This window comes from Engystomops pustulosus, chromosome 1 (genome assembly GCF_040894005.1).
Source record: "Engystomops pustulosus chromosome 1, aEngPut4.maternal, whole genome shotgun sequence".
Taxonomy (NCBI): domain Eukaryota; kingdom Metazoa; phylum Chordata; class Amphibia; order Anura; family Leptodactylidae; genus Engystomops; species Engystomops pustulosus.
This window is the reverse complement of record NC_092411.1, coordinates 237321237-237573582: the sequence shown is the minus strand read 5'-3', so window position 1 is coordinate 237573582 and position 252346 is coordinate 237321237. Positions and strand designations below refer to the sequence as shown.

At 41.0% G+C, this 252346-nt stretch overlaps 3 protein-coding genes across 5 annotated transcripts; 2 read left to right on the top strand and 1 right to left on the bottom strand.

The window, feature by feature from the left end:
• Positions 1-37758: 37758 nt before the first annotated feature.
• Positions 37759-43865, top strand: LSM6 (LSM6 homolog, U6 small nuclear RNA and mRNA degradation associated). Of its 2 annotated transcripts, none has more exons than XM_072130663.1 (4): positions 37759-37981; positions 38680-38782; positions 40167-40280; positions 43631-43865. In XM_072130663.1, exons 2-4 carry the CDS (start codon positions 38689-38691, stop codon positions 43663-43665), a joined length of 243 nt encoding a protein of 80 aa, XP_071986764.1. In that variant the 5' UTR covers positions 37759-37981; positions 38680-38688; the 3' UTR covers positions 43666-43865. The 2 variants fall into 2 exon arrangements, with proteins under 2 accessions (XP_071986764.1, XP_071986673.1); XM_072130572.1 differs by having other exon boundaries at positions 37763-37924.
• Positions 43866-54900: 11035 nt separating this feature from the next.
• On the top strand, positions 54901-80096 carry REELD1 (reeler domain containing 1). 2 transcript variants are annotated; one of them, XM_072121770.1, is made up of 7 exons: positions 54901-55049; positions 63320-63539; positions 67771-67993; positions 69450-69583; positions 72064-72358; positions 74369-74432; positions 77310-80096. In XM_072121770.1, exons 2-7 carry the CDS (start codon positions 63437-63439, stop codon positions 77907-77909), a joined length of 1419 nt encoding a protein of 472 aa, XP_071977871.1. In that variant the 5' UTR covers positions 54901-55049; positions 63320-63436; the 3' UTR covers positions 77910-80096. The 2 variants fall into 2 exon arrangements, with proteins under 2 accessions (XP_071977871.1, XP_071977863.1); XM_072121762.1 differs by lacking the exon at positions 54901-55049 and adding an exon at positions 56024-56096.
• A 46333-nt stretch (positions 80097-126429) lies between these two features.
• SLC10A7 (solute carrier family 10 member 7) lies at positions 126430-233925 on the bottom strand. The gene is made up of 12 exons (XM_072121752.1): positions 233568-233925; positions 226019-226101; positions 220092-220228; positions 212761-212836; positions 200059-200097; positions 155368-155403; positions 155023-155106; positions 147095-147260; positions 145515-145566; positions 143922-143995; positions 130743-130888; positions 126430-126673 (listed from the first exon to the last, which is right to left on the bottom strand). Exons 1-12 carry the CDS (start codon positions 233665-233667, stop codon positions 126635-126637), a joined length of 1032 nt encoding a protein of 343 aa, XP_071977853.1. The 5' UTR covers positions 233668-233925; the 3' UTR covers positions 126430-126634.
• Between the last annotated feature and the right edge of the window lie 18421 nt (positions 233926-252346).

The window sequence follows — 252346 nt, the reverse complement described above, 5'->3', positions numbered from 1 at the left end:
TGGCGGTAGTGTCCCTCACTGTATGGCGGTAGTGTTCCTTACTGTATGGCGGTAGTGTTTCTCACTGTATGGCGGTAGTATTCCTCACTGTATGGCGGTAGTGTTACTCATTATATGGCAGTAGTGTTCCTCACTGTATGGCGGTAGTGTTCCTCACTGTATGGCTGTAGTGTTCCTCCCTGTATGGCAGTAGTGTTCCTCACTATGTGGCAGTAGTGTTCCTCACTGTATGGGGGTAGTGTTCCTCACTGTATGGTGGTAGTGTTCCTCACTGTATGGCGTAGTATTCCTCACTGTATGGCGGTAGTATTCCTCACTGTATGGTGGTAGTGTTCCTCACTATATGGGGGTAGTGTTCCTTACTATATGGGGGTAGTGTTTCTCACTATATGGCAGTAGTGTTCCTCACTGTATGGGGGTAGTGTTTCTTACTGTATGGCTGTAGTGTTCCTCACTGTATGGCGGAAGTATTCCTCACTGTACGGCGGTAGTGTTCCTCACTGTACGGCGGTAGTGTTCCTCACTGTATGGGAGTAGTGTTCCTCACTGTATGGCTGTAGTGTTCCTCACTGTATGGTTGTAGTGTTCCTCACTGTATGGCTGTAGTGTTCCTCACTGTATGGCGGTAGTGTTCCTCACTGTATGGCTGTAGTGTTCCTCACTGTATGGCGGTAGTGTTCCTCACTGTATGGCTGTAGTGTTCCTCACTGTATTGCGGTAGTGTTCCTCACTGTATGGCTGTAGTGTTCCTCACTGTATGGCGGTAGTGTTCCTCACTGTATGGCGGTAGTGTTCCTCACTGTATCGCGGTAGTGTTCCTCACTGTATGGCGGTAGTGTTCCTCTCTGTATGGCAGTAGTGTTCCTCACTGTATGTCGGTAGGGATAAATTTGTATAGGTTTTATAATGTTTTAATACATTTGCAAATATTAAAACCTCCTGCACACAAAAAAAAAATATTTTGCCACTTTCTAGCGCTAATAACTTTTTTATACTTTTTATACAGCTGGTGTATGCAGCTGTGGGTGGTGTAGTTTTTTTTGCAAGTTTTGATGAGGTTTTCATTGCTATCATTTTAAAGACTGTACGACCTTTTGATCACATTTTATAGAATTTTTAATACCGGTAGTTTTCAAAATGGCAAAACAGTGCCTTTTTGACTTTGGGTGCTATTTTCCATTAGGGGGTTAAACACAGTGAAAAACCATTATTATATTTTGATAGATCGGGCATTTTCGGACGTGGCAATAGCTAATGTGTTTATGATTTTTACTGTTTATTTCTTTTTATATCAGTTCTAGGAAAATGGGGGGTGATTTGAATTTTTAGGGTTTTTTATTATAATTTTTTGTAACTTTTTTTTATTTTTACTATTTTCAGACTTCCTTGGTTACTTTAACCCTAGGTTGTCTTATCGATCCTATCATATCACATAAATTCGGGCATCTCTAATGAAGATACATTTGATGCTTATAGAGAAACTAAAGCATGACCTTATTAAATATTTTGAAAACATATGTAAATATTTCATTAGCAACTAGGTGCATGGTAATTTTTTTCCAGGGACCGGTTGAGGGCGCTGCAAAAACAAATTTAAATTATCAAGCCACTCCCTTTGAGTACCCATATGGTACAATACCACGCCCCATATGGACCCTATGATATATAATGCCACCTCAGTGGCCCCTACATAGTATAATATCCCCTGTCTGTGACCCACTTATGTCACCTTTTTCAGCCCCCGCACTTACAATGCACCCATTACTGAAACCCCCTGGTTATTGCTCTTTTTCCTGTAGCACCCAATTTATATTGCACCCTTTACTTACTCCCGTCAAACATCCGTCTTTTCTTTTGATTGTTTTATAATAACATCGGGTTTAATGAAGACCCAAGCAAATGTACTGAAACCAACATTGAAAACACTAAATACAATAGGTAAGTGGGAATATTTAAAACTTCACTTTTAATAAATTATGTAAAAAGTCAAACATATGCCATAAAAAGTCAACCTGTCCAAGACCTCACTGATACAAGACACGAATAATCCCATATGAATTACCTCTTATCAGTATCCATATACTTGCATTATTAATAAGAAAGGTTCTGTTGATTGTTGCCGGTTTTCAGCCCCAAAGAGATATAGAGGAAAAAGTGCATGGATATATAGAGGGAAATTATCATACGAGACTTAGGTGACTGATAGACTAGGGCTAGTATATGGGATCTTACAGATCATATGGTGAAGTCTCATAGAACTCTATATATTTGTCACCTAAGTCACCTATGATCACTTTCCTCTATATATCCATGCACTTTTCCTCTATATCTCTTTGGGTCTGAAAAATGACAACAATCAACAGAACCTTTCAGATATGCTGGTCTGGTCTTAGGAATAATGCAAGTATATGGATAATGATAAGAGCTAATTCATATGAGATTATTTGTGTCTTGCATCAGTGAGGTCTTGGACAGGTTGACTTTTTATGGCATATGTTTGACTTTTTACATGATTTATTAAAAGTGAAGTTTTAAATATTCCCACTTACCTATTGTATTCAGTGTAATTATTTTGTATAACAAGGGGTTCTAACTGTAAACATCATATAACATCACATCTGGGGAAAATGAAAGAGTCAATAAAATGTAACATTCCAAATGGAAATTGTCATGTATTTTCCAGACTGTTTACACATACTTACATAAACTTACACTTACTTACATAAACTCTAAATTTATGCTACCTAATAGTTTGCACAAAAAGGCTGTCGGACACCATTTTACTTAAAGGGAACCTGTCACCAGGGACCCAATTTTTACTAAAGACAGCAAAACCGCCTCCTTCCTGCTCGTTTACAACCCCTCCCTCAGATCTCATCTTGTGGTGAGCAGACATCAGTGGGGGGAGGGAGGGGTTGTAAACGAGCAGAGAAGAGGTAGATGAGAGCTGAGGAGTGAGGATGAGGGATCTTTCCTGAAAATTAGATGCAGGCAGTATGTAACAGAGCAGGAGGCATTGAGGAGATTGATATATAGGTCTGTGGGAAACAATTAAGTAACGTTATGGTCCTTTAAAAATGTACACACGCAGCCCTTTTATGTTGAGAAGTCATGGAGGCGGTGCTGCCAATTATAGACAGGCTCCCTGTATTACTGTTTATACAACGGGACTTCTCAACATAGAAAGAGCAGGGATGTAAATAGATGAAGGCTTCTAGTTCTAGAAGTTTGGGTTTCGTATGTACAATACATCTATGGCATCTTTGGAGTAATTTTTAAACTGTCCATACACAGTAGATACATGTCAACTGAATCCACCCATATTGACAGGTTGATTTGGGAGAGTGGGGCGGGTGGGAATTGAATGAATCCCCTCCATAATCGACTGGATAGCAGAGATTTGTAGAGATAAAGATGGGGCAGTTGGATTTCGATGGCCTGATCTCTTTAGTCTAATGTAGATATGCTTCAGACGCAGCAACCTGGCCTCTCCCATTTACCATACATGCACTGCCAAGCATGCATGTCTATAGGGCAGTGATGGTGAACCTTTTGGAGACAGAGTGCCCAAGCTACAACCAGAACCCACTTATTTGCCACCATGACAATTTAAGCAGTAACTTATTGATCCCTGCTGTATCACAGGTTTTAATCGTATTGGCATCCTGAGTTCACCAATACAATAAAAAAAGACTCTCCAGGGTTCTCTGAAGAGGAAGAATCAGGGGACCCAGAGCAGGAGCTCAAATGACAATCCATCTCTATCCACACCTTCTCGCTCCTCCTGTAGTCCTGGCAGCCAAGGATGTCGCTTTAAAATAGTGCTGAGCTTGGCACGTCCTGGGCTGTATTAGACCATAGGAGGAAGCCTTAAGTCCTAGCTGGTAAACTCTGTTTTGGGGTTAAAGCCTGGGTGCCCACAGAAAGTGCTCTGAGCACCCGTGCCATAGGTTCGCCACCACTGTTATAGGGGACATGGCCAAGATATCTGTTGGTAGACATCTATCTACAGTGTGTGGCCATTTTTATTGTAGATAATATTTTCCTCATCCTCATAAGGAAAGTATTGGAAAACCATAAGCATTTTCTCCAAAAATCAAAGTTGAATTCTGTTCTATAAGTTCAGTGCAGGAAGCGTAGGTCTAATCCAGATACATTTTATAGCACACTGATCTACACGCACAATGAAATTCATTGCTTTTCTGATTTCTTAATTTAGCAACTTTATTCGTTTTTGTAGAGGTGCCCTAAATTTAACCTCTGATGTGTTCGCCAAGATGCTACTCTGCATTGATTTTTCCCTTTTAAGTTTCTATACAGCACTTGTAATCCACCCAAATGCATATGTGCTATATATTATTTGTACTTTATCTGTTACCTCACAACGAAGCCTGATCTGCATGTAAAATAATTCAGAGAGAGTTCTCCCAGTAGGTGAGGATGTTCTGTGATAATCTCTCTTATCCAAACTATTTTTTATCCACTGCAAGATGTCTCATTTCTAAATCTGGCTTACTTCTGGAAATAAACCGTTTGGCCGGTGTCTTAATCATTTATTGACTTTGCGACTGTTTTAGTAGAAGACTCTTTGTCACAAGTATAGAGAGATGCATCACACAGTCTGGACGAGTTCCAGGATCTATTGTACAATTAAGTGTCTCTGACTAAGCTTCAGGCATGGCAGAAAATGTCTTAGATTTCCTACAGAAAAGGCACAAAATAGCTCTAAAAAATCCCTTTATGTGGCCAACCATCCTGTTTTGAAGGAAAATATCATTATTATACTAATACACCTTATATTAAAAGTTCTGGAATTGAACTAATCTCATACAGCATCTACTGCTTGTATTGCTCTGAACAGTCTACACACTGTACAGGAGGAGCAGCATCCAGCAAACTACTGCAAATAAAGGCAGCACTGGTAGTCCTACAGAGGACTTGCCATCTCATCTTAAAGGAGTTTTCCCATGAAGAAAAGTTAGGCCCTATCCACGGGATAGTTGATCAGTGGGGGTCTTTGAGAACCCACAGATCATGAAAACAAGGGGTCTATCAGACCCCTCGTCACTCCGTCAGGTTATTGGAGCAGAGGCTGCGCATTACCGCTCTGCTCCATTAATCTCTCTGGATCTGCGCTCGCCAATTTCCGTCAGCTCCATAGAGATTAATGAGCAGAACAGTCATGTGCAGCCGTCTCCTCCATTAATCTGGCGTGGAGTGACAAGGGGTCTGACGGAGGTAAGTGGGACCCCATCGGACCCCTTGTTTTCATGATCTGCGGGGGTCTCAGCACTGAGACCCTACTGATCAGCAAATTAGGCCCTATCCTGTACCCCTTTAATTATCTGCATCGCTGTAGCAAGAATTAGGGCTAAAACCAAAAACCATGGTCAGTCCTTGAACATGCAGTGTCCTGTTTCACGGACTAACCAGAGTGGCAAGGACAGGACTCAGAGCATCATAGTCATAGTCAGTGCTGTAACTAGAAGAGGCAGGGCCCCATAGAAGGCTTTTGAATGGGGCCCCCTTTCCAATTAAAACAAAAATTATACTTATTTCTATACTCACTCATGCAAGTTACAAACATTTATACACTCATGCACACGCATATCCAGCTTCTACACATGCATACAGTTCTATATACAAATGTACAGCATATTACATACTTACAGTATATACACAACATATGTACATCACATATATGTTAAATACATATTATGCTATACAATGTGCAGCATAATATGTCTATAATGGTGTATATCCTCCACTTTTTAGTTTGTCAGGTCGGATGACAGGGCCCCCTTACACTGTGGGCCCCATAGCAGCTGATATGGCTGCTATCACTGTAGCTACGCCCCGGGTCATCGTAATAGTCGCTTCTTCTCCACAAAACAGAAACGCTTTACTGTTATCATGATTATAATATTGCGCTGTTGGTTTGCAGGGAAGCAAATCATCTATGATGCTCGAAATCCCATGCTCTGCATTGTGGTCGGTCTGTGAAACAGGTAACAGCATGATCCGTGATTCACAGCACAATCACGGTCATCTGTTTTACATCGGATTAAGAGGTTCTTCTGATCAGCCATTTAAAGATTAAGCTGCGGCAATATAGGTGGTATTTGTTTGGGGCTTTTGTCAATCACTTTTGTCACAATACAATGATATAACAAGAGTCAGGACTAATTTCGATCATCACTCCAACCACCATGCTTGTTTTATGCTTGACTAGGTAATCTTCAATTTTCCAGTTTACCCCAATGTACAGATAATTCTGATTAAACACTGCAGCGTATGAAGTTATCCAATGGAAGGCAGATGCCTTAGGCACAGGATTCTTAACATGGCATAACCTAATGTATGGTTCCTAGAATCATACAGTAACATATAATCTGCTTTAATGGTATTTTATTATTCACAATACACTTAGTTTCTTGTAAACATCTGTAAAAAAGGAACATGTGTAATATTTTGCACACATTGGTAATCAAAAAGTAAAAGGGGTTGTCTGATTTCCTGTACCTGGACTGCAATAGGGTTCAATAATCTTTATAGTCAAAATATTCCTAAATTATTATTTTCTGAAGGATTAAACAAATTTGTGTAGCAACTGTGAGAATATGAGTTCAATCAGGAACATTTCACATGACTGATATATAAATGGTAATTATACCAGCTTCACATTAATGGATCATCCTCATAAAATGGAAGCTAGTGTTCCCAAAAGTCATAAATAATTTGACACCTGGCAAAAAGCAGGATAAGACAGTCATTATGGATACTTTGTTCAATTATTGAGGCAATAACCGCTATTAGCGCTCATCTTTGTCCTGTGTCACTACACAAAGACCTTGCAACTAAAGTATCCGAACACTGGCAATACAGAGACCATCTGCCTTTACAGAGTTTTATGTCAAAGGTTTGGCAGGCTCACTTGTACGTGTGCCTGACGCAGGGTCGGCTTTAGGCTCAGCGGGCCCCTTTGCAGGAAACTCACGTAGCGGCATGGATTCATTGTATGCAGCCCCCTAGCCCCTTATAAACTCATTATATACAGCCTCCTCACCCCCATAAATTAATGGTATGCATCCCCCCATGAGTAGTAATGATTACAGGGTTGTAAGATCACAAAAGGTCAAGGGGGAATCTCCCCTTCGCCTTCCCAGGCAGGAAGTTGTTATTGCCAGACACAGGGATGAGCGGGCCATCTTTCAAGAAAAGGCACAACTTTCCTGATAAGGAACTCAGGGCTACCAAGGATTGAGAGGCTACATAGTCCTGAAATTTATAGGATGTAGGCAGACGCCAGGGTGGAGAGATGCCACGGGGACGAAGCTGACTTCAGCTGAAGCTATAATTTAGAGTTACTATAGTGGAACTATCTGTGCGTCTAGAAGCAACAGCGCGAATATAATAAGCCCTGCAGTCAGGGAGAGCTTGACCAAGTCTTTTTACAACCAAGGACCAATTTGGCTATGCCAGAGGGTGACGAGGCCCAGACACATTGAATAATGAATAATGATGACAAGTGGTTAAAAAGGAGGCAGGGAGGTGTAGGGGAACAGTTTGAAATAGATACAGCAGTCTGGGGAGACTATTCATCTTTAAGCTATTGATACAGCCCAACCAGGAAATATTACCTCGAACCCACCTTACCAAGTCAGCTTTCATCTGTCTAAGATAGGGGGCGTAATTCAGAGCAAATGTTTGCGTGTGATCAGCAGGAACATGGAACCCTAAATATTTCAGGGACTGGGTGGTCCAGGTAAAAGGGAAACTAGAGGGCAGAGGGGCCAGAATTGTGGGGGCCAGATTGATGCCCATCATCACACTTTTATTAACGTGCATAATGCACTGTAAGCCTGAATAGTCTCAAGCACCGCGGATAACGTTTAATCAGGGTCCATGATATAGAAAAGGATGTCATCAGTGAATGCTGCATATTTTAAGGACATCTACCATCACTTAAGTAATGGTATCTGTGTCCTAGTAAGAAGTTCCTCAGTGATCCTAGTATTTTAATGTGTGCACACACCCGTTGCGCTGGCGGGGTGTATCAGCTGCCTGCGGGGGGGGGGGGGGGGGGGGGAGAAACAACCATGTCCCAGAGCCACAGACTGAAATGAGATGGGTACCCTGTCCTGATGGTGTCGTAACAAGCTGCCCAGAGTCCCAGAATAGAATTTGCGGCAGTTAAAGGAAAGTGGTGCAGGGCAGGTCCTGGGGTGCTACAGTTAGGGTGTCTGTGAGATAGCCAAGGGCGGATATTGGTGCCAGTATAGCAGACCCATACCTTGCAGGTGTTCGTTGTTTTCATGGGGATAGAGTCCTCCAGCAGGGTAAGTGGTCCTAGGCACCCCAATGATGAAGAAGAGACTCAGGAGAGCCCTCCTGTGCCTCTGACCGCAGGCGCCTGGAGATCAGGGGTAGTAGTCAGCAGTGAAGCAGGTGCATCTGAAGCCTTTCCCATCTCCCAGGCTGAGCAGTGGAGGAAGAATTGGGGACCAGAGCACTCGGGTAGCCATCAGGGAGGAAGATTTGGAGCTGAAGGAGGCTCCCACAGCAGTTGATAGCAGTACTGCTAGGAGCTCTCCGAAATCGAGCGAGCACACAGCTTTCGGGTGGATAGTAGAGTAGGCTGCACCAGGCCTCAGCTGTGGAATAGGCCGAAAAAGCACCCCGGGAGCTAGTGAGAGATCTCCAAAAGGTCAGAGGAAGAAAGCAGAGCCAGGGTGGGTATGTATACCCCAGGATGGAGCTCTCCAGGTTAGCGTTCATCTCGGACCACAGGTTAAACACGCCCCAGGATTGGCTTATTTATTACCATTTTGTCATGCCTACATCTTTGCAGAATGATATTCAGCAATCTAGACTTCAATATTTGGTTCACTCCATTGTGGCCAAGTGTCTATCCAAGGAACAGTTTCTAACCTCTTAAGTGATTTGTGCAATCATCCTGACAAATTTCATATTTTTATTCTGATCTGCTTTGTGTTTTTAGTGTTTTGCCTTGAAATATGAGGTGCTCTATTTCTCCTGACCAACATATGGTTGTAATTTTTATGGTAATTGTTATTTTTTTTTTATTTTGTTATGTATTTTTACATCCCTTTTTTTTCTTTTATCTAGGTTTCTGGTTACAGGAAATTCTTGTACATCTTGGGAATCTACACTATCTCCCAGATAGTACATTCAACATGTGATTTGGCAGCCTACCATCACCAACTTGCTGTGTATTTCTGGTTGATGAAATCTGCCAAGTTTCCCAACTATATTTGGTTCCTGGATGGGAAACATGTTTGTGTAACTTAACGAACTTATGTTTTTGTCTAATTTTTAAGGGATATTTAAATATGTCTGACTTGAAATATTAAGTGCTTTGAATACTGATATATTTCCCTTAAAAGTTAGATAAAATAACAAATACCCTTATTAAAGTTAATAATATCAGGGACCGATGAAACGTGTCTCAAATGTACATAATGAAGTTTGTTTTTTTATTTTGAAAAAGAAATCTTTTGTTTTCAAATTTTGCCCGAATGGAAATGAACAAATGCTGCAAAAACAGCACTGACCATGGTCCTGAATGGGGAATTTTAAAATGTTTTGATCTTACAACAAGTTTTACAGCCTATTGTTTTGTACACAAAAATGCTAAAAGCTTATACCAAAACTTTTGATTACTATGATCATATTAAAAAAAAGTAAAATATGACACCTAATAAACTTGAAAAATAAAGCTTTATCAAAAAGTATGAAACAAAGAAAGAAAAAAAATATATTTAAAAAATTTTGGGCCTGGGGCACTGAATATTGACCCATATGACCCTTACGGAGTGATGCAGGAAGAGGCTGACTGATGGTGGATGTGGGGGTCAATATCCTATAGTTCGCCATCACTGGGTTTCCACATACTGGTACAGCTCCCAGCAATCATAATTGGGGTTCAGAAATATCTCTAAAATGCCCTGAATGGTGGAATAAAAACAAGGAGTCGAGGCTAGCACTGCTCAGGTAAATATTATCAAGGTCAAAGTCATACATAAAGTGACCAAACAAAAATCAAAGAACAAAGACGTATGCTATATGACCAAAAAATATCATAACACAATGAGAGGGGTGGGGGGAGCTGGGGACAAAACCCCATGCTTATCGCCATCCAACTGGCTTCCTCAGGGCTCATTTCGCCTCACAAATCTGTTTAAGGGCTTATTTTTTGCAAGAAGGATTGTTCTTTTTAGTGTTCTTATTTTAGAGTGCATTACATTTTTTTAAATCACTTTTTAGAGCATTTATTATAGGGTATTAATTAAAAAATTTTGTTTTTGGAGCGTTTTTTACGGGGTTCACTTCTGGATCTAATAACGATTCTGTTTTATTATGCAGATTGGTATGGACGCAGAGATACCAAATATGTGGCGGTTTTGTGTATTTTATTCAATTGTACTGAATAAAAACTAATTTGGAGAAAATCTTGTTCATTTTAGCATCACCATCTTTTCATACGCAGAACTTTTTTATTTTTCGATTTACAAATCTGGTTAGGGCCTTTTTTTTTCAGAGAAGAGTTGTTCTTTTTAGTGGGCTTATTTTAGAGTATTTAGAGTATTTTTTTCTTTTTTCATAATTTTTTTTGCTCCGGCGTTTACCGTGCGGGTCCAGTAACAAGTCTGTTTTATTATACAGATTGTTTTGGACGCGGCAATACCAAATATGTAGGTTTTTTTCTGTTTTTGTGTTTTTTTTATATTTTATTAAGTGTTTTTATGAGAAAGTGACATTTTAGGGGCTTATATTTTTATGTATTTATTTTTTATTTGATCTAATGTGTAAACTTTAGTGTTTTTACTTTTCCATACTTGAACTTGAACCAGCGATGCTCTGATTGCTGGTTCAAGTCCAATACACTGCTCTACAATACTAGTTTATTGTAGAGCAGTGTAAACTGTCTAAGCAGGAAGGGGTCTAACTGCTCAGAAGACCGGGCAGTCCCGCCGCACATGGCAGTCCTCACGGCTGCCCAGAAATGTATCGGATCCCCCATTAAGCGGCAAGGGGAATCCGATCCATAGCGGGAACACCCTTACACGCTGTGGTCAAGCTTGTGATAGACAGCTGACTGCCCCTGCTTCTTTTGCTGGCTCCCTTCGTGTTTTCATACATTTACAAAAATTAAAACTTCCTGTACAAAACATTTTTTGAGGGATTTTGTTTTTTTATACTTATGGACCTGTGGGTGGTGTCATTTTTTGCAAATTTTGATGACGTTTTCAATGCTGCCATATTAGGACTGTACGACCTTTTGATCACTTTTTAAAGAATTTTTTATATTTATCAAAATGGCAAAAAAGTGCCATTTTCAACTTCGGGCGCTATTTTCTGTTATGAGGTTAAACGCAGTAAAAAACCGTAATTACATTTTGATAGATCAGGAATTTTAGGACGCGGAGATACCTAATGTGTTTATGATTTTTACCCTTTATTTATATTTATATCAGTTCTAGGGAAAGGCGGGTGATTTGAATTTTTTATTTTTTAATTATAATTTTTTTTAACTTTTTTTATTTTTACTTTTACTATTTTTCAGATTTCCTAGGGTACTTTAACCCCAGGTTGTATGATTGATCCTGAAATGGTTAAAACAAGACAGCCTCAGGTCTTCGAAAGACCTGAGGCTGTCATAGCAACCAATCACTGTTCCCCGATTACGTCACTGGGAGCGATGATTGTCCCCAGCGGTGATTGACGGTATAACAACTGTGATCAGTGCTACCCTGTTTCCCCTAACATAAAACACCCCCTGAAAATAAGATCTATTTCTTTGCAGCTTAGAAATATAAGGCCTCCCCTGAAAATAATACCTAGCGGCATTCATTGCAGCATCGCCCCCCACACCATACATTAGTATTAGTAGACTGTTTAGATATTGCAAGAAGTTGTGACATGAGCAATGAAATCGTTGGATAAAATCACTGACTGTTGCGCTGCAAGCAGCTACCGGGACAAGAAGGGCTGATTAAAGGAAAATGCTATTGAGAGTTTGGGGCGAATGTTTCTAATAGAAATGGATTCACAAGAAATTCAGCATGAATTCAGAGTTTGGATGTTGGAGTAGTTGCATATTTTTTTGTTCATTGAAAAATAAGACATCCCCTGAAAATAAGACCTATTACAGTGGTGGCGAACCTATGGCACGGGTGCCAATGGTGGCACTCTGAGCCCTCTCAGTGGGCACTCAGGCTGTTTCCCCAGCACATAATTCATCAAACAGGACTTAAGAGATCTTCCTACAGGCCCATGACGTGGCACACTCAACGTTATTTTAAAGTGAGACTGCAGGAAGAATAGATGTGCACATGGTTGGATTTTTATTGGAGCCATTGAAGCTCCTGGCCCTACAATTCTTCCTGTTCAGTGGGTTGTCAAGGGAAGCTCCAATAGCAATCCGAATTTTCCCTCCTTATGTCAACGATATTGGTGTCCTCAGGACCGTTGAAAGCTGTGCTACAGCACGGAGCAAGAAGATTTTAATAAGTTAATGCTAGAATTGCTGTGTTGGCACTTTTTAAATAAATAAGTGTACAAGGGTTGCAGTTTGGGCACTCGGTCTTTAAAAGGTTCACCATCACTGACCTAGTACCTCTTTATTAGCAACAATTTTATATAAGACATTGGGGCACATTTACTTACCTGTCCAAGGAGTTCACCCGAAATGCAATGTTCCGACGATCATGCACTCTGCCGTGATCCACTCAGATCGTGCGGCCGATATCCTGCATGTATCGCTTCCCTGCTCAGGTCCGCCGGAGTTCAACTTCTCTCTTGTGGTGCATGTAAGTGCTTGATCTTGCGACACAATTTAAAAGTTAGATCCGCACTCAGTCCGAATTGGATCGTCTGATGGCATGCCCCACAATTTCTGTACACAATCTGCAGTTAAATATCTGAAAACGACGGAAAACCCAAAGTGCGGCTGAGGGACCTTAGTAAATAAGCCCAAATGTAGTGTTACAGGTAAGTCATTGCTGCGATATGCAGCAAAGACTTTACGGCTATGGATAGCGCTCAGCCCATGAGCCCTCTCCATGCACCCGCACCCGACGCACGCTGTACTATTACGGCACCTGTCAGGAAGGGGTTAAAAAGAATAATTGCCCAGAAAAGTGGTTTAAAGCCTTTAACATTTCTAAACAAGTGCAGTTATTTTATTTGCTGTACCACTACAAGATATGCTAAAATGATTATATTTTCAGTTTACTTTTTCATTTTATGGATAGACAGGTAAGGGACTTCATGTTAGGGTACACTCACACGCGGTATGCCCGCCGTGCGGGCATACCGCCGTGTGCTGGAGGTGAGGAGGAGGTGACCCCTCCTCCCTCCATAGGAAATAGCGGCACACGGCCGCACATCCGCCGAAAGATAGAGCTTGCTCTATCTTTTTGCAGTGTGCGGCCCGGATCGGTGCCACACATGTGTGGCACCGGATCCCCGCCGTGCCGCTATTGACGTCTATGGGGACGTCTATTTGCGGCCGCATGTACGGCCCCGCAGACGGCAGTGTGAATGAGCCCCTACATTTCACTATACATCAATCCTAAAACTGTTTAATTTTCAGTCTGTAATTTTCATTCAGCAATGATATGACTCATCACACTAATAAGCACAAGCAGCATTTTAGTCTCTGGCAAACAAGTGGCATTTAATTTTTTAGTAGAAAAGCTGAAAGCTTGTCTCCATTAGGTTATCTATTTTCTATCTATATTATGTCTATATTTTTCTGTCCGTCTATGAAAGAAGTCCCGCATGACGACACTGACAATATCATGGAGAAACAAATGAAACCTCAAAAAACAAAAAAGTTTCAGAGGGATCTCCACGACTTAGATAAGGGTTGGGTATACTGATGGAAAAAAACAAGGATACTGTCATGACCCTCTGGTGGCAGGCTTATGAACACTCAGCTTTCCATCATCTCTGGAAAGCTGGGTTGCTGGTGATTGAATCAGGGCTGGGAGTCTGGTGTCTTAGGGCAGATGACTATTCCTGGTCTTGTACCTGTTGCTGAACTGGACTTTGGTTCTGAGTATCCTGCCAGGGCTAGAACCCTTCTATTTGAGTATCTTGCCAGCAACCGTGGAACGCGCAGCCTGCAATCCTGCCAGCTGCCCTGCAATCTGCCTTCCTGCCAGCGGCCCTGGAACCCGGCATCCTGCCATCCCAGCAGTGGTCCTAGAACCCTACATCCAGCTACCATTCTGCCCTGGAGCACCAGCTATCCTGCCAGCCTACCCTGGAGCACCAGCTATCCAGCCAGTCTGGTCAGGGACTTCAATTTTATGTTTCTGGTATTCTGGTTTTGGTTTTTGTTGCTTTTGCCTTGTTTTCTTGTGTTTTGGATTTTTTGGTAATAAATGTTTTTACACCAAAAACATTACAGATACAATGCCTAGGAGTAGATCTGCTTCTTTTCCATTCATACAACTGCAGAGGTGGAATCTAGAACTTTCTTATTATATATCGTGAAATCCAAATCATGGACATGTTTTGCCAAAAGAAAGATGGAAATGCATTGCAGAACGCAAACTAAAGCCTCCTGCATGTGCTGAAACTAAACAGGTTGTACGTTGGGTGGCAAATGAGACGTCCTTGCATTACATTTTGTTATAATGCAAGGACTTACATCCTCTGAACATTGTGCAGTCCTTGTGAAGCAGTCCTTGTTCAGCATTGAGAGACAGGTGGGCTCAAAAGCAGACTAATTTCCAAAACATATGCTATCTCCATCTAAGAATTTTCCATATTAATCCCAATATTGACATTTGTCAAGGTTGTAAGGAATTACAACAAATAATGGGGATGGAGACTTTTAATAATTATACCCAATCCCAGAAGAAAGCTATCAAGGAATTGGGTCAGAATTCTGATTTTAAAACTCTCCAATTAGGGAGGCAATCTTGTCCTGTGACCTACTTCATTTTATGATGGAGAGGTCTTATTATGAGAGACTTACTTTCAATCCCTCTTCAAATTTGAAGGTGAATTGGGGTCCATATTACAGAAAGCTGTACTAGAAAGGATCTTTACCAATAAAGAGTGTATCCAAAGATGGCAAACTTTTACAAGTTACCAAAATTGCACAAGAAGTTGTTAAATCTACCGGGGAAAATCTACGGGGAGACTTATAATCTCTGGTAACGAAAGACTTGTTCTTGTGAATATATACACTGTCAGAAATAGCAGGGTTGAAGGCTACTGTTGGGAGAGTAGCTAGAAGATTGTGGACCTTCTGGACGACCACGGGAGTTGATGCTAGCCGCAACCTGGGACCTGAGTCTAAGTGGCACCTGGTCTTCGCCAGAGCCCGCCCCAAAGCAGGATGGACTTGCTTCGGCAGGGTACCACCAGCTCGATCCACAGGTGCGACTAGTCCCATGGTGGCAGTCAAGGTGGGATTCAGGAAACAGTCCAAGGTGGGATGCAGGAGACAGTCCGTGCCCAGAAAGACGGCGGGGGTACAGCGTTGGAAGGAACCCTGAAACCTCTTAGCAGGGACACGGAGCTGGCAGGAGCGTAGGAACACTGGCACACAGGAGACACAGAGAAACAAAGGTGATGCTGGAGACACAGGAACACGGAGGAACACTGGTAATGCTAGAGACAGGAACACGGAGGAACGCTGGTAACGCTGGAGACAAGAACACCAGGAGCGTATGGGAAAGCTGGAGACACATAGGAAGTGTAGGAACGCAGGATGGCTTTCTCTTCCTCAGGAACGGCTTATTGAAGCCTGGTATGGAAACCATAGGAGATCCTAGGAGAAGATCCGGCGGGGAGTGAATGGCGGTGCCGGAATATAAGGGCAAGCCGGATAAACAAGCACCAATCAGGAGGACGATGGCCCTTTAAATCTTAAAGAGTGAGCAGGGGCCCGCGCGGCCTAGTTAGGCAGCAGGAGCGTGGCCTCGACGTGACGTGCAGAGCCAGGAGCCTGGAGAGGTGAGTACGGGCCAGGGGGCTACCGCGCCACAGGGATGGGCATGGGTGTACCCGCGATCCGAACCGAGGATCGTGGGTACGGCCGCACACACTCTTAAGATACAACAGACATCTTAAGGAAACTGAATGGCATCCAACTGGAAATATTGACCAAGGTGTGCCCCATCAATATGTATAAGCATATATAGAAAGGGAGAGGAAGTGAAGAAGGAATGAATAGTGAGTAAACTAAAACATAGCTTTTTTATTTGAGTTTTGAGTTGGAGTTTTTAGTTGAGTTTAATATATCACCCTGTGGGATTGGATCTATATATAGTGCTGTATGTTTTAGTTAAGTTATAGGCATAGCATTATTACTGAGGTGGTCCCTGGGTAAATATTTAGCAATTATGGATTAAACAGCTAATCTCCAATAAAGTGTGCAGTAGATGTGCCAATGCCAGTAAATAGAAGGTCGTTGTTGCATGCCGGTATACAGAGACAATGGAAGGAAAGAATACAGCAATCTTAGTTTAAGTTCACCTTTCCCGCCGTCCTCTCCCTCGCCAACGCTTGTTGCTCGGTATTGCTGTGTGAGAGCAGGAGAAAGTGTCTCTTAGTATGTATGACCTGGTGCTGTATGCTGCAATAGCTTCTGTATAGATGGGCTGAAGCCGAAATAACTACCAACACGTGTTTCTCTAAGGGGACTTACCTTCTACCTAATTAATCACTCTACACTTCTATTTGAAATGAGGATGGATTGGAAGTGACAAGATTTTTCATTTATTTATGTGGAATAGAACCGTCATTGGGTAAGCTGATCCTTCCCTTGTTGAGTTTTCTTTTGCACACAACTTTTAGTGTTTAAAAAATGTTCTTCCTACTCCAGTGTATAGCAGTGGGGGTGAAATCAGTTGGTTATGTGTTCACTTATTAGTAAGCACTCACGGTGTGCACCACCTACTGGAGATTGTTCATATCAAAAGGGAAAGGGGAAAAGAAGGGGGGATTAAAGATGAAAGTTGTGAGTGTCTAGAAGAAATAAAATTAACTTTGAAATTCATTCTTTCTTTAAAAAAAAACCTTATATGTGATTTTGTAACAATTAGTAGTACTACCAGTGTGACATTTAGGGTGTCACACTTAATCCAGGCCAAGTCAGATATACGATGATATCCGGGGAAGTATTAGCGGGTAGGGGTCCCCTGTTTTATGACAATTACCCCCCCCCCCCCCCGTTTTTCTTAGAGAATGTTCCACCATCTGTTCTGGAGGAAACTAGCAGTGGGACAGGCTGGATGTCACCGGAATCCCCGGCGGTGCGCTATGGGATTTGCAGACCGCGGAGGACACCAGCAGTACCGCTGCGGTTTGCAGCAATGTACTGCACCAACACCGATAGTGTTAAGCAGAAGAAGCCGGGTAATCCCGGTGAAACACGTGTTGGGACATACGTTTATCATCCATGGCCACTTTGGATCTAAAGCCCTTGTTGGGGATATAAACCCCGTGTGAGTTGGGTTTCCTGTTCCACACAAATATGACTCACAGAAAACACAGAAAATACAAACAAAAATTAACGCCACCTAATTTGCCATCTACGAACAGAGGAATGTCTTGGCAAAGACATTACCCATGAGATCAAGATAATACATGTTGTGAATTGTAAAACGATTGGGGTGATTTATCCCCCCAATGGCTCAAATAAGAGTCTGAGTTTCAGCTTATAAAGCTGTACAATTTTGATTACCGTATTTTGGTTGGTCTTCTGATCTTATATCGGTCTCTCTGTGTAAGTGGCTATACCCCAGACAAAGCTTAGTGTTCGGCTCTCTTGGTCTTAAAGTGGAATTGTGTTGTCATTGTGAATGGTGTGTGTGTTTTATGTGTTTTTATTCAGTAAACCTTGTCAAGGCTGGAGAAGCAAGTGGCAGCATCCTGTAGCCTTCAGTACAAATAGTCAGCCTGTTAACCCATCACTGCTTTTTGACTAACAGTAATCAGGTCCATATTTGCCATTAGGCACTTTAGGGTCTGTTCCTGGGTTATTCTCGGGATGGGAATGTAGGTATGTATAGGAATATAGGGAGGTGGTAGTCTATAGAAGTGTGGACAGAGAGGTTAATGTCTATTGGAGGGCACAGGGGTAATGTATGGGAGTGGAGGCATAGCGGGGTCATAGTATAGAGGACTGGAATCACAAATGCTAATTCTACTGAATTGGGGGTGGGGCAGTCTTGTTTTATACTTTATACTTTGTTAACAATGACCAAATACCAATATAAAAATACCATTATAGAAACAAGTAAATCATGACAATTGTTAAATATTAACATGCCCCGAATGGCGGCCTATGGTAGTGTAAGCTATAAATACAGCCCTGCCAAGAACATTAATATTAAACCCTTAACTACCCTATAGTTCCAGGGATATTAACATTCACATATTTATTACCCTGGCCCTCAAGAGATCTTACTATTAGCCATTTCACTGTCCTGGCCCACAAGGGATCGCACCGTTTTGCTTTCCCAGACCACCATCAATGCTATTAGTAGTGGATTAAAAGAGTTATTATTTATCTATGCAGTGTAAATTAGACTCATCTGCCAGAAATAACAGCAAAACTATTTCAGTGTGGATGTCTATAATTGATAACTTTAAGTTAGGCTTCCTAATTTTAAATGTAGGCAGAAACTGTGCCAAATGGATAACAGCACTGAAAAGTTTAAGAAACTTGTTTTAAAACACCTTTTACATGGGTGGCTTTCTATACACCATAATCATGCTTCAAAAAGTATGACTTCATCTAGACCTGGCCCTTGTCTGCTTCAAAAATTGTTATTGAGGTGTAAAAAGTTTCATAAACACAAAATATATTTGATGCACTTCAATTAATCCACCATCCTGGTGTATTACATCACAATTCTTGCACATTTGGTAAATTTTCTTCCCTGTTTATAGACTTTTCATAAAATAGTTATCTTGTCAGTATATATTTTTTCCTAATTGACATTTCTCTTAATAATAACTTTACATGTTTTAAAGCAGCTTGGAAAATGCATTCAATTATTTAGAAAGCCGGATGCTGATACCATAGCTGACCTGCAATGAAGGGTTACTTGAGGACAGTTATCTACAAGATTGTCATGCCTTCTCTGTGCTGCACAGAACACAGCAAACATTGCAGTTTTCTTCTTACTTTTATTGATTATGATTTGCATAAACAAAAAAGAATATTAGTTTTGCCAATAAACAAACAAAAGCAAATAGTCTAACGTCTCAAGCAAGGGCAATCCTTTAATATTACATTACAGTCCAAAATGTGCATATTTTATACGTTTTGCCGTTAATGCAGTCACTAGCAAATATAAGAAATGGTTGGTAATAACCTTCTGCATGCATAGGCAAAATTGTGATTAAAAATAGCTTTTTATTCCTGTGCAGAATATCCATGAATGATTTACAACATTGGCGCAGTCTTAGTTATACAGTCCTTGCTCTAATTAGGTCATGAAAATAGTTGACTGTAGCGTAAGTTCCACAGCAGATTGGATTATGTGATAAAATTCATTAGATGAAGCCGCGTTTCTAAGTAAATACAGTGTTGTCCAGTGCAAGAAAAGTTAAATGTTTGATCTCTATTTAGAATGTGGACCAAATTTAATTAGGCAAACCAAGGGGAAGATATTGTTAGACATTCTGTGGGTTAAAAGTACACGAGTCTTGGCGGGTTCACTAATAATTTAACTTGGCTGGCCTTACAAAAAAAAGAAGGATGATATCTGAATGTTGACTTAAAGTAATGAAGAGTTATTCCCTCTTGATAGAGATATTTAGAATGCACTGTAGTCTTCGTGGTGCGATGTTCCTCTCCATATTTCACTTTTTGAAGTGCTTCCAAAACCTGACTGCTCAATGTAATCACTGGAAATATATCACACCATAATGCAGATCATAGATCAAAATCATTTTTTGCAAGAGCACAGCCTGAAATGGCATCTTGCTTACTGTTCATTTTACATTTATTCTTTGGCATGTTGCTTATGCTCCTTAGGAGTTATCCTAGAAACTGATATCCATAACAGAACTATTGGCAGGATGCTCATACCATTCATTGCAAGCGAATGCGCAGAGTCTAGTGCAGTAAATTTATCAATACAGTACTGTAAAATAATAAGAGAACGGTACAATCACAACCTTTTAGAGGATGCATAAAACCAGATGATAGCTAGAATGGTACTAAAATAGGACCTGGAATAATTTTTTGGAAAAGGTAAGAAAGCTGTTAGAACCGACTAAAAGCAATTCAGTAACATGCAGTGGAAAAACACCTTAAATAATTTACTTCCTCCACCATACACATACATGTCTAATTCCTTTTTTTTTAAAGTACCTATAACAATAGTTTACCCTAAATGTAGCCAGGCTGTCCCTTAAAAACCATTACATGTTGACCTTGGATACAGCTACCGCTACACTCCGGTAGAGGTGGCAGCACAAGGGCACTGATAAAGTTTGCTGCATGTTTGTTAGTTAAGGATGCCTGGGGCCATGTGCCGTAGCTTTTCAACAATGCTGGTCACCTTTGACTGACATTATAATCACATCCACTTCATATGCAGGGTACTTTTTTCTACATGCCTGCATTGTCATATCAAAGGAAAACAGGTAATTGTTTCTAAATGACAGCATAGCTACTTTAAACTATCAACATGTAATTACCGACAGCTATGTGTATAGTGTAGGAAGTACATTAATTTTTTAGACAATTTTTAGACATTTTTTGTAATAGAAAAGTTACAATTTTAATCAAAATTGCATGGTCGTGTTTACATCTATAAACTCCTTAATGCAATTTAAAAAATGTGGCAATTTAAAAAAATGTGTCTGCGTTCAGAAAAAAAAAATATGGGTTTATGGGGTTTAGTTTAACTCTTTATGTTGTTATTTTGGTATTAACTAGACAACTGTCAAAATTGTAAGAATTTCTCTGGCAAATAACGGTGTAACATTTTCAGAAACTCCTGGCAGTTAATACCTTTTTATATAAAAAAATCCAAGTCTTTCAAAGGAAAAACAATTTGCATATCAACATATTCTGAAGGTAATAATTTTTTTCATACTTGATTCAATGGAGCTGGGTAAGGTGTCGTTTCCTGTGGGATGCAAGTGTGCTTGGTTCTCAATACTTGATCCTGGTTGTAGGTTTCCCAAAAATGTGCCAATTTGGACACTACTGATTTGACTGTTATATATTGATAGCTCAGGCATTTTGGGACGCAAGGATGCCTGTTTATGATGTGTGTTTGTTTATTTTTATTCCCATTCTAGGGTAAATGGAGTTTTTGTATTCTTACAGTTTTTAGGACCTCTCTAGTTTGAACCTTAGGAGGTACAATTGCTCTTCCAATATACCGTATATACTCAAGTATAAGCCAGCTCATGCCCCGCAGTATCTAGCCAGCCAGGCCCCCCCAGTATATAGCCAGGATATTCCCTTGCCGGCCAGCCCCCAGTATATAGCCAGCTAGCACAGTAGTATGGCAGTATATGGTAGGATCAATCAGACAACCTAGAGTTAAAGTACTGCCAGTATGGCAGTATATGGGGATTTTCCTCCTCATTCATTACAATGTGTTGATTGCATTGTAATGAATGGGTTAAAACGAGCCTTGGGTCTTCGTAAGAACCGAGGCTGTCATGACGACAGATCGCCACTCCCCGATGATGTCAAGTCGGGAAGGGGTTAAAGAGTTAAACTAAAATGAAGTACAATGTCTTACAAGAAAACATTCTCGAAATTACCTGGATATTTTTAAGTGTTCCTAGGTTTGAGGACAGAAATCTGTTATGCATACATTCAACTTTTTCCAATTAGCAGAATCAGGGGTGAATGGAGAGATCATATATTTGATTCCTATAATAATTCCTTAAGGGAGCCTGTGATCAATGCAGAAAAAGAATTTCTTGTATATGTAACCAGTGACTTTTCTTGAGAATATAAGAATCAGGCTATAAATAATGCAGATAACAACCTCAGGTCCTAATTTGGCCACATATGCAGATCTCTTAGTTGGACAGATAGAGATGCTCAACATTTTTGAACTTAATTTAAATCTGATGGAATAGGAATAATGTATGAGTGTCTGAACCTAAGGCACACTGCTGGGAAAAGTCCAAAACAACATTTAAGGAAATAAGACATTGAAACAGCTGTTAAAGAATGTTGATAAAATGTTTCATGAAAGTTCAATATTATGCAAAGAGCTTTGAGACGTGTACACGATACCACCAAATATAAGATCATGAGGTGTTTTCATAGTGGGCATACTCCTAAATCAAAGACCCTATTTTTTCTTTAATTATATGCTTTAATGAGGGAATCAGTCCAGTAGTGTATACTTCATCTGTCAGGTAGATCCAGGGCCACCACCAGGACTCTAGTCATCGATCTGGACACTTTTCCAATGAAGTGGTACACTACTCTAGAGTCCCAGTATTCTGGTCCTCCCTCTTTATATTCTTCTAGCCAAACAAAGCTCCCCTCAGGGATAAAAATGGAAACACAAAGACAACACACAGACTAATAAACAATGCACAGGACCCGGATATTAATATATTGAGAAGTGGTATATTCACTCATAATGCATAACAATGACAGCAAAAGACCCTATCAGTTGTAACCAGTGATTAAAATGAACAATCTCATATTGGAGAGACAGTACTATGTGTCTCATGGGTATGGGGAACCGACAGGGGACCAACAGATATGGGGAATTACAGAAAACAACCACTAATGTAAAGTATATACAGACCGCAGTGATGTGCAAGGACCCCGACACGTGTTTCGCCTCCAAGGCCTTGGAGGCGAAACACGTGTCGGGGTCCTTGCACATCACTGCGGTCTGTATATACTTTACATTAGTGGTTGTTTTCTGTAATTCCCCATATCTGTTGGTCCCCTGTCGGTTCCCCATACCCATGAGACACATAGTACTGTCTCTCCAATATGAGATTGTTCATTTTAATCACTGGTTACAACTGATAGGGTCTTTTGCTGTCATTGTTATGCATTATGAGTGAATATACCACTTCTCAATATATTAATATCCGGGTCCTGTGCATTGTTTATTAGTCTGTGTGTTGTCTTTGTGTTTCCATTTTTATCCCTGAGGGGAGCTTTTTTTGATATATTAATAAAGCTCATTGATTTTTTGTATGATACATGGAACTTTGGTCATTTTTTCTCAATAGGGGTGCATGCTTTAGGTAGGGAGGTGGTGTGCTTTGCCCTGCTACCACCCCCCTATAATCTTTTGGTGTATTATTATTCTTCTAGCCAAAGTAAACTATTGTTGTATTGTTGGCAAAATAGTGGCATGTGTTTGGGGTTTCCATTGTTCTGGGACTTCAGGATCTCCCCAAATGCACCGTGGCCTCCAAAAACTATTTCAGCCAAATATGCCTCCCAAAAGCCCAATGATGCTTCTTTCCTTCTATGCCCTATCATGTGCCCATACAGCAGTTTCCAAGAACAAACTACAGGATCATGAGGTCTTTACATAGGGAATCAGTCCAGCAGTGTACTGTCAGGTATATCCAGTTTTCTCCTGCCACAGTGTACAGTCACAGTGTACGGCTCATGCACACTGCATGTAGTTTTATGTGCAATGCGTGGTCCTGCCGTCCACTGCTTGTGTCCTGCATGCCATTGGCGGGTGTGCACCACACACCCACCAATGTCAATTCTAAAAGACTACCCAGGCCCGAAATATGTTGCGCAAAAGTACCATTTTATGGCCTGAGTAGTCAGCTCCTGTACGGGGTTGTTGAATCCACAGCCACGTGTATGAGCCCATATAAAGATATGAGGATGTGTGTTAGCTGTAAACATACAGCTAGAACAAATCCCTAAAAACTCATAGGGGCTTATTTACTAAGGGTCGCGGATCGCACTTTCGTCAGACTGTTCACCGTTTTCGGTGCAACTTTGACAGGTATTTAAGAAGGGGTTTGCGCTGGGATTGTGTCGCACGCGATCAGATTACACTCCTTAATGTAAATGTAACAGTGACTCTAGTTCTGTTGTATATAGAGTCAGATTATGGAGTATTAAAGGAGAGATTCTTCTGTGTTTCCAGAAGCAAAGGTTTAGTAGATATAGCCGCTCTACCTAGGGCTTATTTTCAGAGGTAGGGCATATGTTTCAGCCATATTTTGAAATGGCTGAATTGTTTTATTTTTGGGTAGGTCTTATTTTCGGAGAAACACTGTGTACTTCCAATATGGCCGTTGCACATAACATTTTTAGAAATAATGAAATGAAAAGGAAAATACCTGCAACAGACTAAACTAAAATACAGGAAATATTTGTGATCAGTTGTGTTCTTTTGTTTGCTTGTCATATAATATATTGTCGCAGGCTGACATCAGGGGCTACAAATATGTCCACTTGTACAGCGCTATGTTTGATTACTAAAATGAAATTTCAACCATTGTTTCTTTTACGGCATGTGCTCCTCCACCAAATATAATCTTGAAATACTTTGACGGAAATATTGTGAGCAATATCACTTCACTTTCCAGATATTATTCACAGTGGGAGGAAGAGTATTGGAAAATGATGGTCAACATGCAATCTGGCTTTTAGCTTCGCTCTCCCAGGAGAAATTTCATTATCTTTTCTGTTTCAAGTCTTGCCTTTTAAGCTTCCAAGGTCAGCTCTGTCTAGACTCTTCAGCAGCTTCAACTTCCTGCAGCTAACACACATTCACACAATAGGTGCATGACCTCAAAATGCGCCAGTCCCCCTGACTAAGCGGGGAGTCCTTTCTTTCATTATTTCTAGCAATTCACTGGGTTAAAAAATGAACTGATGTAGCGGCAAGGCTTGTCTCACTGTGATGATTATACTTCTATAATCTACGCCGCTACCTTGTTAAGAGTGACATCATAGTGTATTAACCTTCTAGATGCTGGAGACGTTTCAACACGTTTTTATGATACTAGGATCAGCAAAATGTAAAGGTAGCATTTCTGTGTACTTGGTGGTAATATTGGTTGAGGAAAACAGTGTGTTTACTCTATGCAAAAGACAAAAGAGCACATTGGGGCTTATTTACTAAGGGTTGCGGATCACACTTTTTATCAGACTTTGCACCGTTTTTGGGATTTACACATTTTGGACAGGTATTTAACAAGTGTCTGTGCTGGGATTGTGTCACTCATATTGGGGGGGGATGCCATCGGACTATCCAACAGAATCGGACCGAGTGCGGGATTTAACTTTCAAATTGTACAAAACTTGAACATGAAATGCCCTGCACCACATTTACTAAAAGTTTTGGACCATTTTTAGGCAGTTTTCCGAATCCTTAGAAAAAGGGGCATGTCCTCGGTCCGGGTGCCAGAAAATTCAGTCCATGCACCAGAAAATGCATTATTGTGGTGCAGCAAACTAGACCAACCAAGCAGGACTCGCACTGCAGTCTCATACTGCACCAGATTAAATATTCAGAAGAGCCTGCTCTTGATGTCAGGTTCCATTTTAACCCACAAAATCACATACATGTATCTCGGGGAATGCATTTACTATAACACTGTGTGGCATATATTGCCCTTTTTTTGTTTTGGAGTATCTGACAGATTGATCCATCTTTTTTAAGTTTTAAACTTTTTGGGGCTCATTTACTAAGGGTTGCGCTATTTACTTTCATCAAACTGTGCACCTTTTTCAAAGATTACATGGCTTGCTCAGGTATTTAAGAAGTTCCTGCGCCGGGATTTTGGGGCACCCGATCCTCTTTTGGCACAGCTGCGCTGGCTTCTATGCGACACAATTTATGGGGGTGTGCCATCGAATGATTAGACTGATTCGGACTAAGCGCAGGATTTAACTTTCAAATTGTGATGCAAGCACTTACATGCACCACTAAACTCTGTCGGACCTGAGTGGGGAAGCGATATCAGGCTCACGATCTTAGTGAATCGCGGTACAGGGCATTATCATTGGACAATGCACTTTCAGTGAACTCCAGCGGTCGGGTAAGTAAATGTCACCCAATTTGTGTATTGCCTCATGTCTGTTATTTTAATTTTTTTCACATTAGCTTAGACTACAGACATTTGCAAAAATGTTTTGAAATTGTATTCCATTTAGTTTGTTTTGTAGAAAGTGGAGTAACTTTTAAATTCCTTTCCAGTGTATTCTGAGTCAGTATTTATAAGACAAAATCTGGAGACTAAATATTGAATAGATCCAGATCTTTTCATTATATATTTTTTTTAGCTGAAAACACTGAACAAAATGCCACACTGTGAAAGAGGACATAGAGCATAATAACTATACATTTTCATAAAGAAACCTTATTTGTATATTTCATTCCCAGATTCCCCAGCAGAACATGCATGGCCTTTAAAGTGTTACCGTCATTTCAAAAAACTTTTGATATGTTGTAGGGCAGGTAATTTTAAGCCCTTTTGCAATTGGATTAGTTACCCAAATCTTGCTCCTTCCTCTTGTATTCTGCAGACTTCCCCTAGATGGCAGTGACTGCTCAGATAGCTGTTACTATGGACGGAACAGGAGACACGCCCCCCCTCTCCCTCCCTGCAATCAGCTGATCGCCTCATGTGTCACTGCCCCAGCACTCAGCCATGTGCAGGGAGAAGACCTCAGTAATATAGTGACCAAACACCTAAACACATATCTCTCCTCAGCTTCCCCTACACCTGTATACTGTATAACAAATAATCCACAATGACAGAAACTGCAGCTCCCCCTCCCCCCATCACCTCACACACAGGAAATGGCAGGAGATTCTCTCCAAGTCTGCAAGCTCTTCCCTCATGTGCTGTGCTGGAGTGTTACTTAGGTAGGTAGACAGATAGACATGGATACATAGCTAGATGTGATATAGATAAGATATAGATAGATAGATAGAAGATACATAGATATAAGATAGATAGATAGACAGACAGATAGATAGATAGATACAAAATGGAAATGGCAGGCATCACTCCAGGGTTCAGGTCAAATAAAGGTGATTTTTATTGGAACAAGTGGCGACGTTTCGGTGTAATACACCTTTCTCAAGCAATTTTACAAGTGACCCACTCGGGGTATAAATAGGAAACACAATGTGCAATATGCATAGGGGGTGTGTCATTAAAGTGCCAGTGCATTCTAAACAAAAATACAAATATATTCAACATGTTATACAATATAATGTGCATATACTATAGATACATACATGGATACATATAATGTGTACAAGCATAAATACCGTGTTAAGTATCATTATATAAGTGAAAAATAAGGTGCAATATTTGGCTTAAAAAAGGTTAAAATTACCCAGCAAGCTATGTGGTTACTCCTCTGACATGGAAGCCTCACTATTGCTAACTTGGCCCGTCAGCGTCTGAATAACGACACCGCACATGCGCCGGAATCCAGCGCATGCGCAGTGTGTCCCAGTGGCTGCCGGGCGGCCATATTGGATTAGGGCCGTGAAACTTAGAAAAGATTAGACAGATAGATAGATAGACAGATAGATAGCTCTGGTGTCATTGGTCAGCAGCAGGAGCTTGTGATGAGGTGACAGGAGGAAGTCCCGCCCCTCCATCTTGCTGATTGTAGTTACTTTGAGAGCTGGAAACCCTGGTTGCTATGGGCCAAAAAAGGTACTAAATGAGGACCGGGAGGGAAAATACTTTGAGGAATGATTCCCAGGGACACCTGGAGCAGAATTATGTATTTTAGTTTTTTTTGCTCAGAATGACGGTTACACTTTAAGTCTATGTATGAACATACAGGTGGTCTGCAAAGGTAAAATCTCCTTAACCCGTTTACCATGTGCGGCGCAGAGGTAGACCCTACCCTAAAGTATTATTTTCCAGCTTCCCAGTACATGGCATAGAATAAGAAATAATGTCACTGAGAAGTCAAATTTGTTATGCAAAAAGAAAGCCCTCACAGCTCTGTACATGGAAAAGTGATGGATTATTAAAGGTGGAGAGCAAAAAATGAATGGAAAAACGCTGCATGCTTAAGGGGTTAAGGTAGTTTAGTCTCCCTGTCAATGGACTCTCACAAAGACAAAGTAGACACCTAAAAGGCGCTGATGAGATACACTAAACATTGTAATAGCACTGTCCACAAATTGGAGTCCATTTCTTTTGGAAAATACACATTTGTTTGGTTATTATCCATTGTCATGTCACTAGATTAGTTGTAAGACATTCAGTGATATAAGGAGTTGCCTTTCAAGAATCCTAAAATCCTAGAACTATGTGTGGCCTAAAAGTCTTAATAAGTTAAGTTTTTTTTCCCTTGTATACAATTTTATGTTATGCTAAAATAATAAGCTGTGCTATATACTCCAACTATACAGTGCAATAAGATATAGGTACTTCATAAAAGCTTAAATGTGGTCAAAAAAATAATTACCCATAACACCTTCATATTTTTTATTATATTTTAGAAGATAGTCCATATGATCGATAGCAAAATGAATTACAGCTGATTCGCTTTTTCTAGCCGAAACTAGCCCAGCAATGCTATATCATATATTTTTGCCTATTTTAGACTATTTTCAAAAAACATTCTAACTTATGGTACTATAGTTAATTCTACAAATTATGAAATAAATTTGGGCACGTAAATTTCGTAATAATGTATACTACTATAATTGCAGGTTCTAGAAACTCAGCAGTACCTGAGACTGCAATGTAAAGCAGAGTGGTTTAATAGGGCGGTTGTCAAAAAAGGAAGCATAAATTATGTAAAACATAACATCGTAATACAATTTTAAAATGGTCCATCAAAAGTAAAGTATCTTGCAAATTAACTTATCTAAAATAAATCTGCAGAGTTGTAACACTAAGCCATTAAAGTCTCTGGAAGTGTCTTTACTTCTATGTGATTCACGCTTGGGCTCTTAACAAAGGCTATAAATATTACCTTGGATTTTAAACTTTATCATAAAGTTTTATTTACCCGTTCATTGAGGGTTTTGAATGACATTAATGTTACCGCTTGAAAAAGAAAGCAATCGCCCCTTACTTTTGCAATATTTATAAGAGATTTGACAAAGGCCATGTGTATGATCTTTAATGTTGGAGGAAAAGATATTAGCCCAGAGATTGTGTGAGTTAGAAAGAGATATGAACTCTATCATTCCACTTTATGACCTTTCATTTAAAAGCAACTGCGATTGTCTGGCATCTCAAGGCCGGGCACACGGCAGATGTGGGGAATCTGAAGTGCCTCAGACATAAACTTTTATTACTAAATTATAAATAATTTCTATTACTTAAAATGTTCACCTTGCAAGTTCATCTTGATTATAACACAAGGGCAGCTTCCTACTCATATCGCTGCTGATCTATAAAGATGAAAAAGGATTATGGCACCCCACTGTGTAAGAAGTATTTAAAGAATGCAGAGGACATTAAGGTAACAGAGTGTCTAGCGCATCAACCACTCATATGTGTCACATATATGGCTGTGCCATCTTTGTCATGTTTCACCTGAGTTCATCTCCAGACACAGATTGGCTCCATGTGTCATAGAATACAACAAGGATCTTAAAGTTAATAGGGTACATCATAAAGTGTCTCATAAAAGCCTGCCTGTTATATATAAAAAACACCATATATAAAGTATATATGTATATAATATAATATAAAATATTAAGAATAATAAGAATATAGTAATATTGTTGCTACAGATTTTTCATGTTGAATCAAGACCTTTATATACACTATGTTGGGTTTCTCACTGGAAGAATAAATCCTTTTCTGGATTCTTTTTTGTATTATTTCTTCTAGTTATACTTTCTTTTCTGACAACACTGTTTTTGAGTATTTACCTTTCCTCAATAGGGGACCCACCAAAGAAATAGGTTCACAGGACTCACCATTCATGTTAGATTTTATTCGATCATAGTGAACTATAATGTTTCCGAAAAAAAATTATTCATAACTAAGGAACCAGTCAGACAGCCATATAACTATGCCAGGCAGAGTGTGCACATTACACTTTCACTACTATAACTAATATAATATTATCATTTGCTTTGTGCCCAATACAGTGAAAATCACATCGGGGAGCGGCGATCCACTGCCATGACAACCTCGGGTCACACAAAGATAGGCTTTCTATTACAATGTGCGATTTGCACATTATAAAAAATACTGTAGTATGTACTGTAATAACAGCCGACACCCCAGTGTACAGCTGCAATCGGAGTGGGCTCTGATCGTGGGTGTTTAACCCGTTAAATGCTGCAGTCAGCGCGACCGCACCATTTACACTGCCTACGTTCCCCACCGTGCCGTCTTCGGGGGGGGTTAAGATTGTTTCAATGGCAGCCCTGCTTGTACGAAGTGCCTGTAAGATGGCATGAGCATAGGCTGACACGGCTAATACCCTGCAGTACATCATATTGCAGAATATTATCATATTATCATTATTATATTTATCCCCAAAATAGTCAATTCTGAAAATACGGAAAACCGATATTTGATTTGCAAGCCGCGTGACATCAAAATAAATTATCCAGATATTTAAAAAATTATGAAAATGTAAAGTAGACATATGGGAAACGTTATTCAGCAACTTATATATGTGGTAAATCTATCTGTGGGAAAACGCTGTGATTTAGAATTTTGAAAATGGCAAATTTTTTTTAAAAAATCATCATTTTTTCTTTTGTTTTTTAAATAATCACAAACATTATCAGCCAAGATTAACCCCTTCCCAACGCGCGCCATACTAGTAAGGTCCCGGTGCATGGCTCGCATATTGCAGCAAAGGCTTACTGGTAACACCGGTAAACACGGGTGCTTTCCCGCCGATCGCAGCCGGCAATGCGCCGCCATCTTGCCGTGGATCGACGCTCCCCATGACGTCATCGGGGAGCGGTGATCCGTCGCCATGACACCCTTGGATCTTACCCCTAAGAGTCTGAAAAATAGTAAAAGTAAAAATTAAAAAAAGTTTAAAAAAAAATTGTAATAACAAAACTCAAATCACCCTCCTTTTCCTAGAACTGATAGAAATATTAATAAACAGTGAAAATCAAAAACACATTAGGCATCGCCATGTTGAAAAATGCCCAATCTATCAAAATATAATAACAATTTTTCACTGCGATTTACCACGTAACAGAAAATAGCGCCCAAAGTTGAGTGCCACTTTTTTGCCATTTTGAAAGATATTAAAAAATCAATAAAAAGTGATCAGAAGGTCGTACAGCCCTAAAAAATTAAAGCATTGAAAACACCATCAAAAGTCACAAAAAATGACACCACCCACAGCTCCGTACAGAAGTATGAAAACGTTATTGACGCCAGAAGATGGCAAAACAAAAAAAAAAATTTGTACAGGTGGTTTTAATTTTTGTTACTGTATGAAAACATTATAAAACCTACACAAATTTCTAATCCACGTAATCGCACCGACCCAAAGAATAAAGTAGACATGTAATTTGAGCGCACAGTGATAGCTGTAAAATCCAAGCCCACATGAAAACGTAGCAAATGCACTTTTTCACCATTCTCACTGCATTTGGAATTTTTTTCCCGCTTCCCAGTACACGGCATGGGATATTAAATACTGTCACTACGAAGTGCAATGTGTTGCACAGAAAATAAGGCATCACGGAGCTCTTTATGTGGAAAAATAAAAAAGTTATAGATTTTTGAAGGTGGTGAGTGAAAAATGGACTAAAAGTGAAAAAACTAAAAAGGGCCAGGTCGTTAAAGGGTTAAAGGGGTATTCTCATCTGGGCATTCACATTCAGTGTCATTAATCTGCTATCAATGTGATAACATGTAATGTGATGTTATTAAAAAAAATTTTCCTGTGTGAAGCTAATTTCTCATAAATGTAGTTATATGATCCCTTTGAAACAAGACTGTGTCCTTGGATACGGCCACCTCTGCTGGAGTGATTGCACAAGGAAACTAAAAGTTTCTGAATATTAAATTTACAGGAGTTACTGTATGTCCTGTAGTAATAATTGCTGAAGCCAGGTGGTCAGGCAGGGCTCAATAGTGCATGTCTGGCCACAGCTGCCAAAATGTGAGGTGGTTGTATCCAAGGAAGCTATCTCGTTTCTAAGGGACAACATGGCTACAATTATGAGAAATTATCTTCACACAGGAACATTTTTTTTAATAACATCCAATGGAAGAAATGTTTACATGTGGCAAATGAATTTAATTAAATGTGAATGCCAAGATGGGAATACCCCTTTAAGGAGTTAATCATGGCTCTCCATTGTGCGTTTGAAACACGTTGGCGATAACTACTGTATGCAACTGATACACGTAATACGTTTTTATGGATATAGATATGAAATAAATACTTTAAATAAGATTTTTAAAGAGACTTTGTGTTGGATTGTTGTTTTTTTCTCCTGCACTCATCCTGAATTCAGGAGGAATCTATAGCACATGCGTTATGCCAATGATTTGGTGAGCAGGTTGTTATTTTGTTTTCATAAAACAAGTAATCAGGCTCACCCTCCTTTGTGTATCATGTGCGTCTCATTCCATAAATATTACTTGGGATTTGTAGTATTGTTCCATTTTAAGAAGTACAAGGTGCATTGTTACAGCAAAAAAAGGCAACGTGTTTCGTGTGATCACAAATCTTCATCGCCGCTAAACTAACGAAATGAACAAACCCTTAAAGAGAACCCGCCATGCAAAATAACCCCCCTAATCTAAATAGATTTTCATAAACTGCCATTAGAAAGCATTGCCTCTATACCTTCATTGTCCCTCTACATGCCTGTAAACCGAAGCAATGAGGTCCTAAAGCTGTATACAAATGACCTGTGAAATGTCCAATGAGTCAAAAGCATATTCAAGCTGTCCGGCTTATTCATGAGTGGGAGGCACAGCCACACCCCCAGTGCTTGACTGACAGCCTGTATAATGGTGTGAGGCTGTATAATGATGTGCTTCCTGGGTGCTGGTGCCCCCTGCAGCCTGTGTGTGTGTATAGGGAAGATACAACAGCTCCAGGATGCAGCCATGTTAAAGCAGAACATGTAGGGTACTTGTGTAGCTGATGTCTGTGTATTAGGAGGATGCAGCATGTCAGCAGATGCAGCACACACACACCAGCAATGCTTTACTATACATTACACACAGACATGAGCAGGGGTAGGAGAGGGGAGGGGTAACAGGGGTGACACCACTGCCTCTGACCATGTGACCAGCCTCATTTACATAATACAGAAAAGATGATTGTATAATGATTAATGTATGAATTGGTTAGATAAAGGCTGTGATGGGATCCTTGTGAGCTGCTCCAGCAGGTAGTAGTGACAGGAGTAGTGACACAGACCTGATGACAGGTGTCCTTTAAAAAACACAGCTGAACCAATCAGGTTGTAATACTAATTTGAATATATACCTACACACAAATATTAATGCACAACATAAAGACACAAGTGTTCTTTGTTTCTACGGCATCAAAAAAGTGTTCAATCCCAAGAGAGGGAGACATGGGGAAAAACTTTTTTTTAAAAAAGCCTCATGGATTCTAACGTTTAAAGGGTTCAGCCACTGTTTTAAATAAGTTGCCAATTTGTCTTTACTGCCTTACTAATCCCTTAATGTTCAAGTGATTCAGCATTCCAACTACTTACGCACTCCATGATTCTTTGTTTACATCCCTGAGCGCTGATGAATAGGAGGGGCCTGCTCCCTCCCCTCATCCTGTGTCTGTCAGTGAGAAGGACTGTGAGAGAGAAACACATTGAGAGATGCTATGAGGACAGGCTGGAGCAGTGAGAGAGAAAAAGCTGTGTATATATGCAGAGGGCAGCATGGTGGGAAAAGGGAAAGGATGAAGCTATCAAAGGAGGTAAATGCAGAGGTATGTCAAATGGAACTCCTTTAACACAAGGTTCCTATATGGGTTCAACTATAGAGAGACTTTATTCTATCTATATTAACCGGTTAAGGACCGGACCCTTTCCTGTTTTTTCATGTCTATTTTTCACTCCCCACCTTCAAAAATCTATAACTTTTTTATTTTTACACGTAAAGAGCTGTGTGACGGCTTGTTTTCTGCGTAACAAATTGCACTTCATAGTGATGGTATTAAATATTCCATGCCATGCACTCGGAGGCGGGAAAAAAATTCCAAATGCAGTGAAAATGGTGAAAAAACGCATTTGTGCCATTTTCTTGTGGGCTTGGATATTAGGTCTTTCACTGAGCGCCCCAAATGACATGTCTAATTTATTCTTTGGGTCGGTACGATTAAGGGGATACCAAATTTGTATAGGTTTTATAATGTTTTCATACATTTACAAAAATTAAAACCTCCTGCACAAAAATTATTTTTTTGATTTTGCCAACTTCTGGCGCTAATAACTTTTTTATACTTTGGTGTACGGAGCTGTGGGTGAAGTCATTTTTTGCGAAATTTGATAATATTTTCAATTATATCATTTTTAGGACTGTACAACCTTTTGATCACTTTTTATAGATTTTTTTATATTTTTCAAAATGGTAAAAAAGTGCCATTTTCGACTTTGGACGCTATTTTCCGTTACGGGGTTAAGCGCATTTAAAAATCGTTATCATATTTTGATAGATCGGGCATTTTCGGACGCGTCGATACCTAATGTGTTTATGATTTTTACTGTTTATTTATATTTATGTCAGTTCTAGGGAAAGGGGGGGTGATTTGAAATTTTAGGTTTTCTTATTATAATTTTTCTTTTTACTATTTTTCAGACTCCCTAGGGTACTTTAACCCTAGGTTGTCTGATCGATCCTACCATATACTGCCATACTACAGTATGGCAGTATATGGGGATTTTCCTCCTCATTCATTACAATGTGCTATCAGCACATTGTAATGAAGGGGTTAAAACGAAATAGCCTCGGGTCTTCGGAAGACCCGAGGCTACCATGGAGACGGATCGCCGCTCCTCGATGACGTCACGGGAAGCGGCGATCCCAGGTAAGATGGCGGTGTCCATGCGCCGCTTTTTTGAGGCTGCCGGCAGCTTCGCCGGCAGCCATCGCTGTGATAACACCCGCGATTGGTGCTGGCACCGATCGCGGGTGTTACCGGTAAGCCTTTGCTGCAATATGCAGCAAAGACTTACCGGCTATGGAGAGGGCTCAGCCCGTGAGCCCTCTCCATGCAGCGTGACCCGACCGCCGCCGTGAATACACGGCGGGCAGTGGCGAACCGGTTAAAAAAGATAATGGGTCACATTTTTTGAACTGGTTGCGCCAGTTTTCTTTTAGACTTTGCACTGTAAAGAACGTGCAATCGGCTTGCACATGTATTTATAAAGTGTCAATTTCTCAATTTTTCTGACGCCAATAACGTTTTCATCCTTCAGTGTGTGGAGCTGTGTAAGGTGTCAATTTTTGCAGGACGTGATATGTTTATTGTGGGGACTTTATGGCATTTCAAACACATTTTATTAAATGTTTTATGTTTTTCAATGTGGTCAAAAATTTGCGATTTGGATAGCAATGTCTGCACTACAGTACACACAGTGCGCTGCTAAGTACCAGAGCCTTATATGACTGTCTGCAGGAAAAAGCTCTTCTCTGGATCCCAGTCAACACTCCTGCCCCTGCCCCTAACCCAGAACTACCTACCAGGGTGTAAAGGCACAGCAATGGGCAGTGGACCCCAGTTTAACATCCCCTAAATCCAGCCCTGGTTTCCTTTATTCTATTAGGTCAATACAATCACATGGATAACAAATTTATATAAGGTCAATAATAATAAAATCATAATAAAGGGATCACTAACTAGTAGGTTACTAACTACAGATCAATATTTGGCTTTCAGGAGGCCGTGTGACAGGAAAGCCTTTAAAGTAAATCTACCACCAGAATCACGGCTTGTAAACCAAGTACCATATTTTCTGGGTGATAAGGCGCACCGGACTATAAGGCGCATTACTAAAAAAGGCCTTATATATGGAATAATTCCATGTATAAGGCGCACCGGACTGTAAGGCGCAGGGTCCGGGGGGGTGGAGGAGGTCCGGGGACGTGGAGGAGGTCCGAGGGCGTGGTGTGAAAACCGAGCAGAGAGGTCGCAACCAGCGACTCTCCACAGACCCGTCAAGAGGTGAGCGGTCTCCCCAGGGAGATGGGGAAGGGGGTCCGTTCAGGAGGAGGAGGGCAGCGGACCCTACTTACATAGGTCCCCGCTACCGGAGACAGCAGATCTCCAGCGGGAACTGCAGACCACGCGGCAGAAGTTGGTTCCCGCTGGAGATCTGCTGTCTCCGGTCGCAGGGACCTATGTAAGTAGGGTCCGCTGCCCTCCTCCATACATAAGGCGCACCGGACTATAAGGCGCACTTTGGATTTCTAAGGAAATCTTAGGTTATTATGTGCGCCTTATAGTCCGGAAAATATGGTACACTTACATGGTGGTTTGTGCCCCCTCTGACAGGATCTACTCTTCTTTTAGCTTCTTATGTCCTTGTTTTATGAAAAAAGGATTTTAAATATGCAAATGAGCCTAAGGGGCTTCAAGCTCAACAGCTATTTAAATCTTTTGTTTTTAAACAAGGGCATAATAGTATAAAAGAAAAAGATATCCTGCCAGAGGGCACACAAACTATCATGTAAATGTTTACAGGCCTTGATCCTGGTGGTAGATTTACTTTGCAAAAGTGCAGGCAAAATCAGCCCTCAAAATCATGAACAGAAAATTAAAAAAAAATCTAGTATTAGAAAATAAAATGAGATTAGTGACAAGTATATTCGTGTAACTTTCCACCCTAGGGTGTTCTACTGACACCTGGTGACTGTTTATAACTGTTACAGGTTGGTCTGACACCTGAAGGGCTGAGGTAGTCTCTCCTGAATGGCTGCTTCCTCAGAAGGTTTGAGGAGGGGAGGAGTTAAAGGGCTTGTCCACTTTCAGAAAAGAATTTAAATTTGTTTATCTAATGAAAACTTATATAATTTTTTAAAATATACTTATTGAATCAATTCCTCAAGGTTTCTGCTTGCTTCTATGTTTACATCCAGTGGACAGAAACCTGTTGCCTGTCATCGGTCATGTGATGGACAACCCTTCTTCTGACAAGCAACATCACACCCACTGCGAGCACCACTGCCAATAATGGGGAAGATGTATCATATGCCTGCGCTAGTGTATGATAGCGGCCACCACCCCCTCCCCACTCCCCTATCAGATACATCAAGAGGCTTTGGCATCTTGATGTATCCTGTGGGCAGCGTACCGGCTCGGCAAAACTACGCTAGGTCCGACATTGTTTTGGCATTATTTCACGTGAAAAACACAGGCCTCTACAACACTACAAGTTGGCGTATTTGGATTTTAATTGCAAATTTTGTGTACAATCACTATTTACACTAAATACAACCTGCTCAGCTCCTCCTGTTCTATAACTTGCTGCATGCAGATAGGACACTTTGTACAATCTAATCAGCACCTCCCACTTTATAATATACTGCCTGCAGATAGGACACTATGTATAATCTGCTCAGCTCCTCCTGCTCTATAACATGATGCCTGTAGCTAGGACACTATGTACAATATGCACAGCTCTTCCTGCTCTATAACATGAGCCTCCTGTTGGCAGAAACAAAAAAAATAACGTTATAAAGACACAGTGAGATGTTTATCGGAGATAACATTTATACTCAGTGAGAAACTACGTCATTGTGGAGGCCGCGCGCGCCGCTCAGGACTAGAGAGGAAATCGCAGAATGGATCACGTGACCGTCGGAGAGCACGTGACTAGTAGGGCATTGACGTAGCATTCCAGACACAACGCTACCTGCATTTACCCCTCCCCTCGTCTGCTAAAGAGCTTCGCCTCCTGATGAATATTGTCCCTAGCCGCGCTCCGTGGAGTGGGAAGCACAGATAGACGCGGGTTGTTGTACAGAGGGAATCCCGGTAAAGTATGAGCGCGCCGCGTGCGCGGAGCCGGTGTGTGCTGTGTGTCCGCCTCATGTGCGTGTACAGTGGCCCGGCTTTGTAGTCTGCTTCTAGAGTTTTTTTTTCTGTTCTATGCTATTCCTATTACTGTAACAACTATGCGCATTGCTGGGTGGTTTAACCCCTTAATGATAAGCGCTTTTTCTGTGTGTGTTTAGAAAAAGGCTGTGGAGGTGGGGGGTTATAAAACGCTCTCATAGGGAAGACGTCTTGAGTAGTTATCCCCTATTCTCAGGACCACAAGGTGATTGGTTATGGCCTAACAGCAGGGGCTGATACAGATAACGAGAAAAGGAACAGTCCAGAGCATGGGGGTTCCTATCTTAGTACAGGTCGTACCTGACTTACAGACGACCCCTAGTTACAAACGGACGTCTCTGCCCACTGTGACCTCTGCTGAAGCTCTTTTGTAGCTGATAATTTATTAGACTTTAAGCCCTATGGCAGCAATGAATCATTAAAGGCGTCTGTAAGAAGTATTATAGTAAATACTTGTTCTGATGACTGCCTTAAAAGGAAACAAAAAATATACTTTCCTGTTGATAGGGCATTAATTGTTTTATGGGAAAACCCCTTTAAGGTTGCTTTCTGCTGACAGATTCCCTTTAAGAAAGGCAGATTGTAAATGGATATTACACCAATACTTTGGGGGGTGTCACATTTGAATGGTTCTTGTGATTGCCATCTGATTCCTCTTATTTTCTTCCCTTTAGACCATCAGAATGAGTTTGCGAAAACAAACCCCAAGTGACTTTTTGAAGCAAATTATTGGACGGCCTGTAGTCGTGAAGCTGAACTCTGGAGTTGATTATCGAGGTAACAGGTTTTAGTACGACACAACTTATCTGTAAATCCATCGTTGTCATGGGTTCCTATATAAGCTCTGTAAACTGTATTGGAGATCCATTGCCAAGCAGCACACTTTTGTGGAATTCTCCTGGTCGGCATATGTTACACGACACGCCATATATATGGACACCCAATTACAACACGGTGCCTGCTGTTTAGTGATAGTTGGGGAGGAAATGAGAATCCAGTGGTCTAAAACAGCAGCAAATAGGAACATGCCTGACAAACGCATAGTACCTCCTCTTATAGCAGATTTGAGTATTGCCCTGTTCACATGTCCATAATTGTGGCCAGATCATAGTCACAGTAGGAGCCAATGGCACACAGCCATTTGAATGAGGCTTTATTGTATATCTCACCCATGGAAAGCTGGGGAGAAAGTAAAGGTTGGGAAACCTGGCTGTTATGGATTATTCACACATCTGTATTTTTTTTCTCTGTTTACTATCTGTGATTTTCAGTGATGGATGATTTTTTTTTTATGCACATGCCAGCAGCATGTGGTGAGTCCCTGAGGAGGAGGCAGCTGTGCTTAGTGGTTAGCATTACAGCCTTGCAGCGCTGGGGACCTGGGTTCAAGTCCCAGGGTCAACATCTGCAAAGAGTTTGTATGTTCTCTCTGTGTTTGCATGGGTTTCCTCCCGGTCCTCCGGATTCCTCCCACACTCCAAAACATACTGGTAGGTTCATTAGATTGTGGGGACAGGGACTGATTTGGCAAGCTATGTATGCGCTATATAAATAAAGGAAATAATAATATTATTAGTATTATTATTACTACCTGTATCAGTCTCAGAAAAAGAAATTAAAGTAAACCCATCACCAGAAATGTCATTTTTAGCTGGTGACAGGTTCCGATAGCCTATGCTATACGAAATTTTAAAAATTTGTTTGACAACACTCCGGATCATTTCAGTAGTTTTTATTAGTTTAGTTTACATTACCTGGTTCCTTTCGTAGCAGCATGTGGCAAGTCCCAGAGGGGGCAGCTGCAGCCTGTGTCAGTCTTTTCTCCTTCACCCTCATCCAGCTTCCTCCCCACTTCCTGTCATGTACATTGATCAGGCAGGCAGGAGAGGGATGGTGCAGTAGGGGGAGAATGCATGAGGAGGCACAGGCTGTAGCTGGCTCCCTATTATAAACTACCGAAATTTTCAGATTGCTGACAAAGGCATTTTAAAAATCTGCATACTATAGGCAATTGAAACCTGTCACCAACTAAAAATCACTTTTCTGCTGAAAGGTGACTATTAATTGTATTTGTATACTGCAGACCTCAGGAACTTTGCTTTATTAGTAAATAAAGAATCATTTGTATATATTTACGTATAGAACTCTGTACAATTTACAGGAGTCTTGGCATGTTTAGATGGATACATGAACATCGCTTTGGAACAGACAGAAGAGTATGTGAACGGGCAGCTGAAGAATAAATATGGGGATGCCTTTATCCGAGGAAATAATGGTAAGCCAAGCACTTGTGGGTTTTTAATTTTTACTCTCAATAATAATCAAATTTTAATAGAAAATACAACACTTGAGCAGCTTTAACACATCTATGACTGGCAATTACTGTTTCTCAGACCGTCCCTAATGGGGCTCACTGTAGGCTACTGTGTAACCAAAATAAACGCAGTAGCCAAAAAGGCTGAGTTGGGAAGAGCAGTTGCCCTGATCAGATCCAGGCTGCTTAACCCTTTAGATACCAAGGTCACAGCTGATCAGTGTAACATGTTTTTCTTAGGGTTGTAGCTTATCAGCCTGCCACAATGAGATTTTTTTTCGGTGGGGTGGGGGGTGTACCGATAGATTTGTCACTGAAAAGAGGCCTTCTTGTGGCATCTGGTACTGATGCAGCAGAATGACAATGTTGCATTTAAACCAATAATTGTTTTTCACCCCTAGCCTTAGATCAGGAATAGAACAGACTGCCAGGTGTTTCTGGAAATTTTGCTACGTTATTGGCAAGGGCAATTTCTAAAATTTTGACATGTATAAATAAATCCGCAATTACAGCATAAAGAATTATAAGTCTCAACAAACGATATGTTTTCTGAAAGCAAACACTTGCCCCATTTTCAGAATTGCATTAAGGAGTTTATAGACATAGGGATCTGATGCAATTTTAATTCAAAGTGTAAAATTCTATTAAAAGAATGCCTAAAAATTGACAGTGACAATGCTCCCCAAACAGAAAATACAGGCGGTCCCCTACTTAAGAACACCTGACTTGCATAAGACCCCCTAGTTACAAACGGACCACTGGATTTTGGTAATTTACTGTACTTTAGCTTTAGGCTACAATAAACAGCTTTAATAGTTATCAATGGTGCCTGTAATTAAGATTTATTATTTATCCCGGTTCTTATGACAATCCAACATTTTTAAAGTCAAATTGTCACAGAGACCAAAAAATTTTGACTGTGGTTACAATAATGAAGTATACGGTTCCGACTTGCATACAAACTCAACTTAAGAACAAACCTACAGAACCTATCTTGTATGTAACCCGGGGACTGCCTGTAAGTTGCTTTACACCTTCTATATGTAATATATGAACATGTGTAGAGTTCCGTTATATGTTCACATGAATAAACAATTATAAAATCACTCAAACTGAAATGACTAAAAATCTGCTTTTAAGTTAGAAATTTTAAGACCATCATAACCTGCAAAATATAGCGATTAACCCTTACCGACATGTGACGTAGTATTACGTCACATGCCGGGTACAGGTGCATGGAGAGGGCTCACAGGCTGAGCCCTCTCCATAGCCGGTAAGTCTTTGCTGCATATTGCACAGATTAAAACATAAAGGTACCCCTAAAATCTCTCTCTTTTTTTTTTTAAAGCGGCCAAGCTATCGATTGCATTTGTCTTGATTAATAGTTGATAGCCCGTACCACCATCATACATCTTTGTTGCAAATTACGAAAAAAATTGCAATGAAAACAACATACAGTGCCTACAAGTAGTATTCAACCCCCTGCAGATTTAGCAGGTTTGATAAGAAGCAAATAAGTTAGAGCCTTTAAACTTCAAACAAGAGCAGGATTTATTAACAGATGCATAAATCTTACAAACCAAAAAGTTATGTTCCTTAGTTATATTTTAATAAATTTTAAACATAAAAGTATGGGTCAATTATTATTCAACCCCTAGGTTTAATATTTTGTGGAATAACCCTTGTTTGCAATTACAGCTAATAATCGTCTTTTATAAGACCTGATCAGGCCGGCACAGGTCTCTGGAGTTATCTTGGCCCACTCCTCCATGCAGATCTTCTCCAAGTTATCTAGGTTCTTTGGGTGTCTAATGTGGACTTTAATCTTGAGCTCCTTCCACAAGTTTTCAATTGGGTTAAGGTCAGGAGACTGACTAGGCCACTGCAAGACCTTGATTTTTTTCCCTCTTGAACCAGGCCTTGGTTTTCTCGGCTGTGTGCTTTGGGTCGTTGTCTTGTTGGAAGATGAAATGACGACGCATCTTAAGATCCTTGATGGAGGAGCGGAGGTTCTTGGCCAAAATCTCCAAATAGGCCGTGCTATTCATCTTCCCATGGATGCGGACCAGATGGCCAGGCCCCTTGGCTGAGAAGCAGCCCCACAGCATGATGCTGCCACCACCATGCTTAACTGTAGGGATGGTATTCTTGGAGTCGTATGCAGTGCCATCCAGTCTCCAAACGTCACATGTGTGGTTGGCACCAAAGATCTCGATTTTGGTCTCATCAGACCAGAGAACCTTGAACCAGTCTTTCTCATAGTCCTCCAAGTGATCATGAGCAAACTGTAAACGAGCCTTGACATGACGCTTTGAAAGAAAAGGTACCTTACGTGCTCGTCTGGAACGGAGACCATTGCAGTGGAGTACGTTACTTATGGTATTGACTGAAACCAATGTCCCCACTGCCATGAGATCTTCCCGGAGCTCCTTCCTTGTTGTCCTTGGGTTAGCCTTGACTCTTCGGACAAGCCTGGCCTCGACACGGGAGGAAACTTTCAAATGCTCTCCAGGCCATGGAAGGCTAACAGTAGTTTCATAAGCCTTCCACTTCCAGATGATGCTCCCAACAGTGGAGACAGGTAGGCCCAACTCCTTGGAAAGGGTTTTGTACTCCTTGCCAGTCTTGTGACCCTGCACGATCTTGTCTCTAATGGGCTTTGAATGCTCCTTTGTCTTTCCCATGTTGGCCATGTATGAGTGCTGTTCACAAGTTTGGGGAGGGTCTTAAATAGTCAGAAAAGGCTGGAAAAACAGATAATTAATCCAAACATGTGAAGCTCTTTGTTATTTGTGCCTGAAATACTTCTTAATACTTTAGGGGAACCAAACAGAATTCTGGTGGTTTGAGGGGTTGAATAATAATTGACCCACACTTTTATGTTTAAAATTTATTAAAATTTAACTGAGCAACATAACTTTTTGGTTTGTAAGATTTATGCATCTGTTAATAAATCCTGCTCTTGTTTGAAGTTTGAAGGCTCTAACTTATTTGCTTCTTATCAAACCTACTAAATCTGCAGGGGGTTGAATACTACTTGTAGGCACTGTACATGTGTACATAAATCTCTGCTGTGATGTTAGTTTTATGTATAAATAGAGATGTAAAAATAGGTAGGGAGCAGATTTCTATATACCACAAAACACATCATCAGCGAGAATTTAACGCATTTAACAAGAAAACACATTAGTTACATCATATTCCGTAGCGCTTTACATATCATCAGCCCCATTGTGTATCTTGCATCCTCGGCGCTGTATTGGGATGCATTTTTCTTCTACAACTAATATATATTTTTTTCTTCTTTACAGTTTTGTACATAAGTACACAGAAGAGAAGAATGTAAAGTCATATTTTTTTTAATTTGGTTTTGTATGGAGACCCCATGTATCTTATTTTGAAAGATAAACTTTTGTCTCGGAGCGGCCTGTTTAAATGTGGAAAACACAATTTTCTTTTTAATGTAGAAAAAACTTTTTTTTTCATGAAATATTTGTTTTTTTAATGCTGTTCATTACACTGTAAAATAAACCAATTCTGACAGTAGATGCCTTGTTTCTTGTCTTTTATGTAATAAAATTGTGTATTTTTTATAGGGATTTCGATTAGTGCTGGAACTGATATTGCGATGTCTTTTTAATACAATTTTTTTTCTATAAAGTATCTGGTAAAAATAAAAACAAAGCTGTGAATCTGAAGTTTATTCAGACTTTCAAATGATTTTGATAAAGGTAAAGCTGGTTTCTGTTGGCAACTACTAAACAACCTGACGCTATTTTTATTTTTTTCCACAAAAGGTATTGAATAATCGCTTTGTGCAAAAATAAATGGCATAACCGTAATGGGAAATGTAGCCATTACCAATGCTAGATACACTGATAAGGAATCTATATAAATGCAGAGATTATTATGAACTTGCTACTTTATCATTTTCACATTAGTTGTGTTGTATGTGAACTACCAAAAGTTGTGTAATCCAGAAAATCTGATTATCCTGCAATTAATTTTTGGATTGGCTTTTGAGCTGTTCTTTAGTGAACATTGAATCAGATTCAGCCCGGATTGAAAGGTGCAAAAGTGTCATTCGTATAATCTCGAGCATTAGAAATGCAAAGTGCTCAGATGTGTGCGTTTTTTGTTAAAGCCATTTCAGATCACGTCTTATATCACAATGCAAAACAGGTTAAAAGGTTTGTGCGCAACCTGACCATGGTGCAACACTCTTATTTAGGAGATTACTGCAGAATCAGACAGTTAAAGGGTTTCTCCAGTGACATACAAGTTGGCCTATCCACAGGATAGATGCTAGCTTTCTGATCGATGGGATCCCCACAAATCAGGAGGATGGGTCATGCATGGACTGGCTTCTCCATTCATCTTTGTCGGATTACTGTCGTGATCCCGTTCTCGCGATCCATGGGGGGGTCCCATCACTAAGAGCCCCACCAATAAGCAAATTGGCATGTATCCACAAAGCCGTAAACAAAAGCCTAATTACCTGAAGCACAGACTTTCAGAGTTACTGAAAAATATCTTGTCACTTAATTTAGGGTGGTTAGAGATTATTTTGGCCACTTTTTTTAGCAGGTGCTTATCCTGCCCATGTTTGTGTCTTAGGCAGTCCTTTTCTACAGCCATTGGTACATGAGTGGAGCAGCTGCCACCATACCATCGCACCATTGTTTGCGGCCCAAGAATGTACATGTTCTAACAACAGCTGAAACTTGCTCTAAAAACCCAAATAATGGAAGATCCAATAGAAGCGTAAATGCAGCAGTGCTGATCACCACTTCTTAAAGTTTCCTGGCAACCAGAGGCCTAGAAGTGATTTAAATAATAATCTTTTATCATATTCGCTAGCGGTTTACGAATCAGGAAATCAATTGATCGCAGTGAAAGTCCGATTGTGGCTCTAAAAATTGTAATTAAAAAAAATACCAAAACCGTCTGTAAATGTCTGACCAATAAAACTGTTCCATTATATGCCCCCTGTTATAAAAAGCACTAGAGAAATGTCAATGCAAGAATATCTGGCACAAAAAACAATTACTTGCATGGCTCCATCACCTTAACCCTTTCCTGACTGAGGATTGTTGGTGCCTAAATATCCAATTCTGTTCTGATCTGCTTTAAATGACAATATATTTGGATCATTTTAGTAATTGCAGTCTTTGTTTAACCCCTTAAGGACGGAGGGTTTTTCGGCTAATTTCTCGCTCTCCAACTTCAAAAATCCATAACTTTTTCATTTTTACGTGTACAGACCTGTGTGAGGGCTTATTTTGTGCGTAACAAATTTTACTTTCCCGTAATGATATTTATTTTAACATGCCGTGTACTGCGAAGCTGAAAAAAAATTCCAAATGTGGAAAAATTGAAAAAAAACCGCACGTGCGTCACGTTCTTGTGGGCTCAGTTTTTACGACTTTCACTCTTCGCTCCAAATAACACGCCTACTTTATTCTTTGGTTCGGTGCGATCGCGGTGATACCAAATTTATATAGGTTTTATTGTGTTTTAATACATTTTCAAAAATTAAACGAATGTGTACAAAAAAGAAAAAAAATTTTTTGCCATCTTCTGACGCTAATAACTTTTTCATACTTTGGCGCACGGAAATGTGTGAGGGGTCATTTTTTGCGAAATGAGGCGACGTTTTCATTGCTACCATTTTGAGGTCTGTGCGACATTTTGATCATTTTTTATTTCATTTTTTATGTTATGTAAAAAGGTGTAAAAGTCGCATTTTGGACATTTGGGCGCCATTTCCCGCCTCGGAGGTCACCGCCGGCCGTAACCGTTTTTATATTTTGATAGATCGGGCATTTTGGGACGCGGCGATACCTAATATGTCTGTGATTTTTACTGTTTGTTATGTTTTATATCCGTTCTAGGGAAAGGGGGGTGATTTGAACTTTTAATATTTTATTAATTTTTTTTATTTTTTAAACTTTTTTTTTTCTTTTTTTTTTCACTATCTTTTAGACCATCTAGGGTACATTAACCCTAGATGGTCAGATCGCTCCTACCATATACTGCAATACTACAGTATTGCAATATATGGCATTTTTGCAGGTCATACATTACAATGAGCCACTGGCTCATTGTAACGAACCTGCATAAACCATGTAGCCTCGTGTCAAAAGAAGACCCGAGGCTACCATGGTAACCGATCGCCGCCCCCCGATGACGTTCGGGGGCGTGGCGATCAAAAAAAAAATGGCGGCGCCCACGCGCCGCCGTCTTTTAAACGCCGCCCGCGACTTTGCGGGCGGCGTTTACAGGGTTAATAGCCGCGATCGGTGCAAGCACCGACCGCGGTTATTAGCGGTGGGGGTTTTGTGCAAAATGCAAAAACCCCCACCTCTGTATGAAGAGGACTCAGCCCGTGAGCCCTCTTCATACATCCCTTATACCTCTGCGCCGTAGAGCTACGGCGCAGAGCGTTAAGGGGTTAAATAGAATTAGCAGATAAATAACTAAAAACATGTACAGCATCAATCCATAATCCTTTCCAGGAACAGAGGCAGAGGGTGTGTGTACTTCCAAAACTTATTCTGCCTTCAGCTGCCAGGCTGAACTAACTTCAAACGGTTATATCTGCTGAACTATAGCACCTACAAAAATTAATTCTGGTGTGATATTATAGAAGAGGATCTTCCATGTAATATGTTTCTAGGTGCGACGGAATTGAAGATATCCAAACAAAATCAAATTTTTACTGAAATTTGTGCTGAATAACCCTACCTCGGCTTATGCTTTGGTCTGTGGAAAAAAAAAACTGTACTCGCCTTTCCGATGTCCCCCGCAGGTCCTCTGTCTTCAGCTCCCTGCGCAGTCCTGTCACATGCACCATGATGTCAGCTGCTTGCAGTGATGTTGGCAAGCGGCTGACGTCATGGTGCATGCAACAGGACCGCGTCTGAGTTTTTTGGGTTGAGTAGAGATGAGTACAGTTTTGGGGGGGTTTTTTTTAAGCTGGGCAGGGGGCTATAGCTTTTACCAGGTTTTTTGTGTTAAAATTAGGTGTATATACAGTATATTATATAGGAATCATGGTTCAGGAGATATAACCATTTAAAGTGGGACACTGTCTTGATGTGTATACAGTGCCTACAAGTAGTATTCAACCCCCTGCAAATTTAGCAGGTTTGATAAGAAGCAAATAAGTTAGAGCCTTCAAACTTCAAACAAGAGCAGGATTTATTAACAGATGCATAAATCTTACAAACCAAAAAGTTATGTTGCTCAGATAAATTTTAATAAATTTTAAACATAAAAGTGTGGGTCAATTAGTATTCAACCCCTCAAACCACCAGAATTCTGTTTGGCTCCCTTAAAGTATTAAGAAGTAGTTCAGGCACAAAGAACAATGAGCTTCACATGTTTGGATTAATTATCTGTTTTTCCAGCCTTTTCTGACTATTTAAGACCCTCCCCAAACTTGTGAACAGCACTCATACATGGTCAACATGGGAAAGACAAAGGAGCATTCCAAGGCCATTAGAGACAAGATCGTGGAGGGTCACAAGGCTGGCAAGGGGTACAAAACCCTCTCCAAGGAGTTGGGCCTACCTGTCTCCACTGTTGGGAGCATCATCCGGAAGTGGAAGGCTTATGGAACTACTGTTAGCCTTTCACGGCCTGGACAGCCTTTGAATGTTTCCTCCCGTGCCGAGGCCAGGCCTGTCCGAAGAGTCAAGGCTAACCCAAGGACAACAAGGAAGGAGCTCCGGGAAGATCTCATGGCAGTGGGGACATTGGTTTAAGTCAATACCATAAGTAACGTACTCCACCGCAATGGTCTCCGTTCCAGGCGAGCACGTAAGGTACCTTTACTTTCAAAGCGTCATGTCAAGGCTCGTTTATAGTTTGCTCATGATCACTTGGAGGACTCCTAGACAGACTGGTTCAAGGTTCTCTGGTCTGATGAGACCAAAATCGAGATCTTTGGTGCCAACCACACACGTGACTTTTGGAGACTGGATGGCACTGCATATGACCCCAAGAATCCCATCCCTAGAGTTAAGCATGGTGGTGGCAGCATCATGCTGTGGGGCTGCTTCTCAGCCAAGGGGCCTGGCCATCTGGTCCACATCCATGGGAAGATGGATAGCACGGCCTACTTGGAGATTTTGGCCAAGAACCTTCGCTCCTCCATCAAGGATCTTAATATGCGTCGTCATTTCATCTTCCAACAAGACAACGACCCAAAGCACACAGCCAAGAAAACCAAGGCCTGGTTCAAGAGGGAAAAAAATCAAGGTGTTGCAGTGGCCTAGTCAGTCTCCTGACCTTAACCCAATTGAAAACTTGTGGAAGGAGCTCAAGATTAAAGTCCACATGAGACACCCAAAGAACCTAGATAACTTGGAGAAGATCTGCATGGAGGAGTGGGCCAAGATAACTCCAGAGACCTGTGCCAGCCTGATCAGGTCTTATAAAAGACGATTATTAGCTGTAATTGCAAACAAGGGTTATTCCACAAAATATTAAACCTAGGGGTTGAATAATAATTGACCCACACTTTTATGTTTGAAATTTATTAAAATTTAACTGAGCAACATAACTTTTTGGTTTGTAAGATTTATGCATCTTTTAATAAATCCTGCTCTTGTTTGAAGTTTGAAGGCTCTAACTTATTTGCTTCTTATCAAACCTGCTAAATCTGCAGGGGGTTGAATACTACTTGTAGGCACTGTATATGTGCTATCTGCAGAGGGCATGTGCAAATATGATGTATATACCTGTCATGAAGGGGTTAATACCACTGTGGGCCTAAGGAACGAAACAACAAATTTGAATATTATTTGTTACTCAGTTTATTTTACAAAACAGTCCCTCTCTGATCTGGCTTTATATACTGTTACACTGTCTCACCCTCTCCCCTGCTCCCTCAGCACTTGTGCTGTGAGCACAGGTGCAGGAAGTGTTCACAATGTAAAAGCGTTGGTCAGATTAATGGAAATCTACCATCAAAATCAACCATGATTCGCCAGGGACACTTATTCATAGATCCAGACACTAGTAATCTTATATTTGTTATCCATGGCCTCCTTACGTCTAAAATCAACTTTTACAATTATGCCAATGAGGCTGAAAGGCTACTGGGGCAATTCCCAGAGCACCTCCATGCTACAGATTCAAAGGCTGCTAGACTGTCTCCCCTGTGCTCCTATTCAAATCTCCCCTTCCCTGGATATAATCTCACTGCAGCACGGGAAGTTTCAGCACACAGTGCAGCACTATCCTACCAATTTTAACAGTCTGGATCTGCAGGACAGAGGAGCTCCGGTAACTGCCCAAGTAGCCCTTCCAGGCTGATTAGTATAATTTTAAAAATTGATTTTAAAACATTGAAAATTTTTTCAAAGGCAGCATAGCTAGAAAGAGTATTTATAATTTAATGAATAATGTAAACAAAATGGTGCTATTAAAAATGCAAATCGCCCTAATAAGGCTACATTGATGGAAAAAATTTTTTTTATTGGCCTGTGCCAAAATTAGCCATATAAATTAATGAAAGCAGTCCTTCAAGTCGTGTGTCCAGACTTCAAGGTACCTGCCAAGAAAGATCAACATTTTGTAGCTCAACGCTCAGCCCCATTTTTTGGATTCTGACATGCGTCGCTTTTTATGGTTATAACTTTTGAACTCTGTTACTTATCAAAGTGATTCTGAGATTGTTTGTTTTTGTCTACCGTTCAAACATAGTGTAGGTGCTTATCACCCAAAATGGTGACCGATCCAGTGTAATATATCCCTGACTATGGACCTGAATCCCAAATCTGATTAATAACCAGTGTAGAGGAAAGATGTGAAAAAATGATGTTAACATTATACAGTTACTCTCACGTTCAAGTAAATATCTCTTTATGCTTTTTTTTTTTTTTTTTTTACAAGTATATGTCAACTAAAGGAGCATTCTCATCTGGGCATGGACATTAAATTTAATTCATCTGCCATAAATATGCATTTCTTAAATTGGATGTTATTAAAAAATGTGAAGATCATTTTCCATAAATGTAGCCTTGTTGTCCTGTGGAAACGAAGATGGTTGTTCTTGGATACAACCACCTCTGCTGTTGGGATTGCACAAAGGAACAATTAGTTTTTGCATATAAAATGGCTGGGAGCTACTGTATGTGTCACAGCTGCCCTGTGGTAATGAACGATGAATCCTCCTGAGTTAAATAGCGCATGTCTGACCACCGCTGCCAGGGTGCTTTGGTGGACATATCCAAGGACAGCTGTCATGTTGTTAAGGGACAAGGTGGCTACATTTATGGGAAATTATCTTCATACAGGTACATTTTTGTAACATCCAATCGAAAAAATGTTTGTATATGGTAGATTAACAAAATAAACTGTGAATTCCCAGATGTTCCCCTTTAAATACTCTGGGGTCTAGTTCATATCTCATTTCGTCAGTATTTTTCATTGCTTATTTCGATCAAAAACCACATGTGGCAACACCACAGAGAACGGTAAACTGGAAATATTTGCACCTGCTGTTTAAATATTGTTTGTTTTGGCTCACAATAAGAGATGCAAAAAAATGATACAATAATGGAGATGTGAATTGGCCCTTAAAATGTTGTGTTGTAATTAAAAACTCCTTCTCAGATCAGTTAACCCCTTAAGGACACAGCCACTTTGTAGCTTACAGCTCAGCCCCATTTTTTGGATTCTGACATGCGTCGCTTTATATGGTTATAACTTTTGAACTCTGTTACTTATCAAAGCGATTATGAGATTGTTTTTTCCTAACATGTTGTACTTAATTTTAGTGGGAAATTTTTGCTGCTAAATTTTGCGTTTTTTTCTTAAAAAAAATAAAAAGTGAGGAATTTTTTGAACAATTTGCCATTTTCAAAATCATCACGTTTTCAGGCAGGTAGTAACATCTACTAGCAGAACAACAACTCTTAACCTACATAAAACAAACGCTACAATGTTAGGCCACAAACATTGTTTCCTCAGGTGATACAGCCATGATTTTTGTGGCTCACAGCTCCATGTATTGGTAGGTGAGGATTCCTCAGCTCTATGTCTGAACCTAGTACCCCTGAGGAAAAACTCAAAGCAGATCCGATTTTTAGCTGCGTTTATGGCACTACTCTCCCATAGCAGTCTACGAGGCTGTGAAAAATACTAATGACACACGGTGTGTTATTTGTGTCTTGTCTGAATTTGCAGTGCGTTGCTAGGTAACACAATCATGTGACACTCCAAGGTGTCGGGACAATACCAAACAGCCCCCTCACCCCCTATGGATTCATTAGATACAGCCCCTTCACCGCCCATGGATTCATTATATACAGCCTTATTTGGGCCCCCCAGCAGCTCTGGGCCCTGGCACTTGCCCAGGTATGCCCAGTGCTGGCGCTGGCCCTCTGGCCAGATTATCCCACATGAGCTGACTTTGTGTTCCTTGGTTTTCATGATACCGATTGTTCTATTATGTTCTGTAAATATCATAAGCCTTCACAAAACAATGGTCATACACAGAATACATTATTTACAGATGTACACTCACCGGCCACTTTATTAGGTACACCATGCTAGTAACGGGTTGGACCCCCTTTTGCCTTCAGAACTGCCTCAATTCTTCGTGGCATAGATTCAACAAGGTGCTGGAAGCATTCCTCAGAGATTTTGGTCCATATTGACATGATGGCATCACACAGTTGCCGCAGATTTGTCGGCTGCACATCCATGATGCGAATCTCCCGTTCCACCACATCCCAAAGATGCTCTATTGGATTGAGATCTGGTGACTGTGGAGGCCATTTGAGTACAGTGAACTCATTGTCATGTTCAAGAAACCAGTCTGAGATGATTCCAGCTTTATGACATGGCGCATTATCCTGCTGAAAGTAGCCATCAGATGTTGGTTACATTGTGGTCATAAAGGGATGGACAGCAACAATACCCAGGTAGGCTGTGGCGTTGCAACGATGCTCAATTGGTACCAAGGGGCCCAAAGAGTGCCAAGAAAATATTCCCCACACCATGACACCACCACCACCACCAGCCTGAACCGTTGATACAAGGCAGGATGGATCCATGCTTTCATGTTGTTGACGCCAAATTCTGACCCTACCATCCGAATGTCGCAGCAGAAATCGAGACTCATCAGACCAGGCAACGTTTTTCCAATCTTCTACTGTCCAATTTCGATGAGCTTGTGCAAATTGTAGCCTCAGTTTCCTGTTCTTAGCTGAAAGGAGTGGCACCCGGTGTGGTCTTCTGCTGCTGTAGCCCATCTGCCTCAAAGTTCGACGTACTGTGCATTCAGAGATGCTCTTCTGCCTACCTTGGTTGTAACGGGTGGTGATTTGAGTCACTGTTGCCTTTCTATCAGCTCGAAGCAGTCTGCCCATTCTCCTCTGACCTCTGGCATCAACAAGGCATCAACAAGGCCCACAGAAATGCCGTTTTTTCTTTTTCGGACCATTCTCTGTAAACCCTAGAGATGGTTGTGCGTGAAAATCCCAGTAGATCAGCAGTTTCTGAAATACTCAGACCAGCCCTTCTGGCACCAACAACCATGCCACGTTCAAAGGCACTCAAATCACCTTTCTTCCCCATAATGATGCTCAGTTTGAACAGCAGGGATTGTCTTGACCATGTCTACATGCCTAAATGCACTGAGTTGCCGCCATGTGATTGGCTGATTAGAAATTAAGTGTTAACGAGCAGTTGGACAGGTGTACCTAATAAAGTGGCCGGTGAGTGTACTAAAAAGCACATATCATTTTCTTTACACTTCACCCTGGACCTCAGGGCTGCCATGACAGCAATCGGTGCCCCCCGAAGGCGGCACTGTGGGACGGGTAGCGGCCCGATCGCATCGGGTTTCTATGGAAACGCCTGGGAACGGACCGCCTGTTTTTTTTTGCATTGCTTTAATGCAAAACACCGGCTGCTCATTCCCGATCACAGGCGTTTCTATAGAAACGCCGATGCTATCGGGCCGTGGCAAACACAGCCAAAACGTCCCGTGTGACAGCGCCCTTAGGAGCAAGTCTGAAGTGGTAAGTCTCTCCCAGCTTTGCACGTTTAGAGGCTGGAATTTTTTCTTTGCAAAATAGCTTAGTCTGGTTGTAGAAGGTTTGTTAACTGTAATTCTCAGGTCAGGCCACATATATTCAATGTGATTTAGGTTTAGAGTTTGACTGGGCAATTTTAAAACTTGATTTTGCTTAATGTTAACCCTAAGGCCTCCACACAAACATATTTTTCCTATGACTCCAAAAACATTTAAAGGGAACCTGTCATCACAACAGGCACAAAAACCTTACTCACTTACTATTCATACAGCTCAGGGCACATGGCAGTTCTAATCAGTCCTTGTATTCAGGTGCAGCATGGCTCCGACCAGAACACTTCAGTACAGGCTCTGTCAGCTACTGGCCCACCTGCCTCTGTAAATCTGCTACCGTTTCCTTCAGGACCCACCCACTGAAAAGAGTCTGACATATGCAGGACAGGAGAGGAAGCAGATGAGAGCAGAGATTTTAGGCACACAAAAAAGTTTGGCTCTGGGTTCTTAGCTCCAGTCCCACAACACCAACTACCAAATTTGCATAATGAATAAAACTATAGATTTTATACAAGAACATAATGCAGAGTCACAAAAAAAATAAATATTTAGTGTGCGGATTGCACTTTGGCAGAAGATTATAAATCTTGAGGGATGGGGATTCTCCTGTGAGGGCCAGAATTTGCAGTAAAAATGGGAAAATAAGTGCATATGATCAAAGATCCTCGAGCATTGTCTTTATTTACATCATCATTTTTTGCTGTGCCTTTAGTTTAGTCGTAGAAGTCGAAAAAAAGATTCTACTATGCTAAGGTAATTCTTAAGAAAGACATTTCTCTACATATTTGAGGAAGGGATTAAAGTGTTACATAAACATCCGCACTGCCTGCAGGTTAAAGCCTCTGGTATGACATTTATTCAAAGAAGAAAAGGACAAAGACTCTTCCACAAGATGACTCTGTCCTAAGGAAAGATATCTTCATCCCCTACTAGGCATTTTATAAAAAAGCGCTAAGTATTTCCTTTATACAACGTCTCATGGAGTGAATTGCAGTTTTTATTAACGTGCTTTTTCAATTAAATATTGCCTATTGTTATATGATGGTATGATTGGGACATTTATCATCACTGTGGATATATTATAAGCTAAGCTATACTTTTTTTGCAGATCTTAGTTTTAGGACTTGTTTTTATCACATTCATCTTTGGGCGTGGCTCCACTAAATGCTGGATTAAATGGTCACGGCACAAGCAAAGTGCTGCACAAGTATATTTATTTTTTATTTCTTTCTGACTTTTTAGGTGGCTGCATGGACCTCTGCAATTTGTTATTTTAATCCAGGCAGTGCCTTTAAGCTTAAAGGGAAAGTCCACTTGTCAAATGAGTCATGTTAGCTTTGTTCTTTGAATAATTGGAGCTTTATTTATGTGATTTTAGATTTAAATTCTCAAATATTTAAAGTTTAAAGTGTATTTAACCCAGTGTGTACGTAAATGATGAAGGATTTCATTCTCCCTATGGAGATTGTCTTTGCAGGCCACTATATAGCTTCCCTGGGGATCCTGGGTGAGAGGGATATGTGAATAAATTTTCAATGGTGGGAAAAATGAGACTCCAAGAAATGGGATTACTGCCAAACCAAAAGGAATAGACTCTCAACAGCAATGTTTACCTTATTGAGGTAAGTATAATATGGAGGACCCTATTAGGATCTTATGCTTAACTTGGTTACGTATTTTTCGGACTGTAAGGCGCACCGGATAATAAGGGGCACCATCAATAAATGCCTGCTAAAATGTCTAGGTTCATATATAAGGCGCACCGGATTATAAGGTGCACCTGATTATAAGCATGAATGACCAGCAGGTGGCAGACCTGTGCACAGTGCTGCACTGTTGTGTGTAAGTACAGTTCATATATAAGGCGCACTGGACTATAAGTCCGGAAAATACGGTACTTATCCTGGAATTAGTGGACAACCCATTTATTACTCACAGCTCTGCCACAAACAATGGAACGGATCTGAAGTTGTAGAGTTGTAATTGATGGAGGTGGTGTAACGTCCTCTTTAAAAGTTCTAATTTGCCTTTTTTCCTAAAATAAAGTAACTAAAGAAGTAATGGATGGCAGCAGAGGAATCATATGGCATCTCGACTAATGTCATATTGTTATCTTGTTATAGATTGATGCATATTTGCTGCCATGATTGTAAAATTCATAATATATACAATGCTGAATTGATGAGAATTCTTCATAGAACTGGAAAGAGTTGTGTCCCTTCTCTATTGACGTGATCAGGGTGTTTGTGTATCTCCTCTGGGAGACAGAGCTTTGTGGCTTGTTGAATCCTTTTGTTGTAACCAAATCCCATCCTGCTGGGCTGACAGGAGGGACAATAACATTTCCCAACTGGGAGTTAAAGGATGTGCAGGTTGATCCTTGAAACACAGATATTGTGTTTTTTGTCTTCCTTGTTGTTTTCCTGTCATCCTCAAGGAGACGTTCCAAATCAAGCATAAGGGAAGAAAGTAATCAAATTAAGGCTGTCTATCAAGACCAAAGGGGTAAGGACTCCACAGGCGCTACATTATCTGTGACAGCTGTTGCACACACTATTAGAGAAATTGGCCCAAGCCATTCTCTAAAGAATGCCTCTCGGTGGGTCCAAGGCGCATATAACTACTTGTGTGATTTGGGAAAAGCATCCTGATTAAACATGCTTCTCGTGGTAAGTAGACGGACTCTTCTATTATTGGTGTTTTATGCTTAATCGAGCATTTGGAGAGGTGTCAGTGGACTTTGAAACTTTAAATTGATCTTAATCGTAGTTATTGATCAGCTTGAAGGATCTGGATTTGTCTAGTACTGAGTAAAGTCCTTTCTGCCATTGAAATGTCATTTTCAAGTCTTTTTTTATTATAATCAATTTAAATAATTATTGTCAATCAGAGTTCTGTAGATTCATGGAACGATCACACAATTTATTATTCAATCACCCATTCTGTACATATTATACTTACATGTCACTCCTATTGTAATGGAAGACAACTACCTGCAGCTTCTTTATTCTCCATAGACATTATCTTTTCTTGACCATCTTTATATGGAGCATATGGAGCAAAGAATTGATCTATTTACCCACCATTCAGAAATCTGGGAAAGATGAGCTACAATTCAGAGTAAACCTTTTTTTGAGAAAACTAAACAATGACAGAAAAATAAATAATTCTACTAAAATGTTATTAATATGTCTGCCTCTACCAATTTGGTGGCATTTTTTTAAATTTTAATTTTAAAAAGACATAGTTTTTTTTTCAACTCATGCTTGCACATGTGTGAAATTCTCAGCATGCTCTATTTTTGCAAGTGACGCACAAGAAAAATTCCCTACAAATGATCTATAGGGAAAAATCGCTTTTCATTGATCCATTGCGATAGTCCAATAAACCAAATTCACTGATCAAAATTGTATGTGAACAACTGATACACTGAACAAAATCTGATAAAAACCGTATAAAATACTGATGGAATTTATCAGTTTTGTACTAATGAAACTTGATTGCTGCAATGCTCATGTGAAAGGGCCCTTATGTGTTCATCATATCCTTAAAAAGAGTCTTTTAGACTCTATTCACATTATAGTAAAAGAAAAACTCCTGCACATGTGTCAAATATATCTACATAGCGCCACATACCTGAAAGAAGCATCTGAATCTCATCTTTTAGCCTTTAGCATTCCATAACCATGTATAGTTTTTCACAATAGAAGCCTAACTACTTACAATATGATGTAGCACACTTAATTTGTTGTCAATTATTGCAAATTTTTGCAATTTAATATATATTACAATTTTATATCCCACTACTTTATGAGATTCAAGATCCAGATTGCATTATGATACAGGACAGGCAAGGGTTAAAGTATATTTAGTCTCCACGCAACAATATAATGTGGGTTTATACATGGATAGTATCAGAGATAATTGAGGATTCTTCCATACTGTGCAGTGATTTGGCCCCATTACTGCTGAACAGATGAGAAGATCTACATGGTGTCTGAACACAATACTGAACCAGTGTATCTCGGTGGTTAATGTCCTGCTGAGGCTTTAAGGACATCCTTTTTCTGATTCCATGCTGCTTTCCGTCACTGACTTAGTGGAAGAGATCAGAGATATTCATGTTGAATCTTAGAAAGGGAGACTGTGAAAACTTTATGACTCCACAAGTATGTTTTTGTAAGAAAGGTTGGAGAGGAGTCTTAGAAATGTAGAAAATTCATGCTGGTGAGAAAAATATAACCTTGAGAGCTCCTTGCCACTCCACAAGTTCAGTCAGGTAACTCACTGAAGTATCCTGGGGAACAAATCATATCTTTGATTTGTGCCTGAACCCAGGAATAAAAAGCATAAGTAATGGACGGAAGTAAGGCATATGGCTGTGTGTTCACTAGGAGGCTGTATGATGTGAATGCGAATGATGTTACAAGTGGAGATGAGAATATGATAAATGTTTTGCGCCATATGATCATTAAAAAGTCTTCTTTTTCTTTCTCACTAGTACCAGGGACTTTCAGTGCAGTATTATTTTATTTGATCTGCAACATAAATTACATTTTAACAACAACTGTTCCCATAGAGAAATACAGGATCATTTCATTTTATAAAAAAAAGTTTATACTCTGTTTTAGGATCAATATTTTAATCAAGTAAGTTCTGAAGTTGTTTTCTAGTACACTGGAGGGCATGAATAGTCTTTCATTCATTTATCATACCTTATATGGCACATTGACATTGCACCAAAATTAAGCACAAAATCAGAGTATTGTTCTCAATGGTACTCATGTCAAGATATTACTTACTGTGCAGATCTGTAACCTCAGCTATTTAGGTTCTATTAATTAAAGGATCTGTCTAGTCACATCACGTTTTCTCCTATCCACAGGATATAGGAAAAATTGCTGATGTGGGGACCCACAGATTAAGAGAAGGGGTCTATTGTACCCCCAAAGAACAGAGCAGCTGGCTGCACATGTATCTGCTACTCCATTCATCTCTATGGTGGTGACAGATATGGTGCAGCACATGTCCTACCTGCCGCTCCATTCATTTGGGATACAACAGATCCACATTCTTATGATCTGTGGGATTTGTGACTGGACAACCCCTCTAAGCATATAACATTTTGTATAAATTAGCCTATTAGCTTTGAATGACCTCTTGGTAATAAACAAGATACATCTTGTGTCCTGGTAATCCAATACAGGCGGTCCCCTACTTAAGGACACCCGACTTACAGACAACCCATAGTTACAGACGGACCCCTCTGCCCACTGTGACCTCTGGTGAAGCTCTCTGGATGCTTTACTATAGTCCCAGACTGCAATGATTAGCTGTAAGATGTCTGTAATGAAGCTTTATTGATAATTCTTGGTCCAATTACACCAAAAATTTTGAAACTCCAATTGTCACTGGGGCAAAAGAAAAAAAATTGTCTAGAACTTCCATTATAAAATATACAGTTTCGACTTACATACAAATTCAACTTAAGAACAAACCTCCAGACCCTATCTTGTATGTAACCCGGGGACTGCCTGTAATCTATTGGGAATTCCATGGCTTGTTCTGCTTTTGGAACATAAAAACTGAAATGCCAGCCAAACAATAATGGCTAACTAATGGACCCTATTGACTATAATAAGGGTTTAAGAGAGTTTTGTGTTCAATCTGAAGAACACTCACAGTGTGCACCACCTCATTTATACAAGGGAAGGGGAAAATTGGGAAAAGAAAAAGTTGTGAGTGTAGTAAAATATAACTTTTATTGAGTTGCTTAAATCATGCATGTAATCTCACACAAATCAGTGAAAAAAACAGTATGGTATTATTTGTATTGCCATACTTTATCCTGGCCGTGTCAGTTGTAAGAAAGCAACACAGGTAGGGGTCCCCTTCTGAGTTGTAATTTCCCTCCTGTGATTTAACCAGGCCCCACCACAATCTGTGGTGAGAACAACAGTGGAACAGGTTGTATGTCAGAGAAGTCCTCGGCGACCACGATCACAGAGAACACCAATAGCGCTGCCATATATATCGCAGCACTGTAGAAAAACCCGAATGGAGGCAGGAGTGTTGGCACTTAGAAAATCCTCGATAGGTAAGTATAAATGGCTCAAAAAGAGTACTTTTTTATTTTACAAAAGAAAAGATATTTCTTTTAAAAGATTGTTAAAACAATAAAATGCTACGCGTTTCTGCTCCGTACCGGAGCCTTCGTCAGGCATGGCCTGTACCAGTGGAGAGCTTCTTTATATAGTGGTGTCGTTGCAGGCATGCCTGGTGTGACCCAGGAAGCTAAATGATTTCATTCATTGTTAAAAAGAGTATTTTTCACTAAAACTTAAAAATTTATTATAATAATCTTAGTACATAGTAAATACAACATTCTAAATATTGGCAAACTGGTTAATAGATATATGAGCAGAATTATATCCTGCTAATAGATGTTTCATAACGGGAGGATTTTTGTGAATGGCTGGCGGGGGGCGGCTTTCGGTGTTTGCATAACAGCATAGTAAATGTAAGGTTGCTAGGAGATGGAATGATGCTTGTTAGACTATGGAAGCCTGAAAGGGACACATTTAAGGCAAAGCTGCTTAGCTAGCGGGCTTTCGATGTTTGCATAACAGCATAGTCAGTGTAAGGTTGCTAGGAGATGGAATGACGCTTGTTGGACTACGGAAGCCTGGAAGGGACACATTTATGGCAAAGCTGCTTGCGATGTATTGAGTTACTACAGGAGTCTGCGTTATGAGAACAACTGTTTTGTGAGTAACATTGGGTGCTGTATATTAGGTGTAAGGAGATATTAGGATATTAATGGATACATAATAAGGGGGGAGAGAGTGTGTGTAAGTGGAATTAGATAGATTCCAAAACGGCATTGAGAGCAGCATCTCTTCCTGGGACTGCAGAAAGTTTTGGTGGATTTGGTCCTATTTGGTGAACTCTGTCCTGGGTAATGGTCTGAGTGCCCACAGAAATCACCCGTGCCATAGGTTTGCCACCACTGCTATAGAGGATCGCAGCAAGATCAGTGGCGCGCCGTGTCTCCACACACTGCGTGCGTCCACGCGATTGAGACTGTCGGCTGTATTATCTTTGGGTCACATTCACTCTACGATCCTACTAAGTCAGGAATCGACACTAACAGTGCAACACCGTTTTCCTTCCATTAGTGAAATAAAGATAGACAGGAGGCATAACAGCTCCGTTCTTTCTTTATGGGATAATCATTCACTTTTATTCGGCTGATTTTTAGGCACTAGTGCATTACATGATGTAAATAATACTCTTAACGTGACCGCAATTGTTGTTATCAGAGCATGAATGCACGGCATTTCTGACATGCAATGCTGGGGAGAAAGATGAGAATAAGCCACTAGAGAAAAAAAAATCATCATCCAAAAGTATAATGTAGCTGTGGTTACAGGAAAGCAACAACAACATCTACAGAAATCAGCCAAAACCAAAATTGTTAGTTAAGCCTCTGAGTTTCAGGCTTCCCATCCTGTAAATCCAGCAGCTCTTGGTTTGGAGAAGCAAAGTGTCCAGATCTCTGCCTTTAATCCTTAGTGTTATTTGGGTAATGGCCCCACCCTTGAGGCCTCTGGGGTTGCAGTTGTGACATTTTTTTAAATGTTCCACAATCGGTGTGGGCTGAAAGGGTTTATTTTGCTTCAATGCTTCTATCTGCATTCTGTCATAATTCTTAATTGAATTTAGATGTTCTCTCACCCTGATTCTCATCTCATGAATAGCTTTCCCTACAATAAGGGTACCTTGGGTCTGTTACTATGTCTGACTTCTTGCCTGAATGCAGCATTTAAGAAGTTTTTATGATGTATGACAGGCAGTGGAGGCTCCTAACAGAAAGTCAAGTGCAGAAGTTGAAAGGGTATTCCCACCTCAGCTACTACAGTTAATTTACTCCCTAACCCCCCAAAAAACATTTTTCAATGCATTGTTATTTTAAAAAAATTATCTTTATTCCCATAACAGTGTAAATGGGGCTTATCCTTCCCCTAGTAACGGCCCTCTGTTATCATTAGATGCAGCCACTGCCGCTCTTCAACAGCGGTGGCTGCGCAGGTGCTTAGAATGAGGCTTCTCTGAACCTGCCGGCAGTGTGTGAACGCGAATAGCTGCGATCGCTAGATCATGGTGGGCTGCCAGGCATGCGCAATAGCTTCACAGCAGTCCTGGTTGATCAAGCCTTACCGCGGGACAGCTGTGTACTGCAGCAACCAAGCACTACTAGATGAAGAGAACTTACTAGTGCCGGTACACAGATGTCCCGCGATCAGGACTGCTGTGAAGCTACTGCCCATGCCCGGCAGCTGTCCTGATCGAGCGAGGCATATGTGAACTGCACATGCGCTAGCTATGCGCATTCACACACTCACGGCAGGTTCAGAGAAGCCTCATTCTAAGTGCCTACAGGGCCATCGCTGCTGCAGTGGCCGCATCTTGTGATAACAGAGGGCCGTTACTATGGGAATGAAGGTCATTTTTTTTAAAATAACAATGCATTGAAGAATGTTTTTGGGGGGTAAGGGATTCAATTAACTTTAGTAGCTGAGGTGGGAATACCCCTTTAACATAGACAAAATAGCTCATGAGATCATAATGCAAGTCTGAGTGATTCATTTAAGAAAACAAAAACAGGGCTTTAGAACGGTGTCTACAGGAAACACAATTCCCCATTAAAAAAACAGACTTTTGCAACTAGAATAGTTATTTACCACATTAGCAATGTATTGGTATAATCCTAGTTTCTTCATCCAAAGAAATGGTTAAAATTTGTTCCAAGGAAGAAACTACTATGTTGCTTTGGATACTCTGTAATTGCCTCTGAACTTGCCAAGATTATCAGAGTGATCCCAGCTCAGTTCCTGGCACACTCCCTAACAAGCCAGAGCAGTGTGCCAGGCTGATGTACAGTTGGCTCTGCTGTATCCATCACTGTTGAATGACAGGTAAATGCCTGAAAGTCTTGATTGATTAAGGCTCAGTAGATTCCTGGCCCTGTGAACACACACTTGGAACATTTTTTCCTGCCAGTTAACTTATGATTAATGGATATTTGTTTTTTTGGTGGGTTCTCTGTGACTGCAGTGTAGATGGTAATAATACTGTGATAGCAGCTTTGGCCATATATATGATAATCCATCAGCACCTTTATATTTATATACCTCTTCAAGGTCTAGCTTTATTAACGAGTTATTGTCTATTTCTAAAAGCCATACAATTGAAATTTTTCAATATAACTTTGATTTAATACTATACTGCATTCACCATATAATAAAATAATATGTCATTAGTATTCTCCAGATAAATATGATTCAGGAGATACCAAATTTGCCAAAGTGTGTTAGGTAGTTCTTATGTTATACAATAAAAACACAAACAAAAACAAATGTTTTTGCATCACAATTTATTAAATTTTTTTGTTACGTGACCAAGACAAAGCATTTTGGCATGTTTTTAGCTCTTTTAGCCAGATCAATTCCTTACACTGTGCTGATTAGATGCAAACACATAGAGACAGCACTTGTTTGCTTATTATCCCACATCATGTCATTAGACTTTCTAAAAAAGTTAAGGTGCTTGATGTTAAGGTGACTGCCATACAAGGTAGCTAAGAGGCAATGTTTTCCTTTTCCCATACAAGAAAATGTATTTGCATATTTTCTTTCCATTAAGTCTTCCTGTCAGTTACCGATAATAAACTTATATACTTATATATTATACTACACCAATACACTGATGCAAAGACTTAACTGCAAAAATTTAAATCATAGGGTATCTAAGTATGAAAAAGCAAAATAATATATCAATAAAGCATATTATTAGTTCTGTGGTATTAATAAAAGTTCTCTGCTTTCTCAAGGTGGAAGATTTCACAAAGTGTAGATGGTGGTGGCCTGTATGGATCTGTGTCAGCCTTGGTTTTATCTCATACACTGCAGCATTTTCTCATGGAGGAAACCTTGCTGCATGCTTGGACATGAAGCCAAAGCACATTCGAGCTTTGCCACAAAACCCCAGGAAGAACTATGTCACCGTTCATACCAATCGATCTTCTTACCTACCAGGAGAAAGAATCCCTGGTAACTAGTCAGTGTTGTGGATATGTAATTTGTATTTTTCTAACAAATGTATCTATTTTCTGTTGGATTTTGTGTTTAACTTTTTTTTAGTGATATCTGTTTATATATATATCTGATTATAAATACATGTATCTTCCAATTAACACTAACAATTAACAAAACAAAAATATATTCCTTCTTATAGTAAGTTCAATAGTTCTTATTTGTTGGCAGATATGCTTTTTGAGTAATAATAATGACAATATTTATTTATATAGTACATATTATGTAGCACTTCACAAATCAGGGGGCACATTTACCGCCAAAATAAAAAAAAGTGCTCAGTGTATCCATTTTGTTTCCAATACCTTACAAAGAATAGCAGTAAAATCCATCTACAGAGTAACAAACACATAATAATAATAATAATAATAATAATAATAATAATAATTAATAAACACATTGATAAAGTATTTCACAGTCGGGTAGTATGAACTATCCCTTTCGATCCATGAGGTTGTAATGAACAATAATTTATCTTTAAATGGCACTTGTCCCCAAAATGTTTCACAATTTAATTTCTATATAGAAGACCAAACCAACCTAATCCTGGTTTGGGATGGTTGTAAGGAATAGAGTACTCCTACATAGCTTACCTAATCACTAAGTTGAGCAAGTCTCGGGTTGCAAACAATAGTCTTGTGAGCTCCACTCATGCGCTGAGGACTATAATAAAAGACTGTCTGATATTAGATTTTTTTGGCTTGACTAGTCGGCTTATGCACGGAGCCCTTTGCGTGGGCGAATAGGGGACATGTTCTAGCTGTTAAACCAATGGCTAGTACAAATTCAAAATTCATGTTCTTATGCAGGTAGGCTTACCTGGATTAATAAGGCCAAAATAAAGGGAGTTAAAGAGGGGTAGGACTAATTGAGAGAAAATTACCACACATCACAAATAATACATAGCAAACACATAAAGAAGAAAGTTGATGTGCACATTGGACGACACAGTAGTTTATTTACATAAATTCATAACATTTAACCGGTTCGCGACCGCCCGCCGTGTATTCACGGCGGCGGTCGCGTCGCGCTGCATGGAGAGGGCTCACGGGCTGAGCCCTCTCCATAGCCGGTAAGTCTTTGCTGCATATTGCAGCAAAGGCTTACCGGTAACATCCGCGATCGGTGCTAGCACCGATCGCGGGTGTTTTCACAGCATGGGCTGCCGGCAAAGCTGCCGGCAGCCTCAAACAGATAGCTGCGCATGGGCGCCGCCATCTTACCTGGGATCGCCGCTCCCCGTGACGTCATCGGGGGGCGGCGATCCGTCTCCATGGTAGCCTCGGGTCTTCCGAAGACCCGAGGCTATTTCGTTTTAACCCCTTCATTACAATGTGCTGATAGCACATTGTAATGAATGAGGAAGAAAATCCCCATATACTGCCATACTTTAGTATGGCAGTATATGATAGGATCGATCAGACAACCTAGGGTTAAAGTACCCTAGGGAGTCTGAAAAATAGTATAAATAAAAATTAAAAAAAGTAAAAAAAAAAAAATTATAATAAAAAAACCTAAAATTTCAAATCACCCCCCTTTCCCTAGAACTGACATAAATATAAATAAACAGTAAAAATCATAAACACATCAGGTATCGACGCGTCCGAAAATGCCCGATCTATCAAAATATGATAACGGTTTTTCAATGCGTTTAACCCCGTAACGGAAAATAGCGCCCAAAGTCGAAAATGGCACTTTTTTGCCATTTTGAAAAATCTAAAAAAATCTATAAAAAGTTATCAAAAGGTCGTACAGTCCTAAAAATGATATCATTGAACATATTATCAAATTTCGCAAAAAATGACACCACCCACAGCTCCGTACACCATAGTATAAAAAAGTTATTAGCGCCAGAAGTTGGCAAAATAAAAAAAAAAATTTTGTACAGGAGGTTTTAATTTTTGTAAATGTATGAAAACATTATAAAACCTATACAAATTTGGTATCCCCTTAATCGTACCGACCCAAAGAATAAAGTAGACATGTCATTTGGGGTGCTCAGTGAAAGACGTAATATGTAAGCCCACAAGAAAATGGCGCAAATGCGTTTTTTCACCATTTTCATTGCATTTGGAATTTTTTTCCCGCTTCCGAGTACATGGCATGGAATATTTAATACCATCATTATGAAGTGCAATTTGTTACGCAGAAAACAAGCCATCACACAGCTCTTTACGTGTAAAAATAAAAAAGTTATAGATTTTTGAAGGTGGGGAGTGAAAAATGGACATGAAAAAACAGGAAAGGGCCTGGTCCTTAACCGGTTAAAAACACTTAAAAAACCAGTACATGCAAAAGATTTGTACAAATACAGCAAAAGTATGAGGTTACATTACCCAGTAAGTCAAGGATGACAATGAATTTGAGATGGAGTGGAGAGACCCAAAATAAAGGGATCCACTGTTATTAGGTAACTGAAAATTATTGCCCCAGATGCATTTCTTTTAGGTAATAAAATGAAACCCTTCCCTTATAGAACGGACATTGGAACCACTTAAATCAATATGTATTTAGCCAAATATAGGATATGGAGGATTCATGATAAGTTGTGTACAATGTTGTTGAATGAGGTTAAATCATTGGCTTCCTTTACAGTGAATGTACAGCACCTCCTCACTCAGCATTGCTGCCAACCACTAATTAACATCTGACAGGATTTTCTCACTCGATGTTGGTGAAAATAGCCTTTCCTATTTATTCTGTTAAATGTATAGATGACATATCATTGTTCAGCATGCCCAAATCCAATACATTTTTGGGATCTTAGTGACAGAGAGTAATCTTTGATAGTACTAAAAACTAGGAAACACTTCAATAGTACTGGACAGTATAAAATACATCACAGCCTCAAACTACAGACTTTTCTGTCATGAGTTAAAGGGGTATTCCCAAGAAGACAAGATTCTTGATTAAAATACCTTCATATACTCATCTTTGGCTTGGAAGGCCTTGAAGATGACAAGACGGAGCTGTGTGGCCAGGGAGAAGAAGCCAAAGGTGAGTATAGAGGGGTCTTTTTCAAGAGGGCTCTGCTGCGGACATTTCATTAATAGGTTGGGGGGGGGTATTTATTTAAAGGGGACATTTATGTAAAAAGGGGCATCTACTGTAGACATTTTATTCAAGGGGGGCACCTGCTGTGGACATTTTATTAAAGGGGGACTTTGTTGTGGATATTTCTTTAAAGGGGTCTCTGCTGTTGACATTTCTTTACAGGGGGTTATGCTGTTAACAATTCTTTAAAAGGGAGCTCTGCTATGAACATTTCATTAAATGGGGGCTCTGCAATGGACCTTTCATTAATGATGTATTTTATTAGAGTAGCGGAAAAAAATTAGGGCCCATAGGACACTTAATCTGCCACTGGCATGAGAAGACTAAATCTACAATCTACAGGCAAGATAAGATCTTTATATGAGGGGAAGGAAGTACAGCAGAACTGACTGTGTTTAGATGTAGCAGAGCTGGAGAGTGTCATTAGGGGTCATTTACTAAGGGCCCAATACGCATTTTTGCGAAGGGTTAACGGAATTTTTACGTTTTGCGCCGATTTTTCCTGAATTGCATGCGACGGAAATAGGGGGGCGTGGCCGTGAAAAACCCCGACGGATTCGGAAAAACCGAAAGTAAATCTGCCCCATTGTGTGTTGGATGCATCTCATCATCTCTCATTTCTGATGTTTTTCTCTGGGTCAGATATTAGTGAATGTTCAGAAGCTATTAACTGCACAACATCCCTGTGAATTTGGAAGTATGCTGTATATTCCCAATATGTTTCCACAAAGTTTATTCTTAAACATTTACTGCAGTGGATAAAATAACATTATTAAGAACTGCATGTAAAAATGTGTGTGACACAAACGAAAAGAGCAAAAAGAAAGCCGATTGTCACAATGTTACAAGTAAAGACAGTTTGGTGATAAAGATTAAAAAAGTCCAGGAAGATTCATAACCAAATAAGTATGAATAGAAGTTTTGACTAAGATCCAAATCTTTTAGGTTTTGGCTGGAGATCTGATAGAATAAACTGTGATAAGAAATTAACTAATGCAGAAAATAAGATGTGGAAAATACATCTTCATGGGAAAGTATTTAACCCCCTAAAATACTTTTTACTGAATCATCTAAATCTTGGGGGATTATAAGGCGAAATATGGAGGTATTTAATTCCTTGTTATTTCTCCTGCAGTTACTTTGAGAAGTACAAGAGATTTCATGGGCTTTTTCCTTCAAGCTCGCAGAGTATCCGATGACCAAGTAGCTGGGTCTTTTGTGTTCATTCCACCTGGCTCTAAACTACTGCGCTGCTTTGAAGATGGAGACACTGTGACCCATTCAGACAAGTCCTTGAAAAGAAATTTGTCCTTTGTGTGGAAGTCACCTGATCAGCCTGTAGGAGACATTAAATTCTTGTGAGTGTACTTAAGACATATTCAGATTATTGCTGAGAATTGAAGACCAAGTCACATAACAGGCCCTGGATATGCCACCATTAAAGGCCTATTTACACTTGAGAATTGTCAGAATTTTTGACTTACCATAATGATACTTGATCAGTGTTAAGAAATCGAACTCAACAGTAAAGTTGACATACTAATACTCTCTGTTGGAAAATATTCATCCTTCTTGTTCTCTATACAATGCTATGTTGCTTATGGAATGGTTCAGAGCACAGGTTGGTGCTGAAAGTCTGCAAGTCCCAAAACTCCCTTTAACCATTTTTCTTATCCTCATCTAAATGTAGATGAGGTTATAATGAGGTTCATAATGATTTTACCAAATTCAAAATTTCAAAACACACAAAATTATACCCATATTGAACTGTTTACCTTTTTCTTATTGCATTTTTCTTTTCTAAACCTACTTGTCAGAAATCTTCCTCAGCAGCAGGGAAGTTGGTTTCTTTGCGCTAAAGCTGAGTCAATTACATACTGCCCATAGTTCCCATGATGGATACTTAGTGTTCTCACATGAATAAGTTGCTGTATATTTACTATCCTGACAGCTTTTGTCACATGAAGGAATCTATGCCATGTAAGGATTAAAGGGGTATTCCCATTTTGACAAATTAATGTTATTATTTGTATAACAAAAGTTATAAAATTTTGCAATACACTTTTGGTATCAATTCTTCACTTTTTCTAGATCTCTGCTTGCTGTTATTCTATAGAAAACTTCAATGTTTACTTCTTGTGGATAGAAATCTGTCCATGGTCACACAGGTGCACTGCTCGTTATATCACAGAGAGTAATCAGAGCTGTGTGCTATAACGAGCCGTTATATCTGTCCACTAGAAGTAAACATAGAAGCTTTCTATAGAAGGACAGCAAGCAGAGATCTAGAAAACAGTAAAGAATTGATACAGAAAGTTTATTAGAAAATTATACAACTTTTTATTATACAAACAATAACATTAAATTGCCGAAATGGGTGTAGCCGTGTAGCCTGAGGTGCAGAGACATTTTATGCAGAATCACAGACTGGGATAGAGGGTTGATAGTACCATGGGAGATAATCATAAAGTTTGAGGATGTTTTAGACACTTTTACACACCCTTTGGTGCACCAAAGGGGTACTTTTTTTGGTAAATCTCTGTTTAAACAAGGCGTGGTCTAAAAGATGCAACAAAAGATGCGAAAAAAAGATGCTACAAAAATGTTTTTCTGCACCAACTACTAGTATGCGTTTGAGTGTTATCATCCATTATCAGACACAATATAACTTTGCACTGTCTCAGTTTGAGAAACTTTAATCTGCCCAATGAGTTGAAATGTAAACGTTTCTAATAAAAGTTAAAAATAAAAGTCTGATAAGATGAAATGTGACGTAACTTTTATGTATTGTTACGTTTTCTTTTTTTCTTACAGTGTATCTGTCGTCCAGTCATACTTTGTTTATTGGGCACAGATTGAATCCACTGTCATATCTAGCAATGTGCGTAACTGGACATCACGAAAGCATGAACTAAAAGCATCAGAAATGGAGGCGTCTTCTGTAATAAGTATATATTTATAAATATGTACATTTTTGGACTGTTTTATAATTATAATGCTGATAGAAGTTATGTTATAGAAGTGAAAATGTTGCAATGGAAATACTGTCCAATCTAATGCCATTGTGTTATAGAGCTGGAATATTGCTATTGTATGCAGTGAAATCTCTTCTCTGTATTTCAGAGGTACAGTGTAAGTACACATATAAAGATGGCATTCTGTATCAGAGTAGGGTTAACCACTAGACTTCAAAGTATAGAAAGGAAAGAAATTTCTATCAAGATCTCAAATTCTCTCATAAAACTGTATCTGCTCAGCCACTCCTGCTCTGTAATATATTGATGGCAGAGCTTGACAGGTTCCGTTTTAGCTTAACACTTCAGCACACTAGTTTTCATGAGGTGATTGTAAACCACATACAGCCATGAAAAAAAGAAAATATACTCTTTTTAAATAATACACATCTTTCCTTTTGAGGTCTTAAGACCTTAACCATATGGGACGTACCTGTTTGTCATATGTCAGTTGAGGCTGTGTGGAGCAGGCTGAGCCTGCTTCCTACACAGTGGGTGTTAGCTGCATTATGCATCTGACACACTCTTTAGCGTGTGCCTAGAAAGATTGTAAAAAATTTTTGGAAAACATAAAATTTCAAATCCCTCTTTCCCTAAAAAACAAATAAAAATAGACAGATATAAACATGCTAGGTAACAGCACATCAATATAAAAATGGTCATTCCCAGCAGTGAAACCAGTAATGGAAAATAGCCGTCGTATGTACTAATCGCCACTGTTTTGCCATTTCACTACACATTTACATTAGAATCAAAAGTGGTCAAAAGTTCATACAGCCTCAAAATTGGTAGAAATTACAACATGTTCAGTACACCAAAGTATGGAGAAGTTATTGGCATCAGAATAGTGCCAAAGACATGTTTCCAGACAAAGGGTTTCATTTTTTTAAATATATTATTATCTAATAAAATATATAAAATTTGGTATTCTTGAGACCCAGTAAAAGATGTAAAAGCAAAGCCCACAAGAAAATGGCACATATGTTTTTTTGTCACTGCATTTGGAATCCAACTTGGAATAGAAAATACCACCACTAGGAAATACAATTTGTTATACAGAAAATAAGTATTCAAACTGCACCTCTGTGGTGGGGAGTGAAAAACATAAATGGAAAAAACCTAGCATTAATTCTACTATTATTATTATTATTATTATTATTATTTCTTTTTACAAAAAAACTAGTCCATTATGCATAAGACATGTGTGAAAAGTGGATGATAATCAAATGTACATGATTAATTATCAGAAAGTGTGACCAACTCTAAAAAAGCAGAAGTTTTTGTTGTTTGCTAGTCTGGAGAATTCAGGCATGTGTTTACACAATGACAAGGAGGAAAGACTTTAGAATTGCCCATTGATGCTGCTGATTAGGAAGAATTAGAAAAATTTGAATTTCAAATCAGATAATTTTTATTGAAAAGTTCATATCTTTTTCAGATTAGAGAGTATCACTCACAATCTATAAGATAATCAATAAAAAAAACAAAATAATCAAGGTATTGCAATGGTCTAGTCAAAGTCCAGACCAAAATTCTTCAATGTTTTCTTTCTCCCATCCTGGAAAACATATATAGCATATTTTCCAGCACAATGTGAGAGACTCATAGTCATACAGAAGATATCTTATAGCAAACATTTGGGGTACTACAAGCTATTAATCCATAGGAGAACTTAGTTCATTGTTTTCACTGACAATTTGAAGACCTTTGAGTACCACATTTTTTGTTAACTCATTATGGGACCAATTTAACATCCCATGAGGGCCATCATAGGAGTAGCTACTTTCTGCGGATAGTCCACACTTAACATGCCACTTTTCAGAAAAGTGGGTGTGGAGGGGCTGGGTGCAATGCCCACTGAATTTACCATAGCCTGTGCTGGAATACTGGTGCAGGTAAGAGATTTAATAAGGGGCCTGAACCTCTTATTAAATCCAATGAGCTATGAATTTTTGTGTTGTAAGTAGCAGTGGGGCTGTGAAAAATCCATTTAGCCCATATTTATAGCTTCTGGACGTTCTTTGGGCGGGTCTTCAGACTGAAGAGCTTTAAGCTTTTAGCTCTTTGCAGTGAATTGTTCCTCAACCCCTCCGTTATGGGTGACTGCTGTAAGTACCCAACTTGGTTCTGGTAAAACTCTTACTGACAGAAGAGGGGATGCTTCAGAGCTGCACTTTATAACTGCACTTTTCACAGCCCTTTAACTAGTGACATACACAAATGTATGACTACGTCTTTCCAGGCCGGCTGTCTGTAAAACACTTTTACTATAAGTAAAAGTATGTTTGGGGCTAGGGGGTCCACTCTGCTTTACTTTTCATAGCTGAATGAACATTATTGCAAAGGTTTTAGCAAGTAATGTAGAGAGTTATGTCATCAGGACAATGTGTGATATGTTTCTTCTGCCTTAACAGACTTCAAGCATTCTCCGACTTCAGCTGCTATACACACAGTTAGTGTTACCAGGACCAAGCCACCAGAAATTCTGATCAGTTCTGTTACAAAGGAAATGAAACATGTCTTTCCGAATGTCACATCTATTATGGAAACTTCTCCACAGATTGTGACCAGCAGCACTAGCAGTGTTCATGGTCATGTAGAAGCGGAACGATCTCCCCCGTATCATAGATCAACTTCCCAGACTGTCACGTTGGAAAACAGCAAATCCCAGCCCTCAAAAATAACAGCAACTCACAGCAAAAGCACCAGGTATTGTATATTAAATGCCACTTCTGTTTTGTGTAGACATAAATCTGTTCATTAAAAAGGAATATAACCCAAATAGTCATGTTTATCCATATTAACAATCACCCTAAATAGTTAAGCTGATTTTAGATTTCAAACCTGCAGGTTTAGCAGAACTCTAATCACTGCTGAAGATAGTAATACAATGGATATAGTTTACAGAAAGAAAAAACTTTTGCACTGTTCTGTAGTACTACAAACCAAAAGCTTATAATATGTAAAGGGAACATGTGTTTGTTGAAGGTCCTTACCAAACATGATTTGTCCTACGTCCTGTGGTTCAATGCTGCAGCTGGGGAGCATGTGGTCTGCCATTCTGCTTAAAGTTTTGAGACTCTTGGCAACCGCAGGATCTATCAGGAAGCTCCGGACTCCTGATACATGCCAGAGGGGGGCAGCACTGCGCTATACCTGCAGGGCACTTTTATGCAAGTGCAACACCCCTGCCAATACAGTGGCAAGGGGGTAGTTGCGAACAGTGCCCTCTCCAGGTTAGAAGCTGTGAGAGGGAGTTGTGAACCCTCCATTAAGGATCCAGACCTGGACATCAGGTGTTAGCAGCAGTGGATCCTGCCTGTACAGCAAGGGTTAAAGTTATGTGAACTATTATCCAATTGTATTCCATTATGTACCCTGGAGTGTGATTGGGGAGTGAGCCACCACCTGACCAGGGTTTAACAAAACCCATGGACAGGGAGGGGCTATGTCTCTTAGGCCTGAGCCTTTCTTCTGAGCACATGCTCTCATCACATAAGCAGCTCTTAGGTCCCAGCTCTCCTAGAAAGCACATCTTCCAGAATACACACGGAGAGAAAGAGAGAGACACACAGCTAAACCCAGAACAAAGGCTACAGCATCCAGATCTGGACACAGCCTCCATCCCAATCTGTATCTACTACCAGGTGAATCTTCTCCTGAGGATCGCTCTCCATGACCACTCCAGTAATCTGGAATTACCAAAACTGGCATCTGTTCTGAGATTGTTTCGGCCCATTGCCTGCAGTTGTTTGCATAAAGAGCCGCTTTGTACCTTGTGAAAAGATAGGACATGTGCACCGTGCGCCATATATACCTATGGAGAGGGGAGGGGGTGAGCAGGGCTGCTGTGTGCCCGCCGTGCTACGGTACGGTGGGCAATGCCAGTGTGAATCTAGCCTAAGGCAGAGTTAAGAAGCATTCTAATCTCCTATAGTCCTTATTTAATTGTGGATTAATCGATAACATCTCACTTTATGCCACTGGGTCCATTTCCTACTTATCCTTTAATAATTCCATATTCCCACATATTTATTTTGTAAAAGTAACATGTTCCCCTACTATGTCCAGGTCTGGGAGAAGATCATCCCTCTAATGCTTAGCTATGTGTGCATGAATAGTTCCACAAATTCTATTCATTTTCTGCTTGGATATTTTCAGTGCAAATATTCAGCAGATAAAGCTGGACAACGGTCAATTTTCCTTACACAAATTTTTGAAATCCAGTTTATTGATAATAATGAAAGGTCCCTTCTATCTGCTCTGCATTTTTCAGGTTCCATTTCCACTTCTGTTAAAAAAATATCAGTAGCCCGTGTCTGTTTTTCCATGTTTGTTTCATCACTATTGTAATGGAAACATAATGGAAGTCAATGGAGAATAAAAGGTGAAGGGAAAACCGTTCGCTTTTAGTTTAGCTATACTTTAAAAAAAACAAAACATATATTGTAGTGTTTTTTTTTCTTTCTATTTAATAAAGAAGGCATATAGAAGCAACTCATAACCATGGACGAAACAGAAGAAAAATGCTACAATTTAGTATTCGTGTAATATACCCCAAAACCATGAGGACTTCTGATATCTCAGTTTTTTAGTCTCAGATTTATTTAAAAAAAATCTTTTAGAGAGCTGTATCAGTGTTTGGCGTTAATTCTGATGGTAAAAAGTGCTTCATATTTTTCAATATTGATAAATAAAACACTATATTTATTGTTGTAGGACCCAACACTCACTTCATAGAAGACTAACAACTCCTTGCCGTACATGTCAAGAAGAAAGCAAGGTAACAAACTTTAAAACTTAGTCAAACAGTATAGTTTAAAAATCGTCATCCAGCTGTCATCCAGCCTCCACAGCACCACAGTTATGGATAAAGCTGACAGTTACACAGTCAGCGTTAAAGTGGTATTCACATTTCGGCAAATTAATCTTATTGTTTGTATAATGAAAAGTTATACAATTTTCCAATATACTTTCAGTATCAATTCTTCACTGTTTTCTAGATCTCTGCTTGCTGTTATTCTATAGAAAACATCTGTTTACTTCCAGTGGATAGAAATCTGACCATGGTCACACAGGTGCACGGCTCGTTATATCACAAAGAGTAATCAGAGCTGTGTGATATAATGAGCCGTGCACCTGTGTGACCATGGTCAAATATCTGTCCACTAGAAGTAAACATAGAGGTTTTATATAAAAATAACCGCAAGCAGAGGTCTAGAAAATAGTGAAGAATTGATACAGAAAGTTTATTGGAAAATTGTACAACTTTTTATTATACAAGCAATAACATGAATTTGCCAAAATGGGAATACCACTTTAACCCCTTGATGACCACCCTATCGGTATTCTATGGAGGTCATTAAGGGTACTTGTTCTGGCGCAGCGCCTTTCTACGGCAGCGCATCAGAGGAAGATTTTGGGACATCGGGTACCGAAAGGCACTGACACCTGGGATTGGAAAATCTCTGATCCCGGGGGTTTTAACCCTTTGACCACGGCGTGTAAGTGTCCCTAACAGGGATCGGACCACCCCGGTGTGCGTATTGGGGGATCTGATCCATTCTGCCGCAGCCCCGGAGTCTGGCGAGTGCCTCGAGGCTTTCGGCTCCTCTGCACGCTGGGTTCTGCCTCCTGGCAGGACTCGGCTGTAAGAAACTGAGCATGTGTATTGCAGTGTAAAGGCTTGAACGCTCAGATGAATGCTTGTTCAAGAAAAATGTAAATAAGTTAAAAAAAGTTAAAATCATATTATAATAATTAAATAAAATAAAAGTCCCCAATAATCAGCCCAATTACTTATAAAAACCAAATGAAGTATATAAAATACAAAAAACACACAAATAAGTACACGCGTCTGTATCAATCTCTACTATACATATAAAACAATATTGAACCCGCTAGGTGAAAAAAAAAACACGAAAAACTTCCCGTAATTTCCCATTTTGAATCAAATACCCTTACAAAAAATGGTCTAAAAAGTGATCAAAAAAAGTTACGTGCCCTTATATGATACGACTGAAAAGAACAATTCTTTTTGCAAAAAATAAGCCCTCAACTAGTCCTGTCAACAGAAAAATACAAAAGGTATGCCCCTAATTATTCCCCTAGTTGTTGATAGTAAAAACAATGTGATTTTCTCTAATATTGGTTTTGCTCAGTAAAATTGAACAAAGATAAGAAAAACTATATAAATGAGGTATCACGGTAATCGTAGTCAACCAGAGAATAAAGATAGAATATTATTTTTTACGTTACGGTGAGTGGGGGAAAAAAAGCGCTAAAGATCCAAAATAAAAATCCATAATTTTGTTTGTATCCCCCTTGAAATAGGTAATAAAATCTCATGAATACGCTATAGACCCCCCAAATTAATTATCTATACATTGTATCTCATCCCGCAAATAATAAGCATCATATGTTCACATTACCAAAAAAATTAATTTTATAGCCTGTACAATGTGACAATACAAATCTGATCTGAATGGCGCTGCTTTGATCCTAATCCCGGCCATGCGCCCATACAGCGAGTTATCATCACATATGGGGTGTCGATACACACAGGAAAAATTGGGCATCAAACTTTGCAAAGCATTTCATCATTTTAGTCATTATGAAAGTGTCATTTTTGGCCTAAATGAATGCATTTTCAAAAAAAAGTCAAAAGTTTCTAAATCGCACTTCCATTTTGTTTTAACCCATGTGAAAAACTTAAAGGGTTAATAGACTTAATAGAAGTTGTTTTCCATATGTTGAGGGGTTTGGTTTATATAGTGGGGTAATTTATGGGGTTTTACTATAATTAAGGCCTTTCAAAGTCACTTGGAAGATGAGTTGTCCCTCAAAATGTGAGTTTTGACAATTTTCATGAAAATTAGAAAAATCGCACCTAAAGTTCTGCGCCTCATAACATCTGAGAAAAAGGAGAGGACAAATAAAATATAATTCCAACAGAAAGTAGGCATTCCATAAATGTTATTTATGAAACTTTTAGGGTGGTTTTACTTCCTGTCTGGATTGCAGAACATTTCAAACTTTGAAAATTATTTTTTTTTCCGAAATGTGGCCAAATTTTCATTTTTATCCAGAATGAAACGCAAAACTTAGCACTTAAATTTTACCATTATCATGAAGTACAATGTGTCTCGAGAAAACAATCTCAAAATCACCTGGATATGTTAAATCGTTCCGAAGTTATAACCAATTATCGTGAGGCATGTCATATTTGAAAAAGCGAGTCTGGTCATTGACCTGAAAACAAGTATCAGTGATAAGGGGTTAACTATAATATTTTTGGAGAGGAGTGAGAGCTGATGTACAGTCTAAGCCTTGGCTGCATTGTTTACATGCAGGGGGCATAACTTATATGAATAAGTCTTATCTAAACCAGGGCATCGCTGTTGATTTATAGATATATTATAGATGCATTTCGAGTTTTGTGATTTTATACTTGCTTTACACTCATTCAGAAAAGTAAACAGCCCAATTCAATGAATAACAATGAATATTTTCACCATGTAATTTTGTAGATATAGAGAATGAAACATTGGAAAAGAATACTGTATGAGATTTTATATATTTATTAGCAGTTGTATTTGTCACTATTTTTTCACATCTATAGTAAGAAAACTGTCTAAAAAATGTCAAACCTTACTTGTAGCTGGTTTCTCGAGAGCTCAAATTGACGTCCCCAAGACCCACGTCTGCTCCTGCTTCCGTTGCTCAATATACCATCCAACTTTTACAAACTCTGGAAATAATAAAAGAACCCATAAAGTTCCACTTCCAGGATTCACAGAATCACTTTTCGTCTCTTTCTACCACGCAATATAAAGTGCTGAAGGCCACCAAAGAACTATCTGCAAACTTTCTACATCAGCCCGAATCTCCAACTCTGGAAAGAAACACAGAGATGGGAACTTCTTCATGGGTGACCAGGTCTATCCAGGAGTTTGGTGTCTCGACTAATGAGAAAGGGAATAAAAGTAAAGGGATGCAACTTGCTATGACCCAGCTCGGTATTCTACTAGGCTGCTCTGTGGTTCTCGGGATGGCTCTTGCCGCTGGTCTGCGGTGCATCCATGCCCAGTACTGCCACAGGAGGACGGAAGTTTCTTTCAGTGAGCCAGACAACAATGTCATTACACTGAGAGAGAATGGAGAAATGATGCACTTTAAGAAGTTTAGAGAGAATAGTTTTGTACTTGTCCAAGCAGAATACAACTGGATCACCCCACCTGTCAGTGGGAAATCACAGTAAGGGCCACAGTAATGTAGACAAAATGCAGTCTACATTATGGGTTTGGGTATGAGTAACGTTTTAGGCAAGCACTCTATTTTTAGGGAAAGTACATAGTTATATTTCATGTGAATTATCAGACTGTTGATAATCATTGCTGGTATACTGCTTTGTTGCATACTAAGGCTATATGCACATCTAGCCTTCTAGACATGCTTGGTCTGTACAGCAGGAAAGCTCCCGACTTACATGCTGAATGTGTCCACAGACATAAACTTCCTCCTTTTAGCCACCATCTGGTCAATATACGTAACATCCAACAGGAAGCACTGGATGAAAAAGCATAATAAACTGCACTTTTTTATCCTGCTTCCTGGTGTAAAAAAAGTATATAAGTATGAGTATATAAGTATATAAAAGTGTATATTTAGCAGAGACCATTAGAGACTATGGGGGATGGCAGTGTATAGCCTTCATCCCCGGCCTCTGCTGATTGTACACTGTGGGTGATATAACTGTCCACATATTACATCACTAGGGAGACACCCTGAACATTGGCAGCAGCACATCACTAACTGCTGCCAAAGTTCACTCTTCCTTCTGCTTTTCATGGGGGGTGGGGGGACGGGACCAAACCAGAGGATTTATCACACTATATGAGAATAAAGTGGGATATACTTCTGTCATCTCTTGTATGATGAGAACAAAGCTTGATTGTTACAAAAAATGACAGTCACTGTACAGTGCATCATATATGGGAGTACAATGTACTTTCATGTGACACAAATTGGGGGGCGTGGCCGTCGGACAACCTGACTGATTCAGGCTAAGCGCGGGATTTAAAATTCAAATTGTGTCGTAAGACATGCACTTACATACACCAGGAATAGGAAGGTGAACTCCGACGCATGACCTTAGTGATTCGTGTCGGACTTCATCCTCTTCAGACAACAAACCTTGAGGATCGTTACAGGACCGGGTAAGTAAATGTGCCCCAATGTGTTTGATATTTGTCAATATCAGTATATTTATTTAGTGAGTGTACTTTGCGACTTCCTCATCTAAGTAATATTACCTTTAGTAACTGGTGAGAGCTAATCTGAAGACACTTGACAGGAGTATTGGAAGTGTCAGAAAAGTATTGATTGTAATAATAATCATAAAAATCACAAGAAAGAAAGCGTCATTAGATAACACATTATACCAAATAGTTGAAAAATAAATGTCAGCATATGGGACCAAACATGACTTTTCATCAGGTGCAAATGGATAGAGATTTTTTTGCATCCATTCACACCTGATAGGGAGACTTGTTTAATTCTAACAGCAAGAAGACTCTGCAGTATTAACTCGGGTCAGTTCAATACTTTCATTGTCACAATTTTCACATGTTTTCTCTAGAGCTTTAGAGAACAATGAAAACTAAATCTGTGATTCTTTTAGGGGGCAAATTAGCATTTTATCTTTTGGGTAAAATTGTTACAGTTTCTAGAGGTGTAGACCCAGATAGACACACTGTACGGCCATTGTTTTATCAGTGCATAGGAACCTGATGTACGTCTCCCATCAATACTTACTCCGCACAATAACTGTGAAGCATCTCACCGCAATTACTGTTGACCTCACAGATCACTACAAACCATAGAGACTCCCCGGAGAGCACCATTTGGAAATATAAGAAAGAATATTCACACAAAGAATGATTAACCTCTTCAATGCTTTGCCACTTCTTGAAAGCACATCCCAAAAGTATCTGATCTTTAATTCAATTGAGTCAATTGGAAAATCTTTACATCATTATACCCCATAGGATGAGTAAACTGATTCAAGTAAATTACAGGACGATATGGAAGGAAGACAAGATTCAATATCTGGGGAACAAACCGACTCCTTCAATTTAAGACCTACGATGTAGTGAAAGAAGCCAGATGTTGTTATGGTTGAAACTTTGTACATGTTCAAGATAGGTCTTGATACTTATAATATAATGTGTTAGTAGCATGAAAACATTTTATTTATCTTATAGGTTGGACTTTATGGACCTGTGTCTTTTTCCAACCTTATCTTATTCTATGACCGTTCCATAGAACTGTAATATCTGTGCCAGCATCATCCTCAGTTAACAAGGTGTGACTGGCGACTTACTGATTAAAATTGTTCTGTCTATCTATCCCTAGCAGCTTTGATTAATTATGCACCACACACAGTAGTCTCATGTCTGGTTCACTAACAGTTATCCTGCAGTGATGGTCAGAATCCTTGTCCTATCAGCGTTTCCCTTTTCGCGGCTTGACCGGACAACAGTTGTCAAAAACTTACTCTAAACAGTTGTCACTAACTAAATTCTAAAAATTCCTAAATGGGATAACTAAATCCTTGTCACTAACTAACTAAATATAAACAGTTGTGACTAACTAAAAAGTAACAGTTATCTTGCTGTGATCAACAAAATCCATTTCACATAAAAGGTCCTCGGAATCTATCCTAAGTGCTTGTATTACTTCAAACTTCACCAAGCTTGCGTTTTTTCTATATTTTATATGTGGTATATTCTGACCCTTTGGCCTGTCTTTCTGGTTATCCCTATTGCCTATGGATTTGGTACTTCTTTGTCTTCTAGGTTTTGACTCTTTTTTTATTTATTTCTTTGTCTTGTCCCCCACTGTTTAGCAGGGGCTGCCACCCAGTTGCATGCCAGCCCCTGGTGAAGAATTAAAAATAAATTGAAATTCGCCTTTTTTTAAGGCGGTTGTCCAGTTATAGAAAAATGAATGTTAATGCTTATTGTTAAACAATCTTTCAGTATACTTTCTGTATCAGTTCCCCACAGTCTGCTTACTGTGCTTCTATAGGAAGCTTCATTGCTTACTTCCAGTGGATAGAGACCTGTCCCTGGTCATGTGATGTCACACAGCATGGCTTGTTAGTATCACATTTATGTGCTTGAATAACTAAAAAAGGGAGAAGACTTAGAGCAAGTTACTTGACAAAAATTAGTTTTAGTACAGCTGCAGAGTTCTTTTGACAACAATTCCAACAATACCTACACATTGTGCTTCTGGCTTCTTATATGAGGCCATCTGTGTAGTTTTATACTCAATCACTGATTTTTACTTTTTTTTGCCATAATACTCTATGGAAGCTGCCGCCTATCTGTAGGCCACCCCTTTGCTTTGTTAAAAGGTTTGTCTGGCTATATACTGTGATGTGTGTGCAGGATCTGGTCCCATTCATTAGAATTGATGCACAGAACTCCGGCTTCGCAGACAAGGGCGCGCAGCTACGAGGAGCTGCGTGCCAAAGATATCTGGTGGGAAGGTCAAAGAGGCTACTGGGGCGTGGAGTAGCCGTGCCGTGTAGCCTCAGCTCTGGCTACTCCACGCCCCAGTAGCCTTTGTAGAAAATTAGCATATTAGGGAAATAAATGTTATTAAAAGATTGCGGGATGTGAGGATTAGCCCTTAAAAGGGCTATCCTCACGTCCAATAGAGGCACCTACCACCCAATCTACCTTAATAGGTAGATCCGTGGTGGTAGGTTTCCTTTAACAAGTTAAACAAACTTAGAAAAACACAATTAACAAACCTTCACCTGAGATGTCCGTAATTGTAGGAACTTATTCTCTATAATAGGAGCTAGCTATCCAGGGTCCCCAGATGTTCATGAATATTTTGGTTTGTAAGTTTTGAAAGGCTAGAGCCCCCTTGTAAGCACAGGATGGGTCCACATGACACTTCGTCTGTGGAGGTGACACTTCGTCTGGTAATCACTAGTTTGGTTGTCATGTGTATGTGGGCGATATCAATATTCTTGATTTAGGAAGGAATCTTTCCATATTTAGTAAGAGGATGGCCATGGACGGAATTAGGGCAGAGAAGTCCCCAGTGATGTTGGTTATATTCCCAGAAGTGAAGTCGGGAATATGGTATCGATACTTGTGGGGTTATAATAACACCTCATCTGGGATTTTGTTATAGCTTCTAGGTGGCTGTACATCTTAAACTTTTTTTTTGCTAGCTGTATAGCCTTAACCCACTGATTTTCACTACACGTAATGTCTAGGTCCTATTTCCAGTGGGTCATAAAGGGAAGTTTCTGGAAGGTGCCTCCTAGCAGGTTATAGAAGAAGGATAACCCTTTTTTGCATCAACCTTGTGTCGTAGCTGATTATCCTAGCATTTGCTTGAGGAGAATTTAGTGTAATGTTATGGAGAATGCTTCGTATTCTGACATAAGCATGGAAATCCTGTGTTGTAAGGAGAAACTTGTGTTTGAGCATGTTAAATAGAGATAGAGAGTTCCTTGACATCAAATCTGCTAATGTGTGGACACCTTTGAAGTGCCAGGAAGTAATAGCCAGGTTTTCTAATAGTAAACCCAGGAGTCCTATTGGGATTTGAAGCCCTGAAGACTCCACCCCCAGACGAAGGCTGCAAACCAGCCGAAACGCGCGTCGGGGCTGTTGTCTTCCAGGCAGCGATCAGTGCAACATGGGTAAGCTCTTCTCTCACTTGTGATCATTATTATCCTTTATTCCATTGTTATTTGTCTGTTGTTATCCGCTTATGCTTCCCATTAGTATCATATACATATGCTTATGGCCATTGTGGCCTTATTACTCAATTACACTGTCCACTGACCTGATCTGTTGTCTGGAATACAACACTTGCCTTGTGATCCCCCTGCGGTGGGGCCAGGTTTTTTAACCAGTATTTCGCTTTAATAAAATAAACATTTTGAGTCATTAATTCTTTGTATTATTTTGTGCTTTTTTGTTGGTTTAATTCTTCCCATCAACAAGGAAGAACAATAGGTTTTCTTTATGATTATCAACAAGCCACATGGTGTCAAACTACTAAATATAATTTACAGTACACTCACATGGTACAACACACATGTTGCTTTCATTTTCCCTATATTTGGTTTGTTCAATTTTTGTTATTTATTGGGATTTGTTGTAGAGGAATGCTTTCTGGTGTGCCCTTAAAGAGGAGGAGCTGTCACCTCTAAAAACTGCACTAGGAGCTGCTTACTAAAGTAAGAGTTAGTTATACACATGTGTGCTAGTATTCTGTTTTTCAGTGGGCAATTGTTATGATAGTATTTTTCCATCCGACCCTAGAGACTCCCCGTGGTATCTGACCACCATTGTTGGGACTGGTCTAGTATAGCTGCATAGTGGTAGTCTTTAGGATCTGGGATCCCAAGACCTCCCACGGATTTGTCCCTGACTAGATATTTTAAGGCAATCCTGGGTTGTTTGTTTTGCCTGATAAACTTGTTAAGTTGTGTTTTGGTCTGGTTAAAGAAGCTTTTTGGGATAGGGATGGGTATTGTGCGAAATAGGTACAGGTACTTGGGCAGTACCATCATTTTATACAACAACAAAAACTTGGAGTAAGTTTGTAGTTCTGCATCGATTGAGGCCGATAGAGAGGGAAACTTAGTTCAGAATAGGTTTGAAACTGGCTAGGTCAGATGAATACCCAAATATGTTGCCTTCTTACCTTGCCAATCTAGGGGGAATTTAAGTTTAAGTTCTGTCAATTAGTTGGTTGGGATATTGATTAGGAGGGCATGAGATTTTGTAAGGTTCATTTTGTAAAAGGAAACCCTGCTGTATGTGTCTATTATTTTTAAGATATTAATGAGTGACTTTTCTATGTTGGTGGAGATGAGGATACCATCCGCTGACAGTGCGATTTTATGTTCGACCTGGCCTATTGTAATCCCACTAATGTCAGGGTGAGATCGGATTGCTATGGCTAATCGTTCAATGGACAATATAAATATAATCGGGAAGAGGGGGCATCCTTGCCGTGTTTCATTGGACAGTGTAAATTCCTCTGAACGCACCCCATTCACAAACACAGTAGTAAATGGGTGGGAGTAAAGGGCTTTGATTGTCATAAAAATATGGCATTCTATTCACATCTTGCAAATAACAGAAAAAGCGTAATCAGAATTTGCTCATCAAATACTTTTTCTGTGTCGACCGTCACAAAGGTAGCTGTCAATTTATGTAATTTGCAGTGTTGTAGTAGATTGATTACCCTTCTGGTATTGTCTGAAGTCTGTCTGGTAGTGGTAAAGCCAGCTTGATATATCATGACAAGACTCGGGAGGATTACTTTAAGTCTGTCCGCTTGTAGTTTTGTGTATATTTTAACATCATGGTTTAGTAAGGAAATTGATTGGGCGAAAGTTAGTCGGTTGGTCAGGTATTTTCCCGGGTTTGGGTAAGGTTACAATAATTGCTGACAACATTTCTCCTAAAGAGGCCGCCTGAGAGAATACTATAGGGTGCTAGAACATGGGAGAATTTTTAAAAGTAGGTTTCTGGCTGTCCGTCGGGACCTGGCGTCTTGTTGTTAGGTTGGGATTTGATGCTTTTAAGTATTTCTGCTTTCATTATAAAGGAATTTAGTGAAAGGAACTGTTCCTCTGAAACTTGAGAATATGCAGGTGGTCTAAGAACTCCGAAATCACTGTTGGAGAGGGGTTGTGGGTGGTACTGTTTTCTGATTATCGAGGCCAGAGTAATAGTCCATGAACGGATCGGCAATTCCTCTGGGGGTTATGACTTTTTCTCCTGATGGTGGGTGAAATATATAAGGCATTCTGGCTTTATGTGCTCTCTGAGGAATGTGTCACGCTAACAATTTCCCTGCTTTTTGGTTTAGAGAATAGAATTTAAATATCATTTTTTGCATGGACTTCGCATAGTTGTTAAGTTGGTTTCTGACATCTCAGAGAGTGGCTATGAGGGACTCTGATGGTTTAGTCTTATTTTGACTCTCAAGAAATTGGATGTACATCAGGGTTGAGGATATTTCCCACTCTCTCTCTCTCTGCGTAGTCTGCTTTCAAGTCTTATTAGTTCTTCTTTAGCAAATAATAAATGTATGCACCATATTGAGAAGCGACTGGCTTCTCCATTGCTATTAACTTGTATTAATGGAGCAATTTACGATTATGGATTACAACATCTCTGCTTGCTGTCCTTTTATAGAAAGCTTTTATGTTTAGTACCAGTACACATTTCTCCATGGTCTTGTGATTGACATGCAGGTCCATGAGCGTTATTATCAAATAGCTCCCATCACTCTCTGTGATACTAAAAATCTCGAGCTCCTGAATGTCCATCACATGACCATGGACAGATTTCTGTACACTGGAAGTAAACATAAAAGCTGACCATAACCCACCCCCCACTTCCGGTGTTCTATCATTTACCAAAAGTACATAAAGATCAAAAAGAATCCCCTGGCCGCCCAATTATATCTGCAATAAGGTCTCCTACACGCAACCTATCTCACTATATAGACCTATAGACTGGTCAGTCAACTTCCTTTATATCTTCGAGACTCTAGCAGTCTAATAACACTGTAGATTCTCTGAACGCCAACGATTGGGGTTCAAAATTTACTATGAACCTTGACGAAAACAAAATAATTTTCTTAGACCTTGAATTAACACGTGTGCAATAAAATCGGGACCACCACACATCTGAAGCAGGTCGACAGAAATTTTTGAATTTGGGAGTGCACACTACCTGAAATGGCTGAAAAACGTACCCTTCAGCCAATTTCATTGAATACACAAAAACTGCACACATCATGCTGACTATCAGAAACAATCATCCATCTTCAAAAAAAGGTTTAGAGATAAAAAAAATACCCCAAAAACTGATAGATTGTATTTAAAATTTGCCCATAAAACACAAGCAGAAAGTCTGGTACCTTGGAAAAAATTGTCAGAAGACTTGGAAGAGCACAAACGCTCTTTCAACTTTATCACCACGTATGATAGAGGGAACAAAAAAGTTAGAGATATTCTCTCTAAACACTGGAACATCTTAACAAAGGATCCTATTCTAAGTGATATTTTACCAAAACAACCTAATATCATGTTCAGGAAAGCCACTACCATCAAAAATATAATAGCACCCAGCAGACTAAAAACCACCATGAAAACACAATCTAGCAATAATAAAAACACTCTGGAAAATTAAAAAATGCAAGGAAAAACTTTGTCTCTGTTGAGACACAATTAACAACAGAGCAACTACCTTTTCCTCCGAGAACACTGGTGAAGTTTTCAAGATAAAAAAGAGTTCTTCAGATTTTGTAATATACCTGGTAGATTGTATGTGCGGCCAACAGTATGTGGGCCGCACAATTCAGCCGCTAATAATGAGACTGAACGGACATCGCCATAAAACTAAAATAGGCTTTCTAAAACAAAGCCTTTCCAAACATATTACTTTAGAACATGAAGACAAAAAACAAAAAGATGCTAAACAGGGGGTTTGGGCATAGATTTTTGGAAAGACCCCCCGTTGTGGAAAGTCACGACACCAAAATATTTGAAAGACACCAAAAAATTTGTAGATTACTAGACAAAAAGTCCTTTTATTATAGAAAATGAGCAAGAATAAACAGCAATGCAACAACAGCAATACAAGTTTAACCCCTTAACGACTTGGCCTTTTTTAGTTTTTTCACTTCCATTTTTCACTCCCCACCTTCAAAAATCTATAACTTTTTTATTTTTCCACATAAATAGCTCTGTTATGGCTTATTTTCTGCGTAACAAATTGCACTTTGTAGTGACGGTATTTAATATTCCATGCCGTGTACTGGGAAGCGGGAAATAAATTCCAAATCCAGTTAAAATGGTGAAAAAACGTTTTCTTGTGGGCTTGGATTTTACAGCTTTCACTGTGCGCCCCAAATGACATGTCTACTTTATTCTTTGGATTGCTAAGATTACGTGGATACCAAATTTGTATAGGTTTATAATGTTTTCATACATTTCAAAAAATGAAAACCTCCTGTACAAAATTATTTTTTTTTATTTTGGGTGGTGTCATTTTTTGCGACATTTGATGGCGTTTTCATTGCTATCATTTTTAGGACTGTGCGACCTTTTGATCACTTTTTATAAATTTTTTTATATTTTCCAAAATGGCAAAAAAATGTCATTTTTGACTTTGGATGCTATTTTCCGTTATGGGGTTAAACACAGTGAAAAACCGTTGTTATATTTTGATAGATCGGACATTTTCGGACGCGGTGATACCTAATGTGTTTATGATTTTTACTGTTTATTTATATGTATGTCAGTTCTAGGGAAAGGGGGGTGATTTGAATTTTTAGGTTTTTTTATTATAATTTTTTTTTTTAAACTTTTTTTTACTTTTACTTTTACTATTTTTCAGACTCCCTAGGGTACTTTAACCCTAGGTTGTCTGATCGATCCTACCGTATACTGCCATACTGCAATATGGCAGTATATGGGGATTTTACTCCTCATTCATTACAATGTGCTGATAGCACATAGCCCGCGAGCCCTCTCCATGCACCGGGACCCGGCGCGCGCCGTACTGAAAGAGTAAAAACTGGTATGTGCCACATGGTATCAATCACAGGACCTGAATTAGAAGTCACAAAAATGACTTCTCCCCTTGAGAAAGCTTACTGCGAAACACATGTCGGGGTGTACAGCGTGTGCCTCTTTACTGGTTTAGGTAACTATATTGGCTCCATATGAGGGATATAGGTTCTATATTTTTGTGACTTCTAATTCAGGTCCTGTGATTGATACCATGTGGCACATACCAGTTTTTACTCTTTCAACTGATCTATGATTCTGTAACTATTTGGCACTCTCTGTTTTTTAAACTTGTATTGCTGTTGTTGCATTGTTGTTTATTCTTGCTCATTTTCTATAATAAAAGGACTTTTTGTCTAGTAATCTACAAATTTTTTGGTGTCTTTCAAATATTTTGGTGTTTAGAACATGAAGGTAACTTCAACTCTATACGAGTCTATAGTGTAAATAATTCTGTGATTTGTCCTGTTTTCCTCATGCCTGATGAAGGCTCCGGTCCAGAGCTGAAACGTGTCACAATTTTATTCTATATATATACAGGCAGTCCCCGGGTTACATACAAGATAGGGTCTGGAAGTTTGTTCTTAAGTTGAATTTGTATGTAAGTCGAAACTGTATATTTTATAATGGAAGTTCTAGACAATTTTCTTTCTTTTGCCCCAGTGACAATTGGAGTTTCAAAATTTTTGGTGTAATTGGACCAAGAATTATCAATAAAGCTTCATTACAGACATCTTACAGCTGATCATTGCAGTCTGGGACTATAGTAAAGCATCCAGAGAGCTTCACCAGAGGTCACAGTGGGCAGAGGGGTCCGTCTGTAACTATGGGTTGTCTGTAAGTCGGGTGTCCTTAAGTAGGGGACCGCCTGTATATACATTTATTATTTTAACTTTTGCTAAATAAACCATCATTTTATCCGATCCCGGATTTCTGAGTGAGTCTCATAGCGCCATCATCTCCTTTCGGGATACACTGAATTCGCCTACGCACCCTGGATCCTAGTTTCCATTGGTACGTGATCCGCATGTACTGGCTGCTGCGCTCACAACAATATTTAAAGCCCACTAAAACTACAAGCAGGTGAGAGTCCTGGACCTTTCACTATTGTTTTACCTGTTGTGACGTTATAACACGATAGTTGCGCTTTTATCTTTCTTATACTGTTCGACTGGTGTGCCCTGTGAACACCACTCGGTCCCCCATCCCAGGTGGACAGGACAGCAAGCAGAGATATTGAAACTTCATGAGAGAAAAGAAAAAGTTGGCACTCAAATGTGCAAAACACATTTATCAGGCCAACAGAAATGTTGTACGCACTATGTTATAGCTGTCTTGGAGCCACAGTTTTGTCAGACTGTGCACGTTCTTCATAGCTAAAACGGCTGGCACAGGTATTTAATAATTGTTTGCGTCACTATGGTGTCGCATGCGACCCTTTTGTGGTGCAGCTGTGCTGGCTTTCATGCAACACAAATTATGGGGCGTGCTGTCGGACGGTCTGACTGATCGAGCACCTTATTTAATTTGCAAATTGTGTTGCATGCCCTATGTTAAAGGTGCACCACAAAAAAGATGGTGAACTCTGCCAGTCAGTGTGGAGAATCGACAGATTCATGATTTATGGTGCACGTTCTTAGTGAATCTTCGCACCCAGCATTATACATGGGCAGAGCACTTTTAGTGCATTCTCCGACTTTCTAAAAGTGCCCCATTATGATCCCTCTAGTGCTCTGAGATACTGTGTGCTGATAATGTGGTTAGATTCAATCAGGGTAGAGGTTTAGATACACATGAGACAGATCAGAGATGAGAGATAATGAGATAACACACAATTACATTCTCAGCTCTGCTACATCTGAGCTATAACATACACTATCAGATCTGCTGTGCCTCCCGCCCCCTCCACTGGATACAGACCTTATCTGTCTGTAGCTTGTAGCTTTACTCTCCTCACACTGTTGTTTGTGGGGAGGAGGTCTCTGTGTGTGTGAGCTCTTCCTGGAATTCAATGGGGGAGGGGCTAGAGGTAGAGAGCAGCTCAGCCCAGTGCAGTATCAAACAGGAGAAAAATATGTCTTCCCGACCCTAAAGTCAGAAGATTAATGGTCGTATACCAGGGCAACCGAAATTGTTTACACCAGGATCGTTAGACACAGGTTGGAATTATATCAGTGAAATGCTGTATTTTTGTTAATAATAGTGCATTAGAGAATGTGTTATTTTGTTATCCTGAGTGCATTTAAGAATCTTGTCTTCATGAGAATTCCTTCTTAGAGACTGGAGTCGATTGTAGTGCCTTTTCACAAAACTGGCATAAAACTTCATGTCAGGAGGGTGATGAAAAACTCAAGTAGCGAGTGGCAGGTAGAAAAGGATACAAATCAGTACTTTACACTGTTCTCTAAGCTAAAAAGGCAAAGTATTTCATAAAATTCAGGGATGTAAGCGGCCCATAGCTTTTATACAGCTCAGCCCCAAGGTACCCATAATCCACCCTGAGTACATATATACATGTAAGAGGTACAAACTCCCATAAAGGATAAGAGAGCTGTGCAAAACAAATGCACCCAAACTTTAATAAAATGAAGCAACGTAACTAATAAACTCGTAATTTTCACTGCTTATTAGACAACGCGTATAAAAGTTCATGGTTTCTCTAATGCTCTGTGCGTGACCCTACCATAAATCAATCAGCTTCTTGTTTTTTGCGTGTTATGCAATAATGTCAATGTCTTACGATAATCTTTTTCAACAATTGGCATTTTTATTTATTATTTACTATGATGGCAAAGATTTTACATAAAAATATTGTGAATGAATAGCACAATGAATACCACACAATGGGGCAGTTCCCCGAGGCCCGCCGGAATGCCCTGAAATTCACCGGCCTATTCCTGGTGAAGGTAAGCGCGAGTCCCGCAACACTTTTTTTTCTTTAAATGTGGCGCAAATCAGAAATATTCGGGTAACACGTCGGGAAAACGTGAATCGGGCCCTTAGTAAATGACCCCCAATATGTCAGAACATTTTAGTCTCTTGCAATTGTAAAGCACATTGTGCGGAGGCAATGGTCATGTCCTGTGTTATCCATGAGCACACGTGTGCTGTGTACCCTAGGGTGTTACACCCGGCTCCTATACCTCTCATCAGCTGTCTGGGCACAAGATGGCAGAGACTTCTCAGCTCCAAAATATTCTGCAACCGCTGAGAAAGAATAATCATTCATAGAGTAATGAATTATAGTAGCGTTCCCCTATAGACAGCTTGATAGATTGCTTACAAGTCAGTGTAATGTCCTCATACACTGATGCAGGAGACAGGACTCTTTTACTGCTGTGCAGAAACAAATGAGGATGTCAGCCATGATTCATTAGAACATCTTAAGGTGATGTGCCTCTAATCACAAGGTTGGTAAGCAGCGACCCCAGATTGTTCTACAGGGCGGAGAGGTCACGAGTGCCTGGGTACCGTTGTAAATTGTGCTGCCTGGTACAGGGTGCCCCTCCAATTTTTAATGTTCAATTACCTGTAATGTAAACAAACACTGACCTGTCAGAGATCCTGAACTTTGATACATGGTGCCATTGGTTCACGTCAGATCAGCTGCTGCAGCTGCTAAAAATGGTTACTTACAGGAAGATTGAGGCATAAAAGCAATACAAGAGTAAAAACGGCAATAAGTGAGGGAAGAATACAATATAAGGCTGATAACAGATGCATTAAACATCATTTTTATTTCTTTTCTAAGACAAGGATTTTATGCATAAAAGGTCTGAAGAAAAAATAGAAAACAAAACTCATTCTACAGTAAAATGTATTTAATTATTAAATTCTCTAGATTTCTAGACTTGCATTGTGAATGAATTAATGTTTTGGGTTACTGGAAGTCTATAGCAATATAATGTATATAAATGTAAAGAAATTTTGGACCAAAATATCAAAATTTAAGTCTCTTGCATTTGGGTTTGTCAAATGTTATATTATATTTACCTATATTATAGATACAGAGTTCTTATATGTTGTAGGTATACTGTCAACACAATGGGGCTGATTTACTTGCCCGGTCCCGTCGCGATCCCACGGTGCGTTGTCCGATGCGATTCACTAACATCGTGCGTCCGAGTTTCTGCTTCCCCGAGGTCCGCCGGAGTTCACCTTCTTCTTCCTTGTGCATGTGAGTGCTTGATCTCGCGACACAAAAACTTTTTTAAATTCCGCGGTTTGTCCAAATCAGTCGGGTTGTCTGACGGCCACGGCCCACCATTTCTGTCATGTGCAAGCCGGCGCCAATGCGCCAAAAATCCGATCGTGTACGCCAAAATCCTGGGCAATTTGGTGCAAAATGGAAAGTGCGGGTTTCTGACCCTTAGCAAATGAGCCCCACTGAGGGAGATTTACTAATAGTATCTTAAAACAAACATGTCTCCAGAATGTGATTTTTAGCTGGGGACAGGTTCCAATAGCCAATTTAAATTGTCTTTGTCAGTATTCTGGATCATTTCAGTAGTTTATATAAGTTTAATACACTTTACCTGCCTCCCTGTAAGCAGCAAGTGGTGAGTCTCGAGGAGGAGAGGGAAGTTTTAGCTGCAGCCTGTGTCAGTCTCCCACCTCCCCACTACCTGCCATGTGCATTGAACAGACATAGGAGGGAGGGGGATGGGGTGGACTAGAGGAAGAATGTATGAGGAGACACAGACGCACACAGGCTGCAGCTGCCCCTCCCAGGGACTCACCACAAACTGCTAGCAGGGAGACAGGTAATGTGAATTAAAGGGGGAATCCCGTGAAGACAAGATTCTTAAATATATTCAGGATAACACAATAACACATTCTCTAATTCACTGTTATTAACAAAAATACAGCATTTCACAGATATAATACCATCCTGTCTCTATCAGTCCTAGTGTATACAATGTGGTTGTCCTGGATCTGACTGTAAACTCCTGACTATGGTTGGACAGATTCTTCTCATGAATAGCTTCTTTTGTCTGCATGCTGCAGTGCCTCCTGCCCCTCCCCCTGCATTACAAGACCAGCTCAGACACAGGTACTTCCTGGCAGCAAGCAGAGTGCAGAGACTTACTCTACAAGCTTTACACAAGATAAGGCCTTGAACCAAGGGGAGGGGAGGCATAGCAGAGATGATTGTGTGTGTTATGGGTGAGATAGCATAGCTAAGTGTTTCATTGTGTCTTGTATCCATCTCATTACTTTGATATGTCTCACCTCTCTTTTTCTATGTTTTCATATTAGTTGACTGTTCAGAAACTAAACAATGGACCATGATAATCTAAGCACATTGTCAGCACACAACTTCTCCTAGCACAAAGGAAATGCTTAGAGGGTTCCTGTCCACACTCTGAGATTTTACACTGACCATCACTGAGATGTAGGAGCTAAAACAGCAATAAAACTGAGTAAAATTGTAAAATATCGGTGTTAAAAATTATCTTTATTGTGTAAACATCACTAACGGTTTGAAATTTTTCTTTCATGTGCAAACCCCCTTTAAGCTTACATAAATTACTGAAATGATTCAGAATGCTGACAAAACAATTTTTTAAAATCAGCATAGTATAGACTATTGGAACCCGTCACCAGCTAAAAATGACATTCCTGGTGACAGGTTCGCTTTAAGGTCACACATTGTTAGACTGACCATCTTATTCTGAGCCTTATTTATCTAATGTGTAAATGGAGAATGGAAAATATAGCTACATTTAAGGTTGTCTCCCTAGTCCTTCAAACCTCCTAGATGTTGCCAAATATTAATGCATTAGGCATAATTCTTGCCTCGGCCCAGGCCATACTCCTTTCCCTCTACGACACAGGACATGTTAGATTTTTTTTTTGTTTGTGTGAATTACAAGATAATTTTTTCTTAAAGTTATTATTATATATGACCAATGTGTACATAGAGCTATAGGTAGTAAGATATATGCACATAATACAGCATTTCTGACCACTGAGGACCTCTTATCATATAAAACACGAAGAGGAGTTACATACTGTATCTGTATCTGTATTGGGAGCTGCAGTGTCAGAATTATAGGACCCTTCTAATGTCTCTGTTAAAATATTGGGACCTAAATATGTTGTACCTAAAATTAATAACACCTTAATCTGCTTAAACTGGAATAATGAGACTTATCTGGATTCTCTTTATTATTATTATGTTATTATTTTAAAAGAATTTTAAAATATTAGGATAAATTATAAATAACAAATCACATTTGTTGGAATTTTACGTCATAAACTTGATATCATAGACTAAAAGACTGAAGTAGCTCGGTCCTGACTGCTTTGCGCTTTCTTATTTTTATCTTTACATTTCCCAATGTAAATCAAATAAAGATATACATGTAAATGTTTCATGTAAATCACAAACTCACCACAAGAGGGCAGTGGTGTTAAATATATCATTTTGTAAGTAAAATCTTCCCCATTATTTGTTAATGGATTAAAAATAAATGTATTTCCTAAAACTAAATACTAAAATGTGAGTCTTTGCTATTTTCATCAGTAAATATTACTGTAGAAAAAGCCTAATTGACTTGTTAATAAATAAACTTTAGTCAAACTTGTAAGCTATTTAAATGATAGAAAATATATGAGATAATATCTGGCACAGAGCCATGAATCTTTATTGAGACTGGAGGTTTGGGAATAGCATTTACTATAAATTCCAACTAACAACTAAAGCTTATATACACAGCAGTTCCTGTTTTCAATGAACCCCTTTCTGACCTTTAATGACCGGGGTATTTTTAGTGAATTTTCATACTTATGGGTTTAAGGACCATAACATCTCTTTTGTCCAATACCTTAAAATCTTTGCGGCATAAATTTTAAAGGTCCTTTTTTCAGTTTTTTCTTTAGGAGGGAGGGGGGGGGGATTTAAAGTTACAAAATCTAGAAAAAATTTTTTTCTGTATTGTATATGGTATTTTTTTGTTTAGTTTTCAAATCTACAAAAAAATACCATTATAAATTAATTCCCTAGGGTGTGATGGTCTTTTTAATATGTATAGTATTGGGAAAATGGGGCGGCTATAGTGATGGGGGGGGGGGGGTTTATAGTGTAAGGAGAGTTTTTAAATTTTATTTAGAATTATCAATGTTTATTTCAAAATATTTATGAACGGGGCTTGATGACAATATACTAACGGAGGGCATTCTGGCTATATACTGGGGGGGGGGGGTATATACTATGGGGCTGTCTGGATATGGCTGGCTATATACTGAGAGCATGTGCTACCTATATACTGGAAAAGTGTGCTGGGGCTACCAGATTAAGGGAGAAGTTATATGGTAGTAGTGTATTGTGCATTATGAATTAGTATAATAGTGTATTATCTGTATATGCAGGGGGTATTTAGCTGTTATCTAGGGGACATTATATTTATTATTTTTAGGGGTGGAGTGTGGGGATGATCTCCAGAAGCCACAATCACTGCAAATTCTGCAGAGATATCACGACTGGTAAGAAGTTTTCATGATGTGCTCTACCTGATGGAGAAGGATTGTCAGCAATGAGAAGACTACAGGAGGAAGAGTGGGATGGACCGGACCAACATAGACACAGAAGAAGACAGCAGCAGCCTAACAGTAAGCTATGTCTGTGCCTGAGTGCAGCCCAGATGTGCAGAACATGTAATGCTGGTATATATTATTGATTTGTAATATATGTAATGCTATATTGATGTGTGTAGTAAATACATCTTTGGTATATATAAGTGCAGGATATTATTATTTGCTGTTTATTCATTTCTGGTAAATATTTATATGTGCAGCCTAGTCATTGGTATCTATGTGTTTGGTATATTCATTGCTGGGATATATTTATGTGTTTTTCACTGGAGGGATATATTTTTCTATATTCACGGAGCGTGCGCGATTTAAGCACCAGCCACGGAAGGTTATCATAGATACATAGCAACAATCTTGCAATCAAAGACATGTGTACATAAAAAGTGTCAAACACACAATAAACACATCAGATTACTTAAACATACAGTGACATATTAAAAGAAAGCAATCAAAGGAATATGATGAAAGTCTTATGATTAAGCACAATAATTGAACATCAGGGTGCTGTAATGGGGATACATTGCTAAATTAGGGGAATAAAGAGGAGTTTTATCTCCTTGTACGATAACTACAGTTTGCAAGAAAACACTGAGATCACTGTGATCGCTCAATCTTAAAACGTCCAAAGCATCACATCTAAGGATCCACTTGGCTTCACGGCGTAACAAGTCCCTTTAGTGATCGCCGCCTCTGGGATTTCTATCCACTCTTTCAATGCCAGCGAAGTTGAACCAAGTCATTGGAATGGTATGTCCTTATATGTTGGATAAGCTTCGGACAACCATTCCCGAAGAGATAGAATTTAGATGTTCCCTGAATCTAACAAAGATGTGCCTAATTTTGTCAATATAAAATTTATTACATGAACAGAAAAGAACATAAGCTACAAAAGTGGTTCTACAGGTGATAAAGTCTGTTACATCCACTTTGACGCCCCCTACTGTAAGATTTTAGCTTGTATATTGTACTTACAGAAATTGCAGCGTCCACACTTAGAATTACCCCTAGGAGCATCCTAGCTGAGCCAATTCTGTCTAGGAACAGAGTATCTACTCCAGACTAACTTAGTTTTCAAAGTGGGGCAACGTCTAAAGGTAACAAGGGATTTACATACTGCAAGGTCAGCCAATTTTGGTTTCTGGCGGAGGACGTCCCAATACTTATTAACACATAACGCACAATAAACGCAGTTAGCGACATAAAAGTGACTTAAAACTGACGTGGTGCAGAGGTCCTGATAAATATGCCCCATAGTGTCTGTTTATTTAACTGATACCCTAATGCAGTGATGGCGAACCTTTTGGAGACCGAGTGCCCAAACTACAACCAAAATCCACTTATTTACTGTGAAGTGCCAACATGACATTTAAAGCAGTAACTTGTTGCTACCTGTTATTCCAAATCTTTCAATTGTTTTGGCCCCATGAGGCAACCAATACAGTTGAAAGAAGGAGGGCAAATTCAGACTCTAGTTGTAGCTTCTCTCCAGGGTCTCTCTGTAGAGTAAGAATGGTTGGTCCAGCGAAGGACCTCCAAAGATATTGACAGAACTGCAATACCATCTCACTGAGAGCAGAATCTCTTAAGTTGCCTGGGGCTGCAGGAATATTTGTGGATTTGGTCCTATTTAATGAACTCTGTCCTGGGGTGATGGTCTGAGTGCCCACAGAAATGGCTCTGAGTGCCACCTCTGGCACCCGTGCCATAGGTTCGCCAACACTGCCCTAATGTTTCCTGGTTAAAAAAAAAACCAGACACTTGTCTTTCAGTTAGTATGAGTTTTTTAAATTACAGTTTACTTTCACTTTCGATACATCGATCTATAGCTTCTATAATCTGTCTGTCTATCCATCCATCAAACAAATCTATCTATCCCTCATAATAGTTTCCATCTATAGAAGTCTATCTATCTATCTATCTATCTATCTATCTATCTATCTATCTATCTATCTATCTATCTATCTATCTATCTATCTATCTCTCTCTTATTTCTAATTACCGATCTACCTATTGATCTCTTTTTTCTATCTGCCTACCTATCTTTCACTCTATACCTCACATTTTTCTATAATCTATCAATCATCTCTTTTTCTATCTATGTATTAACTATTTCTGTCTATCTGTCTATTGTCTTCATCTAAAAAAATTAAAAAAACTTACTATCTGTCCCATTGACTTCAATGTAAACAAAACTTAAAGAGGACCTGTCACCCATAAATTCGGCACTAGGTTTGATGTTACTCTTACAGTTTGATCCTTTTTTTATTAAGAGTCATTGGATGTTTAACATTGTTGGCCAATTAAATACAGCAGCAATCGTGATTTACTTTAGAATTTTTAGTGCAAACATAGTCAGTGATATCATCAAACATAGACAAGCAATCATGTAACACTTCACAAACAAGCCAGAAACCAATGAACACAAAGACATAATTTTTACAGTTTATTTTTATATCAGTTTTAGGGAAGGTGGGGTGATTTGAACTTTTAGTTTTATATTTATTTTTAACTTTATATATTTAACCCTACATTGTCTGATTGATACTACCATATACTGCTACAGTATGGTAGTTGATCGGGATTTTGTACATCTTTTACAATTACATTAACACAACTTCTGTAATTACACAGCCTTATAAAGAGGGTGTCATGGTGACCAATCATTGCTCCCTGATAACATAATGGTGAGCGACAATTGGGGCCAAAAAGGCAGTGCCGGTACTGATTGCCAGGGGCATTACAATCGGGAATGCAACCACAACCGGGCCATTGGATGGGATGGGCCTGGGCCAAGGCTGTCACCCCTTCCTGTGCGTGGTTTTATAATAAAACTGGGTCCTTTGTCATAAAGATACTGCTGCCGTGGTTATTGATATATGGGGTGGGGGGGTCTACAGCTGTTGTAGCTTAGAGCTGTATCGGAAGTCCCATATTGTAGCTTAGAGCTGTATCGGTGCTGTGCTCCGATACTGCTAAAAGCCAGGACAGAGCAGGAAGTAATACACACGTGCACTTCCTGCTCTATCACACAGTTTACTATAGTAGTGCACCAGACGGAGCGCAAGCATGACAGCACCACACAGCGCTGCCAGTACTGGGTGCATTACTGTGTACCCAGGAGAGTGAAGAAGCCGGGAGGAGCACAGAGGACTAGAGTGCATGTACCCCAGGCTGGGCCCCCGCCAATCCTAGCAGGACATTTCGGTGAGTGGAGGCTGCTGCTGGTCATTTTTATAGAATGGAGGCTGATGCTGGACATTTAGGTGAATGGAGGCTGCAGCTGGACATTTAGGTGAATGGAGGCTGCTGCTCGTCATTTTTATTGAGTGGAGGCTGCTGCTGGACATTTTTATTGAGTGGAGGCTGCTGCTGGGTATTTTAAATGGAGGCTGCTGTGTGATGTGTGGGAAGTAAATCCATGCTTGATAATGCCTTGATTGAATTGGCGAAACATCGCACTATTGTGGTGGAATAAAATTTTTCATCTGATCTATATGGGGTGCTGCTTCATCACTTGTTTGCTATGTGTGGAAAGTAGGTGGCAGCATGATGGGGGCCTTGATACAAAGTTCGCATCGGGGCCCACTGCTGTCTTGTTACACCACTGCTGATTGCGGGTGTTACCATTGGGTATTTGCTGCAATATACAGAAAACACCAGCTAGCATGGAGAGTGCTCAGCCTGTTAGCCCTCTCCATATACTTGTAGCTGACGTGTGACATACTAATATGTCACATGTTGGTAAGGGGTTAATGCCACAACCCTTTTTTGTTTTTGCGTTCACATTTTTTTCTCGCCACTCTTGTGTAGTCCATCATCCCAACGCATTTCCCCCACACTAAGCGGTGTTCATGACAAGATACAGAAAGGTGGTAAGACACAATAGGTTAACTCAACCTCCCTGTGTTAACTATAAGAGAGGGAGACTTTGAATGAGCCAGGCAGCTCTAAACAACCCGGCCATGCCAGTGTGCGGGTTCTATCCAGTATAAGCTGCCTTAGGAATTACATTGACAAAATACATGATTGATTAATAATGGGGGAGTACAGATTCATAAAAGTACAATACATAAAATAGTGTTCACATGATTTAGAAAGTAGCCAACAAAAAAAATCATGAAGTTCTCAAAAAACAGAGAAACCAGAAATGAAACTACATGGCTATTTTACTATCCAAACTGTACTTTTAATATGCATAAGAAAATGAGCCAGTTCTTCCAAGAGAGAGCAATCCCACCAGATTAAGTATTCAGGAATGTGATGCAGCCCATTTCCCAACCGCACCTGAGGAGGCATCAAGGTGATTTTTTTTACATTTTTTTTTAATTAAATCCAAAAGACTTTGGAGGGTATAGGGAAGGGAAGGAGAAGGGATTGCAGTTGTATGTTTGGTTCCATTTCACCTAGTCCTGTCTAAAAACGTTTTAAACAGTTAAGTCTAGAGATGAGCGAGCACTAAAATGCTCGGGTACTCGTTATTCGAGACAAACTTTTCCCGATGCTCGAGTGCTCGTCTCGAATAACGAGCCCCATTGAAGTCAATGGGAGACTCGAGCATTTTTCAAGGGGACCAAGGCTCTGCACAGGGAAGCTTGGCCAAACACCTGGGAACCTCAGAAAAGGATGGAAACACCACGGAAATGGACAGGAAACAGCAGGGGCAGCATGCATGGATGCCTCTGAGGCTGCTTAATCGCACCATTATGCCAAAATTATGGGCAACAGCATGGCCCGACAGAGTGACCGAATGAGGCTAGATAGCATCTAAAACATGCAATAATTGACCCTGACACTATAGGGCAGTGATTTTCAACCTTTTTTGAGCCGCGGCACACTTTTTATACTTAGAAAATCCTGGGGCACACCACCAACCAAAATGACACTAAAACAGTCATATTATACATATAGTTAATAATATAGATTCTAAATTTATTTTACTCACTCAGTGTGAAAGCTGGGCCTGTTTCGATAAACACAAAAGGGATATCCTGGCAGGAATGGTGGAAAGACGCACACGAAGCTCTTCCTCAACAGTTCTCAGTTTCTCCCTGTTTTTAGTATATGGTGCTGATTATTTTGTGGCTCATATACTGCAAAATAAAGGGGTACAATGAGAAGTACTATGGCCATGAGGCCAGAGTACAAGTGCCAGCTCATATACTCAGTATATGAGCTGGTACTTGTAGTACTCCAGCCTCATGACTATAGTATTTCTCATTTTACATTTCTCATTGTTATATGCAGTATACTGCTGAAGTACTAAAAGTACCAGCTCATATGCTGAGTATTCTGCCAACAGTTCATATACTCAGGCAAAAGCTCATATAGTCAGCATTATTGGTGGGCATTACCTTGGCTGTGGGCAAATGCGGGAGTCTCTCCGCACTCAGGATGATGCGCCGGCCTCGGTGACGTCATTTTGTTGCATGAGGTTCAAAGCTTGCGCATGTGTTATTGTACACGTCTCCTACATTGTAAGAAGCCGTGACTGCGCATCGCTGCGCATTGCCGGGAAACAAAACACAGGGGACACGATAGTTTGGGGAAATTTCCCCGCGGCACACCTGACCATGTGTCGCGGCACACTAGTGTGCCACGGCACACAGGTTGAAAATCACTGCTATAGGGGACGGCATGCAGAGGCAGCGGCAGCAGTGGCAGGCTAGAGAGTCTCATGGCGACATACCCTAAATGGACTCAGGTTTCACCAAAGGAGGTGAAATGATTTCCTATGTGAACAAAAGGTTGACGGTATATTTAGTCGATAACACAGCATGGTGGCGACATAGTGACCAAGTTCCATAACGTATCTGGTGAAACACCCTAAAAATGAGCCTGACACAGCTCTTTTGTTAAGGAACAACATGTGGAGGCAGCCATGGAGACGACTTCCATGATTAAGAGCGACAGTATGGGGCATTCATATTGCGCTGCTATGATTGCAACTTCAGGTCTCCAGCATGGCGGCGACAGATGGGCCGAGTTCCACTATGTATCTGGTGAAACACCTGAAAATTCTGCCTGACACAGCTCGTTTGATAAGGGGATGATGTGCTGCATATCCTCTCGTGCTCCAGCATCTGGGGTATAGACAGTTGAAATGAGACATTGGTGGACGCTGTGGAGGATCGTGGAGGCAAAATGGACAGGAAACAGCAGGGGCAGCATGCATGGATGCCTCTGAGGCTGCCTAATCTTGGGATGGAGCTGGCGGTCCACTGCCAGGCGAGATTTCGCCTGTCCAAGCCCCTGTCTCTCGGCTCCTCCCCACCCAAAATGGGCCTGGGGGCCAGAAGCGTTTACTTTGAAAAAATTATAATTTTCAAAGCACGCCGGGTCGTTTGAATATTTCACCTAGGAATAATGGAATAGCGTAGTGGTTCTATTTTTAATTGTTTTTACGGAAATGGTTCCATGATTAAGAGCGACAGTATGGGGCATCCATATTGCGCTGCTATGATTGCAACTTCAGGTCTCCAGCATGGCGGCGACAGATGGGCCGCGTTCCACTATGTATCTGGTGAAACACCTGAAAATTCTGCCTGACACAGCTCGTTTGATAAGGGGACGATGTATGGAGATTAAAGGTGCTGCAGTTAAAACTATGTTAGTTGGATCTTGAGAAGGAGCTGGCGCTCCGCTGCCAGGCGAGCTTTCGCCAATCCAAGCCCCTGTCTCTAGGCTACTCCCCAAACAGCACTTCTAAGAACCTTTTGTATAAGATCAAGTGTAATAGCGTTCTTATAAGTTTAGGATATGGCGGGTGAGGGGAATGTAAACAGATGCCCAAGAAGCGCTGAAATAATATTGGTAAATGATAAAAGTTTGCCAGTATATTTTGTGGATTACACAGCAGGGTGGCGACAAAGTTAACAAGTTTGATGTGGAAGCCATGAAAACAACCCAAAATTCTGCCCGACACAGCTCGTTTGATAAGGGGACGATGTATGGAGGCAGTGAACTAGTAGTAGATTAAAGGTGCTGCAGTTAAAACTATGTTAGTTGGATCTTGAGATGGAGCTGGCGCTCCGCAGCCAGGCGAGCTTTCGCCAATCCAAGCCCCTGTCTCTAGGCTACTCCCCAAACAGCACTTCTAAGAACCTTTTGTATAAGATCAAGTGTAGTAGCGTTCTTATAAGTTTAGGATATGGCGGGTGAGGGGAATGTAAACAGATGCGCAAGAAGCGCTGAAATAATATTGGTAAATGATAAAAGTTTGCCAGTATATTTTGTGGATTACACAGCAAGGTGGCGACAAAGTTAACAAGTTTGATGTGGAATCCATGAAAACAACCCAAAATTCTGCCTGGCACAGTTCGTTTGATAAGGAGACCATGTATGGAGGCAGCTATATGGACGACTTTTGGAGGCAGCTATGGAGACAATTTAATTTGGATAGTGCCTGTATGTGGCAGTCCAAAAAAGTTTTCAAACCAGAGGAGCAGGTAGGTGGCCCTCCAGAAAAATTAAATAAATTGAGTGCCTGTATGTGGCAGTCCAAAAAAGTTTTCAAACCAGAGGAGCAGGTAGGTGGTCCTCCAGAAAAATTAAATAAATTGAGTGCCTGTATGTGGCAGTCCAAAAAAGTTTTCAAACCAGAGGAGCAGGTAGGTGGTCCTCCAGAAAAATTAAATAGATTTAGTGCCTGTATGTGGCACTCCCAAAAATTGCTTAAAACAGAGGACCGGGTAGGTGGCCCTCCAGAAAAATTAAATACATAGAGTACTATAGCTAGAGCCAGTTGGCCCTGGCAAAAAATAGCCAGTTTCCTATGCTTTAGTGTACAAAGAGGAGGAGAAGGAGGACAATGAGGAGGAGGAGTGCATACATTATTCAGGTTGAGCTTCTTTCACCTGTTGGAGAATGAAAATCCGGAGAAATCCAGGCTTTATTCATCTTGATAAGCGTCAGCCTGTCAGCGCTGTCAGTCGACAGGCGTGTACGCTTATCGGTGATGATGCCACCAGCTGCACTGAAAACCCGCTCGGACAACACGCTAGCGGCAGGGCAGGCAAGAACCTACAAGGCGTACAGCGCCAGTTCGTGCCACATGTCCAGCTTTGAAACCCAGTAGTTGTAGGGAGCTGTGTGATCATTTAGGACGATGGTATGGTCAGCTACGTACTCCCTCACCATCTTTCTGTAAAGATCAGCCCTACTCTGCCGAGACTGGGGACAGGTGACAGTGTCTTGAGAGTGGCAGCATCTGTGCTGGACTTCCTGAAATGCGCACAGACGCGGCGCACCTTTGTGAGCAAATCAGACAGATTGGGGTATGTCTTGAGGAAACGCTGAACTATGAGATTTAACACATGGGCCAGGCATGGCACATGTGTCAGTCTGCCGAGTTGCAGAGCCGCCACCAGGTTACGGCCGTTGCCACACACAACCATGCCTGGCTTCAGGTTCAGCGGTGCCAGCCACAGATCAGTCTGCGCCGTGATGCCCTGTAATAGCTCTTGGGCGGTGTGCCTTTTATCTCCTAGGCTCAGCAGTTTGAGCACCGCCTGCTGTCGCTTAGCGACGGCACTGCTGCTGTGCCTAGAGCTACCGACTGATGGCGCCATGCCCACGGATGGTAGTTCGGAGGAGGAGGTGGAGGAGGGGTGGGAGGAGGAGGCATAGTAGGCCTGAAAGACCTGGACCGAGGTAGGCCCCGCAATCCTCGGCGTCGGCAGTATATGACCAGCCGCAGGGTCAGACTCGGTCCCAGCCTCCACCAAGTTAACCCAATGTGCCGTCAGCGATATATAGTGGCCCTGCCCGGCAGCCCTGTCCACGTGTCCGTGGTCAGGTGGACCTTGTCAGAAACGGCGTTGGTCAGGGCACGGATGATGTTCTCTGACACGTGCTTGTGCAGGGCTGGGACGGCACATCGGGAAAAGTAGTGGCGGCTGGGGACCAAATACCGAGGGGCGGCCGCCGCCATGAGGTTTCGAAAGGCCTCGGTCTCTACCAGCCTTTAGGGCAGCATCTCCAGGCTAAGCAACTTGGAGATGTGGACGTTGAGGGCTTGGGCGTGTGGGTGGGTTGCGCTATACTTCCTTTTGCGCTCCAGCGTCTGGGGTATGGAGAGCTGAACGCTGGTGGATGCTGTGGAGGATCGTGGAGGTGAAGATGGGGTTTTCGCACGGGAGGTGTTTGGGCCGTGGTCCTGGGCAGGGGGCTGACTAGCAGATGACACAGGGGAAGGAGCAGTGGTGTGCCCGGCCGGAGGTGAACGGGCTTGGTGCCATTGAGTGGGGTGTTTAGCATTCATATGCCTGCGCATACTGGTGGTAGTTAAGCTAGTAGTGGTGGAACCCCTGCTGATCCTGGTTTGGCAAAGGTTGCACACCACAGTCCGTCGGTCATCCGGTGTTTCTTTAAAGAACCTCCAGACTTCTGAAAATCTAGCCCTCGCCACAGGAGCTTGACTACGGGCAACATTTGGCGCTGATGCACCAGCTCTGGCCCTGCCTCTCCGTCTGGCCCCGCCACTGCCTCTTCCAACCTGTTCTGCTATAGGACTTGCCTCCGTCTCAGAAGCACTGTGTTCACCCGGCCTATCAACCCAGCTTGGGTCTGTCACCTCATCATCCTCCGATCCCTCAGTCTGCTCCCTCCTCGGACTTCCTGCCCTGACAACAACTTCACCACTGTCTGACAACCGTGTCTCCTCATCGTCCGACACCTCTTTACACACTTCTTCCACTACGTCAATAATGTCATCATCACCCACAGACTGCGACTGGTGGAAAACCTGGGCATCGGAAAATTGCTCAGCAGCAACCGGACAAGTGGTTTGTGACTGTGGGAAGGGTCCAGAAAACAGTTCCTCAGACTATGCTGCTTCAAATGCCAAATTTTGCTGGGAGGGGGCAGACTGGGGGGAAGGAGGCTGAGGTGGAGGAGCCGGAGGAGTGCTGATTTCGGTGACATGGGTGGACTGCGTGGAAGACTGACTGGTGGACAAATGGCTAGAAGCATTGTCCGCAATCCACGACATCACCTCTTCGCACTGTTCTGGCCTCAACAGTGCTCTACCACGAGTCCCAGTAACTTGAGACATGATGAACCTAGGGAGTGTAGCTCTGCGGCGTTCCCCTGCTCCCTCATCAGCAGGTGGTGTCTCACCCCGCCCAGGACCACGGCCTCTGACCCCTGCAGTAGTTGGACGCCCACGTCCACGCCCTCGTCCTCTACCCCTAGCCCTCGGGTTAAACATTTTCCAAATTAAAGCGTAAACTTTTAATTTTTTTTTTTTTGTGTTTATTTTTTTTTATTTTTATTTTTTTTTTAACAAAACGATGCTTTCCTATTGCTATGGCTAGTTTCTAACCTACACTGACAGCACACCACTGGATTTTGTGCTGTGCCTGATGAGTTTGAGCTATAAAATGAAATAAAGGTAAAAAAAAAAAATAAATCAGCAGACTCTGCCTAATTCTAATCAAACCCCTAATAAATTGTCCCACTTCGGTGTTTGAGGTGGATATTAGAGATGAGCGAGCACTAAAATGCTCGGGTACTCGTTATTCGAGACGAACTTTTCCCGATGCTCGAGTGCTCGTCTCGAATAACGAGCCCCATTGAAGTCAATGGGAGACTCGAGCATTTTTCAAGGGGACCAAGGCTCTGCACAGGGAAGCTTGGCCAAACACCTGGGAACCTCAGAAAAGGATGGAAACACCACGGAAATGGACAGGAAACAGCAGGGGCAGCATGCATGGATGCCTCTGAGGCTGCTTAATCGCACCATTATGCCAAAATTATGGGCAACAGCATGGCCATGACAGAGTGACAGAATGAAGCTAGATAGCATGTAAAACATCCAATAATTGACCCTGACACTATAGGGGACGGCATGCAGAGGCAGCGGCAGCAGCGGCAGGCTAGAAAGTGGCATGGCGACATACCCTAAATGGACTCAGGCTTCAAACCAATGGGTGGCAGAGAGGAACCAAAGGAGGTGAGCAAGAAGCGCTCAAATAATATCGGTACATGATAAAAGTTTGCCAGTATATTTTGTGGATTACACAGCAGGGTGGCGACAAAGTTAACATGGAAGCCATGATAACAACCCAAAATTCTGCCTGACACAGCTCGTTTGATAAGGGGACCATGTATGGAGGCAGTGAACTAGTAGTAGATTAAAGGTGCTGCAGTTAAAACTATGTTAGTTGGATCTTGGCATGGAGCTGGCGCTCCGCTGCCAGGCGAGCTTTCGCCAATCCAAGCCCCTGTCTCTAGGCTACTCCCCAAACAGCACTTCTAAGAACCTTTTGTATAAGATCAAGTGTAGTAGCGTTCTTATAAGTTTGGGATATGGCGGGTGAGGGGAATGTAAACAGATGCGCAAGAAGCGCTGAAATAATATCGGTAAATGATAAAAGTTTGCCAGTATATTTTGTGGATTGCACAGCAGGGTGGCGACAAAGTTAACAAGTTTGATGTGGAATGCCCTGTAATAGCTCTTGGGCGGTGTGCCTTTTATCGCCTAGGCTCAGCAGTTTGAGCACCGCCTGCTGTCGCTTAGCGACGGCACTGCTGCTGTTCCTAGAGCTACCGACTGATGGCGGCATGGCCACGGATGGTAATTCGGAGGAGGAGGAGGTGGAGGAGGGGTGGGAGGAGGAGGAGGTATACTAGGCCTTTGAGACCTGGACCGAGGTAGGCCCCGCAATTCTCTGCGTCGGCAGTATATGACCAGCCCCAGGGTCAGACTCGGTCCCAGCCTGCACCAAGTTAAGTGTAGTAGCGTTCTTATAAGTTTTGGATATTGCGGGTGAGGGGAATGTAAACAGATGCGCAAGAAGCGCATGATGCGCATGGAGCTGGCGCTCCGCTGCCAGGCGAGCTTTCGCCAATCCAAGCCCCTGTCTCTAGGCTACTCCCCAAACAGCACTTCTAAGAACCTTTTGTATAAGATCAAGTGTAGTAGCGTTCTTATAAGTTTAGGATATGGCGGGTGAGGGGAATGTAAACAGATGCGCAAGAAGCGCTGAAATAATATTGGTAAATGATAAAAGTTTGCCAGTATATTTTGTGGATTACACAGCAAGGTGGCGACAAAGTTAACAAGTTTGATGTGGAATCCATGAAAACAACCCAAAATTCTGCCTGGCACAGTTCGTTTGATAAGGAGACCATGTATGGAGGCAGCTATATGGACGACTTTTGGAGGTAGCAATGGAGACAACGTGTGGAGGCTGCTATGGAGACAATTTAATTTGGATAGTGCCTGTATGTGGCAGTCCAAAAAAGTTTTCAAACCAGAGGAGCAGGTAGGTGGCCCTCCAGAAAAATGAAATAGATTGAGTGCCTGTATGTGGCAGTCCAAAAACGTTTTCAAACCAGAGGAGCAGGTAGGTGGCCCTCCAGAAAAATGAAATAGATTGAGTGCCTGTATGTGGCAGTCCAAAAAAGTTTTCAAACCAGAGGAGCAGGTAGGTGGCCCTCCAGAAAAATTGAATAGATTGAGTGCCTGTATGTGGCAGTCCAAAAAAGTTTTCAAACCAGAGGAGCAGGTAGGTGGCCCTCCAGAAAAATTGAATAGATTGAGTGCCTGTATGTGGCAGTCCAAAAAACTTTTCAAACCAGAGGAGCAGGTAGGTGGCCCTCCAGTAAAATGGAATAGATTGAGTGCCTGTATGTGGCAGTCCAAAAAAGTTTTCAAACCAGAGGAGCAGGTAGGTGGCCCTCCAGAAAAATTGAATAGATTGAGTGCCTGTATGTGGCACTCCCAAAAATTGTTTAAAACAGAGGACCGGGTAGGTGGCCCTCCAGAAAAATTAAATGCATAAAGTACTATAGCTAGAGCCAGTGGGCCCTGTCAAAAAATAGCCAGTTTCCTCTGCTTTAGTGTACAAAGAGGAGGAGAAGGAGGAAAATGAGGAGGAGGAGGAGTGCATAAATTATTCAGGTTGAGCTTCCTTCACCTGGTGGAGATTGGAAATTATGAGAAATCCAGGCTTTATTCATCTTAATAAGCGTCAGCCTGTCAGCGCTGTCAGTCGACAGGCGTGTACGCTTATCGGTGATGATGCCACCAGCTGCACTGAAAACCCGCTCGGACAACACGCTAGCGGCAGGGCAGGCAAGAACCTCCAAGGCGTACAGCGCCAGTTCGTGCCACATGTCCAGCTTTGAAACCCAGTAGTTGTAGGGAGCTGTGTGATCATTTAGGACGATGGTATGGTCAGCTACGTACTCCCTCACCATCTTTCTGTAAAGATCAGCCCTACTCTGCCGAGACTGGGGACAGGTGACAGTGTCTTGCTGGGGTGACATAAAGCTGGCAAAAGCCTTGTAAAGCGTACCCTTGCCAGTGCTGGACAAGCTGCCTGCTCGCCTACTCTCCCTCGCTACTTGTCCCGCAGAACTACGCACTCTGCCGCTAGCGCTGTCAGAAGGGAAATAGTGTTTCAGCTTGTGCACCAGGGCCTGCTGGTATTCATGCATTCTCACACTCCTTTCCTCTCCAGGGATGAGAGTGGAAAGATTTTGCTTGTACCGTGGGTCCAGGAGAGTGAATACCCAGTAATCGGTGCTGGAATAAATTCTTTGAACGCGAGGGTCACGGGATAGGCAGCCTAGCATGAAATCTGCCATATGCGCCAGAGTACCAACACGTAAGAATTCACTCCCCTCACTGGCCTGACTGTCCATTTCCTCCTCCTCCAACTCCTCCAACTCCTCTTCTTCTGCCCATACACGCTGAACAGTGAAGGACTCAACAATGGTCCCCTCTTGTGTCTCACCAACATTCTCCTCCTCTTCCTCCTCATCCTCCTCCACCTCCACCTCCTCCGATATGCGCTGAGAAACAGACCTAAGGGTGCTTTGGCTATCAACAAGGGAATCTTCTTCCCCCGTCTCTTGTGACGAGCGCAAAGCTTCCGACTTCATGCTGATCAGAGAGTTTTTCAACAGGCCAAGCAGCGGGATGGTGAGGCTGATGATGGCGGCATCGCCACTGACCATCTGTGTTGACTCCTCAAAGTTACTCAGCACCTGACAGATATCAGACATCCACGTCCACTCCTCATTGTAGACTTGAGGAAGCTGACTGACCTGACTACCAGTTCTGGTGGAAGTTGACATCTTGCAGTCTACAATCGCTCTGCGCTGCTGGTAAACTCTGGATAACATGGTTAATGTTGAATTCCACCTCGTGGGCACGTCGCACAACAGTCGGTGAGCGGGCAGTTGGAGGCGGCGCTGCGCTGCCCTGAGAGTGGCAGCATCTGTGCTGAACTTCCTGAAATGCGCACAGATGCGGCGCACCTTCGTGAGCAAATCAGACAGATTGGGGTATGTCTTGAGGAAACGCTGAACTATCAGATTTAACACATGGGCCAGGCATGGCACATGTGTCAGTCTGCCGAGTTGCAGAGCCGCCACCAGGTTACGGCCGTTGTCACACACAACCATGTCTGGCTTCAGGTTCAGCGGTGCCAGCCACAGATCAGTCTGCGCCGTGATGCCCTGTAATAGCTCTTGGGCGGTGTGCCTTTTATCGCCTAGGCTCAGCAGGTTGAGCACCGCCTGCTGTCGCTTAGCGACGGCACTGCTGCTGTGCCTAGAGCTACCGACTGATGGCGGCATGGCCACGGATGGTAGTTCGGAGGAGGAGGTGGAGGAGGGGTGGGAGGAGGAGGCATAGTAGGCCTGAAAGACCTGGACCGAGGTAGGCCCCGCAATCCTCGGCGTCGGCAGTATATGACCAGCCGCAGGGTCAGACTCGGTCCCAGCCTCCACCAAGTTAACCCAATGTGCCGTCAGCGATATATAGTGGCCCTGCCCGGCAGCACTCGTCCACGTGTCCGTGGTCAGGTGGACCTTGTCAGAAACGGCGTTGGTCAGGGCACGGATGATGTTGTCTGACACATGCTGGTGCAGGGCTGGGACGGCACATCGGGAAAAGTAGTGGCGGCTGGGGACCGAATACCGAGGGGCGGCCGCCGCCATGAGGTTGCGAAAGGCCTCGGTCTCTACTAGCCTATAGGGCAGCATCTCCAGGCTAAGCAATCTGGAGATGTGGACATTAAGGGCTTGGGCGTGCGGGTGGGTTGCACTATATTTACGTTTCCGCTCCAGCGTCTGGGGTATAGAGAGCTGAACGCTGGTGGATGCTGTGGAGGATCGTGGAGGCGACGATGGGGTTTTTTTGCCAGGGTCCTGGGCAGGGGGCTGACTATCAGCTGACACAGGGGAAGGAGCAGTGGTGTGCACGGCCGGAGGTGAACGGGCTTGGTGCCACTGAGTGGGGTGTTTAGCATTCATATGCCTGCGCATACTGGTGGTAGTTAAGCTAGTAGTGGTGGAACCCCTGCTGATCCTGGTTTGGCAAAGGTTGCACACCACAGTCCGTCGGTCATCCGGTGTTTCCTTAAAGAACCTCCAGACTTCTGAAAATCTAGCCCTCGCCGCGGGAGCCCTCGCCACGGGAGCTTCACTACGTGACACATTTGGCGCTGATGCACCTGCTCTGGCCCTGCCTCTCCGTCTGGCCCCACCACTGCCTCTTCCAACCTGTTCTGGTCGAGGACTCTCCTCCGTCTCAGAAGCACTGTGTTCACCCGGCCTCTCAACCCAGCTTGGGTCTGTCACCTCATCATCCTCCGATCCCTCAGTCTGCTCCCCCCTCGGACTTCCTGCCCTGACATCAACTTCACCACTGTCTGACAACCGTGTCTCCTCATCGTCGGACACCTCTTTACACACTTCTTCCACTACGTCAAGAAGGTCATCATCACCCACAGACTGCGACTGGTGGAAAACCTGGGCATCGGAAAATTGCTCAGCAGCAACCGGACAAGTGGTTTGTGACTGTGGGAAGGGTCCAGAAAACAGTTCCTCAGACTATGCTGCTTCAAATGCCAAATTTTCCTGGGAGGGGGCAGACTGGGGGGGAGGCGGCTGAGGTGCAGGAGCTGGAGGAGTGCCGATTTCGGTGACATGGGTGGACTGCGTGGAAGACTGACTGGTGGACAAATTGCTCGAAGCATTGTCGGCAATCCACGTCATCACCTGTTCGCACTGTTCTGGCCTCAACAGTGCTCTACCACGAGTCCCAGTAACTTGAGACATGATGAACCTAGGGAGTGTAGCTCTGCGGCGTTCCCCTGCTCCCTCATCAGCAGGTGGTGTCTCACCCCGCCCAGGACCACGGCCTCTGACCCCTGCAGTAGTTGGACGCCCACGTCCACGCCCTCGTCCTCTACCCCTAGCCCTCGGGTTAAACATTTTCCAAATTAAAGCGTAAACTTTTAATTTTTTTTTTTTTGTGTTTATTTTTTTTTATTTTTATTTTTTTTTTAACAAAACGATGCTTTCCTATTGCTATGGCTAGTTTCTAACCTACACTGACAGCACACCACTGGATTTTGTGCTGTGCCTGATGAGTTTGAGCTATAAAATGAAATAAAGGTAAAAAAAAAAAATAAATCAGCAGACTCTGCCTAATTCTAATCAAACCCCTAATAAATTGTCCCACTTCGGTGTTTGAGGTGGATATTAGAGATGAGCGAGCACTAAAATGCTCGGGTACTCGTTATTCGAGACGAACTTTTCCCGATGCTCGAGTGCTCGTCTCGAATAACGAGCCCCATTGAAGTCAATGGGAGACTCGAGCATTTTTCAAGGGGACCAAGGCTCTGCACAGGGAAGCTTGGCCAAACACCTGGGAACCTCAGAAAAGGATGGAAACACCACGGAAATGGACAGGAAACAGCAGGGGCAGCATGCATGGATGCCTCTGAGGCTGCTTAATCGCACCATTATGCCAAAATTATGGGCAACAGCATGGCCATGACAGAGTGACAGAATGAAGCTAGATAGCATGTAAAACATCCAATAATTGACCCTGACACTATAGGGGACGGCATGCAGAGGCAGCGGCAGCAGCGGCAGGCTAGAAAGTGGCATGGCGACATACCCTAAATGGACTCAGGCTTCAAACCAATGGGTGGCAGAGAGGAACCAAAGGAGGTGAGCAAGAAGCGCTCAAATAATATCGGTACATGATAAAAGTTTGCCAGTATATTTTGTGGATTACACAGCAGGGTGGCGACAAAGTTAACATGGAAGCCATGATAACAACCCAAAATTCTGCCTGACACAGCTCGTTTGATAAGGGGACCATGTATGGAGGCAGTGAACTAGTAGTAGATTAAAGGTGCTGCAGTTAAAACTATGTTAGTTGGATCTTGGCATGGAGCTGGCGCTCCGCTGCCAGGCGAGCTTTCGCCAATCCAAGCCCCTGTCTCTAGGCTACTCCCCAAACAGCACTTCTAAGAACCTTTTGTATAAGATCAAGTGTAGTAGCGTTCTTATAAGTTTGGGATATGGCGGGTGAGGGGAATGTAAACAGATGCGCAAGAAGCGCTGAAATAATATCGGTAAATGATAAAAGTTTGCCAGTATATTTTGTGGATTGCACAGCAGGGTGGCGACAAAGTTAACAAGTTTGATGTGGAATGCCCTGTAATAGCTCTTGGGCGGTGTGCCTTTTATCGCCTAGGCTCAGCAGTTTGAGCACCGCCTGCTGTCGCTTAGCGACGGCACTGCTGCTGTTCCTAGAGCTACCGACTGATGGCGGCATGGCCACGGATGGTAATTCGGAGGAGGAGGAGGTGGAGGAGGGGTGGGAGGAGGAGGAGGTATACTAGGCCTTTGAGACCTGGACCGAGGTAGGCCCCGCAATTCTCTGCGTCGGCAGTATATGACCAGCCCCAGGGTCAGACTCGGTCCCAGCCTGCACCAAGTTAAGTGTAGTAGCGTTCTTATAAGTTTTGGATATTGCGGGTGAGGGGAATGTAAACAGATGCGCAAGAAGCGCATGATGCGCATGGAGCTGGCGCTCCGCTGCCAGGCGAGCTTTCGCCAATCCAAGCCCCTGTCTCTAGGCTACTCCCCAAACAGCACTTCTAAGAACCTTTTGTATAAGATCAAGTGTAGTAGCGTTCTTATAAGTTTAGGATATGGCGGGTGAGGGGAATGTAAACAGATGCGCAAGAAGCGCTGAAATAATATTGGTAAATGATAAAAGTTTGCCAGTATATTTTGTGGATAACACAGCAGGGTGGCGACAAAGTTAACAACTTTGATGTGGAATCCATGAAAACAACCCAAATTTCTGCCTGACACACCTCGTTTGATAAGGGGACGATGTATGGAGGCAGCTATATTGACGACTTTTGGAGGTAGCAATGGAGACAACGTGTGGAGGCTGCTATGGAGACAATTTAATTTGGATAGTGCCTGTATGTGGCAGTCCAAAAAAGTTTTCAAACCAGAGGAGCAGGTAGGTGGCCCTCCAGAAAAATGAAATAGATTGAGTGCCTGTATGTGGCAGTCCAAAAACGTTTTCAAACCAGAGGAGCAGGTAGGTGGCCCTCCAGAAAAATGAAATAGATTGAGTGCCTGTATGTGGCAGTCCAAAAAAGTTTTCAAACCAGAGGAGCAGGTAGGTGGCCCTCCAGAAAAATTGAATAGATTGAGTGCCTGTATGTGGCAGTCCAAAAAAGTTTTCAAACCAGAGGAGCAGGTAGGTGGCCCTCCAGAAAAATTGAATAGATTGAGTGCCTGTATGTGGCAGTCCAAAAAACTTTTCAAACCAGAGGAGCAGGTAGGTGGCCCTCCAGTAAAATGGAATAGATTGAGTGCCTGTATGTGGCAGTCCAAAAAAGTTTTCAAACCAGAGGAGCAGGTAGGTGGCCCTCCAGAAAAATTGAATAGATTGAGTGCCTGTATGTGGCACTCCCAAAAATTGTTTAAAACAGAGGACCGGGTAGGTGGCCCTCCAGAAAAATTAAATGCATAAAGTACTATAGCTAGAGCCAGTGGGCCCTGTCAAAAAATAGCCAGTTTCCTCTGCTTTAGTGTACAAAGAGGAGGAGAAGGAGGAAAATGAGGAGGAGGAGGAGTGCATAAATTATTCAGGTTGAGCTTCCTTCACCTGGTGGAGATTGGAAATTATGAGAAATCCAGGCTTTATTCATCTTAATAAGCGTCAGCCTGTCAGCGCTGTCAGTCGACAGGCGTGTACGCTTATCGGTGATGATGCCACCAGCTGCACTGAAAACCCGCTCGGACAACACGCTAGCGGCAGGGCAGGCAAGAACCTCCAAGGCGTACAGCGCCAGTTCGTGCCACATGTCCAGCTTTGAAACCCAGTAGTTGTAGGGAGCTGTGTGATCATTTAGGACGATGGTATGGTCAGCTACGTACTCCCTCACCATCTTTCTGTAAAGATCAGCCCTACTCTGCCGAGACTGGGGACAGGTGACAGTGTCTTGCTGGGGTGACATAAAGCTGGCAAAAGCCTTGTAAAGCGTACCCTTGCCAGTGCTGGACAAGCTGCCTGCTCGCCTACTCTCCCTCGCTACTTGTCCCGCAGAACTACGCACTCTGCCGCTAGCGCTGTCAGAAGGGAAATAGTGTTTCAGCTTGTGCACCAGGGCCTGCTGGTATTCATGCATTCTCACACTCCTTTCCTCTCCAGGGATGAGAGTGGAAAGATTTTGCTTGTACCGTGGGTCCAGGAGAGTGAATACCCAGTAATCGGTGCTGGAATAAATTCTTTGAACGCGAGGGTCACGGGATAGGCAGCCTAGCATGAAATCTGCCATATGCGCCAGAGTACCAACACGTAAGAATTCACTCCCCTCACTGGCCTGACTGTCCATTTCCTCCTCCTCCAACTCCTCCAACTCCTCTTCTTCTGCCCATACACGCTGAACAGTGAAGGACTCAACAATGGTCCCCTCTTGTGTCTCACCAACATTCTCCTCCTCTTCCTCCTCATCCTCCTCCACCTCCACCTCCTCTGATATGCGCTGAGAAACAGACCTAAGGGTGCTTTGGCTATCAACAAGGGAATCTTCTTCCCCCGTCTCTTGTGACGAGCGCAAAGCTTCCGACTTCATGCTGATCAGAGAGTTTTTCAACAGGCCAAGCAGCGGGATGGTGAGGCTGATGATGGCGGCATCGCCACTGACCATCTGTGTTGACTCCTCAAAGTTACTCAGCACCTGACAGATATCAGACATCCACGTCCACTCCTCATTGTAGACTTGAGGAAGCTGACTGACCTGACTACCAGTTCTGGTGGAAGTTGACATCTTGCAGTCTACAATCGCTCTGCGCTGCTGGTAAACTCTGGATAACATGGTTAATGTTGAATTCCACCTCGTGGGCACGTCGCACAACAGTCGGTGAGCGGGCAGTTGGAGGCGGCGCTGCGCTGCCCTGAGAGTGGCAGCATCTGTGCTGAACTTCCTGAAATGCGCACAGATGCGGCGCACCTTCGTGAGCAAATCAGACAGATTGGGGTATGTCTTGAGGAAACGCTGAACTATCAGATTTAACACATGGGCCAGGCATGGCACATGTGTCAGTCTGCCGAGTTGCAGAGCCGCCACCAGGTTACGGCCGTTGTCACACACAACCATGTCTGGCTTCAGGTTCAGCGGTGCCAGCCACAGATCAGTCTGCGCCGTGATGCCCTGTAATAGCTCTTGGGCGGTGTGCCTTTTATCGCCTAGGCTCAGCAGGTTGAGCACCGCCTGCTGTCGCTTAGCGACGGCACTGCTGCTGTGCCTAGAGCTACCGACTGATGGCGGCATGGCCACGGATGGTAGTTCGGAGGAGGAGGTGGAGGAGGGGTGGGAGGAGGAGGCATAGTAGGCCTGAAAGACCTGGACCGAGGTAGGCCCCGCAATCCTCGGCGTCGGCAGTATATGACCAGCCGCAGGGTCAGACTCGGTCCCAGCCTCCACCAAGTTAACCCAATGTGCCGTCAGCGATATATAGTGGCCCTGCCCGGCAGCACTCGTCCACGTGTCCGTGGTCAGGTGGACCTTGTCAGAAACGGCGTTGGTCAGGGCACGGATGATGTTGTCTGACACATGCTGGTGCAGGGCTGGGACGGCACATCGGGAAAAGTAGTGGCGGCTGGGGACCGAATACCGAGGGGCGGCCGCCGCCATGAGGTTGCGAAAGGCCTCGGTCTCTACTAGCCTATAGGGCAGCATCTCCAGGCTAAGCAATCTGGAGATGTGGACATTAAGGGCTTGGGCGTGCGGGTGGGTTGCACTATATTTACGTTTCCGCTCCAGCGTCTGGGGTATAGAGAGCTGAACGCTGGTGGATGCTGTGGAGGATCGTGGAGGCGACGATGGGGTTTTTTTGCCAGGGTCCTGGGCAGGGGGCTGACTATCAGCTGACACAGGGGAAGGAGCAGTGGTGTGCACGGCCGGAGGTGAACGGGCTTGGTGCCACTGAGTGGGGTGTTTAGCATTCATATGCCTGCGCATACTGGTGGTAGTTAAGCTAGTAGTGGTGGAACCCCTGCTGATCCTGGTTTGGCAAAGGTTGCACACCACAGTCCGTCGGTCATCCGGTGTTTCCTTAAAGAACCTCCAGACTTCTGAAAATCTAGCCCTCGCCGCGGGAGCCCTCGCCACGGGAGCTTCACTACGTGACACATTTGGCGCTGATGCACCTGCTCTGGCCCTGCCTCTCCGTCTGGCCCCACCACTGCCTCTTCCAACCTGTTCTGGTCGAGGACTCTCCTCCGTCTCAGAAGCACTGTGTTCACCCGGCCTCTCAACCCAGCTTGGGTCTGTCACCTCATCATCCTCCGATCCCTCAGTCTGCTCCCCCCTCGGACTTCCTGCCCTGACATCAACTTCACCACTGTCTGACAACCGTGTCTCCTCATCGTCGGACACCTCTTTACACACTTCTTCCACTACGTCAAGAAGGTCATCATCACCCACAGACTGCGACTGGTGGAAAACCTGGGCATCGGAAAATTGCTCAGCAGCAACCGGACAAGTGGTTTGTGACTGTGGGAAGGGTCCAGAAAACAGTTCCTCAGAGTATGCCAGTTCAAATGGCAAATTTTCCTGGGAGGGGGCAGACTGGGGGGGAGGCGGCTGAGGTGCAGGAGCTGGAGGAGTGCCGATTTCGGTGACATGGGTGGACTGCGTGGAAGACTGACTGGTGGACAAATTGCTCGAAGCATTGTCGGCAATCCACGTCATCACCTGTTCGCACTGTTCTGGCCTCAACAGTGCTCTACCACGAGTCCCAGTAACTTGAGACATGAACCTAGGGAGTGTAGCTCTGCGGCGTTCCCCTGCTCCCTCATCAGCAGGTGGTGTCTCACCCCGCCCAGGACCACGGCCTCTGACCCCTGCAGTAGTTGGACGCCCACGTCCCCGCCCTCGTCCTCTACCCCTAGCCCTCGGGTTAAACATTTTGAAAATGAAAGTTATAACTTTAATTTTTTTTTTACTTTTTTTTGTGTTTTTTTGTGTTTTTTAGTTTTTTTTTGTGTTTTTTAGTTTTTAAAACCAAACAATGCTATCCTATTGCTATGGCTATTTTCTAGCCAAGTATGAAAGCACACTGCTATGCCAGATGAGATGACGCTGAGTTATGAAAAAATAAAGGTAAAATAAAAAGGAAATGGCAGACTGTGCCTAATTGAAATCCAACCCCTAATAAATTTTCCCACTTTGGTCTTTGCGATGGATATGTGCGTCACTAAGCGCTAAACACAGCGGTCGCAAGTCTCACTCCAAATTCCTGACAATTGGCTAGTAGATGCACTGCAGCAAGGACAGCCACCAGCAGATCAACCAGAAATAAAATATATATAACGCTATTGTAGGCGTAAGTAAGCCGTTTGGATTCTCCTTTGGCTATTTTCTAGCCAAGTATGAAAGCACACTGATGAGATGACGCTGAGTTATGAAAAAATAAACGTAAAATAAAAAGAAACTGCCAGACTGTGCCTAATTGAAATCCAACCCCTAATAAATTTTCCCACTTCAGTCTTTGCGATGGATATGTGCGTCACTAAGCGCTAAACACAGCGGTCGCAAGTCTCACTCCAAATTCCTGACAATTGGCTAGTATATGCACTGCAGCAAGGACAGCCACCAGCAGATCAACCAGAAATAAAATATATATAACGCTATTGTAGGCGTAAGTAAGCCGTTTGGATTCTCCTTTGGCTATTTTCTAGCCAAGTATGAAAGCACACTGATGAGATGACGCTGAGTTATGAAAAAATAAACGTAAAATAAAAAGAAACTGCCAGACTGTGCCTAATTGAAATCCAACCCCTAATAAATTTTCCCACTTCGGTCTTTGCGATGGATATGTGCGTCACTAAGCGCTAAACACAGCGGTCGCAAGTCTCACTCCAAATTCCTGACAATTGGCTAGTATATGCACTGCAGCAAGGACAGCCACCAGCAGATCAACCAGAAATAAAATATATATAACGCTATTGTAGGCGTAAGTAAGCCGTTTGGATTCTCCTTTGGCTATTTTCTAGCCAAGTATGAAAGCACACTGATGAGATGACGCTGAGTTATGAAAAAATAAACGTAAAATAAAAAGGAAATGGCAGACTCTGCCTAATTCTAATCAAACCCCTAATAAATTTTCCCACTTTGGTGTTTGAGGTGGATATGTGTGTCACTAAGAGCTAAACACAACGGTAGCAAGTCCCCCTGCAAATTCCTCACAATATGGTACTAGCTGCACTACTAGTGCCAGCAAGCCCAGCCACAAGCAAATAAAAAAAAAAATGTATAACGTTATTGTAGCCCTAAGAAGGGCTGTTGGGTTCTAACACTATTCTAATAGAACACCCTAACGCTTTCCCTGACCAGCAGCAGCTCTCTCCCTAGCGGCATCCAGACACAGAATGATCCGAGCAGCGCGGGCAGGGGCTAGTCTATTCCAGGGTCACCTGATCTGGCCAGCCAACCACTGCTATCGACGTGTAAGGGTACCACGTCATGCTGGGTGGAGTGCAGAGTCTCCTGGCTTGTGATTGGCTCTGTTTCTGGCCGCCAAAAAGCAAAACGGCGGGAGATGCCATTTTCTCGAGCGGGCGAGCAACGAGCAGTTTCGAGTACGCTAATGCTCGAACGAGCATCAAGCTCGGACGAGTATGTTCGCTCATCTCTAGTTAAGTCCATGTTCATCCTAGTGTACAGGACATATGCAGGACATTTAGACACATGGTGGGGCAATCTTCATTAATGTGATTTAGTTTGGTTTCATAGTGTTTTGGGCTGGTGGAGTGGAGCAATAGGGAAGTAAAACAAGTAAAGACATATAATAAAACACAAAAAAATTAAATATGAGATGACACTGCTTATCGTCTCGTCCCCCATCTCATCCCAGACAAGCTATCATGCAAAATTCCATGGTCAGTCTTAGCAAAATTCTATTGGGAGATCTCTTACGAGCTGTCACTCTTGGTACCCTGTTGCTGAAAAGTATTCTCTAGGGGAATCTGAAGCCTTACCATGTGCCAAAGGTTTCTAGCCATTTTTCCCAACTCAGGAGACTCAATCCAATCCATGTGCATAATGAATGCGAGTTTAAGAATATTCTAAAGGTGGGTGCAGTGGGGCTGAGCCAAATTTGAAGGATACTTTTGAAGCCTGCCCATAGTGCAGAAGCGAGTGTTCGTGTCTACGAATATGAAAATCATACAAATTGGGTCTCCAAACTGCAACATCACCAGCATTCAGTAGTGTCATATATGCCAATATAGAATCCCCTCCAAGGGGTAATTTAGTGGTGCCATAACTATAGATACATCTTCTAAAATCAGGGCCAAGACCTATATATGTTACTATTGCTTTCAGGAGTTGTGCAGAGGTGATAGAGGAGTCATCCTTTTGGCCAATGGTATGGAAGAGCCAGAGTAATAAGGGGGGATGGAGTAAATCTGTCTGTACTGACCACTAGCTGTGCTCATCTAAGCAGTATTGCTGGGATTCCAGTTGGTTTTGACCAGGTCCGTTAATACCCTCTTGGCAAAGTGGGAAGCTTGTATGTAAATAAAAAGGGAATATGAAGGACAGGGAATTTTTTTGAGCATGAGTATCTTCTTTAGCGATGTGTAGCATATGTAGACCTTCCCTATACTGTGTGTAAAAGTCACAGTGTGGACACCCCTCCTGGAAATCTGGGCTGCATATGTGAGCTAAATATTTGGAAAGAGAAGAGTATCACTCTTGACAAAGTTCGCCAGGATGACATTAGTAGTGGTTTTGTTCTTTTCTGTATGGACAAATGGTCATAGCAGATTAAAAAGATCTGTTCTTGCTACGAAATATTGGTCCACAAATACGTCTGTGTAAATGGAGGTACTATGTATTTAGTCTCCAATAACTCTTATGTTCGGTTATACCCAACATACCAGGTTATACACCCAGATGTCAGGGAAATTAAGCCCGTCATTGAGTTTTGCTTGTTGTACAATGTGGAATGCTATACAGTGCCCTGCAATCAAGGGGCCCACCTGCCATGAGGCGAGTTGAGATTCTCGCCTCAAACGGCGCGCCTCCTGCTGGAGACAGGTGGCGGCGTTGGGCTCCCGCCACGTTCACCTGCAGCCGGCCTGCACATAACCCCACTCACTGGCTGGCACACATATAATGGCCGGCCGGAAGATCCTCATGACCGCCAGCCGTCACAGGTACCTGAACATCCCCGTGCCCGCTACATTCACCCGCCCGGCACATCGGCTGGCACATCACATGAACGACATCCGGCACATGCACCAGCCATAAAGTCTGCTCCGGGATACTCCTCTCCACTCTCCGATCCCAGCTCCCCGGTCTCCGCTGTCTGCTCCTTGCTCCCAGCTAAGGACCCCCGGCCCCCCAAATCCGATTCCCCCGGCTCTGGCAAACATCCCCCTCACCGTGCCGGAGGACAAGGCCAAACCGGCCAGCACAAGAAAAAAGTAAGAAATCTTCTATGTATGTATGTATATATAGATGTGTATGTATGTGTGTATGTATGTAAAGGTGTGTGTGTATGTGTATATGTGTGTATGTATAGATTTTTGTGTATGTATATATGTATGTATATATGTTTGTGTGTGTATGTATGTATAGATATGTGTGTGTATATTTGCTTTATATACTGTTTATATATGTGTATTTGCTGTATGTATACTCAGTATGTGTGTAGATGTTGTATATACTGTATGTGTGTGAATATATATTTTTATGCAGTATTGGTGATATTTATCAGGGCTTTTGCGCCATGTCAATTTTAGTTTTATACTACATGGCAGCACTCTGTATGCATTTAATACTACAGCACTCTGTATGCATTTAATACTACATGGCGCAACACTGTATGCTTTTTATACTTCATGGTGGTACGCTGTATGCATTTTACACTACATGGCGGCATGCTGTATGCATTTTATACTACATGGTGGCACGCTGTATCCAATTTTTACACTGTATCTGATATATTACATATATGGGGGGGGGGCGTCGCTCTATGGCTCGCCTCAGACAGCAGAAAGACTTGGTACACGCCTGCCTGCAATATAAGTAGTTGATTTTATTTTTGTCCTTTGGTGTAAGGATCAAATGAAGAGATTGCAAACTGTAGAGCAACTTGGGAAACTCCTCAATTTTTCCTCATCATCAAGCAGGTTTGACTGCAACCTATATGACCTTTAGTTTTGGGGTGGTTTTAGCTGGTATTACTTATTTTAACAAGTGAAGGACATCAAATCAACAGGTGAATGAAATTTGTGGAACAGCTTTCTCCTTCAAAATCAAATTCACCCATTCAGTTCATGTCTTTCACCTGTGAAATTGACAAAACTGCACCTAAAACCACATCAAAACTAATTGCGATGCAGTTTTAACTGCAAAATGTGACCGCACCGTTAGGGCTAACTCCATTTATAATGTTATTATTGAATACAGATAAACAGATTTTAGGCAGAAGATGCCCTCAAAAGTTTAACCAAGATCCTGTGTGTAATGGGGCCTTAAACGTCTACACATTTCCTTGTCCTCATAGCAGAGTTTCTCATTATAAATATGTTAGTTTTATTCATTACATGATATTTACATATAATCCCATCACATTTCACCTAGTGATCCGCTAAAGATCATTTTAACCCCTTACTTTACAACGTTACTCAGTTGTATTGCTGTTTTAGCTCCTATCACTCCCTAGGCTGCTCAGTGCAAAATTAAAGTGTGCGGGCGGGGACTCTCTAAGCAGACAAATTGTCACCCATCTAGTTCTGTGAGGTAAAAATGTGATTATATTATCAGGGTACAGGTGTACATACACTTTCATCTGGCTTCTGACATTATACTAACACACTGACACCTAGAAAGAGATGATGAGATGCCTATTACTGTATGGTAGAGCAGAGCTGCAAATATTGCCAAGAATAGGACCTGATCTGAGTTTTTTTTTCTCAGAGGCACTAGGCTGAGGAATGCTCATCTGTGTGTATGAGCCCATAGAGACAGCTCTTGAGGGCACAACAGTCGTTTGCATGAGGCCTAACTTTGAAGAACGGACTGGCCAATAACATTTAGCTGGTTTGTACTTAGAATGGTCCACCCCCATGTGGCACATATGCCCCATAGCAGTCACATGCCTGCCTCCATTGGAGGTATGTCACTGGTTTGAATCAAGCCCTGTACTAGAAGAATATGTGGTGAATACATTGACTATGATGAATAGATAGCTTAATGATAGAAGGCATCAGAAGGCAAGCTGAAAGGGAACCTGTGTTGTAACTGCTCATTTTATATACAGGCAGTTAGGGTCCGGAGGTTTGTTCTTAAGTTGAATTTGTTTGCAAGTCGAAACTGTATATTTTATAATTGTAGATCCAGACAAAAAAATTTTTGGCCCCAGTGACAATTGGAGTTGAAACATTTTTTTGCTGTAATGGGACCAAGGATTATCAATAAAGCTTCATTACATACACCTTACAGCTGATTATTGCAGCCTGGGACTATAGTAAAGCATTCAGAAAGCTTCACCAGAGGTATCTGTCTGTGACTATGGGTTGTCTGTAACTCGGGTGACCTTAAGTAGGGGACCGCCTGTATTAGAATTTATTATAAACATAACCCTTTAGTTTTAGAACTTTTAACTGAAGTTACTAGGCAATATTTTATGAATTACACCACACAGCGTATATTTGTAGTCACAGCTTTTTTGAATAGGACACTTTTATTTGTTTATTAAAAAAAAAAAAAAATGCTTTCTAGTGGTGACAGCAAATCAAGCAATGCTAATTATTTGCCTTTCAAATCAGAACACATGGATGGCACCATGCTGTGTTCATAACAGAAAAAAGAGGTATTGTCATAGTCAGAGGCATTGGAAATGTTTAATGTAGTAACCCAGCCTTCTTTTCATTAGTCACTTTAGATATAAAGAGCTGAAAATGAAAAAGTCAATGTTAGGCTGACTTTACTTTGTAGTATTGTTAAAAGCAAACATATAACTTAGTGAGTGTTATAGTAGGAACAGGAACTGTATGGAATCAGTATTTTAGACTTCTGTCCCTGCTCTTTCAGGCTCATGCTCAGAGTATATATTAATATGATATGTAATTCCTTAAGGGACACCTACCATCAGTTTTACTGAATGTAGACGTGTTCTGCTTTCTGAGGAACAATGTTTTTCAAGACCTCTTTTATTAGAATTGTTGCTATATATATATATATATATATATATATATATATATATATATATATATATATATAAAAAATTCTAATTAGCCTGGGGCGCTCGGGCTAAGCCACCAGAGTGCCTCAGATGTTAATTTATTCACACTGCACTTGCAGTCCCACCCGGTCCAGCCCCCCGCCCCCCCCCCCCCACAGTGCACAGTGCAGGTGACCGTCGGGATCGGGAAGGATCGCAAGCGCAAAGAGGGAGTGAATAAATCCCAATACAAGGCTCCCATGAGCCACTCCGGTGACGTATCTGGAGTGCCCCCGGGTAATAAGAATAATTTTCTATAACTATATTTACACAACTGCAATGTTGCAATGTACAGAGTTATGATAAAATTATTGTTATATTGTTCCTCAAGAACTTCTCAGTAGGACATGTCTACCATCAGTAAAACTTGATGGTAGGTGTCTTAGAAATGTAAGTACATTTGGATTGAAAGATCTTTGAAAAGACAGATTTAGAATGTCCATGACATAGGGCTGGTATTACAGTTACAATTCCAGAAGGAACCCATGGGCAAGATTGCTGCCGTTTTAGAAAGTGGGTCTCTCAAACTATTTCTGCTTGGGCCGTACCCGTATTAATTCCATATCAGAACCAACAAATCCCAGCATGCAATGTCCATATTTCCCTCAGCAGTATCAACCTATGAGTTTACAGTAAGCTAAAACCACCTACACTCAGATTATATTTATTCTAAAAGAGTCAGTATACTTTTACGGTATTATTCCACTACATCTGGTCCAGACCTCCATGAAGACTTCTTCCACCAATGACTTTCCTCAGCAGAATTTGTCATACAGCCATCTTAAGCTTCTCTTCTCAACTTTACAAAAACATTCTATCTATAATTGTTGGTCTACCTAAAGACAGCTTAGGCTGTAATAAGATTGCAAACACCCTGAAACTGAGCTATAGTACAGTGGCCAAGAACATACAGTGTTGTAACAAGACAGGTTCCACACAGAACATGGTCGACCAAAGAGGTTGAGTGCATATCCTGAGGTTTTCTTTTCAAAAAGTTATACATGTTTTTCCAGCGTTGCGGCAAAGGGTGGAGTGGGGGGGGGGCAGAATGTCAGAAGGTGGACTCTACCGACACATTGCATGTCCATTGTGTGTGCCCTCTTGCCATGCAGAATTTCCAAGTGAATTTCCAAAGTGTAAACTGCAGCCTAGTACAGTGGAATTGTGTTACATGGGAGTGAGGGCTTTCTAATACACAAAATGCAGAAAAAGGTTTCTATTACTTAAGGAATGACGGTGGGATTACCAGTGAGGACAATTCTGCAGAACTGTACAGGCACCCTCAGGGTTTCCTGAATGTGTTAAATAATAAGGAATATAAGAGAGTATTGCATAAAATCATGTAACATGTAATTAGGTATGGCCAAGTGCAATGCCCTCAAGTAAAATAACATTGTGTAGAACACTTCTTAATCTTCCCAAACTATTTTTCATGTTTCCCAGTGATCTGTCATATTCTCAATGTGTCAGGGTAATGGCCACTTCTGCCTGTGCACCCATTTTCTTCTTCCCTCCGTTAGGAAGCTTGAAATTGCACAGGATCAGATCAGTGACAACAGGCCAAAAGGACAAGTTAACCCTCACTTATCCTTAGGAAAGTTCATCAATACTCAGAAACTCATAAATCAAAGGTTTAACAACGTTTGTTGCCCAACTACACAGGGACAGATGGCTCTATCCACATTGTACGAGAGCTGAGCTATGGTAGCAGGACATGTAGGTTGCTGTGACATCAGTTACATAACACCTGCTATAATGAGCACAACTCAGAGCTATTGTGACACAACACAGTGACACAAGTGACAGCACAGCAAGTGAGTTGTCATGACTGCAATGTTTTGTATGCAACGGAGACAGCATAAAAAAGTTGGTTTTGGTTAAGCTGAAGGAGCAGATATGAAGAACTAATGTGTTTTGGTGAGTGACATATTATAACAGAGGTTCTGTAAGTTCAGCTTTTCTGAAACAACAATTTGCATCATGGGGCTGAGAAATCTCCTCCCAAGGATTTAAAAAAACAAAGAATTAAAATAAAGTATAATTCCCCCCCTTCCCTAAGAATGCACAACTAAATAGACATTAATTAGATAACCCCATATCCAAAAATGCTTGATTGAAAAATGTATCCCACATGGTGCGGGCTGTGAGTAACAAAGACATTTCCATAAAATTTGAATAAAAATCTTTAAAAGGTTTTGCTGTTCCCAAAATCAATGTTATCAATGTAAAAGTCAACTTGTAGCTCACCTTAAAGGGGTTGTCAGAGTTCTGGAAAAAAAAAATAAAGGTGGCTGGGAGAGGGCTGTTTAAAAAAATAAAGTCCTACTTACCTTTCGGTGCCCTCCGGTATTCAGCGCTGCTGTCACTTCGGTCCGGGCGCCATGTAAACAAACATGGCCGCCGGAGCGGCGCTGGATTCAGCTTCAGGCCGGCCGCGCCTACCCGTCCCTATTCACAGCATTGTGTATGGGGGCCGGAAGGTTGTCGGGAGTGACAGCAGCGCTGGATACCGGAAGGTAAGTAGGACTTTATTTTTTTAAGCAGCCCTCTCTTGGCCACCTTTACTTTTTTTTCCATAACTCGGACAGCCCCTTTAACAGCTTACTGAAGTATGGATAAAGAAAGTTTTACAAAAGTATTAAATCATAACACCTAAAATATTGGGTATCTACCGATACTTGATCTTACGGACTCAATGGACAAAGGTGATGCCTCATTTGCACTGCCCAGAGAAAACCATAAGAACCAAGTTCTGAAGATAATGGAGCAGTGTGGATTCTCTACTATCCGGTAGATTGCATAGAATATCAAAGTAAGATAAAAGGGTTGTGGTGTTACACGGTATCCGTCAGATGTGTTTGTACGTTTCTTGCTAAATAACAATTCCTGCCGGTATCCTCCGATACCTTCCCTAAAGATGTGTAAATTAATTTCACCCAACAAGTTTCTATTGAGATCTTTATTTCTCAAATAAAAAAAATACAAAGATGAGACAGGACATCAACATGGCTTCTTCTTCTACTATATGATCGACAAATGCATCCATAAGGCACTTGGTCAGGTTTTTATTTAAAAAAATAAAATATGCATTGAAGCAGACATTCCCAAACACAAGTCTCTTGGTATGATGTCAGTATGTACAATAATGTACAAATTTACACGGCTTTCTTGTGATGTTACAATGGGACCTTAGGCTGTCTTGTTAGCTTCAGGGCCTGGAACATAAAGACAAAATATTAGTTTCATAACACAGACATAAAGGGTAGCTCTTCAATATGCATTGACATTCTTTGGGTAAAAATCTTTCCCCTATGGCAGTGATGGCGAACCTTTTGGAGACAGAGTGCCCACGCTAACACCCCAAATCCACTTATATGTTGCAAAATGCCAATATGACAATTTAAGAAGTAACTTATCGATTCCTGCTGTATCACAGGTTTCAATCGTATTGGTGTCCTGAGTTCACCAATGCAATAGAAAGATGATGGAGACCTTTGGATTGTAGCTTCCCTCCAGGGTCCCCCAAAGAGGAAGAATCAGGGGACCCAGAGCAGGAGCTCCAAAGACAATCCATCTCTATCCACACCTTCTCTCTCCTCCTGTAGCCAAGGATGTTGCGTTAAAATAGCACTGAGCATGGCACATCCCGGGCTGTATTGGATCACAGGAGAAAGCCTTGAGTTCTATCTGGCAAACTATGTGTTGGGGTGAAGGCCTGGGTGCCCACAGGAAGGTCTCTGAGTGCCACCTCTGTCACCCGTGCCATAGGTTCGCCACCACAGCCCTATGGATTCTAACATTGTACATTTATTTATTAAGTATGTTAACTGCTTTATACGGTGTATACTGTACAAAAAGATTAAGAGTTGAATTTATCATTTATGAACAGCACTTGTCCCTCGTGATTCTTGTTCGATCCCGGCAACAACTTTGCAATTTCCAGTCAAGGTCAGTTGCTCACCAACCGAATGTCTATTTGACCGATTTTGAACTTTGTTTGGTCGGACACGAGTCCAGTCCAGTCCTAGTGTCGCATTTCCTGGCGTCCACGAAGCACACCAGCAGCCATCATCTTGATTCAGCACTCCCCAATTTACACGGCGGCTCTAAAGCCGGCACATGTGATGGGATTATTACGTGTGCCGGCTTCAGGGCCAGCATGTACAGTTGGGAGCACTGGAAGTGAGGAAAGGTGAGTATCTGGATAACACAAGGCCACTGACCAGATTTGGCCCAAGTGCCTTGTGTTTCACACCCATGATCTAGATAAGTCGAGATGTGTCAGATTTTCACATCCAATTTACAGCTTTGAGCTACATCTTTGAAACAAGTGATGGAAAAAACGACTGCACTAGGATTGCATTTTTTCCACACACCCACTGATATCAAAGAGAGATTCACACATGACTTGGCTCAATGTTGGATTTTTCTAAGAAAAGAACAGACCAACAGATTGTTTTGTTCGATTTTTGTCCTCTGTAGACTTGGACAGACTTCATATAAGAAAATCGTGGGCAGCGACCTGATGTGACCACAGGAGAAAAAGTATTTTTGTATGAACCAAGTTAGTACGAACAGTTTTTCTGTGTGTCCAAAAGTCAATAAACTACAAAGTATGGCCTTGGTAATGAGCAGAGATTGAAACCGCCCTTAAATACAGACAAGTCTCCCCACCCATTTTCTCAGACTACAGTGGTTTGTGAATCATGAATATCGAATATAGGAATTGACCACAACGAGTCACGGACTGACCACGGTAGTCTGATAGAGCCTTGACTGGTAGATGCGCTGGGCTTAGAAGTCTAAACATAAAAGTAGCACTTTTAATGACAATGTAACACAGTCTTTGCAATGTCAAATAAAGTGGTACTTTCTTGATAAAGTCTGGCATTAGTAAACATTCACTTCTTACAATTTATTTGCACAAAGACTTTCCCCACTTTGAGATTTCAGTCACACTACAGAAGTAGAAATGCAGCATCCAAAGGCTGTAAATATTTAACGTCAGTCCCACATTAACAGTCGGCATAGGTGTCATCGTTGTTTTCAAGAAGCCACAGGGGGGCAGAACAATATTCCAATATGACAGTGAGGAATTGTTCTGTGATTGAGTTAATTACTGCCGAATGGAAAATGGATTTCAAAACCCTCTCTTCTCTATAAAAGGAGAGGAAGGATTTAAACAGACACTTTACTTTTTCCACTGACTTTGAAAGCATCAAAAGACTTCGGAAAGAGTTCCTTTATTAAGTCAGACACCATGTTAGTTCAAGTGCGCGCCACTGTTTTATACAGAAAGACAGAAAAGAACCTTGTTCCCTCCATTTATTGTTGAAGTGGATTTCTACTTTATATAGTGACACATAATCGCTGAATAAAAGACTAAGGTAAAAAATAAAGACATTATTGCTATGGTTTTGTGACAAAGGGAAGGAGTGTGGCTATCAATGATCTCCTAAATACATATGTGTGCTTTGATAATGGTATAAGATAACTAACTACGACAATAAAATATTTTCATCAGTACAGGGCCAAAGTCATACAATTACCCTATCTAACTACACGTAACATCTCAGAAGATCATGTAGAGAAATGAGGAGAATATACACTGGGGAAAATGAGATGTGTCTAATAAAATTAGGACAATTTAATTACTTGAAGGAATGGAATTCCCTTGTATTGAATGGCATGTGGCTCCAGGGAAAAGTTTCATGGGCTAAATGTACAGCCACAGCACTAATGAATGAAAGTTTTGGTTAATTTGGAAACTTGGGAGAAATCATCACTTTAGATCTAAGAGAGAGAAACTTGGTGACAAAGTTACGGGCAAGAAACCCACAACAGTCACAATACTGTGGAAGAGACTGGAAGAAGAGAGAACTGATATCCCAGAAGAGCCATGTGATGGACCAGTGATGTCCTGTGGCACAGATGTGCAGAAGCCATTCAAAGCAAAGACCTGTGAACTTCCTACTGAATGTTATAAAGTTACAAGTCACCAATGTAATCAGAATCTTTCTCTGGGCTACAGTCATTGCTGTTCTTTAATTAAGGTCACCATGTAATTTGCTAAATTAAAGGTTTATGTTGATATAGTTTGGTCATTTTGTAAAACACTGTTGTAGTGGCATTGTGCACCCCTTACAAAAAAACAATCAATTGTTGATCAATGCAAAAAAAAAAAAAAAAAAAAAAATCAAGTGATCGTACATGGCTCTGATCTCCAGTGTACCTCATTAAGTAAAGCAGCTTCTCTGTGCTTTGTTTCTTCCCTTTCTCCTGCAGTTAGAAGTCTATCTGAAATCATTGAGAGCTCCATGCTAACACCGTATCTCCCTCAGTTCTTTGAGCTGATTAGACTCTTCAGATACTGTCTGTAAAGAGTTAATTTGTTATCGGTTCCTTATGAGATCAGCTGATCCTTGTCAGTGGAGTAGAGAGAGATGGAGCTGCTTTACAGAAATTGCTTACCCCTTCTCTGCCAAGGAAGTATCTCATACGTCCTCACAGGGTGGCACATAGAACTTTGAATTTGTGGCACCTAGAATCTCACTTATTTCTAGGTGTCAGGGAACCAGAGATATTCACGTTTAAAGAGAGAATTTCGGGTGCAAGTTTTATAAATTAAAATCACTTATATATAGTTCCCAGGCCCCTAGAAACACAAAGTTAAGATTCATATGAAAGATTCTGTTCTACAGAATCAGAAAGATTCGATCTACATAAGAAAGATTTGTACATAAGAAAGATTCGTTCTACACTATCCCACATAGACTCTCCCTTCCCTCTCGAATATGCAAGTGGACTGGTCAGATTCTCCTGCACTGATCTACTAAATAATTGAATTTCCCATTATTTAACAATCCCAGAACACAATTTCTTATAACTCTAAATTGTGTTGTTCTTCTGAAATGAAATAGACAACTGGGTGTTACCAAATTGGGGCGCGCCCCTATCAAAAATAGTCCAGTCATCATGGATAGAATGGAAAGACTGTTTCTGGAACAAACCTTCAGAAAATGAGAACAGTAACACCAAGCTGTCAATATTATATATATATTTATACATACACAAGGCTGAGCATCAAGAAAAGATTCTACAGCTTTTTAGTTTTCCATGAGATCTAGAAGTCCTGGAATATACATGTCAGGAGAGGTGATGGGTCTTCTTAAAGTATATGGTAAATCATACAACACTGCTTAAAATAGTTTGATCTGCTTCTGTAAATGAAATAGAAGAGCTAACATTTTGATAATGTGGCTACAAATACACAGTGTGCATTACCTTTTGTCTGGAAAGCATCCAGGATTTTATTGTTGGCACTAATACGCTCCCAAGCAGGATCTGAGCCGGGTGATAAATCAACAAGGGAACAGATATTAATGAGAGATGCTCATATCCCGCAAACACAATCTTCAGCATTGGAATACCTGGAGACAAGAGACAATTCTATTACTTATGTGAAAATGAACACTTACTACTTTTACCACACACTACATAAATCACACCACATCATTAGGTCACAGATCCGGGAGGTCTTACAGGGCAGTCTGCAAAACTTTGTGGAAGCTGCTTTTCTACTGGATTACACCACATCATGATATAATACATAAGAAACAAAAACTTTTCAACAGGATTAAAAATCAAACAGGATATTTCATTTCCCCCAAAATTTTGCCTTTAATTCTTCAACGTTCCCATCTGTAAAGAAGACATTTATGCTGCTTTTGGTATTCAATTTTGCAGTAAAGATTCTTTTAAGTTGTACAATAAAGTGTGTTTGTATTTATGACTATTATCTGGAGTGTAAACGCCAACTTTGGGATAAGTTTCTGTTCCTTGAAGAAGAGGACATTGACTATATGGACTAGCACTAGTAATGATTGATGCATGATGTGATACAATCTCACAACACTTTCCACATGACGGAGAAGTAGAGCACACATAGCCATGAATAAAAACCACTCCGGATAACACATTTCAGCAAATGCACAGCTCCGGGTTTTTTCATCTGGCTATCATTGGAGCAGTATAAATGAAGCAGACTAATTTTAATGCTCTAAAGGTAGGAAGTCTGAGTCACTATGGTTGACAGACTCCGACGAGACTTTATGAGATGGCATTTGACTTTATGGAAGTGAGCACGAGGCACGCATTTAGAGGAACTTTAGGCTGTCATACTGAAAAGTGTTTATAAAACATTAATCAAAAATGCCTCTTTAATACAATGCATTGTCTGGGAGATGTTAGGAGGCACACACTGCAAATGGATTCTTCTCTGACTAAAGTCATCTCTCTCCAAACAGATTCTCCCAATGCTAACGCGGTATACAGCACTGACAGAGCACTTCCCAGCACATTACTACCTGCTCGGAGCATTGGGGAAATCACTAATGTACGGCCTGCCATCTTTCCATGTCACACATGACACATTTGTCGAAAATTACTCAACAGAGTTTGACACCGTCGTATAATCCATAAGCAGGTCTTTCAGCTGACATCTGCCAAGTTAGGCCGTCAAGTGCTTATTTTCTTCTAACAAGACAGTACAAGAAATCTTTTATCTTACACTGAAAAGGGACTGGAACTTTCAGCTCATTTGTATCAGCTCCAAAGAAAGAACATTTCATGTGACATTAATGTTAGTGTCCCATTAACACATGGAGGGTTCCGCATGCCCCGGAAGAAGCTGCAAGGCGAAACCCAGGGTCGGACAGTGACTTGGCGTCCTCGTGGAAATTATATGCACAGTTTAACTTGTTTTTATGTGCGTAGAACCGATATTAAAATATTTGACTTTTTGGAACTGTCTACACTATGTCCTTGTGTATTTTCTCTGCATAGCGGAATTTACCACCAGGAGAATTTTGAGGACTAGGAGAATACTATAGCAGTTTCGTGTCTGAATGGTGCCTTATTTTCATCTGTTTTTGGTCTGATTGGTCTGTAAATATACCAAGGGATCCTAGGTGTGGAATAAGAACTCACATAAATCTGAAATAAGGATGAGAGACTAAGAAGTTATAGAGTTCCGGTCACACAATATAGTATACTTTTAACACATGGAAATAGATGTGGAAAATACCCAGAATCTTAATTTTATTTTTCAGACTAAGTTCTCATGCACACAAATGATAGGGGCACTGGCTTGGAAGTCCTGGGAAGGGAGGAGCCTCCTGCATGACATCAGCCAAGACTTGGTGGAGAATCAGCAAATGCAATAATGGCCTGTCCAGAGCCCCCAACCCAGATCATCCATGTGAAGCTACAGCTGAAAGCTGATGATGGTCCGCATGGTAAAGCCCAAGAGAAGAAATTGTCATAGAGTCAAGCCAGAAAAGCTAACACTCTAAATCTGAACCACATCTTAAGCTGAAAGTTGATGAAAGACAAAGACTGTCCCGAGAGCGGCGAGAGGAACAGGAAACACTGATGGATGCGAGAGAATCTCTGTGGTTAGAAAAAGAAATGAGAGCGTGACGGCATTATATGAAGCATTGCGGAGAACGCAACAAGAAACCTGAAGAACAGAAGCTCAAAGAGGAAAGGAGGCATGCTACTATGGATGAGAAGTGAAAAGAAAGAGAATGCCATGAAGTGTTAAGAAGTAGTGTGGCGACAAAATTGGGGGCTAGGTCACAGCCTCCTTAGAAGTCTATGGCTTCTCCTCACACCGTGACCTAGACAGGCGGTCGCCGTGCAAAGTATGTACAGGCAGTTACATACAAGATAAGGTCTGTAGGTAAGTTGAATTTGTATGTAAGTCGGAACTGTATATTTTAGCATTGTAATCGCAGCCAGAACTTTTTTGGTCTCTGTGACAATTGGATTTTAAAAATGTTGGGTTGTCATAAGAATCAGGATTAACAATAAATCTTCATTACAGACACATTTGATAACTGTTATAGCTGTTTATTGTAGCCTAGGACTAAAGTACAATAAATTACCAATATCCAGAGGTCCGTTTGTAACTAGTGGTCGTATGTAAGTTGAGTGTTCTTAAGTAGGGGACCGCCTGTATATGAGTAGTGCTTACTCTTCTGCTCTCCTGCACCCAGCCGTGTGCTCACCTGGTTTAGGGCCGGGCGAGCACATGTTCATCCTAAGAAGGTTGGGAACTATAATCTTACATAGTGATATGACCGACCCACTGAGCACACACTCCAGCCATAGAGCCACTGTGATAAAGCAGTCCACAGAAATAACATTCTATAGGAATACCTAGAGTTGTATCTACATGTACGACCGTCACGTGTGAACGTTAGGGAAACCGCCTCCTTCTGATCCAATGGAACACATAAAGATGAGTCACTGACCTAGGAGTCGGATATCTTGTTATATGTTTATAATAAACTGGTGTCATTCTTTTAAAGCACTACAGGTACAGCATTTCCAATTCTCCAAGTACATGTGTATAGTGAATACGAATCAAAGTCATAATGCATTTCCACCACAACGGTACAAAAATGCACTTAGAATATGAAGCACAGCAAACATATGATCACTGTGGTAAATCACTTGCCTCAGCGGTGACATTTGCATTTATAGCATGTAACCACAAGGGCCAGTGACTTACTGCAGGAACTCCTTACTACAACATTAGCACCGCAGGACGGGCAGGAACCCCCAGGACAACCAAGGGCTATTGAGAAGTTCTTGTAGCACATGAATTTCAGAGATGTCATGGGCCCTAGAGCAGAGTCAGGCTACTGAAGTAGAGTCCGTTTTATACTACACCCCTTACCCTACCCTACTTACCCCTTAGATGCAATGGTCAAAAGTGCCTATAGCATCTCAGTGGCTAAAAAGATGGTGGGAGCTCTCTCGGTCATTGCCCGATTACATGTTATACTATTGTTGGGGACTCATGGGTGTCTATGGCAGTCCATGGCATAAAAAATGCCCCATGTCTTCCATCAGCCATCAGTGTCTAATAGGTTTAGTTTTCAAATAAGTATTGTAGTGCATCAGATCAATGATAATTAAGGTTTTTAATGTCCTGAACATTTTCACAGTTTACATGACAAAACAAAAAGAAGTGCTGTAAAAGAAGCAGTCAAAACAGCCTACATGGTTAGGATAAAATTGTAAGGACCAGAAAATAAAAAGTATACATCGTACTGAGGCTAAATCCATATCATAGTTATCAGAAGAAAAGCAGAGATAATGGAGTACAAACATAAATCAAAACAGCAAACCAATTGGTCATGGGCTGTCACTGGACCATGATACAATGTCATATACTAATGTCCACCACAGGTCCCGAGCTCCGGCCACACAGAGTGCCAGAATGGTTGAAGAGGGTGTGCGAAGTGAGCTACCTGTCTATTTATATCTATTTATATAGATCTATCCTGCTAATTAAAGGTCAATTATATGAAAAAGGTTTAAATAAAAAGCAGAACCTCAACATTCATCAAAGAAAACAATTTATTCAATAAATTGTATGCATCTCGAAATTGTGATATTAAAAACTGCATCCTATACAGCAAAAAATAAGCCCTCCTATGGATACCTTATAAAAAAGGCATGGGAAACAAAAAGAAGATGAATTCTGCATCACGAGGGCCAAAACTGGCTGCAGCTGTAAGGGGGGTAAAGTTCTATTAACAATGAGCGATGGGATGAATCCTTCCACTAACATCTCAATACACCGAGCCTGGGGTTGTGACATTCACTAAGGCACATTTAACAGCCTTCATGTATAAACATGTATGTCTGGAAGCACTGGTTCTTTAAAGAGCTACAAAAGAGGTGGGAAAGTATGTAACGTCTCCATCTCCAGATGCTCCCGGATATGCCCCAGCGAGGGAGGTTAATGCCATTAACAATATCCTCTTAGCAGGTTGTTTATTCTATTCTTTTTAAGTACACACGCATGTCACAGAGACATATGAGCGGCCTGTCATTAAAAGTAGCAATCGGGCTTTGAGTGTCTCTCCCCATTATGCGCATTTCTTGGAAGACACAAACCAAATAAATAATTGGAGAGGTACGGCCCAGAAATGACAATTGTTATTCATGCGTCTCTTTGTTGGGAGCTGAGATTGAAAGATGTACACTTCAAGTGAAAGCATATCTCTGGGGCGAGATCCTTCAGTTCAAACGTGGTAAACAACTGTTGTTTCTCTGATGCTCACTTTAGTACTGCTGGAGGCAAAGTTTCTAAATATTAATAAAATCCTACTGCTAGCAGTATGTACAGATGAATAGGAGGCATCAGGAAGTAAAGCCTTTGGTGACATTTCTGGACACATCTGAGAAACGCTGGAATCAAAGGATTTATATGCTGGGTGTAAGACGGAGGTAACACTGCGACTTTCTTTCTTTCTTTATGGAATGCCGGCTATGGAAAGCATCCAGGCTCCTTCCTATGCCTCATCACTTGGAAACTTGTAATTTACCTCCATATATTTCGATTATATTCTTGTATAAACACACAGTACACACTGTAGCTACGAAGTAGTAATATAATAGCGAGGTAGAGCCTGCACTTTGCTACGTCCTGAAGGGTTTCTATAGCACAAAAGCAATATATTCCTGAAATAGCACAGAAAAATGTGCTATACTACAAGTATATTGACTAATATGCTAATGAAGGATCCCGCTACAATGAGCCTGGAACACTTGCTTCAAAGTCTCTAAAATTAGTTGTCCTAACAAGCCACCCATCAACTATGGATTCATTATATAGTGGTCCTTCAAGTTACCGTAAGATACAATATCTACAGTATGATTCATTGACACTTTCTATGCCACCATTTGCATTCCAGCTTTCCTGTAACTGGATATAAAAAAAACAGACAATAAATGCACTACAATTAAAGAAGAGCAACTGAATGACTTAAGTATTCAGTACCGCCGTCTACCCGTGATACGTGTACCATCATAATCTTTATATAAAGCCATCATATTCCATTGCGCTTTACAAATCATAGGTGACAAATTAAAAAGTACAAACTGTCATATGGGACAATAGGAGTGAGTGCAAAGAAGTCATTAAAATATAATTGTGTCATTTAACTTACCTTGCACCCTGACAGAATCCTGTTCTGAGTCCCAGGTTTGTTTTGGTTTGGATGCAATTAAAAATAGAACATGTGAATTGTCTGTGCTGCTCACTCCTCACCTCTCACCCCCCCCCCACCTGTGTGCTCCTATACAACTCCTCCCTCCTGCTCCTTCATTCACACAAGGACAGAGCTTACAGCGTGGGGAGATGACATCAGTGGGGGAGGGAGGAGCTGTATTGTGTTGTGCTATACAGTATTACAAGCTATTGAAAAATTAAACTATTGATTTAAAACCCTGCTTTAGGCAGGATTTATTGGTAATGGTCAGAGCCATTCAGGGACTATGAACGTAAGCATGCAAATGCCATAATCTAGTTGGAAAAAAAAAAAATCCTATACAGTGCCTTGCGAAAAGTATGCCTTTTGCCACATTTCAGGCTTCAAACAAATATATCAAAATTTAATTTTTTTGGGTAAAGAATCAACAAGTGGGACACAATTCTGAAGTGAATGAAATTTATTGGATATTTTAGACTATTATAAAAAATAATAGACTGAGAAGAGGGGCGTGGAAGATTATTCAGCCCTGTTAAGTTAATACAGCTGTAAGCGATTACAGCTGTAAGTCCCTTGAGGGTGCTGTCACACGTCGCGTTTACCGCATGCGTTTAAAAACGCATTGCAATAGCTGGAGAGTGATTTGCCTAATTAAACAGCTGCTAACACCTGTGTTTACAAAACGCAACCGTTAACGCATTGTTAACGCATGCGTTAACATCGCGGTTAACGCATGCGTTAACATCGCGGTTAACGCATGCGATTGTTAACGCATTGTTAACGCATGCGTTAACATCGCGGTTAACGCATGCGTTTTGTAAACACAAGTGTTAAGAGGTGTTTAATTAGGCAAATCACTCTCCAGCTATTCCAATGCGTTTTTTAACGCATGCGGTAAACGCGACGTGTGACCGCACCCTGAGGTATCAGGCCTCTATCAGTTTTGCACATTGGGAGACTGAAATTCTTGCCCATTCTTCCTTGGAAAACAGCTTGAGCTCAGCGAGGTTGGATGAAGCTTTTGTGAACAGCAGTTTTCAACTCCTTTCACAGATTCTCGATAGGATTCAGGTCTGGACTTTGACTTGGCCATTCTAACACCTAGATACGTTTAGTTGTGAACCTTCTATTGTAGATTTCACTTTATGTTTGGGATCATTATCTTGTTGGAAAAAAAATCTTGGTCCCAGTTTCGGGTCTTTTGCAGACTCCAACAGGTTTTCTTCCAGACTGGTCCTGTATTTGGCTCCATCCATCTTCCCATCAATCTTAACCATCTTCCCTGTCCCTGAAGAAAAGCCCAAACCATGATGCTGCCACCACCATGTGTGACAGTGGGGATGCTGTATTCAGTGTGATGAGCTGTGTTGCTTTTACGTCAAACATATTGGGGCAGATATATTAAGCTGTCTGAAAGTCAGAATATTCCTAGTTGCCCATGGCTACCTACCACAGCCCAGCTTTCATTTTACCAGTGCTCATGAATATTTTGAAGGGGAGCTGTGATTGGTTTCCATGGGCAACTAGGAATATTCTGACTTTCAGACCACTTGATAAATCTGCCCCATTGTTTGGCATTGAGGCCAAAAAGTTGGATTTTGGTTTCATCTGACCAGAGCACATTCTTCCACAGGTTTGCTGTCACCTGTTGCATATCTTTGAGAAATGGCTTTCTTCTTGCCACTCTTCCATAAAGGCCAGATTTGTGCAGTGTACTACTGATCGTTGTCCTATGGACAGACTCTCCTACCTCAGCTTCAGATCTCTGCAGTTCATCCAGAGTGCTAATGGGCCTCTTGGCTGCACCTCTGAGCAGTCTTCTCCTTGTTTGAGATGAAAGTTTAGAGGTCTTATTAGATTTGCAATGTTTACTCCTTCCATTTCAGTATGATCACTTACACAGTGCTCCTTGGGATGATAAAGTTTGCAAAATCCTTTGTATCCAAATCTGGCTTTAAACATCTCTAGAACAGTATCAGGGACCTGCCTGGTGTGTTCCTTGGTCTTCATGATGCAGAAGCCTGAGACTATTGCAGTACAGTTGTATTTATACAGAGACTTGATCACACTCAGATGGTTTTTATTTATCATCCTCAGTCATTTAGGCCAACATTGGATGATTCAGGGTGCAAGCACACACAGCTGAAGAGAGATTTGCCTAATTTAACAGCTGTTAACACTTTCATTTACAAAAAGCAAATATTAACATTGTGTTAACATCACATTAACAGTTGCGTCTTATAAACGCAAATGTTAACAGCTGTTTAGTTAGGCAAATCTCTCTCCAGCTGGTGGAATGCGCTTTGAAACGCGTGCGTTCGATGCAACGTGTGATTGCACCCTCAGAGATCTTCACTGAACTTCTGGAATAAGTTTGCTGTGCTGAAAGTGAAGGGGCTGAATAATATTGCACGCCCTGATTCTCACGTTATTTTTTCTTACAAAATTATTAAATATCGAAAACAATTTGTACCACTTATTATAGATTCTTCACCAGAAAATTACAATTTTATATCTTTAAGTTTGAAGCCTGAAATGGGGCAAAAGGTAGTAAAGGGGCCAAATACTTTCTCAAGGCACTGTATAATAATAAAATAAGCATTCAGCCATCTGTGTCTATTGAACCTATGGTTCATGCACAGACATAATGAATTGTGTTTTAAGATTCCATCTGCTCCAGGATCCTTCCTCCATGCCCACATGCTCCAGTCCCTCCTTCTCCCTTCCCATGGGCTTGTTGTTGCCATCCATTGTGGAAGTCAACTCACCGCAGCACGTGTTTCCAGCGGTTGCACAGTGAACTCGCTCCCCCTGTCTTGCGCACCAAGATGTCTCCACTCTCAGTGCGCATGCGTTGTGCTGGGCGGTTGCTAAGCAGGGAGGCTGCAGGACTCACTCAGGCGATTCTGGCAAGGAGCTAGGTAAGCTACATAGAAGGATTTTATTGAAACTGTACTCTTCTGAAATGTAACAAAAGCAACTATGGAATCTTCATGTAATGGCCTCTGGGAACCTGTCCTTGGTGAAAACTGGGCATCCTGCTGGCAGGCTCCCTTCAATGGGCAAAGTTAACCTCTCATTTTACTTAAGATGTCAGTTAAAATGTTAAAACTTCACAAGCCTAAAGAGTTCATATAATAAACATCAAAGTAAGTGTATAAAATAAGTGAGGTTAGCACTTTTTACCATATAACCTAGTGTTTTTGTATTGGCTCATCAACATATAATATTTTAATAAGTTGTTTGTAGTGCTATATAGTGATAGACTACCTGGTTTATTCCTAATGGCATAGTCTTTGATTTATTGACAGTAATGCACAAATACAGGGAAGCTGGGACAGGTGATGGCACCAGGGGAGCCTGGCAGGAGTTCTCATTACTGTAGTTCAGAAAAGGTTTTAACTGGAGAGACAGTGTAACAATGCAAAGTATTTCTTCTGTGTGGGTTTTTTTTTTTTTTTATAAAAAAAGGTGATAATATAAGGTTATATATGCCATTTTTATGACCCTTTGAAAAAGAAATCGTTACCAAAAAAAAAAAAAAAATGTAAATGATTCTGAACAGTTAAAGCTACCTAAATATCGATCTCTCTTATAGGGTACATGGCAGAATGAGGGGTGCAGGGCTTTCTGTAAGATTATCAGAACTCAAGTGTCATCTTCCATTTTCCTTTGTAAATTATAATGGAATAAAACTTGCCATTGGCATGTACTTTCCAGCATACTGCATCTCCATGGGGGATTCGGCAGAGTCATGTCATAGCAAGTATGAAAGAACAATCTGAAAGCTAAGTAACGAGGTATATTACCTCCATAGAGTCCTGAATACAGCACATATGTGACTTAGCCGGACGGCAGTGATACAGCTTTCCATTAAACACTTTTCCACCATGCTTTTATTTTGATTGCAATTATAACATGTTACATTTCCACTAATCTACATGAGCAAATTTATATCAAAGACTCCATTATGGAGTGAATTTTTTTCTTTTTTGTTTCTAAAGCGTTCAAGAGATAGTACACGGCTTTCTCGAGGTATTCTCGATCATCCTGAATGAACTCCAAATGGCTTCCTGCCGGGTATTCCAGCAGGATTACAAGAAGCTATAGCTCAATGTCATTTTCAATGTGGAGCTTCATAATTAAAGGTCAAATAGTCACTTCATATGCAATCAATCAATAGAAGAAAAGTACTAATATCAAGTACTAATCAATCAATGGCAAAGGTACTAATAAAAGAAATGAATCAAGCGAGGGTGTGCATGTTTATTCCTCCTCTTTCTGTCTTTTATACAAACCAGCATTTACATGACAGCAATAATGGCTTTACTGAGCTGCAGTCGTATGTACTGTGGGCAGCTCTACCAGATCTCCTGCAATATATTCTTGATTTATTAGTCTATCCCCAGTGGACCTGTATACATCTCAATGAAGACATGCGCTTCCACTCAAACGCTTGCAATTGGCAATAACCATCACCTGGTTTGCACGTAGTTCACAGTAAAAGCTGTAAAATGGCGCAAATAGGGTTTTTTGTCAATTCTTTTACATGTGGATTTTTCCATCTTGCCAAAACATGTCACAGATATTAAAAGATGCCACTAGGAAGTACAATTGCCCTACAGATAAAGGGCACATTCACATGGCCGTCTGCGGGGACGTACATGCGGCCGCAAATTTGCGGCCGCATGTGCGTCCCCATAGACGGCAATAGCGGCGCGGCGCAGATGCGGTGCCACACATGTGTGGCACCGATCCGGCCCGCACACCGCAAAAAGATAGAGCATGCTCTATCTTTTGGCGTGTGTGCGGCCGTGCGCCGCTATTCTCTATGGAGGGAGGAGGGGCCGCCTCCTCCTCCTCTCCAGCACACGGCGGTATGCCCGCACGGCGGGCATACCGCTGTGTGAATGTACCCTACTCTCATACAGCTCTGTACACAGAAAAAGGATCGTTTAGGTTTTGAGTATCTTGATACTATACTAAGTATTTGTATCAAATTCAAAATTCTGGTATCGGAACTCTAATACGCACACTGTCAGCAGTATAGGGAGGTCACACTGACAGCCCCATCCTATACTGTAACAGGGGCTCATATCACCTGTCATAGCAGTTCATGAATAAAGCGCTCATACTAAGCACCCAGGCTGCAGGAAGATCCTGACATCACATGGATTCCTGCAGCAGAGAAGATGCAATGTGAATCGTTACTGCATGTATGCGTATACAGATCACTGATAATAGTGATGCTATGAGATGTTAGATCACTATTATATGTGACCTATATATAGGAATAGCAGGGAACACATATGGTCAGAATTCCCTGCTAAATGGTGCTTTAAAACTGTAATTAAAAAACAAAAAAATTCAAGTAATAAGGTAAAAAAAATTAAAGTTACTCTCCCTTTCCCCACAAAACAAAAGAACATTTAATTTTAAAAAACTGCAAGTTTATACAACAAAGCAACTAGGAATGGATTGATCTGGGGCACCTGTTGGGTCAGTCGTAGTCTGGTCTGGGAAGGTTGGCGCTACCAGTCGTAGTCTGGTCTGGGAAGGTTGGCGCTACCAGTCGTAGTCTGGTCTGGGAAGGTTGGCGCTACCAGTCGTAGTCTGGTCTGGGAAGGTTGGCGCTACCAGTCGTAGTCTGGTCTGGGAAGGTTGGCGCTACCAGTCGTAGTCTGGTCTGGAAAGGTTGGCGCTACCAGTCATAGTCTGGTCTGGAAAGGTTGGCGCTACCAGTCATAGTCTGGTCTGGAAAGGTTGGCGCTACCAGTCATAGTCTGGTCTGGAAAGGTTGGCGCTACCAGTCATAGTCTGGTCTGGAAAGGTTGGCGCTACCAGTCATAGTCTGGTCTGGGAAGGTTGGCGCTTCCAGTCATAGTCTGGTCTGGGAAGGTTGGCGTTATCAATCAGTCTGGTCAGGTTGGCGGAGTCAGTCATAGTCTGGTCTGGGAAGGTTGGCGGTATCAGTCAGTCTGGTCTGGGAAGGTTGGCGGTATCAGTCATAGTCTGGTCTGGGAAGGTTGGCGGTGTCAGTCATAGTCTGGTCTGGGAAGGTTGGAGGTGTCAGTCATAGTCTGGTCTGGGAAGGTTGGCGATATCAGTCATAGTCTGGTCTGGGAAGGTTGGCGATATCAGTCATAGTCTGGTCTGGGAAGGTTGGCGGTATCAGTCATAGTCTGGTCTGGGAAGGTTGGCGGTATCAGTCAGTCTGGTCCGGGAAGGTTGGAGGTGTCAGTCATAGTCTGGTCTGGGAAGGTTGGCAATATCAGTCATAGTCTGGTCTGGGAAGGTTGGCGGTATCAGTCATAGTCTGGTCTGGGAAGGTTGGCGCTACCAGTCATAGTCTGGTCTGGGAAGGTTGGCGTTATCAATCAGTCTGGTCAGGTTGGCGGAGTCAGTCATAGTCTGGTCTGGGAAGGTTGGCGGTATCAGTCAGTCTGGTCTGGGAAGGTTGGCGATATCAGTCATAGTCTGGTCTGGGAAGGTTGGCGGTGTCAGTCATAGTCTGGTCTGGGAAGGTTGGAGGTGTCAGTCATAGTCTGGTCTGGGAAGGTTGGCGGTATCAGTCAGTCTGGTCTGGGAAGGTTGGCGATATCAGTCATAGTCTGGTCTGGGAAGGTTGGCGGTGTCAGTCATAGTCTGGTCTGGGAAGGTTGACTGATATCGCCAACCTTCCCAGACCAGACTATGACTGACACCTCCAACCTTCCCAGACCAGACTATGACTGACACCGCCAACCTTCCCAGACCAGACTATGACTGATATCGCCAACCTTCCCAGACCAGACTGACTGATACCGCCAACCTTCCCAGACCAGACTATGACTGACTCCGCCAACCTGACCAGACTGATTGATAACGCCAACCTTCCCAGACCAGACTATGACTGGTAGCGCCAACCTTCCCAGACCAGACTATGACTGATACCGCCAACCTTCCCAGACCAGACTATGACTGATATCGCCAACCTTCCCAGACCAGACTATGACTGACACCTCCATAGTCTGGTCTGGGAAGGTTGGCGTTATCAGTCATAGTCTGGTCTGGGAAGGTTGGCGGTATCAGTCAGTCTGGTCCGGGAAGGTTGGTGGTATCAGTTATAGTCTGGTTCGGGGGGCGAGATTAATGCATAAAGCTGGAAAAATGTTAGTATGACCTCTTGGTTCTATTGGTTTATCATACTTCATGGTTAATTTCCTTTAACATGACCCAATTTAGGTGGTAATAAATAACAACTCTGAGGTGTTCTATATTCAGGCAGTCTCTGGGTTATGTACTTGTATCTTTATCAAAATTGATGAAAAGAAAATATGGATGTTGCCTGTGGTAACCACTCATGTTACAGCATCATTTCTGAATAATAAGTTATGTAAGAAGTTAAACTTACCTAACGTGAGCGATTTATGGGTTGAACAAAATACTATTGCAACTGTGTCTGCTGGTGTAAAGCCGGTGTTCTTACTGCAAGGAAAAAAGGAAACGTATCATTACAAACTCCTTGTTATTTGCATAGGATTAAAAGGATTGTCCAGGATGGCCAATTGTGGCCTCCAGCGTCCAGCCATCTTTATACAAACAGCAAATGACCAATGTGACCAAATACAAACGGCAATGTGACATCACTGCTGCAGCCTTTACATACAAACAAAGGCCGGTTGTGATGGGAGCAGAGAGCACAAAGGAGCTGTGCACCTCTCTGCTCCGATGAGAGAGCAGAGACACAAGTTCCGCTTCGCTTTATATTTTACTGATGTGTGTCCATCCTTCACAACCCAATGATTGTTACGATACCAATTATTCTTCCTATGACTATGACAAAAGTTAGCACATGGTTCCATTGAGTTACCCCAGTTCTCTCTGGAGCATGTCTACTAGGCCTTGCCGAAGTGGTAAACAAACCCCGCAAAAGTTAGTTACTTCCACAATCGTATCAACCCCAGCTAGACAACTATAATAGTATTTGTTTAAAAGTTTTATGAACCTCAAGTTTATACATTTGGATGGCAAACAAACAAGCCCTCACAGAATGAACTTGACCATTGACTTTCTTTTTTGTACTGTATATACTATAAAGAAAGGGTTAATAGAAGTTCATTAGCAGGATATCTGAAATCCGGAATTATGTCATTACAAACTACAATTTGTCCCACAAAAAACTAGACCGCATAGAGCTTTAGGGATGAAATAAACGTAAAAGGTTATAATTTGTAGGTGGTATTGACAGAAAAAAATCTTGGCTATTGCAGTGAAAAGAGTGTTTGGCAGTAAAATGGTAGATTGTTTTGGTATAATTTCCTTGTAAACAGGCTGACCAGCTGCATACAATGCCAATCTTTATAGAAGTTGACCCATGGCCGAATACCCAAGTAGGTCATTGGTGAAACAGTATCCCTGCCTTACAAGAATTTCCTATAAGCATATGTATAACATGCAGTTACACAAGTTTCATGTGCAATCTTGGCCTTTTATCCAAGTTTGCACTGACCCTTATCTGACTGACCGCAAAGGAAAAAACACCTGTAAATTATAAGCTTTCCTTTAGTTTATTATACAAAAGTTATATAAACTTATTACCCCCCCCCCCCAAGTTCTAAATAATATTCAATTGCAGACCTTCTCCAGCAGTTCTTCTAGTTAAAAAAGATATTTAATCTTGAGGGGAAAATGGCTACAAAATTTTGCAAGATATCAGCAGATTTAGAAAAGTCATCCAAGAACAATATATATTATTTTTTAGCTGTATGCAGCATGTGGCTGCGGCTCTACAACATCCATTTAACCAAAGGCTATTTCATCCAAAAGAAAATATTTTCATTTAGAAACATACAGTGACATCTTTTTGTGCCATCTAGATATGTTGTGTTATGCCAAAAATACTACTTAGCTACTAAGATGAAAGTAGTGCACCTGGTCAAATTGTATGTCACTTTTGAAGTTTGCTGGTGCAGATACACTAAAAATAATCAAAGATGGGGCTTACCTAGTAGAAAACAGGAATGTTAAAAGCATAAATGCCAGCTGGATAAAAAATACTGAAAGAGAGAGAAAAGAGATGTTATGAATAATTTGAACAATTCAAAGGCTAAATACAATACATCATCTATCAACTGTGAAGATACAGCTCGATTATACAGTACCAAATACCAATGCTACCTGGTACGCTTGTAGATTTATTTTACTGTGTACTCATTATACTGGAGGTTATATGCGATTAACCTGTTTACATCAATAAAAATATTGGAACAGAAATACAACACATATACTGTGCCTAACTAAAGAGAAAGTAGCAGTGTAATTCAGTAATGAGTATTGCCATCAGGAATTCTGGGCAGAATGGAGAGAACACTATACTAGCATTTATTCTACGGAGATCACAAACCTTCCCGAAATACATAATGGATAAAGTGAAACCTGGCATTCATATTTATATTAGGGACAGCAAAGAGCACAGCTATGTGATGAGAATATGCCCCAGTGCTGCAGGTCCAGCAACAGTCCAGAAATATAAATGCATTTTCACAGTCCTGCTGCTACCAACATCATAGATGTATATGATTAAGCAGCTCCCCTGGGTTGCTTCCTAACAGGGCCTGTGGTCTTGCATGTATAAAACTGCTGAAAAATGCCCTTCAAATGGAATCAGTCACCAGATTCATATGGCAGCTGTTTAAAGCATAGTGCCAGAAATTCTGATTATAGTTGTGTATGAGTTTTTCTTCCTTATACTATTAATATAATCACACACTATGAAATGTAGATGGACTGAGCATTAAAGTGTAAACTTTCTCTAGTACTTGATTCACGAGCTGCCAAATCCCTCTCCCAAGCCAACTCATCCCTGTCTCTTTAGTTATTTCATGGGATTGTTCCAAGACTAACGTATTACCTATTCACAGGAAAGGTGATAAGTGTTTGACCATGTGGGAACTCTTTCATCTTCAGCAAGCCATTAATATTTAAAGGAGTATTCCCATCTGGGTATTTACATTTAATTTAATTAATCTACCATACATCTACACATTTTTTTCAATTGGATGTTAATTAAAAAATGTACCGGTGTGAAAATGTAGTCATGTTTTTCCTTAGAGCTGTCCTTGGACACAACCACCGCTTCACTCTTCCAGAATGCACTATTGAGCCCTGCCTGACCACCTGGATACAGCATGCAGTACCTTCTGGCCATTTCATATGCAAAAACTATTTGTTTTTTTGGGCATTCTCTCCATCAACAGTGGTCGCATCCAAGAACCAAAGTTATGTTTGCAAGGGACAACAAGGCTAAATTTATGGTAAATTTTCTTCACACGGGTACATTTTTAAAAATAACATTCAAGTGAAGAAACGTATGTATAAGGAAGATTAATTCATTTGAATGTCAATGCACAACATGGCCCCGTTTTCATGACCAGTGGGGATAAAAACAGTCAGAGCCCACGATCTGACAGAAGTTTAGTATGATCCTTTTCATGCAATACGGTAATCAGATTTTAACACAGAAATGATAAATGCTGAAAGACATTGAAAGAAACATGTAAAAAAAGAGTTTCCTAGTGCACTTACTGATAAATACAATAACAACCAGACTGAATTTGTCCAAGTCAATATTTGGGTTAGAAAATGTATCACAAAAGGTTGTGTAGATGATCATGAGAAGGACACAGCTGCTAATGGCACCAAATGGAGGCTTCTTCCTCTCCAACCAGTCCTTGATGTACCTCCGCACAATCTGGAAAAGAGGAGCCAACAGGTTGTCTCTTTCAGAGCTTGCTCTACATGGAAACGCAAAGTGAACTTGACAGCAGAAAGACATAAAGAGGAGTGAATAATTCCAATGACTGCCACAGTGGATTTCAAAAGCTTCCCAGCCGCTGCCGTCTTATTCTGGGGAATTTAACAATTTTAGTGCAACTTCCACTGGGCACCTATAATGAGAGTATATTTTCAAATGAATCAAATCTATCCTTAATTACGTCAAATGTTCTTTGCCGGCTGTCACCGAGACAAGCCCATTAAGACTCCCTGATGTTTATCTCCTCTGCTGATACTAATGGATGTGTGTAATTATCACAATCCCTCTTGCATCAACAGACAATTCTGAGTGCAACTTCAGGAACCTTAAAATTGTGACATCTTCAGGAATTTCATGACGGCAGATAATCGAAAGTGATCCATGGAACACGTTAATATTTAAAAACGCCAGGAATGCGCCAGAAGTTTTTAATTAAATTATAACTTATGCTTGAAAAGCAAAAGTGTATGTGCTGGGGGAGTTTAAATAATTCAAAGTCGGAATATCTAGAGTTTTCATGAATCTAAAGATAAATGCCATTTGATTTCTTTCTTTCTCCCCCCACCTGAAAAAAAAATTCATGCAGGAAGAATTAATCATCACCTGAGTAATTAATTAAGGGGGCGGCGGGATGTAATGACTTTAAAAAGTGAGAGAAGAACGTTATAAGTTGTGAATTGTTTATGGGAGATGGTGGAAACCTTTTCTAATTCAAGGATTAGAGTAAAAAGTGAAAATTACACAGAATTTAGGATGTCGTGTGGGCGTTCTACAACGCGACATGCAGCCGACACTGTGCAGGCAGCAATGTATTTTTTGCTCAGCATGTGTCACATACACATTAAAATGAGTGGGCACCTTTATAAAAAAAAGCTACCTGCAGAGCGGGGCGAGCGGGGAGCGTGGATCTACGCTCCTCTCTAATAATGTATCAGCGCAACATGCAGTAATAAAACATGTAATGAACAATTTCATAGCTGCACAAGTGATAAGATACAGAATTGTGTGCGGCTGTTATATGCGATTATTACGAATTGCAAGTTCTCTCTGACGATGATCTTTTTTTAAATAAAAAATTGAAAGAATCACAAGACCACCGATGCCATGGATTGGGCAAAAACACGTAGCACGTGACCACTGAGGCCAGAAATTAGGCAAAAAAATTTAATAAAACATTTAATCGGACATGAAGACTGGGAATTGATAAAAATAAAATAAATATCACTTGACCACTGAGGGCAAAGATTGGGACAAAAAAAAAAAAATAGCACACAACCACTGAGGCCAGAGATTGGCCAAAAAAAAACACATAGGAGACAAGTAGCCACTGTCTTCAGGAGGTTACCCTACCGGCACACATCCTTTTCACGGACTGCAATCAATAGACCCAAGCATCAACGGCATGTGTAATCCGCTCACCCATCACCCATCAATGACAGTAGAAAAATTGCTCAAACCACTCAGAGCTGCTCTGAGTTTTGTAGCTTGGACAGTTGGCTCAAAAATGGGAAAAAGAATACAACGGCCGTGTGTAAGCCCTTAAAAATGCATGGTGACATGTTTCATTCATTGAAACAAAAAAATAGAACACAACAAAAGACCCCCTAAAAACTTTTGAGGGAAATCTACCATCAAGCTCTAGAGCAATAAACCAGGGGCATTCATATATCCAGGCACTGTGACTGTGGTAATCTTCTTATATCTGTTATCTATGGCCTCCTTCCTTCTAAAATCAAGCTAATGAGCTTTGAGGGATACTGGGCTGCTATCAGAGCCTCTACATGCTGCAGAATCTTGGGCTGTTATTCTGTCTCTGCTTTCTCAGCAATTCCCTTTTTCTGCCCCATGTAAGCTCCCAGCAGAAGAGGAAGTTTCAGCACACAGTGGAAGGGTAAGTGCTCCTTGCACACTGTAACACCCTGTGAAGCTACTACTGCATGGAGTGGCTCCAGTAGCCCTTTAAGTTAATTAGCATAATTTAAAAAGTTAAAAGGAAGGAGGCCATAAATGACACATATAAGAAGATTACCACATTCAGTGTCTGGACCTATGAGTAAGTGTCCCTCATTTATACATATTTGATTTTAATGGTAGATTTCCTTTAACTTATCCTACCAGCACAGGGTATTTTCCTAGAAAAACACATTTAACTTTTGTACGTTAATGGAAAGTCTTATTATTTGGTGTGATCCAGTAGAAGTCATACAAATCTCTGCATGCTCACATGTCTGCATGAAGTCTAGATTTTTTTATATTAAAATCAATAATTGGGGGGTTGTATTGAGTGATTTAACAGCCATTATTTATCAAATGTTGAAGTTGAAGCAATAAAAGGCAAGGTAAAGTTCAGACAATTTTACCAGATGGTTAATGAAATGCTATTGTGGAGCCCTAGCCCGAGTACTATAAACAACTTGATGTGCACATCTGAGATATTAAAAAGAATTCAAAAACCTTGGTAACCATGTCCAAGAAAATATTATTCCAAAAGCCAAAGTCAAAGAATAGCAGGTGGAGAATAAAAAAAGGAAAAATCCTACCCTATTGCCAATAGTTTAATATACTTTTTATTTTAAGTATGTAGTTAAACCTTAAATCAAGTTTTTTGGTTACAGTTTTTATAAATGTTTTAATTATTTTAGATTTTATTTAGTACAATATCCTGAAATTCTCCCACGGACCATAGGGCTTGATAATAGACTGACACTTACCAATGCCCTCAAAAGGTTAGTCCCCCTATTGATACACACTATGAGGCCCCTTCCACACATGGGCGCGTTATGTGCTGAACTCACATCACGCTCACTGCGAGTGCTGCCTGGATCGCCCGGCCTGAACGCTGCAAACTTAGCGCGTCAGTTCAGTTCTGGTTTGCAGCGTTTGGGATGGGCGATCCAGGCAGCACTTGCTGCGAATGTGATTCAGCTGTGATATCATCTTATGATCTACGTAGATCTTAATGAGCCAACTCCAGTCATTGCTGCTGTAAAGCATGTCACCAAATGCTGAAACTCAAGCTGAAGATGGCAGCCCTTAAAAATATTTTTTAAAAAACATTTTTAAGAAAAAAAATAAAAATACATCAGAAAAAATGTGGAACATTTCGCAATCTGGTTTAAAAACTTAAAATAGTTATTCATTATAGCTTCAAATCTCTGCAAAAAATAAAATATTGCATTTATTATATTTCAGGACACCAAGGTAACCCAGAAGACCCCAGGCCTTTAATAGGGTATGATGGGTTACCATGATTCTTCCAGTATAAACAAAAAACATTCTGCTCCACTATTTATTCCAGTTTTGTGGATGGAGAATGCAATAGACTTTTGACAAAAATGTGAAACAAACATTAGCCAAAAAGTTTACCAGAAGATGACATTTTCAGTACTTGTCAATTTTCAAAGCAGCCCGTTCTGAGAAGTTTTTGCTTTTGGAATTGGCTGACGTCCGAGAGAGCTTCTCATACCATATAGAAGTATATCAGCATGACAAACATCAAACTATATCATTACTTAGTAAAGACTTCTTACACCCATGCTGCACTAGGGGCCTGTGTTTGCCCTCCCTGCATGTAAAAACAGCTGCTGCTGCCACAGCCATACAAAAGATTGGCTCAAGCCACCAAACTGGCAACTCGCTCCTAGAGCCCACACAAGGGTTAATCACTGGCCGGGTAACTAGAGAATGCATGAATGATAATGTGCAGACATGCTTTTTATTACTTATTCATGGAAAACAGTGGGTTTTGGTGTGCTTCTTTGAAAAATGTTCAAACTGGTAGAATATACGGGCGCACTGTGAAAATACCAGGTCATTAAGATTTAATCATAAATTGCTCTTTAATATAAAACATAAAATAAAGGTCTGTCACAAGCACTTATGTGCAGGGAAGGAGATGGCATGAAAGCGCAAGGGAACATAACACACTGCAGTGACTATCAATAGCTTCACTGGGTGTTGTTTAACCCATGCCCACCTGGAGACTCCCAAATGTCTCTATTTTTGTCCTTTTAATTTTGGGTCAACTGCTGGGTTCTCAATCAAAAGAAACACATTTACCACTAAATTGAAACGAAAGAGATCTCACATATATTTACGTTTTTGGTCTAAAACTTCATACACCTGTCTTTTACATGAATATAATTTTTCACGCTTTTTCTCATTTAGATCAAACATAAAATTTTATTTCTAGAAGTTTAAAACCCTTCATCATGAACAAAGAGCCTTTATACCTCTATACATATGGCAGCCAATGGGATCTATTGATCATATAGGAATTCCATAGGAAACAATATAAAATTAGAGGTACAGTAGAGGCCCCATTCCTTTCAATGTCCAATTTGGCAGAACCAGTTATAGCTCCAGAAGAGTTTAAGGGTACCAAAAAGACCACTACCAGTATTGATGTCGAGGATCTTAAAGGGGTTTTCCCACCAACTTGGCGATCATTGGGGGTCTCAGTGCCGACCCGGACCCCTCGCCGCTCCTCAGACTAATGGCCGCGCATGACCATTCTGCTCCATTAATCTCTATGGAGCTGACAGAGATCGCCAAGTGCAGTGCAAAGTTTTCGCGATCTGCGGGGGTCTCAGCATGGCGGCCCCGTGGACAGGATCTAACTTTGTTTTGTGGGAAAACTCCTTTAACACCTTCCAGATTATGTTTTTTTATGGCTCAGTGTGGCATCATCCACATAATCAACTTTGAAGTGAGAGGAAAACTGGTTGTATAAAGTCATGGAGGCCGTGAGCTCAGCACTGAAGTCAAGCTCTCCCCACTACACCTCTCCATAATTCACCAGGCTTCAGGAGAGACAGTGATTATGCAGTACAGCCAATGAGGCGGCCTGAGGAGTGGAGAGCGTGATCTCAACGCTGAGCTCTCCCCTCCAAGACTTTACATCTCACTTCAAAGCTGATTTTCTGGATGATGCCACCACACTGGATCATGAAAGAAACATGCTTGACAACACACTGGTAATGATTTATTAGCTACATTTCTGCTAGATGCTTTTCACATCTACATTGTGGCAAATGCTGGATCCTGAGTATAACTCATGAAAAGGCACAGGAAGATCCCGACTAGGGTTGCTCCTACTTTTTTTTTACCAAAATTGCACTAGTCTAATCAATGGAATGAAAACAATCTTTTTAACTCTTAAAACTTAAAGAAGAAAAAAAAATGATTAAAATCTGTAACCTAAGCAGTGAAAATAAAACAATAAAAAAGTAGCAACTAGAATTAAACTACTACAAGTGCAAAGCAGCATTAAAACCAACACACTGGTCATAAAGGCGTTAACAATATAATAATAAATAATAATAATTTGTTGAAGCCTCTAAAATAAAGGTCGCTCAAAGTTGAACTAAAAGGGCTTATTAAGAAGTTATATTCAGCTACAGCAAAAAGCAAGAAAATAACAACTTGTGTCCGTATGCATATGATCTAGTGAAAATAATTTCTTATAATCAGAAAAACTCCTAATATAACATACATATTAATGGTGCAATGTGATTCAACTCGCTTGTTCTGAATATACTCACAAATATGTCGCCCGGATTACTATTTAATATTGATGATCTGAAAACTAATTAAATATGCATGATGTTGGACTAACATTGCTGGTGACATCTGCAGAGCTTTGAGCAAGAGGCCGTTCATTAGACACCTCTAGAGAATAACTTGGATGTGTTCAGAATCTGATCTGTCACCCACAATTTTATCTGAGAGTCTCCTCTTGTTTGCCTATTGACCAAAGCGGCGCTGCCTTTACTGGCGACTGTATGCAGCCTACTTATGTATTCTACAGGAAAACCACTGTATATAGTACAGCTGTTACCGAAACACCACGGAATAATACTGGTTCTGCTCCCAGCTAGATTATCCTTACTACATCATTTTCACTCTTATTACCTGGAAATCTACTCAAGTAACCCGTTACAGATTTTAGTTTACCCCACATCTCTTAGAAAGTAACATAGCAAATAATAAAGACATTTTCTTAGGCTTTGTATTTGTATGGTTAGCTAGTGACTACTATGGACCATTAGGATTGCAGTCTGGGAAATGGGATTTTCTTGATCGGAGCAGATCGTCTCCTGCCCTTCAGACCATAGGGTTTAAAGGACATCTACCATCAAGTTTTACTTATGGTAGACATATAATAGAAGTAGTCCTGAGGAGCATAGTTCCTCAGGAACTTCTGAGAAGGACAACTCTACAGTCCACTTTTGGGAAAATATAGAGTTATAGAAATTATGCTAATCAGTTGGGGATGCTCCGGCTACGTCCCTAGTGCGCCTCATTCACTTCTCCATATGATACAAGTCCCACCTGTCCACAGTGCATAGAGCTGCTGACATGGGGGACCAGACAGAACTTGTATCGTAATGGGGAAGTGAATAAATTATAACACAAGGCGCACTGAGGCGTTTCGGTGACGTAGCTGGAGCACCCCAGGCTGATAAGAGTTATAATAAAAGAAGTCCTGAGGAGCTTAGTTTCACAGGAACTTCTTAGTAGGTCACATCTACCATCACTAAAACTGATCACTATCCCTACAGTTTAAGCTCAGCTATCTCTGACACTCATTTAAACACGCTGGAATACTGGAGATAGCGGATCAGTGTTTGGCAAACATTTTTTTTTTTTCTTTTAAATCTTCATTTACTGAGAACTGGTCCATTCCCTGGATTGCTGGGAACATTGTTCTAGTGATTGGTGGGGGTATTTGGACCCTCAGCAATTCAATTTTTATCTCCTATACCAGTGGTGGCGAACCTATGGCACGGGTGCCAGAGGCGGCACTCTGAGCCCTTTCTGTGGGCACCCAGGCCATCACCCCAGCATGAAGTTCACCAGACAGGACTCAAAGAATCTGCCTGCAGAATCTTCCTACAATGATAGGGGAATTTGCCCTCCTCCTTTCAACTGGGTTGGTGTCCTTGGGAGGCTGAAGGATTGAAAGTTGTCAATGAACAAGGAGAAATAAATTATTGCTTAAAGTGCTGCGCTGGCACTTTGCAATAAATAAGTGGCCTTTGGTTGAAGTTTGGGCACTCAGGCTCTAAAAGGTTCGCCATCACTGTCCTATACTGTGGATACACAAGTCCAGCTTCTGAATTCCACCAGTTAAAATATTTATTTTAACCGTTAAATATGTAACTGATAAAAAATGTTATATTTTTAACAGATGAAATCATAGAATCGTAGTAGTAAAAAAGGTTACAAAAAGACATGCGTCCATCAAGTCTATCAGTCCATCAATTAGCCCAAAGCAAATGACATCAGCCTTTTGAATATTGTAGAATTTTAATTGGTGGATTTCTAGGAAACTGGACTGGACACAAGAGTGGCCGTATTTATGAATTCCACCTGGTTGATTGCTATGACGAAAAGGTGAGCTGACTCTCTGTCTTTTGTCCTATCCTCTGGATAGGCAAGGTCTTGCAAGCCTGGCACATTGCCTTCATTTTATGCCATGTTACCTTCTGACTAAATTATGTATACTGTACAATCTTTTAAACATAAATATCATATTCTGATAGTTAACAAGTCGGTCCCTAACCCAACTCTCCCAGTGCAATATAATTGAATGGCACGGCACAGAATGTGGGCACCCAACATATTGAGCGGACATACAAGCAGCATCAAATAATAAATTGTAAATTGTAAGCAGTTCACATAACATGGGACTTACCTGGCCGATGATCAGTGGAACCACAACAGTCATAAACAACTGAGAGAAAATGGAGGTAAAGGGCACTGACGAGGATGATCCCAACTAGAAGAAAAACATCAACTTAAACCCAATGTCTATGGAGAGACTGACATCTGTTTGGATATTTGATCAAATTTATTGATTTTTTTTCTGTTCATATTTTAAATCAGTGCAGAGATGGAAACATCAGATGGGAAGTGGAAAAAGAAAGTGGCCTAGATCATGTTTGTACAAGTTTCAATAGTTAGAGGTTACTGATGAATGGGATATGGAATGTTCAACATGTAGTAAACAACACAAAATATGAACGTATATACAACTTACAAATAAAAGCAGCAGCATTGGGGTCACAACAATACCCTAAAATGAAAAAGAAATAAGTGTTACAAGATGCTTCTTTTCCCATTAGGCATAAATCAAGGACAGTAGCACATAATTTGACATGTATTAATAGTATAAAAATGTAGAAATGGGTTTAGCACTGTATACATAGCAACTTACATTTCATCTTTCCATAAATCTAAGACCGCTTACACACTAGCGAGTTTTATGCGTCCAACTCGCAGTGAGTGCTGGCTGGATCGTCTGACCCGAACACTCGGAACTGAATGGTTATGGCGAGTTTAGTTCAGAGTTAATCAGCGTTTGAGCAAGACTCACCATATGGTGTAATTTTTTGCGGGATGAGCTGATGTTTTCAATGCTACTATTTTGGGGACTGTACATTCTTTTGATCAATTTTTATTAAGAGTTTTAGAAGTTACAAAATGACAAAATAAAAGGGGCAATTCGCTCATTTGGCCACAATATTCCATTAAGCAGTTCAACACCTCCAGCAGGACATTATAGATCAGGCTGGATGACAGGCCTGAGAGTCTAATATAGTCTCCCGGCTGTCATAGTAAGGCTATATACTAGAGGGGGCTGGCAGGCTATATACTAGAGGGGGCTGGCAGGCTATATACTAGAGGGGGCTGGCAGGCTATATACTACAGGGGGCTGGCAGGCTATATACTACAGGGGGCTGGCAGGCTATATACTACAGGGGGCTGGCAGGCTATATACTACAGGGGGCTGGCAGGCTATATACTACAGGGGGCTGGCAGGCTATATACTACAGGGGGCTGGCAGGCTATATACTACAGGGGGCTGGCAGGCTATATACTACAGGGGGCTGGCAGGCTATATACTACAGGGGGCTGGCAGGCTATATACTACAGGGGGCTGGCAGGCTATATACTACAGGGGGCTGGCAGGCTATATACTACAGGGGGCTGGCAGGCTATATACTACAGGGGGCTGGCAGGCTATATACTACAGGGGGCTGGCAGGCTATATACTACAGGGGGCTGGCAGGCTATATACTACAGGGGGCTAGCTGGCTATATACTACAGGGGGCTAGCTGGCTATATACTACAGGGGGCTAGCTGGCTATATACTACAGGGGGCTGGCTGGCTATATACCACAGGGGCCGGCAGGCTATATACCACATGGGACTGGCTGGAAATATACTGGGAGGCTGTGACCAATGCATTTCCCATCCTCGGCTTATACTGAAGTCAGCTTATACTCGAGTATATACAGTAAACTTCCCAATATTTGTATAATAACGGTGTTCATACCAAAGAACAACAATCTGTTCATGAGATATCTTACTTTACAGGAATTAGTATCCAGATCCACTGGACCAGATATTGAATCTTTCAGAGTAATAACGTTGGTGAGGCATTAAAAAAAAAAAAAAAAAAAAAAAAAAAAAAAAAAAAGGATTTCGTTTGCCCAATTACCCTAGACCAAAATGCTCCCAAATTAGGACAGGACCAAATACATTGAAGAAAATCTGCCTCCTCCATAAAGAAACTTTCCATACCAGCACCTTTCAATAATAAAATATCTATTCAATCGTGAAATAATTTTTTTCTGTGCTTGACATTTTGTGATATTTCCAAACATTCCCGCTGTTCCATTTTCAATCTATAATTATCAATAGATTGCAAAGCGGTATACATGCTACATGTGCCAATCTCTGTGTCCTTCAATGGTTCCCACAAACTACCCAACAAAACTAACCCCTCCCTATTTACCACCAGATTACAAACTGTAATCCCCTCCTTCCTGAATCCAGTAGGACAGATCAGGAATAGTGGCCACTTCTGGAAAATGCACATTGTGACAAAGTGGAGTAAAGTTCAAAACCCCAGATAATCTCTTCAAATAAACCAAACCGTGGTGCAATAATTCACAATAATACTGGTTTTACAGCAATCTTGGTCAGTACTCTGATTCCTCAAGATATGCCGTGTGTGTGTCTACAGAGAAGAAAACTGGTGAACAATGCAGAATATACGGTAGGTATATAGTGGTTAGAAGGAGAATTAATACTCATGTATAAAACAACTGAAATACCAGAAGTGTAGGTAAATAGATAAGATTAGAGATGAGTGGACCTGAACCTGAATTTCAATACGTCCGGGTCATGCGAGGTGCACCCCAACTGCTCATCTCTACATCAGATGCTAGTTGTGTCACATGTTGCCTTACTAGAGCTTCACTAACTGTACAGTCACATAAGTGCTCTGCTGATGAGGCAGCATTTACTTGCAAAACGAAATACAGAGGTTCATGTCAGCAGCTTCACCCACAAGAATTTCACGGTTTGGTTTCAATGGCTTAAAGACTGGCAATGCATTTGGTGAGCTGACATTTTTATGCAAACTTCAGCTGGAGTGGGGTGAGGCTGAATGCCATTCTGACAATATACATACATTCCCTGGAGAAAAGATTCAAGTCTCACCATCTGGCAGTGCGATGGACAAATCTGGTTTAGATGGATGCCAGGAGAATGTCTGACACCAGAATAATAAAGTCCATTAGATAAAGCTTACAGCGAACCTGTCACCAGGAAAAGGCAGTGTAAACTGAAAGCAACATATTATAGAGCAGGAGAAAATGAGCAGATTATTATATAGATTTGTGAGGAGGAATTTAGTATAACTTGTATTTTATACGCTTAAATCTCTGGTCTGTTGTGAAGACATAAGGCAGTCCCATCACTGACTGACAGCCCTTCACTTATCAGTGGACACAGTCACTGATATAGCCCACTACCTGTCCTCTCAACAAAGAGAAGATATTTAAGTGCAGAAAATAAAACCTGCCGTATATATATAACATTTTTCTCCTAAAACCTCTATATTAATCGTCTCAGTATATGCTCAGGGGAGGTAGGGGATGGATGCCATACAGCTGCATCAGTCCCGAATAGCCTCTAATGAAGTCCGCTGAATATATGCAACATATTCTTAGGACAGAAGCGAAGAGAAGGTCTCTGCCAGTATAAGTCTATGGACATGTTTAGCGTGTACACCAGGACCTTACCTGATTTGGATCCTGAATCAGCAGGTCAGTTAGTACTGTGGATTCTTAATGCAGATATCAAACTTTGTAAAAAGTTGAACTTCTGCTCCCCCACAGTAAATTCTGCAGCAATTACTTCCCCTCTCCATGGCCTTAAAGTGATAATGATTCAAAATGTGTGGCTCTTCAACAGTTGTGAAAGGAAAACTGGCCCCATGATTTCCAACCCTAAATTGTTAAAAGTCTTTGAAAAAGTTGTAGAAAATGCTGATAAACTAATGGGGTCCCATGAATAGTATATTCATACCAGGAAAATTTTACATTTTTGTTGAAGACATCACTGATCCATTGTCCAAGCCAGAAATGGAAAGGGGAAATCAATAGTAATGTAAGAGTGCATTCCCACATTCTGGTTTTAGGATGACATTTTATAAACCCAAACCAATGAGTGCACTGAAAAAATAGAGAAACAGACCCTTGTCTTTTATACTGGTTTTGGCTTCTAAAATGACATGTCAAAACCTAAACATGTGACTGAAAAGTAACAATACAAGACGTATTTTCCAGGCTCATAACATACATTTCTTTTTTCCTTTTTTGACACTGAGAAACACATACAGGTGACAGTAATAGTAAGATATGAATTATTGAAATGAAGCAAGTGTTTATACTACATCTGTACCCAAGAGAAAGTTGTCACTCAGATCTCCACATACCCACGAGTGACAACATGACTCAGGTTACGATCCTCAACATTAGTTTATATCTACAAAACTGTAGATTCCGAATATTGGGAGATTAATAGGGTGAAGGCTCCATTTTTTTAAAACTGCCCTGCAATTTTTTCTCTTTTTTATTTTTATAAAAGAATCACTATTTACAATGTAACTTTATCGCCACAAAAAAAAAACACATTGCTAGATTTATACGGGCTGCATTGGAAGTATCAGATGCCTTTTAGGTTATGGTTAGGCATCTATATTTGTAAAGTTTATGTCATCCTTTACAGAAGGAAGTACGGTAGCTACAGAAAAATGAAGAAATAATTTACAGTTAACAATTTATTGCAAATTCAGTATCAGATGAAGGGTGAGGCAGCACTTCAAAGAAAATCCAGTTGGAGCGGACACTAGCATAAACAGGCAAGAGTAAGAAAACTACATGGAGAAGCAACTATATATTTATTACCTAACAAGTTTATAACATTCTTCCACCAGTATTCTTACAATTTATAACCTATATACGGAGGACAGAAGAGGTAAAAGTCCAGCTTGAGAAAAGTCTCTGAGATGAAAGCAAGTGGTTAAGAGGATACACACTCATACACAATAGGACCTTATAGTATACATCACATTCCAGATTATTATGCAAATTATATTTCTCTGATTTTCCTAAATGATTGATGCACATGACACTGATTGATATCAATTATATATAGTATAATAAAAGTCATCACCTGTTAGAGTATAAATCGAATTTTATTGAAAAAACCTCCCAATAATAAACAGTTTATTCTTCAAAATTAAGGAAAAACTCAAAATGCAGTTCCAAATTATTGTGCAGCAGAGTTTCAAAACATTTTGTAGGTTGTAAAAAACTGAAAATGGTCGGTTATTGAATTTGCAGCATTAGGGGATCACATTCACTGAAATCAAAAACATCCAAGCCAGGCCAAGCTACACGGTAACATAGGAAGCCTCCTTTGAAATCACTTTCCCAATTCTTGCATCCATTGAACTTGTTAGTTTTTGGAGAGTTTCTGCTTGAATTTCTTTGCAATAGCCTCCTAGAGCTGCTGTCAGCTATCAGCCTACTAGTATGTTTTGGAGTGTGGGAGGAAACTGGTGGACCCCCACGCGAACACGGAGAGAACATACAAACTCTTTGCAGATGTTGAACTGGGTGGGAATTGAACTTCGGACCAGAACTAGGCCCTTCTGCATGGCCCTTGAAGATATATTTCTCTTCTAATTGGACATAAAGGGGTCATCTATCTTATTTCCCCCTTCTCTGCGCTCTTTTTGCGCTTGTGGTGAGTCTATTTTTTGCATCTCATTTGTCAGTCGTTTTGGCTCTTTGTCAAATGCAGTTTTTTTTTTCCGCCTTATTATTATCATACCATTGCCTTTCCTAAGCATGGTCAGGGCTGGTGTGTTATTGTGCAATTATTTGCGCCAATATAGGTGCAATAGTATAATAAATTGAGTAGCAATATAATGACAAATGGGGTGCAAAAACACACAGCAAATTGAGGAATAACATTTCAAAAAAGTACAAAATAGGTGCAAAACAGCCATTATGCAGCAAAAAGGTGCAAACACCAATGGAAAAAAACGATAAGTGACCCCAAAGTATACCGCTTAGTCTGTAGGATCTAGCACACCTGATAATGTGTGCAACTGTTAGTCCCCTGTAACCTAGCATTAGTAAAATTCTATTTATACACTAATGGGTGATGACTTTTGTTACACCAACTGTTGTTTGCATCGACCATTTAGGAAAATTAGAGGGAAATATAATTTGCATTATAATTAGTAACATGGTGTATATGATGCATGTATGACACAAGGAACCAGCTCTTCCTTGTGGAACAACAGCGCCAATCAAGATAAAAAGTTTGAAAATTGTGACACCACTTAAGGCACACCAAGGTCACATTGCGCTGGGGCCTATTGCTGCTAGATGCTACTACATGACATGCCCTGGTATTGGGCAGATTATAATTTTCAGGGAGATACAAGAGCTCCGTAATGGCTCATTCCGATTTGTGCGGTCTGCATGCTATCAGTTTTTTTTTTCTATGGGTCTGTTCACACATACATTTTTTTCACGAATATTTAGTGGAGTAAAAGCTGTGACAACTAATTTGTATGCAGTGGTTTGATGATTCAGTCCTACTCAGGTAACATGACTTAGGGGAAAAACGACAAAGCTGAGGGGACAGACCACATCCCAGAATACAAAGGTCCTGCCCCTATTAATCGGTTGTAAAGTGTGTGTCGGCCTAACCCTGCCCTGGCAGTATATCCATGTGCACTGAGAGTATATTTACACCTCCTTCACCAAATGATTATCTGTCCTTCTAGATGCAAGGTCATCACCATCACAGTTAAGTCATTTGCAAAGCTGAGCTTTCCAACAGCAATTGTGTTGGTGCAAAGAGGCTTCCTTCCATCTCCAGCCTGCTGAGGAACTTTCAAGAAATCCATTTACACCTTTGATGTGAAAGACTACTGAAATATATTTCAGGGGTTTTAGCAGTGTTAAAAAAAATAGAAACTGAAGATTTAGCAATGATAGAAATATTGGGAATCAATCCATCCAGATCTCCGCAAATGCATTTCTATGCATTTGAGAAACATTGCAATGTAATGTGAAATATTGATGTGGGGTCATTCCTTGTTTATTTATAGGGAATACTTTGGATCAACTTTAACTGCTGAAGTAGGGAATACCTTAATTGGATTACTCTGTGTAATATGGGAAATTAGAATGGCAGAAATCACTGATACTAATCCAAGAGGGAAGCCGTGTTTGGTTTAGTTGCATTTTCTTGATACATTGATTTCTGCAGTAAATTTGACTTAAATTGGGATACATTGGTCCTGAATTGCCATTTCCAAAGCAATGAAGTGTTATATATGGCATGACCAAAAACTAGGCCGCATTATGTAGCCGCAGCAAGATCCACATTACCTCCTTTCTCACACCAGCACACCTACTGCCACTGCATTGCTTTCTGGGAATATAAATACGAAATGAGCATATGAAATACCAATACTGTTGAATGGAGAACATTGGAAAAATTACAAAGATCATGTAAATGAAGACCAGTTGTGGCAGCAGACCGCGGCGAGGCAGCGGAGGGCAGCAGACCGCGGCGAGGCAGCGGAGGGCAGCAGACCGCGGCGAGGCAGCGGAGGGCAGCAGACCGCGGCGAGGCAGCGGAGGGCAGCAGACCGCGGCGAGGCAGCGGAGGGCAGCAGACCGCCGCGATACATGGGTGGCAGCAGTTTGATAAACTGTTTATATAGTTAGGTAGGGCAAACTATATCACAGGAAAACAGAACGCTGTTAGAATCAAGATTGGCAAACTGTCTCCTCTCTATACATGTTTTGAAAATCAAACATCCTGACACAAGAGATCTGTCACTGCTACAGGCAATCATATAGCAGGTCACTCTGTCATCATCACTGGACCAATAACTGTAGGGCAGATCCTACACGTATGGCATACAGAAAAAGTATTGTATATCTAAACACTTTTACACTTTATTATAAACCCCCTTTCATTTGTACTCCTGGATAAAAAGAAGAACAAAACTTTATTTTTTACTGCAAACATCTCCAGTTTTAAAATGGAGGAATTTATGGACAGTTCACAACCATGACAAATGTAGACAAAATTCAGCACCTTGATAGAATATGTGGAAACTGTATATACTCAAGTATACGCTGAGACCTCGAATTTCAACACACAAAAAAAATGGGAAAACCTATTTACCTGAGTATAAGCCGAGGGTGAGAAATGCATTTGTCACAGCCTCCCAGTATATAGCCCGCCAGCCCCCTGTAGTATATAGCCCGCCAGCCCCCTGTAGTATATAGCCCGCCAGCCCCCTGTAGTATATAGCCCGCCAGCCCCCTGTAGTATATAGCCCGCCAGCCCCCTGTAGTATATAGCCCGCCAGCCCCCTGTAGTATATAGCCCGCCAGCCCCCTGTAGTATATAGCCCGCCAGCCCCCTGTAGTATATAGCCCGCCAGCCCCCTGTAGTATATAGCCCGCCAGCCCCCTGTAATATATAGCCCGCTAGCCCCCTGTAATATATAGCTCGCCAGCCCCCTGTAATATATAGCCTGCCAGCCCCCTGTAATATATAGCCTGCCAGCCCCCTGTAATATATAGCCTGCCAGCCCACTGTAATATATAGCCTGCCAGCCCACTGTAGTATATAGCCTGCCAGCCCCCTGCAGTATATAGCCTGCCAGCCCCCTGCAGTATATAGCCTGCCAGCCCCATGCAGTATATAGCCTGCCAGCCCCATGCAGTATATAGCCTGCCAGCCCCATGCAGTATATAGCCTGCCAGCCCCCTGTAATATATAGCCTGCCAGCCCCCTGTAATATATAGCCTGCCAGCCCCCTGTAATATATAGCCTGCCAGCCCCCTGTAATATATAGCCTGCCAGCCCCCTGTAATATATAGCCTGCCAGCCCCCTGTAGTATATAGCCTGCAAAAAACAAACAAATGTACTCACCTTCCAATGCCCCCGGCAGGTCCTCTTCTATTGATTGATGGTCTGGTATCTTCTACGTCTCCCCGTGCCGTCCGTCGCAGAGATCGTGAGGTCAGATGCTTGCTGACATCATTGTGCATGCCGATGCCGGTGCACATAGTACTATGTCAGTGAGCGGTTGACAGCACGATCCCTGCAACGGACTGCACGGGGACATGGAGAAGATACCGGAACATCAATGGATAGAAGAGGACCTGCCGGGGAAAGGGGTGGTCGGATGGTGAGTACATAGGGTTTTTTATTCCTTGACTCCGAGTATAAGCTGAGTTTTTCAGCACAAAAACCCTAACTCGGCTTATACTCAGAGTCAACTCGACTATATATGGTATTCACTTTTATATATACTTTGCTGCCCTCCAATGGCTGTGGGACCACAAGGCCAAATTTGTCAGGAAAGTAGCGTTCCATTGCAGAAGCTAATTTCTATGGACAAGCTGAGATTTTAGGACTATATATTTTCAAAATCTAACATCAATTACAAATTTTGTACTATTAGTATTAATTAAATATTGTATAGAACACTTCTTTATTCAATCCAGTAAGACTGTGCAATATATAAATATATATTTACACACACATATATTATATATTATGTGTGTATAGAGAGATAGATACAAAAATAATTGCTGTATTTCACATACCATTCAGAAAGTATCTGAAGCTTCAGAGTTTTTCAATGTAGTTATATCTCAGATGAAGAGCTTCAAAATGGGAAGATCTTGTATTTCATTTTGGCCACAAGGTTGTGCTATGGGGCTTCCATAATTCACCTCTATTGCAATAAAGTATTACATATAACAATGAGAAGATTCTCATTCTAAAGGTGAGAGTCAGGATTCCTCTTAGCGACTTTTTTTTGTTTTTTTATTTCCATTTTCCATGATTGCTTGTTTCCTGTGTAACAAATTGCACTTCATAGTGGTGGTATTTAATATTCCATGCCGTGTACTGGAAAGCGGGGGAAAACAAATCAGTGAAAATGGTCAAAAACCGCATTTGCGCCATTTCTTGTGGGCTTGGATTTACAATAATTAAAACCTGTACAATTTTTTTTCAGATTTTGCCATCTTCTGGCGCTAATAACTTTTGCATAGGACTTTTAGGACTGTAAGCTCGTTTGATCACTTTTTATTGAATTTTTTTATATTTTTCAAAATGGCAAAAAAGTAACATTTTTGACTCTGGGCTCTATTTTCCACTATGGGGTTAAACGCAGTGAAAAATAGATGGATCAGGACACGGTGATACCCAATGTGTTTATGATTTTTACTGTTTATTTATATTTAACTCAGTTGCAGGGAAATGGGGGATTTGAATTTTTATTTAAAATTTTCTTTTGAACTTTTTTAAAATTTTCTTTTTACTATTTTTCAGAACTCCTAGGGTACATTAACCCTAGGTTGTCTGATTGAACCTACCATATACTGCCATACTACAGTATGGCAGTATATGTCGATTTTCATCCTCATTCATTAAAATGTGCAAATCACACATTTTAATGAATTGGTTAAAACAAGACATAGCGACCGACCGCTGCTACCCGACGACGTCACGGTCTCCAATGAGCCATTTTTTTAAAGCCGCCGGCAGCTTTGCAATATGCAGCAATGACTTACCGGCTGTGGACACAGCCTGTGAGCCCTCTCCACGTACCCGCACCCAACGCGTGACGTACTATTACGGCGCGCGTCGGGAAGGAGTTAAGGGGTGTTTGCAGTAAGTACATGTATTTAGTAAACCTGTAGGAGATGAATAGTGAGAGATGGATTTACATAGGGTAATAGAGGCCATACTATGACATCAATTTCTTTTGAAAAAAGAAAAAAAAAAAAAGTTTTCGCAATTTTCAATGGTGGGAAAGACATCAATAGATAAATCTATAAAATTATTTAATTAAGATGATCCAATAGGACACTATAATAGGAGTCAGAAGCCAAAACCAAAAATCTGTCCCAAGAATTCTGGTCTGGGTAAGGGGGTGTTAATGCATTCATCTCTAGGAATCTATCTATGTCACACACAAATACATAAGATTGTAATTGTCTTTTCGGCTTTGCTGGTGGCCCTTTATTATGTTGGCATGGTAAAATCACATTACAGTCTATCTGCAGCTCCAGAGAAGGTGTCTGCCAGAAGTGTTTTCTTTAATCATTTTTTAAATGCTTTCTTACTGTGCCACTTTATGTTAACCCTTAGATGACACCCTATATTTTCCCATAAATGCCAGTTTGCAGACATGCCAGTTTTTATAGTTATTAGTTGTTTCCTAACAAGGTATTTGGAAACAATCTGAATGGGTGACGGTAGCAGGGTTCAATTGCTTCTACTTGAGGAATGAAAACAAATATTTTGGTAATTTTGAAATAGTCAAAATGCATTTTTTTTCTCATATACGAGACATTTCTGATATTTATGACTGTAATGAAGGCAGAAAACTAACAGTCTAACCCAGAGGCATTAAAAATAGCAGGTTTCTAACTCGGCAATCACTCGCCTGTCACTGCTATTAGAGGATAGAAATACTACGGAGAGATGGAAAATTCTGTTTATTTCTGCTTAGGTGACCAATTAATAAAGAGAAAATAGTAATAGTAGAAAACTGTAGCGGAGCTGTCATACTGGGAACAAAGTCACATGATGGCTCACAAACCATACCCACAATACATCATCTGCTGTTGTCTATAGGAACTTAAAGACAATCTACCATTTGATTTCATGCATAATGAAGCAAACATACCTTAAGAATGCTGTAGCTACCCTGATGCAGGCACATATCTTGTTTAATAGTCACATGCCGTCTGCAGGGGTATGGAGAGGGCTCACGGGCAAACACCCACCGGTAACACTATTTTCAATGCATTTGGATTTTTTTTCCCCGCTTCCCAGTACATGGCAAGGAATATAAAATACCATCACTATGAAGTGCAATTTGTTATGCAGAAAACAAGTCCTCATAAAGCTCTTTACATGGAAAAATAAAAAAAAGTTATGGATTTTTGAAGGTGGGGAGTAAAAAATGGAAATAAAAATATGAAAAAGGGGCTCAGCGTTAAAGGGTTAATCTCTGAGCTGAGTGTTTTTGTTGAAAAACAATTATAAAATTACGATAATGGGCTCTGTCACTCCCGTGCCTGGCTTTCTGCTTCTCGTCTTGCACTGCTTTAGAGAATGATGTAATCACTGTGTTGTGCCTGACAGGCAGAAATAATCAAGCACTGCACCATTCCCCAGCTGCTGTGTATGATTGATCCAGCTCAGGTTGATTAGTCCTGTCTGAACTGTTTGGAGAGACCTCTGTACTGTAATTATCAATGTATCAGTGTATTCTCAAGGTATGTTTGGTTCATAATGCATGAAATCAAATGGTAGATTTGTAAAGTAAAACTTCCTGCAGAATGAATATATATATTATATATTCACACACATATATTACATATACACACACACACAAACACTGGTACTTATTGAACTGCCAAGGCGGTTCAATAAGTACCAGTGTTTGTTTTGCCGTCATTTGATAGATGGCAGCACACAATGATAACACCATCAGGAATGCCCTTTGTCGTCAAATTGCAGACTGATTGATAGGTTAGTTTGGATTTGGCAGCCATTTGAGCAAGACGTTTTCGTGATTTTTGCTAAGATAGAAAAAGAGCAGTATCGTTAGCTAATTCGCTTTTTGTTTTTGGATGGGAAAAATGTGACGAGATAAAAGGAAAGTTGGATGCTGTTTATGGGGACACTTTGCTATCTATGACCACAGTTGGATATTGGTTCAACGAATTTAAACGTGGGCGAACATCCGTTTTTGATGAGGATTGACCAGGACCCCAGGCAGACGTGGTTAACGAGGAATTCATTCAAAAAGTCCACAACATGGTACCCGCTGATCGACGAACGAAAGTGCGCAAAGTAGCAGAGGCCGTAGTTGTGTCGTCCGGAAAGGTAATTCATATTTTACATGATAAGTTGGCGATTAAAAAAATTGTCGGCCTGATGGGTGCAGCGATTGCTCGCGGTGGACAACAAGCAGATGCGGCTGTTAACTTCTAAGCTATGTTTGGAGCAATTTAAGCGAGATCCGAAGGAGTTTTTGCATTGAGTTGCCACCGTTGATGAAACCTGGATTCATCATTACACACCAGAAACTAAGCAACAATCAAAACAATGGATTTCTCCCGGTGAATCCGCTCCAAAGAAGGCAAGACGGTCCCATTGGTTACTTTATTTCTAACATGAGTACTTATTGAACCACCCTTGTGTATATATATTACGTATACATACACACAAATTGCGCTACAATATTTGTAAGATTTGCATTAAATCACAACATTTGCACTGTACTATACAAAGTCCCAAATTTTTTTATGCAGAAACCAAGAACTCCTTTCTCCGCTTATGAGGCTATTTCTACCACCCCCTCACTCCTCCTAAACTGAGATTGCAGTTTTTTTCTGAATTCTGCAACAGTCTACAATAGAGACAAGGGGACCTGACATATTGCCCGGTTGGCCACTGAACAGCCAATTAGGCAAACTGACTGATTGGCTGAATCTGACATTTGGGTCTTCTCATCTCTCGTCTACAGCTCACAGATGTACATTACATACTATAATAACACTAAAACATGCTCACTGTTTAGTCCAGCAAAATGACCCTGCAGTGATCTCATGAAATCATCTACATGCAGTGAAGCAGACACTGGATAAACCACCTTTCCCACGTTAAGGTTTCTTCCAGTTAATAAAACATTTGCATAAAATGTCTTTATGGGAGGCCTGTAATAGAATGTAGGGAGACATTGAGGGCAAGAAGTCCAGGAGTGGAAGAGGAGGGGTATACATCATTTTATTAGGTGTAGTAGGGCCTCTTGACTCTCCATTGCCTGCGAGGCAGATATCTCATGCATGGTTAAAGGGGTTATAAAGGATTTTTTAAAAAAAACTATATATAGCTTGGGATGCTAATAAAACAATAAAAAAAATGTGATACTCACCTGCTCTGGCGCTCCCTTTCAAATGCAGCGCTGTATGTCACTGCCAGCGGCTGGGGTGGGGACAGTACTGCAGACCTCTCTGGGTAAATGGGCGATACAATGTACGATACAATACACTAATATACAATAATATCAGATACAATGTAATCAGAGAATAGAATGTATGAGGAAAAAGGGGAGAAACAATCTCAAACTCCAGTATGTACTAAGTAAGCAGAAAATAGTAATTTGCTAATACTCTCCCATAAAAAGTCTAGCTAAGAACGCAAGTCTGAGAAACCCAACGTAAACCACATGAAAGCCGCAGATTCAGTACAAAAAGACACCTATTTTCCAATAGTTTAGACTCCTTTCAGAAATCCCTACATAACAGTGATCCCCCATTATTTTTAAGCAGCTCCCACTGTCGAGCACTGTATTTAGATTTGTAAATCACCCATATCTGGCATCATAAATAATTCATCAATGAAAACTTCACCTTGGAGCTACTTTTCAGAATAAATTAGGGGAGTGCACAAATAGCAATCTCCTTAGTATTAGGTCTTCCTCATTCAGGTCTTCATTGTAAATTCTTTAACCGAATATACCAGTATACTGATATTTGTTCGTGCTGAACTTTAGGCTTATTTTGTAAGAAAATTGGTATTTAAGAAGCTACATAAATGGGGAAAAAAGTGCCCGGAATAAAAAGCTATGGTTACATTAAGAGTAAAGGTTATGGTGAACAGAAACATGATCTATTCATAAAAAAAAGAAAAAAAGAAAAACCCCTAGTGTTAAAATAAAAAGCCATAAATCAACAGATGTACACAACATAATGTGTCAGTCAAAACTCCTTTCAAAATTAGTCTCCACCCACCAATTACCATTTGATGCCCCACCTCTTGGCAGTCAATATGAAGCAAGTCCCGTTCTTATTGCCATCAACTACAATTATAAAAAAAACAACCTATACAATACATATTACTTAATTGTTGCCCTATTTTTGGTAGTTTTGTGCTTTGTCAGGCAAGGTGCAGGAAACGATAAATCGTTAGAGTTACCAATATTTTCTTACAATAGGGCCTAATATTTATTCATGAGGGGTGATTGGAATTGCCTCTCTTCTGAATAATAAAAATGAGGTACAACAATTATTTTTAAAGGTGTTTCCCTTTAATAAAAGTAATAATATGATGTAATAGGGTGAATCAGATACTATATTCTCCATCAGGTCATAGTATAGGCTCGTCTAGCTCAAGGCATGCTGCTTTTTGATTCTTCATAAGCATGGAGGACCCTCAGCCAATATCTAGCTGCTGCTTCTCCTCCCCTTTCCATTCCTTAAACTCACACAGTTCTAAAAAAACATGATTTGCGGTATACCTAGAGCTACGACTTTAGTGAATTTCTACAGTATCACACTTCACTAAACAAAATGCTTTTCAATCGCTCAGCCAAGAGCTGAGGAAGAACAAAAGGCAGATAAACTGCCTACTTCAAAATGGGAGACGTATTGTTATTTTTACTTGTTTTATTCTCTTAGTTTTATTTTTATTATTTCAGACTTTTTGGTGCATTTTTGCAACTACGCCAGGGTCTTAAGTTAACCGGTGGGTGTGTCGGGGCAGAATTCCTAAATGTATCTTTCCAAGATGTTTTCTTTGTTTTATAACTGATACATTCCTCTTACAATACATTGGAGCACATGTAACACATGCCAAACCATTTTTTGTCAACCTCCCACAATATTGTGTCAGCTGTCAAACAATACAAGTTTACCCTGTTTTCCCTGAAAATAAGACACCTCCCAAAATTAAGACCTTGTGAGAATTTTTTCACGCTTCTGACTTTAAAGGAAACCTACCACTTGAAGTGGCAGGTATAAGAAGGAAATACTGAGCACCAGCTCAGGGTGAGCTGGTGCCGGAGCTTATTTTTGTTAGTGTTTTAAACCGCTGTATCGCGGTTTAAAACACTTTTTAAACTTTATAGCCGAAGCCGCTTCGGTGCAGGGAGGTACGCGCTCGGCGCTTACCATGCGCATGACTACATAGGAAGTGAAGGAGAGCAGCGTGCATGGTAAGCGCCGAGCGCGTACCTCCCTGCGCCGAGACAGCTTCAGCTATAAAGTTTAACCCCTTAATGACCACCCTATCGGGAATCTACGTCGGTCATTAAGGGTACTTCTTCTGACGCGACGCCTTTCTACGGCGCCGTGTCAGAAGAAGATTTCGGGACATCGGGTCAGTATAGTGCCGGTGTCGGGCTGTGATATCACAGCCCAGACCCGGCACTAACACCCGGGATCGGAAAAACCTACGAAAAACTTCCCGCAATATACAATTTTTCATCAAACACCATCACAAAAAATGTTCTAAAAAGTGATAAAAAAAAGCTACCTTCCCTAATATGATACGACTGAAAAGAACAACTCTTTTCGCAAAAAATAAGCCCTCAACCAGGTCTGACAACATAAAAATACAGAAGTTATGGCCCTAAAAAGTTGTCAATAGTAAAAATAATGCGATATTCTCCAATATTGGTTTTGCTCGGGAAAATTGAGCAAAGATAAGAAAAACTATATAAATGAGGTATCACCGCACTCATAGTGAACCAGAGAATAAAGATAAAATATCATTTTTATGTTACGGTGAGCGGGGGGAAAAAATGCTAAAAATCCAAAATAAAAATTGATGATTTTGTTTGTGTCCCCCTTGAAATAGTTAATAAAATCTCATGAATAAGCTTTAGACTCCCAAAATGAATTATCTATACATTGGATCTCATTCCGTAAAAAATAAGCCCTCATATGTTTGCATTACCAAAAAAAATAAAAATGTATAGGTAGTACAATGTGACAATACAAATCTGCTATGAATGGCGCCTCCATTCATTCTATACTTGGCCGTGAGCCCGTACAGAAGTTTACCACCACATATGTGGTATCAGTACACTCGGGAGGAATTGGGCATCAAGCGTTGCAGTGCGTTTCATCCTAGTTTCTAAATTGCAGGTCCATATTGTTTTAACCCATGTGAAACACTTAAAGGGTTAATGGACTTAATAGAAGTTGTTTTACATACGTTGAGGGGTGAAGTTTCTATAGTGGGGTAATTTATGGGGTTTTACTATTATTTAGGCCTCTCAAAGTCACTTGGAAGCTGAGTTTTCCCTCAAAATGTGAGTTTTGGCAATTTTCATGAAAATAAGAAAAATGGCACCTAAAGTTCTGCACCTCATAACATCCTAGAAAAGTGAGAGGATGCATAAAATATCATCCCAACATAAAGCAGACATTCCGTAAATGTAATTTATCAAGCTTTTTGGGTAGTTTTACTTCCTGTCTGGAAAGCAGAACATTTCAAACTTGGAAAATGAAGAATTTTTACAAACTTTTGCCAAATTTTCACTTTTTTTCAGAACGAATCGCAAAACTTATCACTTAAATTTTATAACTAACATGAAGTACAATGTATCACGAGAAAACATTCTCAAAATCATATGTTAAAGCGTTCCGAAATTATAACCAATTATCGTGAGACATGTCAGATTTGAAAAATCGAGTCTGGTCATTGAGCTGAAAACTAGTGTCGGTGATAAGGGGTTAAAAAGTGTTTTAAACCGCGAAACAGCGGTTTAAAACACTAACAAAAATAAGCTCCGGCACCAGCTCACCCTGAGCTGGTGCTCGGTATTTCCTTCTTATACCTGCCACTTCAAGTGGTAGGTTTCCTTTAAGGCCTCCCCTGAAAATAAGACATAGCAGACGTCACTGCTACGGCTCCCCCTACATAAGCATTAGTAGTTCATTTAGATACCACAAGATGTTGTGATTTGGGTATAAAATTTATGGGAGAAAATAAGTAATTGCTGCGTTGTAAATACATTACGAGTAGGCTACGTGGACAAGAAGTCCTCCTTTAAGAAAAATTATATTGTATTAGACATTGGGGCAAATGATTTTCAAAGAAAGTCACAACAAATTCAGCATGAAATTCAGGTTCTGGGGAGTTATAAGGAGGTACCAGAAGGTGATGATACAACTGTCTTAGATTGTTGTACATGGAAAGAGAGTCACAAGAAATTCTTGATGGAATTGAGGATATTAATAAATGTTGATTTTTCTTTTTTGATCAACAATACATTTGAATTATTGTATATTGCAAAATATAACATCCCCTAAAAATAAGATCAAGTGCCTCTTCAGGAGAAAAAAAAATTATATAAAAGTCTTATTTTTGGGGGACAGGGCAGTAGCTTAGTCATCATACTATAATGTGGATTCCTGAAATCCAAATAGAAAGTTCTGGAGCTTTTTATCTAGTTGAAATATTTGGTTTATCATTAAATCAATTTTTTATTAACATAATGGAAGCTTCTTTATTACAACCCATTTTTAAACAAAAACAAAAGTGGTGCCCAACACACGCACAAAGAAGAACACCGGGGTTATTTCCTGTTCCTGTTGTTTCCCAACTCTATTTTGGGCGGCTGATGGGGTTTCATGTTGTTATGTTCTGTTAGAGGGAAAAAGAAACTAAAGAGCAAAGTCCATCTGGAACCATCCCTATGACCCAGAATGGAGCATCTACAGTAGTGAAGGGATTGGTCAAATCCATGGTCGGAAAAAGAGGAGAATCCAACTTTGTTATATAACAACTTCTCAACTTACATTCAGTTTTCAGGCCTTCATCCAGGCCACAAGTTCCAGGGTTAGGGGCCCACTTCATCCAAATGATCTGCTGTTTGCACAGGACATAATTTCTGGTGTTGTCATTGGATGAAGCAGGTCCCGTGACCCTCTGGAATTTCAGTGCAGTTGCAAGGCCAAAAACTGGAAGTACCAAAGAATGCAGATCCCTCTAAGGGTTTTCCTATTCTCATTTTAAAACCCTATAAGGGTAAATGTAAGCTACCAGGAATGTCCACATCAAAGTTTTATAGCTATTTGAATATTTTAAAAGTCAGCTGAGCCTTGATAAAAGTGTGATATTAACCCCTTAACAACCAGGCCCCGTTTTCATTTTTCACCTTAAAAAAAAAAATTTATAACTTTTTTTATTTTTCAATGTAAAGCGCTGTGTGAAGGCTTGTTTTCTGTGTAACAAATTGCACTTCATGGTAACAGTATGTAATATTTCATGCAGTGGGAAAAAAAATTCCAAAATGAAGTGCAATTGACAAGTATTTGCGCCTTTTTGTTTTGGGCCTGGATTTTACAGATCTCACTTTGAGCCCAAATGACAGGTCTCCTAACTTCTTTAGGTGGGTACATTCACGGGGATACCAAATTTATATAGGTTTTATAACATTTTCATACATTTGAAAAAAATATAAATAAAATTCTTAATTCTGCCATCTTCACTGTATGGAGCTGTGTGTGGCGTCATTTTTTGCAAGATGAATTCTTTTTTTGCATGTTGCAAAATGGCCAAAATGTGGCATTTTCGACTTTGGGCGCTATTTCTGGGGATGGGGTTTAACACTGGGAATAACCTTTATTTTATTTTTTGGAATTCGGTGATGCCTAACACCATTATGATTTTTACTGTTTATTTATATCAGTTATAGGGAAGGGGGGGGGGGGGTTAGTAATTTGAAAATTTGAATTTCAAGGGTTTATTTTTTAACATTTTATTATTTATTTGTTTTACTCTTTTTAAGACTCCTTTGGGCACTTTAACCTTGGGTTGTCTGATTGATCCTACCATACACAGCCATACTACAGCTTTGTGGTGCCGATCGTGGGTGTTTGCTACAATATGCAGCTAACACTCACTGTGTAAGGAGAGGTTTCAGCGCTTGAGCACTTTTCTGAACAGCTGCAGCCGACGTTAAGGGGTTAACAAACTTTCTATGCCCTCACTCCTATTATTCCATATGAATGCTATCTTTTATTTGCATATGTTCCCTATGACTTGTAAAGCGCAAGGGTGTATTATGGCACTATATAAAGATTATTTCTATCTTCCTGCCAATCCTCCTTAGCCCAAAAGGTCCTAATATGGAAGCCAGTAAGTAGGAGATCCAAAAAAAAAAAAAAAAAAAAACATATGCCATAACAATTGTGAGCATGGTTGTGCAGCTACTGACTTCTCCATTTGCATTGTGTTGCTTTGTGGTGCTTTTAGGCAAGTGGTGGATACCCATTGTCAAGGGTAACGACGTTGTGTTTTAAAATGAAAATACAGTGGAGAATTGTGAGATTTGTAAACCACTTTTATCTTGTACAGAGTTTTGTTCTGCTTATAATTGTTGTACAATACAGGACTTCATATGGCAGGACTAAGCTTCTAAGCTGACGTGGAGCAAAACTAATTTTTTTTGCAATACCCCCAATATCTTTCTTTACAAGCAGGAGGCATTCCATAGAGAAGCCCAGAGAACTCAAATCCCGCTCACTCCCGCTTATTTCTAAGAAGTGAGTCTCCAATTTTTGGTGGAACCAAAGGACTGTCTAATATGTCAACATTTCTTTAGGCAAATGGCAGATGGAAGGGCAAGGATCACCTTATTATTGTGTGCACTAAGCATCAACTTATTCCTCTACTGAAACAAAAGTATACTCAGTCAATGGCAAAAACATATAAATCTATGGCCTCCTTACACTAAATGGTAAGTTCATCCAAATTTGTTGTTGTGGCAGGAGAAGCCAACAATTTTATGTGTACGTGCCTCACAAATAGGATGCTCACCAGGAAGAATAGCCAAGGGCAGAACAAGCTTTTTGAACCTGAATGTCACCTTAAAGACATACCTTGACACACAAATCGACTGGAATTAAAGAGATTTTAGATTTCTTTTTTACGTTTGCTCAGTAAAAAAATATCAAAGGGGTTTTAAGGTTCTCTCAAATTGTAGAAGGATAAGTTGATATCTGTGGAAGGCCCTACAAGCAATACTTTTTAGTCTGGAAAAAAAAGGACACTCCAACGGAACTACATTATAGTAATGGGGGGTCTTTTTAAGCACTGTTAATATCTATTTTACCACCCACCAGAGAGTCAAGTATAAACCTATCCTTGTAGCTTCACAGGAAGCTACACTGCGCAGGAGCACCCCCCCTCTCCCACTGTGTGAGATGGGAAGGGGAGACAAGCTCCTGCACAGTAACTGCCTGGGAAGCTGCAGCACAGAGGGCCTCTGGTAACGCCATTCAGGCCCTTGTGTCCGTTAGCATAATTTAAAATAATTATGTTAGAAGGAAGGAGGTCATGGCTAACATAAGAAGATAACCATTGTCAGGGTGCCTGGATCTGTGAGCATGAGTTTCCCTTGTTTATCCATGCTTGATTTTCATGGTAGATTTCCTTCAACTTTTGCTCTGGAGGGGAACATGTATGACCATAACTTCCCCTATCACATAATATAATATCCGTATTAATGAAGCCTCTTTGAGTTATGTTAATAAAAACTTTAACACCTGTTCAGTGTTTAGTCGCTCCCCATCGAGCATCTGATCGTGTCAGATCTGCATTTACAAATATACAAGTGTGTATTTAAAATTGAAAACAAATAGAAGAATCTCTGCATGAAGTGTCTGTGGCGGACAAGCAGCAGACCACACAGCTGATTTCACAAGCCAGCGTTCAATCAATGATGCATTGAGGCACATGACAAATCCAAGTCAGAACCCATTATATTCAAGTGGCCCTTTTAAATTCCACCTCGGCGCGCTGACCCTGTTGCTTGCTGCTAAAGACTTTACAGGCTTTTTTTTTCGTCAGCATTGAGGGGAGCTTTTGTTTTGGCATTTGCTCAGCAGCACCTTCACAATTAACACTGCCAGGCTTCCCCTCTGATCAATTATTCATGGCGATGACTAGCATATATTTTGAGCTCCTTAACTTCACATCAGAAGTGTGCAGCGAGAGATGACACGCATGTGTGCTTTGCAGAATAAAAGGCTAGGCTCTGAAGCAGGTTTTTAACGCTAAATGGGAACAAGGCTAAGAGAAATGAAATCAACACTTTTAGTCAAAGTTAAGCTCCAGGCAAGCTGCAGGCACTGCACAGCATGGGAGACGCTGGCTCTGGAATATGCCCGTGTACTGACAGCTGAATGAGAGTTTGAAGGCCTAATGGTAAGAGATGTTCCACCAATGGCAGAGAGACGTAACTTTGCTCTCTTAGTTCACCAGCCGCGCTTATCACTTCAGACTATCAAGAATGTGTCACTTTTAATTTCTAACAATAGTGCTCTAGTATCCCCCCCCTGCACCCCACACTTGCCTTTTTGCATTATTGAACAAGCAATGCATTACAATCACTGGTAAAATAAGGAAAACATCGACATTAAGCTACAAAAATAAAATAAAATAAGAATTCAATGCACACAGATGAAGGAAATCTACCATCAAAATCAAGCATGAAAAACCAGGGGCACTTACTCATAGATCCAGGCACTGTGACTGTGGTAATCTTCTTATATTTGTTATCCATGGCCTCCTTCCTTCTAAAATCAACTTTTACAATTTAGGCAATGAGTCAGAAGGGCTCTGGGGAATGTTTCATAGCCCCGTGGTGCTCTAGCTGCACAGGCTGTTACACTGTCTCACCCTCCCCCACCCTACTTCCTCAGCATTTCCCCCTCCCTCTGCCTGATGTTATATCACACAATGGTAGAGGGAGACTTGCTCCTGCTCAGTGATGCAGGTTGAGGGGGTACAGTCACTTCAAAAGCATGTATCTTCTGTTCTATAGAACCCAAGCTTTTAGTGTCTTCTCTTATTAAAGATAAGAATCTTATCCTTCAGAACAAATCAGGTGCACAGCTTTGACTCATCTCGTTAAAATTAGGTGAGAAGAGTCGTTTCCTAACTTTGGGGGGGAGATATTTTATAGGTAAAATGAGTGAGATTTCACATAAAAGAGGGAATTCTACAAAGGACATTTCATACCCTACCTGAGGGGCTAGTAGTTTGGCGTGGTACATCTGGTGAAAGGTTTCCTCTAAACCTTCCCCTGCCAGGAAAGTTTGTAGCATTATTGGCCAGAGAAATTTTCTCAATTTTGACATGTACAAATTAAACCGAAAATACAACAAAGAATTATACTAAACCCCAACAAACCAAATATTTTCCGAAAGCAGACACTTTCCCCATTTTCAAAATTGCATTAAAGAGCTTATGCAACTGCCTTCATGCAATTTTGATTCAAAGTGTAAAGAACTTCATTAAGAAGAAAATGAATTCAACATTTTACAAAACACTCACAGAGGTATTACAAAATAGGCAACAAATAAGGCATTCGAACTGTAGTAGATTGTCAACAAAATAGGAGTTAATTCCCTTAGCTTGAAGCTCGAGTAGGATAAGTAGTTGTCATAGGAAAAAATAAAGCACCCAAAAGGCTACTAGATAGCAGGGGTAGGATATGCCTATGGGTGGTAAGATTAAATTTTATTTTGAAAAACACATATATATTTACTTTGATGGCAGAAAATGTGCCCTACACAGAAAATAATTAGCTTCAAATCTCCTAAATTTAATAGACGAGTGTCTGCCACCTCTGCATTTGTGTTACCAGCAACATAAACTCATTGGACTTGCCAATAAGATCTTTCATGAAAGAACACGAGGCATCACAAGAAGTGTGAGCAGGATGCCATAGACTCAATTCTTGGACAAAGACTGGAAGAGGCAAGACCTACTTCTCTGCTGCTGAGGAAGGTATTCAACAAATAGCTTACAAACAGAAAAACTCGGAAAGGAAAAGGATGAACAAAAACTGTAGAAAACAAGGTGATTTTCTTTGCATTAACATAATCTGGAGAAAAAAGTAAAAAGTAATTTTATTTCCACAATTCTGGGTTACATACAGTGTTGCAACCTCTTTTGCCATGTGTGTGTGAGGAGTGGGGTCTGACATCATGATGTAGCAGAGAAAGAGATGAAGGTTTTCCAGCACTCAGCCAAATCCATAAGGAAATCCCAACAAAAAACAACTTTTATTCCATAGTTTTAAAAACATAAAAAGAATGCCATGACAAAAAGTAGAGGATCCAAGTGATCCTTTCTTCTAACATCTTTTAAAATTATGCTAATGACCTGAGGGTCTCTGGTGCTTCCAGAGCCCCCAAGTAATGTCTTTTCGCTGGTTGTTACAATGAGAAGATCCCCGTCACCTCCATTTCCTGCTACAAAGGCAGAGAGAGGAGGCAGAGAGCACGATTAGGGCGACACATGTTGTGGTCATTGTAACAACCTGTGACGCTGTAGCACCCACTAGAGCCCCTCAGGCCCATTAGAATGATTTTAAAAGTTGATTTTAGAAGGAGGCCATGGATAACAAATATAAGAAGATTACCACAGTCTTGGTGCCTGGATCTATGAGTAAGTGTATCTGGATAATCCATGCTTTGATGGTAGATTTCCTTTAAATTCTGATCATTTTAGTGAAATGGTTGTTGCCCCATATCATATAGGCTACAAAAGCCTGATTTCCATGATGGAACATCAATAGAAAAGCTTTTGTTTTACACTGGCCCGATTACCTGTGAAATAAGTCTGCCACTCTGGTATTGATTGAATTATACTTAGGCAAAGGACTGTCATTTCTCATTTCAACAGCAAAAGCTAGTGAGCCGAATGCTGAAATACTATAAAATATCAATTTCCTCCCCATAATTTCCCAGATAACTAAATACAGAAGAAGTATACAGCTCATTGTTTCCTGCACTGCCAAAGAACTTTAGATTATTTGCTCTTTTATTAATGTTTTTGGTATATTTGCTAATACGGTCTAGTAAATAGGCAGTGTAAACTGAAGACTAAACAATCATTTCTTTTTTTAAATATACCAAGCACTATTGGTACAAAAACAATTTTTTTAAAGACTCAAAAATGTCAACACACAAGGCAAGTATGCAAATTTTTATGAGCAAACTAAATGAGTTTTTCCACAAAAGAAGTTATGTGGATAGGGCCTAACCCTTTAACTTATTACATATCCCCCACGGGGCATTTTCTGACCAGCCTCTATATAATAACATATGCAGAACATAATGGGGGAGATGTATCAATCGTCTGCGCCAGAAAACTGGAGTTCTTTGTACCTGAAATAGCGTGCAGCGACAGCCAGAAAAGGCTGAAGAAGAAGCCACTCAAGTATGTCAAATGGATTGCCTGTATTCGGCCGATTGTTGAAAGTGGATCCACGGTTGCCAGGTTTTGCTGAATTTAGTGAAAGTGCTGTGCAAAGAGGAGGTGAGGTCTTCCATGTGCATGATGTCATTTACTTTGGTGATCCACATAGCAGTTGTTGGAGGGGTGGTCTGTTTCCAAAGTATGGGAATGCAGGATCGGGCCGCTATTATTAAGAAACGCAGTAGTGATCTTTTCTACGTCCGCGCCAAGATATCACAATGGTGGAGGATGAAGAAAGGAGGATCCAGTTTCACAGAATCTCCACAGACAGAGGAGATAAGCCACTGCAAGTTCTGCCAAAAGGGGGTAAGGACCCGGCATGACCAAAACATATGAAAAAAGGATCCCTCCTCCTCTCCCCATCTCCAGCACGTAGTGGGTCCAAGTGGCAAGATGGTGTGTAATCGGGTAGGAACCCTATACCACCTAGACATCAGTTTTTACCCATCTCCTGATATCTTGAGCTTATTGAGGTGCTGTGACAGATTTCTGTTCAGGCGTGAGAGAAATATTTAAATCAGTTTCCCTGAAATCACTATTTAATGTCGACTCAACATTCTTCCGTTTAAACCATGTAGAATGCTATTCTGCACAATGAGCCTGGTGCCATTTCTGAAAGATGATGGTCCTGCGTAAAAGGTATTGTACTAAGTGAGAGTTGGATATCTATGGTGATGGCAATTTTTACTACATAATGCCATTTGGACCCAAGTTCATTGTACACTGCAGCCACTCAATATGGACAGAGACTTTTCTTGAGTCTAATATACATCTTTCTTAGCCATACGCACCGTCTGATTAAACAATGTATTGGATTTATTAATGTCAAGAAGGTTATCTTCCTCCAGTCATTGGGGGACAGCTGGAAGGATTCAATATGCATGATGAAATAAAGATAGGTCATCAATATCTGCTCAGTGGGGGGCAATCCCTTGGCACCCTTGTCCTTCCCCACTTCACTATTTGATTTGATCAGTCTCTAATCTAAAATTGAAAGTATACTTTTTGTTCCTAGGCCTTGGTATAAGAATATGTAGTCCGGCTGCTCACTTACTGTCTCTACACAAAAAATGTTGTCCTTTGCCCTTTTTTATTCCAAGCAATGGTTGACTGCACAGCTGGGATCACAGCCCCCTCCATCGCTACAATGTGCATCTTGTCACTACCCGGCTGATTTTCCTCTGTCCTCACTCAATAGCTATTATGTGAACACAGGGATGACAGGTGACATCTGACTGGAAGGCTAGCAAGAAGGTGTACAGTCTGTAAAAGCTCTGCCAAATACTCAACAATTGAACTGCTATATATATTTTTCACTTGGTTTTTGGAGAAATGTCAACCTGACATGTGAGGACTATAAGAAAATGTGTAAGCAAGGAATTAGTTGAATGTACCCTATGTAATCTATATTTGATGCCTCTATTTTTGAGTATATAAAAAAATAAACATGGAGTTTATAAGTGTGGGGAAAAATACAGAAAAGAATACATTGCATTTTTAAAAATCATTTTAAAGAATGTTGGTGGTTTAATATTTGTTTAATATTACAATTAAAATGGGAAAAAAAATAAATAAAAAAATGTATGTGTGTATATATATTATAAAAAAATGTTCATATATATATATATATTTATTATGTTCTTTATATGCCCGTTGTCTTGTGCCCAATGTCTGGGTGTAAGACAACTGGCTGGTGTAGCAGCAGCCTGCTACTATGTCCCTCTCTACCTTCCAAAGATAGGACAAAATGCTGAAAACTAACAAATATGGAAACAATTATTCACTTCTAGGGTTCTTTCCTTCAAAATGTTTAACGGTCAAACGTGCTTCTTCTGAATTATTTTATTTAGCCAGAAGATGTGTTAAGGAAAGGAACGTGGATAATAAATCGTTGTCTGCAACTACACCGCAACTTCAAACAAATACTTACAGTCGACAATCCAAAACGTTCAGTATTCTGGCTTCAGTATTGAACCCCAAGTATATCAGCTCAAACTGTGAAAATAAGGTCTGAAGAATCCTTTCAAGAGGACAGACCTGGTCTTGCCCCACAAAATCCATGAAAAGCTTCTTATTAATATGAAACCAAATATTTTCTAACAAGCAAAACATAACTAACATAAAATAGATATAGAACATAAAATTCCACATAGTTGAACTAGCAACACAGTTTCTCAACCAGGATATGCTCCCCATTTACTTAAATTATATGAATTTATAGAATACTAAGATGACTGGGTCCTGTTTGAAGAACCATAGATATCCCCTAGGTAATTAACATAGCAGTGGAATGTGAAATCAAGTCTATTTCATTAAAGGAAAAAGAAGAGAGAAAAAAAAATACTTTCTCTCTCTAGTGCTATGCTGCTGGGGCCGTTGTCCATCAGTTAGCTAGCTCTCTCATCTCAATGCCCTACTGTATAATTAACTCAAGCTAGGATTGTTATCCAAGTAGGTTAAAAGAAGTGATGGCATAGCCTCAGTTTCATTAACAGCATGATGATGAGCAGCTCCTACTGTCTGTATCCTGAGCACAGTGCCTAAAAGAGTAATCAGAAGCTCGAGATGAGCACCGTATGTTGTTTTTGCATTATAAGAGTGATTTAAGTAGGTATCAAGAGATTCACACAGTAGATCTGAAGCAAAGTCAGAATAGATCTAAGGCCAGTCATGCCTTGATTAGGTGGATAGTTAGTGTAAGGCAACTATGTGAAGCTCTTCAAAGTCCAACATGGTTTGTGCAATTAGAATTGAAGATGCAACAATGGTTGATGAGACTGCACCGGTAATAACTCATTACATGGCAGGATGGCACTATACCTGCCTTACTGAACTGCAGTAATCTTACAATTTACCCCATATAATCCAAAAAGTATAATAACATTAATGACAACTTCTCGAAAAACAAACAACCACTAGTGAACTGCAAACCTAAGCGACAAAAGCCAGTGAACTAGCAAAAGAAAAACAGAAAAACAGGCAGTGCCCCCGCTGCTTCTTATTAGCAGTCCCCGGAAAAGACTGTGCGGTACCTGCTGGTGTCTTCAGTACAAAAGGATCCCCTGCGGTGCTCAGGTCCCAAAGGTAAGTTAAAGGGGTATTCCCATCTGGGCATTCACATTTAATTCCTTTGCCATACACTTCTTCAACTGGCTGTTATTAACAAAAATGTTCCTGTGTGAAGATAAATTTAGCCATGTTGTCCCTTAGAAACGAGATAGCTTCCTCGGATACGACCACCCCACACTCCGTAAGCGGTGGCCAGACATGCACTATTGAGCCCTGTCTGACCACCAGGATTCAGCGATCATTACCACAGGACGGCTGTGGGACCTGCAGTAACTCCTGGACATTTTACTGTATATACAAAAACCTTTTGTTTCTTTGCTTAATCACTCCAGCAGACGTGGCTGTATCCAAGGACACAGTCTTGTTTCTAAGGGGCCATATGACTACATTAATTATGAAATTATCTTTTAATAACATCTAACTGAAGAAATGTATATATATAGAAGATTAAAGAAACTGAATGTGAATGCCAAGACGAGAATACCCCTTTAAGCTTTACAGATCGATCCAAAGACAGGACGGCACTCGCTTACCACGATCCACAATCTTTATTTAGCGTTCAATGGACAGGCATGTGCAGATGCCAAGGTCCGATAGGCAACAGGCGTCGTGGGGGGCGTCGGAAGGAGAGTACATGGTTTGTTTTTTTCTTGACTCCAGCATAAGCCTATTCAATAACCTCGGCTTATACTCGAGTAAAAAATATTTTATTCCTTATAAAAATGCTTCATGCAAATAAATATGCATTAGACCTTTCCTCTCTCCCTGCCCGGTCTGGGGCAACTGCGGTGTCAGACACTGCCTGGTCTGGGGCCATATTTTCTTGCATAAATAGCTATCTAGAACCATTTTATATGCCTATGGAGTATTTGTATTATTGAAAATACACTCCTCCGCTAAAAATACTTCTCAAAAATGGTAAGGGGAGTATTTTTACTCTGAAGAAAAAAAACACGAGTGCAACCTCTGACAGGTAGGCTTAAGAGGGTAATTTCTTAGCTCATATCTGCATCTGTGCCTCTGATATTTACTTCAGTCAGTAAAACAAAAAATAATTGCCGGTGTGAACTGAGCCATAAAAACAGCTGCAAATATAAAAAACAATTAAAAAAAAGAAAAGAAACTCTGGACACTTCTCTTTCCTAGCAATTCAGCATTAACACTTTCTTGATCCTCCTAGACTTTGTTTACTAGCAGATAGCATGTGACTGGACTACTTGTGTGGTATAGAGCTAAGCAGTGACGGTGATAAAGTATAATACAGGAACATGATGCTTGCTCAGATGTGGAATGGGTAGAGGGATAATAACCCATGTCAGGCAGATATATCCATTTCTCCTTTCAGTGGTCACCAGGGCACAGTCCAGCTGCCCTCCATACAGATTACACTGTCTATCAGAAGTTCAATTGAATTCCATTGCATATACAGCCGACTGAATTACAATTATGTAGGTAGATGAGTACTCCAAGTGAATGAAGCAGATTTTCCTTAATTTCCTTTGTAAACCAACACTGGATAACGTGACTCAATGATTCCTCGTGGATAAATTGCTTACACATAACATGTGTCTATAATTTTTTTTATTATTGATTTAATTACACCCACATTGTACATGGACTGAGAATAACATAATAACCTGCACAGTAAATGCAGCAGCTGAATAATCCGGAAAATGATGGGAATACATCAATTTGTCACTTTAAATAGGGAAACAAAAGTCCCTGAGCTGCCCCTTGTTTACAATTAGTGATCATTATTACTGAGCGCAGGTGTAATTACCATGCCCTCCCCTCATATAGGGAGCAGTTCAAGGATTCAGCAATACCAGGGAGACACGGGAGATGCACAATACTAGCAGCCAGGCTTCTCTGCACAGCATGGAGAGGACTCGCTACATCACCACAGCAGAGACATCACAAGGTTCGCCTTTTCTTCCGCTTGCTATACATTTTCTTCAGACACATTCATTTCAATGGACCCATGCACATGAGTGTGTTTATCACTGATCTGTGTGGAGGCTGTAGAAAACTCATAGTGGGCCCTGCGGCTCAAGACTTTTCATACAAGTCTATAAGAATGTGAAAAAGATGTATGCCACACCAACGCATGTGGTCTGTATTTGTGAATCGCTTGCTAGGTACTGACAACTTGCATTTTTTTTTTTTAACACACTTTGTAAGGGGGTGAGAGCTTTGGATATTTATAGATGTCATGAATGTTTTGTTTTTATAAGGAAATCTACCATCAAAATCCATCATGATAAACCAGAGACAATTACTCATAGATCCAGGCACCGAGACAGTGGAAATCTTCTTATATATATATTATCCATGGCCTCCTTCCTTCTAAAATCAAATTTTTAAAATTATGCTAATGAGGGGTGTGTTATGCTAGCGAAGGTCTGGTTCACAGGCTCTTACACCGTGTCCCCTTCCCATCTGCTCACTCAGCACCCCTCTCCTCTGACTGCTGTAATCTCACAGAGTTTGGAGGGGGTCGGAGGGAGTGCTCCTTGAGTATAATAGTCTGTGTAAATGTAAAAGCCTGTGAAGATGCAGTATGAATGGGGCTCTTGTAGAGTCCACCCATAGTAGTTCCATAGTAGTTCTTATTAGCATAATTTTATAAGTGGATTTTAAAAGGAAGCAGGCACAAATATGAGAAGATTACCGCATGGTGCCTGCATCTATGAGTAAGTGCCCCTGGTTTATCCATGCTCGATTCTGATGGTAGCTTTTCCTTTGAGTTTGGTGGCACTTTATTAACAATTTTATTTCCTTCACAATGCTATTTAAAAAGACACAGCAAACCTAGGTTTCCCCACAGAAGAGATACACAACCCCTGACTTCATTGCCAGGTCTGGTTCCACTAGTCTAAAGATACAGGATCGTCTATATCAGAAATGGTCCCAGACCATAAGATAATGAGGGTTGGAAAAAAACCTTTGTAAAATAGATCATTATGGAATAGCCACTGGGACCCCATTAAGTCACAGTCAGAAAATCTTCTCTGAAGCAGTTACTCTGAGGACCCAACATCATCCAGGAAGGTGAAAAACCATCCATAGAAGTGTCATTCACACAGGAGAAGATAGGACACATATTAATGTTGAGGAACAGCTGGACACACCACTATTCAAGGAAAAAGAAAATCCACCTCTTAAGTTAGCGGAGCAGAAATTAAACCCCCAAGTACTATAAAAATATGAAAATATACGTTTTTATATATATCTATACATTAGGAAATCTTCTCAATCATGTGCTCACTGATTCAAGGGTAAAATAGTACGGAAAACAAATTATACATATCATATCTTTATAACAATTACACCTCAGTAACAGCCAGAGATTCACACTGTAGCCCTCCGCCGTAGAAAATCCCAAGTTTACTGAACCTCACAGCTTCCTGTATATCAATAATTCAGAGCCTTAGTGGGAAATGAGGCCACATAGAAAAGGGAGCTATGACTTGTATGTAAACAGGACCCAGGAGAGTGTAAAATCATCTGCTTTGTTACTTGGGAACAATATATTGACAAGCAGTGATTTTCTTCTTTTGTTCTGGATATTTACCATGAGGCATTACAGAGAAACCAATGGACCTTTATGAAACATTCGCAAAATAAGAGAAGACAAAAAACACACGATGGGATATAATCTTGAATTTAAAGAAAAAAAAATCCACTGGGATAGCCATCCATCCTAGAACAGACACCAACCAGGTAGCATCAAATCGGGATCAGATATTGTTAGATACGTACCCATGTGTCTCTGAAAATAAGGCACTGTCAAACCCCCATTTCCATTGTGAATTTATTGTGACTCCTTTAGAGTCATTGGAACCAATTCCTCATGTCCAGCAATGGCACTTTCCCTCACATGAGCTCATTCTGTCCATGTAGCTGCTTGTGGTGCATCTCATCTGTCAGCTCCTACTCCTTCTCCATGCTGCCTTCAGCAAACTACAAACAGGGATATCTTGTGAAACTTAGCACGGTCCTAGTCTCTCATTTTAAAGAGCAGATTCTCCCCTTTAAAGGAAATCTACCATGTAATTTGATGCATTATGAACCAAACATACCTTGAGAATGCTATAGCTACACTGATGCAGGCACATATCTTGTTTAATCCCTGAACTGAGTGGTCTTGCTGAAAAAACAATTATAAAATTATGATAATGAGGCTCTGTCGCTCCTTTGGCTGGCTCAGCACTTCTACTCACCCTCATTATGCACTGCCCCAGCCTTGTCCTGCCCAGCATAAGGCAGGAATACGTCATCACTGTGTTGTCCCTGACAGCAGAAGTAATCAATCATTGCACCATCCCCCAGCTTCTGTGTATAAGGTCATCAAGCTCACGTTGATTAGTCCTGTCTGGACAGTTCAGGCAGCTCTTTTATGTACAACAGCTAGTCGGCAACCAGCTTCCTCAAGGTCCTAAAATTTATAATTGTTTAATCCCTGAACTGAGTAGTTTTGCACAAAAAACAAGATATGTTTCTGCATCAGTGTAGCTACAGCGTTCTCAAGGTATGTTTGGTTCACAATGCATAAAGGCAAATGGTAGATTTCCTTTAATATTGAATAAGGATTGTTTGTTTAGGTGTCACAGACACAGAGATATACAGACAGGAGTTAGAGCTTTATACGAAAATGACACCAAGAGTAGATGTTTCCAGTTTTGTGCTACCTATAAACATAATTATTGCTATAGCCAATTTTCAATGTGGGTCTTATTTTTAGAAAAACACAGTATCAGAATTTTCAATTAAAGAATTTTAAACCAAATCACACTTAACATACTGATGCATACCTCCCAACATTTGTGAAAAGGAAAGAGGGACAAAATGGCAGCACGCGTAGCGTGCCGAGGCGATCCCCCTAAGCCACACCCCCAATCACTCCCTGGCCACGCCCCAAATTTTAGCCATATTAAAATAATAAAAATCATCTAAAAAAAAAAAAAAAAAATTATCCTCATTGGGATTTGAACCCAGAACCTGCAGTGTCCATGTACAATAATAACACAGTGCCCCAACCAACTGAGCTATAGCCTCTGTGATTAACAAGGTGGAGAATTTTGGTAACTAAGAACTATGACTATATACTGCCTTGGTACATAGGGAGGGATCTTCTCAGATTATTGTAATTATTGAGACTATTATTATTATTATTGAGATTATTATTATTATTTTTACCATTATTAATAATCATCTCCATAATAATAAAAATAATAAAATTTATAATAATAATAATAGTCTCAATAATTACAATAATAATCTCTGAGAAGATCCCTCTCTATATATCAGTGCATTAGACTGTGTCACAGTGTAAAAGGCTGATAACATGTCTTAGTTACCAGAAATCCTCAGCTCTGTATACGTGAGCTTATAGCTCAGTTAGTTAAGCTCCTGTCCGCAGTGCAGAGGGTCCCAGGTTCGAATCTCAGCCTGGCCAAAACTTTATTTAATTTAATTATATAAATAGCTTGTGTCTGGGGAAGCCCTGGAGACCATATATGGACAGATGCTGATCTGAGCTGATGACGTGGTCCCTGCTCTCTCCGCTACCCGACACTTCTCTGAAAAGGATTCCCTGCCCGATGTCTGCTCTGGGGAACCCTAGGAGATGCAGTGACCATATATGGACAGATGCTGATCTGAGCTGATGATGTGGTCTCTGCTCTCTCCGCTAAGCCGACACTTCTCTGAAAAGGATTCCCTCCCGATGTCTGTAGAAGCCATTCTGTACTGTGAGTTCAGACTTTCAAAGTATTTACTCTGCGGACACAGCACCGGGACACAGCGGGACCTGGGGGGAGAATCCGTGACAATCTCATAGCTGCCTGTGACGCGGGGCAGAGGTACAAAAAACGGGAAAGTCCCGTCAAAATCGGGACGGTTGGGAGCTATGCTGATGTGTGTGCCCTCAGTTGGGATGTGGTTTTTCTTTTAGCTTCTGAAGCCTTTTTTTTTTATGGAAAAAAAAAAACTTTTAAAAACTGTGCGAATGAGCCTGAGGGGCTCCAGAATCCATTGACATATCTGGAGCACCTGTAGCTCATTTGCATATTTTTAAAACTTTTTTTTTCCATAAAAACAAGTACTTAAGATGCTAAAATTAGAGCAGATCCTGGCAGAGGGGACACACAACATCATGTAAGTGTGTTTGGTTTATACTCCATCTTGGTGGTAGATGTCCTTTAAGGATGATCTTGTAATTGTAGTATAGCATCAATATGCTGCTCATATGAACAAAGTGAAGAATCGACAAGATTTACATTTCATTATAGAATAGAAGGTAAAATTGTTGTGTTGCTGACATAAGCCTTAATGTAGTCATATTGACATATTACTAAAGAAATTACTTACAAAAGAACTTGCAAAATCAGCTTGATTTAAATAAAAATGCAATACATTTACAATCCTTCACACAAGTTTGGCCTTTTATGACTTGTTTTATTTCAATTTCGCTTGTTTGCATAATACGATTTTCATTCCTAGCGGCACAAACATCAAAAATGTGTCAAAAAATACAGCCAGGAGATATACTGGCAGCAAAATCTCTTCTCTTTTTTAAAATGGGCTATCCACATCTTCACAGCATACTACAGAAAGTACATCAATATACACAAAGCCAATAACGTCGGCAAAACTAAAATATAGAGTGTGCCATAAGCCATCCTTTTTATATTTCATTGTTATAGGATCACATATATAGAACACACCCTCAAATACCACAACCAGTGTTCTCAATGGTGTCCATATAAGTGCTGGTTAATTATTATTTTTTTTTTTTTATTAGTCCTTATTTTTTGGGCTGGGGTTACCTTTGCTATTCTCCAACTGCAAACCATGGATCTTTGGTCTGTGTGCTATCAATGTGTAATCCGTTTTAGATCCTTATCTCCCCAAAAATGGTCCAATAGTCATCAGCAAAACAAAATAAAAATGAAAGATTGGCAAATCACTAGCTTGTTGCAACCCCTTGAAGTGTCACATAATTGTGTTAAAAGGGGTTTTCCCATTTCCCGTTTTCCCATCTCAATCCCCTTGTGATGTTAACACAATAAAGATCATTTTAACCCCTTACCTTACAATTTACTCAGTGTTATTACCGTTTTAGCTCCTATCACTCTCTATGCTGCTCAGTGTAAAATCCCAGGGTGTGGGGGGGCCTCTCTAAGTAGACACTTTACTGTATTATCCATCTAGTTCTATGGGGTGACAATATGGTTACATTTTCAGGGTACAGGTGTAAATACACTTTCATCTGGCTTCATAGAAAGAGAGATGAGACAGATCAGAGATGCATGAGATGATTACATAGAGGCTAATAGACACAGGCTGATAGACAGAGGCTGACAGACCATTACAGTGTTACACTGTGAGCTCGGTCACATCTCACAGACATGTGCCATCCTCCCCCTTCCCAAGAAACTTGTCTTGGTGGGAATACCCCTTTAAGTAGTAAATGATCTGCAAATGCGGACAGCACACGGTTGACATCTGAATTTTCATGTTCATATCCATTACATTGCATTTGAAACAGCTGAGATTTGAGTAATGACATAGCTGTTAATATTAGCGTTTACAAAACAACAGTTAAAGCAATATCAACAGAAGCATTAACAAACATGTGTTAACATTGTGTTTTGTAAATGCAAATGTTAACAGAAACGTAATTAGGCAAAACTCCTCTTCTCCGCTGTTGTGTTGCAAAACACAGACTTAGGCTACATTCGCACTACTGTATGGAGGACGTATATACGGCCGATATACGTCCTCCATAGACAGCAATGGGCGCACGGCACCCTACGGGAGCGGAAGGGTGCAGCACACTTGCGGCACAGTACCGCTCCATACCCGGGAAAAAGATAGGACCTGTCCTATCTTTTCCCGTAATACGGTGCCGTGCGCCATGTATCTCTATGGAGAGGGGGGGTGAGCTGCGCTCACCTCCTCCTCCTCTCCCCGTGCACTGCCGTTGCCCGTTACGGTGCGGTACGGGCGGGCAACGGCAGTGTGAATATAGCCAAAATGCCACATGTGAAAGGAGACGGAATAGACAGCTTGGCACCGCCCACCTGACAATAAAGAAAACAATTAGCAATCCTTCTTTATAACAATATTTGGTATTGGGCTAAAGTCCACACCTCCCATACACATTAGATAGATACACATCTGCTGGTGGGTTTAGTTGAGGTTGATCTGATGTCTATGGCAAATAGAACTCCTCCAAATTTTCATATTTTAACAAAGCACAGGAAATGCCAACGTTTGTTGGACACACACAAATGTGTCTCATCTCTCCATTTCCTATTTTTACTACATACATTGCAGATTCCCCGGAATAATATATAACATAGCCTATATGTCACTAATATCTAATCAGCAGGCCCTACATCCTACCCCCATGCTGATCAGTTGTTATGCCACGGAGGCCAAAGCAATAGAAAAATCTATGCAAGGTCAGACCTGGTCTTAATAAGTCTGACCCGTCAGATATGTTGTCTGGATTTACAAAGAGGCCAGGGCCACTTAGTATATCCAGGCAGCAGAGTGCCTGCATGTTTAAAAAGGTGGTCTTGGTAAATTCCCGCACCTATCTGCCTCAAAAAAAAATCACATCCACCATAGAAATCCCTTTGTCGAATGGATTCCATTGCTTTCCATGGAAGGTATACTCTGTAGATACCTATGAGCCATCTTAAATTGGTAATTCTATTCAAGTTGTGCTCTGTATGGTATATTGATGATATTATGTATGTTTTGTATTGATTGCTCTTTGATGGCTGGATCAATATGTCACATTCATGTATAAAAAAAGAAATGATCATGGGCTCATTCGGAACAGAAACAAAGTAAATGAAGAGAGGAGGCTTCAATGCAATCGACACCTTTCTCCTGCATGTTAAACTGGCTCACACAATAATATGAATAATTTAGCTCACAGAAACTTCACATGTGCCGAGCACTATACGCCGACCACTGGCATTTTCACTTCAAATTTGTACACTCTTTAGTCAACACGCTTCATCTGCATTTCTAACACCTGCTTCAGTCATCTGTGAAGAGCCGATATGAACAAATTTCCCTTTCATCTTTATACTGTCCATCTAGAACGCATACACACAAAAAAAATGATACGGGAGGAACATAATTATTTAGCTTTTACGCGGGTGACACGGGTCTACTCACGGAAATATTTTGATCATTTCTTGAAAGAAAATGGTTATTCAATGGGATAATGCCTAAAACACGCACGCCTTTTTATCTTTCTGAAATCAAACGTGTAATAGTTTTTCTTATCCTGATGATCATTAATTATACATAAGGCGGGGGGATGAGATGGGTTTCATTGTTGAATTATGGTAGTATGCCTCACTTACACAGTAGCAGTAGATATAGATGTATGTATTACAGCCTTGGATGTGCACCACAGTGAGCACACTCCTCCACTCGGTCTTTCATTGGCAGATCTACTTTGCCTATAAGGATGGTGCCAGCAGATCATGCTCAGTCTGTGAACAATTATATATGGTGCAAGGAGTCCTTGTAAAACAGCAGCACATAATTGAAATCATGAACCATGGGGGAAGGAGGGAATCCTAATATTCCACTACAATTCAAGGACACCCATCCCCGACATTGTGTCAGTCCATGAAATCTGTCAAAGGGTACTCTCAGGGACCGCCCAAAGTCGTATGGAACTGACCTTTGGTAACCGAAACCTAACAAGTACAAGTTTATAGGGGAGGTCACCAATTCTTGGAATCCACATTATTCTTGTGGCTATTGAGGTCCCAGAATTTGGATTAATCAGATAAAATGACAGGTTCCCTTTTGATCTAAAATACACTAACTAAACATATCTTGGAAAACAGCTATTATACAGACGTAAGAGTATCCGTATATTGTTCCCCCTCACATCAGTAAAGTTCCAGTAAAAGTCCTTTTGTAAGGTCGATTCACTATCTATGCAAATGACCCCATGTGAGTCCGATATTCATTTTCTTCCAGCCCAGCCATGCCTCTAGCTTCCTGGTACAGACACTGGCTGTGTGTCTTGGTGGAGAGAATTCCTGTGGGACGGGAATAAGCAAGTTGTAAGAGAGGCTAACTTCATGCAGAGAAAAAAAAAAGTCCCTTATCCCCTCTCCCTCAGGAATTTTCTTCTGTAAGTCAGTCACACGCAGCCAGCTTCTCTCTCATTCCTGACGGAGGGGTGAATGAGGCAGCAGAGCCAAGTTCATTCAGCTGAAGCAGATCCCTTGTCCATCGAGAAGCTGGAGGCTAGGGTTGCACGATGCGTTGAAATCTCGGTACTTATACAATGTTTTTATCGTATCGTTATAGAGTATCGCAATACTTTTCTGGGTATCGTTTCGCACTCAAAATTCTGGTATCGGTGCAACCCTACTGGAGGCATGGACGAGCTGGAAGAACATGAATATGCATAGATGGCGAGTCAACTTTATGACTGTGGAATTTAATAGGCATGGGGAGGAACAATATAGAGATAATTGTAATGTAGTATAATAGCAGCATATACACTCACCGGCCACTTTATTAGGTACACCATGCTAGTAACGGGTTGGACCCCCTTTTGCCTTCAGAACTGCCTCAATTCTTCATGGCATAGATTCAACAAGGTGCTGGAAGCATTCCTCAGAGATTTTGGTCCATATTGACATGATGGCATCACACAGTTGCCGCAGATTTGTCGGCTGCACATCCATGATGCGAATCTCCCGTTCCACCACATCCCAAAGATGCTCTATTGGATTGAGATCTGGTGACTGTGGAGGCCATTTGAGTACAGTGAACTCATTGTCATGTTCAAGAAACCAGTCTGAGATGATTCCAGCTTTATGACATGGCGCATTATCCTGCTGAAAGTAGCCATCAGATATTGGGTACATTGTGGTCATAAAGGGATGGACATGGTCAGCAACAATACTCAGGTAGGCTGTGGCGTTGCAACGATGCTCAATTGGTACCAAGGGGCCCAAAGAGTGCCAAGAAAATATTCCCCACACCATGACACCACCACCACCAGCCTGAACCGTTGATACAAGGCAGGATGGATCCATGCTTTCATGTTGTTGACGCCAAATTCTGACCCTACCATCCGAATGTCGCAGCACAAATCGAGACTCATCAGACCAGGCAACGTTTTTCCAATCTTCTACTGTCCAATTTCGATGAGCTTGTGCAAATTGTAGCCTCAGTTTCCTGTTCTTAACTGAAAGGAGTGGCACCCGGTGTGGTCTTCTGCTGCTGTAGCCCATCTGCCTCAAAGTTCGACGTACTGTGCGTTCAGAGATGCTCTTCTGCCTACCTTGGATGTAACGGGTGGCGATTTGAGTCACTGTTGCCTTTCTATCAGCTCGAAACAGTCTGCCCATTCTCCTCTGACCTCTGGCATCAACAAGGCATTTCCGCCCACAGAACTGCCGCTCACTGGATGTTTTTTCTTTTTCGGACCATTCTCTGTAAACCCTAGAGATGGTTGTGCGTGAAAATCCCAGTAGATCAGCAGTTTCTGAAATACTCAGACCAGCCCCTCTGGCACCAACAACCATGCCACGTTCAAAGGCACTCATATCACCTTTCTTCCCCATACTGATGCTCGGTTTGAACTGCAGGAGATTGTCTTGACCATGTCTACATGCCTAAATGCACTGAGTTGCCACCATGTGATTGGCTGATTAGAAATTAAGTGTTAATGAGCAGTTGGACAGGTGTACCTAATAAAGTGGCCGGTGAGTGTATGTTTCATTAGTGTGGGTTAGTTTAACTGACAGGTTTCCTTTAAACTTGGGACAACCACTGTTTATTCATGAGGCTAAGCTTACCCGAACACTCAATTATAATGCCCCCTTCCATTGTCTTTACTCTTCTTACATGTTGCTCATGGAAAGCATTGACCTCTAAATATATAACATGTTACTACTTAGGTCAGTCACGGATCTGCTGTGTTTGTATAGAGCAGTGATGGTGAACCTTTTGGAGACCGAGTGCCCAAGCTACAACCAAAACTCACTTGTATGTCACAAAGTGTCAACATGACATTTAAGCAGTAACTTATTGATCCCTGTTGTGTCACAGGTTTTAATAGTATTGGTGTCCTGAGTTCACCAAAACAATAGAAAGAGAAATTTGGATTGTAGCTTCCCTCCAGGGTCCCCTGAAGAAGAAGAATCAGGGGACCCAGAGCAGGAGCTCCAATGACAATCCATCTGTATCCACACCTTCTCGCTCCTCCTGTAGTCCTGGCAGCCAAATATGTATGTTAAAATGGCGCTGAGCATGGCGCGTCCTGGAATATATTGGACCACAGGAGAAAGCCTTGAGTCCTATCTGGCAAACTATGTGTTGGGATGAAGGCCTGGATGCCCACAGAAAGGGCTCTGAGTGCCACCTCTGGCACCCGTGCCATAGGTTCGCCACCACTGGTATAGAGGTTACAGTTAAGGTCAGTGATTGCCAACTTTGAAAAGCACATAATGTAGTTTTCTTTAAAGATGTATTCATATTATAAGAATGGGAGTCCTTTTTCTCAAGAGCTGAATCCTGCATCTCTCTCTCTCTCTCTGCAGTTATGGAACCCTGGAGAGTTGGGCCCAGCATTAATTGGATACTATACACAGCACTCAAAATACATACAATACCCAAAAAAGATCTTTAATAAAATTAACTCCACTTAACACCAATCGATAATCCTAATCTTGAACCGATATGTGTCAAATAAACAATGCCATCATTTCTCTTGGTCCATCCTGTGCCAGTGGAAGAGCTTTCGCAATGTGCTGAAAGACCACTGAAATATCTTCTTTCGAGGAAATGTTCAGAACACATAACAATAAATTGTTAAAAATGTGAACTGGTAAACAAATTAATATAGTGTTTTTAATATATAATTGTATATTAATATAAATTTTGTAATGTATTAAATACTTCATTTAACATAAAAACATAATAAACGTTGAATTCCTCAGCAGAAAACTTCCTTCAAAATATTAATTTTATTTACTGGTGAATAAGGCCTACCAGAAAGCATTGTGTTTTTTTGTTTTGTTTTACCGAGCAGGATATGCGTCTGAAACAGACTTGGCAAAATTCAAGGTAACTTGATGGTATTCGACATGGGGGAAAAAAAAGCAGATCCTTGCTGACAGGGCAAACTATGAATCAATTATTGCATTATAACAACTATAACAAGTCCGGTTTATTGGAGGGCCCTACAAATTACATAGAAAATAATGAAATGCAACAGAAAAAAAAATCAAATCAACAGCAATTGAAAATTTTGGAGTGTTTTAAAAAAATTCGATTTAGAAGTTGCTATTCTTTCAGTAATTAAATTTGTCATGAATTTGCAAGACAAATGGACAGTGTGATTAATAGGTTTACATCCAGCTCCGAGCATGACAATGTAGTTGCATAAATGTCTGGACTGTATTAATGAAAAATATATTATGATGAGTAATAATTCTATAGATGTGACCCAGATAAGAAAAAAAATCCTGCTTTATTCTCTAAACAGTAACACTCTTGTACACAGACATTATGAGGTGCACTTAGTCTTAAAAGGAGATCTACAGTCAGATTTATAAGGTCTAAATCAGACTGAATCCACATGGCACTCTGATGGAGGATCTAGCCGTGTAATAATGTTTTATAGTCCTTTTTCTTATTTAAAAAAAAAAAAAAAAAAAAAACTTAAAAAAAATGTGGAAATGAGCTGCAAGTGCTTCAGGGGGCGTCACCAAAGCCCTTTTAGTGAAAAATGAATCACCAACAATATACATAGATCTTCAAAATACATGTAATTTTCCAGTGACTCCTCTTTAATGAGAGTAAACTGCAATACCAGGTCCCAGCCCATTACAAGGAGTGGCGCTATTGCCTTTCTTACATATTATCTGTGGATTCCCACTGCTGGTTACTAAATGCATAGGAGCAACAGTAATAGATGCTTTAAATGAGGGGTCCCATCAGAGCCAAAAAAACCCATTTCCATTGGGAACCTCTGACACTGATTTGCACACAGCTTTAGGCAGTGTGCTTCACCTGGGCCGGAACAAGGACGAAGTACTTGGCCGGGTAGAGAAGGGGTGAGCAGCGCTTAACTCTGCCCTCTTCATAGGCAACTGAGGGCCTCTAATCGGGGCAGCAATAGGACAGCGCAGTGAGACATGACAGGGAGGGCCAGAGCAGAAGCATCCAGAAAATAAATAGGGAACCTAAGGCTCTATGATTACTTATGGAGCAGAGATCCCCATTATTTCCAGTTGGAGTATCTGTATTCTGGGCAGCCTTACAACTTTATTACCGCTGCTTGCAAAGGGAATGTTTGCAAAAATGAAGATGCTTCATAAAAAGATAAATTTCTTCATGAAGAGACCAGAAAAAGACCTCGCCGATACTGCTCTGGTCAGACTTGATATATTTATAACTTATCTTAAACATTAATGGAAATGAGTGGCACTATGTGGTTTCGGGAAGCAGTGCCAGCACAGCCGTGTGGCACACAGAGCAGACATCCCCATCTCCCTGGGGACATATGTATGCGTGCTGCCAGGACCAGCCTCTTTGATAACTAGCTATGCTGAATTACTCAAACGCTATCAAATGTTATTAAAACCTCATCAAGGGGAGAAATCAAATCACTTATTAAACGCTACAATTATTGTAAAGCGAGCGGTTTAAATGAGAGGAGGAGATAATGACATTACTGGCGCAACTTAAAGAAATTCTCCACGGTACTATCCCGAGATATTCTCTTGGCCTGAAATTTATGTAAATTGAATTCATTCATAATTAGTTATTACCAGTCAAGTAAAAAGAAAGAAAGAAAGAAAAAAAAAAAGTGTTTCCTAAAACAATTAGTTCTTAAAGGCAATGCTTTTTAATTGGAAACGGTCTTTGTTTATGGGGAATTTTTTTTTCATCTGGTCAGCAAAATAATGTTCGATTTTGTGGTTTTTTGTTTTTTTTTTTAGTGTTCTGGGAACTACTAGGACATAAAGCTTTAAAATAAACTGAACGGGCCAAAAAGTCAAATAAACCTTCCCAAAGAGAACCTAATCAATAACTTAATGTGGGATTATATGTCACGTTTACGGTTGGGGTCTGTGTACATTCCCCGGTCACATAATCACAGAGTGCAAACATCCGGTGTGTGTGCACAGGACAGACGTGCTACTGCATTTTGGCTGAAGTGGGTTCTGCTCCTTTCATTCCGGAGGTCACGTCCCTTATGAACAGCTGTAAACAGATCTGTATTGGTAACACAGGAAGTCAAACTTTCCAGCTTTCAATTTTAACACAATCTTTAGGTAATAATCAAAAAACAAAGACTCCACATCTACAAAGTTTCCATTTTTTTCATCACATATCTGGCAGAACACCTACATTTATATGACTTACCGTATTTTTTGGACTACAAGGCGCACTAAAAATCCTTTGATTTTCTCAGAAATCAAAGGTGCGCCTTATAGTCCAGTGCGCCTTATATATGAACTGTACTTACAAACAACAGCTGCCTTGATCTGTGCACAGCTCTGCCACCTGCTGGTCATTCATCCTTATAATCAGGTGCGCCTTATACTCCGAAGCGCCTTATATATGAACCTAGACGTTTTAGCAGGCATTTATTGATGGTGCGCCTTATACTCCGGTGCCCCTTATAGTCCGAAAAATACTGTTCATTCAAATTCAACTTAAGAACAAACCTACAGAACCTATCCTGTACGTAACCCGGGGACTGCCTGTACCTTCATTATAAGGCATTGGAGTCACAGAAACAATGCAGCAGAGTGAGTCAGACGTGTTTCTGTAACTTCACAAGTTTAGTCACAAAAATAGCTAAATCACAATAATCTTTCAGTTATAAAAAAAAATGTAGATTTTTATTTTAGCCAAAATCACTCAGCCTTGTTCTCTAATGTAGTAACTCTCCAATTGACATGTCTTCTTATGTGCAGGCAGTCCCTGAGTTACGTACAGGATAGGTTCTTCAGGTTTGTTCTTAAGTTGAATTTGTATGCAAGTCAGAACTGTATGTTTTTATAATATATAGGACAATTATTTTTGAAAATTGGATTTTCAAAACTTTGAGCTGTCATGGGAACAAGGATTATCAATAAGACTTCATTACAGACGCCTTACAGCTGGCCTTATTTGGGGACTGACTGTATAGACAGGAAGTCAATTTAGATATATTGTTTCCTGTCCACACATAAGGTGTCAGTTAGTGGTCCATTGACAACAAAAATATTTACACAGATTGGAGCCCACAGCAGCCAATCCACTGCAAGCAAAAAACAAAAAAAAATTTTGACTTATTCAGAATTTTAATTCTATTGCAACCATTGCACATATTGAGAAAGCTGGGTGATCAAAACCCATCCAATTACCTTTAAATCTTTTTTTTTTTCTGCCAACAATCTGACAATTTCACATTCAAGGATTTATTTTTAGGGAGTGATAATCATTAAAACAAGCCTCGAGCCAATACAGTAAAAGTCTAATAATCCAAGGGTTCAGGTAGGTGATAAATTATATGTGGTAAACAGCAGAATGAGCAACAGCAAACAGTAGTAGGTCCTATTACACTAAAAGATACTCACATTATAGCACATACATACATACATACATACATATACACACACACACAGGAGGAAACCACTAATCCGGACTGTTATCTATCCTATGCAAGTTCATTAATTCCTGGACATCATTATTTCCCAGTTCTATCGAAAATTCATTAGCATAAAGTACTCTAGATATTCATATTTTCCCACCAGCCACAGGACCTGATGCCTCCATTGAAGCATTAATCAATTTATATGCCAAAAACCCACCACACTAGTATATTAATCCTCCAGGGACACTCCCGCTGATGAGGAAGAGCCTCAATCACGAGCCTTGTGCTCTGGTTACATTATACCACTGCTTGCTATATTATGGATATCCAATACCGCCCATTACAGACAATTGGAAAATAAATCACTATATCGACATATGTCTTCATTATAACATTTAGAAGCTAGGGAGGAATTTTATTACATCCTCCTCTATATTGAGGTTTTGGCAATTCACAAAAGACAATGATATCATGCCGCCCTATATAACATTTGAGATGAACTTACCAAGAAACTCCCAAATGCGGAATTAAAAATTGCGGCAGCCTGTGGGAAAATAAAAAGAGAGATTAAGAACTAGCCTACTAATCCCATAGCATATTGCATTTATCATACATAGTACAGGTATGACAAAAGTAAAGGGACAAGTAAAGACTTAAAACATGCATGACAAGGTTTGATACATTGTTAAAGGGAATCTGTCAGCAGATATGACCATACAAAGCTGCTGGCAGGCCTGGTGATCTGTGTATTCTTACCTCTGTGTGTGGTGTTAGTAGTGACAGGACTGAAAAGTGAAGTTATAATCCAGCTCTGCAACTTTTACAAGTGCTCTGACAGGTCTTTGATCCTGAAGAGCTTTTGGCTCTCTGCATTGTGCTATTCCACAGACCCTTTCCTCTGCTGAGCTGTTTAAGGATTTTGATTGGATACTTACAGCAGTCATTCATAGCAGAGGGGAGGGGCTGTGGAAGAGTTCAGTCCAGAGCACTTGCAAGAGCTGCAAAAAGTTCCCTTTTCACTGTCCTGCTGCTATTTATCATACATTTGTGTATGTTGTTAGTAGTCTGCAGCTTATCCTAGGGCTCAGGGTGGGTTATTCATCCTGAAGAGCTTTCTGATCTCCGTAGTGTGCTTCTCCACAGCCTCTCCCCTCTGTTGAAAGTAGTGCTAACAGGATTTTTGGTTGGATACTTACAGCAGTCACTCAGAGCAGAGGGGAGGGTTCATTGCAGAAAGCGCTTCAAGTTGAAATTGAAAAACCCGTCCAGAGCACTTGAAAAATCTGAATCCCTGGATAAAAAAAAAAAGTCACCTTTCACAGTCCTGCTGCTACTTACTACACACAAAGGTAAAATGATAACTCACTTCTCCAGGGCCTATATCTAGCACTATCAGCAGCTAAATTGTTGCGCATATGATAATGGGATGGGTTTGGTATCACAGCTCATCTACATTCACGTAAACAGTGTTATTTTGCAATATTAATATTATGGTTGCATAAAGTTGTAAATGTGACTTAAAAAATAAAAGAATTACATTAATTATTACACTGCCATACTGATCTTTTTATTTTGCACAGCCTCACAATCCATAAACCTGTGTGCATCTCTAGCCCTAGGCAGTCAATGGTCCTTCAGCTGCTAAAGGAATATCAACATGCCCCGACAACCCCTGACAATGCATGCTTGGAGATTTGCTTGCATGTTGCTAAGGAACAGCAGCATCATCTAACACAAGAAACATAGGTTCTGCTTAAGTTTGGTAACTGGGAACTAAAGAGCAATCATGACTTTATTATCTTTAGTTCACAAGAGAAAGGGATATTTCTGGAGTTTTATGACCCTGCCTTGGCAAAATAATGGCTGACTTTTTTTTTTTTTTTTTAAATGATTGAACTTTACGATACAAATCATTACTACAAGAGCAATTGTGCATTGGTTTCTGTGCTGAAACAATACAGGACTTGAGAATTTTCGATGTTACCTAATGTTTTGGAATTTGCTGATTATTTGCTGCCCCTCATGACACCTTACAGATAATTAAGTTTCAACAGTGAAGAAAATTATTATTTTTTTCTTAATGTTGAATCCCCCAGAGTAAATGTGACCATCTAGTGAGAAAATGCTAATACAGTGAAAATTAAATATTTTTTAAACTTCTAGAAAAAATTAACATAACACATAATAAAGCTAAGTAAGTTTATCATTGCCTTTATCATAGTGACCCAAAGAATAATGAGGAGGTGAAATGCACAGTAAAAGCCGTAAAAACAAAGCCGTGGGAAAATGGCACAATTGTGTTTTCCACTACATTACACAGTATATTAAATTGTGCCATTAGAAAGTTGAATATGTTCCATGGAAAACAAACCCTCATACAGCATTCTAAACCAGAGAAAAAAAAAACCGTTGTGGCTTCTGGAATTTGCAGTACAGGCGGTCCCCTACTTAAGAACACGCGACTTACAGACGACCCCTAGTTACAAACAGACATCTGGATGTTGGTAATTTACTGTACTTTATTTAGCCTTAGGGTACAATAAAACAGATATAACAGTTACCACGTGTCTGCAATGAAGCTTTATTGTTAATCCTGGTTCTGACAACAGTCCAGTGTTTTTAAAATCCAATTGTCACAGAGACCAAAAAAAATTTGGATGGGGTTACAATTATAAAATTATAAGACTTACATACAAATTCAACTTAAGAACAAACCTACAGAACCTATCTTGTATGTAACCTGGGGACTGTCTGGAGGGACTGTGTTATAGCGGTGTTTAAATCTTATAGTAGATGTGCAGCCAATGAATGTGCATTTTTACATATTTGGTGGCTTTGTGGTAATATGGCTCTTCCCTCTAGGGGGGAGGTGGGGCAAAGTTTTATGGACCCTAGAGGACAAGAAAATTTTGCGGCTACTAGGGTCTATAGGGCTATATATGTCCTAACAGCACATAGCACATGTATAAATGTCAGCACAGTGTCCCACTTCAAAACAGCTTTATTTCCAGGAGAAAATCCCCTTTAAAGGAAACCTACCACTTAAAAGTGGTAGTTCTAACCCACAGATACATGGCACCAGCACAAAAATTGCAGATTTTTACTTTATATTAAAATACGTTTCGGCGCACCAGAGTATGGCATAGCACGTGCGTGCGCCTTATTCGGAAGTGCCGGAGAGCCAGTGACGTCACTGTCACTCGTACCTGCGCAACTTCACACGAGGAAACAGGCCGTGTGAAACATAGTTTTACTATGACATCAAATAAAACTCTTGCATGTCATGAAAAAAACAAGAGTAAAATTAGTTATGATATGTAAAGCAGTTCCGTTGTTTTAAAAAAAAAAAAGAGCAGAACAGAAATGCAAAAATTTGCCCAGAAACCAATGACCCTCATTCACAAAAGGGTTAATTTGGGATGATTGAGGGTGTGTCCACAGTGCAACATTGTTGTTGACAAATCTGACCACTATGTATACATACCTACATTGGGAACGGATTTACCAAAAACGGTTTGTTATTTCATTTGATTCAATCTCCTTCATATAAAAAACCTGTAATTGGTAAAACTTCCACTAGGGGGCAGCTTTACTGTAGGTCTGTGAGTGTAAGAGGTCCTGGTTTCTTTTAGGTCTGTATTGTTGTCCTCATGTAACCTTATCATTAATCAGAAACTTAATATACACAATGTATATAATGTGCCTCAGACACATTGTAACCCTGCATGCACATACACAAGCCCAAGTATAGCTGTATCTCTTGCCTTGAAAGACCAATCTACTTTTACAATATCTAACATTATTAACAGTAGATAAATATTCAAATAGCGTCAACATACTCCTGAGCGTTGTACAGATCATGGGGCACATACAAACAAGACATTACACAGAAATAACAGTCGGATGGAATAAAAGGAAATGAATACATTAAAGGGGTTTCCCACAAAAGAAAATTCTCTCATCTCAATCCCCTAGTGATGTTAACAAAATAAAGATCATTTTAACCCCTTACTTTACAATGTTACTCAGTGTTATTGCTGTTTAGCCCCCATCTCTCCCTCCGCTGCTCAGTGCAAAATCCCAGGGTGTGGGCGGGGCCTCTCTAAGCAGACACATTACTGTATTATCCATCTAGTTCTATGGGGTGACAATGTGGTTACATTATCAGGGTACAAGGGGTATATACACTTTCATCTGACTTCTGACATTGTACTAACACAATGACACATAGAAAGAGATACGAGACAGATCAGAGATGATTACACAGAGGCTGATAGACCCCTACAATGTTACACTCTGAGCACTGCTACATCTCACAGACATGTGCCTGCCTCCACCTTCCCCCAGGTCACTTATCTCCTTGTAGTTTGTGATTTGCAGCCTCTCTCTCCTCATGATCTCCTGGCAGCAAGTGTCAGTGTGAGCTCTGTGTAGGGGGCGTGGGTACAGACAGAAATCCCAGCAGCACAATCTCACACAAAAATCAAAGATGGCTGCCGACCCCAAGTGAGAAGTTACTGGGTTGTGTTTAGGGGCAACTGAAATTGTGTACAGCAGGACTGATAGAGACAGGTTGGAGATATATCTGTGAAATGCTGTATTTTTGTTAATAACAGTGAATGAGAGAATGTGTTATTTTGTTATCCGGAGTACACATAAGAAACTTGTCTTCGTGGAAATAACCCTTTGAAAGACATCTACGATGAGGTTTACTCATGGTAGATGTCTGAACTTACCTGCTCATCATTTATTCTAGTGGATGGGTTAGGTTACAAAACAGTTTTATAAAAAAATATGTTAATGAGCCGCAGATCCTCCCACTACATCATCAGAGAAACTCTAGGCACTGCCGTCCACCATTGGATTATGTATGCATGTCCCCGTCCCCCAGCTATGTACTCCACAAGTCACTCATGCCAATGTCACAATCAATGGGTGGGATGAGGCAGCCAGGATACATATTTGGATGGCGGAGCCTAGAGGTGTGCCGTGGCTCATTAATATATTATTTTTAAAAAATGGTCTACCCTACCCTAATCTGGGGGTCCCAGGTAAGGGACATCCATCTTTTTTGGACATCCATCATCAGTAAACCTGATGGAAGATATCCCTTTAAGTTCTAAGCAGGGTTATGTTGCTTTCAAAAAAAAAAAAAAAAAAAAAAAAAAAAAAGTGCAATCATTAAAAATATGATAGCTTTATCTGCCTCAAATTATACAATGATGAAAACAGCTGTCATCTGTGTGATTGTAGGCATGTATAGCGTATAGAGCTAGATTGACATGATTTGACCGGATATATATGGGTTCTTATAATATGGCAATTTTGGCCATTACTATACTTTGTGGTTTAGAATAACCTTTAAAACCATGATCTACAGGAGACAGCTGCAGGCGGCTGTTATCAGTATACCCACAGTATGCGCTTTCCACAACACCATCCTACACCTTATATATTCTGTAGGTGCGTCTTGTGCTATTCTAGCTCATCTACATTAACAACAGAATAAAAAACTACTCCAGAAATTATATCCGCACAATTGAATATTGTGTCACTCCTCTTTACCGAAATGAAGTTGTCATTGAGGAAGTGCGCCTTAATAAAAAGGCAGTCAAGACATTGACGAATGGGAATGACACGGAGGAGAGGGTGTAAGCAGGACAATATGAGCATGTTACCCGCCTGCAGCCTATTTGTCACCGACTATACTGAATGCCTTAGTCCTCTCATAAGGGGACTATTATTCTCAAATTTAGTTATTATACTACAGTTATTTGGACATATATTATGAAGATGATGACATTTAATAAAAGAATTCTTCGGCGAGCACTCCTTTTACATAAAGTTCACACTATGCCTCTCTACAATTCTTAAGGGTGAAAGGGATATTGCAAGCAAGACCGTCTGAAATACACCCGGGCCTTTAACAAGACTGTTTAAATGCATACAAAAAAAATCTAGGAACACTGTGACCCACAAAGATGGAGGGAATAGTTAAATAAAAGTAGCCATAACCCAAAAGTGCCTATAAAACACAAGCTAATGTGCAACAATGACACATGTATGGCCGCTCCACACAAGTACACAAAGAACAGCTTCATACACTATTCCTACATGAATGTTACAACGACACGACCGATACATGGTAAGCCATCGTCATGCATTTAACATTTTATAGAAAAAAATGGGACATCAATGCAGCATGTTGAGGACATCCTCAAGCATGACTCGTCTCTCCCCCTGTGACTACTTGCTAGTTACTTGTATACAGCATTTAATTTTTTTTCAGCATGATTCTAAATCTTCTACAATATAGAATGATCATATTGCGGTTTATGGGTTGTGGTTTGAGGTACCCCACAAGTTTGCAAGTCAATTATGGTTTCCCTAATCCTGACATATTGTCATTTTGATTAGTAATGATAATTGGCTGCCTATAACGTCATCACACTCTGTAGCTCTGCACAATATTTGCAAATGAGTATGGTTGTTAGGAAATTGTTCAAGAATGTTAGTTGGAGCACGGATTGGAACGGTACCATGTATCTAGTTAGTGATCAGGCATCACTGCCCTGTTCTCTAAAAGATATGTGCTCTGGAATGATAAGACTTAAAAATGTGTGCACAATTTTAGGGACCTGCCAGGCAAATTTAGGCTCAAATATACGGCCTAGTATGATCCACTTCCCCAATTGTTATGGACTATAGAAAAACTACAGGATGACTCGACTCTGGGTCTGAATGAAGTAAAAGTCATTGAAGCCACAATATGTCAACGAGTCGTGAACTGGAAGAAAAGGACTTGTCCTAATTGTGTAATATGTTCATCAACATCCAGTCCAACGTCTATAGTAAAACCACTTGATATTTCTGGAATCTTAGACTGAAACAGACCAGAAAACAGAGCTAAAAAAAAACAGATTTCAACTGTTCTATTATCCATTACATTTCATATTAGAATATTTGTAACATTTTTAAAAAGGAATATTATGAAACACACACAGGGAGAAATTAGTAAAGTTTAAAACACATGTCTTAAAATATCCTCTAGCCTCCCATATCTACTAAGAGACTCTAGCTACTCAGTAGATGCAGATGCAATCTCCACCAGGTCCGACCTGTATTCCCCACAGATTTGCTGTAAATGCAGCAAGCAGGGTCCAAAGTGGTGTGCAGGGTGATAAACGCTCCTTGTGGCCAGAAAACTGCTGCCCCCCCCCACCCAAAGATCTTAAATGGCTTGTTGGGTCATTGTGTATGAAATCTCAACTACAGCTTCCAGCACCATCGCATTGGTTCTGGTAGTAATTGTTTACAGCCCTTCTTGAATTTTGGAAACATGAAGTGTTTTGCAACTCTGCCACCCACGACAAGCTACTTTTCAGACTGCAACATAGGAAATGTTGAAATCTTTTTGTTTTCCTACTTCAAAAAGTTGTACAGGGCAGAGGAAGCCTGAATGTTTACTTTGTGGGTTAGTTTGTCTCAAGCAACATTTCAGTCTATTTGTCCATCAACGGCAAAAAGGCTCACAAGGGACAGAGAGCGCTTAGTAATAAATCTGACTTAAATCAGACAAAGAAAACCCTTTTTAAAATGTCTGGTATCCAACCCTGGGTGATAAATATAATGGCCCAGGATTTGCCATTTACCATTCCTAGACTTCTGTTGATCAGGACTGTCTGACTATACAGAAACACTCAGATATATATATATATACGGTAGCTCTTCCAATCTGGGTTCTAGGAAAGCTGTGTGACAAGTCCAGCATCAGCTACAATTAGGTTGTAGTGTTGTACTCCCTTATTACCCATGTAAATGATTAGTATAACTCATCACATGGTAAGCAGGCCCCGGCTACCTAAATGTCTATTTACAGACACGCTCCTAAGATGCTGACAGGAGGAAATCTCTCCGCTGGTTCACTGACATCTCTTTGTAGACCTGGGATTTTTTTTTTCCTTTTTAAGGCCTTTTGCCCTTTCAATCATGAAGTATATTACTATACTGTCAGGAAAAAGCAGAGCTGAACAACGGGGAGCCCAGCTGGGATAGGAAGAGGGCAGGAGGCTCATGCATTAACATAATAATCCAGCTGCGCTCCCATAGGCCCTTAGGGCAGACAGCATATTAGGTAGGCCTCCTGCGCAGACCCTAGCGGAAGCTGCCTGTCAACCCCTGGCAGTTATGGACTGCTCAATAGCACGAGCTGCATCCACAGCCAAACGCACAATTACTTTGCTGATAAATACAGGAATCCATTCTTTTATGTCTGTTTTGTGTATTTCTTTCACTTGACCTAATACTTCTGGATAAATGGCATTGTGCTTGATAGCAAATTTGTTGATCCTTTTAAGCAGGTCTCCTCCTTTCTCTCATGTAATAAACCTCTGAAGGACACTTACCTTTGGTACATGGGCCCATAGGATAAACATTGTGAAAGGCAATATTTACAAAAAAAAAAAATAAAAAAAAGTTTAAAACGCGTCTAATCCTCTGAAAGATGCGGTTTTTTACCTAATGACAGAAAATGGCTTAGATTATTCCACAAAACTGAACCAAAATTCATGTGCATTTTCATAACTTTTGGAACTTGGCCCTTTCACCCTTTTGCAAAGAGGTTGTAAAATATGCTAATGAGCTACAAGTGCTTGGAGGTGTGTAATTAAAACATGTTTTTTAAGGCAATTATACCACTAGAAAGGCAAAAAAGGTGTGGCTGCCAGATAGAGGCAAGTTTCGAAACATACGCAAATGCACACTAATTTAGGTTCCGTTTTGTGGAATAAACTAAGCCATTTTCTGAGATTAGAAAAAGGAGACCATAAAAATCTATTACAAGGCCAGATCCCGCACCAGGGTGCAAAGAGGATTCAGTCCCTGATGCTGCAGTGTTAATTAAGGTATTAAGCAGACTGTAGATTTCCTTTAAAGGGGTTTTCCACGAACAAAAGTCAGGCCCTATATACATGGGATAGGGCCTTACTTGCTGATCAGTGGGAAGTCTCAGTGCTGAGACTCCCACAAATCACGAAAACGAGGGGTCTGATAGGATCCCACGTACCTCCATCGGACCCCTGATTTCCGTGATCTGTAGGGGTCTCAACACCTGGACCCCCACTGATCAGAAAGTCCTATCCAATGGATAGGGCCTAACTTTTTCCGTGGGAAAACCTCTTTAAGGCTACATTCACACCACCGTTGCCCGACGTACCATAGCATGGCGTGCACACGGCAGTGCCGGGGGGGGGGGGGGGAGGGGGAGAGGAGGGGGAGAGCGCCACTCACCCCCGCCGTTCTCCATAGGAGTATACGGCACACAGTGCTGTATTCCGTAGAAAGATAGGACATGTCCCATCTTTCTACGGAGTACGGAAGGGTACAGTGCCGCATGTGTGCGAGTCCATAGCGGTGTATGGGGGACAAATATCGGCCATATATACGTCGCCTGTATATACGTCCCCCATATGTTCGTGCAAATATAGCCTAAGAGGGTATAGACTCAGCAACTGAGCCCACTCCAGAGAGTATAGACGACGGCTGTATGAAACAGCAGACACCCAATGCTTGCTAACACGCCTTGACCATTTAAAGTTTAAAAAAAAAAAAAAATTGTCAAAAAAATGTATTTAAATCACCCAACTGTAATGAAAATATAATTACACAAAATCATGGTAGGTATACTAGCATCCCAAAATGCACAATCACAGCCTGCAAGAAAATGATGCAAATGTGATTTTTTTTTTCAGCTTCTTGTTACATTGCATGGAGTATTAAATACCGCCGCTAGGAAGTAAAATTCATTGTAAAAGTTGTGGCTTTTGGAGTTGAGCAAGTTAAAAAAAATAAAACCACAGAAATGCTGCACCCATATAACCCGACAACTCCACCGCTTCTACCTGAGAAACCGCTGCTATCTTCTCTCCAGGGTCTCTGGCTGTGACCGACAACCGGAAACTCGGTCCTGATCTTTCGATCAGCACAGGATCAAGAGAAACTACGGAAACCCCAAAAGATGACGTTGCATACTTGGGGCCAGTGCCCGCTGGTGTCTTTACTCAGTAGTTGGCGGTTGGGGACGAGTTCATCAAAAAGATAACAAAAAAATAGCCCAAATCAGATGGTTTTGGATGAGTGATCTGCTATGTTTGTGACTGTCCTAAAGGGTGTGATATGGTAAGATATAATCCCACTGAAGGAATTCAATATCACTAGCATTAGTTAATCTCTCCTAGTTCCAGAGGAGACCATACATATTAGTCTAAAGATGAAGGATTTCCACCAAAAAGTGACCACAGTGACCAAAGTCACCAAAGTGACAGATATGCAATGATCATCTGGAAAGAAGTTTTACATTTTCATCTACACAGTCTTACACGGGAATCTGAGCATCCCAGTCCCACTACAGCCACATATAAAATTAATTCATACAGGGATCAGTTCAATGTTAGGAAAGTCCCTGGAGTGGCTATCTAGTCACATTAGGAATATGAGCACGATTCCTAATTGACAAGTCAGTTTGGGATCATTGGCATCCAATTATTAGAAGACACCAATAATTATGTGTGACCAGAGTGGGTAGCACAGCAAAGACTATGGACAGGATGAGAAGAATCATATTATCACGCAGCCATCACATACATGACATATTGTTGCAATTTTAAAATACATTTACCAATTGACAAAAAAAGCTTGAGTTGTATTCTCACGCATGTCCCAATAAGAAGTGTCATGGATTTTTTTTCTGTGTGATAATAATAGATGTGACACAAATTACGTGCCCATAAGTAATTCTCAGGTACCTTTGATCTGCAACCCTGAACGAATTCAGTTGCCTTCCGTAGCTGGCCTCTGGGACTCGCTCAGAATCAGACATCTGGCTACTTTGCTGTTTTAGACTAATCCAGCCCCAAAGGATTATGGAAAAAGAAATGACATAGAGACAAGAGGGCCCTAACAAAAGAAGGGTATGTTAGCAGGGCTCACGAGAAAAATTGTTAACCCGCTCAGCGTATGGGAGAAGTGGATGAACAATTTGCTGTGACCCGAGTCACGCCAAACAACATCTCACTGTTCAAACACGTATGCGATCCTCGGCAGTCGTGCCTCTCGGCTGTACAGAGTAGCCGGTGATCAGCAGCGCTTCATTATTCCATTAGCTTTGAGAAAAATCTAAATAATTCCCATCAAACGGAATACGGACAAATTTGTAGAACATTTCTTGCTTGTTACGATTACTTTCTGCCCTAAAGTGTTAATTGTCATAGAAATCACAGAAAAGCGCAATTAGTTTTGTGCTACAGAGATATCACTAGAAGGCAGGAGACTGCTGTGGATTACAAGGCTCCTTGCTACATCATATAACTATTTTATAGACTATGTATTATATACAGGCAGTCCCCGGGTTACGTACAGGATAGGTTCTGCAGGTTTGTTCTCAAGTTGAATTTCTTTGTAAGTCAGAACTGTATATTTTATAATTACAACCCCATCCAAAACTTTGTTGGTCTCCGGGACAATTGAATTTTAAAATTCTTCGGTTGTCGTAAGAACCAGGATTAACAATAAAGCTTAATTGCAGACACCTTTGATAATGGTTACAGACGTCATTGTAGCCTGGGACTAAAGTACTGTAAGTTACCAATTACCAGAGTTCCGTTTGTAACTAGGGATTGTCTGCAAGTCGTGTGTTTTTATTCCCACAAAGACAAGTTCCTTAAATGTACTCATGATAACAAAATAACACATTCTCTAATTTGTGGTTATTAACAAAAATACATCATTTCATAGAAGTGCAACCTGTCTCTATCAGTGTAATTTCAGTTGCCCCTCGATACAACCCTGTAACTTCTGACTTGAAGGGGTATTCCCATCTGGGCATTTACATTTAATTAAATTCATTTACCATATGTAAACATTTCTTCCATTGGATGTAAATAAAAAAAAATGTTCCTGTGTGAAGATAATTTCTCATAAATGGAGTCATGTTGTCCCTTAGAAACCAGATAGCTTCCTCGGATACGACCACGTCACTCTCTGGCAGCGGTGGCCAGACTTGCGTTATAAAGTCCTGCCGGACCACCAGGATTCAGCAATCATTACCACAGGACGGCTTTGCGACATGTAGTAACTACCGGATATTTCATATACAGTAACCTCTTGTTTCTTTGTGCACCCACTCCAGCAGAGGTGGCCGTATCCGAGGAAGCTTTCTCGTTTCTAAGGGACAACATGGTTACATTTATGAGAAATTATCTTCACACAGGAACCTTTTTTTTTAATAACATCTAATTGAAAAAATGTTTACATATGGCAGATTAATGAAACTGAATGTGAATGCCCAGACGAGAATACCCCTTTAAGGTCAGGGAAGCCATCTTGTGTTTGCAAACAAGCCGGCTCTAAAAGACGAGGGGAGTCTTTACGTGAACGAGGGGAGTCTGTTCCAGCATGGGAGAGGGAGGTGCTGCAATGGATAAAGACTGCTACTTTTTCCACTGTATTACTCTTCATTAACAAGCTGCAAAATTGCCATGGATAAACAAGCAAGGAGTTGAAGGAGAAGAATATGGGACCTATCCAGCACCTAACAATTAAGGCATATCCTATAATTGACCTCATCTTGCATTAGCATACCATCACATGGACAGATAAAAAACCTAGCATCTAAGTTTGGCAAATGTCAGTGTAAATATCTTTTCCTCTATATTTTTTTTTTTAAATAAAGAGACGAAGTATTTGGATAAGGTATTTGAGAAGTAATCTAATTCATCCCCATTCATTAAAGGAAACCTACCACTTGATCCTGGCCGAAATGACCTCCTCACCACTGATCCCAGGACATATTTTGTTTAGGGACAGTGGTTAAGAGCCCAGAGGGTGGTGTGAGGATGTCATTTCGGCCGGGATACAGTGGTAGGTTTCTTTAAAGTAAGAAGTTTGTTTTCCCCCATGGAAAGCCTGCATGGTACAGTCCAAACAGGTAGTGAAAAATCATCTCTTGGAGATAAACCTCAGGAATTATCAGATGGAAAAAAATAACTAGGCGGGAGAATAATAAAGGAATACATAATATAAAAAACTGTTCTTCTTTAAAAGACCGACTGAATTTCACTTAATATGCATTTCACATAAGATAAAACAAGAATCTGATATCATGGGATAGTGGATAGTATAAGAGAAAAATATATATATTTAACCCACTTACCTCATTACCACCAACCGCTTTGGTCAAAATGACTGCTGAAGATACTGGCGGGGGCATACAGCTCACTGTCTGTAGACTGCAACAAAACAACTCCAGTTAGATAAAGGAAATTAAATGCACTGCTCAAAAAATAAAGGGAACACTCAAACAACACATCCTAGATCTGAATGAATGAAATATTCTCACTGAACCTCATCGAGACGTTGTAGGGAGGTCATACAGGCACGTGGAGGCCACACATAATACTTGGCCTCATTTTATCTTCTTTTACAGACATCAAAGATGGATCAGCCTGCAGTGTGTTTTTACACTTTAATTTTGTGTGCGAATCCAAATCCAGGCCTCCATAGCTTAACAAATATAATTTCCATTGATGATTTTTTTTGTGATTTTGTTGTCAGCACATTCAACTTTGTACAGAACATTCAGCTCAGTGTTCCCTTTAATGTTTTTTGAGCAGTGTACTTATTCAACACAGAAAATACATAAAAAGATGTTTGTGTTATTGTACATAAGGATATTATAATAAAAATAAATATGGGAATGTATAAAATAACATGTCATGGGATAGATTTCAGTGGTTACATACCATCTATATGCGGCCCTCCACTCTAACCAACAGAATGTACCATGCTGGAGGGAAGAGGTAAACAGGGCTAAGAAGGGTAAAAAGAGTACCAAATCTAACTACAACATAAAAGGGGTCGTCTAGGGCAAGATGATCCTGTCAATTAGCATGGGGTGCCATAAATCTGCTTCCCTTTTTTTTTTTTCATAACAAGTCAGAATCGAGAAGAAACATACGTGCAATAACCTAGTTTCATAGGCAAAAGCGCTGCCTTAACTGGGGCATGAGGCTGCACATGGGTAAAGCACCCAGGAAATTTTATTTTCATCCAGGCATAAAAAACACTACGTTTTGATTCACCATAAATCTTTATCAAGCATTTGTGATGAATCGAAATGTCATTTTTTTTTATGCCTGGATGAAAATAAAGATTTTTGGAATCTAATTTCCCAGGTCCTGTGGTTTCCTCCATTGATGGTATTCGTTTTGGGGTTCGAGCACTTGAACCTGGAGCTGCAGGCGCCGACTTTACAAATCGTCTAATAGGACTTGGATTGCTATCTGAGTTTTTCTTTTTTACTGCACATGGGTAAAGCGCTATTGTAAGAAGATTTGATGCAGAGGCTCAACCTTGTTTTTCTGCCACCGAAAGAAGGGACCGTTTTGAATCAGATGTCAAGGCAGACAAAAAAAAAAAAAAAGTTTTCAAAATCAGATCCTAAATCCACGGTGCAAAAACCAGGCCTCCTGCACAAGACCATTGATTTTATTTGGCTGTATTGACTGTTTTAGTAGTATTTTCCAGCGTCTCTGCCGTAGGTCCATGTCCAGACTGTGTATAATCTTTTTTTGCAGTCTGCAAAATAAGCGGAAGGCTGGCAAATTATATCAGTACCTGGTCCCAACCCCTAGGAATGTCACATGATTAGGTTACCCAGCCCGACTGACCTGCAAATACGGACAGCGCACGTTGACACAGGGTATCTTACCCCTGCGATACGCATGGGGAGCTCTCCACCTCCTGTCTCCTGCCTCCTCTTTGTCTACATACCAGCTCTATAGCAGTTCCTGCCCTTGGCCTATTTTTCATACTCTGAGATTTGGAGTATTTGGCGCTTTTTGCACGTCTTTCTTATCAGCACCTTTTGTAGTAGTTTTTCATGTTTTTTTTACTGAACTTTGCACTAGAGCACTAGCACTTTGTTATTGTATGTGATGCATTTACTTCTTGATCTTGACTCTTTTTTTGATTACTTATTTATTTGCTGTTTCATATTGGGCCAAGTGCAATTAAGAACTCACCTTGGTGAGTACTCCCATAGGACTGGTATCGAGGGCTTTATAGGATTTTCTAGTTGTTTATTATTATCTACCATGAACCTTACATTTTTGGATACTTTAAAGGAGGTTCACCGACTTTATTTATTGTCTGGATAGAGGTGGAATGTGGTTGACCCCCCACCTTGGTCTCCGCTTGTGGATTCCGTGTACATTATTATTTTTTTAGATGGTTTTAAATGTACCGCATGTCTGTTTATGGTCTGTTCTTGAATATCATGATTAAATAAAATTCTATGTATCTTGTGATTTATGTTATTTGTAGCCGCTTTTGTGCAATTCTTTTGCCTAGTCTGCTTTATAAGTATACCTAATTGCACTAGGCTTCCTTGACTACATATGGCTGTGCTAACCAATCCCTTTTGAATTACGTTGACACAGGGTATGTCATCTATACTTTTCACAGGCCTAAAGACTTGTATGGGAGAGCAGAGCCACAAACACGGCCAATTATAGGGCCAGCTCTGAGTTTTTTCACAGGGGAACCAACTTCAGACAGTGGGGGAAATTCATCAGAAGTGTCAGAAGAGCAGAACTGTTCTAGTTGCTCATGGCAACCAATCAGAGCTCAGCTTTTATTTTCCCACAGCTGTTAGAACAGTTCTACCTCAGACACTTCTGATAAATCTCCCCCAGTGCTTAGGAATCCTCAGCCATGTGCAGGAGAAATAAACAGAGCCACGAGACAGCCGCAAGAGCCACAGCCGTATCCCTGTTTTCTTAATTGACTTAAATCAATTTCTTTTACTTTTTGTAACCAATACACAAAAAAGTGCCCCCGAGTACTAGAGAAATTGCTAATTGTGCTGACCACAATCCCTATTCTCTCTTCTACCTAAACAGCATTGAATATATAGCTCCCTTAGGGAGAAATTGAGCAGCGTTCATAATCATTTGTGCTAAGGGAGACTGCAGCACATTGCAAGCTATGGCAATACAAAAAAAAAAAAAAAGTTGAGTTGAAAAATGATCTATTGTACAGTCATGTGCTGGTAGGCGTAGATGTAGAATCCAAAATTTAATTTTGATGATGTATTACACAAGTGATGCAATAAAGATTTTGTGCAGATTCAGTTTGGAGTAAATCAGATTTTTGTTTTTCAGCAGTGCGCCTTAACCTTTCAGACTTGCCTTCTTTTGTTTTCCATCTTAAAATTATGCAGAAATACGAGGTTTTCATTCTGTGACTGTAAAGCGGACTACTATAGGAAAATCACTTCCATGTATGTGGATCTTGATTGCTTGGCACCAATAGAAATATGCAAAAAGACAACAAATCTACTGCCCCAGTCAAAGGTATAGGAAGAAAGACACTTGCTCTCCGATTTCTTAAGGTTCAAAGAGGAGATTTTCTTCATTGTTTTTTGTTTTTTGTTTTTTTTTTTCTTTTGCTAAATATTTTCTGTTAAAATAATTTTTTAAGGTATTGTCCCATGAATATGCAGTGTAACTGGGCAGTGCTGGGGATAGATTATGCCCTAGCCATCAATGTGCCAGGACCAATAAGAACATTTCAAATAGAGCTTGAAAATTACTTTAAACAGGTTTTCCCACAAATCACGAAAATGACTGGTGGATAGGGCCCAAATTGAATTAGTGGGAAAATCCCTTTAAAAATGGAGGGTACCAGCAGTTTTGATCATACAAAGCTACAGACAGTGCTGGGTATTGGTCCCGGAAACCTGTGTTACCATACCCTTTATGTGCGTAGTTAATAGCAGCAGGACTGTGAAAAATGTACCGTATTTTCCTGTGTACAAGACCCCCAAGTTTGTAATTTTAAATATAGAGTTTGGGATATACTCCGTATTAGACAAGCTCTCTTCCAACGCACGTATGATAAAAATAAGGAAACAAACATCAGATTTGATTAACAGCTTCTGTACAAAAAAAAATTTAAAAATTCTATGTATTCTTCTGGCGCTAATAACTTTTTCATAATTTGTGTATGGAGCTGTTTGGGGTGTCATTTTTTGCTAGATGAGAGGACTTTTTAATTTCTATTATTTTAAAGGAAATCTACCATTAGGACCATGGATTATAAACCAAATACACCTACATGCTGGTGTGTGCCCCCTTTATCAGGATGTGCTCTTTTTTTTAACTTCTTATGCCCTTGTTTTTTAAGAAAATACGCTTTAAAAGCTATGCAAATGAGCTTGAGGGGCACCAGCCTCCATTAACTTCTATGGAACGTGGAGCCCCTCAGGCTCATTTTGAAGCCTTATTTCCTTAAGACATAAAAAGCTTAAAGAAGAGCTGATCCTGACAAAGGGGGCACACACCTGCATGTAAGTGTACTTGGTTTATAATCCATAATCCTGATGGTAGATGTCCTTTAAGGACTGTACGACCTTTTGGTCACTTTTTATAACATTTTATATATGTTGCAAAATGGCAAAAAAGTGGCATTTCAGACATTTGGGCACTATTTCCCATAATGGGGTTAAACACCGGGAATAACTGTTACTGTATTTTTTTTAGATCAAGAATTTTGTGATGCGGAGATCCCCAAAATGATTTATGATTTTTACTGTTTATTTTTGGATCAGTTCGAGGGAAAAGGAGAGATTTAAATTTTTAGGGTTTTTACATATTTTTTACTTTTCTTTACCATTTTTCAGACCCCCCCCCCCCTTTAGGTCAGGCCACACCTGACCATGGTTTGTGCAGGTATTGCAGCTCAGCTGTACAGAGATGAATGGAGATTAGTTGCAAAACCACACACAATCCATGGTAAGGAGAGAAGCTGTTTTTGGAAGGGAGATGATGTTTTTCAACCTTTATGGGATGTGGCCGAACCCTCAAAACAGCAAAGCACATTAAACAGGAAAAATGCTTACTGAAGAAACACTAAGAGAAAAGCTTTAAAGGCATCATAGGGAATGTTATAGGGAATGTGTAATAAGAAAATGAACAAAATATTTTTAGTTCTTAAGATTATTTGATGTTCTTTTTAAATTTAGAATCAATATTTAGCAGAATTCTAAACATTCTGTAATTCCAACGTTCACCACCAAGTGGATCCTTAGCTCTTTTGGCATGAGTGGTCCCCACTGGGAGTTTGAAACTTGTGCAAAGGTCATTGTTCAGAGAGAGGAGTTAATAAGCTGTGACCATCACCTACTGTGAAAGGTGAATTCTGTATGTAACCTACATATACTATATCTGATCATCAATTACGGATATGCGGGTGGTGGCTGTAAAGAAATCTCCTACACAATAGAAAGTAGTATTCATTCAAATGGATTCAAATGGCATATTAGGGTACTGCAGAAATTTGAGGGGTTTTTGTTAAATAAACAGACAAAACAGGTAACATGAGCAAGTAAAAAAAACAACAAAAAAGCTGACAAAATGTAAGTCCGAAATTTTTAAAAATGTATTATTTTCTGGTGGCAAGTTTCCTTTAACATTTCTTCCTATTTTCAGTTGGTAGAAAAATCATTTTATGAAGTGACAGGTTTAGGCAGGCAAGATGGACGGGCGGGGAGGCAAGACGGGTGGGCCGGCAAGTCGGCTGCTGGATTTTGGTATTTTTATATATTTCAACAATATTAAAAGTTTCCTTCTAATATTGGGAAATATAAATGAACCAGAATAATTTAAAGCGTGGTTACGTCTTTGGGAGCTGGCCCCTTAGTTCTCTCTTTTCTTGAGTGGAAGTATTGAATTTCTTCCATGATCACTTGCTATATTCATCCATTCTACCAAGTCCTAAGGGGGGTTACCAGTTTAAAACCTGAAACACATTAAGCACTTGAAGTGATTATAAGGGGCCAATTTGGAAAGTATTCTTGACATGGGGACAGCAGAAGGGAAGACTGGATGTCTGCGGTGGAATGGGAATAAAGGACACTTATTAGCGCTTAACGAAGAGCTCCGTGTCACACATGAGACGATCCCATTTAAATATAAGAAGGTTTCACGCTCGGCGTGATGAATGCAACTGATTGGCTGATGTGTTTAGCTTAATTTCTCTTGACATCTTAATCCTTCCTCCTCGTCATCTAGCCACAGAAAATTATCATAAGTCAGATACATAAGCAATTCCAAGACTCTTAAATATTTCACTCTGGGTGCACAGCTAAAGCACATACATCTCCAAAGTCATTTTTATCCAAGTAAATCTGCCTGAATTTTTTCTTTTTATAAACCCGTATAGACAAAGAATAAGCGAAAGCTTTTAAAGTTTCCATAATAGTATCTTTGGAGCTGTAGTTACACGGCTTTTGTGAATAAAAAAAAGAGGTTTTGGGTTACAATGCATTATTATCATTAAAGTCTAGTATTCTATAATAGAAAATGAAAAGTCCCTAATAACAGCAGCAGAAAACAGTCATTTGTGTGAACTTCATGATACACAGCTAATAATAAAGCACAATTATAGAGATTTGAATCAATTCTCATTTACATAAATTTTATTCTTAGTGGTATAGTTTTCCTGTGGGGAGATGTGTCCCTTCTTCATGTAGTCTCCGGCTACCGAGGTTGCCATGGTAACAGAACGCCGCTCCCCTATAACGCCACGGGGAGCAATAGGGGTGTTGCCGGTTAGTGTTTGCTGCATATTACAGCCCTCTCCGTTCACTCGCAGTCAACATGTGACAAACCAAGTCACATGTCGGAAAGGGGTTAAAGACACTCTGTCCCCAGCTTCTACACCACCATTAACTAAAATCCCGCTCAGGAAGTCATCAATATCTTTTATAGAATTCCATGATTTATTTTACATCGCCATCATTTAGCTATAAAGAAAAATTCCTCCAAAGTCCTATGCAACTGAGCTGAAAAGTGCAGAAGCTAGCCCACGACAAGTCACCCTTAAAGGGTAAAGAGACAGCATCACTTGTGCTCCACAGCATGTAAAACCATTTGTTTGGCATCATATTAAAGAGAAGTCTGAAGTCTTAGGCTGCATTCACACGTTCCGTTAACGCATGCGTTTTCAAACACATCAGAGCAGCTAACATTGTAAACGCAATGTTGAAAGCAATGTAATCGGGCAAATCTCCTCTTCACAGCTGCTCCGATGTGTTTGAAAACGCATATGTTAACACAAACAAAAAGCAACATGTGAATGCAGCCTTAATAAATTTGGGAATCTTACAAGTACGGATTAAAGGACAGATCTACAGAGTTACAAAGACTACACATTTATTGTTGGAGATAGGATTGAACTTTAACCTGAGCGCAGACCCAGGTAAGTGTACTTATATTATATATAGTTAACTGACCTTGGTTTAAGTGTATGCAAGAGTCATAAGGATCTCTTACTGGGTGACCGCAGATAAAACCAATGGGTGTGTTTGAGGACACCTTTGGAACAAACTATTTAGATCGCAAAGTTGTTAATGTTTATTGTTACAATAGGTAAATCTGAAATAATACAATCTGTAAATGTGCTGTATGATGCATAACATACCCTTTTAGTAGCCATTCATTAATCGGCGTAAGTGACAGCACTTGAAGGAAGAACCATATTGCTGTTGGGAAGAAGACGAGTGTAAACACCTGGACAAAGAGGTGAAGCTTCACATGCATCAGAGCACTGGTGAGTTCCTGGAAAGAAAACAGTCTGATATTATTTGAGAATACTCTACTATTTAAAAAAAAAAAAAAAAAAGAAGTAAATGTATTTTAAAAAAGCCATTTCTAAAGAATTTTCTTTCACTTGCATCATAAAAAAATTAATTCAATGCTCAAACCTCAGTTCTTAAAGCAATAACGATTTGCTCTTGCATACGCTAAAAAACTTAAATTTAAGAACTCTAAATAACTGATGAGAATTAATATGTCAAACAACTTTATCTAACTACAAGTAGCAGAATAAAAGTCTTGTAATCTTGTGTGTAATCCTCACATATAGTATTTCTACTGAAACTGAATCCACCTTAAAGTCATTAGATTAGGACATACTCATAACGTTTTATGTATGTGATACAGACAAGGAATTAAATCAAAGCCTGATCCTATGCGACAAATCTTGTCTCCATTTAACAGAATTGGAATCACATTGCAGAACACGGTAATGTATACATAACAGCAGATGTTTCTTATTAACTAGTTGATCTGCTGTAAAATCAATACTTCTATACCCTAGTGAATATACAGTTACCACATGGTATATGCTAAGTAATTCTCTGCACAGCAGATGGGCAAAGCGAATACTGTTGGTTTATCTGTAATGCAGACAGAGATCTGCGGAACCTGCACATAAACAGACCCATGCTGCAGAGATCAGTATACAAAATCAGTCAAGTAAAAGCTCTTCCTTACAGAGACTTTGCCAATAAAGGCCAACTTGCATGCCTGTAGAAACTTACAGCCACCGATGCTCCACTGGTAGCAATGTTTTCCTTATTCCAACCTTGAAACATATTCAGAATGTATACAGAATGTTACAGGTATTTACCATGGACTTCACCGTTTACAATGTAAACCCCACCAATAACACTATAAATTCTGCATCAAAAACAACACTATTTATGTCACTGCAGATGTCATCAAGGGGTATGTTTGGCATTAGCCATCCTCAAATATTCATGACTTCAGAAGGTTACATGAAGTTATGATAAAGATAAGGGTTAAAGGAAATCTACCATCTAACCAAAATAAAGCTAAACATACTCACCTATTGTCCTCTTCACCTTCATCCCAGCGCTTGTCTTCTCCAAGATTAACATGCCGGGATTGCCTGAAAAAAAGACTTCTAAAAAGCATGGCAGAGTGCTGGGACACATTGTCCGGTGCTCCAGGATGCTAATTATTCACACCTCCTGTGTGACATCACCTCCCTCTGCAACACAGGAGAAGAAGGTGTCCATCAAGAAGAAGGCATGAATTCACGTGAAGTGAATTCGCGTGAAGTCACCTCCATCTCTGATGCTGGAGGGAGGGGGCAAGAGGCGTGAATAATTAACAGCCTGGAGCGCCTGAAATTGCGTCCCTGCAATCCGGCCTGCTTTTAATAAGTTTCTTTTCAGCAAGTGTCAAGAGTAGAAGAGACCAACGCTGGGATCAAGATGAAGGGGACATAAGGCAAGTATGTGTAGTTTAATTTTGGTCACACCCCATGACCAAATCTACCATCAATAACAAGCATGGATAAACCAGGGGCACTTACTCATAGATCCAGGCACATTGACTGTGGTAATCAGAGTTTTGGAGTCCGAGTCAGAGGAGTCGTTATTAAATGGACCGACTCAGACTTCACAAACATACAAAAAATTATTTTAAAAATTATGAATTTTTCCTTAAATGTCTATTTCTGATCTAAAAATGTAGGCCAGGGGTGAACAACATTTATTGGTTCAAGGGTCACATTGTCATATTACTAAGAGGAGCAGTGGTAACCAACATCCTAGATAACACATGAGAGACCGCCAGAGAATACAACTAATGGACTAATAATACCCCATGGCAGACAAGAACAATAAATAAATCCTTTACTTGCACCATGCTGCAGCTTCTTCTCTCTTACATGCACCACTCTGGTCTGTGTCCTCAACCCAACGAATACAACCAGTGTCAGGAGTCAGGATACAGAGTGGAGTAATAAGAGAGGACCAGGGAGCGGTGAGGACTTCTCAACTCTACTCACCACTACCCAGCCTTCTGCACCAATCATCACTTCCCCTAGTTATGGATACGCTCATTTCTAGGGTTTTAGTCGAGATGAAAGCGGCTGCACTTTTTGTACATGTTCAGCAGTGAAGCTCCTTCACTACAGATCACAGGAAAAGTGAACTGGGAAGGGCTCCCCAAATTTATCTCAGCACTGGTACAGTGACCAGGAAAAGTTCATTTTTGTGGAGCTGGAGTTGAATTTGGGGAAATTGAGGAGTCGGAGTCAAAAGTTTGGCTTATCAACTCCACAACTTTTATTTTGTCTCCTTTTTTCTAAAATCAACTTTTAAAATTATGCTAATAAGTCTGAATAGCGTTAAAAGAGTCCCTTCATACTGTAGCTTCACATGCAGTTACACTGTGCAGGAGCATTTCTCCCCTCCAACTGTGTGAGATTACAGCAGGCTGAATGAAGTGCTTATGGACCTGGGTGGATGGGGGAGACATGCTCCTGCACAGTGTAAAAGCCTGTGAAGCTACAGCATGGAGAGGCTCTTGTGATGTCTCCCTAGAGCCCTTTTGGCTCATTAACATAAATTTGTTGCTTTTAGAAGGAAGGAGGCCATGGATAACACATATGAGAAGATGGCCACAGTCACAGTTCCTGGATCTATATGTAAGCTGGTTTATCCATGCTTAATTTTGATGGTAGAGTTCCATTAAAAAGGTACGGGTCAGGCAGAAGCCGCTAATAATGTTCCTTAAAGGTCACCTACCACCAGGATGAAGCACTTTGCATACAGTCTTTTTTTTCCTGGTGGTAGATGTCCTTTAAATGTTTCTGTGAGCTTCTGTTTATTATTCTCTATGCTCTGCTGTAAGGCAACCCAATGGTTAATCCTTACTTGTCCTGCTTTGCAGCTGCTATGGATGGGCTATAAAGTCCTCAGATCTCTCACTTAGTGCCTGGTGATAAGGAATTTCCTTGTAGGTCTTGCTACCCATCTGTTTCAATGTGTGGCGCCCGTTCCTAGGACCATTCCTTCTGTGTGTTCCCTTGGATCAATATATTCTTGGTACCTTTCCCTGGTTATTAGCCCAGGCCTATTTCCCAAATATTTACCTCTGTATGCTCTTATTTTGTCGATTTTTGCCGACATTGCTGCCCCATGTTGGCAATGACTACATTTTAATACTATTCTTAGTCAATGGTATTCTCTGCAGCAATGTGTCTGCATACAAATAAAGCGTAAGAGTTGTGTATTCTTTGTATTAGGGTTTGTCCGTGAATCAAAGACTGTACACTGGTAGGATTACATGGACTGACCACAATGCAGAGGAGGGGACTCCATACATTATATTGATATATTATGCGCTGAGCTTTGTCCAGTGCTGTTTTACAGGGACTCCTTGCATCATATACTGTATCACTCTATCCCGTCCTCAGTACATGAACTATTGCCAATGCCCATGTACTCACTCATGAACCAACCACAGCCGTGTGAATTCGTACTCTCAGGTACAGTAAAACCTCTCCTAAAAAGATAACTTTTTGAGCTAAGCAAAAGTTATTACAGGCGGTCCCCTACTTAAGGACACCCGACTTACAGACAACCCATAGTTACAGATGGACCCCTCCGCCCACTGTGACCTCTGGTAAAGCTCTCTGGATGCTTTACTATAGTCCCAGACTGCAATGATCAGCTGTGAGGTGTCTGTAATGAAGCTTTATTGATAATCCTTGGTCCCATTACAGCAAAAATTTTGAAACTTCAATTGTCATTGGGACAAAAGAAAAAAATGTGTCTAGAACTTCAATTATAAAATATACAGTTTCGACTTACATACAAATTCAACTTAAGAACAAACCTCCAGACCCTATCTTGTATGTAAGCCGGGGACTGCCTGTATATAACTTTTATAGGACCATCTGCATAAAAGACCATGTTTTAATGCAATTTTGGGTGGTAGTTCCAAAGATGTTTTACTCTACAAGAGAGAGGCACTAGACAGAATTGGGATGAAGTTCCATCGCTAGAGGATATCCCAGGGGTAAATATGATTGTATCCACTCGAGACCAATACAGTTTCCGAGGGAAAGAACAAGAAACAAAGCTGCACGGGCAGTAGACGTGTAAGCAGCTGGGCGCTTCACATATAAATCAGGAAATATGATGCAACTCATCCTGATGTATTTATGTAGAACAAGACACAAGCTACAAATGATGCCTTCATTACACCAATCTGACTGTGTAAGTGGAGGCCCCATGGTGTCTAACAAAATATAGATTTCCTGGATGCAAGGATATAAAAATGCTTTCAGGATATATTAAAACAAACAACATGGGAAATAGAACAAGTGAATACCGTGGAAATAAAGACACGCATGTATTTCTTGCACAAATATTTAACTTTTCATTTCTGAGACTGGTTCTTGTTTGACATCTATTATACCGTCTTCCATTCTGCATTTTCCCTGTTGGTACATGAATTACATTTGCAGGATTTGGAGGTTTTTGCTGTGCTTTAATAACCATCCTCTTGAGATGTTCAGATAAATAAACGCAATTTGTCTCCAAGCTTCATTTGTAGCTGTAGTAGGATACAGACCCATTAACATTCCCATACACGGTGCCTATCTGCAATAAGATGCTCTGGTGAATTTAATGGCTCTGATCCACAGTGGGGAAATGCATTACATGCTGTAAATTGAATTAAGCAATATAATAATTAGTGTATAAGCTACAGGATCTACAAGCTGATGGTGAGAATGTCTCCACCTGATGAGCACTATGGGAAACAACACCTGGAAACTCAACCTTACACGTCAGCAGCGACACCCAGAATGACAAACTTTTATATGCATGTCGCCTGAGAATTGTACAAGATGTACTGTGCCGGCAATGAATGGGCAGGGATACTTAAAGGGGTGTTCCCATCTGAGGATTCACATTTAATTTAAATAATCTGACATACGTATATACACATTCTTTAATTGGTTGTTATTAAAAAAAAATAATAATAATTTCCCATAAATAAAGCCCTGTTGGCCCTTAGAAACAAGATTCCTGTCCTTGGATAGGACCACCCCCTGCACCTTGGCAGAAGTGGTCTGACGTGCTATGGACGCGCCTGACCACTTGGACTGGGTGTTCTTTAACACAGAACAATTGTGGGACATACTGTAGCTCCCGGACATCTGTGCAATCCCTTCAGCAGAGGAGGTCGCATCCAAGGACAACAATCTCGTTTTAAGGGACATCATGGCTACATTTATGGAAAACTATCTTCACACAGGTACTTTTTTTTTTTACAAAATATCCAGTTGAAGAAATGGCTTCCAACCAAGACGTTCACATGTCAGGATAGATGACCTATTGGTGAAAGAGGGTCCAGTCCAGATGTGAACAAACCCAAAGGAAAGGTGAAAAAATATTGAGACTGCATAGCCCAAGTGGTTTCTTGTAGAGATCAAGGTGGTCCCAGAAATGGAACCTGCATCTAACATTTATCTATGTGTAACTGCATAATGCAGAAAGAAGAAATTCCTCAATATAAAAGCTGCTATAATATGTCAACGAAACAAGAAAAAAATGATACATCTAAGTGGTACTTGAATATGGAAAACAGACCATAACAACACACATACATAATAAAGAATCTGTTGTGCATTCATAACCCACAGCATCTTATTTGACATTACAATATATATTTTTATCAAAATACGATAGAGCTAACCCAGGAACCCATTATATCCTTAGAAAATAAGTGTATATACTCTACCTCTGTTTTTAATGACAGTCCACTGTTGAAGAAAATAGCAGACACAGCAATGTAGGTTATTGTGATTTCTGGCTTCAATGGTCCTAAGAGAAAAGAAGATACAAAGTTGGTTTAATTGAGATTGTATGATGCATACATTCCAAATCTCTTCTAAATAACATTGACTTACTAATGAAATTGGTAGAGGAACTTCCAATGACATTGATGCTAATGTAATTGTATACAATTCTACTATACTATTCTAGTTACTGAAGATGGTCATTAAGCCAAGACTACAGCTCCACCAAAATGTTACCGACTCCATGAATCACACTTCACAGTCCTGTTTTCCTGGTCGCTCTAGTAGTGCTGAGATAAATGTCGGCATTCCTTCCCAGTGAAACTTCACTCCTGAGCATGTGCATAAAGTGCAGCACACATTCATCTCAACTAAAAGGGGAACTGGGGTGCACAAGCCAGGCCGACACGCCACAAGCAGGCTGTCAAGCCATGAGTTGGGGTCCAATGAGAACTTCCATATCTGAAGTAACATAACTGAAGCATTCATTGGAGGACGGATAGTGGTGAGGGCGGCTCAGAGGTGCTCACTTCTCCAGGGGGGTCCTTATCTGGCACACGGCTCTGTGTCTGAGGTCAGAAGCCAGAGCAGAGTGCCCACAGGAGAAGACCCAGGAGTGGCGAGTACTTTTATACTTAACTACTTACTTATAATTTATTACACGTTTGTGGAGTTAGTTCATTTTATCACGACTTTGATTTGGACCCCAACAAAATTGTCACCTACTTAGACTCCACGGACCTGGATATAAGACTTCATGCCACTACCCAGTGTGCAAAACGGTTCACAATTAGGTATCGTTTGCTGCCTATTATGGCTGGCAGACATCAGCAGGGGGAAAGGGGCAGGTACCCGCTCCCCCCAGTTGTCCATTGGAAGCGACTGGCAGCGGTGCAAAATATATGCCTGCCAGTGTAATGGTGTGGTGACACTTTCTCTCCCCACTGTGAATATGCATAATGCAAATCTATGGGGCCTGTTTGTGAGGTCATTTACAGTCCCATGCATGTAGTCTTCGGGATAGCACAGCCAGTTCTCTGAAAAAAGTTTATACTGTATCAGCACATCAGAATAATGTCCATAAAAGCAACAAGTCACATGGGCAGTCACATGTCTCAACGTCATAGTCTAGTTATTACCACATCCAAAACTGGTGTAGAAGACTTTATAGGAGATCAAGAAAATAATAAAATGTTATGTTTCCCCATCACTCTTGGGTGGGAGTCTCTTAAACAAGATAAGAACTGTTTATGGTTTCAACCAGTGAATGGCAGATGATGCTCTTGATCCATTTCTTGTTCTGTCAGGAGTCACCCTGGATGGTCGAGTGCATTGGCGAAATGGTATAAAACCTTGTATTTTTTTTTTTTTTTTTTTTAAGAAATTTATAGAAACATTCCCAGAAAAAAAAGCATTATAAAATGTTGACTAACAGAAGAAGCTTTTGTAGCCTCTAATGTATTATGTTATCTAGTCTTTTATAGTACGATACACTTCACAGACAGATCTGAGAGGACTACTGGCAGGTTACTCATTTAAATGACTGCTAGGAAAACCGGACCTGCTCCTGGTTATTTCTTGCCGGATTGTGGACAAGTTTACAGCCTTCAGCAATGTACGGGGTGACATCTCCGTTGAAGACAACAATTTGAATATTTGTCAACACATTTTCTGAGTCGTATTGATGCTCGAGGAAGAGAAAAATAACCACGGCTGAAATAAGACTTGAAGAGCTCCCAATGCAGGTCAGCGAGTCCTTCAGCCCAGTGTAAAGTGACAGCTAGGATTGTTTTCTGGATCTAGTCATGTCGTAGCTCTCTGGGGAAACCTAGTCACCGGCACACAGCAGCTCTGAAGGACTTTATCTACATTTTATTCTCCCTTCTATAGGATGTTCACTTCTGTGCAAGTAGTGGCCACTAGCTAAAATTACTTATCAAACCAGTAATTATCTGCTTCACCGAGTCAATTACTGCCCGTAAACATCCACCAAAAAAACATTTGTAGAAAGTTTAATACAGATTTTCATGCAGATTTTCTATATGAAAATCTTGAGCATGTGCTGTAGTACTGTATGTTAGATGTGTAAGACCTGGGCCTGCCGTTTTCAGCTGCTAGCGAGCCATCTTTCCCAAGAAAATAACAATGGGGAAAATAACAATGGGGCAGCTGAATTTTAACCCCTTAGTGACCAAGCTCATTTTGCGTCTTGATGACCAAGGCCTATATTTCAAAACCAGCACGTGTCACTTTATCCGATTATAACTTTAGAAGGCTTTAACTTACCCAAGTGTTTTTTAGTTTGTTTTTCCGTAACGTTTTGTACTTCAAGTTAGTGGGAAATTTTTGTTGACATATTTAGCATTTATTTATGAAAAATAGTGAAATTGATAAAAAATTTGGAAAAATGTGCTATTTTCAAAATTCAAAATGTTCTGTTTTTCAAACAAATAGTCTTACTACCATTTACCAGATCTCAGCTTTGTGTTGCGTCATTTTAGAAGGGTCCTTTTGTTTTATTATGATACTAGAAAAACTTACATAAAACTAAACTAAAAGGGCACTGTCCCGCGTTGCGTTTTGGCTGGGCGGGCCACGGCCCGATCGCATCGGTGTTTCTATGTAATTGCCTGCGGTCGGGAACGAGATGCTGGCATTTTGCACAAACGCAGCCATAAACGTCCCGCGTGACAGCGCCCATAAAACTGTTTCATACTTAGGAGTATGGCTATGTATGGAGTTGGCTAAGGTGTCATTTTTTTCCAGGAAAAGCTGACGTTTTCATTGCTACCATTTTGGGGACAGTGCGACCTTTAGATCACTTTTTATTACATATTTTATGTGTTAGGAAACGGCAAATAAGTGGCAATTCATACATTTGAGCACTTATGTCCTAGCCAAAGGCCCCTATTAACCAATGTAAACGCGTTGTAAACCAAACTTGTGACCCCAGCCTACAAATACAAAGAGCTGCAACAGTCTTAGAAAATTACGGACAACATGAGATACAGCATATCTAAGGTGAAGGGCTTGGTAAATCCCAATTCTTCTCTCTGGACCAAAGGGGAAAAAAATTATATTTCACTGTCCACTCCCTGCTTTTGCCTTAAAAAGGACCTCTCAGATCATTCATACTAAAGTAAGCAGCTACCTAGCCCTCCCCCAATTATCATATGGTTAAATGTGTAGCTTTATTGGAACAGAGCTTAGAGGTCCGGCGTACTCATGAGGGGATGGTTTGAGGCACTCCCCTCTTCAGCTTCTCTCCGGGGGCATCACTTCAACACCAGATACGAGTAGTGACTGCCAGGCTCCATGCTGCCGTCAGCACCTCCTCAGACCGCCCCCCTCATGAATATGCCGGACCGCTGTAAGCTAGGTCCAACAATCGGACTGCTACCTAGTGGAGTATAACCTAGCTTTTCGGTATGTTCCGATAAAGCTACACAGATGCCCCTATTTTCGGTTCTATAGTACCTTGAGCCATGCTTTTTGTGTTATATTAAAAATATGAATTTAATTGTTCAGATCACATTCAGCTTGTGGTTCTGGGACAAGTAATCAATGCAACGGTTCTGGCAAGAATGGACACATCCCCAGCACTGTTATCAGTCCATGTTTCTAGGTCAGTAGTCAAATGTTTCTCCAAATGCCTCATATGTTAAAGGTCTCAATAGTGTCACAACCATCTAACAGCCCCCCCCTTCCCAAAAACCATGATCAGACACTAACCACCCAGCCAGTGTCAGGGTGCGGTCACACGTCGCGTTTAACGCATGCGTTTAAAAACGCATTGCAATAGCTGGAGAGTGATTTGCCTAATTAAACAGCTGCTAACAACTGTGTTTACAAAACAAAACCGTTAACGCATTGTTAACGCATGTGTTAACATCGCGGTTAACGCATGCATTTTGTAAACACAAGTGTTAAGAGCTGTTTAATTAGGCAAATCACTCTTCAACTATTCCAATGCGTTTTTAAACGCATGCGTTAAACGCGACGTGTGACCGCACCCTCAGGGTTACAACAAGAGTTCACAGGACCCAATGGGTAGTAAGTTTTGGTGAAGTATAAATGAGGGGCCTAGGGTGCGGTCACACGTTGTAGTTACGACTGCATCGCAATCAGCTTTGAGGTGGTTTTAGGTGCAGTTTTGTTAATTTCACAGGCGAAAGACATGAACTGAACGGGTGAATTTGATTTTGAAGAGGAAACCTACTAAACAAATGTCATTCACCTGTTGATTTGATGTCTTTCACTTGTTAAAATAAGAAATTGCACCTTAAACCACCTCATAACTAATTACAATACAGTTTTAACTGCAACATGTGACCGTACCCCTAATCCGATGGATTGTCAAAACCAGATAAATTGTAATTCCAGCAAGTTGTTTTTGATCTGCCGACTTGCAAAACTGGATGCCAGGCTGAACCCATCATGTTGGCAGTCAGGAAGTGGGTCAAGGCAGGTATCCGCTGCTGAAATACCTTAGGCAAAAAGGAACAAGCACTGATTCTTTCCAGCTGTAATGTGTTCCCTGCATGTAGTTATAGTAGGAACCATTCAGATTATTAGGATACAAGACCCTAGATACACTGACACAAATCTGTTTCTACTTTGTATTAACAACAAAGCATCCTCTGTTTTGCAACTACGATTACATTTGTAGCAGTGAGGCAAACCACAGGGTGAATAATCCCCTATTCCTGGAGAGGCAATGCCATGTACAACCTCCTGAATTCCTGTTCACTCCAGCAGGACAGGATTAGCAGAGTCCAGAGAGTCCAGGTTGTGGTCAATCTCTAGTATACAATGGATTAGGGCAGAGAACCAGACTAGATCCTGTAATACAGTCACAGGGACTGGAACCTTCAGCCACAGCAGTGGCCCCCTCCTGAAATGGCTTGTAGCCTGGAGTAGTGTAGTGGTACAGGATCCTCAGTATGGCTCATAATGGCAGCTAGATTCATTCAGCGCATCAGGTATTCCTTCATACAGTAACCAGCTGTAGGCACTATAATGTCAGCTATTAAACTAAGAGCGCACATAATAGTAATAATTATACTGCTACATCTCCTCCTCATATAATTTACTACAAGGAGGATAAATACTTCAGGCTGTCTCCAATGCAGCAACGATCACAATAAATGGAAATACCGTGGATTATGTCAGTTGTGACTTCTATATCATTTCTCTCAATATAAATATTAATGGATCAATATTAATGGAGCAAAACCATGTAACGTGAGCAGTAGTGGATACAGAAGTAGAGGAAAATATGTTCTGATCCAGTATTACTGACTTCCAAAGTGAAACAAACTATTAAAATTTTACAGAACGGTAAAGTAGTAATGAAGCGCAGACACGGGCTGATGTACGACAGCAAATGCCTCCACGGCCTGCATCAGGTAATTCCCTTCTAGTATCACTACTATAGGAAGAGAAACTCATGTAACTGGCATGTGAATAAATAACTTTATCCTTCAGATAAAAACCTGTATCATATGAAATCCGATACATATAAAGAAGTACCAATATACGGCCTGACTCCCCCCACACACTTTACAAAACCTTTATGTATGCACATACCTGGGAAATACGTGATGGAAAATGTGCCATTTACTGTGGAATCCATTCACATTGGTGCCAATGGGCAGGTCACACACATTCACACTGGTGCCAATGGGCAGGTCACACACATTCACACTGGTGCCAATGGGCAGGTCACACACATTCACACTGGTGCCAATGGGCAGGTCACACACATTCACACTGGTGCCAATGGGCAGGTCACACACATTCACACTGGTGCCAATGGGCAGGTCACACACATTCACACTGGTGCCAATGGGCAGGTCACACACATTCACACTGGTGCCAATGGGCAGGTCACACACATTCACACTGGTGCCAATGGGCAGGTCACACACATTCACACTGGTGCCAATGGGCAGGTCACACACATTCACACTGGTGCCAATGGGCAGGTCACACACATTCACACTGGTGCCAATGGGCAGGTCACACACATTCACACTGGTGCCAATGGGCAGGTCACACACATTCACACTGGTGCCAATGGGCAGGTCACACACATTCACACTGGTGCCAATGGGCAGGTCACACACATTCACACTGGTGCCAATGGGCAGGTCACACACATTCACACTGGTGCCAATGGGCAGGTCACACACATTCACACTGGTGCCAATGGGCAGGTCACACACATTCACACTGGTGCCAATGGGCAGGTCACACACATTCACACTGGTGCCAATGGGCAGGTCACACACATTCACACTGGTGCCAATGGGCAGGTCACACACATTCACACTGGTGCCAATGGGCAGGTCACACACATTCACACTGGTGCCAATGGGCAGGTCACACACATTCACACTGGTGCCAATGGGCAGGTCACACACATTCACACTGGTGCCAATGGGCAGGTCACACACATTCACACTGGTGCCAATGGGCAGGTCACACACATTCACACTGGTGCCAATGGGCAGGTCACACACATTCACACTGGTGCCAATGGGCAGGTCACACACATTCACACTGGTGCCAATGGGCAGGTCACACACATTCACACTGGTGCCAATGGGCAGGTCACACACATTCACACTGGTGCCAATGGGCAGGTCACACACATTCACACTGGTGTAAATGGGCAGGTCACACACATTCACACTGGTGTAAATGGGCAGGTCAAATCGGTCACACAGAAATTGATATTGGTGCTAAAAATTTCTGACTGGTCACAAACCAAATGTACCAGTGGCCTCTCACAAGTACTGGTGCCACTGGGTAGGTCACTGGTAACACATCAGTGTTTGAAGTATGACATAGTGATCCCTGTAACCAGATTATGTTATTACCGAGGTACTCAGTGCCTGGCATAGCCCCCTGCTGCCCTCCACGGCTGAAGTGGTCAGTGCCTGGCATAGCCACCTGCCCCGTGCTGCCCTCCACGGCTGAAGTGGTCAGTGCCTGGCATAGCCCCCTGCCCTGTGCTGCCCTCCACGGCTGAAGTGGTCAGTGCCTGCCTTGTGCTGCCCTCCACGGCTGAGACAGTCAGTGCCTGGCATAGCCCCCTGAGCTGCCATCCATGGCTGAGACAGTCACTGCCTGGCATAGCCCCCTGGGCTGCCCTCCATGGCTGAGGCAGTCAGTGCCTGGCATAGCCCCCTGCCCTCCATAGCCCCCTGCTGCCCTCCATAGCTGAAGTAGTCAGTGCCTGGCATAGCCCCCTGCTATCCTCTATGGCTCAGGCAGTCCGGGTGATGCAGGACACGGAAGTGCTCGGCTCAGCTGTGCTACGTGTCACTATAGCCGGCACTCTGTGCCCTCCAGCAGTGGCAGGCTCCGGTAGCACCTGGCCGTAGTCTCTTCCAGTGCAGGCAGAGGACTGCTGGGAGTTGTAGTTCTCCTGGGTAACACTAGTTATATAGACGCTATAAGCTCCATGTCCGGGCACACACTTACCCCCTTTCTCTCCTATGGACGGCTCTAGCTTAGCTGCTGTTATGACCAGGATGATGCCCAGGATGAACCACTCTTTCCTCAGTCTCTCCAGTAGGCCCATTGTGCCGGCGCTGCAGCTGTGCTATGTAAGGTACACGTCCCCGGGCTGTGTGACACGTCTCTTTACATACATGCAGCACGTCCGGCCTCTGAGGTAAACCCCGCACAGGGAGGCTTGGCACAAGCAATCAATTCATTTCAGCGGGGCCAGGCGTCAGTATCCAGGGCTGAGGAAGTCTCCCAGCGCGCCGCCATCATTACCACGCAGCTGCGAATAGCCGCGCATCCCAACACACAGGCGCCGAGAGCTCCCAGGCTGGAGCGTACCACAGGCGCCGAGACCCCCCAGGCTGGAGCGTACCACGGCCGGGCCGTGGGGGGCGGCAGCACGGACTCCTCTCCCCTTCTGCCAGCAGTTCTTACACAGAATGGAGCTGAGCCCGAAGCCATCGGTGTGTGTGTACCGTCCAGTCTGGAGTACTGCTGGACCTGGTACCTTGCGGTGCCGGTTCCATAACGCTCCTTTCTACTATCGTCCCATGTGCAAACAGCACCGCCAACACCTGTAGAGTTCACACCTGCAGGTTTTACGCGATATTTTTAATTTACCACAGCCAAGAGCTCATCCAAAAGCTCAGGAGAGTAAGCAGAACCTCCTGTGTAGCCACTACAGAGGCCCCAGCTCTGGGATGTAGCCCCTGCATATTCACTCAGGGGGCTGGAAGCTTCCAGAAATGGGGGAGACATCCTGGGAGAGAAGGTAAAATCATTAGCACATCTGTCAGTGTAACAACCTGCGAGGACGCCCTAAGGAAAGTTACACGTGTGAGATGGTTAGGCTACATTCACACGACCGTATGATTTCTCCAGTCCCGTATTTACGGGCCGTATGTACGTGACGTTTTTCATCCGTATGTAACCCGTATTTTATACGTGCCCATAGACTTCTAGGGCATACGGAACTGAAATACGGGAGAAAATAGGACATGCTCTATATTTTATACGGCCAGTATACAGTATGGTATGGAGTTAACGACGGCAATATAAATGGTCAGACGTATTGTCCATTGAAATGAATGTGGCTGTATGTAATCTGTAAAAAAAAAAAACGGTACGGTACGGATACAGCCGTTTTCATACGTCCGTGTGAATGTAGCCTTACACTTCCAGGTCTGAAAACCTGATTACGTTCAATGTAAAACACATTTTTTTTTTTATATACGCTTGTGCGTTATATTTTTAACATGCTGTATTTTTGCAATAATGTAGGAAAAAAACGTTTTACACTCTGAGATGATAGTGGGCCCCCGTGGCAGCAGAGCCTCAGTGGGCCCCCGTGGCAGCAGAGCCTCAGTGGGCCCCCGTGGCAGCAGAGCCTCAGTGGGCCCCCGTGGCAGCAGAGCCTCAGTGGGCCCCCGTGGCAGCAGAGCCTCAGTGGGCCCCCGTGGCAGCAGAGCCTCAGTGGGCCCCCGTGGCAGCAGAGCCTCAGTGGGCCCCCGTGGCAGCAGAGCCTCAGTGGGCCCCCGTGGCAGCAGAGCCTCAGTGGGCCCCCGTGGCAGCAGAGCCTCAGTGGGCCCCCGTGGCAGCAGAGCCTCAGCAAGCTTTTGCAGTGAACTCATGTGGCAGCATTTAAAATTCAGAAAATAATCTCATGTCCCCTAAAATATTCCCTAGTTTATCATTCCAAGCTTCATGGTTATTCTACCCTATGTATTCAGTAGATGAAGCCGCCCTCACCCCCATGAATTCCTTATGTACAGCCTTATGTGGGCCCCCCAGCAGCTCTGGGCATCGGCACTTGCCCTGATCTGGCACCAGATCTGTACCAAATATACTAAGAGGTTCCGGCCTCTTGGTATATACAGCACACAATCATGTGATTGGAAGGATTTTACACCAGATCCTGTCTGGCATATAATTTAGCTATGACCTGTGCAGTGTATAGTAAATTTGGCAGGCTGGGACGTCCATGTTGTATAGATGGCGTAGGTGGGGGAAAAGTATGGAGGTAAACTTTTTATATAGAACTGGGGCACTAAAATCTTTACTAAAAAAAAAAGCATTGGGCTGCCACTAAATACAGGAACCTTCCACTGGATCTACAGGTAGAGCAGTGAAGGTAGGTTTCCTTTAATAGTGCCCCTCCATGCTGTAGTTTTACACTGTCTCGACCTCCCTCAGTAACTCCCCCCTTCCCCTACCTGATGTTATCTCACTGCAGCAGAGGAAGCTTCAGCACACAGTGGGAGGGGAAACTGCTCCTGAACAGTGTAACAGCCAGTGAAGCTGCAGTATGGAGGTTCTCTGTTAACACTCCCAGGAGACCATCGATAACAAGTATAAGAAGATTACCTCAGTCACAGTGCCTGGATTGATGAGTAAGTGTCCCTGGTTTATCATGCTTGCTTTTGATGGTAGATTTCCTTTAACCCCTTAACGCTGAAGCCACTTTTCACCTTTCTGACACGGCCCATTTTTTCAAATCTGCCCTGTGTCACTATAAGTGGTTATAACTTTGAAACGCTTTAACATATCCAAGTGATTTTAACCCCATAGCGCAATAATACGTACCTGTACGTTTTATTGCGCATGGGGTAGTATGAAGAGGGTTCACGGGCTGAGCCCTCTTCATACACGCCGGGTGCTTGCTTCACAATGAAGCAAGCACCCGTCGCTAACACCCGCGATCGGTGCTTGTACCGATCGCGGGTGTTAACCCTTTCATCACCGCCGGCAAAGCTGCCGGCGGCATTAACGAGCCGGCGGCGCGTGGGTGCCGCCATCTTGGCTCCGATCGCTGCTCCCTGTGACGTCATCGGGGAGCGGAGATCCGTTGCCATGACAGCCTCGGATCACACAATGATCCGAGGCTATCATGTTTTAGGCCATCTATTACAATGTGCGATCTGCACATTGTAATAGATGGTGTGCAAAATCCCCATATACTGCCATACTGTAGTATGGCAGTATATGGTAGGATCAATCAGACAACCTAGGGTTAAAGTACCCTAGGGAGTCTGAAAAATAGTAAAACATTTTAATTAAAAAAAATAAAAAATTAATATAAAAAAACCTAAAAATTCAAATCGCCCCCCTTTCCCTAGAACTGATATAAATATACCGTATATACTTGAGTATAAGCCGATACCCCTAATTTTACCACAAAAAAAAAAAATTGAAAAATCTATTGACTCGAGTATAAGCCGAGGGTGGGAAATGCATTGGTCACAGCCTCCCCAGTATATAGCCTGCCAGCCCCTGCCCCAGTGTATATAGCCTGCCGCCGGAAAGGTGAGTTTTGATTTATTTTTTTGACTCGAGTATAAGCCGAGTTTGGGGTTTTCAGCACATTTTTTGTGCTGAAAAACTAGGCTTATACTCGAGTATACAAAACCTTAAAGAACACATGAGTGATATCTGGTCCACATAAACTAGATTACACAATTTAAAATTAAAAACTTCTTTTAATGATCAATATCATCTAAAAACATCAATGTAACAGTGTGACTACAATATATTGTCCTCGGGATTCCACACACAGGCCCCCTGAGGAAGCAGTAACGCGAAACGCGCGTCGGGGTACTGGCGTCCCCGCCACACACAGCATGGGTAAGCTGATCCTGCCATTATCCTGTTAGGAAAGGCACATAGCACTTTATCACAATGTTACAATTCCATGTTAGGTTGGATCACTAACTTTTGTTGCACAGGCACTTTATATGATTTTTCCATTAATTTATACATGTTAAGATGCCTGGGTTTACATTGCTTAAACTGCTGATTTGTGTTGCGTGGATGCAATAGTGGAATCCCGAGGACAATATACTGCAGTCATACTGTTACATTGATGTTTTTAGATGATATTGATCATTAAAAGAAGTTTTTAATTTTAAATGGTGTAATCTAGTTTATGTGGACCAGATATCACTCATGTGTTCTTTAAGGTTTTGTCTAGTCAGAGATGGAGTGTGTTCGTACAAAGGAACGTATGGACAAATGTCTTTTCATTATTTGGTGCTAATCTTTTGGTTTATTATACTCGAGTATATAAGGTAAATAAACAGTAAAAATCATAAACACATTAGGTATCGCCGCGTCCGAAAATGCCCGATCTATCAAAATATAAGAATTTTTTTTACTGCGTTTAACCCCGTAACGGAAAATAGTGCCCAATAGTGCAAAAAGTGATCAAAAGGTCGCACAATTCTAAAAATAAAAGCATTGAAAACGTCATCAAAAGTCGCAAAAAATGACACCACTCACAGCTCCATACACCAAAGTATGAAAAAGTTATTAGCGCAAGAAGACGGCAAAATGAAGAATTTTTTTTTGTACAGGAGGTTTTAATTTTTGTAAATGTATGAAAACATTATAAAACCTATACAAATTTGGTATCCCTGTGATCGTATTGACCCAATGAAGAAATTAGACATGTCATTTGGAGCGCACAGTGAAAGACGTAAAATCCACGCCCACAAGAAAACGGCGAAAATGCATTTTTTCACCATTTTCACTGCATTCAGAATTTTTTTCCCCCTTCCCAGTATATGGCATAGACAATTAAATGCCATCACTATGAAGTGCAATTTGTTACGCAGAAAACAAGCCATCACACAGCTCTCTACATGGAAAAATAAAAAAGTTATAGATTTTTGAAGGTGGGGAGTGAAAAATAAAGACGCAAAAACGAAAAAGGGCCTGGTCCTTAAGGGGTTAAAATTGTTTTCTCGTGACACTTTGTACTTCATGTTAGTTGAAAAATTTTGGTGGTATGTTTTGCATTTATTTATGAGAAAATCAGATATTTGGTGAAAATTCTGAAAAATTCTCGATTTTCGGACTTCAAAATGTTCTACTTTTTCCACACAGTCATAACAGCAAAAAAATGTAATAACTAACATTAACCAAATGTCTAATTTATGTGGACATGGTTTTTTATGCACACTCTTATTTTTGTAGGATGTTCTGGGCCTTTGAACGTTAGGTGCGATTTTTTACATTTTCATCAAAAACGCAAAATCCTGCTATTGAGGGACCTGCTCAGGTTTCAAGTCACTTTGAGAGGCCTAAATAAAAGTAAAACCCCATAAATTACCCCATTATAGAAACTACACCCCTCAACGTATGTAAAACAACTTTTATGAAGATTGTTAACCCTTTAATTGTTTTACAGGGGTTAAAACAAAATCGGATACAATTTTTTAATTTTTTTTGGCTAAATTAATATGTTTTTCAAAAAATGTACAAATTCTCAGTGAATAAAATACCAAAACGCTCCACAAAATTTGAAGAGATTTTATGAAAAATTTTCATTTTTGGGGAGTTTTTCAGGCTTTGTTTTTACGGCGTTCACCGAGCGGACCCAATAATGTTTCTGAGTTATTGTACGGATTATTACGGACGCGGCAATACCAAATATGTGGGTTTTTTGGCGATGTGTTTTTTTCACTTTATTGCATGTGTATAGGGAATGTTTGTGTTTAGGGGACTTTAACTTTATTGAATTCTTTTTATTAAAAATGTTTTTATTAAATGTTTTTAACTGTGTTTTTTACACTTTTACAGGTAAGCTTGAACAAGCGATCCACTGATCGCTTGTTCAAGCTATTCTTCACCTTACACAGTGTAATACAGATGTATTACAGTGTGTTACAGCCGGGTCCTGCCAGGAGGCAGGACCCGGGTCACAGAGAAGGATCGCGGTGCTGGGATCGGGACCATGAACCCTCCCGGTAAGCGCCGCGGGGGGGTCCGATTCTTGTGAAATGCCCCTAACACGCCGCGGTCAACGCGACCGCGCTGTGTTAGGGGTTAACACCCGCAATCAGAGAAATCTCTGATCATGGGTGTAAGGGCAGGTGTCGGGAGTTCAGGAGCCGGGGCCAGAAGCTTGACGTAATAGTACTGCTTTTTGCGTGAACGCACCTCCCGCCATGCAGTACTATTACGTCAAATGTCGGGAAGGGGTTAAAGAGGACCTGTCACTCTAAAAAAAAAACGCTGTAGGAGCTGCTTACTAAAGTAAGCAGCTTCTAGCGCTTAACCTTCTAACCTTCCGATAAAGCTATCGAACATTGCACCTCTATAGCTTCAGAACTGCGGTCCAAGGCGCTCCCCTCTCCTCTGCTTCTCCCTACATAGATTATATATATAACCCACATTGGAGTCTCGCCTGACATTGTAAATCTATTACCCACAACAACAGTTCGCCCCAATAACATTTATGTGGTATATATGATACCCAGTCTGGTGAATCCGGTAAACCAGCACTGGGATATTTCTACATGTGGCATTGATGCAACCCTGTGTTTTTAAGTCAAAATTTTTGTTCATTATTTAACCCCTTCACGCTCCGTGACGGATATATCCGCCATGGAGCTGTGAAGGTTGTATGAAGAAGGCTCACGGGCTGAGCCTTCTTCATACAGAGATGGGCTTTGCTGCATATCGCAGCAAAGACCCATCGCTATCACCCGCGGTCGGTGCTACAGTTTGCATGCGACAACAAGCACACCTACCCCCATTAAGAACTGAATGGCACTTCTCCAGTGCCTTCAACACAATGGACCTTATCCTAATAAGGGATAAAATGACTAGGCTAAACATAGACCCTACCGTTATCAACTGGGTGTTTGATTATATAAGTGATAATTTGTCCAAATTGTATGCATGGTGGTATGCAAACGAGGGGAACCCCAATGTACCGTCCTCTCAGCATTCCTCCACTCTGTATGCATCAGACTTTATTCATCACTCAGACTGTTGTCACCTTCAAAAATTCATTAAGAATGGTGAGAAATTATCAACTCTTTTGTTAAATGAAGCGAATAACGACAACCTTGTATTAAATGTGAAGAAAACCAGAGAAATTATCATCGATCTATGGAAAAAGAAATCTAGCCCTGATCACCATCAAAGGCCAGACCTTTGACCACGCAATCTGCCAGCTGGCACACAATATCATGTGGCGGTGTGGCCGCTGATGACGTCATCAGCGGCAACACTGCCGCGTCAGCCGAGGGGAAGACAGAAGAGGAGTTGCCGAACATCGGGAGCCACGCGGACCCTCTGGCCTCCGGAGGGTGAGTATGGAAGTTTTTTTGTTTTTTATTGACCCGTGTTTAAGCCGAGGGGAGGTTTTTCAGCACATTTTTTTGTGCTGAAAAACTTGCCTTATACACGAGTATATACGGTAGGTTTTATTGTGTTTTAATAGATTTTCAAAAATTAAAACCTTTTGTACCAAAAAAATATTGATTTTGCCCAATTCTGACACTAATAACTTTATTACACTTTTGTCTACGGAGCTATGAAATCTGTCATTGTTTGCAGGCCGAGATGTCGTTTTCATTGCTATTAATATGGCGACTGTACAACCTTTTTCACTTTTTATTACAAATTTTATGATGCAAACTGTTGATTCTGACATTTGGGTCTTTTTTCCGTTATAGGGTTCACCACCCGAAATAACTGCTTTTAAATTTTGATAGATCGAGCATTTTGAGATGCGATACAGAACATTTTTACTTATTTTTAATATCAGGGTAAGGGTAAGCAAGGTGATTTGAACTTTTGAGTTTTGTTGTAATTTTTTTTTAATGTATCTTTAGACCCCCTAGGGTACTTGAACCCTGTGGTGTCTATTCACTTCCACTATATACTGCAATACTGCTTTATTGTAGTATATGGGGATTTTGCAGTGCATCTGTATTTGTCTGTTACTCACAGACAGGCCTTGGAGTTTAAAATAAACTCCTGGCCGTCTTGGCAACCAATTGACGGGCCCCGATCAGAACAAAGCTGGCGGCATCCATTCACCACCGACATTTAAATGGTGTAGGCATTTAAATTGTTAACAGCCGCAATTTGTGCTTTGTTAGCGATGGGTGTTTGCTGCATTATGCAACAAACACCCGGTGAGTATAAAGAGTGGCTAAGCCTGCGAGTCCTCTTCATACTCCCTTCTACCACATCAGGACGTTCAGGAACTTCCAAATATGGTAAGGGTTTAAAAAGGTATCATCAGAACACATTTTCTCAGGAAGCTTAAAATCTTCCGCATAATTGGACACAGAATCTTTTATGAATCCACTACCGTGAGTGTCATATTTTCTGCTGTCGTTTGTTGTCAGTGTATTTAAAAAAAAAAAAAAATTGGTTCACCCCAATGTAATATGCTACAATACGTTAGTATTTGAAAATTTTTGAACTTTTAAAATGAATAATTTTTTTAATTTTTGCCAAATTTCCACTTTTTTTTTATAACTAAACACAAAAGATATCATCAAAATGTTTCTATTATTTTGAAGTACAGTGTGTGATGAGAAAACAATCTCAAAATACCCTGGAGTGTTACAAATGTATAACCTCCTATAATGACACAGTCCTAAAATGGCTTGGAGCAGAAGAGGTTAATGAGCAAAAAAAGAACTATTTTGATCTTACCAATTGTACGGCATGAAATAAAGTGAAAAATGTAAAGGGGTCTAAAGCGCACCCACTGTAAATTAGCACAAATATCTTCAGTGTTCTCTGGCAAAGTAATGTAACTTCCTTTATGTCACTATAGATATAACATTTGCCTATAGGCATTCATGAGGACTAGTGCTTTGATGGCTTAGTCTCCCTCCAGCCTCATTGCAAGTTTATTGATCTCCACAACCCACAAGCTGTTATGTATATTAACGTTGGACTAAAATGGTAAGTTCCACTGGGACAAGTATACATGAAAAGAAACTACTATATCCTGCTACACCTTCTTATAGTAGCACCATAAAATGGTAGCTGCTCAATGTAACTTGCCAGTGTGAGAGATATATTTCTCTACAGACGCCATATTGGGCCGGCATCTTGTCATGCTGACCACTGTCAGCCATATTGTAAAAAATGTCTATTTATTTCATGATTCAAACATCATTCGGTTTAATCTGCTGAGGGACAGTTCTGTTCTTTACTCTTGTCCTATATTTAAGCTTCAGTACCTGCTTATCTTATGTTTTGGCCTCACTGAGGAACCATCGGAGTCTTCTTCTCAGGACTTTTAGTAAAAATATTCGGTCTCCCTGGAGACAGTGCTCAGTGTGAGAAATAATGGGGCAGATTTACTTACCCGGTCCATTCGCGATCCAGCGGCGCGTTCTCTGCGCTGGATTCGGATCCGGCCGGGATTCATTAAGGTAGTTCCAACGCCGTCCACCAGGTGGCGCTGCTGCGCTGAAAAGCATCGGAACGCACTGGAGTTCACCGAGCCGGGCTGAGTGAAGCTCCGCGACAGATTTTTTTTTTTTTTTTTAATGCGGCGTTTTTTCCGAATCCGTCGGGTTTTCGTTCGGCCACGCCCTCTGATTTCCGTCGTGAGCATGCCAGCGCCAATGCGCCACAATCCGATCGCGTGCGGCAGAATCCCGGGGCAATACAGAGAAAATCAGCGCAAATCGGAAATATTCGGGAAAACGCAAATCAGGCCCTTAGTAAATGACCCCCAATATGTATAGTTTGTCTGCATGTTTTGGGAAAGTGAATTTGAGCAGTTGAGCGACGGCTCACAGCACTCTATTGTGACCCGCATGCAGCAAGGGACCCATTGCTACCAAGAAGGTCCACTGGAACCTGTGCCACAAATCTGGCCCACCGGATCGATTTTTCTTCTCCTAAGCAATCCGGGCAATCAAGGGGGTCAAAAGAGAGAGACGGGCAGACTGAAGTTGGGGACATTACAGCCGTAATTACTGAAATGTGTGCACTTCATACAAGTATGATATGAGGATGCAGAAATGTCCTAGGGTTAAATGAATGACACCATTTGTGAAAACATTGGAGTTAGAAGTTGGGAGGTCAGAACTTGACCCATCCTAAAGGAGTTGGAAAACTTCACGAGGTAGCACACTGACAGGTTCTCCCATGGGGAGGGGGAGGAATTTTCTGTTGGGCACTTTATCCTACAAATCGGAAGGAAAGGCTTTTGTTATATCAAGGGAGTTGAGGCATCAAAGATCCACAATGAGGGTCAACCTGGAACGTCAAGGTATTGCGCTCCCCTCAAAAGCACATTATGGTACTAAGGCACTTACAGAGATTTCGTGCAGACATTCCACTTTTGTAGGAGACCCATGTGGCCAAGGCAGATGTTTCTAGGATGTGTAAGCTTGGGTGGGGGCAGTATGTGGGTCCTCAGCAGTGATTAGGAGAGCGGGGGTTCTGATACTCTTAAGTAAGAAATTGGCATACCAGGTACAGGGCATGGATAGGGACAGTGAAAGAAGGGTGATACACCTGCTTGTAGCAGCGGGTTTAATGATCTTCTATAGCATTTACAGCCCAAACATGGAGCAAAGAGTTTTTTATGATTCTCTCCCCACACACATATTGCGAGACACAACTCCTTGGAAGCTTTGGAGGGAGATTTTAACCAGGTCATGGTACAGACAAAGGATAGGACAGCAACGACGGGACAGACCACCAACATGACTGTTTGCAACCTTTGCAGATCCATCAACAGTAGAGGATGTGTGGAGGAAGTATAAGCCCTTAGAAAAGCAATATACGCACCACTCACATTCCCATGATTTCTGGTCCAGATTGGACTATTTGCTGTTATCACAGCCCCTGACTTCGAGGGTCCGGCAGGCTAAAATCTTCAAAATGGTAATATCCCACCACGCCCCTGTTCTGATGAAACTAGTAGAAGTAAGCCCCAAGGGAAACCATGGCACATGAACAAGCAATCATCTGATTGCTTGTTCATGATAATACTCTGCAATACTGATGTATTGCAGGTTATTAGCAGTGTCAGCCTATGCAGACATTTCTGATAAATCTCCCCATTTTCTCTGTATCTCTATCCATATTACCTCACACATAAGCTGTCTTATATTCATTGCCTGTAGTAACCCTTAATGACATGTGGCAAAATAGCAACTAGTCACAGCAGCAGCAGACAATGGCTCCTGTATATGGTGGGTAATAAGTGGATTTTGAAAAGCGCAGGGTGAAAATTTCGGCTCAAAACCTAGTCTATAACATTCCCTGAGTCACAGAGAGCTACTGTGCAAAATATGGTGATTTTAAACGTGACGGCACGGATTCCTTTAGCGAACATACATACATACACTCGGCTTTCTATATTAGATATATTTATGCCCCTGAGATTAACCTTCAAACAATTGTCTTCTCTGCGGGATGTAAAGAAAATGCAATGAATCCATTTTTACTACTGTTCTTTACTTATCCAACTACATTGGTCACACATTTTTCTTTAAACAACATTTTGAGTCCTGTTGAATACAGAAAAGATTTGTGTGTGTAAGAGAAGGACCTCTTCTGTAACATCCACTCTGACCAGTGAGATCTCAGAAGATCTGTAAATCATCCTCCACCTTAGCATATCACAGGAGAGTTCTTTTTGGGTGTCTTGTCTATGACATGTAAATTAAGGTAATAATTAATATAACTTCAATCTGCTGTACTCTCTTCTCTTTATATAAATTACAGCAAGTTTTATGCAAATCACATAGCTATAGACGTGGCTTATAAACAACATCCCTTGTGTGTATTAATGTCTGACTGGTAATTTAATGGCAGCCGTAGGCATAAACAAAAGTTTATTAAAAGAGAACTGTAAGTAAAAAGATCTGAAAACCAAAGTGCCTATTTGTCTGGATGTTTCCAGTAAAAAGAGCTAGATCATTCTGAAGCGTGTGTTTTTATAAAACACTGCCATACACATGTATAAAGAGTCAATTATATGCTGCAAAAGAGCTTTGTATTAAAATAACATATTTATAATTTATGTTTTTAGTGTGTCATTCATGGAGAAAAAAAAGAAATAAGTTCTAAATATACTCGCTACCCATCTACCCCTAAACACAGAGAAACGGTGGCACCCACCTGTCACGGCAGATACATCAAGAGGCTTAGACCTATTGATGTGTCTGTCGGGCGGCCACACTGCCGTGCAAAACTACACTAGTATGAATGTTTGCAGATTTTTAGAAAGTGGGCAGGAACGGTGCAGGAACTCCGCCAGCAGCCGCACTACATGTGCAGTGGAGCTGGTGTAATTGCAAGAATAATTGCAATTTTTTGCAGCGTGCAAATAATTGATATTAGTACTTCTACACCAGAAAACTGGCATAGAAGCACTTATAAATGTCCCCCTTGGATTGTAACTTACAATCCCATGACATAGGTTTCCCTGTACTCAGGGCCGATTCTAGCATATTTGCTGCCTGAGGCGAATATGAAAATGCTGCCCCCACTCCAGACCGCTCCCTGTTAAGTAAATCCTTAAACTTTACTAACAATTAACATCCCTACAGACAGCGCACTGACACTGTGTGACTGACTACAGGATCTGAGGGTCATTAGTGACATCTAGTACCTTATGGATGACAATCTCTTCCATCAGGAGGACTTTATTGCAGGTTCTCCAATCCATGACCTATCACGGCTGAGTTCACGGCCAGATGCCTTCATCTCTGTGCAGCATCTCCACCTGGCGTCCCTAAAAATACCACAGTCACTTACAGTATAAAGTCTCCTGGATAACACTGTGCTCCTAAATAATATATACCCTCACAACACAACTGACCACATGATCCACACATATAAAACATCCCTTCATTATACATATTCTACTGTAATTATAGTATGCACAGCACCAATCAATATACAACACCTCTAATTTATTAATACAGACCCCCCCCCCCCCAACATTTGGTTTACATGATGCAAAGTAATCTATGGTATCCTATAACTAATAAATCCAATATATCCTACCGTTATTATGTTACAATATTTTACATACAGTGCTACCCTGACCAAATATATAGCACCCCTAATGAATATATACTGTATATATATATATATATATATATATATATATATATATATTCCCCCCCCCATCCAATTTGATTATATACAGCTCCCATATACAGTCCCCTCCCAGCTTAGTAATATACTGTATCCCATATAAAGACCCAGCTTAATAATATACTGTACCCCATATACAGCATCCAGTTTGGTAATATACAGTACCCCATATACAGTCTCCCAGCTAAGTAGTATACTGTACCCCATATGATATATACAGCATCCCCCCCCAGTATTAAACGTTTTCTAGCCCCATATAATACATACAGTACATAACATGACACCTCCCCACCCAATTATCAGCAACATTTAATTAATGAAATTACATGAAAAATAATAAAACTTATACCTGCAGGCAGCTGCTCCCTCTGCGCGCGGCTCCTGTCTTCACGTGGCTCTTCTGTGAGCCGCGGCTCCGCACAGTGACACAGGCGGCGTGACGTCATGATGCCTGGGTCACTGCTTAGAACGGAGCGACGCCAGCAGCCGGATAGGCACTGCGTCGCTCCGCATATAAATCGTGCCTGTGTCTTAAAGAGACAGGCGTGATTTATTTAGCTGGTGGGCAATTCGGGAGTTAATGACCGCCCAAATTGCCCACTTTAGAGCACAAAAGGGTTTGTTATGAGTCTTCAGGTAAAATGCAAACCGCAAAAACTATTGTGAAGAAGAAAGGATATAGGGTTTTGATTCATCTTTCCTTCAGTTGCAACCAGTCGTCCTCTCCATGCAGCTGAAAATCATCCTCATATCACGATGCTGCCACAACCATGTTTCACTGTTGGGATTGTATTTTGCTGGTGATGTGTAGTGCATGGTTTTCTCTGCACATACCCCTTAGAATTAACACCAAAAAGTTCAATATTTGTCTCATCAGACCAGAGAATCTTATTTCTCTCAGTATGGGAGTCCTTCATGTGTTTTTTTGTGAACTGTATGCAGGCTTTCATATGTCTTACACTGAGGAGAGGCTTCCATCGGCACACTCTGCCATAAAGCCCCAACTGGTGGAGGGCTGCGGTGATAACTGATTATGTGGAACCTTCTCCCATTTCCCTTCTGCATCTCTGGAGCTCAGCCACAGTGATCTTGGAGCTCTTCCTTACCTCTTTCACTAAGGCTCTTCTCCTAATCCAATCACTTTAATTAAAACTCAAACGAATGAGTAGAACCATCTCAGGAGGAACAGAAGGAAATGGAAAGCATGTGAGTTAAATATGAGTGTCACAACAAAGGGTCTGGATACTTATGACCACATGATATTTCAGTTTTTCTTGTTTAATAAATTAGCACTAAGGCTACATGCACACAGCACAAGTTTAAAAGACTGACCAGGTCTGCAGTCCAGGCAGGAATAGGTCATTCCCTATCTTTTTTCCGTCCAGCCGTCAGCTTCTGCTGGGGATCAGCAATGTGCATAAGCCCATAGAAAGATAGGGGGATGTGTGGTCGTTTTAGAAAATATAGCTGTCACCCATCTATGGAACTATGTAGTGTGCATGTAGCCTAACTTCATTATATATGTGGATCAGGTGCCATCTACGGCTCTAGCCACATTCTGTTTAGCCTTAAAGTATTTAAAGCATAACTCTGATATTTTTTTCATAAATCAGTAGCAGTTTCTTTGCTATCCTCCTCAGTTTAGCCTGTTCCTGCAGTTTGTGTCTCCTCTGAATTTGCTGGTTATTTCTGTGAGACCATAGTTTGTTTACACAAGAAATTCTACAGACTATACTTGCGTGACAGAAAGGCTGCTGCACTCTAGAGGTAGGGGGGAGGCCATGTGATGGAAGTAAGTAGACTCCTTATGAAAACTTTGCCAAAAAGGCCACCTCTACAGACATGTGGAGACTCACAGCCATTGAGGATCCACTGGGGTTTCTGGGAAATATGCAAATACGTTGACTACCTTGTAAGGCAGCCCCTTTAAAATCAAGCATTATTTTTTCAGAAAGCCTTAAAACATGATATAACAGTATATCTATTCCATAAGAAACTGATTTCCAACTGTATAAAGCAGCCTTATGGAGACTTGGCCATTTAAGGCCACCCCTGAAGGCTTGTGGAGACTTACAGCATAGATGATCCTATGGGGGTTTCTGGGAAATGACTGTCCACTTCAGTTCTGCTAAAGATATAGAAGAAAATGGGATTTATCCTATTGGGCCACAAGTATCATCAAGATTCACTGGAGGCAGAACTTAACCCATCTAGTTTGTTTGTATGCTGTAACAAATTGCATGAAAAATGAATGCTGAATACTATGATCATCAGATCATTTAGCAAGTGATGGGGGTTAATGTGGCACATTGGTGTATACTATCCAAATAGTATTACTGTTTCTTCTAGTCAGAAAACATCTGAAAAATAAAGAGACAAATCTGGCATCCTTCTAATTATACCTAAAACTGTGTCATCAGGTGGCAAGGCATGGGGAGATTAAAAACATGGAAACACCGGGCTGGGGTTAGTGGAGGCCTGGCGTGCATCAATGCTTTCCTGCAGTGTCACAGCAGGGAAACAGGTTACCATGGGAGCTTTCTGTCAAGAAGGTAATATTTAGAGGTCACTTAACTAGAAAATAGTGGATAATTTAACATTTAGTGAATTATGTGCAGCATACAGCTTAAATATTTTGCTTAATACCAGTTTGACACATAGTATTTCCCAAAAAGTTAGTGCTTTTTCATTCAGTTTTAACAAAATAAATGGTGAAAGTATGTTCCAATTTTTATATTCAATCTAGTTTTTTGAAAAAGAAGAGAAAGGCGGTTTACATATAATGAATGATACAGAACATCACGCACAGGTCAGGGTATTGAGCATATGTATCAAGGATCACGCAGGATCTGTGTACAACGAAATTTGCACGACAGCTGTACATGGTTCAAAAGTAGCAGTAAACACATAAAGATTAACAGCTCCCAAGAATTGCCCTAATGCGTTAGGTACATGAGCCAAGCCTTTCAAACAAGTGAAGGACAACAAGCCCTGTCCATGCAAGGCAACATGTCGATCATATAAGTTGCGAATGAAGTTATCATAGGAGATAGTACAATCGACTCCTGTATAGCCTCAACATAGAGGTGATGTTTAGCACTATGATGAGAATTAATTAGAAAAAGAAAGGAGAAAAGGGAGGGATTAGGGAGAGGAAAGTACATGAGGAAGGAGGAGGGAGGCGCGTACACAGGGGGTTGGGGTAGGTCTCTCTACGGTTAGGTAACTCAGATGGTCGTAAATCAGGCAAGCAGTGCAATGTAAGTGGGGGTTACTTTAAAGAGAAGCCAGGGTTGCCAAGTGCGGGTGAATTTTTTCTTGGTCAGGTTCACCTCTGCGGTAAGCTCTTCCATTCTACAAATATACAAATATTTACCATTTCTTGTACCCATTTAGCGAAGGGGGGGGGGGGATGCTGGGGATCTCCAATGGCCGGCATGACCAAGTATACAGCCGTGAAGAGGAAACAAAGTAGGCTTTTCTTCTGTGAGTCGATACTACCTGGGAGTATTGATAATAACCAAATGTTAGCCGAGGCAGCAATGTGGCGCCCAGAGACTAAGCTGTAAGTGGAAAATACTTTGTCCCAGAAGGTTTGGAGACCATCACATTCCTACCATAGGTGTGACATTGTTCTCCTGGAGTTGTTACAGCGCCAGCAGGTGTAAGGGACTTCAGAATAGATTAGGTTAAGGACCGTGGGTACTCGGTACCACTGTGATATAATCTTATATTTTTTCTCTTGGGCAACACAGGTCATTGAGAGTTTGTGGGTAAATACATTTTTTGCTTCTGCTGTGGAGAAAGACCCAAGTTCAGTTCGTGCTCCCATTTGCTCACAAACTCTGCGTTGCCAGAATAACTCATCTTGCAAGATGGAATATATCTGTGATATGGTGTGAGTTGGTATCACAAGAGGATCGAATAGGTGTAGGCGAGTCTGAAAATCAAGCCCAGTCTCCCTGCATGTACACAAATGATTGTAACTGGGTGCATTCCAGCCACGACAGTCTCACCTCTGGGTGTTGGGTCACCAGTTCTAAAAAAGGGTATAATCACATAGTACCGATTAAAGGACACCTGTCATTAGGTCTCTGTCACTATTTCTGTCACCTCTACCTGTTGGAGCAGCTCACAAGGATCCCATCCCAGCCTTTATCTAGTCAATTCATACATTAATCATTGTAAATTCATCTTTTCATATTATGTAAATGAGGCTGGTCACATGGTCAGAGGCAGTGATGTCACCCCTGTAACCCCTCCCCCTGCTCGTGTCTGTGTGTAATGTATAGTAAAGCATTGCTGGTGTCTGTTCTTTATCTGCTGACATGCTCTTCTCCTAATACAGATGTGAGAGACACAGACATCTGCTACACATGTACCTGACATGTTTAGCTATAACATGGCTGCCTGGAGCTGTTGTATCTCTCCTGTACACACACAGGCTGCAGGGGGCATGGCCACCAACACCAGGAAGCACATGGAGGAGCTATTAGACCATTATACCTCACACCATTATACAGGCTGTCAGTTAAGCACTGGGGGTGTGACTATGCCTCCCACTCATAAATAAGCTGGACAGCTTGAATATGATAATGACTCATTTGACATCTCACAGGTCACTTGCATACAGCTTTAGGACCTCATTGCTTAAGTTTACAGGCGTGTAGAGGGACAATGAAGGGGTAGAGACAATGCTTTCTAATGCAGTTTATGAAAATATATTTAGTTTAGGGGGTTAATTTGCCTGACGGTTTCTCTTTAAAGCAGGGGTCGTTTGATATCCACCATCCCAGAAAGTGGTCTTTGTCAAGACCAGGTGGGAATAGTGGGTTCCGTAATAACGGTGTTAGTGAACCTAGTGGTCTTAACAGGAGACCTCTGTGGAGCAGTCTGCACCAAAGGACCAACGCAGCCCGGGAAAAAAACGCTTCTGTATCTGGGGTCTGAACCCAAAGAAGAGGTGAAGAGTGTTGTTCTAATGTCACCCACTGTTTGGAAGAGCTATTGTGCGGCCAATCTAGTGCCTCCAATCGGAGAACTGCCGCCCAATGATATACCTGTAGGTCTGGCAGACCTGTCACCCCATGGCTTTAGGGCGGATCAATATTTTCCAGCTTTAGGTCTGGATGAGCCCCACACGAATCTTAGCATTGCAGTTCGTAATTTTTTTTTTTTTAATTAAGTTCGGGGAGGGTTGGGGCACCTTAGAATAGATACAAATCTCAGGGGAGTATGTCCATTTTAAGGACGTTAATATGCCCGAACCATGATAGTCTTTTTTTGTCGTAAGATGTAAGGTCTTTTAATGTACATTCCAATAACAGAACATAGTTAAGGGAATAGATGGAGTGTGGATCAGGGAGGATCTGAAGGCCCAACTATTTTATTGCTCCTGTATGCCAGCGGAAGGGGAAGTATTTTGCACTATGGAGAATATTCACCCTGAGGTAGGGATATGTAAAGGACTTCGACTTGGTATAGTTTATTTTGAAGTTGTTCAGGCGGCCATATAGGGAAATGTAACCCTGGGCTGCGAGACATATACCAGGAGGTCATGTGCATATAGAGAAATCTTGCAATGTCATTCTCCAACGTGGATTCCATGGACGTTACATGATGAAGTTCTACCTCTTCTTCTCTACTGTTTCATGCAATAAAGTCGTAGGGCTGTGTCAGCTATGTAGGACTCGTCCATATCCGCAAGCTGGCAGCGGATGTTGTAGAGGTCGGTGTAGTAAGAGCGGAAAGTATCCAGAATCTCGGGCGGATTGTGGGTCATCACACGCATCAGATTTAGGATCTTTATGTCATAGGTCGCCATTTTATGCGGGTGCAGCAAGCGGGCTAGCAATTTAACGCATTTATCT

What these genes read in the sequence shown, in the direction of transcription:
- SLC10A7 (XM_072121752.1), bottom strand. Translation starts at nt 233,667, where the DNA reads ATGGGCCTACTGGAGAGACTGAGGAAAGAGTGGTTCATCCTGGGCATC. An exon ending in TTCCACTGATCATCGGCCAG is followed by an intron (nt 147,261 to 155,022) that starts GTAAGTCCCATG and finishes CCTCTTTTCCAG; the next exon opens with ATTGTGCGGAGGTACATCAA. An exon ending in ACATTCCTGTTTTCTACTAG is followed by an intron (nt 143,996 to 145,514) that starts GTAAGCCCCATC and finishes TTTTCCTTGCAG; the next exon opens with TAAGAACACCGGCTTTACAC.
- LSM6 (XM_072130663.1), top strand. Translation starts at nt 38,689, where the DNA reads ATGAGTTTGCGAAAACAAACCCCAAGTGACTTTTTGAAGCAAATTATT. An exon ending in CTCTGGAGTTGATTATCGAG is followed by an intron (nt 38,783 to 40,166) that starts GTAACAGGTTTT and finishes TACAATTTACAG; the next exon opens with GAGTCTTGGCATGTTTAGAT. An exon ending in CTTTATCCGAGGAAATAATG is followed by an intron (nt 40,281 to 43,630) that starts GTAAGCCAAGCA and finishes TCTTCTTTACAG; the next exon opens with TTTTGTACATAAGTACACAG.
- REELD1 (XM_072121762.1), top strand. An exon ending in ACCAGGAGAAAGAATCCCTG is followed by an intron (nt 63,540 to 67,770) that starts GTAACTAGTCAG and finishes TTTCTCCTGCAG; the next exon opens with TTACTTTGAGAAGTACAAGA. An exon ending in CATGTCAAGAAGAAAGCAAG is followed by an intron (nt 74,433 to 77,309) that starts GTAACAAACTTT and finishes CCTTACTTGTAG; the next exon opens with CTGGTTTCTCGAGAGCTCAA.